General features: G+C 37.7%; 5 protein-coding genes and 1 non-coding gene across 6 annotated transcripts; 4 read left to right on the top strand and 2 right to left on the bottom strand.

Annotated features, from left to right (window-relative positions):
* Nucleotides 1-72,854: 72,854 nt before the first annotated feature.
* On the bottom strand, nt 72,855-164,714 carry LOC125343209 (zinc finger protein 501-like). The gene is made up of 5 exons (XM_048335474.1): nt 164,710-164,714; nt 157,783-157,868; nt 157,291-157,459; nt 73,655-74,218; nt 72,855-73,356 (listed from the first exon to the last, which is right to left on the bottom strand). Exons 1-5 carry the CDS (start codon nt 164,712-164,714, stop codon nt 72,855-72,857), a joined length of 1,326 nt encoding a protein of 441 aa, XP_048191431.1.
* On the bottom strand, nt 139,367-139,473 carry LOC125344465. Its single transcript, XR_007209562.1, has one exon. It is a non-coding gene; the product is annotated as a U6 spliceosomal RNA (small nuclear RNA).
* Mageb2 (MAGE family member B2) lies at nt 157,324-201,177 on the top strand. Its single transcript, XM_048336236.1, has 3 exons — nt 157,324-157,450; nt 195,017-195,052; nt 199,995-201,177. Exon 3 carries the CDS (start codon nt 200,000-200,002, stop codon nt 201,017-201,019), a length of 1,020 nt encoding a protein of 339 aa, XP_048192193.1. The 5' UTR covers nt 157,324-157,450; nt 195,017-195,052; nt 199,995-199,999; the 3' UTR covers nt 201,020-201,177.
* A 15,855-nt stretch (nt 201,178-217,032) lies between these two features.
* On the top strand, nt 217,033-217,995 carry Mageb3 (MAGE family member B3). Its single transcript, XM_048335473.1, has one exon. The coding sequence runs from the start codon at nt 217,033-217,035 to the stop codon at nt 217,993-217,995; it is 963 nt and encodes a 320-aa protein (XP_048191430.1).
* Nucleotides 217,996-230,974: 12,979 nt separating this feature from the next.
* LOC125343207 (melanoma-associated antigen B2-like) lies at nt 230,975-232,228 on the top strand. Its single transcript, XM_048335472.1, has one exon. It carries the CDS (start codon nt 230,975-230,977, stop codon nt 232,226-232,228), a length of 1,254 nt encoding a protein of 417 aa, XP_048191429.1.
* Nucleotides 232,229-236,801: 4,573 nt separating this feature from the next.
* Nucleotides 236,802-237,949, top strand: LOC125343206 (melanoma-associated antigen B18-like). The gene is made up of 2 exons (XM_048335471.1): nt 236,802-236,963; nt 237,194-237,949. Exons 1-2 carry the CDS (start codon nt 236,802-236,804, stop codon nt 237,947-237,949), a joined length of 918 nt encoding a protein of 305 aa, XP_048191428.1.
* Nucleotides 237,950-252,818: the final 14,869 nt, after the last annotated feature.

The raw sequence follows: 252,818 nt of genomic DNA, 5'->3' as shown, positions 1-252,818 counted from the left end.
TCTTCATAATCCAGATAATGTTAAGTTTCCAAGGGCATGCTATGTCATCACAAAAAGATTTCATGTGAAAAGACATTATTACATAGTGCATGAATATGTGGAAAATATGGATCTATCTTTACTAGTCAATGAGAGTTGAAATTTGGGGACATCAGATGTGTTTTAGGTTAATTCTCAACTGGGAGGCAAACATCTCAATGTTAGGATGCCTGGGTCGGTGTCCATATTCCTTGCAGTATACACTGCTGCTCACTAGAATCCATAATGTATTCTTTCCATCAAAGTAGTGAAGGTATGTTCATATTATCTGCTATTGAACTACAATAATTTTTACATTTTCAGACTTTGAGGGAACCCAAGTAGGAAAATGGATTTAGTAATTTTCCTCTGCTGGTGTTCAAGTCATATTTTAAACTTACAGTCAGATCTGTTCAAAAGTCAGTAAAAAAATAAGTGCATTTTACATACTATTTCCCTTTAGTTTGCTTACCTTCTTTTGGTGTTGTACAATCTAGAATGTATGTAACTCATGTGTAGATGATGGAGGCGCTCCTTTTTTTCTTAGAATACTTACAATTATATATTTGGTTTTGCTTTGACTAGCAATAGAAAAATAGACAAATACAAGTGTAAAGATGAGAAATTTTAAACTCAAATTATAATTTGTGTTTTATAGTCGTTTCATAAGTCTGTTGCTCTCTATGAGTATGCTCTCTATATATCCTGTAAAAATAAATTTATATGTTACATAGAAATTCAAGAGATTAAATTATTTATTAAGCTACAAATGTTTCTTCTGGTTTCTACCTGATCATAGATGAAAATAAATTAAACAATGTGTTGTTGGAACATATGTAAGTATGTTTTTAATTGGCTCACTCTTGTTATACTTTTCCTTCCCTCTCTAAGTCTGTATAAACTTATAACTCTTAGGTCTAATTCCTTATCATGGTTGTGAAGAGAGAGACTTAAAAATACCCAGCTGTTGGGAAAAGGAAAGAAAACCTTGTTAAAAACCCAAGTCCACTTATAATCCCCCTTTTTTCTTCACTACTGGACATGAAAAGGTTTGAATCCCTAATTCAATCATTTAAAGTTATTCTCACATGAATGGTCTTTTCAAGGTTAAATTCCACATTTTTCCTTCTTCCAATTCTTTGAGAAATAGAAATGAAAAGAATGATAACATGTGAGTCCTTTGCCATTTCCTGGTTTTACTTCTTACCCCCAAAGTAATTTATTCCTTTCTTTTTAAGGTACTAGTCACATAATGACCTGAAAATATAATCCCCTCAGGTAATATTCTGCAGTGACCAAGATCTTTAAGCATCTTTTTTTCTACTATGTTTGCATCTACCAGATGTGCATGGTCATTCATAAAAAGAAGTATCTTTGGCCTTACTTTCATTTTAAGATGAATGATCTTGTTATTTATTAACAGGGGAGTGTTGGTAAATCTTTTTATCACAAGCATAACAAGGGGGCAGCCAAAAGCCTTTTAGAATGAATTGTTGGTTTAAGTTGAATTTCCATCATAGAGAATTTGGCCTGTGAAGAAATATTGATCCAAGAAGATGAAACAGTAATAAATATTGAAAATGTAAAGTAATAATTTCAAAATATTCTGTAAGGTTATTTTAGGTTTGATTTCCAAGGAATTAACATAGCTAAAATTTCCTAAAATGATTTCAACCTTTGTAGGGTTTTTGGATGTGAGAAATTAACTTCTATAAGAGTAAAATATTATGAGGATTATAACTCAATGTACAATTTAAAGTATATTTTATATTGTGAATCACAGAATATGACACATTATTCAAAATATCAGAAGATAAGTCTGTAGTTAAAGAATATATTGGGATTTTTGCACTTCAGACACATACATTTTCAGGAACTTTCAATTATACTGATATTGAAAGACTGTTAAAAAGAGTCACATTAATGAGACTTATTTCTAGAAAATTCCTATTACTGGATATATATTACTGGCAATACAGAAATACACAATAAGACAAAAATTGAGAGAATTAAAATAATGGTGATCCAGTCACTTATTGTTATGGAATTGTTAGCATTTATATCAGACCTGTAACACGTATTAAGATTCCTTGATTAATCTTGCATTTTTCTATCATTATTTAATGTCCAGTGATACTGGTACAAGGCAATGTGGGTAGTAAAAAATCTTATTTTGAGTGCAGGAAGGCACAGTAAAATTCTAGAAAATAGCATACAAGTTTGGCAGGCTAGCCATTTTTTCCTCTATTAAAGTCTTTTACTAGCAATATTAATTGTAAAAAGAAGTTTCATTGTGATATTTCCATACACAAATAGAATATACTTAGTTCCCATTTACCTCTTCTATTACTCTTTCTTATGCTTCCTCATTGTTTCTTATTTAAACTCTTCATCCAAGTTAGAAATTTGTTCCTCAATTAAATGTTAATTAGTTTGTGATTATGCACAGAGGGGAACTTTTATTGGAATTGTTATACATTTGATTTTACGTTTGACAGGCATTAAAAATGTAAGTAGTTTAGCAAATGTAAGCCTTTATGATAATGTTTATAGTTTTGCATATTATATGGTAGAATGATGTATAATTACGTGACTGAAATTAAAATATAGGTTAAAAAGTACTCTAGGAAAAGTAACACATGGCAAAAGTCATAACAACTCTTTTTGAATGATAGACTTAAAGTATGACAGAAAATCTAGAAGGTAATAATAATAAGGTAATAATGTGCCCTCCACCAAAAAGAAACCAGAGAGCAGAATGTAGTAAAGGCAAGAAACAAGAAAAAGAACTTTATGATAAAGAAAATCAAACTAAATGAGGACATGTTGTAGTCCTCTACTTTTTCTTAACTATAAGGAACTATTGAGAACCATGAACTTGAACGAAAACCAGGGCTCTAAATTCAAATCATTTTTAGATGGTCTTAGGCTGGTCATTTACTCAGCATAATTTTCTTAAATAGAATATGAAGATGATCACTAAGTATTATAATGTGTGACAGGAAATAATGATTTTGTCATGCTTAATTAATATTGTGCAAAGTTTTGCTAAGGGGTGAAATGATTCTTTCAGAGCATCCTTCTAAAAGGCCTATTAGAAATAGCTCAGGAGCTGGGTGCCAGTTGCTCATGTGCTTAATCTTAGCTACTCAGGAGGCTGAGATTTGAGAATCACAGTTGGAAGCTAACCCTGACAGAAAGCTCCCTTTGAGACTCTTATCGCCAATTAACCACTCAAAAACCAAAAGGGGCTCTGCTGCTCTAAGTGGTAGTGTCTAGCCTTGAGCAAAATTGCTCAGGGACAGTGCCCATGCCCTGAACTCAAGAACTATGACTAACAAAAAGAAAGAAATTGTGCAAGGCCTTGTGTACACTTAGAATCAATGGAGAGGATTTTTTATAAGCCCTAAAGTTCCAGAGATTCAGATATAAATGACAGGTTTGGTTTCAAGTTTTTGGCATTTTCTTAGTAAATTTTCCAAGTGATTCTAGAAAACCAGAATTGAAAACGATAGAAAACAAATGGATCACTAAATTTGGCTTCAAAAGAATGGCCTAGAAATCTTGTTAAAGGTAAAAACTCAAGACTGGGAATATAGATTAGTGGGAGAGTGCATGATTAACATGCACAAGGTCCTGGCTTCAGGCTCCATCCCCCACATGCTCCAAATGGAGATTCAGCCCCAACTAACAGAACTGAGATAGTCTCCCACACTTATTTCTGTAACAAACTTTCAAGGTGATGCTAATGCAGAAGTGCATAAACCATTTCTTGAGAAACACAGGTGTAGAATGTGTCATTTCTGTGGTTATAACTGCTGTTGCTCTTTGGAATATAAAATTAAATGCCAGAGCAGATAAATGTCACCATGACTTGGATTTTATTTTTAAGTTGTTCATTTCAAATTATGAGATCAAAACTCACAATAAAAAGTTTCATTAAAAATTCTGAACTATAGAACAAAAAACTATAGAAAAAAAAAGGTGTTTCGTTTCCTGGTACTAATATCTCATACCTACAATTCTAACTACTTAGGTGGCTGAAATTTGAGGATCGAAGTTTCTAGCCAGTCAAAATCAGACAAGTGAGAGACTCTTATCTTCAATTAACAAAAAAAAAGCCAGAAGTAGAGGCATAGTTTAAGTGGCAGAGCGTCATTCATGAGGGAAAAAGAAAATTAGTCCAAGAAAGTAGAAGTCAGCATTTTCATAGAATATGTAGCTTCAATTAAAAAAAATAATTGTGCCATTTATTAGAAAAACTGAGAGAGTACAGGTATCATGTGGATTCTGTTTTCATTTGTAAAGGAAGAAAAACCAAATGAGACAGTGATACAAAATATATTGGTTGTCATAAATATATATGAATATCATCTTTAAATTAAATTAGTTATACTTTAAATTAGTTATACTTTATAACAATTATTTTTCCTCAAGTTAGCAATTTTATCTAAAAATTGAATCTATTAAAGAATTTTCTATATGTTCTTATGCATACCCAGGCACAATGCACCCTTGTTATATCAGTACTGTAGGTGACTTAGTAGGAGGATCCCAAGTTTGAAATGAGGCTCTTAAGAAGGGAAAAAGAGAAAGTGAAAGAAACAAAGAAAGAAAAAAGTGAAAGAAAGAAGATTGAAAAAGAAAGGAAGGAAGGAAGGTAGGAAGGAAGGAATAACTTCTTATAACTTCTTACATCGGTTAACACATTGATTACTAGCTCATTCTGTAAAACACCTGAGCCCTAAGAATTTGTGTGGATATGTTTCTTGATTTTGAGACTTGTTGGTGTGCCTGTTATTGTTATTTTGACATTTTAGCACTATGTAGCCCAGACTGGCCTCAAACTCTCGATCCTCCTGCCTCAATCTTCCAAGTGCTAGCTAGGCTTAGAGCTTTGCACTGTCTATCACATCTTGTATCCAGGAAATTTTTATCATCATGACATAAACTACAAAACTACATTCATCCAGTGCCAGTGAGTTGAATAACTCTATTTAAGACTGTCATAAAATGCATCATTTCCACAAGACAATAGCCTACACAACATTGTCAAACTAATTGCTTCCTCTGTTTCACCCCTTGGCCCCATATTCTAACAATATAGTTTCTGTCACACGTATTTATGTCACTGGGATAATTTTTATCTCTATGCCCCTTGTTTTACAGAAATGACTGCCAGCACTGAGACTGTTAACTTCTATTTCTTAAGAAGAATGTGTTGTCTGATGTAATACTCTAATAAAGCAATAATGCCACTGGTCCTAAGTGCATAGTTCAAGGGTATGGACATTCTTCATTAAAAAAAAACATTCTGTCCATTCTTTATGGAATAGCCACATCAAAGAATTTCTGAAGGAATGTTCTAAAGATGTCAGTTACATTTCTGACTTCCATAGTCAACTATGAACTTTTTACCAAAGTAATATGCAATAGTAAATTTGATTGGCTGGAATATGGACTTTGGCATTTCTACAGTAAACTGAAAAGAACAATATCCCCAATTTAGCTTCACTTTGAGTTCATAAGGAAATTATGGAGTGATCATTTTTTGTCCAGGCTAACCGTAAATACCTAGGATTCTGTTGACTAACTTTTCTTTGAGGATATATATTGTAATTTTAAGGAGACAATCAGCTGATTCTTCGTCTTTTTATAAAAATTCTGTGGTTGTCTCCATTTCTATTGCATGGTAATCCTGAATTACTTATTTATAAAGAATGAGGGAGGTTTTGCACTCAGCAACTATCACAACAAAAGCCTGCAAAAGCACCAAAGTTATTACCATCAATTTCCAATCTTTTGGTTGATTTTTCTTTTCTATTGCTGTGAAATAACTTACATTTCAAATTCCATTTATGTTCTTAGAAAATGACATGTTCTCAGCAAAAATCTACCTTTAGAAATACAGTTACTGATAAGCCTATTTTTTTAGTTTTCTCTTTACAGAGTTCGTGCCATCACTGACGTGAAATAGGAAACACAATAGAATTAAGTAAATTTACACCTGACGATCTTATGAGTACTGCTTCTTAAATATTCTGCACCAGGAGGTGACCTTATACTCATAGTCATCTTCAAAATGGAAATGGGCATCTGAATAACTTGCTGTGTATCTTCACAAGGATACTGGACATGGGGTGAGAAATCACAAGAGAGGGACAGCAGAGATTTCTGCTGGGATAGCATTGGAGAAGTATAGTTTTGTACTGATAAATATAAAGATAAGTATGATAAATATGACATAGACAAGAACTACTTAGCTGTGATTAGCAACTATAACTTAATGTTTGTACTTTTATTTTTACTAGGGAAGGAAATCAGTTATTAAATATGAATAATGTATATCTTAGCAATAGAGATAGTGATTTTGTAACTGATTGCACTTGCCTTAAATTTTTTTCCAAAAATAAATTATATATATATGTTAAACAAATATAGATACCGATGTTTCAAGAACATTGTTTAGAAATAGGCAAGCTCTGCACTGATTATACTTTTTTACATAATTTAATGGATAATGACAGAGTACACTTGCTAGATTTGTGTAAAGAGTATCTGAGCACATAACAGTAGTTTGTATAAGCACAAGGTGTTCTATGTTTAGATTAAAAATTAACATTGATAACTTTTTGGTGTGACTGCTTTAAATTTCAGAGTTGGATGTTTAAAGATACATTTATTACTTGCATAAGAATATTTTTGTATAATATTGAGAAAGGTTTAAAATGGACTTTCTTTATGGACTGCAACTTTCAGAGGAAATAAACAGGGTATATGTCCAGTTTGTAAAAGGTTTTCTTTCAACATTACTCTTTCACTGGTTAAATGCAAGGACATGATGACTTGAAAAACTTTTTTGTGAAATAAACCATAACATCAATAATAACAAAAAATAAAGCAATGTGAATAAGTTGAGTATGCAAATTTGTTTTACTCAATGTCAATATTGCCTGAAAACAAAAAAAGAAAATGCATTTTTGTGAGAATAATGTTAGAAGTAATTGTCCATGTGGTTTATGAGTCCATGCATGAACATATATACATATTCATTTCAAACAAGTATAAAAAGTGTTGTCTTTAGAGGAAATTTTATTCTTCATGCTTCATTCCAAAATTATATTAATGTTCAAATATAAAGAACAATAAGACAAGGCAATAATACTTCATCTATCATATTAAATATTTATGACATCAAAACTAATATGTGAAGATAGTTCTTGAGTTTAGAAGGCGTTCTAAGTGCACCTGACTTATAGTGACTATAAGTGTTGGGATCAAAATATTAGGAAATATATGTTAAAGAATAAGCTCATGGCCAGCCACTGGTGGCTCACACCTGTAATCCCAGCTACTCAGGAGGCCGAGACCTGAGGATCACCTTTCAAAGCCAGCCCAGGCAGGAAAGTCCATGAGACTCTTATCTCCAATTAACCACCAGAAAACCAGAAGTGGTGCTATGGCTCAACATGGTACAGTGCTAGCCTTGAGCTGAAGAGCTCAGGGAGAGCACCTAGGCTCAGAGTTCAAGCCCCATGACCAACAAAAAATAAGCTTATGAAAAATATGTGTTGATTAGTAGTTATAATGTATATATTTGACATACAAATATATATGCATATATTCTGTATATATATGCATATATATACAGATACATACCTTATGTATCAGTACTTAGTTTAGATACCAGTTTTGAAATATCTCTTGAAGATTAAAACAAGAGTCTGTTATTTAAAAAAATAATAGTCTCAAGGTGCAGTGATTATCATGTATAAGGAATGTAGGTGATTTTCAGTAGGTTCTATAAACTTCATTTAAATGAGAAAATGAAATAGCATTCATAACTGAGCATCATGCACAAAGAAAGCTAAAAACAAATCACCAGTTTTGGGGTTATGAGGTATTGTACTGAAGTATTATGAGGTATGAAAAACTAGCATCTAGTATGGATGCTAGCTTAAGTTTGTAAAATATTTCTTCTAAGCATCTGAGGGCATTAAAATGTAAACCTAACTTCAGGTATATCACAGATGTTTCTATACCCAAGATAAGTATTACTGCTTCTTAATGATGCACAGTTATTCTATATTTTGAACATCTGTGTAAAAGTTTGCCATTATTACTGTATTGGGTTGTACCCAAAGGAAATGCAAAACTCAAGAATGGGTGAATATGGTTGTTCAAAAAAAAAAAAACTACCACAGGAATTTATTTGAAAAATCTAAAGATCATCTAAATGAACAAAAATAACTGCTAATTAACCCATGTAAATCACCCCCTATGTACTGCTCTGCCACCCACCCCTAATTGTCTTACCTAGAGTCACAGAATCAAATATATTGTTGTGGTTGTTTTTCTTATACTTTTTCTAACACTTTGGCTAAACTAACACTGTATATACCTCCTCTTTGTTCTCTTTCATTTTTTGCTCATTCTGGTGCTTGAATTTAGAGCCTGGGCTCTGTCCTTGAGCTTCTCTGTGCCCAAGGCTAGTGCTCTACCACTTGAACCACACAGCTCCACTTCCAGCTTTTTCTGTTTATGTGGTACTGAGGAATCAAACCCAGGGCTTCATGCATGCAAGGCAAGCACTCTACCGCTAAGCCACATTCCCAGCCCATGTTTCATCTTTCTAATCTGTGTCTTTTAAAAATAAAAATAAAAATTCAGCTAACATACCTCCCCATACACAATATATTTTTCCCTTCTAATGCTCTGAGCTTTCCTGTGTCATTGTTTGTGGTTTATCTTATATAGTCCTGCATCTATAGTGTGGTTATATGACTTAATATTAAATTCAGTATTTCCAGGATGATGTTAGTAGATGTAGGTAGTCAACTCTGTGAAGAACCCCAAAGGCAGCACTTTTATGATTTTCCAAGATTAAGGGTCTGAAAGTTTGATCTTGAGTTTTCTGAGCCCAAATCTCTTAGTAGATCTAGTAAAGACTATTTTCTGTCACACACCATCATGCTGTTAAGACATTGAGGACCCTATCTTCAAAACAAATGGTGATTATGATAGTGAGAGTGATCAAGAAGAGAAGAGTGTTCCTACCTTGTAGGAAAGGGAAGTTATAACCAAAAGTATATTTGGGAAATATAGAATCATAGAAAGACAGTAGAGAGTATTTAGTGTTCACTGCCACACACCTGTCTCCATGACTGAGCAACAGCTGTCGTTCTGGGTCTCTGTTCTTGAAATTTTCTTCTTTTCACAGAACTAGAAAGAAAAAGTCTGACTGCTGATGTGTGTGTGTGTGTGAGTGTGTGTTTGTGTGTGTGTGCATGTGCATGCGCACGCATGAGCAGGCACAAGAGAACCAATCCTAGGGTTTGAAGTCAGGGTCTGGGCCTGGATTAAGTTTTTTTATTGCTCAAGGCTAGCACTCTACCACTTGAGCCACAACTATACTTCTGGCTTTGGGGTAGTTTATTGGAAACAAAAATCTCACAGCATTTGTGCTGGGACTGACTTTGAACCATTATTCTCAGATCTCAGCCTCCTGAGTAGCTAGGATTACAGGCATGAGCCACAGATGTACGTCTTGCTAGTATTTCCTTATTCTGGATGCAAATATATCTCTCCTTCTCCTAATTTAAACAGTATAGCTTTAGGTGTGATCATGTTGCCATGTCTGGTTTTTCCTGCCTGTAATATGAATAATAAAAGTAAAACCTTCTCTGCTATCCATTTGTAAATTTGTGTTTGCTGCAGGTCCTTTTCTTAAGTGCTTTATCTACTTGCCCTGGAACATAACCTTCCTCTTAAGCTTTGGAGTTACATATTATTTTAAGTTGAATAAACTGAGTGTACCTTCTTCCTCCTCCTCCTCTCCTCCCCCCCTCCTTCTCCTCTTTCTCTTCTTCCTCTCTTCTCTCTTTTCTTCTTGTGCCTGTTGTCTTGAGGCATGAACTCAGGTCCTGGGTACTTTCCTTGAGCATTTTTGCTCAAGGCTAAGCACTCTACCACATCTCCACTTCTGGCTTGTTGGTAGCCAATTGGAAATTAGTATCATGGATTCTCCTGGCCCAGCTGGCTTCAAACTGTAATCCTCAGATCTCATCTCCTTGAGTAGCAAGGATTCACAGAAACGAGCCCTTGGGACCAGACTTATGTAACTTCTTTTATCCTTGAATTTTACAACTGAAAGAAAAAGGTAAGCAGTACCTTTCAGAAAGGTAAGTTGTAAGATATTCTTCCTTGTTTTATTTATCCATTCATTAATGTCAGCCTTTATTCTAGATGCTGGGCACATACTAGAGAATTAAATAGACAATATTCCTTACCCATAGGTCTTACTATCTGGAAGAGGGTGACTCAAAAGAGAAGTTTTAGAAACAACTAGAACATTCAAAATACCAATACATACAATGACAACAATTAGAAATAATGACCTAGAGAGGTTCACTGACATAGAGCACATGGAACTGTGAATATCATTGCTGAACTTAAAAATAAAAAAAAAGAGGACAACCAGGAGAAGGGGCTGACAACCCCTATTTTATTATTGCACATGTGAGCTGACTGAGATTGTCAGCAGTCTGTTGGGCAGTTCTTTTGATGGTCTCTCCAGTATTTGTGATGTTGTATATGGGAACGGTGTCTTGTGCAGACTACAATTGGGTGCTATAAGGACTGCACTGTCTCCCTCTCTGTGTAGTTTGGAACCTCTGCACTCTACCCTGGGTAGTTTCTCTCCACACATTCCAACTTATTGCTAGACCTCTTAAGTAGTAGCTTGTTTCTGAATAGTGAAACAGTGCAGGCAGCCTTCTAAGGTTCAAATAACTCTCACTATATCTGAATGATTGAAGAAAATAATTGTGGAAGGGGGTTGCACAAGTACATGAATTCTACAACACATGATTCATGGTGGCCATCTCTCAAGACTGGCTGCCATGGAAGCAGTGAGAAAGAAGTGTGAGGCTGAATCTTCTATTTAGTAATTAGCTCGTAAACACACCTCATGAAACATTTCAGGGGCTATTCTTTCAGAGAAAAGAAGCCCACAGTGGCCTTCAGCACCTCAGTAAAAATTGTCTAATCTCAAATGCTCGTTATTAAACACACACACACACACTCAGAATCGTTAAATACACACACACAATCAGAAAATTCCTTCCTCCTTTTGCCCTCTTTTGGGCAATGATTCTTTATTATTTGAGTCAAAACGTGCTTGCTGCATTTATAGGAGAGCAAGGAGCCTGCTATTCAGGGGGCAACTCCACACTGAAGTTCTACCAGCAATGAGCTAGTGCTAAACATCCACCAGCAAGCACTCCAAGGATTACTTTCTAAAGACAGAGGCATATAGAGTTGCATTATTTCTTCAGTTTTCAGAACTGAATACAAACCATGGATACAATTCTCTAGACAAGAGGTCATCCTAACTCTTTGAACAAAATGGAAAACTTGAAGCAATGTTAAATTCTCATTAGCATTTCTTTGATCAAATGTATAGTTTCCCCCCTTTCACAACTTTTTTTTCAAATGCAAATATGTGCTTAACCATTAGCCACTGAGCTGCCACAGAGACAGCATCCACAGAGTGTTTAAAAATGCAAATCAGCACCTTAGAGAGGAAAAGATAAAACTACTCTACTTGGTTCTTTTGTACACAGCAGCAAGTAGAAGAAAGTACAATTAAGTACAGTCTCTCTGAACTCCCCCATCAAGAAGTATGCATTATCAACTGAACTATAAGTATCTGTTCTGGGAAGTCTTAGCAAAATGCCATGCGTGCCCCAGAGAGATTCCAAATGGAATACAATTGCAGTTAAATTGAGACACCATTAAGGAAAGTGGCTTAAATCTGTGTTCATACAGATCAAATACCAAGTTTCGTTTGCAATTCAGCTCAGACATTTCATTCTGTGGATGATTTTTAAAGTAAATATGGATTATGAATATAAATTATGAAAGTAGAAGTTTGTAGGTATGCCCCTTGTGTTGTTATATTCGGAAGACATTGCCCAATTCAAGAAAGAGTGATATAGAATTTTTTTAAATTGAATATAGCTTTTTTCAAAACTATTTGCAAATACAAATAAATCTGTACATACCAATTAAATGATACAATACACCAACGGTTAATGAGGTCATGAAGAGTTAAAAAGTAGATATGGACGAATGTATAAATTATTAGACAAAATTGAAAAGGTAAAATGGTACAATTGTTTCTTAAGCGTTGAAGCACAGTGTTGTCACTTTCCTGGAACTTTTCTTTCTCTTCCTTTTATTCTGTTTAATAAGCTGTATCTACTGAACATTTCACTGAGATTCTTACCAGGCTGTTCAGATCATCACATTACAAATGTAGGCACTTTTTTGCCAGTCATGGGGCTTAGACTCAGGGCCTGAGCACTGTCCCTGGCTTGTTTTTGCTCAAGGCTAGCACTCTGCCACTTGAGCCACAGTGCCACTTCTGGTTTTTTCTGTTTATGTGGTGCTGAGGCATCAAACCCAGGGCTTCATGTACTGCTAAGCCACATTCCCAGCCCCCAAACACAGGCACTTTAAGCTGCCATTGTTATACACAGAACAATGTTTCTTTTTTACTCTCTGCTGTTTGTTGAAATGGACATTAGGGGCCTAGGTGCTATCCTGTAGCTTTTTATTTCTCAAGGCTAACACTCCATCACCTTAGCCACAGTTCCATTTTTGGCTTTTTGGTCATTTTCTGGAGAGAAGAGTCTCCCAGACTTTTCTGTCTGGGCTGACTTCAAACTGCAATCTTCAGATCTCAGCCTTCTGAGTAGCTAGGATTACAGGCATGAGACACTGGCACCTGGATAATGCACATCTTTTAAGGTAATCAGAAACAGTGTGGAAGAACAGATCCTCTATACAGCAACCCATTTACGACAGAGTCCCCATTTATGACAGACAGCTATCCATCCAGCAAAATCATCCTCTATAATTACCACCTATCCCTGTACAGCCTTGCCTTCACATGTACAAGGCTCCACAGCCTTCAGATATATCAACCTAAATTCTCATCCAACATCTGTATTCAATTCAGTTGTAGATAGGAGGATAATTAATCATTCTCTTAACGTAGGGGTGGGTGCAGCATTATATGATTGAGATATGTATGACAGAAAATATGAATTGTATACCCAATTCTTGCCTTCAGGATACCATCAGTGATGTATCAAAGACAGGAAAAAATAACAATACGTAAAAAATTACATTTGAGTCAAGATGCCAGTAGTTTATACCTGTAATCCTAGCTACCCAGGAGACAGAGATTCTGGAAAACCATAATTCAGAACGAGCCAGGACAGAAAAGTCTGCAAGACTCCAAATAGTGAGCAAAAACCTAAGTTAGAGGTATGACTAAAGAGGTAGCACAATAGCCATGAAAGCAATCTAAGGAAACTGAAGGCCCAGAGTTCATATCTTAGGAAATAAATAAATAAATAATTTAGAAACCTGGACAAAATGGAGAGGAGATTGATTTATTTAAATTTTGAAATCATGACAGTCTAGTCTTATAGAGATTTTGCACTAGAACATCATGATATCCTTGACTCCACCCTCATTCTCTTTCTATGAAAAACTATTTTATACAAATTATTTTTTATGTCTAATGATTTCATTTTTTCTGAAGTATTGCATTTTAAACTTTGGTGCTTTTATAAAAATAATTTACTTTATTGTTATTATCAGGGTTATGTACAGAGGGATTACAATTACATGAGTCAGGTCATGAGTACATTTCCTTTCATACAGAGTCTTTTCTTCCTTCACTCTCTCCCAGTCCCTCCCTTCTGTCTCCACCCATGAGTTGTATAGTTCACTTTCATCAATGTCTAAACACAAAGGTACAATGCTTAATTACCTCTTCATCTTTTTATTGTTATTATAAAAATGATTTACAGAGGGGTTACAGTTACATAAGTCAGGTAATGTGTAGATTTCTTTTTGGACAATGTCATCCCTTTCCTTGCTTATTGTTTAAAAAGAAGGTTATTTATTAGCATTCATTAGTTGTACATTATGACATATCTATACTTGCATACAATGTACCCCATCAACCTCATCCCATCAATCAATTTCTCTATCCTTCCATCCCTTAAAACAATTTCAATTGGTTTAAGTCTTCTACTCTCATACATGCTTATACTGTAGCTTGTCTATATTCACCTTCATTTGCCCTGACTAGTCACCCTTCTCTTTTGCAGATGCCTCCTCCCCAACACAGCTTGTTTTACTTTCGTGCCATTCTTTAAGTATATATTAATTGTACAAAGGCGTTTCCGCATGGTATTGCACAGAGGCATATAGGTAGGTAGGTGGATAGATAGACAGAGATATATCAGATCAATTCCCTCTAATGCTGTCTTTTTCACAGGGAGAATCTTTCTTATTCATTTTCCCAAAGGGGCTCTGTAACATAAACAATTAATAGTGTTTTCCTTGGGCCCTAGCCATCCTACTACAATATAGCCCTCAGGCAGGAAATATATACATATATATATATATACATATATATTTATTTATTTAAATCCAGTACTCCCTTAGTTAAGTAATACCTTAAATTCCATCCTGCAGATTGAACTATTTAATCTAAAAGTCCATGTTTAACTGCAGTACAAATACTTGTATGAGGGATAAGTAAATTTTATCAGGTAATAACATTTTGATTGAAATAATCTACCAAATGCTTTATGCAATAGCTAACTATATGAAGGCTAACTACGTTGAGTAAAGGAACAGAAGTGTCCAAAAGTTTGTATATGAATATTGTTTCAGAACAAATTATTCCAAATTAAAGACCTAAAACACACTCATTTAACTATGGTATAAATTCTATTGAATCTGTGCACAGCTTGGTTGTTTCTGAGAATGAAACAACTGAGAGATATTGTGAAACATTTTTTCCAGAAGCCCTGAAATAAATACTTGAGATACAAATAAGTATGTTTCAAGTCTGTCAGACTTACATCAATGTATTGTCTGGGTTATAATCTCATCTGAAGAATCAAGTGGGAAAAGATCTCCTTCCAAACTCACATGATTGCTGACAGCTTCAGTTGTTTGGGGGATTCAAATGAACTGAATTTAACTGACTTACTGAACTGAATTCAGAGTGACTCACTTCCTATCCTTCAATATTTTGTCCCAGTCCTTGAGCTTGAACTCCAGACTTTGGCACTGTCTCGGAGCATGTTTATTCAAGGCTAGCACTCTGCCATTCTTGCCATTAATTAAATAGAGGTTTCCCTCAGTTTTCTGTCACATGGACAGCTTGCTTAATCACAGTGACGTAACTGTGATGACATGCGAGAAAGACAAAAATTGCTAGAAAGGAGGAAAATCATAGCCATTTGTAAACTAATCAAGAAAATTATATTCTGGTGATCCATTTTATTCATTACAAGCAGATAACTATGTCCAGCACCAATCCCAAGAGTTTATGTAAGAGTATAATACCACGAATTGGGAATCACTTGGGAATATGGTAGAAAGCTGCATACTACAAGGTGGCTGAATGCTCAGGTAGGTGAATGAAGTTTCTGATAGCAAGCTTTCATAAAATCTCAAAGCTCATCTTTAATGGAATTTGGCCTAAGGGATTGCTAAAAACATGATCATTGAAGAACCATACTCTTGAGTTTAAGAAAGCAAGTTGGATGAAATTTGAAGCTTTCTAGGAATCTCAGTTTCAGCACTGAAAATACAAATCTAGTAATGCCTACTTCAAAGGCCTGTTAAAGAAAATTAATTGAGAACAATTTTAGAGATCAGATTATGGATAATTTTGCTTCTCCTCATGTTTGCCAATGCATTCATATTTTTCTAAAATCATGTATAAGCAAAACACTGAGTATATAATTTAGAGTGCATTAGGTACTCAAGTAAATATTAGAATATCTTAGATCTAAATCTGGACTGTTAAGCAGAAAGTATGTTTAAGCCATGCATTTGATTGGGGTCTTAATGGTCCTTTATTTAGAGATTAATCACCGCAACATAATCATTTTACAGCAATTAACCTCTAAATAACAGAGAAATGAGGACAGGAAAAATTCACTCCTCGCTGCTTAATGCAGATGGGAATGTGCTCCATCACTGTTCAGTATACAAGAAGCTGGTAATTATATTTACATAGATGAGACATGCCTTGTCTTATACAAGATTCTTGCTAACATTTAAAAGGGAAAAATCCACATACTCTAAATATGGGCAATTTGTCATTGTCTTTATTCACCGCAACTAAGTGACACTTTAATCTCATTTCCTACTTAACACTATGCCAAACATACATTTTAAATGCAATATTGTTAGCCTGTGCTGTTTTCTGTTTTTTCCCCTCCTAAAGAGTGATGCTTCAGTGGTGGTGGTGCTGAGTGTGTTTGTGTGTGTGTGTGTGTGTGTGTGTGTGTGTGTGTGTGTTTTAATAATAGTTGGTTCCATGAATTTTTTTCTTTTAAATGCATTTTGAGCTCGTTTATCCAGCAAACATTGTAAAGTTCTTACAATAACTAAGACATTTACTGCTAGCTAGGCACTGGTGATTCACGACTGTAATCGTAGCTACTCAGGAGGCTGAAATCTGAGGATCAAGGTTCAAAGTTGGCTTGAGCAGAAAAGTCCCCATGAGACTCTTACCTCCAATTAACCACTCACACACTGGAAGTGGTGCTGTGGCTCAATTTGTAGAGCACTAGCCTTGAGCACAAAGAGGCTCGGGTACAGTGCCCAGGCCCTGAGTTCAACCCTATATCCACCACCACCACCCTATATATACATAGCATGCTATTAAATATCACATAATCTATGAGAGATATTATATGGCTACTATCAAGAAAGTTATCCATTTAAGCTAATCTAATCACCAAAAGCAATATTATATGCTATGTGATAAGATCCAGTTTTATACATACTCACATAGTGGGTCATAGTATAATTTTCAAAATGTTAAAAGCATGATGATATTAATACAAATATGGAATAAGCATATGCCTAAGATTAAACAATAATGAGACTACCAAGGGTGATAAATATGGTTTAAAGTAGACTTTTTAAAAATGGAGATTTAAATAATCAGTACGTTAAATCAAAATTGAAAAGAATTATTAATGGATGAAAAACTAATATCCTACAGGGCAATAAAACGGTGTACTTTATACTAAATAAAATGTCAGTTAATATACAATTTCAGATCACTATTTTGACCAATAAGTAGTAAATAATATATCAAGAAAAAGTAAAATCTTTTGGGGAATTAAATAATCCTTGAGTGGCCTGTTAGGTGATAGGTGTGATGTCAAACTAATATGTCATCATTCTCTTTCAAGTCATTCTATTGTTTGAGTTATGATTATCTTTTTTTAACAAAGATAATGGCATGACCATGGACAGAGATATATTTCCCTAAAATGGCACATAGACATGGAATTGGTAAAATTTTTTTCTGTGAAAGGCCAGATGGTAGGTACATTTTACTCTGGAAGTATTATGATTGCCGTTATAACTAATCATTTCTCCTATTGAAGTGCAAAGGTACTTTACAATTGGTAAGCAAATATATGATAAATATGACTATATTCTTATAAAACATTTATATGAATACTAAAATTTGAATTTTCCCTATTTCTTACATGTGCTATAGGTTTACAATATTATGGAACCACTGATATCATTTAGTAATGTAAAAATAACATCAACCTCCATACAAAAACTGTTGCCTTGAAAAGTTAAATTAGACCAGAGTCAGTTTGCCAAATCTAACATAAAATAACTGAAATAACAAGTTGCTGTTCACAATCACTAATAATAAGATGGTAACAATATTGTAGATAGGAAATGGGTGCCATTATTTTGCTCCTCTATTCATATAAGAAGAGTTTACAGGCATTCCAAATATAGGCTCTCAGCAGATTGTTGAGAATGCTTAACAGAACTTGAAAAGATTGCATTTACTCGGGGAAGAGGGGGATTGTGACAAATCTACGTAGGGAATAGCAGTGAGATGAGGAAGAAAATAGTACAACAAACACCCATAGTGTTCAGATGATCATTAAGAAATACATTGAAAACCTATATTCTTATGAATTTGAAATTCTAGAAGAAATAGATTCAGTTCCACATAAATAGAACCTAACCAAAATTGAACCAAGACGATATAAACCACTAAACAAAGAAAAGCCTCCAAACTAAGCAGATAGATTCACTTCTGAATTATGTCATACCTTTGAAGAAGAACTAACCTCACTATTTAAACTATTTAATCAAATAGTAAGGTAAGGAACACTATCAAACCCAATCTATGAATCCAGTAATATCTTGATACTAAAACTGGAAGAGGACACAGACACGAAAGAACATTACAAACCAATTTCCTTGATGTATTGAATTCAATAAAATATTCCTGTATACCAAATTCAACAACACATTAAAAATATCACACTCTTAGTGTGTCACTGGTAGTTCATGCTCATGCTTGTAAACCTAGCTAATCAGGAGACTGAGATCTGAAGACCATGGTTTGAAGCCAGCCTAGGCAGGAAAGCCTGTGAAACTCTCATCTCCAATTAACTAGCCCCCCTCCCCCAAAAGCCAGGAGTGGAGGTATGGCTGAACTGGTAGTGATCTAGCCTTGAGAAAAAGAAGCTTGGGGACCGAACCCAGGCCCTGGACAGTTTGAGGACAGGTACCAAAGAGAAAGAAAGAAAGAAAGAAAGAAAGAAAGAAAGAAAGAAAGAAAGAAAGAAAGAAAGAAAGAGAGAGAGAGAGAGAGAGAAAGGACGGAAGGAAGGAAGGAAGGAAGGAAGGAAGGAAGGAAGGAAGGAAGGAAGGAAGGAAAGAGAGAGAAAGAGAAAGAAAGAAGAAAGGAAGGAAGGAAATAAATAAATCACACACCATGATCGACTTGGTTTCACTTCAGAGACACAAGAATTGTTCAACATATGAAAATCTAGATGTAATTGAGTACATAAGCAGAATCAAGAACAAAAATAATTACATCATTTCAATAAGTGCAGAAAAAGCCTTTGACATAATTTGCCATCCCATAATGAAAAAATTCTTGAAAAAAAATCTAGAAAAAGAAGGAATATGATCTCAGAATGGTAGTGCTCTGTGCTAGTCCCAGATTAGTATATGGGCTAATGGGGGGGAGGGGCATTACATATTCAAACCATACGAGATCCCAATTCCAAATGCCCTAAGAGTTATTTCTGTGTAGTTATACAGGTTTTTAAGGGATTTAAAATGTTTTTATGTATTTATTCATCTTAAAATATAATTATAGCGGGAATACTATCTAAGAAAGTGCTTGGAAGACTGATGGAGACATCGTATTCTTTGCTTGGTCTTGAAATCTTATTAATTTCAGGGATGAATTATTCTCATGCAGACTACAAGTTCTGATTGGCATTGGTCACTCATTGGCATCCAAAAACAATAGAAGAGGACCTTAATATTATAAAGTATGTAAATTATTGGCCAAATTGGATCCAGATAGAATTGCTATAACAATACCTGTTGAAAAGATAATTATGCAAAGTCTGACTTTGGCAACAATTCCAACATATGGTAAAACATCGAGTCTCAGAAGATAGAAATAGTCCAAAGCTGTTGACTTGCTTCAGCTAAGAGTATACTTATGTACATAATTTGCCACCTCTCAGATTCTAGAGAAATATCTTGGATATGCACAGGTCTTAAGAGAAGCTTCTGATCATTGTTGCATAAATAAGGAGATAGGACTTCATGGTTACTAGTATATAACAAATGAAAAGCAAATTTAGAGCAAATTTGAAAAGAATACCCACATTTCTTATTATGTGATTTTATTAGATTTACCTAGTACAAAATTGATAAGATGAGATGAAATGGCATTATTATTTCTATTTAACACTGGATAAAATGAGGCTTTGAAAAGTGTAAAACTTACTTAGGGCACCACAAGTGGCGACCTCAAAACTGGATTATATTGACAATCTACTGCCAGTACAAGTAACAACCAATCATAGAACCTCATTAGCATACTGATACTAGCATCTTTTGGTCATATATCAGGAAACACATCTCAGTAGCATTATCATTCTCCTGTGGTCTCACTCACATGTCTAATGTTTAACTGGTAGCTCATTTAGGATTGTCTTGGCAAGAATGACTGAAGACATAACTTTGTACCAGTATCTTTTTATCTTCTAGCTCACAAGCAACAACTGAAGAACAAGAAAGACATAAGTGCTTTTCTAAGTCTCTGATAACCTCCTGTTTTCCAAGAATATCACATTTTTCAAAGTCAAACCTCAGAATCAAGAAGGTACAAAATAGAGTTTGTCCCAGTAAAATTTACCACTGGAACCCATAGTTGCATTTTCTGATTCTAATATACTCTGTTTTTATCTGTCTAATGTGTTTACAGTACAGTGCTCAACAGACCACAGTTCCATGGGAAATTGCTGGCCCTTGAATAAATATAATTTCCAGTAAGATGTGAGCGGTACTAAGTAACAATTAATGTGTTTATCCTTTCTTTTCTCATTCACTCAAAAAAATGTCACCTCTTGTAAGTCAGGTGCTGTGCTGCGGAGCTTAGTGTTTAAAAATGAGTAGTCACTTAAGCTTTTTAGAATTAATAATATATCAAACCTTTGTGTTAAATCTTGTTAGTATAAAAGTTCATCTACTTAGCAGCCCTGAACTCGACATTCTAATAGCAGCACCTGAGAACTAAAGGGGAAAAACAGGATGTAGTTCACATGAATGATGCTGCTCAATTATCCTACACAGCTCCTGCAGCTGCTGCTACATTCTTCAGCTGCTCACACCAAATACGCTTTCAATTCTTATCTCCTTCCTCTCAGACTTGACCTTACTTAAAGAAGAAACCCAATAGCTCTATACCTGCTGTAATATGCCTGCAACTGCCTCAAATTATAAAAATCGTTTCTCAAATTGAATGAGTCAGGTGAAGAAAAAAAAACAACAGCATTTCTCTCCAGGTTCACAGAATGTTATATATACTGGCATGCTAGAGGTGGAAGAGACACAGCACTTTCTAGTTCCGTCATTTTCATATATCTGATCATTATTTCCATTGTAAAGCAGTGAACTCCCTTTAAAATTGTCTGAATGAAATCTTTTTCAAGCCTCACGAATCAGAATGAAGGCAGGATTTTCTGTGTTAAATTGGAAGGACACTGACTAGATACCTGACCATTCAACTTAGACCAAGCTAAAACTAATGGAAGAACTGGGAAAGACTTTGAATTTTCTTTACATAATCCTTATCAGATTTCTCTCTTTCCTTCCTTCCTTTCTGTACTGAGTGTGAACCCAGGGCCTCAAGCTTGCTTAGCTAGGACCTTACTAACGGAACCATGCCTCCGGTCCTGCTTTTTACTGGTTAATTTGTACATGGAATCTAGCTAAGATTTTGTTTTGTTTTGTTTTGTTTTGTTTTGCCTGGGGTCCACTGGACCTCAGTTTCCTTAGTAGCTGGGATTATTGCATGAGCTACCAGTACTTGACTCTCATAAGCTTTGAAGTTCCCATTCTCCCAACCCCTGCACTGCTTTCTTTTTTCAAATTTTTACTATCAAACTGATGTACAGAGAGGTTACAGTTTCATACATTAGGCATTGGATACATTCCCTGCACTGCTTTAATACGCATGCTGATATGTATCACGTGTGCTGCTACCATATCTCTTGTCTCTGTGCAACATGATTAATCAAGTGCAGGTTTCCGGCGGAATCTGAATTTGGTGTCATAGTTCTTCTGAATGTATAAGCAGGAAATTCAATATTTATCAATATAAACTAGATGTTTTTCATTCAAGGTAGAGTATGCATATTAAAATCTTTATGAAAATATGTCTGCTCACAAACACACACACACACACACACACACACACACACACACACACACACACACACACACCATATTCCAGTAACACTTAAGAAATAAATTTTGGTGGATATCTGAGTGTTTGCAGAGGCACCAGAATCTAGATCTTACAGAGAGCTTCACTGCACTATAAAACTTTGAGGCTGACTGAGAGTCCCTGCCCCTGTGACTGCCCAGCACAGTCCTCTCTTAACGAGGAAACTGTGCTCCGGGCTCCCCATTACATTGTCTAGGATATTGTCAGAGCAGCATCATGGTCTCCTTTAGCTCAGTGCTGTTTCCTCTCCCTTCCTTTCATAGGTGTCAGATCTGAAATGTAGATTGAAAGCTCTGTCTGCCCATTTTCCTTTCTTCCTCCTATTCAGCTTCCTGGAAATGATGTCCTTTCTCTAACAAATGAAGTCTTCGGATTCCTGATTCTATTTTAAAGTCAGCTTCCTGGTATATGCATACTACACATCAACCCATGCTATAAAGTCTATTGCAGTTCAAGATTTTAATAAATGAGATCCTGTTACAAGTAACTTTGCTTTTCCTTACTTTAATGTTTGGTATTTCAGTAATAATTTGGAGAGAATGAATGGGGATGTTTGGGAAGACCATGCATTTTGGCTTACCTGTGCCAGTTGACATCTATTTTCCACACATCCCTTCTGATCTGTCATGGGGAACATTGTGAGGAAGACTCTATATTATATAATCTCCTGAGTGACACTGGACCATGTGTCCAATTCCTTAAATTGTTGTCTTTAAATACTCCTCTATGTTTCCAAACTAGCCGAAAATATTGTGTGTGATAACATTCTCATTTATTCATACAAATACTTACTGGGTTTAGATCAGTTTTATGATTGGGACTCCAATACCAAACAGTAAATACTTAAGTAACATTTTAGGTCAAATTGTATTTTAGTGGCAAAAGATGAATTTGAAAGATCAGTTTTTACTTGATTTTCTAGTTCACAAAGAACATTTATAATGGCTAGTCTACCATGACAGATATTTCCTCCAGTGGGGATGACACACTTCCCTTGGGAGAATCTCTCTGGACAGCTGCAGCCTCAGTACAGGTTGCTGACTTCAGCTAGATTATATTCAACAGATTGAAAGCTCACAGGTGCCTGGAGTGTACCAGAAAACATTTGTCTTTCTTAGCAGGAGAATTGGAAGGATTTCAGTTGACTGTGCCAGTTTTTTCACTTATAAATGTTTTAATGGAATGCTTCTGTACTACAGAGTTAATTTTCCATGATATTTTCTGCTATGCATTAAAGCACTACAAATTTACCACGTATTTCTTAATGTTTAATGTACATGCATTCAATAGAATTTTTACTTCTTTTACCAAGTTGAGCTGCTCTTGAGATTTTCCATATGTCTCATGGTTAAACAAAACCTGTTTGGGTCCACTTCTTCACACTTCACTATGAATCTTTGCCATGACACAATTTAATAAGCAAAGTTGAGATGGGTTATGACAGGAAATTCTCATTTGAAATGCAATGAACAATTGTTTCTAAAGTCAGTATCCACTTTGTGTTCCCAGGGTTAGGCTGAATTCTATTTCAGTCATAAAGGATGAAAAATATGATGTGTGTCAAAAGATGAACAATTCAAACTTTGGTCACTATAAAGACTACATTTCTTACTATTCCCTACCTTTAAATGCTCTCTTAAAATTGTGAGATAGTTGCAGCTGAGATGAGACAATTATTTCATTTTATTTTATTTTTTACTCTTACTGTTCATTTCCCTCAGACAACTCTGAATTTCTGCTTGTGGCACAAAATCCAAAGTTATTGGCATTTCTTTTGTAATGACATCTTAAAAGCTTTTTAATATTAGAAAATGCCATTGTTGGTTACCATATATCTTCCAAACAGTTGCCTTAATAAATTTCCCAGGAATACCATTTCTTATTATGCAATAAATGTGAATTACTCCACAGAATAAGAGATATGAATAATGTCACATTTAATTATTTTCCTCAAGTTGATTAAAATCAGCTTCAATCCACAAATTGTAAACCTAATATGACCGATTTGGGAGATATCTATCTACATGCTTTTTAAAGTCATGGTGCAATCAGGAAAATGGAAACCATTCTGGGTGTTTCTAGCTGAAAAAAATTTAATACAGTCAGACTTCCACAAACTTTGCAGGACTCATAGCATTAGGGAAGCAAAATATGCAGGAACGAGAGTGGATGCCACCAATGACCTCAACTCTCCATATGATCCTTGTGGGTGACTTAGGGAGGATGCTTAGAAGTTGTCAAAGCTGAGTGTACTTTTTCCCAACACTTGCCTACAGTTTCTGCTCACCATATTTTTGGGGTGTGTGTGTGTGTGTATGTGTGTGTGTGTGTGTGTGCGCGCGCGGGCGCACTGGAACTGGGCACTGAACTTGAGAATTTTTGCTCAAGGCTAGGATTCTACCAGTTGAACTACAGCTCCACTTCTGGCTTTTTATTCTGATAGTTAACTGGAGATAAGTGTCTCACTGGCTTTCCTGCCTTGTCTGGCTTTAAAGTGGAAATCCTCAGATCTCAGCCTCCTGAATAGCTAGGATTACAAGCAGGAGTCACCATTATCTGACTCATCACATTTTTGAATAACTGGCAAGGATCTTTTCTGTGATATCATTTAACCTGGAAACTGTCTGACAACTAGGTCCTAAAATATATTCCTAGTCATTCTGCTCCTGGGAATGCATGAAAAAGCAAAAATAGTACCAGAAACTGGGTGCCAGTGGCTTACACCTGTAATCCCAGCTACTCCATAGGCTGAGATCTGAGGATCAAGGTTCAAAGCCAGTCCAGGCAGGAAAGTCCATAAGGATTTTATATCCAATTAACCACCAGAAAACTCTAGGCCTGGGTGCTGTCCCTGAGCTCTTCAGCTCAAGGCTTGCCCTCTACCACTAGAGCTACAGTGCCACTCCCAGTTTTCTGGAAGCAGATTCCTTCATTTATACAGCAGTTTTTCTCTAGAGTTGGAAATGTTAACTCCGATGAAGAAGATCATTCCACTGAGGACACTCCTTTCTGAAATCATTCCTTTCTCAGCTTGGAAAGTTGGATCCTCGAGCTGTGGGATTAGGCACAATGCTGCACCAGAAGGCACCATGGGTCAAACTTAATTCTTACACTCCAGTACTGGAAACATGCCATTTTTTTCCTTATGTCATAAATCTAAAAAAGTTGACTTAAAAAATAATATCAAGGACCAAGATTATTTTCACTTCTTTATAAACAATAAAGCTAATTGCATCCATGGTGCTCTAGGTGTCTCAAAACAAAAAGCCATTTTAAGGTAAATACCCATATGAAAACATCTCCTTCATAGACTTGAAATTCCAAAGCTGATTAGTCTCCAGTAGGGGAAAGGAGACACCAGTTTATTTTTTTTCTTTTTAAAAAAATTGTATTAATTAAATTTTGTTGACAAAGTGTTGTACAAAAGGGGTACAGTTACATAATAAGGCAGTGAGTATATTTCTTGTGATATCTTACACCCTCGTTTTTCTTTCCCTTCCCTAGATCAGGTAGGCATATATACAATACCCAGTGTAACAAAATCATATACAGTAAACACGTAGGGTAAGCCAAAGGAAATTCACCTAGAACTTTAAATGTAATGTCAGCAATAGAATCCTCCTGTGTCCTTCTCTTGGAGTTGTTTTTGCTTATCCTCTTCTTATATGATCATGTGTACATAGCTGTTGAGCTATTGTGATCCACTGATAGGTCTATTCTAGACCTTTTTATATTTAGTTGTTTGGTTTTGGATACATAATCTAAGGCTGCTGATCCAAACCTGTGGAAATACCATTTGAAGAGAAGTTTGTTGTTTTGCACTACTGGTCTCTACTGTCCCCACACACCCTAACAGTCATATATCAAGGAGGTGATGCCCCTTTGTTCTCTGTGTTCTAGGCTTCTCTCGCTCAACATTATTTGCTCAAGTTCTGACCATTTCCCTGCGAATACCAGTATTTTATGATTTCTAATTGCTATGTAGTATTCCACTGTGTATAGGTACCACATTTTTTTTCAAATTTTTATTATCAAACTGATGTACAGAGAGGTTACAGTTTCATACGTTGGGCATTGGATACATTTCTTGTACTGTTTGTTACCTTGTCCCTCATGCCCCCCTCCCTCCCCCCCTTTCCCTCCCCCCCCAGGTGTTCAGTTCACTTACACCAAACAGTTTTGCAAGTATTGCTTTTGTAGTTATTTCTCTTTTTTTATCCTGTGTCTCTCAAATTTGGTATTCCCTTTGAATTTCCTACTTCCAATACCAGTAAACACGGTTTCCAATATACTCAGATAAGATTACAGAGATAGTGTAGGTACAACCATCGGAAGGTGATACAAGAACATCATCAATAATAGAAACTACACATACACATAGGACGTTGAAAGTAGTTACAACTGTGATATAACAATTGTTTCCATAACATGGAGTTCATTTCACTTAGCATCATCTTATGTGTTCATAAGGGTATAGCTATTGGGCCTTGTGATGCTCTGCTATGGCTTGCCTAAACCTGTTAGGTACCACATTTTTTAATCCATTCATCTGTAGTGGGGCATCTGATTTGTTTCCATATTTTGGCTATTGTGAATTGTGCAGCGATAAACATGGATGTGCAGATGTCTTTATCATATCTTGAGGCCTGTTGTTCAGGATAGGTGCCTAGGAGTGGTATGGCTGGGTCATAGGGTATGTCTATGCTGAGCTTTTTGAGGAACCGCCATACTCTACTCCAAAGTAGTTGTACTAATTTGCACTCCCACCAACAATGGAGGAGGGTTCCTCTATCCCCACACCCCCTCCAGCATTTGTTGTTGCCTGAGTTCAGAGCATAGGCCATTCTAACTGGAGTGAGGTGGTATCTCAGGGTTTTTATTTGCATTTCTTTTACTGCCAGGGATGTTGAACATTTCCTCATATGTTTGTTTCTTTGCCATTTTTATCTCTTCTGTGAAGTCTCTCTTTAGCTCCTTTGCCCATTTAATAATTGGTTTACTGAGTTTGGAGGGGGCTAGTTTTTTGAGTTCTCTATAGATGACGGATATTGGCCTTTGTCTGTTGCTGTAGACCCCAGACTTCTGAGAGATAAAAGCCTGGCTGCCTCCTGGTTGGGTAAAAAGCAGTTTTCTTTCCTTCACAATGAATCTCTAGAAGCAGGCACACAATGCTGTTTCTCTGTAGGTCACCTGTTCACATCAAATTTGCAATAAATCAACCTGCCACACTTGCTAAAGGATTGTCTTTTCCTGTACATGTGAAAGTGAAAAACATTCTACTATTTAAGTCATTGTGGATTCAGACCTGTGTCTATCCTCATGGAACTAAGATGTCATTACATAAGGATGGATTTTTGTTCTGTGCTCATCTCATCCAAATGGAATGGATTTCTTTTTCTCCACAACCTCACAACATTTTGGTTTTCATAATACCCATTCAAAGTAGGGTGAGATAGAATCTCAGTGTAGTTGTTTGTGATATTACAGGCATGAAAAACCATGGGGATTCCTTCTCCTCAAAGCTAAAGTTGGATCTACCTTATGATCCAGTTCTCCTATTGCTAAGTACACATCTGTAGGAAATGTAGTGTATGTACACAATGGAGCATTATTCAGTCATATAGAAAAATGGATTCTTGTCATTTATAGGAAAGTGTATGAAACTGGAGGACATAATATTAAGCAAAATAAATCAAATACAGAAAGACAACCATAGCATGTTTTTTGCATGTGGAAACATTGAAAATAAGGTGGAAGCTCACCTGAAAATAGAAAAGAGATGATTATAGGCTAAGAGGGAGGCCAGAGGGTAGGTGAAGCAAAAGTAGACATGATTGAATATAAGTATGCATGTATGGAATGCTAGTGTTAATTTGTATGATTGTTATATTTTTGGTTTGGTTTTTTTAACTCTATTTTTTTGTCTTTTCTTTTTTGGTACTGGGGATCAAGCCCAGGACATTGCACTTGATAGGCAAGAACTTTGCCACTGAGCTACATCCCAGACTTGATTGTTGTATTTTTATAATTATAATAATACAAAGATAGAAACCCAGTAATATCTATGTGTGAGTTATGAGAGGAGATATTGTAATGCTTTTGAATACATGTGAAGGCTGCATGTCATGATATACCTAACTGATGAGGCATTTTAAGTTTGGGGAAAGTGGACTCTGAGGACTGTGCAGAAGAAGTTTGTCTGGAACATTTTCTGTGCTGGACAGAAAGGAGGAAGTGGCCCAGTGAGGGAAGTGAAGCAAGCTAGCAGGAAGGAGATGATGGGTATGGAAAACAATACACTTAGGAGAGCTGAGAATAATACTGAAAAATGTCCATACGTGAAGAATAAGAATCTTCAACATCGCATATCACTTTAACCTGACCAAAACTGTCATAATATTTCCAGTAGGATGTGACAGGTGAAAAAACACTCTTAAAATCTAAAACTAGCTTAGTTTGTATGAACTAACCATTTGAAAAGTATAAAACCAAGCTCCAACTTGAAACTAAACCATGAGACTCAGATAATCTGTTTTAAACACGAATGATGGAGTACAAACTATAGTAGACAATCACAGGACAAGCCATGTGCAGAAATCTACGAAAGTTAGGTAGATTATTTCCATCCAGAAAATTAACTGAAAGAAAGAAAAACTCTACCCATGTGTGGTGACACATCTCTGCAATCCTAGCACCTGAAGGATTACAAATTTAAGGCTGGCATGGGTTAAACAATGGGAGCCTGTCTCAAAACAATAAAACCTCCAATCAACATGGCTTTAGTTTTCTCTGAGATTAAATCCTAAAATGATGATGTGGCTATAATAATCAAAGCAGAAGATATGCAAGAGAGTTGTAGTGTAGGGAAGGTTATTAGCTTAGAAATTCATAATATAATTTATTTACTTTAGAAAAGATGGAAAAGATCTTGACAATAAGAGTTCCAGCTATAAGAAGCAGTCATAACGGCAAGATTGAACTAACAAAATCAATATTAACTGTCAGTTGCAGGTGATTAAATTTTTTAATATACAGGTCTATTAATGAATATACGTACTAATGAGGTAAGTGTTACTGCCTAACAAATGAAAATTCCAATTCCCAAGGAATTACATCATCAAAATAACATAGCCAGTAATGGATAGATGAATGAATTGAACTCAAGAATCTTTGGTTCTGAAGATAATTCACAAAATGTACTCATTACCTTTCTTATATAATTGTAACCCATATGACTTTAACGTCAGAAAGAGGCTGTAAACATATGAGAAAACTACTTACCTGGGCCCAGAACCATAAAAAATGATATACAACTGACACTCTATATCTTTGAGTAAGATATTCAGATCCATTCTGCATTCAACCAACAACAAAGTGAAACTATATAGAAAGAAAATGCAAGTATATTGAACATATCCAATATTTTTCCTTGTCTATTTTCACAAATATATACATAAAATGTCTACTCTATTAAATGTTATCAGTAATACAGAGATGGCTTAAAGTATACTAGAGGTTGTATGTAGGTTATACACAAATAGAAAAACTAGTATCAATTGATTTTGGAATCTATGAGAGGTTGTTGAACCAATGATAACGGTATTATTCCTTCAGTCCAATAAATTTGGGATAGTTGTTGTACAATGAATGTTTTGCATAATACCATGGCAAGGGAAAAATGTATCCTTAACGATTGAGCTAAGGCTAAGCCTGGATATGAGGGTCAGATGCAAGGGGAGAGGAGACATAGTAAATGCTGCAGCACATTAGTTACTCATAGATTTTGGGTAAAGGAAGAGGTTTTCTACCTGCTAGTGTAGTTGTGTTAGTTTTTTTGTCAACTTCCTATAATACATAAAAAGGTTGCCATGAACCAAGTAGCACAAAATAATATACATTTATCACTTCATGGTAATGAACCCTGTGTAAAAAATAGCATGTGAAGTTGAAACTCGCAAGAAAAGTATAGGAGCCAAGCAATCCTAAGAGAAAGTATATTTCTGGGAAATATGAGACTATACTTTCACAGAAACAATTTAGTCCTGAAAGCAGGTCTTGGCAAGATAAAGTTGAGGATATAAGTACCAGCAGAATTCGATCACAAATAAAAGTGAAAAACAATCATAATATTAGAGAAAATGAGTTGATTCTTTGTTTACTTTTTTCCAGTCTTGTTTTGTGATGGCAGGTATCATGATAACTGTTGAGAGTACCCACGGATGAGACAGCCAGAGCAGTGCCAGTAGAAATAGAGACAGTACAGTGGTTCCCCAGTTATCAACAACAACAAAAAGCATCGTAAGACCAAACTCAAAGAAAGAAGTCAACCTGGAGTTAGATTTTCAGCTGTTTATCTTCTATCACTCCTTATTAGCCAGAAAGAGTTTGCGGCAGATTCAAAGGAAAGTAAAAGAATTCTGCATTGTGATCAAGAGAGAATGCTTTAATTTCACAGTGACACAATATATGTCACTAAATCATCAAGGGCACCGTGTATACAATAGCCTTTGTCTACTACATACAGCTCCTATCTGGCAGAGAAATGTAGTCCCTGAAAGGTTTTGAAGCCATGTGGGTTTGAAGCAAACCCAGCTGCGTGGCATCTGGATGCCAAAGTTGCAATGGACTATTACTTAACATAGGTTGAAAGTAATCATGACTTTTGCAAGTCTGTGATATGCTAGTGATTTTTAAATATCAATTATTAAAATAATGATGCCAATGAAAGTGATATTCAGTAACTTTGGAATCTCTGAAGAAAAAAATGAATCATTATAGGTTTTTTTGTCACATAGACATAAGGCCAGTCATTCTTTGAACTATTTGTATATCTAATTTGCCAAAACCCAAAATAGTTAAACTACTGACTCTTGGAAATTCTTGATTGAAAAGTCTATCATGCAGAATCTTTTCTTTCATACCAAGTTATTCATATAGTCCTTCAATTTTGAGAACCTTCAACATATATGACTTGAAGGAGGCTTACAGCTTACACAAATAAAAAAAAACTAGAAGGGATGTTTAAGGAACAAAACAAGTACTTTGGTACCATATAGCAAAATAATGAAGAAAGTGCCTTACTTCTAAGGAATAACTGGGATTATTGGCATTGAAAGGCCAAGTAAAAAACCAAGTGCAATGATCAATGGTGTGATAATTGTTAGGACCAGGTCTGAGAATGTGGCTTAGTGGTAGAGTGCTTGCCAACCATGCATGACGCCCAGGGGTGGATTCCTCATTACCACACAAACAGAAAAAGCCAGAAGTAGTGCTGTGGCTCAAGTGATCAAGTGCTAGCCTTGAGGAAAAGAAGGTCAAGAAAAGTGCACAAGTCCTGAGTTCAAGCCCCAGTACTGCCAAAAAAAAATGTGAGGACCAGATTGTCATTAGCTATTGAGTAGGCCCTTTCAAATTACCAGATTCTTTCATGGCCATACATATTTTGACAATTTTCCTACTACAAGTATTTAAGTCATGTCTATTTTTTTTTAAAAATTAACAAAAGTCCATCTTTAAAGAAATTTTAGGTTCACAGAAATAGAGCAAAATAACAGATAATATATATGCCTCTTGCTACCCCCACTGTCTCGCCTATTATAAATATCTTGAATTAATGTGGTATATGTGCTGCAATTGATAAAGCAATACTTATAAGTTATTGTTAACTTAGGTCTACATATTTCAATATACTAGACTATTATATAACTTTTAAAAATACATAAAGTTTCTAAATAGAAAAAAATTAATATGTAACCTAAAAATAAAGAAAAGTGAAGGAAGGGATAGAGTGAGAGTAGGTGGGTGACAATGTTGAAAGGAGTGACATTGACCAAGAGGCACTATATTCGTAAACTACTCTCATGAGTGGCATCTCTTTTGTACTACTACTTAAAGATAATAAAAGTATTCAAAAATAATATATATGAGTATTAATCAGTCATTATGATAACATCTGTGCCACACAAAATAATTTCACTATGTTAAATATCCCTAGTGTTCCATTCTCATAACCTCTCATTTCCCTTAAATTCTTGGCCACCACTGGTATTATATTTCCTATTTCCCTTCTCCATACCATGTCACCTCCACAAACACAATTCATCTCCAGGCACCATTGCAAGGACTAATATATCCAAAACAGTCTTTGGATAAAATTATGTCTGACTTTATATTTTCTTTCGCTCCTAAAGAATTTTAGAGCTTTGAGTAATCATAGATATTATCTAATTCAATGATTTTTGTCCTTCAATACTTTCACATGATTCATTATTCTATTTTTTTATTGCAAGTAGGAGGAAGTAGGAGTCTAAACCAACATGACATTTTATTCTGTAAGTAGAAGTAGGAAGAATTACAAATTACAGAGCTAGAGGCTAGTTTAACATAGTCCTACAAATCAGATATCTTCTGGGCATGGTTGGACCAGCTAAATGTCAGCCTGTAAATTCCCCATATTCAGGACCATTTATTTTTGCATTAGGGAAGAATGAAAGGGCAAAGACAGTATTATGTGGTGCTTTGGCTAATTTTATATGCCAACTTGACTGGTCCACAGTGCCCAGATATTTAGTCAAACATTATTCTGGACATTTCTGTGAAGTTGTTTTGGATGACAGTAACATTTAAATACCAATGGACTTTGAGTCCCTCTATGATGCCCTCTATAAAATACATGGACTTAATCCAACCAGTTGAAGGATAGAATAGAATAAAGGGGAGGGAACTTTGCTAGCAGACAGTCTTTAGATTTGAACTGCAATATCAGCATTTTCCGCAGGACTCTATATTGCTGGCTCACTATGCAGATTTTGGATTTGTCAGCCTCATAATTGTGTGAGCCAATTTCGTAAAATAAATCTTTCTCTCTAATATGCACATCCTATTGGTTCTATTTCTCTTGAGAACCTAAATATAGCTTCAGCTGGCAAGTTCATCAACAACTATAGAACACTGTTATTATCTTAGAAATCAAGGGACATGATGCCCAAGGGCACTGATTCTTCCTTGAAGCATGGTGGCTTGGGAAGCCTCTCTCTTACCCTACAGAGTTAAGCAACATCTTATTTACAACAAGCAATAATAGAGGGATGCTGCTGAATAAGAGACTGAGATTTCTTACCTATGAGAGATTGTGTCCCCAGTGATAAGCTTAAACCAGAGAAGAATTTATTTTTCCTCTTTTACACAGTGGGGAAGAACTCACGAAAGAGATCAGATCAGATTAAGAAAAAGTAAAGGAGCAATAGTTCTTCCGCCCTGATTATGTCACAGGAACCAGTTATCTGAACTATATACATAGACTTTATAATGGCCAATTGACTGTCTTACTGTCTCTAAATACAAGATTTTCATTAAAATTCTTTTCAAAATTAATTTCCAAGAAAATGTTCTTGAGGGATGGAGCACATAGCTTAGTTATAAGTACTTGTTTTAATCTTCATTAATACTTCAAAACAATTGGGAAATTAGTAATGATAATATTAATATTATGACATTTAGTATGCATGAGTTATTGGGATAAATCATGTACATATATAATTCTCTGCATAATCAAAACAACAGGTTCTGACAAAAAAGTTGAGTATCCTTTATCTGAAATCCTCAAGACCAGAATGATTTAGACATTAGTGTTTGGGGGATTTGGAAATATTTGTATATATTTAATGAACTACCTCAGAGATAAGACTCAAGTATAAACATGAAATTTAAATTTTTGTTTTATACATACCTATTCATATAGCCTGAGGTAATTTCACATAATATTTTTAGTATGCCTGCATTTTTACTTCAACCCATCATATGAGATGGAGTGTGAGGCTGAGACAAGTTCCAATTTTGAATCATTTCATAGTTTGAATTTTGGCATAAAGATGCTCACCCTGTATCTGTGACTAAAGGTCAGTGTGAAATAACAAGTCATATTTTCAGTAGACAGAATTGAGAGTATGTAAATTTGGGGTAGTTGTTTCTAAGACCTGACTTTCTATTTCAACTATTCCTGATTCCTCTTGCAGAGTCAAAGTGTAGAGAGTGAAGAGAGTAGGAAGGGGGAGTATGAGGGTAAGTGAATATTGTTCCTTAAAGCTTCAGAACGAATGAAACTCCTTTGAGTAGGTATTTCACTATAGCATGCAATGGCTTTCCAGATAATTACATAGACTTCATGGCTCCTCAGTGCAATGTGATTAATACTCCTCTGATGTGGGCAATGATCATGCTTCTTCTTCAGAAAAGGATTTTTCTTTAAAACGTCAATTCTGATATACAGTAGCTGTCTTGTAATTCTTCTTAAGCACTCAGATTACAGTAAGCACAGTATGGGACTCAAGGTGTAGGAACTTGTAGTTAATATCTTTCACTGATTTCAGTGCTTCAGGAAAGTGACTTCCCAGTGACTTCTCTATTTGTAGGAAAATATCAGCAAGAGCTGTTCAAAGGAAGCTTCAAAGGAATCTTGTATTGAATTTCTAAGACTAGAAGGGAGGAATGGGGCTGCTTTCATTTGTTAGACAGTGGGATGCATCGAAAAGTCAGCAAGAATTGTGTGGATTTTATTAAGCAATATTCATCCACTTAAATACTTGGGAATGCTTTCCTTTGTGAAAGGTACAGTCTGGAATGAGTATCAAGATATTATCCTTTACTGTGGGAATGTTATCATTTAGAAAAAAACCAATATTAACTTTTAATATAAATAAAAAGCAACTCATTATCTCAGGGACATAAGAAGAACTGTATAAAGAAGTAATTTTCAAAAGTTCTTTCAGGTTAAACAAAAAAGAAGTGAGACTAGCACAAGACAAAACCCTGCAGATAAATGTAGTTGTAAAAAAAAAAAACAAACACAGGTTGCTCTTACAATACATTCTCTGAGGTTTATATTTGCTCTTATTAAATTATACATAGGGGTTCCATCAGTACACTCCATACATTTATATAATACACTTGGACCATATTCACCTCCTCTATTATTCCTTCATATATTCCTCCCTTCAACTTTTCCCTTCCCCTCTATCTCCCTAGTAGTCCTTCTTTCACCTTCATGATCTAGTATAAACCTTAGCTTCCACAAATGAGAGAAAACATGTGATACTTTTGTTGTGACTTGTTTCACTTAACATTATGATCACCAGTTCCATCAATTTTTTAAAGAAATGGCATAACTTGATATAATATGTACATATTATATATAGCCAATCCTCAGCTAACTTTCTTGATATAATGTCTTTCTCAGCTTGTTATTTTCCAGAGATTCCAAAAAACAAACAGAACACAAAACAGCATACTTATATATAAATGAGAGGTCAAAAATGAGATAAATTATTTCCTTTTAAAAATGTTGAATTGTTAAGTTTTAAATGATGCTAAATAAAGTCATAAAAATAAAGCCTGGTTGTAGAAACTTTCACAAGAGAATTTCACATAGATCCACATTGTTCAATTTCTAGCAAAAAGGAAACAAATCATGCTTTTCTGGATGAACTATACTTTGGAGATAATTGACTGGAGTTTAGAACTAACTTTGTTTTTTGTTTTTCCAGTCCTGGGGCTTGAACTCAGGGCCTGAGCAATGTCCCTGGCTTCGTTTTGCTCAAGGCTAGCACTCCGCCAACTTGAGCCACAGCACCCACTTCTGGCTTTTTCTGTGTATGTGGTACTGAGGAATCGAACCTAGGGCTTCATGTATATGAGGCAAGCACTCTTGCCACTAGGCCATATTCCCAGCCCCTAGAGCTAACTTTAAACATAAGATATATGTTTTATTTAATCTAATGAAATATTACCTTTCAGAAGAAAACACAGTATGATAGAAGTCACTTTCTAAAACACTGCATAATTACTCAAGCAAATTGGAGATGGAATAATTTCCCTAGATAGAAGATATCCACAGATCGCAGAAAGAAAATTTTAATGAAAATATTAACGATATTTGGCTTTGAGTTTCTTTCTTCTCCCTTAATATCTGTAAGCTACAGACATACATTTGTGAGGATAAAAAGGGACAGGATTGCTCTCTGTTTTTGGTACTGCACTACAAAAAGCCAGTGTCTGTATTAATGGGACCACAATTAAAGTACAGGCATCCCTGTGAAATTAAAGTGATTGGACATTGTTCTTACAAGGATTAAAATTTTGCTTTTAAAAACAGTATGGGATGTGCTAGATATGTGCATACTTTATTTTATCTTAAAGTGTGATAAACTGCGTAAATTAACTTCATGCTGAGAAGTAGAGCTATTACTCAATTATATGAAACCTCATCCTGAGTGAGAATTATTGTACAATTTCCTCTGTGTTTTGAATGAGGCACTTCAGTGTGAATAAAAAGATACACATATTGCCTTCTAGAAAGGAAAATAACAACTTCACATAAGAAAAACGCATACTATCATTTCCCTGTTATTTTATGCAATTCAAAAGTGGCATGAGTGCAGATTGGAGAACTTTTTGCAAATCATAAATTTTCATTTTCAAAACAATACACTTAACAATTGCATTAGCAGTAAAGAGGCTTCTTCTGCGCTATTGTTCATGATGACTATATCTCATTCTGGATTTTGAGATGACTCTAATATCAGCAGTCTGTGAACAATCTGAAAATCACCACCAAAGCCTATTGCAGACACAGTTCTTTTCCTTTCTAGAAGACCTGTGATACTGATTTAAGATCTGAAAAATAATAAGAGCAATAAGATTTTGAAAACATATTTGTCAAGCACTGGACTATATGCAGCAATGAGAAAGGAATAAACAATTCTAAAATGCAGGCAAGTTGACATTGTAAATATAAAACATGGACTCCAACACCCGTGACTTTATATATACTGTAAAAATATCGCCTTACCCTGGGGTTGCATATTAGTCATATAGGCAAATAGAGTTCAATGCCTACAGTTGTATGGGATTAAGAAAGAAAACCTCAAAACATGAGGAAGGCTTCCACAAGCTTTATTCACCTTGCTATAAAATGATATCATTCTTTTAATAACTATATTATGCAATTATGTAAATATCAGGCAGAGAATTCAGAATGAGTGAGCTTGATACGTTATTGGATTTAACAACGAAGACAATTCAGGCCTTCAGACATTCAGTTTCCATATAGAGAAAGACAAATGTGGAAGGACAAGGCATTAGACAGAATGTAGATAGATGGCTAGTGAATAGAGTCAAGGTCAAGACAAATTTGTGCACCAGGGCAGAGTAGCTACACAGGCCTTCAAAGATAAATAAAGGTGATTTGATTTCTCCTGTATACAGAAGTTATTGGGGGAATAAAGTCTAAATCTCCATATTTCTTCATAACTGTCCTTACAATACAATGGAATGGACTTCATTCTAGAGTACCATCTCTGGAGAAACCACTTACTGTGGTTTTTATCAAATCTCTAATTTCTCTGTGACTGTATTACTTTATCCATATTGTAGAGCTAACAATAAGTCTGTTGTGATGAGCAAATAGGTGTTGAAGCTTAATATGGTATGTAAAATAAATATAGAATGTATCCAATACATTTTATCATTGGTTCCTGTCCTTATATCTGTTGTTCCTTATTTTCTCATCCCCCTTCCTTATTCTCTTTGCCTTCCCTTCTTCATTCCCCTTCCCCTCTCTCTTTCCCTTTCCCCTCTTCCTTCTGTTTCTCCTCCTTCTCTTCTTCTTCTTTTCCAATACCAGCATTTGAACCTAAGCAGAGCCTTGTGCATACTTTGCTTGCTTGATCAGCTGGCTCTCTGTCATTTGAGCCACACCCCCAGCTCCTTTTTAGGTCTGTTTGTTTATTTAGCCAGTAGTGGGACGTGATCTCTGGGCCTTACTTGCTTGCTTGAATTTTTTTCTCATGGCTCACATGCTATTAACTGAGCTATACCTCTCCTTCTGGCAATTAGGATGGTTAATTGAGGGTAAGAGTTTCTTGGGGGCTGGAAGTATGGCTGAAATGGTAGAAAACTCACCTAGAAAGTGCCAGGCCCTCAGTTCAAACCTCAGATTTGCCAAAGGAAAAAAAAGTCTCTTAGATTTGCCTACCTAAGTTGGCGTTGTGTCATGACTGTCATATCCCAGCCTCCCGAGTAGCTAGGATCATAGGCATGAACCACCAGTGCCCTGGAACTTTCTCTCTCTCTCTCCCTCTCTGTCTCTCTGTCTTTCTATCTCTCTTTCTGTCTCTAACTCTCTCTCTCTCTCTCTCTCTCTCTCTCTCTCTCTCTCTCTCTCTTTCTGTATTTACTGCTAGTACTAAGACTCTCACATTTACTTCATTTGCTTATTTGGCTGGTACTTTGTCACTTGAGCCACATTCCCAGCTTGACTTTTGCTGGTTATTTTGGAGTTGGAATTTCATAGACGTTTCTACCAAGGCTGATTTTGGTCCTCAATCTTCCAGATGTCAGCCTCATGAGTAGCTAGGATTAACTGTGTAATCTACTGGTGCCTAGATGTTTGACATGGTTTCTATCATGTATATTGCTTATATCATTATGTGAATATTTTGTGGTAAGTTTATACTTGCTAGGAAGTAGCATTAAATGGAAGTGGTAGCTATGATGATGATATAGTGAAATGAAGGTTTCTATCTTATAACAAGTCAATACAAATTTGTTCATTATTCTGTGGATTCACTGATAATCTGTAGATGGCTCAGGATCCATAGCCTTGTTTACATTTCTAATGGTTAGGCAAATAGGGTACAACACACAGTAATCTATCCTGAGCTTGTTTGCATGGTAGTGGTAAGAGTTCCCCCCAAGAACATCATAAGAAGGCAAAGATCAACATCAAAGTTCTTTACAAGTCCCTACCTTGGATTTGCTATGGTTTTGCTGACAAGAACAAGAACTATAGCCAGATCTAGAATCAGTGAATTTAAACTGTCAAAGGCCTAACTGGCAAGAATGATAATCATTATAGCCATAACAAATAGGTTAGAAACATGCATTGGCTAGAGCTTTTAATTGAGCTTATTTAATTCAGAGGGCAAGTTGCTAATGAAAGAGGTAAAATAGACTTCAGAAAGAAATAGGGCCAAGAATCCTTAAAAGCCAGAAAAGAACACATCTTCTTCTGAGACTGAAAGGAGAGATAAAACAATGAATATAAAGCAGAGGTGTTGCTATGTAAAGAAATAAGGCAGTTCACAGCAGACTTCTGAAAGACTGATGTCTTGATCATGTGGCGTTTCCCCCTTCAACTTCTCTTTATTCTTTTTGATGTTCCCTAAGACACCTATCCTAGGACTGTTTCCATCTGCAAACACTGCCTTCATGTTTGCATCATAGAATGAGACTCAAAAGCTTGGGAAGTACTTTAAAAATAGATGGACCATAGATGTAAGCATTTTCCTGGTACTCACGAAGGCTTTATTTTTAAAAGAACAGTTATGATAATAAGAGCTATATTTTAACATTATGCTTTAAATTTTGTGGAAATTTAAAGTTATCACTTTTACTTTAGGCTCAAAAATTTGTCAAAACATTTGCATGGTGTAAAAATTCCAATAGAAAACTATTTTTAAATAAAAAGAACGACCCTTTCCTCAAAGATAGATCCTGTTAAGAATGTCTGTATTTTATCTGAAATTTAATTTCTCTGGTCATTCCCAGATATGCACACATACACCTACCTTAGTGTATTTTCTCTTCTTTTTTTAGGTCCAAGACTAGGACTTGAACTCAGTACTTTCCACTTTTACTCACTGGCTAGCACTTTATCAACAGAGCCAAGCCTCCAACCCCTTAATGTATTTTGTATTGCTAAAAAAGGAATATCAAAGGAAGTTGCGCTGTGGCTGAAGAGCTCAGGGCCAGTGCCCAGGCTCATAGTTCAAGCCCCATGACTGACCAAAACAAAACAAAACAAAAGAATACCAAAAACTGTTTACTTTATAAGTAACTGAGATGTACTTATGTATGGAGGTTCAGCCATTCAAGATTGAGAGGCCATCTGCTGAGAGTATCCTTAATATATTATCCCAAGGTGACAAGTCAGAGAGGAAGAGAAAGAAGAAAGCTTTCTAAACTTGAACTTTGATAAGGAATTCCTTCCTGAAACAATGCATTAATTCATTTGTGAGACCAAATCCAATTTGGCCTAATTACCTCATTTTTTTTAGTACTGGGCATTGAACCCAGGACATGATAGGTAAGTACTCTACCATTGGCACCATGCTTTCACACAGTCCTAGTCACCTCTTAAGGATTCCATTTTTAAAAACCCCTTTTTATATTGGTCATTATGTTTCCAGCACATAAACTTAGGGGCACACACTCAAACTATAGGAACCTTAATATTCATTTTTAAACATTAGCAACTGCCATTCACCTTAGGTTACCATATATTCAGTGAATATTTTTGGTTGAAGCCACTTTACAGGACCAAATCATATTTACTGGAAATCAGTTTGCTTCATTTTCCTTCCTCCCATTACCAAGGACATTATCTGGGACTACATCCAAATAAGTCTTTGAGTAGACACTCAGCTTAATTGGTGTTTCTCAATAATTTTGTTCATTCAAAATAATTGCAAAGTTACCTGAAAATAGCTTAATATGTAAATATGGCAATTGAGTTGACATTATGAAGTCAGCCATCTTATCTTCAACCACAAAGCATTTATCTTGAGCTCAATAGATACTGCATTATGACCAAATATCTGGGAAAATGTGGTCTTCCACAGTAATCAGTTCATTGACTAGTTGCTCTGGTTGTTTCATGTAGCTACATTTGTGGAACACATTTAAAGTCAAAGGTATTGGAAAGGTAATTAGTGCATTGATTTCATGGTTGTCTGTAAGTAAAAAAAAAAGATATAGGAACTCACACTAAGGAAGAAATTTGGGAAATTGCTTTATTCATGAGGCAGGTTGAATTCTTTATACTACTTGTTTGGAGAGACACTAGTGCTCTTTTAAAAAGAATGGTTTAGCTGAGTGCTGATGGCTCACCTGTAATCCCAGCTACTCAGGAGCCTGAGATCTGAGGATCATGGTTCAAAACCAGCTGGAGCAGGAAAATGTCAAACTCTTATCTCCAATTAACTGGCAAAAGACTGGAAGTGGAGCTGTGGCTCAAGTGGTAGAGCACTAGTCTTTAGCAAAACAATTAAAGGATAGTGCCTAGGCTCTGTGTTCAAGCCCCAGGACCAGCACATGTGCATGCATACACACACACACACACACACACACACACACACACACACACACACACCATACATGTACAAATGAAAATGACAATAATAGAAATAAAGATTGATATTTTTATTGTTTGAAAGATGTCATATAATAACTGTCATCAAATCCTTCTACATAGCTATAAGGTAGTATTCTAATGCTTAATAGATATTGTTTTAATATTTCATATTAGCTCTATAATTTTGAATAAATTTTGTTTTCCTTCCCTAAGCTTAGTTTATATGATCCCATGGTTTTTAAATAATTTACTCCTATGGGAATATGTCAAGTAAGTATATTCTCCCCACCACTATAAGGAGTAGTAAAGTAATAAAGAAAGAAGTAATCTCTTGTTAGTGCATAGATGTAGATATGAAGATTATTCTGTATAATAATGAAAACATATAATTACACTTAAGAATAATTCATATGATCAGCTTTGAATCCACTAATTGTGTTGTATTTGAATTGTATGGTTTTTAAAGTCCCATATATTATCCAATACAGAAAAAAGCTTCAAATATTTCCTTTTCCATATTCTGCACTAAATATATAATTTCTTAAACAATGTTAACAATGACACTATTTGCATTTATTATTTAATATTTTCAATATATCAGACTGGGAATGTGGCTTAATGGTAGAGTGCTTGCATAGCATACATGAAGCCCTGGGTTCAAGTCCTTAGCACCACAAAAACAGAAAAAGCTGGAAGTGGGGCTGTGGCTCAAGTGGTAGAGTGCTAGCCTTGAGCAAAAAGTAGCAGGGACAGTCCTCAGACCCTGAGCTTAAGCCCCAGGATTAGTAAACAAAAACATTTTCAATCAATATATCTATTGTAAAATATTTTGGTTTTTTTCTCATCTACCATTTTGTGGTCTTATTTTTCAGAATTTAGAAAGAATGAAATAAGACAGGACAAGGAAATCAACTAAATTTCACAAAATCACATAAGTAGTTTCTTCCTACAGATGAATTCTCTACCATATTATGTCCCATGCTTTTTCATTACTCTAGTGGGATAGTATTTTTAAAAATTGTTATTATAAAGGTGATTTACAGAGCAGTCACAGTTACATAAGTTAGGTGAAGAGTACATTTCTTTTTTGACAATGTCACCCCTTCCCTCACTGTCCCCCAGGTTTTTCCCTCCCATCCTCACCCACAAGTTGCATGGTTTATTTTCAACATAGTATCATCTAGTGAGTACCATTGATGCATTTGTTCACACTTTGTCCCTCCATTTCTGTGCCGCCCCTTATCTTCCCAAAGACAGAGAAACAAGCAAGACAGAAAGAAAATAAAAGAAAAACAACAAAAAAGAAGAATAAAACCTCTTGTTTCCATTTCCTGGAATTCATTTTGCAAATATTATTTTATATGATCAGAGGCACAGAGGCATTCATTGTACCTATGTATTCCTCCTCACTGTGTGTGAATGCCTAAAGTCTTGTATCATTTATAATGTTCTGGTAGATTTTAGATCCAGCTTCTGCATATAAGAGAAAACGTGTGCTATTTGCCTGTCTGAGCTTGGCTTGCCTCACCTACCATAATTAGTTCTAGGCCCATCCATTTCCCTGCAAATAACTTACAATGGCTGTGTAAAATTCCATTATGTATAGGAACCACATTTTTATCTACTCATTTATTGTAGGACATCTGAGCTGTTTCGACAACTTGGTTATTGTGAACAGTGCAGCAATGAATGTGGATATGCGAGTGTCTATCCTGGCTTGTGATGTTCTGGGTAGATGCTCAGGAGTGGTACTGCTGGGTCACAGGGAAGACCTATCTATGTTCAGATTTTTGAATAACTTTCAGACTGCTATCCAGAGTGATTGTACTGACCAACAGTGCAATAGGGGTCTTTTTCCCCCCACTCATTTTCTCCATTAATCACCAATAATATTTGTTGTTTGAATTCATGATGTTGGCCAATCTAACTGGGGTGAGATGAAATCTCAGGTTTGTTTAGATATCTAGCAATATAATCTTAAAGATTAGCTAAGGCAAAGATGTTGGTGTGTATCCTCATGTGTTATCAGTATAATTCATCTGAAACATGCAAGATATTTGAATTAATTGCAATGAGACTAGTCCCAGATGCCTCTGGGATTAGTAAGATTAGTAAGAATTGCACATTGTGATTATATGGTAAATTCTTACGCTGTATTTAAGGTCATAGATTCCTTCTCGTTATTTCCACCCAGGTTTTTATTTTCTTACACTCTAGCAAATAAAATACTAAGAGAAAGAATAAGAAACAAAAGCAAAATGACAGACCATCTAGAGTTTGTCAATCACTTCTTATAATGTTTGTCAGTTCTCTTAAGTACACCTACATCTAGATAGACATTTCATATCACTGAGATTAGTGACATTGGGGACTGTTAACAGCTATGGATTATTTAATCAGAACTAATTGGGGAAACAATTTCTTAGTTCTATGATTTAGAAATAGCATAGCTGTAATATTTAGTTTTAATTTTGAGTGACCATTTAGATCAATTATTTGAATGCTCTTTTAGTTTCTCATCTGTAATGTAGAGCTCTGAGGTAAATACAAACATATTAAGTTTCTTAAAAATGTCAAGCCTACTAAAATCATTCTTTTCCACTTTTAGCTGTGAAATATGTATGAATTTACACATATATATATATCCATTTGTTCCAGCCATAGATTCCATGTAAAATGATATCTCCATAACTCAAGCTAAGTATGTTTGATTTTGATATAAAATGCTTTTCTTTTTCCTGTTTAACTTTCTTCCTTCTTCATTTACTTTCCTTAATATTTCATCAATCAAGAGCACCTTAAATCATAGCAAAAAGTATAACAAACATTCTTATACATAGTTATATATTTTTCTAGATAATCTAATTCATTTTCACATTAGTTTATTTCAATACATACAATGTAACAAGTACTAAATCAACTTGTGAGGATGGAATATTGAGATAATATTTATGCCTTCAAGAAGTCCAACATTCAGTGATAGTCAAGAAATCAGCTACTACACATTATATTATGTAATGAATACTAGGACTATGCACAGCATGTAAAGGAAGCAGGGTATGCAGAGAAATAAAGGATGATAATGGTTATCTAATGATAAAAAAAGTCTAATCATTAGAGGAGAAAACTGAGATAAGATCTACCAAAAATATTTAGCAAGTTAAATCAAGAAGTAGGAAAGACATAGGTGCCAGTGTCTCATGCCTATAATCCTAGCTCTACTGAGAGCTTAGATCTGAGAGTCCTGGTTTGAAGCCAGCCTGGACAGACCACAAAAATCTGGAAGTAAAGCTGTGTCTCAAGTGGTAATGTTAAGATTGAGCAACAAACAAACAAACAACAACAACAAAAAGCTCAGGGACAGCACCCAGGCCTGAAGTTCAAGCCCCAGTACAGGCGCATGCGCGAGCACATGCGCATACACAAGCACATGCGCATACACACACACACACACACACACACACACAGAGCAAACAAAAAGGAAGGAGAAATTTAAAGAAATGTGAGTAGTATCTGTAAAAATGACAGCACACAGCAAAAAGACTTTCATAGGAAAGATTTTCGTGCTTCACTGTATTTTTCAAATAGTCTGTGACAATGTTACTGGATCTATATGCCTTCCAAAAATATACCCGTCTCACACCAGGAGACACACTCTATGTTCCCTCATCTTGAACTTGACAGTATTTTTGAGGATTGCCTCACTAATAAAGTACGGTAGTGCAGATACTACTGTATTAGTCAGCTTCACCTTACTATAATGAAATGTTTGAGGCTATTAATTTACAAAGGGAAAAGATGTATTTTGCCCCACAATTCTGAAATGTTATGTTTTAAGTATCAAATGTCCCCTACAAGCTCATGTGTTGAATATTTGATCTCCAGGTGATGGCGCTATTTTTAGAAGTCATGAAAATTTTGAGGTGAGCCCTAGCTGGAAGAAAAAAGGTCACTAGGAAAATGATTTTGAAGGTTGTGCTTATTCCCCGATCCTTTCTAATCTTTCCGTTTCTTTTCCAATCACGAGGTACAGAGGCTCCTCTGCCACAGGCTCCTATCACCATGATATTCTACCTTATCCTAGGCCCCCCAAAACAAAGTCAAATGACCATGAACTGAATCCTCTGAAATCATGAGCTCAAATAAATCTTTCCTTCTTTAAGGATTAAGTAACAACAATGTGAAAATAGCTAACTTGCAGAGGTTCTGGTCAAATATTGGCTAGTCTCATTGCTCTGCACCTCTGGTATAGGCATCCAATCATGGTAGGGATGTGTATGAGACAAAAACAAAACAAAAACCATATACTTTGAACCAGGAAGCAAAGAGATAGGATAACCTGGAGCCCTGAAGTGCACTTTTGGGGGATGCCTCCTATATCTAAGACCTCTTTGGGCCCCACTTACTAAAGGTCTACAATATCTCCCAAAGTTTGAATACATGGAGCTAATACCGTTTCTACACCATAAGAGGCTAGGTCATAAATGGAGATGAAACTTACTTTATTTCTCCTTTGAAACATGAAAGACACAAGAAACCTTTCTCCCTCCTTGTTTCAGCCATACCTGTTCAAGACTTTCAAGCCCAAGCATGTAAGAAAGACATATAGCATCTAAATATAGCATCTAAACGTAGGCACTGAGATGGCTGAAATTTCATGAGAATGAATGCTTATATGTGTCAGTTTATACTTAGAGCTATGGGAGATAAAAGTATTTCATAATTCCTGCTATTTTAAACTATTCCTTAAGGATGATTTATTATACACCAAAGGGTTATTAATAGATACAAATATTCCTTGGCCAGCCTGCCTTCTTATTTCTGAATTAGGAAAGTTTACAGTCATCATTTACTTAATGGAATCTTTTATTTCTGTTATTTCCAACAGAGTCAGTCTGAGATCTATCACAACCACTGTGCCTGAAACAATAGCTGGCACACAGTCTGTAGTCAACATGTAGCTGTTGAGTCAATTCATATGTGAATGAAGTACTGCATGTTTGCAGAATTACAGAGTTGGGAGGAATGGAATACGAGCCTTACAGGTAGGTAGGTGGATCACAAACATTCTGTATATATTAAGTTGAAGCATTTTACTTCATTTTGAGAGAAATGTAAGCATTGCCTTATGTATGAAATTGTAGGAGGAGGGAAAGATGGCGCCGATAGAATAGGGAGGCAGCCCGACTCGCTCCAATGGCATAGTGAGCTGGGAACTCCAACACCCAACACCCCATCAAGAACCCAGCAAAACCAGCAGCCAGAAGCAGTGGAGAAACGCAGGAAAACAAAAAGGAGCAAAAAAGAAGAACCGAAAACCTACACGGAGCCGGAGATTCACCGGGGCACCCTCCCCCCACCAGCCGACCCTGGCCCAAACAGGGTCAGGCTGGGAAAGGGGAACCCGGCGATCGGCAGACAGGCTGCCAGGAGCGCAGAATTCATTTAGCGGGAGACCCCACGGACACAAGGCAGGGTGCGGACCAAGACACACACTGGCAGCGACGAGAAGTTCGGGTCCACACCGGGTCCGGACAAAGGAACCCAGCACGGCAGAAATCAGGAACCAGGGAAGCCACCACGACACTTAGCCAACCCCTGGAGGGCCAACGGCTGCGCGGGACACACACACAAAGCAGCAAAAGTGAGTGCCCTCCCTCCCCCTCCCCCACCCCTGAGGGAACAAAGAACCCCCAAATCAGGCGGGGAAGCTCCCATCAGGCGCTGGGAAGTCAGTTTAGCAGGGGAAGGGCGGAGCAGCCGCAAGGCCCCACAGGTTCCTGAACTGGCAGAACCGGCCCCACCCCCTTCCCAACAGGGGCCAGGAGACAGCCGGTTGTGCAAACCCCACCCGAGGCGCCTGGACCTCGCAGGCTCTTACAACTAAAACCACAGGCGTTGGTGGGCAATACCAGCCCAGCAGGGTCACCTGAGCCTGATCACGTCCCCCACTCACAGCAGAGGTGACGACTGAAGGTGGCAAGCCACACCCGGACAGTCGATCCCACTGGACCCCACACATACCGCCCCCCCCCAACGGACTCGTGGGAGGGCGCAAGCACAACCCAACAACCCAGGACTTGCTCTGGGAAGCATATCCCGCCGAAGTGCCTGTTGCAGTGGACGCACAGCGCACAGGAGGGCGGGGCCCCCAGTGACAGCGCCCGCTCTGGTAGGCGTACCCTGCACTGGTGGGCAGAGCCACAGCAGCAGCACCTGCTGCCATAGACACGCCTACACAGGAGAGAGGGAAGAACCAAACCTGAGAAGCCATCCAGATCTCCAGATGCGCAAATCACAAAGAAACATAACTCAGTTCATCAAAGGGCAAGCCAACTCGCCAGCTCCAAAAAGCAGCACGACTGAAGAGGAGATGGAGAATAAAAAAGCAAATGAGGCCATGTTAACAGGAATGATCGAAAGCGTCAGAAATGAAATCAGAAAACAATTCCAGGAATTTAGAGCGGAAATCTGGAAGGACACCCAGGAAGCCAAGAAAGAAATGGAAGCAAAACTGGATACAATGCAAACCTGCTTTAAAGAAATGGAAGCAAAAATGGATACAATGCAAGCTGCCTTTAAAGAAAATCTCCACATCCTAAGAATTGAAATGCATGAAAAAATAGATTTAAAATACAACTCTTTAAAGGAAGAAATCTCCACGATCAGAGCTGATATGACAACCATAAATAGCTCTCTGACATCCATAAACTCCGCAATTGAAACCATAACACAAAGAGTAGACTACATAGAATCCAGAATCTCTCGCCTGGACGATGAAGCAGCTGACAACAACCAGAAAATGACCACACTCCAAGAAAAGGTGAAGCTTCAGGGAAGACTAATCCAGGAACTAATGGACAAAGACAAGAGATATAATCTACGCATAATTGGAATAGAAGAAGGAGCCAAATATCAGAGCAGAGGGCTTAATCATGTTCTCAATAAAGTTATTGCAGAAAACTTCCCCAATCTCACAGGGGACCCCATCCAGGTAACCGAAGCCTATAGGACACCTGGCAGGCCAGACCCCAGGAAAGCCACCCCAAGGCACATAATATTCAAGACTACAGACCTCAAGATTAAAGAGCAAATTCTGAATTCAGCCAAAGCGAACAAGGAAACTTTTTTCAATGGGAAGAGGATTTGAATAACATCCGACTTATCCACACAAACTTACCAAGCTCGAAGTGAGTGGAAGAACACCATCCAAGTACTCCAGAATAACAATTTACAACCTCGGATCAAATATCCAGCGAAATTGGAGTTCACATTCGAAGGGAGAACCAGATCTTTCCACACCAAAGAGGAGCTAAAGGAGTATGTGAATAAAAAACCAGCCCTACAGCGAATACTAAGAGGGGAACCCCATCCAACAGAGATCGTAAAAGACACACAGACAGAATCAGAAAGAAACTACAATAGCCAAAATCCAACAGAAAAAGCAGCTCACTAAAGACAAGAAAAAAAAAAGAGGAGAAAACAGCTCAACAAGTAAATGGAAGGAGAAAAAACACCCTTATCCTTGATCTCTTTAAATATAAATGGTTTAAACTCTCCTATAAAGAGGAGCAGACTGGCAGAATGGATTCACAAACAAAAAGTTGACATCTGCTGTCTACAAGAGACCCACCTTACAGCAAGGGACAAAAACAGGCTTCGAGTGAAAGGATGGAGCAAGCAAACGCATCCACCAAAACGGCAGGTGTAGCCATTCTGATCTCAGACAAGCTGGACTTCTCTTTAAAGTCCACTCAAAAAGACAAAGAAGGACACTACATATTAGTACAAGGAAAAATCCAGAATCAAGAAATCACGGTGATAAATGTATACTCACCAAACAAAAGAGGCCCGACATATGTCAAGCAAATTCTCAAAGAATTACAGAGCAAGATAGACGCAAACACAATCATAGTGGGTGACTTTAATACTCCTCTCTCTCCAAGAGACAGATCCAACACCCAGAGGATTAGTAAGGGAGCTGAGGACCTAAATAACACCATTTCCCAAATGGATCTAACAGACCTATACAGAACCTTTCACCCTACAGAGACCCAATACACCTTCTTTTCAGCAGCCCATGGATCATATTCCAAAATAGACCACGTCATAGCCCACAGAAAGAACCTCAGCAAATACAAAAGTATTGACGTCATCCCATGTATTATATCTGATCACAGTGGATTAAAGGTAACCCTCAACAACAAAGGATACCACAGAGCCTATACACACTCTTGGAGGCTAAACCCCACGCTGCTATCCAACACTTGGGCCACAGATCAAATTAAAGATGAAATCAACGAATTCATAAGCCACAATGACAAAGAAAACACATCACAAAGAAACCTATGGGACACGGCTAAGGCAGTACTGAGGAGCAAGATCATTGCACTCAGCACCCACATTAAAAGAATGGAAGCAGAGCAGGTGAATACCCTCACGATGAAACTAAAACAACTGGAGAAACAAGAAATGACAGAATCTAAAACGACTAGGAGGGGAGAGATCACAAAGATTAAAGAAGAGATAAATCTGATTGAAAATAGAAAGACCATTCAACAAATAAATAAGACTAAAAGCTGGTTCTTTGAGAAAATAAACAAAATTGACAGACCCCTTGCAAGACTTACAAAAAAAAGAAGAGAAGAGATTCATATTCGTGAAATCAGGGACTCCACAGGAAAAATTATAACAAGTACACACGATATTCAAACAATCATAAGGAGCTATTTCCAAAACCTCTACTCAGCAAAAAACAATAATTTTACAGAAATGGATCAATTCTTAGAGAAGTACAAACTGCCCAAACTGAACCAAGAAGAAATAAATCAACTAAATAAACCAATAGCTTATGGTGAGATACAGGAGGTAATCAAGAACCTCCCTACTAAGAAAAGCCCAGGCCCAGATGGATTCACCAACGAATTCTACAAAACCTTTAGTGAGGAGCTAATTCCAATACTCCTCAAACTCTTCCGCGAAATAGAAACGGAGGGAGAAATCCCAAACTCATTCTACGAAGCTAATATCATACTCATTCCCAAACCAGGCAAAGATCCAACAAAAAAAGAGAACTACAGACCAATATCACTAATGAACACAGATGCAAAGCTCCTCAATAAAATATTAGCTAATAGGATCCAGAAACTGATTAAGAATATCATACATCATGACCAAGTAGGCTTCATCCCTCAGTCACAAGGATGGTTCAACATCCGTAAATCAATCAACGTAATTCACCACATAAACAGAACTAAAATCAAGAATCACATTGTTATCTCAGTCGATGCCCAAAAAGCCTTTGACAAAATACAACATCCATACCTATTAAAAGCTTTGGAGAGAACAGGAATAGATGGAACATTCCTCAAAACAATAAAAGCCATATACAACAGACCAACTGCTAATATCATATTAAATGGAGAGAAACTTAAATCATTCCCCCTAAACTCAGGAACAAGACAAGGATGCCCACTCTCCCCACTTCTTTTCAACATAGTGCTGGAATCCCTAGCCATAGCAATAAGGCAAGAGGAGGACATCAAAGGGATCCACATCGGCAAGGAAGAAATCAAGTTATCCCTATTCGCAGACGACATGATCTTATATCTGATGGACCCAAAAAACTCAGTACCCAAACTCCTACACCTAATAAACCAATTTGGCAAAGTAGCAGGATACAAAATCAACCCACAAAAGTCAGCAGCTTTTCTGTACACCAGCAATAGACAAACAGAAAAGGAAATTATGGAAACAATTCCATTTACAGTAGCCAAAAAAAGAATAAAGTACCTAGGGATCAACTTAACCAAGGACGTGAGGGACCTATTTAATGAAAACTACAAAAATCTAATAAGGGAAATCAAAGAAGACACAAGGAGATGGAAAGACCTCCCATGCTCATGGGTAGGCAGAATCAATATAGTGAAAATGGCCATATTGCCCAAATTGTTATACAAATTCAATGCAATACCTATCAAAATCCCAGCCACATTCTTCACTGAAATAGAGAAACCAATCCATAAATTCATATGGAACAGCAAAAAACCTAGAATAGCCAAAGCAATTCTAGGCAAAAAAAGCAGTGCAGGAGGTATCACAATACCTGACTTCAAGCTCTACTACAAGGCCATCATAACAAAAACAGCATGGTATTGGTATAAAAACAGATCGGAAGACCAATGGATTAGAACTGAAGACCCAGAAATAAAACCGCACTCTTACAGCCAACTGATATTCGACAAAGGAGCTAAAGACATACAATGGAATAAACATAGCCTCTTCAACTACTGGTGCTGGGAGAACTGGGCAGCCATATGCAGAAAACTCAAAGTAGACCCAAGCCTATCACCATGCACCAAGATCAACTCAAAATGGATCAAGGACCTCAACATCAGACCTGAATCCTTGAAACTACTGAAGGACAGAGTAGGAAAGACACTAGAACTTATAGGCACAGGAAGGAACTTCCTGAATAGAGTCCCAGGGGCACAACAAATAGGGGAAAGACTCGACAAATGGGACTACTACAAATTAAAAAGTTTCTGCACAGCTAAGGACATAGCCACCAAAATAGAAAGACAGCCAACGATATGGGAAAGGATATTTACCAGCACAGCAACAGACAAAGGCCTGATATCTGTCATCTACAGAGAACTCAAAAATCTAAGCCCCTCCAAGCCCAATAAACCTATTAGGAAATGGGCAAAAGAGCTAAAGAGAGACTTCACAAGAGAAGATATAAAAATGGCAAAGAAACATATGAGGAAATGCTCAACATCCCTGCTAGTAAAGGAAATGCAAATAAAAACAACCCTGAGATACCACCTCACCCCAGTTAGAATGGCCTATACTCTGAACTCAGGAAACAACAAATGCTGGAGGGGCTGTGGGGAAAGAGGAACCCTTCTCCATTGTTGGTGGGAGTGCAAATTAGTACAACCACTTTGGAGAACAGTATGGAGGTTTCTCAAAAAGCTCAATATAGACCTACCCTATGACCCAGCCATACCACTCCTAGGCATCTATCCTAAACAGCAAAATCCAAGATATCAAAAAGGCATTTGTCGGGCTGGGGATATAGCCTAGTGGCAAGAGTGCCTGCCTCGGATACACGAGGCCCTAGGTTCGATTCCCCAGCACCACATATACAGAAAACGGCCAGAAGCGGCGCTGTGGCTCAAGTGGCAGAGTGCTAGCCTTGAGCGGGAAGAAGCCAGGGACAGTGCTCAGGCCCTGAGTCCAAGGCCCAGGACTGGCCAAAAAAAAAAAGGCATTTGTACTTCCATGTTTATCGCGGCACAATTCACAATAGCTAAAATATGGAAACAACCCAGATGCCCCTCCACAGACGAATGGATCCAAAAAATATGGTACTTATACACAATGGAATACTACATAGCGATTAGGAATGGTGAAATACTGTTATTCGCAGGGAAATGGTCAGAACTCGAACAAATAATGTTGAGTGAGACAAGCCTAGAACACAGAAAACAAAGGGGCATGATCTCCCTGATATATGACTGTTAACAAAGGGAGACGGAGAGACAGTAGAGACCAAGTCTGTGAATACTGTATATGTTCTTGATACATTGTATATTGCATATATGTCAACCTGACCTAGACAAGGGATAGAAAAACAGGTCGTAAGATATCATAAGAAATGTACACACTACCCTACTATGTAACTGCACCCTCTTTGCACAACACCTTGTAAAAAAATTTATGTCCAATTAATAAAAAAAAAAGAAATTGTAACTTCTCTGTACATCACTTTGACAATAAAGAAATGAATACAAAAAATCAGTAAAAAAAAAAAAAAGAAAGTTACATAGATGTGTAAGTAGTAGAGTGACATAATTTCAAACCACAGTAGTAATGGAATTCCACAAAGAATAAGATAAAAAGAAACCATATAGATAAATAGCAGTAGAAAGGCATGATGTAAATAAGTGCCAATAAGATTGTTAAAAAGATATATACAACAATTATATACAAAAATATTGAACATAATTTACATGAAATGATGAATGGCAGTCTTCTACCAAAGGAGCTTTTATTTATAGTAAAAAAACACTTAATTACATATTTTACATATGCCCCTTTAGGGTAATTTTTTTAAGTTTCTTTGATTTTTGCATTGTCTTTACAACCACTATTTCTGTCAGGCAGAAATCAGTCCCAGTGGTACCATAACTCAGAGTGTAACGGTGCCTTATGTATTAATTTCTTGTCATCTCAAGAAGTTAATAGACTTGAACTTACACATAATGTTAATGTTTTGGGAAATGAATTTTGTAACTACTCATACATCCTCTAAACTTGAACATCCTCTTTGTTTAAAAATCTGTTGTTCCACAAAATTAATTATGATTATCTGCAACCCTGAATCTTCAATATTAGAAAAGTGTGTATTGTCTACTAGGCACATTAACCATGAAATACTAGTAATGGCACAGATTTCAAGATGCATTGTGTGGTTAATTCTATGGGATGAGCCTGTGTGTGGTAAATTGGCTGTAGGAAAGTGGAAAAGGAGATGAAATAGTGGTAATATTTAGAAAACAAGGATTCTTTTTGAACTGAAGATCCAAAAACATCGTTCTTTTCAGGGCTTAAGCTCGGGACTTCTTGTTCACTCAGCTTTCCCACTCACAGCTGGTACTCTACCACTTAAGTCAGTACCCTAGCCAAGCATTTTGCTAGCTAATTGGAATGGAGTCTCAGATTTTTCTGCTTGGGCTGGCTTTTAACCACAATTTAGGTTTCCGCCTCCTGAGTCGCTAGGATTACAGATATGAGCCACAGGCACAGGTTCACAGCAGGCTTAAGAACAAAAGAAGTACCATTCCAGTACTAAAAACATTTAAGATTATTGGACCTAAGAACTAGAGTAGATTCAAGGACGAATCCACTGAACTAGATGGATGTGACAAACACTGCTGGTAAATTAATGCCTTAATCTGTTTCTGGCACTGTATGGAAATACCATAACTAGGTAATTTGTAGGTGATATATTTTTTTCTTCACAGTTATGGAGTTTGGAAAGTGTAAGATTAGGGCACAAGGACATTCAATATCTGGTGAGGGCTCATTCCTCTTATATAGTGGCTACTCACTGCGTCCTCACATAGAGAATGGAACAAGGAATCCCTGCCTAACTATTTTCCTAAGCACAATAGCTATTTTTCTAATCTTATTCTTATCCTATTCCCAAGTTGTTTTTTATATTGCTCCCATCTCCCAATACCATCACTTTGGATATTTGTATTTCAACATCTGGTTTGAGGAGTATGTAAACATTCCACCAAAGCCCTTATCCAATGCATAATTCTTCTCTTTTCTATTAGATTAGATAAGAACCCCAGCTGTTTAGGCAATGTGCCCAGTTAAAGATAAATGCAGTTAACCACATTTCCAGCTGTCCTTTCAGCTAAGGACTGCCAGCCTTGTGGCACAGTTAAAGCTGTGAAGACAAAAGCAAAAGTTGATATTCGAGACTTTAAAAAATGTCTTAAGAAAGATAGACTAAACATCATTTGTAGAGAGAGAGGATCTGAGAGCAAGAGCTAGAAGAGAGACAGACTGATAGAGAAAGAGAGAGATTTTGAGGAAATGGCTATCACAACTGTGGACACTGGCAAATTAGAAATTTGCAGGGAAGAGCAGCAGGCTGAAAACTCTGGCAGGGTTTCTAAGTTGCAGTCTTGAAATGGAATTCTTCCTTCTTCTGAAAATGTGTCTTTGCTGTAGAAACAGTACAGACCTGCTACAACTGATGAATGTATCAGGAAAATGTGACATATACATGTAATAGAGTATTAGCCAGCCATAAGGAAGAATGAAATAATGCTACCTGCAGGGAAATGGATGGATCTATAGATCATCATATTAAATGAAGTTAAGTCAAATTCAGAAAGACAAAGGTTATATTTTCCCCCCTCACATTTAGAAACTAGACTGAAAATTCGCTTACTCACTCACACAAACACATAGCATGTTTGTAATTGTGGAAATACTTAAGGGAATTAGAAGGTGGGGAGTGAGGAAAAGAGAATGCTAGATGGTAAACCAATATGTGTTGCATCTGTGACTGGAGAGTATGAAACCGAACTCCCCGAAAGCTGTTGAAGGGTAGAAGGTTGGGAATACTGAGTGTAGCTAAAGAGGTCAAATCTGACTAAACTATGGTAAATGTATGTGTGAAAGACCATGGTGAGAATCCTTTTGAGCAATTAACAAAAACTGTACTAAAAACTTATATTAAGGTGGAATATATCCTATCTGTGGTGTAGGTACTAGTGAGAGAAGGATGAAGAGAGGAGAGTGAATATGGTCAAAGACTTTCTGTACACAAGTAAAAATGAACAATGGCCCTTGTTGAGAATGGTTTAGGAAGAGGAAAAGGGATGAGAAGAGGGATGAAGTAGATGAGTCTGATTAAGATACATTGGATTGGGGCATATGTGATAATGTCAAAATGAAACCTTGTACAACTATCTGATGCTAATCAAATAGGAAATTTTTTTAAATTGATTTTGTGAGTTATCTGATTTTTCCTAGTTGTTAGGATAGAGTCAATATCCTTTCATGGATTTCTACATCCTAAACTCTAGCAGAAATCTTAATGACCTTTTACTATCAAAAAACTAAAGTCAGGCACCAGTTGGCTCATACCTGCAATCCTAGCTATTCAGGAGGCTGAGATCTGGGGATCGTGGCTCCAAGCCAGCCCAGGAAGGAAAGTTGATGAGACTCTTTTCTCTAATAAACTACTTGTAAGAAGCCAGAAATGGAGCTGTGGCTCAAGAGGTAGAGCACTAGCCTTGAGCAAAATGGCCCAAGTCCAGAGTTCAAGCCCAAGGACCAAAAGAAAGAGGAAATAAAAAGAAGAAAGAAAGAAAGTGAACATATATCTCTTACCAAGAGCTGCAGATGGGGATTGAATTCTAAAAGAGTGATGAAAGTTGCTAAGTAGCTAACTAGATGTAAGAATGGCTCTGAATAGGTATATGACACCTTCAGCCAGAGAGAATTCTAAAAAGCAAATGGCTGCCCCAGGCAGTAATCAGGAATATATCTAGCCATCACAGGGCATCATCCACAGGGAGCCTGAGGAGTTTTAGATATTAATGCAATTGAAGTTGATGTGAGTGCTGTAATCTGTAGAAAAATTCTCAGAGATATCTTTATATACTCCTTTTTATAGAAAGAAAATCTTACTATTTGATTCTTACATTTAACAAACATGCATTGCACAAATGGGGCCTACCCTTTGCCACCAAACATCTCAGCTCTGAAGATTAGCAAATGAATAAAACATAGAATAAATTTCGTAAGCACATTTATAATAATACATAAAAACCAAAACTGTAGTTGGGCATGGTAATATACACAAAATTCTAGCACTTCAGAAACTGAGGCAGGAAAATGTAGAGTTCAAGGCCAGCCCAAACTACATAGCAAGACCTGAGAAACACAAAAAGGCTGTTATTGTTATGTTCGATGTACCATGTGAAATTATGCCATTTTCTTTTAGCTTTATTCCCTATAGTTTTACCCCTGATGTCACTGTAACTGATTATGGTACCCTGGGTATTGTATGTACCTTTATCGGAAGTAGGGATGGGAAGGGGAACATTAAAATGGAGGAGAAAGGGAAAAAGGCGAACCAATGCAACAGCTATACTTAGAAAACAATATGTTGTAAACCAACTGTACAACTGGGGGTGGGGATTGAGGAGGAGGGAAGGTGGGAGAAAATGAGGGAGGAGGTAAGAAGTTGACAATAAATAAGTCAATTTTAAAATAAATAAAAATAAAAGATATGCAGTTTTTGTTTGATTATTTTGTGATTCCAATCCTGGGGCTTGAACCCAGAGCCAGGGCACCATCCCTTAGCTTTTATGCTCCAGGCTAGTGCTCTACCATTAGGACCACAGCTCCACTTTTGGATTTATTTTTGGCAGTTAACTGGAGATAAGAGTCTCATGACTATCCTGCCTGGGCTGGTTTTGAACTGCAGTCCTCAGATCAAAGCCCACTGAGATGCTAGGGTTACAGGCATGAGCCACTAGCATCTGGCTTTGCAGTTGTTTTCTCCCAGTTTAACTAGTTTGAGTAATTATTTTTTATGTATACAGGCAAATCAATCGTGAGTTTTCCCAAGGCTCAAAGAATGTTTTGTCTTCTATATACTTATTGGGAAGACAATTTTCCTATGGAGAGCTCAGCAATTTCCTTTTTGTTAATGTGGATGCCAATTCAATATGCAGAAAATGTACTCTGAAATATGCTTAATTATACATAGTTGTGCAAATCCCAATAACACTAAAATGTTTCCTTTGGTATATAGCATTTGCGATTTTTTTTTCCAAATCCTACATCTTCTAAAAGCATGAGGCTAGAGGTAACTGCAAATATAAAAGAATAGTGTAGATTCAACATAGCGTTTTAGACAAGGTAACAAACAGTACAAGTAATGTATCCAATGCCTAACATATGAAACTGTAACCTCTCTGTACATCAGTTTGATAATAAAAATTTGAAAAAAGAAAACATAGCGTTTTAGAATACAAAGGGTACTTCAGGTATAGTTGCCTAAATATAAGTAAATTGTTTTGAGAAAAGTTCTTTTTATATAGAATCAAATGTCCGCAAGTTAAATATCACCAATACAGCCTAGTAAGAGGAAACATCAAAACTTGTGGCATACCATGTGTAAAGAAAGTACCACCTTGACAGAATGGTCTTATCTTAGGGAAAGATTGTTGCTGTTCTTCAGAAATTTAAGTTTAACATGGGTTTGTGATGTGGGAGTTTGATTAAGGATAAGAAAGGAACATTACATATTTTTTTCAAAATTCAGAAATTATCCAGGTTACTACTTAAACTGTTCATGTTTTCTTTTTTTCAAATATTTATTATCAAACTGATGTACAGAGAGGTTACAGTTTCATACTTTATGCATTGGATACATTTCTTGTACTGTTTGTTACCTTGTCCCTCATACCCCTCTCCCCCTTTCCTCCCATGAGGTGTTCAGTTCACTTACACCAAACAGTTTTGCAAGTATTGCTTTTGTAGTTGTTTGTCTTTTTTTACCCTGTGTCTCTCGATTTTGGTATCCCCTTTCAATTTCCTAGTACTAATACCAGTAAACACGGTTTCCAATATACTCAGATAAGATTACAGAGATAGTGTAGGTACAACCACAGGAAGGTGATACAAGGCTGTTCATGTTTTCTTTTAAAGAGCCGATGGGCTATAGAGAGTTCCTTTAAGGCAAAATATGGTTTGCCTGGGCAAGTACAGTCTAGAATGATAAATACTATGTAGACAACTAAATAGCAAAGTTCTCTCCATGTTTCTCAAAGCATTTAAGAAAAGTGAGTTGTCACAATTTGGAAAGTGGGATCCCACTGGCATCAAGCTGATAGAGGTCAGCCAGGGATAGAGCTAAACACCATTTAATGCAGAGAGCAAATCTTAATAACACAGAATTCTCTATCCCGATATAGCAACAGTGCCCTAGAAGAGAAATTGTGGTGTGGACAAGAAGTATGTAAATGGCAGAGAGAAAACAAAAAAAAATAGTCTTTAAGCATTCAAGCTATTAAGTCTCTCAACTATTTAATTTCTATTGTGGTACAAAAAATATAAATATAAACAACATGAAAACAACTGAACATACTGTGTTCCTTATTTCTTTTCAGAAAACAAAGGTGGTGAGCAAGATTTGGCCATGGGTTGTAGTTTGTCAACTTCTAGTGTAAACAGAAAAGAGTTTATGGTTTCAGTTTTCACTGTATAAGTATATAGGTAGATTGTCTAGTGTCTTTTAATCCTCAATAGAAACAAAAAGATTTCTTTTTTTCTTTTTTTTTTTTTTTGGCCAGTCCTGGGCCTTGGACTCAGGGCCTGAGCACTGTCCCTGGCTTCTTCCCGCTCAAGGCTAGCACTCTGCCACTTGAGCCACAGCACCGCTTCTGGCCATTTTCTGTATATGTGGTGCTGGGGAATCGAACCTAGGGCCTCATGTATCCGAGGCAGGCACTCTTGCCACTAGGCTATATCCCCAGCCCTCAAAAAGATTTCTTAAAAGAAGAGGATGTAGATGCCATATAAAAGTTCCAGTGGAATGTTGAAAATGAACTTTACAATCCCAGGTAGTCAGGGGGAGGGGAGAAGCAGGAGAAAATGAGGGTGGGGGTAACACTGTTAAAAAAGAAATCACCCGGGATGGGAATGTGGCTTAGTGGTAGAGTGCTTGCCTAGCATGCATGAAGCCCTGGGTTTGATTCCTCAGTACCACATAAATAGAAAAGGCCAGAAGTGGCACTGTGGCTCAAGTGGTAGAGTGCTAGCCTTCCAAAAGAAGCTCAAGGACAGTGCCCAGGTCCTGAGTTCAAGCCCCAGGATCAACCAAAAAAAAATCACCCTACCTATGTAATCGTAACCCCTCTGTACATCATTTCTACAATAAAAGAAACAGAAATAAAAGAAACTTCCAGTGGAGATGTGGTTCAAGTGGTAGAGAATATGCCTTCTGAGAAAAAGCTAAGGGAGAGCACCCAGGCCCTGAAATCAAGCCCCAGTACCAGCACAAAATAAAAGAAAATAATTTTTCTTAAAATAGAATAAATAATGGGGCTGGGGATATGGCCTAGTGGCTAGAGTGCTTGCCTCCTATACATGAGGCCCTAGGTTCGATTCCCCAGCAACACATATACAGAAAATGACCAGAAGTGGCGCTGTGGCTCAAGTGGCAGAGTGCTAGCCTTGAGCAAGAAGTAGCCAGGGACAGTGCTCAGGCCCTGAGTCCAAGCCCCAGGACTGGCCAAAAAAAAAAAAAAATAGAATAAATAATGCACTCATGAAATGATGTCAAAGTTCTTCTTTCCAGCCTTAGTGTTCTTTTATTCTTTCTTTTTCTTTTCTTTTTTTTATTTTTTGTTTCTCTACATTTACTACTGCCTAAAATTGCATGTATTTGTATTTATTATGGGCTTCCTCTGTGGTTATGGTCTCACTAGTTGTATCCCTACCACCTTGATGACCAGAAAGAATAATCGCAGCACTCAGAGAAAACCATTACTATCATCACAGCTAGCACTTGCATAGCACTTGCTGTGTGCCAGGTACTGTTCAAAACATTTTGCATGGATTCGTTTGTCTAATCACATTAAACCCCAGGAATTGGGTACTATTATTATTCACATTTTTTAAATGAGAATTATGAAGCATGCACAGGCTATTGACTGGCCCAGGCTCACAAACCTAGCAAGTGAAAGAGCTAGGATTTAATGCTTTGAACCAAAACACTATAGCTCTTTCTTCTTTCCCTGGTGATATATATCTCCACTGAAAGTTTCTTTTATTTCAGTTTTTTTTATTGTAGAAATGATGTACAGAGGGGCTACAATTACATAAGTCAGGTAATTTTTTAGTTGGTTCTGGTCCTTGGACTTAGTGCCTGAGCACTGTCCCTGGCTTCTTTTTCCTCAAGGCTAGCACTCTACCACTTGAGCTACAGCACTACTTCTAGCTTTTTCTGTTTATGTGGTACTGTGCTATTGTGTGTCCCCACACGTACCCGCGCACACACACACACACAAACACATACACACACAGAGAGCTTTTACATATTCCACAATTTCTCTAGTATACCTAGTATGTCTTCAACATAGCTCTCCTGGTTTACCATTCTGAATTTACATCTGGAATTTTCAAACAGTGTTCTTAGGAGCCCGTAGATGACTCATGGGATAAAATGTAGACATGGGGTTTCTCCATTATGGTTGTTTCTACTATTCCTTTTTCAGGAATCCTGAAAAAGAATATCTAAACCCTAGCAGAGAGAAGTCTCTAGTGATAAAACTTGGAAAGGAAATAGCCTCAGGGAACATCAAAACATCACAGAAAGTACTACTTGGTAATTAACTATAATAGAAAGGCAAAGGTTGAGAATGGATCCCTGCTATGCCAGCACTGCTTAGAGTCCACATACCAGTATTACTTCAGGGTAAGACAGGCATTGTCATATGTGGCAGCCAGACAATGAAGGGGAAAGGCGATCAAGCATGGCCAACTTGGCAGCAATAGGAAAGCAATGACAATAGTCACATTGTAGCAGCAGTTGAGGGAGGGAAGGGTATTCAGGGAGGTATCAGCAGTTGGCATCACTGCATGTAAGAGATATACCTATGTTTCCATATGGATGCGTACTCCTGAAACATTCCAAAAGAGGCCAAAATAATTAGGTCAGAAGGCCTTTATAGAGGGCTAAACTACAGTGATTTTGTTTAGTGGTAGGAGGTTATATTAACTGTCGATGAAAATATTGGCTTACAATAATTCCTGATGGTCAGTGTATGTGTGTGTCTGTGTGTTTGTGAGGGGGGGGGAGGCAGAGAGAGAGAGAAGAAAGGAAGAGAAACAAGTATGCAGAGGATTAGAGTTATATGTCAGAATATTTGGATCTAAATTATCTTTGGTTTACAAATTGGGTAAATTAATGTCAATACAATGGATCCTCAATGATAACAACAACAACAACAAAAAAAAAAACAGTGGCCTTGGTTGTACTCTGAATTACAAATACCCTGAAAGTGTGTGAAAGTCATTTGGATATGCTTGCTAATAATACTCTTGATGAGGAATAAAATGCATTTTTCCTTGAGATCTAATTAATGTAATCTTTAAAATATATAAATCCCAGGGTGAGCCCAAATAATTATAATTGAAACGTGTACCTTGCCAAAACTGAGAAAATTAAAATGCAAACAAAATCTGTGAATATATTTAAATTAAAAATAAAAACAAAAAGGGGAAAAAAACCCAATTAACTGCTGGAAACGAGGTTTGGTATTTAGAATGAGAAGATCAAATTATGCAGATATCACATTAACACTTGGAATGAAGATGGTGTTGCCCAGCTGCCTTTCAAAGCTTTTGTCTTACTCTGGCTAAAGCTGCTAGATAGCAGTGAAGCAGAATGTTTTAAAGGCCACATTTGTGTTCCCCAAATGCTTCACAGAGGGGGCATAATGATGGAAACTTTTGCAGCCTGAATGTAATTGAAAGGGAGACATGGGGATAACAATTAAATTGGAAATCTTTTTTGAGGGATGAGATTGTGTGTCAGTCTGTCCATCTATCTATCTGTCTAACTATATGTGTGCATACATATGTAGATGATAGAACTAGAGATTAATATAGGCATATATATATTTATGCAACAGTTATGCAAATTGGTCATTTCAGTGAGCCATCAAGTAACTTCATTACAAAAGAAAAAGAAAGCATAGAACTTGGAATACAATTTCAAACCTTTTAGGATGTACATTTTTAATGTCATTTCTTTTTTTTTTTTGTCTTTTTTTTTTTTTTGGTACTGGGGATCAGAACTCAGGACGTTGCACTTGCTAGGCAAGTGCTTTGCCACTGAGCTACATCCCAGCCCATTTTTAATGTCATGAAAACATCTTTTATATGTAGGCAATTTACTAGAAATTCAAAACCAGCCGAATTAGTTTTGTTTTCTTTCATTCTTAAAATGACCACCTAAGTAAGTCTAAGTGTTCATGTTGTTCCATGTTCTTATGAAATTATGGAAATGAGACAGTGTTTTTTTTTTCCTTTTAGGATATTGTTACGTGTATCTCACTTTTCAAATGCTGATTTAGCACTGTATGGGTGCTGTCATAACCTTTTCCAGTGTGTTAGTATAAGAAGTTCACTCTGGGAACAATTTCTGCAGACACATTACCATATGGGGTTAGATCTCAGTGGGGATTGGTGTGTTCTTACATTAGACAGAAAGAAAGAAGTAATTCTGAAGATCAGATCTGAATTCTGGGGGAACTCTTGTCTTTTTCTAAGACAAGCTCTAGAGTCTATTCTCTTGCTCAACTTTGGTGTCCATTAAAGTTTATCTTTATCTTGAGTGCCATCACTACATGACCATGTAGAGAGCAATCAGAGATGAGACTGTTTCCAGAGGCTTACAACTGGCACCTATAGGAACGTAAGACATTCATCATCTTCTAATTTCCCTAGCATTTTAACCTCGAGGAAAGAAAATGAGTCAAGAAAACCTAATGTTTGTGGAATTGATTTAGTATTGCTACAAGAATACCCCAAGAGAAAAGGACACAGAACTGAGCAAGATGTGGAGGTACTGGAGGATAATTTCTTGTCACATGCACACTGGAGAAAACACTGCTAAGATGAACAGTTCACAGGTACATTAATTCATCTAGCACATATTTACTATGCTAGGATTGGAATTACTATGGTGAACAAAAGTAGACAAGGCCCATCCTACGGTGAAAGTAATTTGGAATAAAGACCTTTCTAAATCAGTCTTTCAACTAATCATACCTACTAAATTTTTGGCAATAACTTCATTCACCATACAGCACCACTGTGGTGTGTACCTATAAAGCCCTTTGCACACTATTCCAAAAAGTTATCAGTCTTTGTGAAAATTTATCTATGATTGTGAGGTAAGGCATAATGCATTTCTTTGGGATATGTTATAAAATACTTTGGGAGATGGAAATGAATTATTTATGCATGCTTTGGCACTGTTAACATACAGAAATTACTTGAAAATACTTAACTTTGAAAATTATGGTTAAAGAGTTACTTTCAAAAACAGCTTCCCTAGTTTAATGCTAGTCTGCAGGCCCTGTTTTCTGGATTATTAATAAGGACATGGATTTATGCACAGCTGATGGTTATTATCAACTTTGAAGTCTGCAGGTACAAAACTAATTTGTTTTGCAATGGAATGAAAGCAGCGTGGGGAAAAAAATCAAACCCCATGTATTTATGTGTGCTAGATAGTAACAGAATCATATTTCTATTATATATATATATATATATATATATATACAGGTCAGTGAAGAACCTGTCTGATTCCATGCACTTTCTTCCTCATCCATGCTTTTCCATTAGGGTTCACGTTCAATTTCATTGCAGGCAAAGAAGACTTGCATCTGAGTGAACTGTGTTGCATCTTCCAAAATGTTCTTCCTCCTTTCTGCTCATTGATGTCCTCATGTTTCTCTGTTATTTTTGCTCTTTCTATGCTTCTTTTAGATGCAAAGCTCACCTTCTCATTCTTTTCCACCTTTTTGTGTAGAGTTACTCTGTGATTCTCTCTGAGTCCCAGTTGCCTAGATACCCAGCATAGCCATTTCTGAATTTCCGAAGCCTTCTGGGAAAGGAAGGCCAGGTTTCCTGTTCCCAACTTCCATGTGAGGCTTAGGTTCTTAGATGTACAAGGCTCAAATCTAACCTTCATTCACACTAATTACTCAGTCAAGATTTCGATCTATGTTTCCCAGATTCCCACTAAGTAGGGGATGATTTCATCTCAAGTTTTTTTTATTATTATTATTATCAAACTGAATTACAGAGAGGTTACAGTTTCATACATTAGGCATTGGATAAATTTCTTGTACTGTTTGTTACCTCTTCCCTCATTTCCCCCTCCCCCCTCCCCTCCCCCTTTCCTTCCGCCCCCCCACCATGAGTTGTTCAGTTGTTCAGTTCATATTCACCAAACAGTTTTACAAGTATTGCTTTTGTAGTTGTTTGTCTTTTTTTACCCCGTGTCTCTCGATTTTGGTATTCCCTTCCAACTATTTTGTAACTTTTCTGTCATGAGTCCATTTAATAAAAACCCTTTCCATCTCTAATTATTTTGAGACTTAGATTTCCACTCTTGTTTCCTGGTTTAGACAAAGATCACCAGATATCATAGAAAACTGGATATGCCATTAATAGTACAAATATTATGGCAATAAATTTTACTACTTTTAAAGATTATTAGTGAGTGCATTCAAAACCTCAAACTAGGGCTGGGGATATAGCCTAGTGGCAAGAGTGCCTGCCTCGGATACACGAGGCCCTAGGTTCGATTCCCCAGCACCACATATACAGAAAACGGCCAGAAGCGGCGCTGTGGCTCAAGTGGCAGAGTGCTAGCCTTGAGCGGGAAGAAGCCAGGGACAGTGCTCAGGCCCTGAGTCCAAGGCCCAGGACTGGCAAAAAAAAAAAAAAAAAAAAACCTCAAACTAAGTGAGAAAGTAGAGATTTATCAGGGTCCTTACAGAATCTCACTGTTGTGGGCTCCACTCAGATAACAAGTATTTTATGTCTTCATGGAGGGCTGGGAGTCTGTATGCTTACCAAAGAGTATCTGTTACCTGTGGGTCATTCTTCAGATGGAAGACGGCCACACTACAAATTTAAAAGATTTATTAAGTTTAGATTGTGGAGAGTGTTTTCAAACTGGGAAGGAGCCACTTTGCCTGGAATTTGATTTCATTATTAGCCTTTTATTCAAAATAAATTATTCAATGGCTGTTTCCTTTCACAGATAGAAAAAATATATACTTCTGAGAATAGAAAAATAATAGCAATTGGTGCTTGTGTAGGCCACTCATTTAATTAATTTTTTAAAACTCTAGATTTTTTTGCCTACTCATGACTTATTTTTATTGTTATTATAGAAGTGATATACAGTGAGTTTAGAGTTATATCAGTCAAGTAATGAGTAGATATCTTTTTGAACTAGGTCTCCCCTTCCATTACTATCTCCTAGTTTTTCCCTCCCATCCCCACCTACAATATAACCAGTTCATTTTCCACATAGTGTCTAGTGAATTTTCCACAGTGTCTAGTGAATACCACTGTTGTATTTGTTCACCCTTTGTTCCATCTTTTCTGTGCTCCCTTTATCCTCCCAAATACAAGCTAACATGACTTTTGTACCATGCCAGATTCTGAGAATTAAATTGACATAAACACAATGACATATGTCTCAACATAGGAAGGTGTATGATGATGTCTACTTTTATACATATGAAAGATATATTTTTCTTTGTTAATTTAGGGTGCTAAATGAATGCATTGCTAGGTTCTAGGATATGTATTTGTAAGGACACCACACTTTCCCATCCTCTTCCATTACTGTATGATATAGAGAAAATAACACTCCCCTAGTTGCTAGAATTTTGCTCCTAGTTCTGTCACATAATTACTACCTATATGATTGAATTGTGTTCTGCTCACAACATTCACAGCCTCAGTTTTCTGATACTTAAAATTTGAATGGTAGTATCTTTCATCTTATCTCACAAGGATTTTCAGAGATGTTGATAAAATTTTTACTTTAAATAGTTCCTTAATCTTTCCATTTGTAAACTAGAAATATTCCCCACATGTCCATTCAGAATTTTTTAGACTAGGATAGTACGTATAGAAATGACCAATTCAATATATAAGACAGCCTCATTTTATTACACTGCAATTTAGTGGCATCTTACAGCTACTGTAATTTTTACAGTTTCAAACCTGTGGCATTCCTTTATTGAGCAAGTACTTTCCTGCTTCTCTGATAGATGATGATTATTAGCATGTTTAGCAACACATACTGTTTAAATTAAGTTGTATGAACTGTTTTTTAGACATAATGCTATTATCTAAGTAATAGCCTACAGTACAGTATGAATGTAACTATTATATGCCCTGTTTGCTTTATTGTGGTGGTCTGGAACCAAATCCATATCTTAGAATGATGCTTGTAATCTTGCTCACTCTGTTGTTAATGCAGACACCCAGAAAAGAAAGGTTTTCTTTGGCTAATTTGGAAGTAAATAAGCATTATGTTACTGAGATTGGGATGAAGATCCAAGAAGTGCCTGTGGCTAAATTCCGGAGTGGGTAAAGTTGCCAAATCCATGAAGCCTTTCATACATATTCTTGAAGAAAATAGAACGATTATTTCTGACATAGTTCAGTAATATTCAACCTCATCAGCCAGTTCTCTGAGCCAAATTCATGATCATAATAGAATTGAATAATAGTGATCAGATCTCAGGGTAATTGGAGCACTGAAATTATGGGATAGATTACACCCTCTATACAAAGCAGTCTGAATGCTCAGATTTGCTTCATTTTGTGTCACTTCATATTTCCATCGTCTTTTAGGAAGATATGTATCCAAGTAGTAAGACATCAGAACATAGATTTTATAGATTTAAGGACAATATATGTGGTCCCCATGAAATTCAGAGAATAAAATACATTCCATCTGAATTTCTGACAACCAGTTCCACTGTAGAATTGGTATTGATTCCTGTCAAGACAGCTGAAATGCAAGCATCAGCTGGACTGTCATAAGTCTGCTTTCTTCAGATTGTGGGGACTGGCTATTTTATGTGAGAAGACCCATTTAGGAGTGTGTTGTTCTCCATTTGCTAGTTTGGTGGTTCCCTTTTCCTGTTAGTTTGTATTATATATATTGTGGGGTAACCCTGAAAAGCAACATAAAATAAGAACAATTTTATATTAAAAGTACTTAGAATAAAGAAAATTCAAATTTATGCTATGTTTGGGGAGCACAGTGATTCAATATTGGTCACTTTGTTGATTTGAATTCTTTTAAATTATGCTTCAATAAGTTAAGGTGAAAATAGCTTACATTTGATTTTGAAAATAAAGGGATGTTTTGTTGATTACTTTCCCATCCCATGTGTAGTCTATTTTATTGATACCCAATCTAATATCTCCTGGTGATGAAGGCAATATCTAATTTAAAAGAAAAATAAACATCAGCAGCAGCATATAGTGTGAATTCATTCTAAATTGCGATTCAGAAGCAATTAAACATGGCCTCCCCCTTGGATTCTTTACAGCCAATGCACTTAAAATAGTTTCTTTGGCATATCCTGCACAGTTTGATACCATTCAATCTCCTTCCTGAACTGTTGAGAGAATTTTACTTTATCCTGAAGGAAAAACTAAATGTACGGTAGAAGGTTGAAATACAAGCTAATATTATGAAGGCTTTAAGCTCTAGGCAATACATGGTTGTCTTTTGTCTAGAAGAGAAGGTCTCAACCATGGGGAAGTGAATTCCAGAGGAAACATTTGGTAGCATTGTCACACTGGTAAGAGTGAGTGCCATCTAGTAGGTAGAGGCCAGGGAAGCTGATAAACGTTCTACCATGCAAAAGACTGCACCCTTCACACCCTCTCTACCTCCCTTCTCTCTGCTTCTCCAACAATAAATTATGTGTACCAAAATGTCCATGCTGTTAAGGTAGAGAAATCCTGACATAGGACAAAAGAATTTGATTAGATTCCAAGATTTTTTATAAGTTTTTATTATAAAACTGATGTACAGATAGGTTACAGTTTCATACGTTGGCATTGGATACATTTCTTGTACTGTTTGTTACCTTGTCCCTCATACCCCCCTCCCTCCTCCCCCTTACCCTTTCCCCTCCTGAGAGATTCCAAGATTTTTGAGGCATACTTATCAATAGGATCATCAGTCCTTGAACATTCCTTTGTAAATGCAAAACATGAAATAAACTATTTTTGAAGGCATTTTGGTGCTTTAAGTTCAAATCCATAGACTTGTGTGGATATAGAGAGTCATCACCTTCATATGTTCTCTCTGAAAATACTCTCCCCTTACAGAATGTCAGTCCTTTGAAAAGAAGCCCCCATTTCCAAAAGGGAAAGAAAAACATATTTTCTGCAGTAAAATTCCATTAGAATAAAGATTATCACACCCTAGGTTAAACCACAAGACATTTGCTCTAAGTGCACTGTGTGCATTTATAGAACTATCATAATGAAGTGCCCTCATATTACAAATATATGCTAATTCAAAAATAAAATACATTATTGTTTCTGTAGGGCAAAATAGTCACGTCAGTGGAGTCATATGGTTAAACCTTATTCTTTTGTCAGATAGTAATGATCTGAAAGAAATTACCACTTGGGAACAGAGCTATCAGGATACCTCACTGGGCCTAATTTGTTCTTCTACTTATTGCAAGAATGATGGCCATAATCTGAATGCATTCATGATAAAGTAACAACTAGTGAAGTTCCATTCAAAATGCCTAACCTTTGCCCCAAATCCTTTAGGCTGAAATTCTAAAACACAATTTTTGAGAAGCTTAGAGATGACAAGAGTTGATATTTCTTGAAAAATTGGTGAATGTCTGTATCATTCTGGTTTGGCAATTAAAAACTGCCAATTTTGAGGAAATACAAGAATCCTGCTTACTATAGAGTGGGAGTATGTGGAGTGGTCTAGAATTAGATGCTTTTCCAAAGCAATTATGTAGTAGTAATGGCTTTTGTTTCATTTCTACATTTGAGTTTTCACAAGAGTTTTTCTCGTTGGTCAATTCTAATTTAGGATTGTATAGTGAATGTGTTCTGAGAAACATTTTCTACCCTTAGGTGGGTTCTGGAAATGGTGATAACCTAAATGATCACCAGGATTCCAGAACTATGTAAATCTCCTCTTCCATGGGTCTTGTTCTCATTGTATGAGGTATGTTTCACAAGAATACCCACTGTTGGCCAGAGATAGGGCTTAATATTAGAATTCCGGTTTAGCATGCACAGGCTCTGGGTTTCATCACCAAGACTGAAAGGCAGGAAACAGCTGAAAGATTTCACTGTTATCATTGTATTTTCCTAAGCATATTTGAGGATGACCTGGTAAAGCCTCAGTAGAATTCCATGATACAGTATATGACTACCTCATCATAAGGAATTAGTATTTTGAAAAAGCTCATGAGATTTCACAACATCATGATTGCCTTATCATGAGAAATCAAAAACAATGAAACTGAAAAGGGAAAAACTATCGTCACTGTTGTACTCAGTTAGAAATACCTTTGGTGAAATTAAAAAAAAGAGGGAAGTTTGAATAATTTATTAACCAAGCATTACTCCCTTGGGTTCCAGACTTAAAACCAAGTGGTGAGATGAAATGTCTACATGTCAAGATGATATACCTATACTAGGTAGAAGATGCCAAACTGTAAGCCTCATTTTGCATATATATATATATATATATGTAAAATTTTGTTTACTTTTGCAAAAACACATATAATTTCATTTACTTTCTCTATGATGTAAAGTTATTTCCTCTTTTCCCCATAATTTTATTTTAAGGTAGAGAATACTATCTTAGACAATTCTGCATGGATATTGATTTCAATTACTTATTTAAAACAGTTAATTCACAGTCTTTTGCCCTCTGTTTCAAAGGCTCTGAGGTATTGTTTCTTCAGAGAGAAGTATGTCATCTTTAGTGATTTCAATCTGTCTTGAAGATATTTCTGACTTTGCTTTGGTATATTAGTCAGGGTAGAATAGCCCATGTTTGTCAAACTCATAGTGGTAAACAAGGAAGATTTTTAAAAGTTATTTTCAATCTGCCACAAACCAATTCTTTTGCAAAATCCAAAAAGCATATATTAATAGAAAAATGATTTTAAGCCATTATAAACAAAATACAAACCTAATTTTAACTAAACTGTGCACACACAAAATTTGTGTTTTTAATTGCCATAAAAGTTTCTAAAATCTTCCTCCCAAATCCTTTTTTTATTATTTGTTATTGTTAAGGTGATATACAGAGGAGTTATAGTTACATAGGTAAGGTAGTTAGTATGTTTCTTGTCAAACTTGTTACATCCTCCCTCATTTTTCTCCCACCCTCCCTCCTATCCCACCCCCGTCTTCCTCTCAATTTCTTTGCTTAATCTCTTCATATATTGGTGTCCATTTGCAGATGAAAACTAATCGACAAACTACATTTTTATTAAAACTAGGCTAAGATAGGCTGAAATACCAAGGAAAATATGAAATCTCAGTGGCTTATAAGAATAAATGTTTAATTTTTGCTCAGGTAAAGTTTAATGTTATTACTCCTTGTCTAAACATGCCTGGGAAAACGATTTCCACATAACATTAAGATCCAGTTCTATTTCAGCTTGTGCTATTATCTTTAGAATATAGTCTTTAATGACACACCAGAAGAAAAAAATAGTACAGACACAGGGAATACTTTAGCCACAGGAACTATAACTGATTCACATCACTTCTGCTCATATCCTTTTGCAAAAACTAGTCATATGGCCAGAATGTGTGTGAAATGTAAAGCAGCACATGATTATTGATGCACTCTAGCAGTCACTTCCACACATGACTTCATCTACTTAGTCCCTTCTCCAATTTCCATACCTCTCTCTGGGTATTGACATTTTATAGTCTCTTGGATATTTAAAATCTAATCAGAGGGTATTTTAGAGATTCATATATTCCTTCTTAGGTTCAGATGACCTTCATTACCTCTTCATTTTTATTGATCCTGCACTGTTATGTTCTTGTTACATCTCTGAAGTTTCACACACATACATACACACAGACATACACACACGCACATAGGAACAATACCTTAGTATTTGGGTTCTGGTCAATTTTAAAGACTCTGTCATCCCTCTGGAAATCCATTAAGCCAGTTGTACTAGAGTTGAATTTGACCCTTTTTCAGTGATTCTTAGAATCTATTGTCTTTCTGATTTGATTCTTTTTTGGGAGGGGTTCACAATTCATTTATTCACATTCAGACCTTAAACTTTAAAAGCCAATCCCTAGTAATGGGAACTAAGAAATAAAATGAATTATAACAAATTAAGCATCTGTACACCTGGTGTATACTGATAAAAACACAGATTATACATTCACAAAAGTCCTATCAATTACATCTGATTAGGCTTATTAAATAAACCTTTTTACCACTTGATCTTAGAACTCAGTGCCCCCAGATTTACTTCAGGAACTGAAGGTTTGTAATATCCTTAAACTCTTTCAAAGAGAATTATTTCACTGTTTACTGATGACTAAAATTATTTATGTATTGCCCCATGACAAATATTATTGAATATTCTAACTATTCCTACTTGAAATATACACCCATTCTTTCATAGCCAGGCTAGTTTTTCTCCTTAAACATTGACCATTTCCTTCAGTTCTGTATCTTGGGTTCTGGGCACTATCCTTGAACTTCTTTTGCTCAAGGATGGAGTTCCACCACTTGAGCCATTGCTGTACTTCTGGTTTCTTTTATTCATGATTAATTGGAGATAAGAGTCTCATGGACCTTCCTGCCTACCTGTCTTCAAACCATGACCCTCAGATCTCAGCTTCCTGAAGAGCTGAGATTCCAAGTGTGAGCCACCAGGGCCTGGCCAAGTCCATTGTTTTCATAGGATTGCTTTTGAACTAAAGACTCAAACTTGCTAGGCAAACAGTCTACCATTGGATCCATGCCCCCCCCCCCCACAAATCTGAGGCTCCCCTTCTTCTTTTGCTTTCCTGGAGTTCAAACTCAGAATCCCACATGTCATCCATACTTGACCTGTGTGTACAGATTCTTGTGTTTCAGCCAACTGGAGCAGTGGTTTACTGATGTCATCCATCTCCTTCCTTTCTGTCTTCTCTCCTTCCTAGTTTCTGTGCATGGATTCTAAACCCCAGGCTGTTGTGGAGGATTTTCTGAATTCTCAGTGTTTGTAGGTTTTCTTCCAATGTGGCTCCTCTGTGTTTCTTCCGGCTTGAGTAGTATGGCAAGGCCATTCTCATTTTCTGAATTTGTAAGGTTCCTGTGGCATGTGGATTTTCTCGTGTCTCCTCGGGTGTGAGCTCTCTATAAATGATTTGCCACATGAATGTCATTTGTAGGGTCTGTCCCTAGTGTGGCTTCTCTGGTGAACTCTGAGTTTGGAGCTGGATTTGAAGGATTTGTGGTATTGCTCACATGTGTAGGGTTTCTCTTCTGGGTGTGTAGTCACATGTTTGAAGTTGGAGAGATTCTGGAAGGTCTTACCACAATGTTTGCACTCATGAGTTCTCCTTGGTGTGCACACTGTGGTGTCTTCTAAGGCCATAGCTGGATTTGAAGGATTTGTGGCACTGTTCACATGTGTAGGGTTTCTCTTCTGGGTGGGTATTCACATGTCGTTTGAGATCAGAGAAATCCTGGAAAGTCTCACCACAGGGTTTGCATGCATGAGGTTTGTCCTTATTGTGGGTTGTCTGGTGTTTTCTAAGGCTCGTACTGAATATGAAGGTTTTGTGGCACTGCTCACATTTGTAGCTTTTCTCTCCTGTGTGTGACCCCCTATGTTCTTTGAAGTTGTAGCTATTCATGAAAGTCTTGCCGCACTGTTCACACTCATAGGGTTTCTCCCTGGTGTGGGTTCTCTGGTGTCGCTTAGATGCTGAGCTTTGTTTAAAGGATTTGTCACAGTGGGGACACTGGTAAGGTCTCTCTCCAGTGTGGATGCGCTGGTGTTTTATCAGATCCCCACTCTGCCTGAAGGACTTATCACATGCATCACATCTGTGGGGTTTTTCTCCTGTGTGTCGTAGTTTGTGGGTTTTAAGAGTTGAATAACAATGAAAGGCTTTGTCACATACAGGACATGGGTAGGGCCTCTCCCCTGTGTGTATTCTCTCATGATTCTTCAGCAAACTGACATATCTAAATGATTTCTTACAATCTTTGCATTGGTAGGGTTTCTCTCCAACATGGATTATTCTCTTTTGTAACTGAAGATTTGAAACCTGATGAAAGGGTTTGTCACATATCTGGCACTGGTAGGGTCTCTCTCTCATGAATTTCGTTATGGCTTCTCAACCTGGACAGATGCTCAAAACACTGGTCACACTGCTGACACTTGAAAGGTTTCTTCCCTATGTGGATTTGCCGATGGCTGTAGAACTTAGAGTAGTAGGGAAAAGTTTTCCCACATTCATTACATTGATAGGGTTGCTTTTCGCAGTGGATTCCCTGGTGAAGAGCGAGGGCAGAGTATTTCCAGAAGGTTCTCCCACATTGCTTACATGGGTACTGTGGCTCTGTAGACTGCTCATCTCTAGTTCTTCTTGATGGTTCCTTTCTGCTCCCTTTCCAGGGCTCTTTTCCTTCCTCCAGACAGGTGATGAGGTCTGGATTAGAGACATTAAGACCCACGGACAGCAGATTCTCGTAGTTGTCCAGCATGACCTCCCTGTACAGAACTTGCGGAGCCCAGGACAGGTATCGCCACTCTCCCGTGAAGAACTCCACGGCCATGTCCTCAAATGTCAACTCGACCTGGGCTGGAGTTTCCTGGGAAGCAGCCATCACTTCTTCCTCTTCTTCCTCCCCCCTCACGTTTCTGCTCTGGTCAGAGATGAGCTCAGTAGCCCTTGATTTGATTCTTGAGAGTTTGGAAAACATAAAGAGTGAAAGTGATTCTATTATCAACATAAGATACTCTTCTTAAATTTACTATTTACAGGATACATTTTTGCTTGGTTACCTAAAGGCATGTTCCTTCTATATTTTGAGAGCCTGAATATTTTTACTCCATCTACAGTCTCTTTTCAAAAAATCAAATATGTATTTTGACATTCCATTCTATTCTAAACCAAGACATCAAATAATGTAAAAGACTCAGGGATAATAGCAATTACAAATTAGATACAAAATAACCATAAATCCATTCATAATATTATTGAACACCAGTAGATTCTGAGAAGTCTCACGGAACTAAATTCTATTGGTGAACAAGGACCTATAGACAATGCCATACTTAGGAGCAACTCTTCTAAAAGCTGAGTTGTCAAAGGAGCCAACATGACAGAGATGGAGAGATTTGCAGGACAAGGAAAATACATCTCAGTTTTTAATGACATGGTTCACTGACAGGATGGATTAGAATTTGGAAGAGCCCCAAATGCAAAAATAAATCACTTGGTTCCATCTAAGAATTGCCATTTCATGCCCTAAGCACTTTGCAGAGTCTGCAGCAGAGAAAGTTATAGGATTTTCAGAAGAGGTAAGGCTGGAAAGCAGAGTTTATATAGCTTCTGGTGCTTAAATATTAGTGTGTTAGTAGCACTGAATTCAAAGGGTAATAAAAGGAAAAACCCTAGTGTTACAAGGCAATACACTCTTAGCTTAAATCCTACTAACGTGAAAGAAGCTAATGCCTCAGCCTGAGGGTTGGACTAAAGAGCAAAATGAGATCTTATTTCCATTCAAAACTAAAGGTGAAAGCAATGTAATTAAAGGTACAAACTAGTCTTATCTGTATTACAAGTCCCTTGCCTTAACTGCCATTTAGAGAAAATATATTCTGCCTTCCAGGGGACAATTTAATTAAACAAAAACATTAAACTGAAGTCTTGATTTTCATATAAAAATTGGGCATATAAAATTAATAAGCAAAATGTAATAGCTAATCAGGAGATATGAAAACAACAGTCAGTGGATGTAGACACACATCTGTCATACAACTTAAAATTAACACATAAGCCCTTTAAAGGATAAATGATAAACAGTAAGTATGTTAAGTAATTTTTAAAATAAACAGAAATGATGAGGAAAGATGTGATTTATTAAATATAGTGAAACTCCAAAAAGTACAAATTGAAATATTATAACACGAGAAAATATATAAAGTGATATAATCTGTGAACACAATCAGTATTTCCATTGAGTATTTCTGAAAATATCAGTGAGTAGAAACAATATTCACTGTGCTCACATATAGGTAGTTGTCTTTTCAGAATGAAAGAATAAGAAAAATTGATCATAAAAATGTATTCGGTCTAAAATTTCCAAATTTGAAGAAAAATACTAACATACGAATTCATGAAGCCCAGTAAATCCCAAGCAAGATTTATTTAAATAGGACCAAAATTAGATATACCGTGGTCAAAGTGCTAGAAATAAAAGATAAGCAGAAAACTCTTAAAGAAGCAGAATAAAAGTCACAGTATGACTAGGGAAAAGATAATAAGAATGATTTCTTTTTATTTGGCAGTATTTGGGTTTGAACTCATAGTTTTGAACTTTCTAGCCAGAAGATCTTTGTGCCATGTCTCCAGCACTTTTTGCTCTGATTACTTTTTGTTCTATTGTGTTTATTTTTAAATTATCACTAATAACTTCACATGTTGAATTTAAATCCCTTTGTACAGCTACATAAAGATAATAAATAAATAAATGAATAAACAAATTAACCTCCAGTATCAGTATGGTGGGAGGGGGTGGAGGAGGAAGAGGAGGGAAAGGAGGAGGATCAGGAGGGAAAGGAGGAGGAGGAGGGGGGGGGAGGAGGAGGAGGAGGAGGAGGAACAGAACAAGATGAAGAGGAAGAGCAGGAGGAAGAAATAATAATAGTAGTAAGAATAATAATAATGGGGTTACATTTGAGATAGGATCTTGATTTTTGCCCAGGCCAGCTTGGAACAAAATTCCCTTATTCACATTTTCCGCCATAGCTGTGATGACAGGAACACATCACCATGCCCAACTTCCTTTCTATTGAGAGAGGTGTTTGTGAAAATTTTGATGGACTGGCCTTGAACTAGAATCCTTCTGATATCTACCTCTGGAGTAGCAAAGATTATAGGTATAATTCACCAGGGCCAAATTAGAATTCTATATGTAGTACAAATATTCATAAAATGAAAGTTTTTTAATACATAAAAGTTGAAATAATTTTTTTTCTCTGAAGATTTTCACTGTAAGAAATCTTAACGATTTTTTAAAAATTCTATTACAAAATTACACCCTATGGGAATTCATTTCAACTGGAGAAATGGAAGTGTTGGAGGTAATTTTATAAATCAAAACAAATAGATTTTATTTCTTCATTTTATAAATAAGTACTTATGGGTAAGGGAAAATAATAACATTTTATTGTTGAGTTTACAGTTGATGTAGAAGTAAAATACATGACAGTAAACAAAATAAATGTGAAAGTCAGTACAAAAAAGTAGCCATAATAAATAGTTGAAAGGTTCTTATGTTGTACCGGAAGTATTTTAACATTTACTTAAGATTGTATTTTGGGAAGTTATAATACGTACTATAATTTTTAAACAAGTTAACTAAAAATAAAACAAACAGTTTCAGCTAAAGTGTTAATAGGAAATTCTCAATTATTAAAAATAATGGAAGAACAAAAGTGAAGAACATAGTGATAAAAAGAAAATTGAAAAATGGTACCAATGGGGTTTCACAAGCCCAAACCATCATCCTATATTAAGATAATTTTGAATTAAACATGTTATACTCAACATTTCTATGGTCTCTAGAATTCTCCAATGCTTCATGGATGCTCATTCCAGTGATATCATATATGATATATTATTTTGGGGGTGCCATAGGAGGATTTGAACTCAGTGTCTTGCACTAGTTAGGCAAACACTCTGCTAAGTGATCCCTGCCTTTAGTCCTTTTGTATTTCATTGATTTCCAGATAAAGTCTTATTCCTTTTGCTAGGGTAGCTTTGGGCTTCAATAGTCCTATTTCCACCACATAGGCAGAATTTATTTAGAGCTTTATTAGTATGATATTAATGCTAGAACAACAGATTGGAAAAACTAGAAGCTCACTTATCTCAAGCAATTGAATTAATATGCATACTCAGTTTTTTTTTCTGTGAGACCAGCGTGATTGACACCAACCTTCTGAATTTTTCTCCTATTGGTTTGTGTCCAACTACGCTGATTTTCAACTCCTTCTTGAATATGTTAAACACATTTCTTCTCTAGGGATTTGCACACGTATTGTTTCTGACTGGAACAGTCTTTCTCAATATATGTAAAGGATTTCCTTCCTCATGCCCTTTAGGTTCCTCGGTGGGGGAAAATGTCCTTGATTACTGTATTATAAAGTATCACATACAGATGTAGTACTCTCCTTCTGATCATAGATAATCAGCACTATATACTTGTGTATAAGAATCTACTATATTATAACCATTAGTACATATATATATATATCATTTTACCACACAAATATCATTAGAAAATTAGGATATTTTTCCTCCTACAATTTAATTCTGTGTAAGATCTCTGTCTAAATCCTTAGTAAATCTGATGTGATCTAAACAATGCTGAATCAATGTAACAATAAATGTAGCTTATGTTAGGTACTAAACTGCTTTTGATTTGAGACAGTATAGATTTAAAAATGGGTTCTTCTGACTTGGAAAAAATCATACTAGGTGAAGTGAGCCAGACCCAAAGAAACATAGATTCTATCTTTTCCCTCATTAGTAATAATTAGTATATGTCTAGGATAGTCCTGGCAGAGGATCACAATAGCTTGTATATATGATCTTATAAGATGATACAAAGCGCAATGAACTAACTCCAAGATACGGAAACAACGTTTCTCGTTGTTGTTATCTTTAAGGTACCATGTAAAAATCATTCATTTTTTTCTTTTATTTTTGTCCCTATTGTTTAGCCCCTGTTGTCACCGTATCTGACTTTGTTATCCTGGGTATTGTATACACGGTTATCTGAATTGGGGAAGAGAAAGGGAACATCAAAATGGTGAGACAAAGGATAAAAGGTAAACCAATGCAACAACGATACTCACAAGACAATATGTTGGAAATTATCTGTACAGTAGGTGAGTCATTGAAAAGGAAGGAAGGTAGGAGAAAAATGGAGGAGTAGGTAACAAGTTTAACAAGAAATGTATGCACTGCTTTACATATGCAACTGTAACTCCTCTGTATATCACTTTGATCATAAAATTAAATTTAAAAAATAAAATAAAATTTGTTCTATAAGGACTCCTAACAATGATGAAAGAAAAGTTTTATGGCCAGGCTAAAATTCCCTAGGATTCCACATATGAGATCTGGCTATACCAGATAAAGAAATATGGTGAAGCTCAGATAAAGATTTGTTACATAGAACAGGCATGTCATGGAAAGGCAGGACTTCAGCCCATCTTTGAATCATCTTCAGGGAAACCGACATGAGCTTAAGATTTTATAGACAAAGAACTTGAGATTGGAGGAGAGGGATATGAATAAATATTAAATGGATTCATTGATCACTATTATAGTCTTTGTTTTAGGAAGGGTTCCAGGAAAGCTGTTATCAGTGTCATCACTTGTAGGGAGCAAACAACTCATTACTGCCTAGGAGGTGGTATGTCCTGGAAAGGCCCTATTGTTCCTAAGGTGTAGTTCTTGTCCCTTGTCATAAAGACACTATCAGTTCTGATATCTTTCCCTGATTCCAGAATGACTGCAGAAAGAATGGCTTAGATCAAAGACACAAAATGGAGGCAGAGATGCCAAATTTTTCTCTTGTTTTTAGTTATTGGATAAGTAAAAATCAGCTTTGGGGCATTTCTTACAATGACAAGTGGGATTTTTATATCAAAAATTGAATCTTGATTTCATGTGGAAGACTAATTTGAATACTTACCTCCCGACATGCTATAGATATCAATCTTCCCATTTCAGGCAAATATGTTTCACTGTAGGATAGGAATCCTTTTCCTTTAGTCTCAGAACCTAGATTTTTGTCTCAGGGAAAGCAAGGATCTGGGATGCTTTGTGTTAGAGTATGGTTTAAACCACTAGTGTGATTTTTTAAGCTGTACATTCTTCAAGAGGCGATTCTTTTTTCATCATCACAAGATATTTGAAGCAAAATGAAAGAACAAAGCAGTCATTATTAATAGTAGCATTAAAATTTTATCCGTAGCAGGTATCATGCTGTGGAAAATAGCTGAATGTTTTAAGGCAGAAATTTTTGAGGCCCATTTTGACTACAGTATTCCATTACAGGTATGATCTATTCATCTCCATGACAGCCCTATTGAAATCTCCCTTGTACTGATGCAAATGCAAGGGGAAGTAATAAATATTTCTGTAGAGGCTTTCACTAGTCCTTTTGAAGAAAAGTGTCTAAGGTCAGAGCCCTCAATCAAGGGGGGGTGGGATATCTAAAATCCTTAGTCCCAAATAATTATGACTTTAATATGGGTAAAGACATTTCTAGGATGTCATTTAATTCTTGCCCTCAAAGAATTTATAATTAATTACATGACAAATATGGAAAAATAAATTTAGAAAAGAAGCCAGACACTAGTGGCTCACATCTGTAACTCTTCAACTTAGGAAGATAAGATGTACAGAATCACATTCAAAGCCGGCCTAGGCAGAACAGTCTATGAGTGTCCAACTCCAAAATAACAAAAAGCCAGCCTGATATAGTACCAGCTAAGCAAGAAAGCTAAGCAAACACAAGGCCCTGAGTTCACACCCAGGTACTGGAAATAACAAGTGTAAAATCACCAAAGGTTTACAGTGCCAAGAAATGTTTACATTCCATTTTCCTTTCTTTAAACTTTTTTTGTTACTCTCATTAAATCATTTTTAAATTATCTTAAAAATAGTTATAGAGAGGTGTTTCTATTCAACATGCCAATTTATACGTACGGTGCATCTTGATCAGTGCCATCTTTTAAAATGAAGATTGCACATGGGTTGGAAGACCATTTCATGGTGTTTTCTTCTGTGTGATTGTCAGTTCTATGCCAAGCTGGAATTAAATAAGTATATGTGAATATTATAACAAAATAAATCCTGATATGAATTGATAATTATAGAAATAAACAGCCCAAGTAAGAAGAAAGTGCTTATGATTTCTCAGGAAGCATGATAGTACTTTCTTCCTGATCTCCCTTAATACTAAAGACAGCTGATATGATAAATATCATTATTTCTCTTTACAGATGATATAACTGATGAATATATAGGACAAGTACAAATAAAAATCTCTTTTTCAGCTTTTTTGAAGCATAATTAATAATTAAAATTATATATGTAAATATTAAAGGTATATAATATGTGTTGGCATACATATATGAAATGACTCCCTCAAGGAACTAAGTAACATAAGTATCTACTTAATATCTATTAGACATATTTCAATATAACATATTATTTCTGATTATACTTACCAGGCTGTATATTAGATCTCCAAATTTATTCACCTTGGAGCTTGTGCTATTTTTACCATTTGGCCAGCATCTTCACATTTCTTTGCCCCTCCAACTGCCAATGACAACCTTTTCCTCTCTACTTCATTGAAGTTGACTTATTTAAATTCCACATATAATTGTGATCATGTGCTACTTGTCTTTTGTACCTAGCTCATTTCACTTTGTATAATGTTCTTCAAATTCATCCATATTGTCTTAGATGGCAGACTTTTCTTTTTTTAATGACAATACATTTTCCTTATATTTATGTATAGTCACATAATACATATGCATATATGCGTAATTATACACACATCATAATTTCAATATTCATTTATCCAACAACAGACACTTAAGGAGTTTCTTTTCCTTGAGTGTGATAAACAATGTTGTAGAAAGCATGGAACCTGCATCGTTTACCATATCCATGAAATGGAATCAACCCAGATGCCCCTCCAGAGACAGATGGGTTAAGAAAATGTAGTATATATGCACAATGGAATTCTATGCTTCTATCAGAAAGAATAATATTGAACCACTCAGAAAGAAATGGAAAGGCTTGGACAAACGTACTTTAAGTGAAGTAAGCCAGACCCAATGAAACAAGTTGTATGGTTTCCCTCATTTGTGGTAAATAGAATATGCCCATAAATCTAAAAGTAAACACAGTGGATGGCAAAATACAAAAAAATTCACTTGGACATGTTAAATTATAACGACTCTAGACATTCACACAGTGAGACAAAAGGAGGATATTATGAGAGGATCACAAAGGCTCAATAGCTATGTGCATATGAGCATATAAAATGTTTATCAAAATGAACTCTAAGAAATGGAAACAACAGTTTTTTTTGTATTTTTGCTTTTTGGTTTTGTTTTATTTTTTATAAAGTGTAAACAAATGCAGCAGTGATACTCACTCGACACTATGTTGAAAATGAATCACATAACTTGTGGGGAGGGGGCTTAGGAGGGAAAAACTGGGAGAAAAGTAGCACTGTTTAAAAAATGTACTCAATACATCACTTGTGTAACTGTAAATCCTCTGTATATCACCTTTACAATAACTATATCTAAAATAAACACGGAAGCTACTAGGTTCTGATTCAGTTTCCTTTGGATATATACCCAGAGGCAGAATTGCGGGACTATTTGGAAACTATATTCATTTTAAGGAACTTTTATTACTGTTTTCCATAATGGTTTTACCAACTTACATTATCCCAAAAGCATACAATCATTCCATTTTCTCCATATACTCACCAAAATTACATTATGTTTGATACTAGTTATCCTAATGGCTCTGAGATGACATCTCATTGTAATTTCCATTTTACAGTTCTCTGATGATTAATGATATTGAATATCTTTTCAGGAACCTATTGGCCATTTGTATATTGTCCCTGGAAAAAAATTCATCAGTTCTGTCCTTAATTTTTAATTGGTTTTCTACTTATTTTCACCATTTCCTTATAGGATATCCTTGTATTTTTTCATTAACCTCATATAATTTGCAAATATTGTCTCCCATTACATGGGTTTCCTCTTCATTTTATTTACTGCTTCCATTACTATGCTTTCAGTTTTACGTAGTCTTTTTTAAAAAAAATTGCTGTCATTGCCTGTGCTTTTCATATCCAAACACCATCACTGACAAGAGTTATTTAAAAGAGCCTTATGCTTATACTTACTCCTGTGAGATTTTCTTATATTTTAATGTATTTAAGTTAATTCTGAAAATGTTGTAAGATTTGGATTTAATTTCCTTTTATACATGTGCACATCTACTTTTCCGAAATAGCATTTATTGAAGAGCCTATCGTATCTTCTTTCTCAAGTCATTATATGTCAGTTTTATCACTCAAATATTTCTTTTGCTTTAGGATTAATTGTAGTTTAAAATAGAGGGTCATTGGGGCAAGAAGAAAAGTTCTGTAAATAATAGAACCTTAGAATTTCACTGTTGGGACTGACAGACCTTAAAGATCATCTGGTGTAATCTATACATTATATACATGAAGAAATGTAGCCAGATATGGAGAGTGACCTAGACAATTGGTTATTGGCTTGTTATTGGCATAGGCTTGTCCCCATCTGGGATATTTCCCAGGGAATCATTATGAATCCATTGTCTGCAAAAGTATAATAAGAGATGCACCAATTATTTTTGCTTTGTTCTCTTCCTCTCATGAAAAATTTCCATTGTGTGAAAGAGACACTGGCAAAGCAAGCATATGAAAGTACATTTCTCAGCCATGTTCAGCCTTAGCACTTTTCTTTTTCCCACCTCCCATTTTTCCTTCTTCTTCCCTTCTTCCTTAACCACTCTACTCTTCATCCTCTTATCCATTTTCCTTTTCTTTTTACCTTGTCAAAAATTAGGCTAAATATGAAATAAAATGCTATCAGTAATTATCAAATTAATCTCTCATATGCCAAGAAACTGTTCAAGTGGGTATTTCTTAGTTAATGAGTGGAATTATATTTCTGATTAGTTTTAAATAATAGTAAATTAAATTTCATATATTCAACTACAGTCCCAAACTTTGATGCTTTATATGACAAAACCTAGCTCTGTCATCACTTAAATAAGGAAATTACTCCAATTGAGGTATAATCTATAACTTCTTTGAACAACTACTTAGGCTTCAGAAGAATAATGAGAACAATTTTACTATCAGTAACACTGGCCAATAAATATCCAGAATGGCCACAAAATTTGAGTGTTATTGGCTCCAACTGAGACCTTAAAATATTAGGTGAGGCAGAAATGAGAAAATGAGAAGAATGTTGGTCAAGTCAATTGGTTTGTTTAGTTTCAGATCTCATCAAATGCTGTAGAACCCACCACTTCACTTAATGGCATAGACCATGGCAATATTTATTTTTATTATGAGTTTTCTGTTTGGACATCAACTTGTAGGAAAAGCTTACCTCTGCTCCATTTGTTATTGCCAGAAAACTGGGGAATAGAATTATTTAAATACTCCTCACTTGGTAGATCATTGATGGCAGCTTTTAGCTGGAAGTTCAGTTGGCACTCATCAGATCACCTACATGGGCTTTCCTTATCTCTGTTTATGTCTGTTTAAGACTGTCTTAGTGCCCTCTATTCAAATTTTCAGGAAGTTTTACAACTCTCATTTGCAATTATTTCCCTGTACTATATTACTTCAGTTGGTACACACACCTCAAGAACTTGAATCACAAGGTGAGAGGGGAGGGAGGGAGGGAGGGAGGGAGGGAGGGAGGGAGGGATTGGAAAAATAATCTACTTATTTTCTTGATTGTTCACACCCAAGTTCTCATTTTACATCCACTTACCTCTATTTGAAGGCATTTACTTTGATACTTTTCTCAGGACTCCTGGTTTCTGCCTTAGAACATCTAGTGAGAGGCATTGACAGGAAATTGGAAAGCAAGAGGAAGGGGAATTCAGGATTGTTTGTTCCACCTATTTCTGCTTCAGGCAAACTCTTTGGCAGTGCATGGCTCTCATTTTTTGTTACAATTCTAACTTAGAATCACTAGTTCCTGTGTCTTGCCACTGCTATCTCTTTCTTCTCTATTGGCAGTGGTATCAACTGCTTTCCCTTACTACTCCATTAATTTCCTTTCCATCTTCTGTTTATATTTTTCTGGTCTTTTGGAAACCACATTTTTCTAATTATTTCTAAGTATACATGTTTCTCTATCTATCTATCTGGAAAAAAAAGTTTGCTTCTCTGACTGGCTGCCAATTGACATAGATGTGAAGACAAACTACATTTAAAACTGAGGAGGCCTCGAAATAACGACAAAAGCAATACTTGCAAAACTGTCTGGTGTAAATGAACTGAACACTGGGGGGGGGGGAGGGAAAGGGGGGAGGGAGGGGGGCATGAGGGACAAGGTAACAAACAGTACAAGAAATGTATCCAATGCCCAACGTATGATACTGTAACCTCTCTGTACATCAGTTTGACAATAAAAATTTGAGAAAAAATAAAAAATAAAAAAAATAAAAAAAATAAAAAACTGAGGAGGCCTATACTGAGAAGTTAAAACATGTTCATAAGCTCTTGTTTCATTTTACCATTTTGTAGAAATGTAGCAATTAGATGATACACTGTGTACTCCACAATGTACACATTTATGAAATTTTCATAGGTTATGAGAATAGATGTCATATGTGCATAGATTCAGGACAATGTTATATGTCAATCACATAGTGTAAAAGAGTGAATTGGTAGTGTTAAAAAATAAACCCAAATTATAGATTTTTGTAGTGAATTGGGTAGTTATGCACCTATTTTTTATGTTTGCTTATGAATTTATTTTTGTCAGTACTGTAGCTTGAACTCAGAGTCTTTGCAGTCACTCAGCTTGCTTGCTTCTACAGTTTGAGCCACACATCTAGCCTAGATTCTTGTTGGTTGCTTTGGAAAAGGAATTTATTTCACTTTTCTGCCCAGGCTGGCTTCAAACAATGATCCTTGAGATCGTAGCCTCTTGGGTTGCTTAGATTACAAGCATGAACCAGTGGCACCTAACTCTATTTTTGACACCTAGAAAATGTATGTATTTAAGGAATATTATGATATTTCATTATATGTATACAATGTGTATATGATACCAATAGTAATATTGAATAATGATCATATTCAAGTGATAATATTGATCAAGGCAAAAAGTATAGGGTGCTTTTTATGTGGCAATCAAATAAGTTTCACTGTCACTATCATATTGCCTAAAACACCTGTGCTCACTAGTTCCTCAAACTCTGCGTATCACATTGCTGACAGTTTTTATTAAAATGAAGTTTTATATATTCTTCTTATGTACTATCAGGTTTCAAAGGAATTTTATTATATATTGAAATGAAGAGATGGCCTTGAAGTTTCAAAATGGAAAATTGCTGTGAAAACCTATTTCAACAGCAACAACCACACATTAATTGTTTTTTGGAGTGAAAGTGGTAGGACAGTTTGGAGGAATTTTGGTGCTCAGTGGGGTGGCATCACAGGAAGTATAAAATTGAGCAATTGTTTTCACTCTTTACATAATGGATATAGTTTATTTATAATTTTTTACTTGAAAATTTAAGTCACTAATCTTACGATTCTCGTGCTGCCTTGGCTTTGTTAATAATTAAATCCTTTAGCTTGGCATATCTAATTCCAACTGTAGTGTTTGAGAGCTTCCAATGTGAGGATGTGGCTATGTAAAAATGCATTATTGAACATTCTTCCAACAGCTTTCTCTTCTCTTTTCATTTTGCTGCTCCAGCCTTCTCATTACTCAGTCTCAAAAACATTCCAAGCTTGTAGCTTTTCTTAGAAAGTGCATTGCTGATAGTGTATTCTTTTTGTATATGCCACTCCTCTTTCACTTTGTAAAGGAGTCTTAGAGTTTACTGAGCTCTCTGTCAGTGAGGATGGAGAGTTTCATGACAAGTGGAGAAGTATTAGCCACTTTTTCTATAGGTGCAGAAAAACAATGCCCCAAATGATACCTTTCTCAAGAAGAATCAGTTTTGCCTGCTATGACAGTATGTACACACACAAGCATTTCTTTGGAAGAAATTTGCGCATATCAAAAGATAACCAGGCTGGGCACTGATGGCTTATGCCTATAATTCTAGCTACTCAGGAGGCAGAGATAGGGAGCCACTTCAGGCAGGAAAACCTGTGGGATTCATCTCCAATTAACCACCAAAAATGCTGGAAGTAGACTGTGAATCAATGAGAGAGTGCTAGCCTTGAGCAAAAATGTTCAGAGATAGCACCAGACCCTGAGTTCAAGTCCTAGGATAGGTGTGTGTGCGCACACACACACACACACACACACACACACACACAAACACACACAATCTTGTGTATTCTACAAATATTTAGCAGACACTCCAACAAGGACAGTATAACCCAGATCAGGTACAGCACTAAGGGACTCTTGTAATCTGTCCCTTCGCTGGTTTCAGACAGTTGAAGAAAATGAGGTTATATTTCACCTAAGCTCTGGTTGGTCCCATAAAGACCTCACTGATTGATTTGAAAAAGATGGTTGAATATACAATGTGTTGAGAGTTAAAGACTAGTTGATGCTTCCTAACTCAAACTGATTAAAAGGCTTCACTTTCTTTAACTATTGCTGCTTAAAATGGCATATTTTCAATATCCTCTAACTATTGGGTAGGATATCACATGTCTAATCAAGTCTTACTCATTCTAAGTGGTTTGTAAGTTCTACAGGTCCCCTAAAGGATTACAACGTGCTTTCACCTAGAAAGAAAGAAAGAAGGAAAGAGAGAGAGAGAGACAGAGACAGAGACAGTGAGAAAAGAAGGAAGGAAGGAAGGAAGGAAGGAAGGAAGGAAGGAAGGAAGGAAGGAAGGAAAAAAAGATTTTTCCAGAGCACTTTATGGCCATTCATTCATTTCAATGTTTATTAAATTCCTATTTTTCCCATAAAGTATTCTAAAAACATAGAATTAGTAAAAAAATATAATATATTGTGAGGTGTTATCATTTTCTCCCAGATAGACATCAGAACTTAATGTTACTTTACTATTCAGTTTTATGTACATAAATTTACATAGAAGAAAGTGATGAACAAAGTTGAACTGATGGGTGATAAACATTTTAGTTCTTAGGCTCCATGTTATTGACATGTACTTGAATTTCAGTAGTTGGTCATAGCACACTTTTTAAAATATTACAGTCCAAAACTAATATAAAAAAGCAACAGTCTCCAAGCTGAGGAGACAAGAGAGCTGAACATCCTCAACAGAAACTTAAGTAGTAACAGGGAGAATTGTCAGACACTAATTATGCCAACCATTGGAACTAGGTTTTGATTAGGTACTGAGAAAGATGCCATTTCCTTACCTGTTATTGCATTCATTGCTACTGCATCTATCATGAAGATCAAAAGGTCAAAGGACATAGTGATCACTGTTCACCATATAGTACGGAAACTATATTGGACACTTGCCATATCTCTTTCTGGACCTACTCTCTTCTCTTTCCTGCTCTTTTCCATGTTATCTTATAGACAATATTAGTGTGTCTTTTATGTTCTCTGACCTCCACTTGGGTTTGGCTTATGTGGGGCCCTGGAAGAATGAAGGGAAAGAAGAGTGAGGATCGGATATTTCTTCTCTAGGAATCCTTCCTAGCAATGTTGCTTTGGGGTTATTCTGTCCCTTGGCTGTTCCACTTGTGATAGACTACTCTACACAATTTGTTCATGCTCTGGTTTCTGGTAACAACATCTCCCTTGTTTCTTACACCTAAGATTGGAAACATACCCATGGCTCCTACTTTTTCTTTTTTCTCTATCTCTTTTGGTTACCTTTACGCATAAACTAATCCTTTGCGCTTACTGACTCTGTTACCCTCCCAGGAATTATTTTAATTCCATTTGGCCACATATTTCCTGAAAGGCAAGGTACATTGGAGCAATAAAGTTTTACTTAATAAAGGCCCTCAAATAGCAAGATGGAGCATGGGCCTGTAAATGTCATTGTGTGTTATAGAATACCAACAATCTTTAATGAAGATCAAAAGATAAAGCATAAATGTGCCATCCTAAAAAGAAATTTGACCTCTATTTATAATTTTCAAAAGGTGAGCAAAAGAACGTGCAGGCAATTGTGATCAGTTACTTTAACAAATTGTAGAATATTGGTTCTCACAAAGAGCAAGTACAGATATTACATAGATCTTAAATGTTAACAAGGTTTTTATAATGTACCCTCTTAAATTCAACTGTCTGGATCATTGTTTCTGGATAAATAGTTTGCACTGGAAATAAATATACTCATATTTGAGGAGAAAAGCATAGGTACCAGTACTATTGTTTGGGGTATATTTAAATACTTTCATTTGAATTGGTGCAAACATTTTATGTATTTCTTTGCTTTTTTGAAGTACAAATATTATAGTTCAATACATGACCATAGTTTGTAATGATTTAGTCAAGGTAATAATCATTTTCTCAAACATTGGGAAACCTAGAACCTACAATCTTGTAGACCTAGATGAGAGGTACAATAAATTATTCTAAACAATAGTCCTCTATTATGCTATGGAACACTAATATTCTTCCTATTTAATTGTATTTCTACTTTTTATCCAACTTCTCTGTCTTTATTTCTCCTCCTCTTGCTAGTCTCTAGTGATTACCATTCTACTATTTCTATGAAAACAAAATGCTTACCTTCCCTATGTGTGCGAACATGTGGCATTGATCTTTCTCTTAATGTTCTTCACTTCCATCCATGTGGCTGCAAATAACAGATTTATTTTTCATGGACAAATAATATTATCTTGTGAATATTTGGAACATTTTCTTTATCCATTCACCTGTTTATAGATACTTGAGTTGATTCCATATCTTGACTATTGTGAATAGTGCTGAAATAAATATAGAAGTTCAGGCATCCCTTTGATACACTGATTTCATTTCTTTTGAAAATAGCACCAGTAGAGGGACAGCTGGTATGTTATACAAATTTCCACTATCATAAAATAATACTTGAGGGATTAAATTTAAAAAGAGGATAGGTATATTTTCGCCCAATTTTGGAGATTCACACCATAGTCATTTGGCTTCATTGGTGTTGAGCCTGTGTCCAGTTATACATCATAGTGGGAACATGCTTCAGAAGAAACTTGTTCACTTCATGGCCTGGAACAAAAGAAAGAGGAGATAAAAAGAGTGGGCCCACAATCTCCTTCCAGAGCCTGTTCCTAAAGACCTAAAATCTTTCTGTTAGCCTTGTTAGGGTCCAAGCCTTTAACATAAGCTTTGTGGAAACTAGATCTAAGTTCTTACAGCTAAATGTTATTGCAGTTTTAATTTTAGTGGGTTTTTATTTGAGGAGCCTCCATACTACTCTCCATGATAGCTAATCCAATTTACATTTCCACAAGCAATTCTTTGTTGGGACTTGTTATTGTTTTTAATTATAAAAATTTTGGAGGCTGTGAATGTGGCTTAGTAGTAGAGTGCTTGCCTAGCATGCATAAAACCCTGGGTTCAATTCCTTAGCACCACATAAACAGAAAAAGCCGGAAGTGGCGCTATTGCTCAAGTGGTAGAGTGCTAGCCCTGAGCAAAAAGAAGCCAGGGACAGTGCTCAGGCCCTGAGTTCAAGCTCCAGGACTGGCAAAACAAACAAACAAAAAACCCACAAAAATCAGATGGCTTCTAAATGTGAATACTATAGTTCTACAAGGTTCACAGCAAATGCTGGGACATCCTGTTTACCCTTCCTCAGGATTGATTCACTCCATTCTCTTGTCTTTTTTTACTTTTTATTTTTTTATTTTGTAAAAGTGACATACAGAAGGGTTACAGTTACATAAGTAAAGAAATGAGCATCATTCTTGTGGAACAAAACCATCCTGAATCTCTATTCTGGGAAGCAGCTCTACCATGACCTCACTGTACTCTGGAACTTACCTTCCATCATTCCAGTGGTGTAGCAGCTATTTTTTCTTGTTTTGGATTTTTTATTGTGGAGGGAAGCATGTCAGACACATCTACTTAGTCATCTTTCTGATGGCACACTAAATTTCATTTTTAATTACAAAATGAATATGTGACAACAGACTAAATGTAAAAATTGAAATCATAAGGAAACAAACATATAGACAATAAATGAGAGATCTTTTCTCTAACATTTCCCTGGCTCCTTAATATCTTGCCTTTAAAATTTTATTACCAAGGAGCAATGCATCCCTCCCCACTATGTCTTTGTATTTATTCAAAGAAATGGATTTTAACACAGAAACTGTTGCACCATACATATTCTTCTTCAACTTCTTTTCACCTAACTTTTCTTTGAATCCTTTCCATCTCTGTACCTAAAGATATTAATAACAGCTGACACATAACACCAACTATGTGCCAGGAAAATTTAAAGTGTTTTATGTAATCTAACTTATTTAATGCTCAAAATAACTCTATGAAGTAGGATAATAGGTGATAGAAACAGGCTCTGTGAAGTTTAGAAACTTGCTGAAGATCAAAATCTGTTAAGTGGCATCACCTGCAATTGAACCCACAAAGGAAACCTTCAGACCATCTACCATGGACTATGTCTCTAACCCTTTTTTTCTTTCAATTACTACATAATGTATGTTAAAATATTATAAACAATTTATAAAACATTCATAATAGCAAATTATATCATCTCTTCTTGTTTCTCTTAAACAGTTTTCTAGAGCTGAAAACGTGGCTTAGTGGTAGAGTACTTGCCTAACATGCATGAAGCCCTCGGTTCAATTCCTCAGTACCACTTAAACAGAAAAATCCAGAAGTGGCATTGTGACTCAAGTGGTACAGTGCTAGCTTTGAGCAAAAAGAAGCTCAGGGACAGTGTCCAGGCCCTGAGTTCAAGTCCCTGGTCTGGAAAAAAATCAACAGTTTTCTGGGCCTTCCTAATGTAGTTTCAAACATGAGTCTGAAGTGGGATCCAAGAATGTATAGTTTAAACAATGTTTGCCAAGATAATGATCATGTGAAAAAAAATATTATTATTGGGGAAATAATGAGAACAACCAAGATAAGAATTCTTTCTATAGATTCAAAGAACCAGAGAGTTAACCTGAGGTAAAGAGCTCTAGAATCCAGTGAGAAGTATGTTTATTCCCACATCCCTACCCATAGCATTGTACTCCATGGTTATACATCCATGGATGTCCTTGATAACGAGGAACTCCTGAAACAGTGATTTGGAGGTCTGGGGATAAGCTTTGAGCTAATCAAAGGAAATTTTTATAGGAAGGATAATTTTTTATTGTAGAAAAAGCTAGACAGTAAGTGTAGATAAAAAATGAAGAAGAAAATTAGAGAATAATGTAGGAATTTATATAAAGCAAAATATTTTGTGTTTTAAGAGTAATGATTGAGGGGGGGTAGGAGGGACAAGGTAACAAACAGTACAAGAAATGTATCCAATGCCTAACGTATGAAACTGTAACCTCTCTGTACATCAGTTTGATAATAAAAATTGGAAAAAAGAGTAATGATTATTTTTTAATATTTTATGAAATCATTTCTAGATTTGTTGTCATTGTTATTTTCTTCCTTATATTTCTAATGAGAAAAGACAATTTTAACTACTAAGACAGAAAAGGAGTCCAATTCTATTTCTTCACTAAAAATTGTGCCTAGTATATGATCATACAAAACACTATTGAAATGAACTCTAGGAAATGAAAACAAGAGGTTTTTTTCTCTTTTGCTATTTTTGTTTCTTTCCTTTTTGTTGTCTGCTTATTCATATGTCTTTGGAAGTGTAAGGGAAGACAAAGAAATCGATGGGTAAAAGGTGAGCAAGTGCAGCAATGGTATTCACTGGACACTATGTTGAAAATGAGCTATACAAATTGAGGGTGGTAATAGGAAGAGAAAACGGAGAGAGTGAATGAAGGGATTACACTGTCCAAAAATAAATGTACTCTTTACCCGACATATGTAACTGTAATCCCTCTGTATATCACCTTCATAATAATAATAAAAATTAAAAATTGCTCCTAGCCTGGAGGGTTTCATCATTATTTATTTTCTAATGGTGCAGTAGTTACCATTTGTATGAAAATTGAAAAAACTTTAAATTCCATGTCACACCTTGAGATATATTTAACTCCACTGAATAAATTTGATACTTGTTCCCCCTAATTTCCTCAGCAGCTAATGACCAAGAAAAAGAAGCTGCAATGTACATAACCATGCTAATTGCCTAGTAAAGGCATTGTATCAAAGTGATTACAATGTCTTACTTTATACTACATTTTATTGCTCACAGAAATCTGCATTAGAAAGTGATGTGAGAAAGCACCTCATAAGCTTTGAAACATGATATAACAGATGTTTCTGTGGCTTGCTTCACGGGAGAAATAGAGTGAATAAGGGTACATAGAACACATTGCTTCATTAAATCATTGATTTTTAAGGTCAAAAAACAGTACCTTGTTTCACAGAGGGAAGAAAAAAATCTATATTTGCTTACACCCATGAGTCATCCAACCACTCTCTGGAATCTATGCACTGCCAAGGAAATTTTTAATGAAGAAAACCAGTTTTGTCTCCTTCTTCCTCCTCTATATGCCTTCTTTCCTTTGGAGAGCTTATTCTCTCTCTCTCTCTCTCTCTCTCTCTCTCTCTCTCTCTCTCTCTCTCTCTCTCTCTCTCTCTCTCTCTCTCTCTTCCACAATTCTCTTTTACTGGAGACAATTAAAAACCTTGCTACCTGACAATCTTCTGTACAAAATGTAAAGAAAGAAAATACATTTAATACTGAAGAAGCATGAATCCAGATTACAATGTGTATCATAGGGAATCAGACAATAGAAAGATACAAAAAAAAAATCCTACCCACTTCATACTGCCTAGCATTTCCAATTCATTATACACACAGTCTCTAGAGTAATGGTAACTCCTGTCCTTGTAAGAGAACTTGACAGTACCCTTTGCTATATATTCTCTCATAGTTCATCCAAAGTTCATCTGGTAATTGGGGCAGCCATTTTTTTAGGAATGCTTTTATCCAAAGGAATAATGAAACTTGTATGAGAATAAAGAGGTTTATAGTGCACAGAAAGGTGCCTAGGTTATACTCTCAGTGTGACAGAAATTAAAGGGGACCTGTCTTCCTTGATGTTTACATTTCAAAGAGATAATTCTAGGACCCTTAAGAAAAATATTCCTGAGTTATAAAGGTAACAACCAGATTACCTAGCCTTTATGGAGATTTACATATGAATCAAAGGTTTATAGCAAGGCTTCACTAAGTATAAAGTTTCTCAGTGATATACGAAGGAGAATGAGAGATCTCTTTCCCTGACAGCAACAAGGATAATTTGCTATTTTATGTACCCTTTCATTTTCAGTGACCATTTACTTGCCTCTACTACTTCTTAGGTATGGATGATGATGGAGATGGGAGGGCAATCAATGGGCATTTTTGGTACTTTAGCACTGGATAGTCTGTTTTACTGTGTGACAGCAGTAGACCAAGGACCAAAGTGACTGGTTTTATCTTTAGATCTAACTTTGAGAAATGAAGTTAGAAATATTTCTAATTTACAGCCACGTATTTGGAAATATGTATGCATTGCAGAATGGATCCATTAATGTAGAAACACATGCATTATTTCACCTAACCTTTTCTGGTAAGAAGATTTAAAACCTATTTTCAGCATTTTTTTCTTTCTTGCTTTTTATAAAATTTTATGCAGGTACTAGAGCTTGAACTCAGGGTCTTGCACTCACATCTGTCTTTTTTTGATAAAGGCTGGTGCTCTACTTTTATTTTTGCTGTTTGGCTGTTTAATTAGCAGTAAGTGTCTGAAAGACTTTTCTGCATAGGCTGACTTTGAACTATGATCTTCAGATCTAAGCCTCCCGAGTAACTAAAATGACAGTTGTGAGTCACTGACATGCAGTCAATCTTTCTGTTGTTTTTTTGTTTGTTTGTTTTGTTTTTTGGAAATACTTGCTATTAAAAAAACAGCTTTTTAAACCTATATGTATGTAAGACTAACACACTAAAATCCCTTACATTTGAATGAGATACATTTTCATTTCACTAGTTTTATCTATAAGGAATTAAAATAAAGCCTCAGAAAAAACAACATGATATATTAAGACTTGGATTAACCACCGCAAAGAGACTTGGCTTTTATTTCTGATGAATCCGTTTGTTCAACTCTTAACAAAGACAATGACAGAAAAATTATTCCTAAAGCTCCTTTCAATTATTTGTCAAAATGATTTCTAGCCAGAGGGTGGTCCAAAGACCAATAGCAGCATCACAGTTATTAGAAATGCATGGTCTTGAGTGTACTCTACCCCCACTGAACCAAAATATGCCTTTTAATAAGATCTTCAGGATATCTTATTCACATTAAACTTTGAGAAGCACTGGTTTCCAGCACCACAAAGAAACAAGCAAATGCAAATAGTAAATTTGATCCATAAATTTGGCACAATTTGTCTCCATGTTTGGAAATGTGGAATGTATAGGTGGCAGTGACTGGTAGGAATAAGAAGAGTAAATTGCAATACCAATGAGTTGGAGAGAAGATGGCTGTATAGTGACTTATGGCTACAAAAAGCAGCAGAGTAGAAGGAAGCAACTTCTGGACCTCAAAAGCAGAGCAAGGGAAAATGTGAGAGAGAAGAAAAGGAAAAGTCGAATCTTTCAAGGAGGGAATTATTCAAGTATAACAGCCTATGGAAATTATTTCTTACATTGGAAATTATGAATCCCCCACCCCCGGTTATAATTCTGCTCCTTTCAGGTAAAGATTTTTTTCCTAGAAAATATGGATAGTACCAAATCGGACAGAAGACTGCAAAGATAGTCTGAATAGATAGATGGTGAAAAAATATTAAGAATATAATTAAAATGTCCACAGTTTTGAAAGCTACACGCCCAGTTAATTTCATAAGTTAGTTCTACAAATCTCATAAAAAACAAGTATGTTTTCTAATTAAACTCTAATTAAAACAAAAGAAAAATTTCAAATATCTCCTAGCAGGTTTGCAGAATCCTGATATTAAAGCTTATGTGAACTTGTAAGCCATTCTCACAAAAATAAATCTAGACATCCTAAATAAAATTTTAATCAAATTTTATAGAATAAAACTATTAGTTCTAGGGATTCATTCTAGGAATGCAAAAGTAATTCATATTGAGAACTAAATTAATATAGTTCATCACATTAAGAGAATAGTGAGAAAGTTGTATTGCTTCTTTTTTTTTTTTTTTTGGCTAGTCCTGGGCCTTGAACTCAGGGCCTGAGCACTGTCCCTGGCTTCTTCCCGCTCAAGACTAGCACTCTGCCACTTGAGCCACAGCGCCACTTCTGGCCGTTTTCTGTATATGTGGTGCTGGGGAATCGAACCTAGGGCCTCGTGTATCCGAGGCAGGCACTCCTGCCACTAGGCCATATCCCCAGCCGTATTGCTTCTTTTTAATGATAAACTATTTTAACAAAAAATTAAAACTTTTTGTTATAAAAACTTTTTTTTTTGCCAGTCCTGGGCCTTGGACTCAGGGCCTGAGCACTGTCCCTGGCTTCTCTTTGCTCAAGGCTAGCACTCTGCCACTTGAGCCATAGCACCACTTCTGGCCGTTTTCTATATATGTGGTGCTGGGGAATCGAACCCAGGGCTTGCCACTAGGCCATATTCCCAGCCCATATAAACTCTTAATAATTAAAAAATAAAACTTTCTTTATCCCACAAACTTGTAATAAATATCACAGTTATTATGAAAACCCGATCATATTCTGTTTTCTTTACATGTGTTGAAATCCTTTTTCATGACTTTTCCTAGAATTCACTCAGGTGCTTATTCGTCTTCTTTACTTTCACTGGCCATTCGTCAAACTGTTTATTTGGATTGTTTATCTGCAATTTCATCCACTTCACTCTTCCTATGTTTGTTACTGTTGTTTGAGTTTTAGAGGAGTCATGGTGCTTTGTTCTTTTTTATTTCTTGGGTTCCTGCATTAGAATTTGTGCTTCTGAGGCCTACCACATATCTTGGTTTGAACTTTTAACCACTTGTTGTCTTTAAGTTGAAATATTCTCAATGTTCAAATATGACAGTGCAATGGCCAAATCGAAATGTTATTTCTCAGTTGACAGCAATATGGCTCAACAGTGTAGAATTCATTGTCATGCTCTGGGCACAGATGCTGATCCCTAGCACTGTTCAGATCATTGTAAACCAGCAGCAGACCCCTATACAAGGGTCAGTTCACTATAGAAACTTTCCTCCATTATACACCAGTAGCTGAGTTATCTTCACGGTGCTCTATAGACTATGAGCCAAACAGTTTCCACTAGCTCCCAGTTTTTATCAATCAAAAAATCTTTTTTTAATTGAATACTGTTTGCAGTTCATTCCTTTTTTAAACTTTTTATTGTCAAGGTGATGCAGAGAGGGGTTACAGTTACATATGTAAGGTAGTGAGTACATTTCTTGTCAAACTTGTTACTACCTCTGCCCTCATTTTTCTCCTACCCACCCTCCTCCCCAATCCCCCTCCTCAAGGTTGTACAGTTGGTTTACAACATATTGTCTTGTAAGTGTTGCTGTTGCATTGGTTTGCCTTTTACCCTTTGTCTCTCCATTTTGATGTTAAGATATTTAATAGTGCATGACAATATAACATACCTTTTAATAGGTAAATGCATAAGAATAACCACAAGATACTTGGGAAGAAAAAAATGAAAGATTTGCCCTCCTAGACTGAAAATGATTTTTACAACTACAGTTATAAAAAACCATTGTGGGTTCTTGAAGCCCTCTGTTTTCATATTTGATATAAGCAAGTTTTTAATCAATGAGGATGGGTTAACCTATTAAATGTATTCTGACTGGTTACTCATTTGGAAAAAAATAGATACTTTCTGCCAGCTGAAAAGAAAATCCCAGGGAGATTAAGTTATAAACACAAGTTCACACACATATTCACATATGCTGTGAGTCTAGAAGAATTCATATCAGAAGCCAGGTGCCAGTGGCTCACACTGATAGTCTGACCTACTCAGGAGGCTCAGATCTGAGGATCATGGTTTGAAGCCTGGGCAGGAAAGTCTGTGTGACTCTCATCTCCAACTCATCACAAAAAAAGCCAGAAGTGGAGCTGTGGCTCACGGGGTAGAGTGCAAGCCTTGAGCAAAAGCTCGGGGACAGTGACCAGGCCCTGAGTTCAAGCCCTAGGACTGGCAAAAAAAAGTTAAAGGAAAGCTATGAAAGGGGAATAGTGAGACTCTCCTTTGGAGAGGGGCCTCAATGAAAAGTCCAGTGGTGTCCTCTTGCAGGGCATCAAAAGCATTTCTTTATTGGTGGTGGTAAAAGTAAGATCTCTTCATAGATAGTGAACATTAAGAGGAAAAAATACCCATGTCGTAATTGTTTAGGAAGTGGTAGCTCTCTAAACATGATTGGCTACTGTTATATCTTGCCTTTTATTATTCCCATTTATAGGTCTACAATGTTAGATTTACTTTAGTATGTCATGACCACTAACTGTAATCTCAAAATTCATAACAATAAATTATTTTAAATTCTTTTTATTTCATAACAACACGAGTTCAATTTTGAGCCTCCATATCAGGGTATAGAAAGCATCGTTGTAATATATGACTCCCATCCTACTACTTAATTTCCTGGCCCTATCTTTACATTCCAGATGACCTGTGTCTGCTGATCCTGCTTCCAGCCTGGTTATGAAACTTGTTTTTATCTTCTCTTTGTCTTGTCTGTCACTTTCATATACTTGAGGACTATTCTAAGGCACCATACCACTGTAGTGCAACCAGCTACTATATCTACTAACAAACATGAGCCTTGGATGGGTGAGAATGTTGAAAGGGGTGACATTGATCAAGATATATTGTATTCATAAACTGCTTTGTTAAAGATAAATTTTTATTTTTTTAATTTATTTATTAATTAAATTTTGTTGACAAGGTGTTGTGCAAAAGGGGTACAGTAAGTTACATAATAGGGCAGTGTGTACATTTCTTGTGATATCTTACACCCTCGTTTTTGTTAAAGATAATTTTTAAAAAGAACAGAATAATGGAACTCTACTTCCCTGTTGATGGGATTAAAAACTAGTACAGTCACTTTGAAAAGAAGTCTGGAGGTTCCTCAAAAAAACTAAACACAGACCTTCCCTACAACCCAGGCATACAACTCCTAGGCATCTACCCTGAACATCATGAGCCAGGATATGACACTCCATTCACAAAAACCAAGACATGAAAGCACCCCAAATACCCCACAGTAAATGAATGGACTCCCAAAATGTGTTACCTATATACAATGGAATTTTATACAGCCATTAGTAAGAATAAAACAATGTCATTTACAGGGAAATGTATGGAACTAGAATAAATCATGTCAAGTGAGATAAGCCAAGATCAGAGAGACAAAGGGCACATGTTCTCTCTGATATGAAGAAACTAGATCTAAAATGCACTGGGACATGACAAATTATACAGGATTCTAGACACTCACCATAAAACCTAAAGAGGATACTATTAGGAGAGAATCACAAAGGCTACTGCCTAAGTGTCCCTTCATATTTATATAAAATAATATACATAATGAAATGAATTCATGATATGGAAACAAAAGATTTTTTTGTTTGTACTTTTGATAATTCTTTTTTTTTTTAACGGTTGCTTGAACTCAGGGCCTGAGCACTGTCCCTGGCTTCTTTTTGCTTAAGCATAGCACTCTACCACTTAAGCCATAGTGCCACTTCGGGATTTTCTGACTCGAACCCAGGGCTTCATGTATATGAGGCAAGCACTCTACCACTAGGCCATATTTCCAGCCACAATTCTGTCTTCTTTACCATGTATGTGGTGGATTCACATGTAGGTCTTTGGGAGGACTGGAGGAAGGAACCGAACTTGATGAAAAAAGGGTGAAAAGTGTAGCAGTGGAGCTCAGTGGACATTGAGTAAAGTGAATCACACAGTTCCTAGGTGGAGATGGGAGGGAGGGACTGGGAGAGAATGAGGGAACAGAAGACATTGACCAAAAGGAAATGTACTCATTACCTGACGCATGTACATCATCTGTATAGTAACAATAAACAAATTTTTTTTAAAAAAGAACATGAGCTTTTCATTTTATGTCCCAGTAAATTGATGCAAATGGGGTTGAGCTTTCCTTTCTGTTCGTGAAGGTATTCCACGTCTTAAGTCTCCAAACCCCTTAGGGACTTCTACACTCAACAAATGCTTTAGTCAGTGGTTTGACTGAAGACAATGGCAAGACATTAGGGCTTAGGGCACATTCTTTTCCCTCAACCTAGAAAATCTTCTCTAGATTTAAGATAAAAAAGATTTTCTCTCAGTTATCATTTTTATTTTATGCTATAATTAGGATTCGGAAATTCAAAGGACAAAACTGACCCTTTTCTTGAGAATCATACTAATCTTACATAATAGAATTGCAATACAAGCCAACCAGAGGATAAAAAAATGATCTGCTGAGCTGGGTGATGGTGGCTCATGGCCATAATTCTAGCTACTGAGGAGGATGAGATCTGAGGGTTGCAGTTTGAAGCCAGCCTGGACAGAAAAGTCCCTGTGAGAATCATCTCCAATTAACCACTCAAAAACCAGAAGTGGAGCTGTGGCTCAAAGTGGTAGAGCACTAGACTTGAGCCTGAGCAAAAGAGCTCAGGGACAGGACCCAGACGCTGAGATCAAGCCCCAAGAGCAACGACGACAACAAAATTTATGTACTACTAGATGTACCTCTAATATACTCATAGCTAAACATGTTCTGAATACATTTATAAATCCTGAAAAGTTGTATTAGGTTGCATTCCAAATCATAGCACAAGGCTACCTATATAGAAAGAAGACTTTCAGGTTCACTCTCATTCTTCTGAGTTCTCTGAATGTTTTAAGGCAGTGATTCTTGTATGAATCATAATCACCTGGAGGTCTTAGTAAAACTCTGATTGCTAGGCCTTCACCAGTTATTTGTAGTTGTAACCAATCCCCAGGTGATGCTGATGTTACCCTATTAACAAAAGCCATAAAGAGCTACTCTAAAACAGTAGGAAATATTAATTACATAAAAATGTTAATATGTTAAAGTCGATGATTCTTTCAGTGTTTCTAACAAGTCTACACTTAAGGTTTCCCCACTGTGTTCAGACGATGTCAGACAAATAAAGGTGTACCTTACTTGTATCCTCTTCCACACGTACCCATGTGTAAACTGAAATGAACTTCTCCCATATAAGAAGGGCCTTCATCTAACAGACCAACGTGATTGAAAGTCGTTCTGCTGAAATAGATAAATTGATAGCTTCCTTAGATTCCACAGTCAGTTCCATCTATTCCATCCATTTATTCTGGATATGAAATATCACTTTATCTTATCTTTCATAGAGGAAAAGAGCCTGGATTGTCCCCATAACTGCTACAATTACAGAAGGTCTTCTTAGAAATTCTCAGCATATTTTGAAAGTGGTATTACTTTTCTGTCTCAGATTCTAGTTTCCTCAAGTTGTCCTGTAAAGTAATATGTATGTTTTGTGTGGTTTTTTAAAATTTTTTTGAAAAGTTCCCCTTAGAGACCTGGCCTGGTTTCTATCTCTTATGCTTTTCTCATTTGCTTTTCATGTTTCTGTGCTAGATTTAGCTGTAGCTCTTAAACTTCCTGGTCTTTCTGTATTCTTCCAGTTAAGACTGTAGATTTGGAGAATTGCTTTTATGGATTAATGCTTTTATTTGCTATAGTCTCTTGATTCAGTAAACCACAAATCTGTAAACACTCAACACCTTTTATTGGTTATGCTTACATAGCCAATTACAATATACGTGTGTGTGTGTGTGTGTGTGTGTGTGTGTGTGTGTGTTCATATCAATTTCTTTTTAAGCTTCTTTCATAGCATTGCTGGGACTTTCTGTCACAGATAATTTCTTTCCACATTACCTTCCATTGCTGCTTTTTCTGTTCTACTTTTAGATCTATCTTTGCCTCCTTGCTTATTTTGCAGTAAAAGTGAATAGCAACACTAAAGTGACAGAGCTTTAATGTGAATGTGTTTTAATTAAAACTTCATATGGAAGCTGATGAGAATGTCTAATTTAGCTGGCTCTAAAACCTCTGTTATTTTAATCATGACTATACAGCGGCATGTTGTTTAAGTATGCTGCAGATGTACTCTTCGGACGATAATAAGAATCTGAAGAGGTTATTTTTTTAATCAGGATGTGATATTAGCATATTTTAATCCTTTCACAAATATTTTTCAAGCCCAGCATTTTTCCTCTCCAATATATACTTGTTGCAGTCTGTTTGGACAGCAATAAAAATACTCTAAACTAAGTGACTTATACATTATAGAAATTTATTTCTCCCAGTTTTGGAGCTGAGAAGTCCAAGAACAAGGTACTTGCAAATTTGGTGTCTCAGAAGGACTTGCTTTTTGATTCAGAGAAGCAACTCCTTAATTTGTCCTAGTGTGGCAGGGAAGCAAGTGATCTTTGTCAGAGGGCATGAGTTATGCTTAAAAGAAGTAATGTCTCCAAGTATCATCGCAATGATGGAAAATTGTTCAACATATAAATTTTAAGAAAACAAATATTCAGACCACAACAATACTGAACAGAAAGGAATATATATATTCATCTACATACATCAAAATTAGTATACACTCAAGTGTGTATAAACAGCAGAGCAAACAAACTGTAATTGTGTTATGCAATGGAACATCACATAACTATTAGAATAAACAATTAAAATGTATATAAGCTGGAAACAGCAGCTCATATCTGTTTTCTCAGCTACTCAGAAGGTGTAGATCAGGAGCATCGCAGTTCAAAGATAGCCAGAGTGAAAAGTAAGCAAGAACCCATACCAGTCAATAAGTCTGGTATAGCGGTACACGCCTGTCATTCTACGTAGTCAGAGGGATATGAGTAAAAGTACTTCAGTCAGAGTACAGTTTCAGGTGAAAACATGAGATAAGTAGAAACATGGCTGTAGTGTCAGAGTATATCTACTTTCCAAACACAAGGCCATGATTGCAAACACCAGTACAAACAAAACAAAAGGATTAAAAAAAGAAGAAAAGATAATATATGCAAAGGCATAGATAAACACATAATATTGGATAGTCGCCAAAAGACAGTAACAAAAATATGCATGTTCCATCATTATGTTTAAACAAAAGTTCAAAGCAAGCAAAAACTAATATATAAGTAGTGGTGACCCTTTAATGGTGGATATTCTTGAAGGGTAGATAGTAGCTGGAAGAGAACACAAAAGTCTTACAAGCTGGAAACCATTTTAGTTGATAGGGCTCCATAATTACAATGTTTTCACTTTCTTGTATATTCACCATACATCAACAAAAAGTTACAAAGGCAAAAGAAAATGAAATATTTTGTACCATTCCCTTTATTCTCCTATCTTCAAACAATTTCTTCCCAAAACTATATTTCTCTTTATGCAAAGACAATTCTATTTTCTCTCAAAGTTCTGTAAACCTTTGGAGTGGACACACTGATATGTTTTTGTTCGTGATTCTCGGGGTATATTTGTAAAGCAAATAGCCTTGCATGGTAAAATGCCATGTCCCTCTGGGGCAGATGTGTTAATTCACTGGTAAGGGTAATGGCAATAGAACCTGATGCAGTACTGCCTACATGGGAGGCTGAGGCAGAAGGACCACTTGAGGCCAGAACATTGCCGCCAATTTGGGTAACAGTGCAAGATTCTGTCTCAAAAATAAAGATTAACAAAGATAATGTCCCTTCCAGGGCAGATGTTTGGCAGGCTTCATTTTGGTGGTTAATTGGAGATAAGACTTTCCCAGACTTTCCTACCCATACCGGCTTGGAACCACGATCCTTAGATGTCAGTCTTCTGAGTGTCTAGGGTTATGGGTATGAGCCTCCAGCACCTGGCAGCAATTCTCTTTAAAAATGAAGAATTTCCAAGCAAAACCTTCATTTTTTATATAAATTCATTACAAGCATAATATCCATCTGGAATGTTCCATTGCTGCCAGGATACTTAAGAAGGGGAAGGTGCAGCCACACAAACCTGCTGCTCATTCTGCCTTCTATTCTGTTAGAAATAGAGTCCTTGGACCCTGATTCAGGAAGCAAATGTCTTCTGTCAAAATACACAAAACTGTAGCAAACAACTGTGTTAGTAGGGTGAGACCTCAGAGCCATGATTGTGCTTCACCTTCTATCCTACAAATTCATGTTGCCTTAAGTTGCTAAACATTTTAACATCACTATGTTACTCAGGCTTGAATTGTTATAAGAAAGCAATTCTTTGCAATAATAAGAAACTAGGGTATCAGAATAAATAACAGCTAAGGTTAATTGAGCACATACTATGTAGGAGACACTGAGATAAAAGATAAGTATGCATGTATTATTACTTTAAAAACTAAAAACAGGGGCTGGGGATATAGCCTAGTGGCAAGAGTGCCTGCCTCGGATACACGAGGCCCTAGGTTCGATTCCCCAGCACCACATATGCAGAAAACGGCCAGAAGCAGCGCTGTGGCTCAAGTGGCAGAGTGCTAGCCTTGAGCGGGAAGAAGCCAGGGACAGTGCTCAGGCCCTGAGTCCAAGGCCCAGGACTGGCCAAAAAAAAAAAAAAAAAAAAAAAACTAAAAACAATTTGTAACATTGGTACTTCATTTCCTGGTACTAGGACTTAAAAACAGCGTCTTGCATTCACTCCATTTGCTTGCTAATGGTTGTACCACTAGTTCTCCATGTCTCCAACCTCACTTTATTTGATGGTTAGTTGGAGATGAAGTCTCATGGATTTTTCTGTCCTGGTTGGCTTTGAATCACAACCTTTTTTTTTTTTTTTTTGGCCAGTCCTGGGCCTTGGACTCAGGGCCTGAGCACCATCCCTGGCTTCTTCCAGCTCAAGGCTAGCACTCTGCCACCTGAGCCACAGCGCCCCTTCTGGCCGTTTTCCATATATGTGGTGCTGGGAGGCAAGCACTCTTGCCACTATGAATCACAATCTTACTGATCTCAACCTTCTGAATAGCTAGGATTACAGGCATAAGCCACCAGCACTCAGCCAAGTATTGTTTTTATTTCCAGGTCATAGATGAGAAAACTGAGGTACAGAGCTCAAGTAACTTACTAAGTAGCACACAGCTAGCAAATAAATGACTTGGAATTTGAAATCAGTTGCTCTAACTTCGTAATCTCCACTACTATATAGGCCAGGTTCATAGAACAGTAGGGGCAAGAACTATATCCAAACTATCTAGTATTCTAGAATTAGTTAAAAATCATTACAAACAACTTCAAAATGAAATTACTTAAAAGCATTTGAGTCAAGAGCACAGTACCATCTTTACGAAACTACTTTACAACCAGAATGTAGATGTTTGATCTTACACAAAACATGGATTCTGAAAAATATTATGATGTGGAAAAGTCATCTCTAGTAGCTTCTCATTACACCCTGGAGTGTCTTAATTGGTGGCCAATTAAACTTTTGCATTGACCACTCTGTCTATTTTAGGATATACCTAGAAACAAATTAGACTATATAATAGACCATACTGTGCACCCAAAGAAACTCCATATGTAGCAAGATTTAATATTGGATCTCTCTTCTTTTTTGTGTCTTTATTATATTATCATGAGAATTTAGAAAAACATTTTTCTTTGAACAGAAAAAAGTGAAATGTTCTAACTATAATCATTCCATTATGTTTCAATAGAAACTTGCAAGAAAACACAAAGTCAGAGATCGTGTGTTAATTTATTTTTATATGCCCATTCATAGTGGATGTAGATAGATCACAAAACTTCTTTAATATAATTTGTTAAATTTTTAAATAGAAATTATTAAATAAAATAAGCTAATAATATAATATAATAATATAAACTATCAGCACAACTTTTTCATGAGCTTTGGAAGGAGCTGTAAAAAGAAGTGTACACATCTCAGCTGAAACTAGCCAAGAAGCTAGCCAAGATCCACAAGTCTGGATCCCATATGTAAAATATAGGTTCTGGCATGTGTACATCTAAATATATTGCATGTCTCAGAAATCAAAGACAAAAATAAACAAATGGAGGTGAAAGCTACATGCTGAGGGAAAAGCTACTTTTCTGTATAAACTGGAATAGAAAATACAGGAAAAGCCAGGTGGTTGCAAAAGTCTTCTCCACACCTCCTCCCTAGGCCCTGCTGCTTACCAGATTTACTTCATTGAGAGAAGGAATCACGGTTAGGTGGAGAATCACAGAAATAAAATCAGATGCAGTCTGGCTTTATGGCAATGAAGAGGCCCAGCACAGTAAAAAAGAAAAAGTCAGCTAAACAACACTGTCCTTACCTAGAGGAAACACTTGCAATTAGCTTGCCAGAAAAAACGAACTCATAAAACAATATAAAATAACAAAACCAAATAGGAATTGTCACATCTAGACAAAGACAAAATTTGAAAAAAAAATAAGAGAAACATCCCTACAAATTCTATTTTCAACCTTTTTAGATACAAAATAGAATGTACATACTGAACAGTGCACAAAACTATGACTTACCATTCAATAATATATCAAAAAACAACTCCCCATATAACTACTACCCGGTCAAACAAATAGAATATTGTTGGGCTCCAGAAGTCATCCTCATCTTCCTTTTCTATAACTACCCTTCTATCTCCCAAAGATAACCATTATCATAACTTGCAAGGTAACTGCTGCTTTATATTTTATGATGGTGTCATCTAGTCATGAACTCCAGAGCATAGTTTTGGAGGCTGTTTTCAGCTTTATCAAAACAGATTTATACGTTATCATATGTTCTCATGTGTTTAGCATTATGTCTTTAACATTCATCTACTATGGGATGTGAACTTGTTTAATGACTTTATATAATGTTTCGGTCATACAGAGGAGGTACCTTTCATTTTAGTAAATAATGCTACAGCCTTTCCCACAGTGCTTGTAGTCAATTTATGCTCTGAAATTCTGAAAATTCCTGCCTCTGTACTTATTGATCTTTACTTAGTATAATCAGTCTTTTTCATTTTATCCACACTGGTAGGTGATTATTATTATAATATTTATGTTTCAATGCAGTCGCTGGATGAATAAACAGGCTATTTTATGTGTTTATGATTGTTTTTTTTCAGTCTTATGAACTACTCTTTCTTTTTTACTGATTCTTTACTGATTCTTTCTTTTTTACTGAAGTATCTTCCTTTATAATAATAATTTGTGTTTGACTTTAAGAAAATGCCCAGGATAAGATCCTTCATCAACTGTATATATTAGAAATATATCCTGTTCTAAGTGTATTTTCATACCCTTAATCATCTGAGGGAAGCTAGCCCACCATGATGGAAGTCTGAACATCCTGAGACTTCCATATTGTTAGGGTATACAAACTAGCAACATGCTGAAGTTAAAAAGATGTTTGGCTAACTTCAGTGTTTTAGCCATCCCCAATCACAGACACCAGACATACGATTCTCTTCCCACAGCTAAGATGTAGAGAATAGGAAAGATAGCCAGTAGAGGTAGATCAAAGTTCTAAGACTCAAAACTGAATTATCCCAAGCATCTTTAGGCATTCAAACCATCCAGCTGAGACTCCAGTCATGGAATGAAAATGTTTGGTGCTTTGTGTTTATCACCCAAATTCCTGACCCATGAAATTGTGACCAAAGTCAAGTGTTAGTTGTGTGATGTCAGTAGATTGTTGGTGGATTATTATGTGGTGATGGATAACTGGGACAGAAGATTCCATGCCAAATATGGAGTGATGTTCTAAGGGACTGAAGTAAGTGCAGCAGAACAGGGATTCTAGAAGAGAACACGTGGGCTAGGTGAGTAAATGCAAAATATGCCTAGTGTTTCTGAGTATCTGTGAAATGACCATACTAACAAGGTAGGAGATGTTGTTCCTACTTTCTTGGGAAGAGAAAGTGAAGAAAGAAATGAGACAATGATAACTGCTCATCATAACAACAACATTTTGGTTTGTGGTTGTCTCAGTCTGAAGAATCTAAAGGTGCAGTTCCTGTGATGGACCCCATAGCCTGACGGATACCACTTTTAGTAAGGAAAGTAGAGAGACAAAATAAAATCATCCAGTAGAACAATCTCCTGGCTGTTCAGCTAAGGTATGTGTCATATGTACTAAATGTGTGATTCTATGAGGGGGGATAAATTTTGTTTATTTGTTTTTATTTTTCTAGTAGACTCTGAACTCAGCATACCCATTATTAACAGATAATAGTGAAACTCCAGTTATTAATTTTATGCATAAGGTCTATATATCTTACCTCATTTATATATAAATATATATGAACTAGTAAGAAATATAAAATTATGGAAGACCTTGAAATCTTGGTGCAGGTGTTTATAAGTAATTTTTACAACTATTTCATATTACAAACATGGTATCTGTGTGCCTTTGGGAAGAGAAGAAAAAAAGGAACAGATGAACTTTCCAAGTAGAGAAACATGCACTGCTGAAATTGTCACCAAAACAAAGCCAGGAACTAACAATGGGAATGACAATGGGAAACAGGTGTCTTTTCAGTAACTCATTCCTTTCTTTTACCAACCTTGAAAATTGTCTTTGAAGCTATAAGCTGAGCAATGTGATGATTTGAAGGAAATGTGTGATATCTTTATGTCACAACTGAGTAACAAGACACAAATCATAGAGCACAAAGTAGATGGCTGCATATTGACTTTGTTGTCAATATCTTGTATGATAGCTTAGCTCATAATGCTGGCATCTTCAACTGTAATAAAGAAAATCTTTCAAAACCAGGAAGAAAATATTCTTACTCTTAGTGATGCATAACTTCAGGTATCTTTAGAGGAAAAAACAGACTAGTGTTCAATAATAAAATGTTTATTTTAGTGCTGAATGTGAAAATGCCTCTGCTATAGGTTTTAAAAATGCATGATGCGAATACATGGCCCTTCAATCCTAGGATGATAAATAAATAAATAAAGCCAAGAGGCTGAAAAGCCCAACCATATTATATAGTCATGATATGACCGAAAAAGTTTCATAAAATAGAAAGACAATAATGAAATTCCACTTCCTATATAGATTTTCCCTGCAGAAAGTTTCATCCTTCCTTTGCTCAAATTCAACACGTAAATATGTGGTGGAAAAATATATTTGCATTTTTAAAATTATGGATTGTGTAAAATGTAGATAGATTTTGTTCAGGGAAGTTTTGAGCTATTACATCAGTCTTTGGCACTGAGAAATCTGTTTGCTGTTTTTCACTTAATATTAAAATATTATGTGCAGAAACACAAAAATTCTGATCAATACCAATGTAGAATAACACACAGAAAACATCTTTGATAATCAAAAGTTGTGATATATTAAAAGCAATTTCAATGTTGATAATAACATTAACAGATACACATAGACTTGAACATTAAATAACATGTACTCCTAATTATAAGTAGGACATTTCTTTCCTATTGAAAAAGGAGAACTAAAATTTTCCTTGAGAGCTGGGGATATGGCCTAGTGGCAAGAGTGCTTGCCTCGTATACATGAAGCACTGGGTTCAATTCCCCAGCACCACATATACAGAAAATGGCCAGAAGTGGCGTTGTGGCTCAAGTGGCAGAGTGCTAGCCTTGAGCAAAAAAAAAGAAGCCAGGGACAGTGCTCAGGCCCTGAGTTCAAGCCCAGGACTGGCCAAAAAAAAAATGGAGAGATAAAATTTTCCTTGGCTATGGTCTCTATTTGGGTGCGGTGGGGAGGGGGGAGTGAGCTTGAACTCTTAGCCTGGGCAGTGTCCCTGATCACTTTAGCTCAAGGCTAGCACACAACCACTTTTAGCCACAGAGCCACTTCAGGTTTCCTGGTGGTTAATTAAAGATGAGTCTCCTGGACTTTCCTGCCCTGGCTGGCTTTAACTGTGAGCCTTAGATCTCAGACCCCTGATAGCTTGTATTACAGGCTTGATCCACCAAGGCCCAGCTTTGGGCTGTGGCCTTTTAGCATACGCTATTTTCTTTATAATAGTCTTCCAGTCTATATTTATTGAGATATACTATGTGCAGAAGCCATTTCTTGCTGTTTTGGAGAACTGTAAAAAGAATTAGAAAAGTCTCTACACAGAAAATTTATTTTCAAGTGGAAAAAAATTAAACCACTGCATGTCTAAAACGTGTTTGGAAGAATGTGTGTGTTAAATTATACACACACTTCCCGCTGTACTTCTTATCCACATCTCTACTCTTTCAATGATTTAGTAGAAGAGGTGGCAAAGTACCACCTGAGGGCCAAATCCAGCTGGCAGTCTGTTTTTGTATAGCCCTTGAGCTAAGTTTTTTTTTTAACATTTTTCAAAGGACTTTAAAAATAATGTCAAAGAAGAATATGCAACAGAGATGGTATGTAGCCTACAAATTCTAAAATATTTCTTATTTAGCTCTTTATAGGGAAAAAGTTTGTTGACCCTTGATTTAGAGTAATCCATAAAACTATGAAGTTTGGCAACATTAGAGAGATGGTGAATGAGGTCAGTAGGAAATTTAGTGCAGAATGATCTCCAACTACATTGGGCAAAGCTTGAATAAAGATATCTCACATTTGTACTGAACTGATCTTCAAAGGTCTTCCTCTATAAAGAGAAAAAAAAGATTTTCTGAAGTCATAATTATTACTTCAGGAGGTTTTACTTGTTGATTTCTTCTGCAGGTGCATAAATCCATCACATTTGATGGCATAGAGTATTCAAGTGAAATCAATAAATCTAGGTCTCCACTCTTTCTGCTGCCAAGATTGTTTTGCAATATTTTAGCATTCTGTGTATAAGATGTGCCTGAAAAAATCTTGGTGTGCTTACTCAGTGATATTTAACTATTCCTACTTAAGTCTGAAGGTAACTGCAACATTACTGATGATTGAGATTGTCACTGGATGTAACAGAAAAGAAACACATTTTCCCATGAATTCCTTGCTTTGGATTCAGCACTGCAGCTAGAATCCGCAATGTTTGACTCAGCCGTTTGGTTCGTGTTCATTGCCTTTGCTGAGAAGTGACACTTCATTTCTCCTTCAGAGCATTCTTTGTGAGTGCTTGTGTGTGTGTTTGCACTCATTAGTTCATGCGTGTGCGTGCACGTGTGTGTGTGTGTGTGTGTGTGTGTGTGTGTTCGTGAGTTGAATTTTCTATACCTCACTAGCAGGACAATCTCTGGTCTGTGTATTCTGTAATTTGTGGTAGACTGATGTGGCACTTCTAAAGCCTTGGACAGAAGATGGAACATATAAAGATGGCAAAGTAAAATGAATGTGATACCATATTAAGCAGTGACATAGCAGCTGAATAGGGTGGAGATACTAAAACACCAAAGTGAGCAACTGTAGCCATGCCATGGATTTGTTATTAGAGATAAGATCAACCACTTAGACTTCATCAGCTTTCTGACTAAGATGTGTCCTCTAATCCAGGAATTCAAGGATCTACCAGGTATTTGATCAGACCTGTGATCAATACAGACCTGTTATGCTTTCAGTATAGAAGCAAGGATTGCCTTTGATGATTCAATGCTTAAGATAGAGCCTGGAATATGGCAGGTAACAAAAACAGTGGTACCAAATATGACTAAATGAATACTGTAGAGAATGCTCTGTCAAAGTAAAAAATAATCTTAATGACAACAATGGTACTACCATCTATCAAATGCTCATTGTGGGCCAAACACTGAGCTGAAAGATTATTTTATGAATTTCATCATTTATCCCAATTAGCCTATAATCTAAGTAGTAGAGTTGTCTCCATTTACCAGATATGGAAATTAAGACACCGAGAGTATAAAGAAATATGTATGCAGGGCTGGGGATATGGCCTAGTGGCAAGAGTGCTTGCCTCGTATACATGAGGCCCTGGGTTCAATTCCCCAGCACCACATATACAGAAAACGGCCAGAAGTGGCGCTGTTGGCTCAAGTGGCAGAGTGCTAGCCTTGAGCAAAAAGAAGCCAGGGACAGTGCTCAGGCCCTGAGTCCAAGCCCCAGGACTGGCCAAAAAAAAAAAAAAAGAATAAATATGTATGCAGTTTCTGAATACTTTAGCTACTTGTGAATATAGTTGAACAAAAATCAAAAGAGCTTCATAAATTCTAATCAGCATCCCATGAATCATATGCATAAATACAATTCCAATAGCTAAGATTGACATTTCCTTGAATTGTGTGCTGTGATTAGGAATGGAACACATATGAAGAAACTACATGAAAACACTTGTTTTCCTGCATGCACATTCAAATGCTAAAACAAAAGATTGTATTATATAACAGAGTTCGGGGCTGTCAGATAACGTGCAGATTCTAGATTCTGAATTTCTTCAGAGGGGTGTGTGTGTGTGTGTGTGTGTGTGTGTGTGTGTGTGTGTGTGTGCATGAACTTGGATGGACTTTAAACTTTAAACTCTATCACTCATGCATTGAAAAGCAGCTGAAATATTTGTGCATGCATTTTTATCCACCTTAGCTAGGTTGCCTGAAATTTTTCTTATACATGTATAGTTCAAAGGTCAGCTAAAGATTTAGGCAGAGTTTTTATGTAGGGTTTTCTACTAAAGAGTAAAAATATATTTCTTGTGAATTAAATTTCCTCCATCACATCAATAAGAAATGAGAATTAGTTCCAAATGTACAAGAAAAACATTAGTGCATTCTTACAACTCCCAACTCTACCTATGTAAAGAGTAAAGGCCAGGCAAGACATAACATACATATTTTTAGAACACAATTTTGAGCTAATTCACATGATTTGCCCATTTAAAGTATAGAATCCAACATATCTTAATGTGTATACTGAGTTGTAAAACCATTACCACAGTCAACTTTAGAACGTTGTCACCACCCATAAAATAAATTCCATGACCATTAGTAGTTATTCTTTATTTATTCCTCCCACTCTCCACCATTCTATTAGTTCTTAGTACATAATTGCTTTAAATGAACAATGTTTTACCTGAGACACTTGTTGTCTAGAGTGAATGAGATATGTCAATAGACAGGAATGGAAAACATAGCATAGTGTTCCAAAGGAGTGCTTTTAAAATTCAAAGCTTAATCCTCCCCCCAATTAGTGCATAAACCTACCATCATCCATGTAAACTTATGCAATATTTTTTCCTGTTCTCACTTATAATTTTTCACATTGTAATATTTTTTCTCTCAGGTCTTTTCTTGTGAACTATTAAGCTTTGCAAATAGATGTAGAAAAAAATAAGAGAGGTGGCAAATGAAAAAGAGAGAGAGACAGACAGACACACACAGTGGGGGGGGAGAAAGAAAGAGAGAGAGAGAAAGAAAGAGAGGGAGAGAAAGGCAGGCACATACCCTATGGCTAGGGTAAATTAGTATTTAGTGTTGGATAAGTTATTAGAGGACTGAAAAGAATTTGTTGAGTAAGTTAACAGTGGAAAATGCACAGAATCTGTGCATGTCTTATTTGATGCTTAATAATGGGAAGTGAACACATTTTGTCTCCAAATTACAAATTTAATTACATTAATGAAATAAAAATTAGCAATCTTTTCTTCACATATACTACAGTAGAACACATATTTTCCTCTGTTTTCTGTAACTTTGGCTACAATCTTTTCTTCAATGTGATGATTTTCTATCTAATGATTTTCTGCTTTTATAGGAGTAGTTAATTACTGGTAACAACTGATTAAATTCCAACCTTCTCTCCATCTGAGCGATACTGAGAAAAACAGAACAAACAGCATTGTAATCTATTTGGAAGGGCAAGGGATTATTCAATGGAAATATCCTATCAAGGCCAGACAGGATTGTACTTTTGTATAAGTCTAAGAAGATTCTGAAAGGATTGACCTTTCCTATTTAAAACAAATCTTTTTTGTTTTTGGTTTTTTGGGGGCACAGAGAACTCTTTGCTCATCCTATTAATAAAGCAAATTCTGTTTTTATATAAAGTATTCAATGATGCTTATTTTTCTGTTTCATCCTTTGACTAATAGCTATTTTATTTCAGAATAATACATAATTTCTCAATGTTAATCTAAGACAGTTTAACTTTCTGAAGTCTTTATATAATATTTGTCAACATACGGTAGTAATAATGGTAATATAGACTTCTTACTTTTCAATAAAGATGTAGGAACTAAGTTACCAACACAGTAATGCATGAGTGGTCCAATGGAGACCACTAGATGTAATTTAAAAATGTAGGTAGGGTTAGGAGGGAAAAACCAGGAGAGAGCGATAGAAGGGGAGACATAGTTCAAAAAGACATGTATTCATCACTCATTACCCGATTCATGTAACTGTAACCCCTCTGTATATCAACACTACAATCACAATTAAAAAGTCATGAAAAAATATTTTCACAAAAGATAGTTTCCCCGGCTACTATCAAGTCAGTAATTTAAAACTCTTCCTATTTGAATTTTTCCATTTGTATGAGAAGTGACTATATTCTCAGTATATTTAGGTATGAAAATAACAACCTTAAGATATTAGCTTAACTAAACAAACTATACTATGATTCTTATAATTCTATGGAATTATGATATAGAATGAGCTTTTCCTTATGAGAAGTTTTATATCTTAGGAAATCACAAAAACAACGTAGGCATAAAATTCTTCTATAGAAAATTAGGTCAATAAGGATAATACACAATAAAAACAATTGATGTTTTGCAAATTCTGCTTGTAGAGACACCTAAAAGAAACTGAGAACTCAAAGTCACTTGACTTTCTCTGCTTAATTTAAACGATAAAGTCACATTTTGTCTTGACAAAAGATTTAAAATTATGAAATGATGTATATATCTAAAATAATAGCAATAGAGAAAGAAGTAACTTTTCCTCTATCATATTTTAAAATCACATTAAGGATATTAAATTACTGATAAGGATATCAAATTACTTCTTGCTATGGGAAGTTGACTCTTTATAAACCATAACTAAGAGGTATCCTCTCTGTATAGAATGTTTTAAACAGGTATGTCTAGATAAAAAAGATCTAAAAGCAGAAATAAAAACAAAAATAGAATGATTTAAAAATTTTGCATCATTGTTGTAATTTTTTAACATGCCATGTAAAACTGTACCCTTTTTTTTCCTCTCATATTCACTTCCTGTGGTTTTACCCCCACTATCACTGTATCTCATCTTAGTACCCTGGATACTCAATATATGTGTATTAGAATTAGAGAAGGGAAAGGGAATACCAAAATCGAGAGACAAAGGATAAAAAGACAAATCATCCCAAAAGCAATATACAAAGACATTTGATGTAAACCAACTGAACAACTCGTGGGGGGAGAGGGAGAGGGGAAGGGGAGAGGGGGGAAAATGAGGGAGGAGGTAACAAGTTGAACAAGAAATGTACTCAATGCCTTACATATTAAACTGTAACCCCTCTGTACTTCACTTTGACAATAAAGGAAAAAAATAAAAATAAAATAAACAAATAAATAAATAGAAATTTGCATTTTAAAATTTACATTTGGTTTAAAATTTAACCATGTGATTTTTCAGAATTGTTTTCCTGTGCAATGAAAGAATATATGTGTGTGTGTGTGTGTGTGTATATATATACTTCCAAATTAAAAACCAGGACATTGGATACATTAAGGAAGATAAAGGAAGTTAAAACACACAAGAAATAGGAAGTTAAAACTCATTTTATGACCCAAATTCCAATATTCTTGTATAAAAATATTTAACCCATTAAAAAATTAGGGCCAGGGTTGTAGCTCAATAACAGGGCATTTACCTAGCATGCGTAAGACCCTGGGTTCTATCCACAGCACAACAAATCTTTTTTAAAGTATATATGTTTTGCATGAGCTGGAGAACACCTTGAACCCAGGGATTCTCATATGTATAGTGCCTAGCCATGGAAGGCATAGATAGAATAGAATGGATTAAATTAGTATGCTGAGGCTCATAAGATAATTGTATGCCCATCATAATACTTATTAGCTGAGATTTATGTTAGTTGGGGAAATGTTCATTATGAATATTCACATGGCCCTCAGTAGTACCAATACACTCTGGTAAATAGAAAATAAGCAGACTCAAGTCTCCATGGAGTCATAATAGTCTTATTTTGCACATATTGGCAATGGCTATTTTGTTATTTTCTTTTCTCCATCCTCCATGGTTTGCACATTCTGTAACCCTATCAGAAACTCTTTTGTCTGCTTGCATACTATAGCTCAGTTGATTTTTAGTGAGAAATTCAATCTATTACTGTTAAAGTTCATGGGATAACTTATTACGTCTAAGAGTCATTACCCTTTCTTGTAAAATAGCCCCCAAAAGCCATTTTAACTTCAATCACTAACTACAACATAGTCTTAGGATGGTTGAGATTAAAACCTTTTATGTGTACCCACATTTACATTCCAGCTTCTTTAATGTGATGGCCTCCAGAGATGGAAACATGAGCAAATCCATTTCCAAGGGAAAGAAGCTGTATCTTAAAGATCAAGTCACAGCTCTGGCTACTCACATAGCTAAGTCACAGCACAGTGTGAGATATTGAAAAAATCCCCCCAAAAATGCTGTGAAAAGTTTTCTACCCTCAAGGAGATAATGATCTATTTAAGTAATCAAGATTCTCAACATAATTAGCAAGCAGTGCAAAACTGCACTAAATTATGTGGCACAGAATTCAAGTGCTACAGGAAATAAGAGCATAGAAAATTGCTGCAGACTAGGGAAATCATGGAAGGCAACAATTTTGCAGGACACCAGTACTTTCCCATTATCCTATTTGCAATTGAAAAGTGAGCATATGGTGGGCTATTCAGAAATCTTCCTGTAATAATTCATTAAGAAATGCCTCTTTCTTCTTCCCTTCCTTTTGATTAAGCCAATCATGTTTGAGCCTATTTCTCTCTCTCTCTCTCTCTCTCTCTCTCTCTCTCTCTCTCTCTCTCTCTCTCTCTCTCTCCAGTTCATAACATTGCTTTTTCTTACTCCAAATTTCTACTACTCATGTCCATTTTCAACTTGTTTAGGATATGAAACTACATCTTTCGTTGCTTTAGAGTAGTATTCTCTACAAAATGCCCACTGCATTGAAGTGCTTGACTGATGGGATAAAATTTTTGAGCTGTGACATATTTGCATTTAGTATGAAACCTGGAACATTGTGGGTATACAATAAATATTTGAAAATCCATCCAACTATTAAAAGAGTTGGATAATCAGTCATTGTTTTATTTTCAATATAATAATAAGTCAGGCACTACAATAGGTTTACATGTACAGATGATAAGGAAACTGTTAATTTGCTACTATGACTAGATATGTTATAGGTTGACTGAGGTAATTAGGGTAATATATTTAATATATGTGAGTAAACAAATTGTCATAGGCACAGAGTTTAAGATATCTTACAAGACCTATTTCTCTGTACAACAATTCCTCATTCTTAGTGTAAATGGAGCTATATAAAGTATTTGTCCTAGAATTAAACACTACCCAGCCATTTTTCTGTGTCTCTTTTATTGATTAATTGTCATATTGATTCATTACTTGCTGCATTTAAAAACAAAAGGCAAAACCTGGCCTAGGTATAGAAAATGCCATGTAGAAAGCAATCTACTACAACTGAAAAATGCTTAATATCTGCTATATTTTGTCTATTGTTAGGGCCTAAATTAGGTTGAATAGTGGATTTCGTAATTATAATTACATTGGAACCACGTTTCTATCATTTCCTAGTTGTTTGATTTTGAGTTCCTGGACTAATTTCCTTAAGACTTAGCCTCCTGCCAGATTCTAGTGTCTCATGCCTATAATCTTAGCTACTTGGAATGCTGAGATTGTGAGGATCTCCGTTCTAGGCCAGCCTAGGCATAAAAGTTTATGAGACTCCTCAATTTATATCTGTGCATAATGGCATGCAAATGTCATCCCAAGCTACATAGGGAGGCTGAGATTGGGAGGACTTCAGTTCTAGGATAGCATTGGCAGACACATCCATAAGACTCATTGCACAGAGAGAAGCTGGACACATTAGTATCAGTCTGAGGTCGCAGGAAAAAAAAAAACAGAAGCCTAAAATAGGTAGATTACCAGAGGAAAAGGGGAAGTGTGACCTAATCTCAAAAATAAACAGCAAAAAAGTCTGAGAGGTGTGACTTGAATGTCAGAGAACCAGACTAGTAAGTGGAAACCTTAGTACCTCAAACAAAAGACAAATATAAATAAGTAAATAAATAAATAAATAAATACACAGGGGGTGGTATTCAAGCAGTTATAAATGCATTGACTGGAGTATAATTGACTGTATGGATAATGCAAACCAAAAGACAAAGCCCCAACAAAATAAATACCAAGGAATGGGTATTTGCAAGGGGAGGTGGGCAAAGGTAGCAGGGCAGAAGAATGAAGCAGGAATGGAGGGAAGGATGATTCAGTCAAGAATTCAAGGTGTATACTATAAAATTAAGAAATGTAAGGAGTAGGTCAGAAAGGTATGAAGATGTTAAAGGGAAGACACAGATCAAGATTCATGTACACATATACGTTTTGTTCAATGACAAAACAATTTCTACATAACCCCTAAAAATTATGAAAAGTGAGGGAAGGTTTAGGTGAGAATATGAAAAGGGATGACATTGATCGAGAGGTACTGTATTCATAAACTGCTTTGTTGAATGGCAACTCCTTTGCAAAACTACTCACAGATAATAAAAGTATTCAGAACATAAACACTAAAAAAATACTCAGTTTTCTCAAGTAATTATTCTGTTCATAATGCATATAGTTCACAGACCAGAATTTTGACTTCTGTAAGTATATTCCACAGAAATGTGTATATATGTATATTTTCATCAAAATAACAATACTACAAACTTCATAGCTCTATTACTGATTGTAGTCCCAACCTGCAAACTACCTAAATGCCTTTTGACAATAGAATGGATAAGTATATCATGACAACAATAAAAATGAATTAACTACAGTTACATTCAGTGCTATGAATGGATCTCATATCCCTGATGTTGAGTGAAAGATGACTATTAAGATTCCAAAATGTATTACTGTACTCTCAAAATGCTAAATTGTCCAAACTAATGCTGTTAATCATAATGATATTTATTTTCTAGATGGGAGGAGGGTCTGCAATAGAAAGGGAGCAGAAGGGTAGCTTATTCTGTAACAGACCATATGCTTTTTCATCATCTAGAGACTAGCTTCACAGTTGTGCTCCATTTGTAAAATTTTGTAGAGATATAGCATTATTAAATACTAATTTAACTCTATCTTTTTGAACACATTGAAAATAGATTGTATTTACCTACCATGATTAATATGAAAACTGAGACAAATGGCACTTACAAAAGTAATCATCAGACACTACACTAAATAATATCCCTTCCTGGATTATAACTATACCTGAAATCTATTATAATCGTTGTGCAACTTGTAACATATCTATTGTGATATAATGTGACATAATTAAGTTGTGTACTAATGCCTTTCAGAATGTAATCACTACTTTTCCTTCTTTCATTCCATAGATATTTATAAAATTTAAAAAGGATGGCCTAATTGACCCTCATTGGGTCATGCTCTCTATGAGTGGTCCTGGCTGAACAGTCATGTGTGTATACATTGCAACTGTATAATAGTACCCGTCACACACTAATAATGAGCAGACAACAGTAGAATGGAGCCCATAATAGAACAAAAGCAAACTATAGTCAGAGTCAAAAGGGCTTTTTGTTTCAACTGGCAAAATATTGCTTGAAATTGTGCATTGGCAGTCCATCTCAAAGAAAATATGATGAAATGACTTCCTGCATAATCAACTTACTGATCAGGGTCCAACACATATAAACAATGTACTGTTCTGTCTCAGACCAAAAACAGTATGCTGAGAACTGATATGATCCCTAAATTTTCTAACCGAGCGTTTACTACAAATTGCCTTAAATTAAACTGAGTAATTTTTTAAAGAAAGCAATCAAACAGGACTATGTTTATTTGCTAGGATTTTATCAAAATATGGTCAGTAGGTTTACTACATTCGGTCACTAATGGCAGCCAATATCTTATTACATATTATATAATGTCTAACCTAATTAGGACTATTGAGGTTAAAGGAGACTACTGAGTGGTTAGGTCTTACAATAAAAGCATTATACACTAAAGTCAAGCATCCTTAGTATTATTATGCATATACAATATATATGCTTGGGTTTCCATGTCTTTATTAAAAATTCTTGTGGCAAAAGTATTTTATGGTTCCTGGAATTGGTTTGCATTTTCTTTTTTATCAATACAAATAACTATATTAAGGTTTGAAGATCAATGTTGAACCTGCTTTCTGAAATCTTAAATAATCAGCTTTTCCCTAGCAAAAGCAAAAACAGAAAACATTAGAGGCCTATTATAATCGATTTTCCTTAGAACTGCAAAAATGTTTGCAAAGCAGCAACAGAAACAAAGGCAAAAAACTAAAGCAATTAGATATGACATTTTAGACGATGGACTTGTTTATCTAGAGACAAAACAACTGCAAAATCTTTTTTAACTAACTTTACGGCAGCACTCCCCAAGCCAATAATTTCCCCCCACCAATTTATAAACCAAAAGAAAATCTTACTGAGTTTAGCTTAGCAATGAGAAATAAATGCTGATTTGAGTGAAGTAAATGAGAATATTGCACTGGTACTGGTTCATCCTGATCTTCACAGACCAGCCTTCCTAGTCTGCACTTCTATGATCTATCCATAAAACAAGGTGGTCATATGATGTAAAGAATGTAAGTAGCCAAAGAAGGAATCCAAGAGCAGGTGAAGATTTTTTACATATCAATGATAATGTGTTTTTTCTCTTTATTCTAGGTTGTTTTGATGAATTTTAAGCATATATAACTTAGACTATAAGCATGTATAATTTCATTTTCTCTAAGTAGGTATATTACAAGTAATACAAGTGAAGTCACATCGTTTTAAGAGATTTGGGACCTCAGAAATACCCATCTGTCTACATAAAGGCAGAAAATATGGCTTCAGAGTTTATAGACATTATTTACACTTCCATATCCATTTTCACCACTCAAGAGGGACTGGAACAGTCCAATAGGTACAATTTGACATCCAGTTTCCTTAACCTTGTGAATAAGACAGATATGTCGAAGAAGTATTTCTATAGCTGTATAAGTAGATTCCAATCCGATTATATGGGAGTAGAGTGGGGAGATGTGAACATACAACTTTACCCAACTTTCTATCAAGTGTTTCTTGCATTTTATCATATTCTCCAAAGCATACATGAACCCTAGAAGTTTCAAAGGCATTGGCTTGTGGATTTGAAAACATCTAATTCATACTTCTCAGATTCAAATCTATTGCATTCTTTCTATCTTTTTGAAGTCAAGCAGTACTGGAGTTTGAAACATTCTCTCTAATCATGATTTCTTCTTTTCTCCCTCTGTAAGCTACATTGTCTATTTATTTATAGCATTCATTTCTATGTCCTCTTTCTGAATGTCTTTTTCCTCTAGGTATTGTGAATTCATCATTTGATTTCCTAGCAAAATGTTCTATTGCTTTGTGAATTCAAACACAAATTTCCAATTAAAACAACAATGCAAAATGGGTGAGAAGGTCTTTATAAAACATCTAACATTACTCACGTATTTGGGTGCAAAAAAACAAAGAACTAAAGTGACTAACACTGAACTACAGAATCAAATGGAAAATATATTACCATGTTTATCTTAAAATAATTTTTAATCAATAAAGTTAGGCTTCAAAACATTGTGTGATGCCATGGCAATAGATATGGAAAATGAGTTGGCTTACAAAAAAGGTTTACATTTGTTATTTAAAGGAAAATGTGGAAAATATTTACTTTTGATTTTATCCTTTTATTGGTATATATTACTGGCACAAAATATCACAATTGTGGTATTTCCATACATGCATATAATATAGTTTGATCAAATTTACTCCCTCTGTTAATTCTTTTGTTTTCCCTTTCCCCCTTTTAAATAATTTTAACAGATTTCATTATTCTATGTTCACATATCCATATAAAATATTTTTTATTATATTCACCCCATCACTCTCTCAATTTCTTTCCTCATCCATTTGTCTTTCTCCTCCTAAAGATTCCCCATTTTATACTTATTCATTTCATAAGGCCTAGATTCTGCATATGAGTGGGACTATGCAATAATTTTCTTTTTGTTTTAGTCTGGCTTATTTCACTTAACATGATGGTTTCCATTTCTAGTCATTTTCCTGTCAATGACACAAATTTCATTATTTGAAATAGCAAAACAATACTGAATTGTATATAGAGACATTTTCTGTATGTACTCATCAGTTGATGGTCACTTAGGCTGATTCCACAGCTAGGCTACTGTAAACAGTGATGCAACACACATGGTATATAGATGTGTCTAATGTGCATTGGCTTACATTCCTCCAGGTATGTACTTAGAAGTGATATAGTAGAATCATATGGTAGTTCTACTTTTTAGTTTTAAAGGAACCTATATACTGACTCCATGATTCATAGTTGGTGAATCAATTTACCAACAACGATATAGAATAGTTTATGTTTCCATGTCATCGCCATCATTTGTTCTTTGCTTTCTTGATGGTTGCCATTATGACTGGAGTATAAAGGAATCTCAGTGTCATTTTGATTTACATTTCCTTTATAATGAAGGGTGATGAACAACTCTATGTATTTGTTGGCCATTTGTATTTCTTTTTAAAAGGTTTAGTTTTTCAGGACTTTTCTAAAATATATTTGCAATTGAGCATTGTTTTTTTAGTTTCTAAGAAACTGCTTAACAGAGCTTAAAGTTTCAAGTCCAATTCCACCAGTGGTCAATTCTTGGCAAGACAAGGTGAAATGGAGAAAATGAGAGATCAAAGGACTAAATAATACCTGATTTCTGTTCTTGTTTCTTATCAGAATGCCACTATGGTAAAATGATATACCATTTACAAATGGGCAGTATACACTCAAATGTTTCATATGGGACAATCTCCTAAAAATCTCTTAGTTATTTTGATTATCTGTACCTATAATCCAGAGAAATATTTCAGGTAATTTTCTGAACTATTTCATAAGGCCTTCTACTTACACAAGATAAATCAGGAGACTTTTCAGTAAGTAATACAGGAAACTCATATATCCATTTACCACCTTAAACAGCAACATGCTAATATTTGTCTGGTATAACGTAAGTTTCAAAGCAACTTTTGCCTGTATTTACCCAGTCTAGTGAAATGGACGATAAACTATTTCGTTACACAGATATGTAAACAAATAAGACAGACATATGACCAAAGCATAGACAGGGCAAAAGAAAGAAGTCATCACAATGACATTTAAACAATGTAGTCCCTGGGATTCTCTGACAAAATCTCTACCATCAGTAGAGTTAATCATCCCCTTCTGAGCTCTCTTTTGAAATGCTGTGCTTACTTCAATTATAAATTTCAACTCCAAACATAACTCTTTTATACTTCTGCTTTTGACATTTAATGGTAGGCTGTTTGTGTATAATTAATTTTAATTGGAAACTGGCACAGAAAACCCTGAAAATTAGAGGATAAGTATCCAATTTATATAATAATAAAGTCTGCTTGTTCTTACTCATTTTGTGGCAGGTATCTATCATCCTAAATTTTTGCCTATCATGTGCCTAACAACTTTCACAATAACCCTGTGAGTTGGCATTATTTTGTAGATAGTTTACGGATGAAAAACAAAACTCTAAGAAATTTGCCCCAAATTAAACATGTGATTGCAGGCAATTCAATTGCAGATCAATTACACACATATACCCCACTACATGATACTGTTCTATTTAAAACTAAGGTCAATATAGAATTGTTAACACTTCTATTATTCTTTCTAATCTCCCTTTATCCAAACTCCCTTTTCCTAAACTACTCATAAAAATCCAAATAGGTTTCACTTTTACCTTTTGATATATATGCACAATCTATTCATAATCTCCCCCCCACTCTCTTTTTCATCCTCCCAATTTCCTCTGCTTCCCCCCACCAAAAATCCTGCATTACAACATGTCCTTCTATTCTTAGGTCTGGAATCCACATATGAGACAAAACCCATGATAAATATTTGCCTTTTAGGGTCTGGCTTATTTTATTTAATATAATGAGCTCCTGTTCCAGCCATTTTTCTGTAAATGACTCATTTTCATTCTTCTTTATAGCTAAACAATATGGCATCATATATATGTCATATTTCCCTTATCCACTCATCAGTTGATGGGCCTTTAGGCTTATTCTACAGCATGGCTAATATATACAGTGCAGCAATAAACATGAACATGCAAGTATCTCTATTGTGTGCTGACTTACACCCCTTAACACATATATCCAGGAATGATATAACACAATCATATGGTAGTTCTATTTTTAGTATTTTAAGTAACCTCCATAATAAATTCCATAATAGTTTTACTAACTTCCATTCCCACCAACAGTGTATATGATTTCCTTTATCCCTGTCCCTCATTCTCAGCCACTGCTGGAGGCCTAGAGCCTGTAGCAGCATTCTCAGTCAGGGTAGAGTGACCTAAACACACTGCTAGCATTCTCCACTCAAGTCCCTGGGGAACAGGGCAGATCAGGATGAGACTTGCAAAGTTTTCATAGTCCACTGCATTCTAATGGGTAAGGAGCTCAGGGCCCAAAGAAGCTCCAGCTCTTTGGAAATAAGGTTTACTGGTGCCACTCTAGTCATACTGGCTGGTACTCCAGTTGCAAAATGGTACCTAGCATACCCCCAGCTCTCTCCACTCAAGTGCATGAGACACTAGGCACATAATGAGTCTCAGCATGCCCCGTGAAGTTTGAATTCTCCCTGGAAGTATGTATAGTGGCATCTCCAGGCTCATTCCACATGAAGTTTTCCCTTTTGTTTTCTTTTACAGATATAAAAATTGGTATTTTGATGTTTCTCTTGTCTCTTCTCTTTGCCAGTGCCCTCCCTTGACTTTCCAAGCCACCGATCTCTTGATCTCTCCTTAGAGTGGCTATATTTCAGATTTGTGGAAACAGAAATAAAGCAAGTGCTTGTAATCTGACACCTTGCTCCTCCCATTAGGCCACTTTTGAAAAGTTGTGTTTTAGAGAGGACAAATGTGATAAAAGTTGAGACATTTCAAATACTTCAAAGGTTTGAAAACATGAAGAGCTTACTTTATCAAAGTGTCTTTAACCAACTTGCCCATGCATTGCTGACAAGGTATAATATAAATTATATTATATATATTGACTTATTTTTGGAAAGATCACCAATGGTATTAGTAGGTTCATTTTTTAAAGGTAGCATGGGAATTTTTCATTTTATATTCCTCTTTGAAGGCTTAACATATGTTAAATACTTAAAGGAGAAAATGTGTTACTTGCTGTGTTCTGTAAGATTCTTCACTCTGTTGATCACATGAGAAGCAGGAATTTGAAGTATGATAGCATGCCTAGGATGTGAGTATGCAAGTTCTCTTTGAACCACTGACTATTATGGGAGCAACAGAAAATATTTACTGAGAAACAGCACCAAAGGAATGACCATTTGGGAGTCTGTTCGAGTAGCATCAACAATAGGCTAGGATAAGCTTGAGCAATATCAGATATTACATGACTTTTCCTGCATCAGGAAGAATGTTTGTATAATTTGTACTATATAATTCACTTTCAAGTGAACTCTATTTTTAGCTTTTTAAGGAACCAACCTTCATAATGACTTTAATAGTGATAGTACTCATTTATATTCCCACCAACTGTGTTAAGAGTTCCTTTAATCCTGTCCCTTGTTCTCTTTCAAGTTGTATACTTAACTTTCAAGTGAAGTATGCAATATAAATTCAGTTGTAAAAGCAAGAGGCAATAATTAAGTTGTTTTGTTTTAAAATCCATACAGAAAAACCTGTATAGTTGTCTAAGGGCTAGTTGTTATTATAATTTGGAAAGCAAACCTTATCTGTCTCCTTGCTGAGTATATCACATCCAAGACCTATTTTCATCAGATCTTTTTTCTGATGGTCTAAGGAAAGGTAATGTGTGAAATTACAAGAGAGTTGCAAACTCCAGCTAGGTAAGTATAGAATGTTCATATTTGTTCTTCTTCATGTTCTTATGTCCTTTCAATAGATATTCACATAGCACTGAGGCTATAAACCTCCTATCCAGATGGCTGCCCAGTTTTTGAAGAAATATTTTCAAATGTTTCTACCCAACTGACAACAGTTTACTCCTTCCTAACGTGTTTATCTGTGCCATTGAGCAACAGGAGGTACCTACTTTGAGCAATATAAACTTGGTAATTTGTGCATAATTGTTGGCTTATTGAGCCAGTGGCATTTCCACTTTTATGACTAAATTCACTTTTATACTCTTGTTGATGAGTTTTCTGGTACCTAAATTTAAGCCAAAATCATTTCTATACCCATCAGTCATTATTCCCAGCCAGAAAATCCTTATGTTTTCTCATATGCAACATGACCAACAGGCAATTGAACCAATGAATAAACAAATCATGCACTGCCAATTTTAGTCTTATTGAAATACATATGCATTCAGTGAAACACACAGATCATAAATGTTTATTTCAGGGAATTTCCATAAAGCAAACATATCTACATAACAAATATTCATATAAAGAGTTAGGCTATTTTTAAGAACCTCATCTTTACTCCTCATAGTCAAAATCTTCCCAAATTGTCTAAGCACTATTTTGACTTCTGTTACTGTGTTTCCCTGAATTTGAACTTTGCGGAAATAAAAATCAATCTGTGCTCTTCTGTGTCAAGTTTTGTACACTGATTGATTTGCTTGTGATATTTACCCTATCACTTATGAATGGTTACATTGGTTTTCAATGCTCTATAGCGTCCCACTGCATATACCTACCATGATATATGTATCTATTCTACTCTTGATGGAAACTTGGGTATTTTTCCATTTGGATCTATTAGAAATAAGGTTCTATGAGTGTTTTTATCCAGGTCTTTTGTCATACATGTTGTTTGCCCTGTCTCCTTCCTATTATAAAGAGGAGAAAAATTATGAAGTGGAAATACCAATCTAAAGAAGTAAGGCCCAGGATGCTACTGTTAGTTGGGACTTGCTATGTGACTAATTATATTTTGAACATAAACAACTCCCTCTGCCATACTGCTTTCCCACAGCAACCCGAATTCATTGAGTAACTTAGCAAAATGGCCCCAAGGTACTGCTGTTCTCATTTGAAAATCAACCAAACTGCAGTAAGTGATGAAAGCAAAACTCGGGATAAATATATGCAAGTTTAAAGCCATATAGAACAACACAGCCAAAACTACTCATTAAAATTACTCATGGACAAAAAAGATACACATTAATTAAAATGCCTAGTCACTCTAAACTAGGATAAGAGGGAGGATTGACTTCATAGAAGATGACTTTATTTTATGGTTTTACATCAAACTTTTGAAATATTTTCAGTAAAAGAAATGAACGATGCAAAAAACTCAGAGGGAAATGAATAAGATACTGCAGACCTAAGGAGATCCATTATCATCATTATGGCAGCATTTTCTATCACATTTATGAAATTAAGCAATTTTTATCACACTTGTGAAGGGACAATTGAGCAGGTGCCATTTTATGAGGTACTAATTCTGTAGTGATTCCCAAGTGGAGGATCCACACACAAGGGTCAATTATAATGACTCTAATAGAAATGCTGTGAATGGGAAAAATGCAAAGTAGCATTAATCTCTCTATTGCTCCCTTGAGCAGCGTTCAACTGTCAATTTTAGTCCTGAGGAGCTTGGAGACCACCAGCATGGCCAGAAGCATTTCAGAGTTGTTACATCAAGGGCAAAGTGAACTGAATATTTTTAATATAACTTTGAAAAGCAGTTCCCGATTTTAAAATTATACAAATGTATAGAGGAAAAAAGGTTTAACTATAACTTGTATAATTAAAATTAGATTATATGATTTGGGGTACCATGAGATGTTTAACCCTTACATTAGAAAAAATACCTTTTCTAGGGTAGTCCCAATACTCTGATCCTCTGGCTTCTATATAAGCAATTGTATAAATCATCATGGGAGATTTTACATTAAATGGTATGGGATTTGTATACTTATTTTTCACAAAAAAGAACAATCAGAAATCCTTCTCAAATTGAAACAAAAAAGTGAAATACTTAGCAATGTTATTATGCAGTTGATACTCATTTAGGTTATGGTATTCCCATATAGTACCTATTATGGTTTGGATTTTAAATGATCTCCCAGAAGCTTATCTATTGAAAGTTTGGATCTTAGTTAACAGTGTTCAGAAGTAGGGCCTACACAGGTTATTAGATCATGAGAGTTATAAATTTATCATCGAATTACCCATTTATGGAGTTATATCTTAGTCAGTTAAGAGTAGTGGAAGCATTAGGTGCTCGGGTCTACATGGAAGAAGTCATTTAAAACCTGTCTTTGAAGGTTAATCTAGTCCTCAACCCCTTACTTTCACTCTGTTTCTCTGTTTGTCTTTGTGAGTTTTTCTCTACAAGTCTCTCTGTCCCCCCCCGTCTACCACTCTCTCTCCATCCCCTGGAGATAAAAATCCAGTAACACCTGTATAAAATCTCCCACAAGCTGAGCAGCTCTGCCCCCATCATCTCCATCATATTCTTCCTAACATGAAATTCTGGCCCATCACAGGCCCAAAGAAATAGTGCTAAGCAATCATAATTGGAAACTTCTGGAATCATTCGCCAGAATAAATCTTCCCTCCAAAGAAATGGATTCCTCTATAGAGAGTAAGCACAGTTCTTGCCTATACTTTGATCTTGAGATCTGTGTTGAATTCTCACTCCATAAACTTGAAAAAGAAAAGTTTTAATTTTATTTATATAGTAAGGAGAGCTTTATCTCATATAATAAGACACAGGGTGGGCTTCATCAAAGTTTTTCAGATCTCTGGCTGCTCTTTGCTCTGGACCTCCACTACATGTAGTCAAGATGACTTCTTCAGCATCAGAACCCTTCAGCATCTTCCACTCTGATTGTGTCCAGGGGAGGAGCAGGGCTGTCCTTTGCTGTTTCTCTTTCACAAAAGTTAGGAACAGTTTCCTTAAAGGCCTTCAGCTATATATTTTGTGATTCTAACTATGAAATCTCAGTACCAGGTTGAGGGGTTGAAGCAGCAACAATGTAATTTAGTGTCTGGGTTACCTTCCTTAGACAAGTTACTTGACAGTTTTGTGCTTCTAGAACTATATATTTTCTAGAACAATTAAAAAAAGAATAACTATACTTTTCCTACTTCATTCAGTTTTTATAGGGATTAAATGAATTGTTGTTCATAAAGTGTTTAGGAGATTTTCTGGCAAATAGCAGATTATTACAATAGTTATTCAAGCCTTCTTGGTTCTACTTCTTTGGCTCTGCTATGTGACTTTCTTTGGCTAATACTGGATATGACACAATCCAAGACTTGAAAAACACATGTTTCTTGAATACTGATGTCATATGATGTAGCCCCAGGGTAGCCTGCTGTAGAGGAAAGATACACTGCTTATGTTCCCCTAGAAACCACCAAACATATAAATGAGGTTATCTTCTTATGTATTTATCTATTGTAAAAGTGATGTACAGAGGGGTTACAGTTACATAAGCAAGGTAGATTATCCAAAACTTACTCACTCTTCAGCCAGTCATCGATACCTGAAGGCCACTCTAGAAGAACCTCATATACGATCCATAGAATTGTGAGATCAATAAGTGAATTTAGTTTAAAAGCACTCCGTCTGGGGATTGCTTATTATGTACTAAGTATCAGATAAGGCTGTTATTACCCAATGCAGGCCAGGCACAGTGACTCATGAGTGCTATCCCAACTACTCACGAGGATCAGAGTTATGTCTGGGCAAAAAATTAGTGAGACCACATTCTCGACCATCAAGTTGAAGACGGTGGGGGACTATACTGCCAAACCACAAAGCTCTATCCAAAATGTAAATAACTAAGGGGAAAAATGATGTACAGGGAAAATGATGTGACTCAATTGATAGAATGCCTGTCTGCCTAGCAAGTGTAAGCCCCTTAGTTTATTTTTTTTGTTTTGCTTTTTGTTTTGTTTTTTTTCAAATTTTTATTATCAAACTGATGTACAGAGAGGTTACAGTTTCATACGTTAGGCATTGGATACATTTCTTGTACTGTTTGTTACCTTGTCCCTCATACCCCCTCCCTCCTTCCCCCTTTCCCTTCCACCCCCTGAGGTGTTCAGTTCACTTACACCAAACAGTTTTGCAAGTATTGCTTTTGTAGTTGTTTGTCTTTTTTTACCCCGTGTCTCTCAATTTTGGTATTCCCTTTCAATTTCCTAGTTGTAATACCAGTATACACGGTTTCCAATATACTCAGATAAGATTACAGAGATAGTGTAGGTACAACCACAGGAAGGTGATACAAGAACATCATCAATAATAGAAGCTACATATACACATGGGACATTGAAAGTAGTTACAACTGTGATATAACAATCGTTTCCATAACATGGAGTTCATTTCACTTAGCATTATAATAAAAGTATGAATATGGGGCTGGGGATTTGGCTCAGCGGAAGAGCGCCTGCCTGGTGCAAGGCCCCGAGTTCGGTCCTCAGATCTGGGGGAAAAAAAAACCTAAATGTATGAATATATGAAACTAAAATCTATATATGAATATGAATATATGAAAATAAAAATCATTATTTCATACACTTAATATAGGCTAATTAAAAGAACTGAAAAACAATTACCATCATTTGTGTTATTAAACCTCATTGACAACTCACCACCCATGGTACAATTAACTCAATACTCATTAACAGTGATTGGCTTAGACCAGATATTCTCTGTCCTGCTTAAGCATAATTAAATGTTATATGAAATGTTATCAAGTGACAGTGATGATTCTAGTGCACAGTCAAAGTTGATTTGGAGTAAATATTAGTAAATATTGGGAAGAAATACATATTGGATGTCAATTATCATGATCCTTACACCCATGATCACACAGGTGGTCAATGGCAGAACAGAGACATAGCTAGTTCCTCTGAGATCCTGCCTGGAATTTTTTTCTCTTATGCCATGCTGGGAGAGGCTGTGATACCCTCAAGCACTCACAACAAGTTAATTATTGGGCATATTGTCCAACAGCAGAGAGAAACTTGTTCATACTGTTTTTCTTTGAGCTGGATATATTCTGAGGCAAAATAGAAAACTTCAGATACAATTACTGAGATTTTTCTTTCTTTTTTTTCCTGCATGCCCAGCAGCTGGTGAGTGTTCAGAATCAGATATGAGAACTTAGGCTGAATAAACCGGAGAAAAACCTTCTGGAGAAAGCAAGCTCAGCTTTAAAAAAAAATGCTAAGTTGGCCGACTCAAGAGCTCAGGACAGCTTAATAAAATTGAGTAGAGGAAAACCAATTAAACATTCTAAACTGCTATTCTGGGGCACACCAAAACAACACAAATCAAAAGAGGAAATTTTCAATTATTAGTAGTGGTTGGACCTCTGTGTTGTTTTTTTTTTTTTAGTTATGCCAAGTTGCTGCTGTTGCTGGTGCTTTGCAGAGTTCCAAATGCAGTTTTTTTTCAGTGTTCAGAATGTACTTCTCTGTGGATTTGCCTTCAGGAATATTCAAAGAAATTCCAGTGGCTTAATGTATAACATCCCCTTCTCTTTTCAAAAACTTTCGGGACAAACCTATGGCTTATTGGCTTCACTAGGCAGACAAATCTGCCCCCTATCTTTCTGCTTTTCTGTATTATCCTATGTATTATCCTCTGCTTATCTTAAGTTATTGGCAAACCATGGAGCTCATTGTCCTGTAACTAATCCTATGCTCTTTTCACTTTGTGCTTAAGCCTTATGATATATCTGTTTTCCCATACATTTTCGCTAGTTACACAATTTCTCAAAGCCAATCTCAAATAACAACCATTTGAAGACATTATGTTTCATCCCAACTCACAGCCACAGATCCAAGTGTAGCCAAGGTTAATGAACTTACTGTAGCTTGCAAGAATGCGTGTCAGAGGATCATGAAGATTAGAGCTCCTGCTAGATGAGTCTAAGGAGTTTAAGGAAGTAGAGACTGGGTTATAGGCTTCCAAAAGCAGGAAACACTCAGTAATTAGGTATTTTAATATCATATACCTAAGAAGGAGAATTAGAACAGAGAACTGTCATCATGGAAGAAGCACATTTTAGCCAGTAGAGGGAGGAGTTGCGTGTAGTCTCTTTCTTGTTGCACAGTGTCTTTGCCTCTCTGGCCCTGTCTGGCCATTGTTTATATACTCTCTGTACATATCTTGTTCATATGCTCTATATGCTATTTATTTCATTTGCGAACATCTCAACTTTCAGGGATGATTTTCATTTTTTTGTTGAACAACGAATTGTGTGTACTTCTCAGAAGCTCCATATAATGAGGTAATGAAAATAGCCTACAGATATACTACCATGAACCCTCATAGTTAGTTGGTTTTTTATTTCCACTTGACTCATACATGCCTTACATTTCACATTCAAACACATACCTTATTTTTTTAAATGATGTGTGTCTTGCTGAAGAGAAAACCCCAGTTATTACCTAACCTGGAGATCTACATGGAAGTATTCCATTTGGACAGACATGTCCCCTTCAGTTGATGACTATCCGAGCCTTGACACAATGTAGATTTGTCCAACTATATCATCTTTGGTGTCACTTCTGTTCTTTACTTCTGGTTCCTGCTGACATGTGAGTCTGAGATCTCTTCTTACTCATATTTTACAGTTAAAGGGCTGTGTGGAATAGTAGAAAAGTTGGGACAGGGGCCAAGTATTAAACACTTTAGCATTATAGATCAGTCTTCTTCAGAACTACTCAACCCCACAGAGTCACCACATAAATCAATAAAGTGAGTCCCAATATGCCTTAGTTAATCTCAGTTGACAACTCAATTGGATTGAGCCATGTCTGAAAAAAATGGCAAAGCACATTCCTGGGTGTGCCCAAGTTTCCAGAGGTCAATGGTATGGAAGTCAGAGAACTGAGTGGGTAAGACACACTCTGAATGACTAGTGGCCCCGAGGGAATAAAACACACAGGAACAAGGAAACTCGTACATGTGGGCTACACTCTTCATGAATGGGTACTTTTTTTCCCACTGCTCCCATTGGACAACACATTCTTAGCCATTGAATGCATGCTTGTAAGTGACTCTCCAGGGAGCTCTCAGGCCATTAGCCTCTGCTCAAGACTACATCATTGGTTCTTCTTGTTCTGAGACGCCCAGCTTCTTGGACTACTTAGTTACTAATGTTCTTGCCAGCTCAGACTGAAGACAGCCATTGTGGAACTAGCTATCCTCTGATCATGTGGTCCAATATATTAAATCTCCTCTTACAGTTATATATCTTCTATTGGTTCTATTCCCCTGGAGAACTCTGACACAATAAAACTTTATTTAGTTAAAAAAAAAGATATTGAGCAAGATTTAGCCCACAATGCTCATACTAACTGAAGCCTATTCTTGCCATTTAACTCCAAGTCAATGGTCATTTATAAGTCTTGTATTCTCATCTGGGAAATGGTGGTAAGGATACTTGTTTTACATGTAAGGATTAAAATGGAATACTATATGAAAAATCTTTTAAAATATAGAAATTACTGCGAATTTATAAACTATGACTAGCTGATGGAGCAGAACTATTCATCTTTCTGCAGCAGAGTTTGGGTTGCTATAGAAATGTACCTCCTCAGGTTGCCCACTAGGCTTGCTACCCAGCTGTAGGGAGTATGCTTAGCAAGTAGCCTCTAAATGGCAGCACTTTCAGGGTCCTCCTCAGCTGACAGGACCTGCCTCACTGAAGGTCACACATTTTCCAGAGCAGACTTCATGGTGACAGAGCAAGACAGTGCTATAAGAATCTCAGTCATCTCTCATTCAGTTCCAATAAACAATACTCAGTAAAGAGCTCCTTACTAGACTGATGTACATAGGTCACCTTCCTCTCCACTCAGGCTTTGTCCCCTGCCCTTCAAAAGTTGATCCTTTCATAGGGCTGGGGATATAGCCTAGTGGCAAGAGTGCCTGCCTCGGATACACGAGGCCCTAGGTTCGATTCCCCAGCACCACATATACAGAAAACGGCCAGAAGCGGCGCTGTGGCTCAAGGGGCAGAGTGCTAGCCTTGAGCGGGAAGAAGCCAGGGACAGTGCTCAGGCCCTGAGTCCAAGGCCCAGGACTGGCCAAAAAAAAAAAAAAAAAAAAAAAAGTTGATCCTTTCATAAATATCTGCGATCCTCATCTCCATCCTAAACTATGCCACTGGAAAGCATAATCCCCCAAAAGGATAATTCACTGAGCAATGACTGTATGTTGCTTTTTTCTTTATAAATAAATTTTAAAATGTACACTTTCATGTTTCCTTTCTCCATTCAAAAAATATAGTCAGGCTTTGCCCAGGGACATTTGTATTCTTTGAGGAAAATGCCCTTGCTGGTCAGAATCCCTAATGGAAATATGCTTGGGTTTTCTTTGGCTAGAGAAGGAAAGAAGGGCTATAGAGGACATGGCTGAGCTCTGGGTTAGGAATGGATTGGTGGTTTCAGGCTCCTTGTTCTGTAAGTTATGTAAGACCTCTCTACCACATAGACACAATATGCAAGCATATCCTCCAAGGAAAAATCCATATAAGTATGCAACTGACTAAAATTATGGGACCAGCAGGACTTCTTCAAGGACGTAGGTAGACTTGGATCATGAATAGGTTGGCAACCTGATGAAGTTGAGAATGAAAGTAAATTTAAACTTTGAAAAGGACAAAGAACTAACTCCCAGAGTGGTGCAGAGCATCACATAGAAAAATCAGGGATGGCAAGTGTTTATCTATTGTCTTATGTCTACCTCTCTTTTCCTATAAAGCTACCAGGAGTATGTGAGCAAAAATACTTGTCACCACATTCAGACTCTTCATCTACTTCCCAAGGATACTAAACTAGGACTCATAATACCTTTGGCTTCAATGCCTTGGTTAGAAGAGACATTCCAGCATTATGCTTACAGAAAGGTCTCATCTCCACAAATTTCATGGAGAAATGTATGTGCTTTGAAAGGAACAAGCCTTTAAGCACTCAAATTAGCATATAGCTGAAGTCAATAGGCAAATGATTTGCTTTGTCTTCTTCTTTCTCAAGCCCAATCAGGCCAGGTTAGTATTATTCCTTCTTTTTTTTTTTTTTTTTTTTTTTTTTTGGCCAGTCCTGGGGCTTGGACTCAGGGCCTGAGCACTGTCCCTGGCTTCCTTTTGCTCAAGGCTAGCACTCTGCCACTTGAGCCACAGCGCCACTTCTGGCCGTTTTCTGTATATGTGGTGCTGGGGAATCGAACCCAGGCCCTCATGTATACGAGGCAGGCACTCTTGCCATTAGGCCATATCCCCAGCCCCAGTATTATCCCTTCTTCCTTCAGCAACAAGAACAATCTTAGATACTAGATAGGTGCACGATGGACCTGAATTTCTTCCCCCCTATTGTCAATTCCTGTTTGTAACCAAACAGGTCTTTTAGGGTCCTAGAAGTTCTTTAACTCACATTTCTTGTGATTATGTAGAGACTAAAGGAGTAGTCTGTGTGGTTGTCGGAGGAAATTGAATGTGTCTATTTTCACGAAGTCCTTGGAAATTTCAATTTCCAAATTGACATGATCAAAAAATTCCCCAAGCATACTTTTCCCCAAGAGGCCAGAAACTAAATATACTAGATTTTGTGGCCAGACAGCCTCCATTGCTAATACACAATAGACATTTTACTGTAAATGCAGCCAGAGGCAACATATAAACAGATAATCTGAGTTGTGAAAATATATAGTATTATGAGCTTTGTTTTTGCCCATACTGGGGTTTGAACTCAGAGCTTCCGCTTTGCTTGGCTTGCTCACTAACCACTACTAACACTTTACCACTTGAGCCATGCCTACAGCCCAACCTTTCATTAGAATTGAATGGACATTTTTGCCTGGACTGACTTCAAATTTAGATCTTTCAGATCTCAGCCTCCTGAGTAGCTAAGATTACAGGTATGGATTGGATTCTAGCTTCATAAAACTTTATTTATGAAAGCAAGCTGGGTTACACCTAAAAGATTTTGATTCTTGACTCCTAGTCTAAAGCAATGTTATCCACTGCAACTTTTTGCAGGAGGAAGTCTGAACTATCCAATATGGTAACCAACACATGGCTAATGCTAGTGAAAAATATGAATTTTCAAATTTAATTTGCATTTAAATAGGCACATGTGGTTAGTGATGACCAAATTTTGGACACATTGTGGTATTGTATTGCCAATCCTGGCAAACCTCTGACCACTTAATCATGTTTCTGTCAACATTTCTGCCCCAACTGCTTATTCATTGGGAAACACAATGTTGGAAACAATGAAAATGAGAACAACATATGCTCTGTGTTTCCACTGAACCTGACAGCTTCCCTTTTGCTTTCGGTGTGGTTGGCTGAGCATAATACATATGGAGCATTCAAGCCATTATTTCTCCCTGGGCATGTTAAAGTGTAAGAAAATCTCTTCGGGATCTAAGTTCTGAGTTTCAATGTCCCTGCCAATAATTCAGGAGTCTTTAGGTAGTCTTGGGTACTAATGAAAATCCCATGAAGTTGAGGACTTAAATTTTCTGTTTCAATGGGAACTTCCACTTTACAAGTATTGTCTGTTCCAAAATGTTGACCTTTTAATAGCTGCTATCTCAATTTTGGCAAGCTGAGTTTCAAACCCCTCCTTCTCTTTTTTAAAGTTTGCTTTTCAAAACCAGCCTAACGGGGATCATTTCACTGGATGATGAAGTAGGCACTTATTGAGCAATAAACCTGTGGATTTATGCTTATGGGCTTCTACAAGCAACTTTGCCACAATCCTGTGAAATCGTATTCACAGTTCATTGAGCTCTGACTGGATCTTGAGTTATAGTTGATGCTCCAAACAGAAAGTGATATTTGTCATACTCTATAACTGTATGTTCTTTGGCTTTGGAAAACTGTGGGTTGCTTTGAAAAATTCACTTTGCTACAGTTAAAGTAACCCCTCAGTTCCTGGATCACAAAATTCTAAGATGCTGTTGAGTTAGAAGAATAATTTATACCTAGAAAAGTATACAATACCAAAACTTAGTGCATCTTTATAAGATGAACAGAATCATGGAAACAGAACCTGGATTACTACCAAAAAGGTGGAAAGCAAGATTCTTACAGAACTATGAGTCTGTTGGTTGGGTTTTTTTCTGTCTTTTGACTTAATATTAACTGAGTTAAAGTATGTTTATCCTATATCTAGATTGCTCTGTGAGATTCAGCCAATCCTTTTCTTCTCACATACAGTAAAGATTGTTCTTTCTCATTAATGTAAGGTGTTCAATTATATGACTGCTCCACAATGTATATATCCATTTAATGCTAGTGGCATGCTCTTGCATACTTTCTACTTTGGAGGAATTATAAACAAAGCTTCTGTGAACATTCTAGAACATGTCTCTGCTGCAGATAGATATCATTTATCTTTAATATTTGCCTAGACGTGAAATTGCTGGCTCACTGGAGATATGTGTACTCATGTTAGGAGACCCTGTCCATTTTCTAAAATGGTGGAAACATTCCATACTCTCACCTAGAATGTTTGAGAATCCCAGTTATTTCTCATCCTCACCAGCACATATTGTTTCCTTTACTCAGTTTAACCAGTATAGTTTAGAGGTGGCACCATACTATGGCGTTAAGTTGCATTTTCTAGTGACGTGATGTTACGCATGTTTTCGTATCTCTATCACTCAGTTGGTAATCTTTTCTAATCAAGCACCTGTTCCAGATTTTTTTTTGGCCAGTCCTGGGCCTTGAACTCAGGGCCTGAGCACTGTCCCTGGCTTCCTTTTGCTAAAGGCTTGCACTCTGCCACTTGCGCCACAGCGCCACTTCTGGCCGTTTTTTTTTTTTTCTGTATATGTGGTGCTGGGGAATTGAACCCAGGGCCTCATGTATACCAGGCAAGCTCTCTTGCCACTAGGCCATATCCCCAGCCCATGTTCCAGATTTTTGCCCAATTTTCTTTAAGAAAGATCAATTGCTCTTCCTTATTTTCTTTTGTAAATTAATCTTTGACTATGTAATTTAGTTATAAGTTCAATATTAAGTATATTTTCATACGGTGTTTTGTAGCAAATTTTCCCCATCTTCATTCCAGGTTTACTCAAGTCCCTGCCCTCTTTTCTTTATAGGGACTGCTAACCGGTATTGTATTAGCTCATCAGTTTTGATATTTGCTTCCTATAATCTCAAGGATCCTTTATTGGGTGGGGTACTATAATTTAAATAATTAACAATTTTTTCAGGGAAATTAGCAGAAAGTCAGGACAAGAGTCCCAATTTGAACAACTCAGGAGGCAGGTTCTTTATTCTTTTCCCTGCTAATACTAAGAAATAGCCATTAAGGTAATGATATGATCACAACACAAGAGTCATTACTGACAAATGACTAGATCTGAAAGGTAGGATATGCACATGCTATCCAATGAAGGTATTTTGTGAGGACTAAACACAGAGCTCAAAAAATAAATATCCAACTTCTAACTCAGTCTGTTCATCTTCTAAGCTATAATTCTTCTGAAGAGAAAGATTCATTGGTATTACAGGACTTGCATAAGCAAGAAATATAATTTGCTGCCGAAATACTGACAACTGATACTGGGCTCTGGGCTCTTCACTCTCCAGTTTCTCAGTTACTCACTCGTAGTAAGTTGGACACTTCAGGAGGTACATTAACTTACTTGAGTCAGCTGGGTAACATTATCACACAAAAAATACCACAAAAGAAGATTGCTTTCTCTATAAATGTTCCTTTTTGCCAGTTTGCTGAAGTGCCCAAGTCCCACTTTGAAGCAGAATCCATATAACCTATACTGTTATGTGCACAATGTTTCAATAATCATATGTTAAACCTCAGGAGAAAATCCCCATGTACTCTAGAAAATTTAAATTAGCCAAAGGAGAAAGTGAATGTCCCACCTATACTAGATACATAAAATAGTCACATTCATAGAGACTGAAAGTATGAGGACACTTCCAAGGGCTGGGGGAAGAAGAGATTGGGAGCGTTTTTTAACCTATAGAGTTTTACTAGTGTGAAATGGAAAATTTTGGAAATGAAAGTAGTGATGGTTGTACAACAATGCAAGTGTAATGACGCCATATAATTGCCACATCAAAGTTGACAAATGTTGCCATGCGCTGGTGGCTCATGCCTGTAATCTCAGCTATTCTGGAAGCTGAGATTTGAGAATTGAGCTTCAAAGCCAAACCAGGAAGACAAATCTTCTAGTTACTTGCATCTGTAACCATAAAGTTTTCTTTCCTGTGAATTGTTCTTCACCTAATGCCACTATGAACCTTAACTCTGATAGGAGTCATTCTGATTAAAGGCTTGTAATTGTTTCGGTGTTTTAGGAATGATTTTGATATAATGGTCTTTAACTGCCAAAATAATATCATTATATTCCTATCTCCATCATGATTACATTTCTTTTTTTTTTCAAATTTTTATTATCAAACTGATGTACAGAGAGGTTACAGTTTCATACGTTAGGCATTGGATACATTTCTTGTACTGTTTGTTACCTTGTCCCTCATACCCCCCTCCCTCCTGCCCCTTTCCCTCCCCCCCCCCCGGAGGTGTTCAGTTCACTTACACCAAACAGTTTTGCAAGTATTGCTTTTGTAGTTGTTTGTCTTTTTTTACCCTATGTCCGTCAAATTTGGTATTCCCTTTCAATTTCCTAGTTCCAATACCAGTATACACGATTTCCAATATACTCAGATAAGATTACAGAGATAGTGTAGGTACAACCGCAGGAAGGTGATACAAGAACATCATCAATAATAGAAGCTACAGATACACATGGGACGTTGAAAGTAGGAAAATATGGAACACTTCACGAATTTGCGTGTCATCCTTGCGCAGGGGCCATGCTAATCTTCTCTGTATCGTTCCAATTTTAGTATATGTGCTGCCAAAGCGAGCACATGATTACATTTCATCTGTTACAGATTTGACTGAAATAAAATATTTTTAAAATAGTAATAAGCTGGTCTTGGGCAGCTCATGCCTGGAATACTACCTACTTGAGAGACTGAGATCCGAGGATCATGTTTTTTTTTGTTTTTTGTTTTTTTGGTTTTTTTTTTGCCAGTCCTGGGCCTTGGACTCAGGGCCTGAGCACTGTCCCTGGCTTCTTCCCGCTCAAGGCTAGCACTCTGCCACTTGAGCCACAGCGCCGCTTCTGGCCGTTTTCTGTATATGTGGTGCTGGGAAATCCAACCTAGGGCCTCGTGTATCCGAGGCAGGCACTCTTGCCACTAGGCTATATCCCCAGCCCCGAGGATCATGTTTTGAAGCCAGTCCTGGCAGAAAAGTCTGTGAGACTCTTATCTCCAATTAACCACCAAAAAGCTGAAAGTAGAACTGTGGCTCAAGTGGTAGAATGCTAATCTGGAGCACAAAAGCTTAGGAACGGTGCCCAGACCAAGAGTTCAAGCCCTAGAACTGGAACAAAAAGAAATATGTTTAGTTGCTGTCTAATAAATGTAGCTTATAGACAAACCATTTGTAGTCACAAGTGATCAGAGGCATAGGCCTCTGAGCAATTTTTAAAAAGCTTACAGCAAAAAATGATCTCAATGCCCCTCAGCCATGTGAGATATGCCTAATGGGGAAAATCTTAGGTTTGGATTTACTTTCTTGGCTTTTGGGGATGAGTTCTATGCTAGAGTATGTTCCACTTCTTATTTTCCCAGGAAGAGCATCCAAGAGCTTTTTATTTCCCTCCAAGAGAAGGAAAAAACACTAGAATTACTAGTGAGTCAGAGAAGCAAGTGCATATATGTAATTTTGTGGACCCAATGCCAATAGACTCATTACACAAACTAAAGATTATTTCAATTGATGCCAGGTAGAATACAACCAAAGAAATGAGTTCTTGGTAGTTATTTAGAAATCTAAGCTAGATGCCAAGATTCTTGATGTATTTCTATTTTTCTTATTAGTGCTGGGGATTGAACACAGGTCCCTGTGCATGCTAAGCACATACTCTACTACTGTGCTCTCCACTCCAAGCATCCTTCTTGAGATATCTGTGACAGTATTTTAAAAGAGCCTCATTGATTTTCATGAAACCTGAAGAATTATAATCTCTGTACTCTTTGCACACAGTTATTTAGATTTATATGATGTACTTGTTATATATTCAGATATTTATATAGTAAATGAATTGTGCAATAAATTCATTAAAATACTATTTGCAGCTCCTAAGTACTCTTTATATATACAGATATTCCTGAATATTTAATAATTACAAAAAATTCTAACACTTTCATAGTTTACAGACTGTAAACCAATTCACATTTAACTGCCTATATTGAAATAAGGCACTCTGGTAGGCCAAGCAACACTAAAAATTGTAAGTTATAAATTAAGCTAGAAAGAAATAATAGATTTGTCCTCCTACCCCAAATGGAGATATATATTCTCTGGATTGGGTCTGGACCCCTTCTTTTCTCCTTGCCTTGTTTTTATTCCACAAGGAACAGAAATAGCCCCCGACACCCACACACATTCGGCATGTAGAAACTCATGCCATAAGGCTAAACTCCACCTACACCCACCTACTCACTCTGCAGACAGCCACTCCTCAGCCAATCCTTAGGCTTATGAGTGCATAACCTCTAGGGGTTCAGTCTCAAACTAAGATGCTCATGCATGTCTTAGAAGCTCAAAAGTGATTTCAACTAAGTTCGGATGAGCCTTAGATCCAAGTGGATATCACATCCAAGTTGGTAGAGGACAAAAGCAGCCCTCAAAAACAGGAACCAAAGGACACTCTCTTCTCAGCTTATTCTAATGAAAGTACTATAGATAAGCTGTTAGGTATAATGAAGAACGTAAGAGAAGCAGCTACAGACTGCAATGAAATTGTCGGAATATATTTCGTATAATAATGAACAAGGTGCATGCCCTTAACCCCAGCACTCAGGAGACTGAGGCAGGAGGATCTCAAGTTCTATGCCAATCTGGGCTACATAGAATGATCTTGTTTTGAAACCAAAAATATGAGCTATAGCAAGATACAGGAGCGCGCGCGCGCGCGCGCGCGTGTGTGTGTGTGTGTGTGTGTTGGTACTGAGGCTTGAACTTAAGGGCCCTCACAGTTCCTCAGTTTTCTTGCTCAGAGCTAGCATTTGAGCCATGCCTCTGACCTGGCTTTGTGCTGATTATTTCAGAAATAGAATCTTTGGGGATTTTGAGGGGTGGGGAAGCTGAGTTAGCTTCAAACTCTGATCCTCCTCCTCTAAGTCTCAGTCTCTTGAATAACTAAGATTACAGGTATAAGCCACCAATACCTGGCTTGAAATCTCAGATATATCTTACAAGGAATTTAACAAAGAAGACCTTAAAGCAACCTGATTCAGTGTAGGGAAGCAGGTATTCCTTTTAGAAAGTATGGGCAGACAGCTTCTTAAGAAACTCTTCTGTTGCCTACACTTCTTCCTAACATTTCCAGCCATACAGAAGAGCTTCCTCAGCACTCTACATACCTCCACCCCTGGGCATCATTTCATGTCAATGCCATGGGTTTCTCTCTGTTATCTAGATCAAAAGAATGAGGGGGAGAGTGAGGCTCTCTTTATTATCAGTATATAACAAAGAATAAGTGAGCACAATTTATTTTTTATTAGCCTCAGGAAGGATCAATCAATTGCCTGTTCTAAAGGTCTCCCAATAAATCACTGTCTTGGCCTCATCTTTGCAAAAGTGAAACCAAGTTAAAGGATTTTTTTTCCTTATACAGTTTATTTTTTAGTTTACCTATCACTTTTGAAAGCATAGAACATTTTGCTTCCTTACCACAAACCCTACTGCCAGAGAATATATTTAATCTTAGCATTACATGAGCATATTTACATGCACCTAAAGGAAGTGTCTGATATTGTCTTTCTAATTTAACTAATAGTGTCTCTTCTCTCATGAATCTAGGTCACGCCCACTGATAAATTGAATTCATATATGCTCTTTTGACATTGTGGAAGACATTTAGTATACTCTCTATTGCTCCTTAACTTCTTTAGTCATTTCTAATTAATGCATGTGAAAGGACAGAAAAATCTTTTAGCTTAGAACACCAAATAAGAATCTAAGCCGAGTAAGGAATAAATCTTAGTTCTAAAATTTTGTAAAAAAAATTTAAACACTACTTCCAAGGGATATTGTTTAGTGTATAAAAGGAAAATCATGGGAAGGAAAATCTATGAGATTCGTATCTCCAATTAACCACAGAATTAGAGCGATAGTTCAAGTGGTAGAGTGGTAGCCTTGAGCAAAAATCTCAGAGACAGCACCCAGGCCCTGAATTCAAGCCACAGGACTAGAACAAAAATAACTGATTTCTTATCATGAAAACTAGAGGTTGTTACATTTTATTTTGCAGAAAAAATAGGTCTGTTGTCAAATAGTACTCTTTGTCATCACTTATAAGACTTTGTTATCAAAAAACTTTCTATACTGTTTTCAAAGTTCAAAATGTGGTTCTAACACAGATTATTTTAGCAACTTGGTCCATTCAACAGAGAATGAGATTGAGCCTGAGGACGAAAACATCATCACCTATGACCTAAACATCTTACAGGATCCCATTTCCTGCCTTAAATCAGGAAAGGAGTGTTGAGGATAGATGGATAAATAGATGATAGAAAAAAAAGACGTATTGAAACCAGAATGCTTTCAATAATGTTGTCAACTTCAGTCATTGTTTCACATTGGTTGGTCTTGTGCTACCAGTGACAAAGTTGTCAAATACATCTGAATTGTGAAAAATATCCCCAAATTTATCCTTGACATCTCATTGGGTAGGAAGGAAGAGAAAGATACTAATACAAGAGCTTCCTGCACATTTCCTTTCATCTTGAGAATGTGCTAGTTCTTTTGGATATGTCCAGAAAGTTACATTTGATGATTAAAAATTATATTTTAAGTCATCCTATCATTGAAGAAAGTGCTATTCTGTAATTGTAGATGCACTGAGCTCTCTTGTATCATCCTTTACTGAAGACCATCACCATGGAGTATGTGTTTATCTTGGATTTCTCATCAGACTCACTCATGCCAGATTATTTTGATATTATAAGTCATCAATTTTGTTTGCTGTTGGGTAGTTTTATTATATGCTAGGGTTCCAACAGTAAGGGGAAAGTCTCACTTCTATGGTCCTATTCTAGTAGTCAGTGATACTAAATCCTGATTCTATGTTGTCAAAGTTGAATGAAACTTTTACAATCATCTAAACCAAATGCTTCCTCTTACATAAAAGTGTCTTGGTCATCATTCAATGAATAATATGTAAAAGAGGACAAACTCAAATTCTACCACTCCAAGATCTTTTACACTCTGTTTCACACTGCTTTAGTGTTTTTATATTCTTTCTTGCAAGTTAAATCCATGCTTTCATTTCAAAAGTACTGGGATGGGAGAGGGTGTAACTCAATGGTAGGATGTTTCCATAATACTGGAGATGTACTGGATTTGATCCTTGGCAGAACACGTGCATGTACACACACACACAACCAGCAGCAGCAGCAGCAGCAGCAGCAGCAGCAGCAGCAGCAGGAATTAAGTTATTCATTACCACCATGCTAGTAGCTCAAGCCTGTAATCCCTGTTACTCAGGAGGCTAAGAGCTGGAGGATGGTGGTTTTAAGGTAGACCATATGGAAAAGTCTGGTAGCCTCCATCAATAACTAGCAAAACTCAGGGATGGAGTGGTGGCTCAAGTGCTAGAATATCAGCCTACCAAGTGCAAAGCCCTGAGTTCAAACTCTGATATTGACAAAAACAAACAAAAATGTCCCGCATTCAATGAGAAAATATTCTTCAGTACGATGGCTATGAAAATGTATATAATATAAAAGAACTACAGTCTTGACAACAGTAACTAAATTGAAGGAATAAAATGGGAAATAAATTTTCCTAGGATAGCAGTTAGTAGTGACTGAAGTAGATGAAATATGGGAGATTTTTTTTTCAGATGTAGGTCTTGCACTCAGGGCCTGGGCACTGTCCCTGAGCTCTTTTTGCTTAAGGCTAGTGCTCTACCACTTTGAGTTACTACTCCACTTCCAGTTTGCTGTGGTTAATTGGAGCTAAGATTCTCACAGTCTTTCCTGTTCTTGCTGGCTTAGAACTACAATCCTCAGATCTCAGCCTCCTAAGTACCTAGGATTACAGGCAATAGCCACCAGTGCCCAGCTCTATGGTTGAAATTTCTTAACTCCTTAACAATGAAGGGTATAATTTAGAGAGGAGGGCAAGTTCTGGGAATTACTTTTTGTAATTAAGTTACTTTGAATTATTTTAAGTTTAATATCAATCAAAATGTTTAGAGCCAAGTCCTGTAAAGCACTTACTGAAAGTAACATCAATATTGAGGTTGACACTGTAGATTTTGGACGCTAAACTTATCATCTTATTGTGATATTTTTCAATTTAAGGAGTCAAATTTACTTCTTTCTTTCGGGGTACATGGCACATTACCAGTTGGGAATCCATTTATCTTCCTTACTCCAAACTACAAGCATGAGGTTATAGGAAGTAGTGTCCATTTTCCTATACTAATACTAATCTTGTAGCCTGTCTAGATCTCTCATTCATTGATATGCAGATTACTAAGGATGAACCTTTAAATTCATTTGAAATTTTCCTTTTCCTTTTTCCTCATATCTAGTACAAAACTTTGCACTCGCAGTTTCTACTATGAGACTACAAACAAACAATATCCATCTATGGGCTAGACTACTATAATCACCTTTGTCATATGACTTCATCTTATATCTTCCACTTGCTCTCTAGACTGTAGCCAGAAATGCATATCTGATCACATCCCTCTCTCAACCACTTAAAACAAAAAGTCACACTGAGTGAAGTGAATCTTAGACCCAAAATACAACCTCCCATATAATCACAGGCAGAGGCATATTCTTATATATACAACTTAGTTGACTAAAATATGGTGTGTACAAGAGTGAATCTCAGTGGAGTAAACCTGTTGAACAGTCTGACAAATGTGTATAAGGAGTTGAGAGTGGGCTGGGAATGTAGCCTAGTGGCAGAGTGCTTGTCTAGCATGCATGAAGCTCTGGGTTCAATTTCTCAGCACCAAATATAGAGAAAAAGTGGGAAGTGACGCTGTGGCTCAAGTGGTAGAGTGCTAGCCTTGAGCAAAAAGAAGCCAGGGACAGTGCTCAGACCCAGAGATTAGGCCCCAGGATTGGCAAATAAATAAACAAACAAACAAACAAATAAATAAATAAAAGGAAGAAGATGAGAGAAGAATGTAAGAGGATAGTAGGTGGGGGAGCAGGGAACAAATACAGCAAAAATACTCAATGTACATATATGATAAAGGAAATGGGAAATGAGTCTGGGAAGAAGAAGCAGATGGGATGGAGAATGATGGAATAGGTGACTCTGAACAGAAAACACTGGATGGTCACATTTAATAGTAACCCCTCTGCACAAGTTTTGAAGTTCAGAAAAATAAATAAAGTGGAATTTTAAAAAAAAAAAACATTTCAATGGTCTCTGTGGGAGAATCTCTAGCAATGTCTGCATCTTAATCCTGCACCTTACTTTCCTTCTCATGATGCAAAGCTTTTATTGATTCATTCCTTCTGCACAAATTATTCTTTCATTCTCTTCTCACTTCATCACATCCTACTCAGCACTCTGACTTCACTTGTATCATCTTCTCTTGGGAAAGTCTTCCTAGATCACCTGACGCATATGGCCAACTCTTAGTTAAAATGAAAGTTTCAAGAAAGTGGAAACAATTTGTTTTTAGTCATAGTGTGTCCCCAGTATCTAATAATACAAAGAACAAGGAATGTCTCTATAAATATCTAGAATAAATGAGGATTAAATATAGTAAGAGAAATCTATAATGAAAACTGATGAAAGACAAACATAAACATTGGGAGAAACTCAGTAGAGATTGTAACTTAAGAAGCAAGGGAAAGAAGGGAACTTCACAGAGGTAGTGTGGAAATAAAAATACCAAATGCTATTGAGAAGACAAGTGGGTGCAAAGAATTATCAATATAGACATAACTGATGAGTTTAGGGAGTATATTTTTCAATGGCATTATAAGGGAAACATCTGAACTGGAGTGGGGTAAAAAGTAAAATACACACAGGCACTGGTGACTCTCTCCTCAAATCCTAGCTACTTAGGAGGCTGAGATCTGAGGATCACAGTTCGAAGCCAGTCTGGACTAGAAAGTCACTGAGACTGTTATCTCCAACTGACCACTAGAAAAATGGAAGTGGAGCTGTGGCTCAAGTGGTAAGGTGCTAGACTTCAGCTCAAAAGCACAGAGACAGTGCCTAGGCCCTGAGTTCAAACCCCACAACCAACTAAAAAAAGAGAGTAAAATGGAGAAGAGGAAATAATGAAGTTAAACAGCTCTTCATGTATATTTGTCCTTAGAGAAAAGAAAATAAATAAGGTAGTATAAGTAACAACATGTGGACTAAAAGGATCATCTTTTATTTTACTATGGAAGAATGATACCTAGAGTTAAATACTGGTTCTTCTGGTTTAATAGAAAAGAATCAGTAAAGGAGAAAGTTTGAGGATATAGAAATTAAAGTAATCCATAAGGTGATTTTTTTTTTCGCTAAGAAAAATAAAACAGTGTTGTCTTGTTTGGAAAAAACAAAGCAGATTTACCTAAGTGGGTTTTTCTTTAAGTTGCCCTTTAAATCAAGACAAAAACAAGTCAAAATTTAAAGTATGAGATGAAACTAAGGTAATTACAAAAGCTGTTAGCATTAACAGTATTCTGTAACCCTGGTGGCCCCTCCAACCTGGGATCTCTCTGTAGACTTAGGAATCATGAAAATTAATGTTCTGAGATCTTTGAAATTGAAATGAAAGCTGAACATTTGTGTTTGCTATTTAAAAGTTATTTTCATATGTTTAGTTTGTAAATATGGCTATTTTTCCATGTTGGAAATTTCTGAAGTATAATGCTGGTTGATGTTGTTTTTATTCTAGTTTACCACTTGATTACTGTGAGTAGCATGATAATGATAAAAGAGAGAAGAGGACTGGGGTCAGAAGGGTTCAGTGACAGCTCGGGCTCTCGTGCTAATTAACTGTAGGAGCTTGCCCGTGCTGTTTCATCTTTCCTGCCTTCTTTGCTTCCTCTACAAAATAAGGATAATAAGTTCTATCGTACTTTTCTCACAGGGCATATAGTGTGAGGATCAAACATGTTCGTGTGTGAGAGCACTTTACTCATAGAAATTAACTAGATGAGAAAACATGAACCCACTGTGGAAAATGCTGTTCCATATCTTTCCAGGCATGACTTTGGGCAGGCCCTTTCACAGGCTCCTTCCTATTCTACAGTCCTCTTACCTACACAATGAGAACATTGTTCCGTAGCGGCTAGAATGTCTATAAAGATTAAATGGAATGGGAATAGAAGGAGAGAACATACCTGCTAAATGTGCTTTGGTTTGACATTTATTCTGCCTATGGATTTTGTTCTTTTATTTTCAATCTAGAGGAAGATGACTCTGATTGAGTGATTTATTAGTTTCAAATGCATCACAGTCTTTTATAGTTTTGCTATTTGATGGGTGATGCCCGGAACATAAGCAGCATCATTGTTTGGGAGTGTGTAATGAATGCAGAATCTCAGGCTCTACTCCAGACTTATGGAAACAGAATGTGCATTTTAACAAGATCCTCAGATGGCAGTACAGAATTAAGTTTGGAAGTCACAGTTTAACAAGATATCCATTTGTTAGAAGACTTTGAAAGAGAGTAACACATATTCTGTAACCTCTGGTGTCATTTCTTCCTGCTCATTTTCCTTTGTTTCAATCCCTCAATTCTGTTTTACTATGAAAATAATTGAACCAGAGAAGAAAATAATAGAATGACTAGGTGAGATAGCTTCAACTGTGATTGTGAAGCAGTTTTATACTAGGGCAAGGATTTGTCTATGAACTGCCATGTGCCTTTGTGTTGTCACTCATTAGTTGTCTCTCCCATGAATAACACCTTCAAAGTAGAGGCCTTCTTATCCACCCTACCCATCTGTTCTTTTACTGGCTGCTACTGTCACAGGTATTTAAAAAAGGCACTGTGCTAAGAACAGTGTCTAGATCTCTGCTCATTAATATCCAGGGAAGCCTTAGCTCTGCAGATTCTTTTAGTGATTTCTCAGAGGTAAAAGTGAAATGTGGAAAAATATTTAAGCAATGCAGTTATAACTTTTAATAAGTATTGAGAGCTACACCATTTTTAAGTAGACAGAATAAAGTTGAGTCTGTTTTAACAAATGTCAATTTAATAATCAAACAATAAAACTTGAATCTCTCATGGGCAAAAGTTTGGGATTTTAATTTTGTATTTTAAAAATTTTTTGTTTAGCGATCTATTCGGAACAAAGGGAGCTTGCCACCATAAACACTAGTGAAGTTTTGGCAATAAGGTTAAGTTTACTTATTGCTAATGAAAGGAAGATAAATCTACCTTATTTCCTCCCAAGATATATAGCCTTTGCTAAATATCAAGAGAATTATCTTGTCAATGCTCAGAAAGAGATTTACAAGTTATCCCAAATAGATTAGCCTCTCCTGAGCATCAAGATATGTACTGAGGCATGAATGTATGGGGTACCTATCAGGGAAGTGTTTCCTGACAAAGCCCGCAGCTTCTTAAAAATTACTCTATTTGCTTCATTAAAATTCTCTTTTAAATGGCAAATGGCCCTTTAAACTCAACATCTAAGCTTTTTGATTTATGAAAAGCCAGATGTTAGTGGAGTTTGATTTAAATGTCTTTGGAGGTATCTGGTTTTGTTTTTTGTTGTCATAGTATATAGTATGCTTATGTTGAGGCCTCTCACACATTTGAATATTTGTGTGTCCCATGGAGATAAAGTTGAGGGAATTGCTGCTCTTTACTGCATGCTAACAGGCTCAATTTTTCAATTTGTAATTAAATAGCCCACAGTCATCTTAACAGGCTGCTGGAACTGGTGCTATTCAAGCAAACCTTGAGGAAGTTATGGCAAATAAAGGCTAAGAAGACGGTCACCTGAGAAATTAAGATGATTAAATAGTCATACCCACCAGGGCTCTTAGAATGCAGTTAGTAGTGATTGTGAGCATTGAAAGAAACACAGATCCGGTCATTGTTAAATAATATCAAGGTTGAATAATCAATTCTGCTCTTATGATCTGGGTACAACATTCAGAAAAGGAGATTAATGAATATTTTCAAAATGGCCAAAGGCAGAAGAAAATATAATTTCTTTTCTTTTTCCTTCCTTCTCTCTCCTTTCCTCCCTCCCTCTCCCTTGTTGCATTTTTCTTTCCTTCCTCTCAATCCCTTCCTCCTCTCCCTTCCTTTTTTTTCTTTCTTTCCTTCATCCCTCTCCCTTTCTCCTCTCCTTTTCTTTTTCCTTATGTTCTTCTTTCTTTTTTACTTTCTTCCTTTTGATTTGAGTAGCAGAGCTTGAACTTAGGGCCTTTGAGTATGCTTTCCTTCTGATGTGTCTAATGCTAAACATCTACATTTTAGTATTTATTTTGCGAGGAGTTCATCAGCCTTCCTAAGTTTATAGACTGATGTTGTCTCTCTGTTCTGAAAGATGTTCAATATTTATGTTTTCAAGTACTGGCCCACCACATTATCTTCTTTCTTTCATATGTAGTGATTAAAGTATGTTAAGCCTTCACAGACAACTTTGCATATCTCTTAAACTCCCTTTCATATCATACGTTTAATTAAAATTCTATTCGTTAAAGCATGATGAATCTACATAATTTATTCTGAATGAACTATAACTGACTGATTTTTCTTTAGTGATATCTGCTGGTAAACATTCATGTTATTCTTAAACTTCTTTTATTTTTATACCTAAAATGTTGTATTTGATTGTTTTTATTCATTGTTAAAATATCTGTACATTTTTATATTTTCCAAACTATGTTTTTGTAAAAATCTAATGAGCATAATAAACATTCTGTTTATCTCTAAGACACAAGCATCAAGCCAATTTACAATTGTAACATTAAACAACTAAATTACTGAAAAAATATGTGAGACATAACCTTTTGAGTACTAGAAAGCAGGCAGCACAAAAATGTGATTTCTGGGGCTGGGGATATGGCCTAGTGGCAAGAGAGCTTGCCTCGTATACATGAGGCCCTGGGTTCGATTCCCCAGCACCACATATACAGAAAACGGCCAGAAGTGGCACTGTAGCTCAAGTGGCAGAGTGCTAGCCTTGAGCAAAAAGAAGCCAGGGACAGTGCTCAAGCCCTGAGTCCAAGGCCCAGGACTGGCCGCTAAAAAAAAAAAAAAAAAAAAAAAAATGCGATTTTTAAGAAAAGGGAAATAAATAAGGTGGTCCAAACTTACTGGTTGAAAAGAATTTCAAGGCTGCAATTGAAGGGGGAAGAAAAGAAGCCAAACACGGCCTCTGCTCTAGCTCAGCAGCAGAGACAGATGTAGAAATCCAGAGAGGTCAAAGTAGCTGGAATTTATAGGACATGATAACAGAAAGTACTACAACGATTACAATTCCAGTAAATCTAAGGAGTGCTCCCTGCCAGTTTTCATCTGAATACCAATGAGCCCATATGTAAGAGAATCTACCTAAGACCAGGGGAAGAATCATTAGAAAGGACATGTGGATCAATGCTCAAAGCTCAAACAGGTCCTAAAACTTATGTGCCCATGAGCTCAATGAAAATAAAGGTCACCATTCCCAGGATATCAGGGGATGTACTTGTGATACTTTAGAAACTAAGTATTGGAGAAAAAAAAAAGTTCTATGTATTAAGCAATTGGGTTGTTAAGATCCCATGTTAAGGGCTGGGGATATAGCCTAGTGGCAAGAGTGCCTGCCTCGGATACACGAGGCCCTAGGTTCGATTCCCCAGCACCACATATACAGAAAACGGCCAGAAGCGGCGCTGTGGCTCAAGTGGCAGAGTGCTAGCCTTGAGCGGGAAGAAGCCAGGGACAGTGCTCAGGCCCTGAGTCCAAGGCCCAGGACTGGCCAAAAAAAAAAAAAAAAAAAAGATCCCATGTTAAGAATATCATAGACATATTCTAGTTCTTACATATGAGGGAAACCATACAATCTTCGACCAGGGGAAGGGAAAGGGAATCACAGAAACAGCAGGTCAAAGGACAAACTAATACAACAATGATGCTCACTTAACAATAGGTTGGATATCAACCTTATAACTTGACGGGGAAGGGAAGTAGGGAGGGGTAAGCAGGAGAAAATGAAGGATGGGGTAACATTGTCTAAAAACAAATGTAATTATTACTTTACTTATGTAACTGTAATCCCCCTGCTCATCACCTTTTCAATAAAAGATAAAAAAAAAGTCCTAAACCAAACATCAACCTACTTCTACCTAACAACATTTAAAAACAAGCCTTTAAAAAATGAATGCTTTTAAAATAATTTAACTGTACTCCAAAAAGAAAGAAATCTCAAGAATATCTGTAGGAATGCTAAAAATAGCCATTTCTTAAGAAGGTAAGATCATAATAACTTTAATCCAATAAAAATACGAGGCATGAAAAGATTAAAAAATATGGCTTATAATAAGGAGAACAGTTTTCAATATAATCACAAGCAGAAATGACACAGACTCAAAGATAGAAGCAGGAGGAGCTCCAGTTTGGGGTCAGCCTGGAATATATTACATATACCAGTGAGATACATACATACATACATACATACATACATACATACATACATACATACATACATAGGTAGTTAGAAAAATACATGATAAAATTGGCAGATGAGAACAAAAGTAATTATAACTATATCTCATATAAGGTAAAAGATTTCAGAAGGTAAAAAAGACATTACCATATTAAAGAGAGACAGAATATAGAATTGTTAAGACTAAATTGAACAAATAGAGATGGGAACTTCTGATATGAACTTGGTGAAATTAGGAGATTTTGTAGTCACTCTTTTTTTGCCAGTCCTGTGGCTTGACCTCAGGGTCTGAGCATTGTTCCTGGCTTCATTTTGCTCAAGGCTAGCACTTTACCACTTGAGCCACAGCACCACTTCCAGCTTTTTTTATATATGGGGTGCTGAGGAATTGAACCCAGGGCTTCATGTATGTGAGACAAGCACTCAACCACTAGGCCATATTCCTAACCCCTGTAGTCACTCCTTTTAGAATAAAAAAATTAGTGATCCTGAAGACACAGCAAAAAAAAAGTAAATACTGTCTGATCATAAGGAAAAAAAATAAAAACTTTCTTAAAGGCGTTACAATGGCAAATCGCAAGTATATGTGTCATTGAAGTCCCAGATGACAAGAAAAAGGGTGGGGAGAACATTTTACTAAGTAATGGCAAGTTATTTTCTAAATTTTATATAGGATCCAAATTCACAATGAGTCTCAGGGATACTAATTATAAATAACAGTAAGAAACATCACAAATAAAATTGTTTGAAATAATTCATGATCTCAAAATATTGATAGCATTCAGAGAAAAAAAAGACACATAGGTACACATGAACCAGGAATAGTGGTACAGTTTTCATCGAACAGTGTAAGCCACAAAATATTGGAGCCATGTCCTTAAAAATATGAATGAAAAAAATTAAATCAACTATTGCACTGGGATGACACGCTACCTTACAACCTACCCTGAGGGTCCCTGTTTAATACAGAAAGAATATGTACTATATTTCCTAAGATGAGCATCACATTTTATGAGAGTATTTTTGTTCCCTTTTTCATACTGATTCATTAATAGTTCAAGTTAGCCTATATCAATAGTGCCTAGAACAAAAGGATATTCAGTGCTTTGCTTACCTCTGGATTCCCACAGATTTTAGATGTATGTCTGGTTATTTTGTATTTCTGGATAGCACTTGATGCATTCAGTGTGTCTACAGTGAGAGATGATGTGAACAACCATTCCATGATGCTGATATCATTCTGATAAAGGAGTTAGGGATTTTCTTGGTTATTTTCTATTTGGTTACAAAATGTTACCAATGTATCATTATTTAAAGCCCACAGTTTATCTGCTTACTCATATTTAGAATATACACAGAAAGTAGGCTATACTGTATAGAAGGCACAATATATGGAAAGCAAGAGCTAACATAGGTGCTACTCTCCATACCTCTGTAATGTATAAATAAACTCTACATTGTTCATGTTGTCAATTAGTAATCTCACCAACTATGTAGTGGAAATAACAATCTGACATGGAGGGAGGGCATATTATCAATAATAAAACTAAAACATCACCAGACTTAATTTAGTCCTCCTTTTAAAATTTAACTAGAATTTCCAATGTTTTCTATTAACCTTAGTTGATCTTATTGTTTAAAACTGCACAATATTCAATTGTTTTTGAAGTAAAAATATTGGAATTTTTATATGAATGAATTGACATAATTCATTCCATTTCAAAGGCCACTGAGTAAATCAAAGGAGCAGAAAATTGAGAGGCAAAACTTTGAGCCCATTAGCTACCCTTGTAGCTTTGAAGCTAATTTTTTTTCATATCTGCAACTCTGGACTGTTGACAGATTCAAAAAACATGTCTTTCCTAAAATGCTAATTAAATTGTGGCAAATCAATATTACTCAATGGATAAGATGGTAGTCTTAGGAATCAATCAACTGTGGGGTCAAATTTATCTATTAGATGAATCAACTTAGTGAAATTCCAAAAACATTATGGGCCCCAATTCATGAAGCAGGGACAATAATAATATTTAGGGGCTGGGGATATGGCCTAGTGGCAAGAGTGCTTGCCTTGTATACATGAGGCCCTGGGTTCGATTCCCCAGAACCACATATACAGAAAAAAAATGGCCAGAAGTGGCGCTGTGGCTCAAGTGGCAGAGTGCTAGCCTTGAGCAAAAAGAAGCCAGGGACAGTGCTCAGGCCCTGAGTTCAAGGCCCAGGACTGGCCAAAAATAATAATAATAATAATATTTATACCTTTGTGTTGCAATAAAATTAAAGGCCACAGGGCACCAGTGGCTCGTGCCTGTAAGCCTAGCTATTTAGGATACTGAGCTTTAAGGATCAAGGTTAGAAGTCAGCCTGAGCAGGCAAGTACATGAGATTCTTAGCTCCAGTTAACCACCAAAAAGCCAGAAGTGAGGCTGGGAATATGGCCTAGTGGCAAGAGTGCTTGCCTCCTACACATGAAGCTCTGGGTTCGATTCCCCAGCACCACATATATGGAAAATGGCCAGAAGGGGCGCTGTGGCTCAGGTGGCAGAGTGCTAGCCTTGAGCGGGAAGAAGCCAGGGAAGGTGCTCAAGCCCTGATTCCAAGGCCCAGGACTGGCCAAAAAAAAAAAAAGCCAGAAGTGGAGCTGTGGCGCAAGGGGTACAGTGCTAGCTTTAAGCAAAAACAACAATAACAACAACAAAAAAACAGGGCCTTGAGTTCAACTAAATACTACCTCAGTTTATAAAACTGTTACAAAAATGCCTGGCACCTTGTAAGAAAATACATATTCACTTTTTTATTATACCAGGACTTCATTAACAATCAACAAGTTTCCTCCACTCATTATCTCCACGTAGACAGAATAAAGCAAATGCAAGTAAATGAACTAATAAACTAGAAGCCAAACATTACTGAAAAGAATAAACATCTGTAACCCTAGTCATAATGGGCAAAACGTTCAGACTTAAAAGCAAACAGAAGATTCTAGCTGATCATTAATTGTTATGGTAGAAAATGGCCATGCAGAAGAATTCATTTGTGTCATGCATTTTGTTGTTTGGAGAAAGCAGTCCTGCCATGAAATCCAAGCTGGTCTTGAATTAATAATCTTGTCTCAGTCTCCAGAATAATTAGGATTGTAAGTACGTAGCACTGCTTCCTGGTTCATACAGGAAAGAAGAATCTACCTGAAACATCTCTACTTGTTCCAGCTGGAAAATCAAGCAGCTATTTTAGTTACTTGGAGTTTTTTTTTTCAGTAACGCACTTCATTTCACCAATGTAGTAGAAATGTGGTGCACTGAATTGTTCAAATCCTCTATGCTCTTTCTCCACATGGCTTCTGCTCCAAGGAAAATGTGGCATAAGGGGCTCACAGCCAGAGTTACTATCAAAAGCTAGGCAAGCAGAGAAATATTTATGCTGCTATAGCATTTTGCAATTATAGAATACAATTGCACCTTTAGGCCAAATGTTAAATCCTATGATTTGAAACGTGCACCCCAATTATGCATTCCACTATGCATATCTTTGTAGGGTTCTGTGCTGTCTTAGAGGTTCCTATATTGTCTTGGTTTGTGGTTCTCTTAAATTTTTCATAATAGTTTAGCCATTTGACCAAAAGAAATACCTAATAGTTCTGTTCATTAAATCTAAACAAATGAATCAGTACTTATATCCTAATAACTGGCTTTATGGGAAAATATTACTCCAACAAAAACATCATTTAATTCAGTTTGTGGATCCTGGGAATCTGCTTAACAGTTTATATGAGGAGGTTATTTCTGTGCTTGGTACTAAAGCTATAAGTCTTCAGAAAATCAATCAAAAAGGAAAATATTGACAGAAGCAAGGACAACAATGAAATCTGCAAAGCTGACCTAGAACTAATTGGAACATACTAGATTATACTTGGATCGCTCACCATCTCGTTTCTCCCTTCTATAATGACTGGACACGCGGATATGGATTATCATAATGATAAACACTCATGTGGACTGAGAAAAGTTGAAGGACTAGCTGAAAGGACTCTAGGCCCATACCAACCCATACCAAATACTACCAACCCCATAAATGCCAACCCATACCAACCCCACACACTCACAGAGCAGCTTAATTGAATATAACAGAGCTTCACGTTATATATCAACCTTAAAGCATAAAATGAACATGGTAGCTGCTTACGTTCTATTTTCCTAATCCTGTTTGGGGAGTAAAAGCTTATAGGTTTTGTGTTTACAAATCATAGCTGGCTATTTGTTAGTATCTCTAAATCAGGCTCCAACTTAGGCTTGGGGTACTATTCTGGCAAGGAGTTGTACAACCAGTAGGCACCTGCAAGAGCCAAAGTCCAACATGGAGAAAGAGGGTCTGGGCCAAGAGCCTCCTCCAGAGTATCCTCAGCAGCCACAGTATGTATACTGGATGATGTAGCCAGAGCTGAGGTGGGCGTGCTACAGCGCAGGGGGACTCTGTGCCAGAGGCCTGGAGCTACTTGAGGTCACTAGGCAACAACAAATGCACTTGGGTTCATATGGCCTGCAGAACAGTCTTTGCTTATAGGCCCAACACACTGAAGGCCCACCTCCAGTTTACTTTTGAGTACTTGGCACATGCAGTCCCTTCCAAAATTGGTGTCCTGGGTCTGAATGCAGTGTAGGCAGCACAAATTCTCATACCTCAGCTTTTTCTACTATGTGATAGCCTTTAATGCAATATTTATAGAGTTGTCTACTTAGGATTTTCCACTTGAAAAAAATAGTCAAAGATATGGCAGGCTATCTGTCAGTGGGCCCTGAAGATGGGACCCACAAATTCCACTCCTGCCCTTCCTGAAGCCATGTGTCAGCTTTTCACACCTTCATAATTTATCCAGTGTTTGGCTTATTCAACTCCCTGCCACTTGGGGGAGCTTTCTAGCTTCTTTTGACTTCAAGCATTTCCCCTCAACAAGAATCTGTTCTCTAAGAGTATAATAGAAAGATCTGTGGTCCCTGCAGTAATTGGATTTTGGCCCAGCTTTACCGATTACTCTGTGACTTTGGAGAAGTCACTTTCCCTCTTTGATCCTCACTCTCATCATTCTTTAGCAGAACCAAAAAGGTGCCAGAAGATCCGGCCTCTAGTTGCTCAAATTGCCCTCTCCGGCAGTGCAGATCTGTGATCCTGACTCCAGCCAATTCAGGTAAGGCCACTGGAGAACAGAGGAAAAAACGCCATAAGCCCAGGTAACAAGGGCAAGGGCGCTCTCTCTCTTTCTCTCTCTCTCTCTCTCTCTCTCTCTCTCTCTCTCTCTCTCTCTCTCTCTCTCTCTCTCTCTCTCTCTCTCTCTCTCTCTCTGTGTTCTTTTGTCAATTTCTTTTGAGTGTATGTAGTTGTTGCTGTTTTCCGTTTGTTTTGTTTTTCGAGACAGTGTCACTAGATAAGCTGGTTGGCCTCCAACTCGGATCCTCCTGCTTTAGCCCTACAACTGCTAGGATTATAGGTGTGTACTACACAACCATAGTGGACTTTTACTTCTACATTCTTGGAATATTCCTGTTGTGGCCCACACTAAACTAGACCGATGCAGAGAAGGAAATTCCGGGAAGCCTAGTTCCAACCTGGTGAAGGTTACAAAACACACATCTACCAGAGCCTTTATAAGTACTTGTCCCACTGTCAGTTGTTTAGGTGCCAACCACTGCCCTTAGACAATATGTGCTTCTAGAAGGCAGGCACCAAATTGTATATATTCCTAATGCTTCATACAAGACCCAACACATAACCGGGACTTAGAGATGTTTGTCAAATGAGTAATGAATTGAAGAATGAATAGGAATGTTTGACAAGAAATGTACTCACAGCCTATGCATATAACTGTAACTCCTCTGTACATCACCTTGACAATTAAATTAAACTGAAAAAAGAATGAGTAGGACAATATGATTAATATCTCTAGTACACTGTAAATACTAAATATTTGTTGATGTAATAAGGTAATCAGCAAGAAGAATCTCCTGTTTTTTCCGAAGGCACATACGTAATCTATCCTCTTTAGAATGAGGTAAAACAATTTAAACTTACCAAATTTATCATTTACATACTGATACAATTTTTTCAAATTTAAAAATGGAGTCTTTATAGAGGTTATCTAATTTTATGATTTATCATTAATATTAAGGATTAGAAATATTAAATATCTCCTTAAGACGGAACTTCTAAAAAAATTACAAATCCAAGATTTAACTCAGAGTTTTAACCAGTTAAAAATGCCAAAGCTTTTACTGCCTTCATTATGTTGTAATGCTTCTCAATCTATAATTACTATACAAGAGTTTAAATATTTAGAATGAATTTTAGAGAAGCATATCAATTCCTTTCCAGGTGTTTCGAATTAACCTTATTCACAGTCATCTTTTATTCATTATTTGATTCAACAAATATTTATCAAGTGCATAATATATAACAGTCACTTCTCAAGAAGTCAGAGACACAGTAACAAACCAGACAAAGTCTCTAATTCTTATTGAGCTTCCATCCAATGGAGAAGACAAATATATAAAAAGAAATTTTAAAATAGAAAATGGTACAAGGTATCTCAAAAAAATCACAACTGAGGGATGAAAGGTGGTAGAGGGGATGGTCAAATTTGGGTCTGCAAATACGGAATAGCAATATAGTTCCAATAATTAGCCCTCTCCATTATAAAGAACAAAAATAAAGGCCATTCTAAATAATACTCTCATCTGTGCTCAGATCTTTTAAATCCGATATTATTTGATGTTGCTAAAACAACTAGCCACTCAAAATTTTAAGCTAGAAAAAAGCCAAGCTTTTTAATAACAATAATCATAATCATAATTCCCTTCGATCATATTAAAGTCTTGAAACTCACTCTGGTCTTCCAAGTCAGGAGATTTTTTTTACGCTTGAAATTCGAACTTTCCCATTGATCGTACCCCAAAATATGATATATTCTCTCTCTTTCTCTCTCTCTCGAAATTAGACTTTCTACTTCTGTTCCAAAAAGCAGACCCCTAAAAGGTTAGACATATTTTATTTTCCTTTCTTCTTAATGTTCCTAATATTAGTTAAAAAATATATGAATTAAACACTATTTTCATCATCAGTGGTTTTAAAAAGAGATCAGCAAGAAAAAATTTAAAACACAGCCCTGACACTATAGAAGAAATGAGTTTGAAGACAAGTTATATTAGTGTTGTTTACCAAAAAGGCAATAGAGAAGAGTGATCAAAACTCAAGGTGAGTTTTAAAGTCAAATTACCTCCACTCAAATCTCAGATCTTTTGGTGACTTGCTGTATGACTCAAGTTAATTACTAGTACTTTTGTGTTCCTCATATGTGAAGGGGCATCATGATTGTACATAACTCATGTTCATTCTAAAGACTAAATAAGATTGCTCTTGAGAAAATCTAAAAAAGAGCTAGAGAGAGCAGGATAAACAATGCCAAAGAAAGGTATGATTTTCAGGTGCAGTCCTGTTCTCAGTCTGATCTCAGAGATAGCTCAAGAGCATTAATTATACCTTAGCTTCTGTAAAACGAGGAAGTTGAGCTTTCACATCGATCTCATCAGTCAGTCATTGGAGATCACATGGACTGGGACATAAACTCTCAGGCATTCCACCTTTCTTCAGGCAATGCTTTGGAAAAGGTCATAGGTGAGAGCCATTAAAAACAAAACAGACAGAAGAGATACCATGAGGGAAAACAGTAGGCAAAAGAGGGGATCTCACTTAGCCCATTGTTAAAGAACTCTCCCTATTTTAATGATTTTATTCCAACCTCCCCTACACAACCCTAGCACTTCTTGTTTCTGGCTCAGTGTCAAGAAGGATAGTCCTTAGAAGTCCCTTGCTACAGTAAACAGCTTTCTAACTTAGTAGAAACCAGGGTTACCAGAAGGGGTTGGGGACAGGATAGACAAGGCCAAAGAAAGATTTTAAGGTGAAATCTCCCTCGCAGTCTGATTCCATGGGCAGTTTGGGAGCATTAATTATACCACAGAGTTCTAGCCTCCGCCTAAAACAATGTTGACATGCCTTGCAGATGCCTCCAAAGGCTAATTTCTGCTGCTGTGTTCACACAGAGCATGGAGTAGAATCATTGCTGGAATGTCATAAGCCTTGAAAAGACACTTTGCCACCATTCCTGAGAGATTCCAGCATCTTCCAGCAACTATGGCTGATTTTGTGGTGACCACATGGTCATTAGTCTGGCTTCCTTCTGATCCTGCTAACCTCAAACACAGAAATGGCCACTTGTCTGGATTCTTGTTTAAGTCGCTTCCCAATACTTCTGTCTAAATAATAATCTCATTCCACTCTACTAGTTTTACTAAAGAAGAAATTGCCTTTGTCCTTTCTAATTAAAAATTTAAAAGCTCTGTCTCTTTCTCTAATGTTCCTGCCATTCCACATGGAATGGCATCATCAATTCCTCAGGATACCAAAATCTGTCACCCATGCCTTCTGTTTCACAGTTGGAATCTGTCTTATAAGTTGACTATGCTTCTTGTTTAGAAAATATTCCAGAACTGACAAACTTGTGCCGAAAATGTATCATTATTTTTGTGTATATTGTATCTATGGTTTTTAATTGCATATATTATGCAAGATTCAGTGAGGTTTTCCCACCGTATCATCTTTCTCAAGCATAAAATCAGAGATTTTTTTTCTTCTGACAGTATATAAGAAGGAAAGAAGCTGTTCTGCAATGGAAATTCATTGTGTAATTAAAAATAACTGATGTGCTATTGCATATGAAACTTTGTTTGAATCTAGACTCCGGTCAGAAATGGGTATCGATGGGTAAATTCATGAACTTAGATATAGTAGATCATAATAATTTTCCCTTTCTACTTTGTTGGTCATTTACATTTAGTGAAAATGCTATTTTATTTTAAACTAATACATAAAACATAATCATTATACATATTATTAGAGGAATAAGAGCCATGTTGTGTTGTGGGGGGTGGGTGAACTGAAAGGACAAAAGAAGGTAAATATGGTCCACGCATTTTATACGTGTGTATGAGAACAGAACAATAAAATATATTAAAATTATAATAATTGTGAGGGGGATTATAGAGAATGATAGAGTGGGTGAATTTGACTATTGTACATTGTATGCATTCATGGAAATGTCACAGTAAAGCCCCTATGCTAATAAAATGTTTTTAAAATTGTATATTAGGTACCATGTAATGTTTCAATACATGTATATATTGTATAAGGTTAAATCAGTTCAATAATATTTATCTTCTCATATATTAATCATTTTTATGATGATGTTGATGATTTATTGTAATATTTATTGCATTCCTACTAAAATGTGATAAGTAACTAGAACTGCCATTAGATATTAAAATGTAATAGGAAAGACAGACACGTAAAGAAATAATTATAGGGGCTGGGGATATAGCCTAGTGGCAAGAGTGCCTGCCTCGGTATACCCGAGGCCCTAGGTTCGATTCCCCAGCACCACATATACAGAAAACGGCCAGAAGCGGCGCTGTGGCTCAAGTGGCAGAGTGCTAGCCTTGAGCAAAAAGAAGCCAGGGACAGGCTCAGGCCCCGAGTCCAAGGCCCCAGGACTGGCCAAAAAAAAAAAAAAAAAAGAAAGAAATAATTATAATACAATGATAAAAGTACTACATGAAAATAATGTACAAAGAAAAGAAGTAAAGCACTGAATACTAACAACTACCTTTTTCTTGGATTTAACATGCTCTGTTCACTTAGTAAACTAATCCTTGATCCTGGTTCAGTTCAGCTCAACTAGATTCTTCATCTTTGTGACTATTGCACAATCCTGGATTTTCTTTTTTTTTTAATTTTTTTTTTTTTTTGCCAGTCCTGGGCCTTGGACTCAGGGCCTGAGCACTGTCCCTGGCTTCCTTTTGCTCAAGGCTAGCACTCTGCCACTTGAGCCACAGCACCACTTCTGGCCGTTTTCTGTATATGTGGTGCTGGGGAATCGAACCCAGGGCCTCATGTATACAAGGCAAGCACTCTTGCCACTAGGCCATATCCCCAGCCCCCCTGGATTTTCTTATCTCTCTATATTTCTGACTAAACAATAAACTCTTAGAATATAAATTTTTTTGATTGGCTTTGTAGCCAAAGCATCTATTTTAATGTTGGTATAAATTGGTCTTTAATAAGTATTTGTTAATTGAATAGGTAAATCAATAAATGAACTAAGTCAAAGACACTGTGGGAAGAATTTTTGTGAAGTCTTTATATAGAAATTTATCTTGAGGCTGCTATGGATTTCATATTGTCCACTTAAAATTCTGAAATTCCAAGTGCTGTTTTGTCCTGAACTCCAACCATTGAAGATTTGACAAACATGTCTCAGTTTGTCCACGATGCTAAGGCTCTTTAGGGACAGAGAACCTTTCATAACAACTTAAAGATGTACTGAAAGAATAGAATATTTTCTATACCAAGAAATGTGCCTTTAAGCACTTGTTGGATCCAATTCTGGCAATGTTTGGCACTAAAAAGTCATTATTTGCTGTCCCTGCAGTGTCATTAGATAACTGCTGCCTCAGCCTTTTACAAGCAATTACAGTGAGTTTTAAAAATCAAATAGCAATGCAAGGCAAGGGTGTGCTTCTCCTGCTTCCTTAATGCAACTTGACTTCTGGCTTTAGAACTTTTGAATCCTTTTTATGTGACACTGATGAATGCTCTAAAGATTATTTGGAAATAATGGTGCTCTATTGTTGATTTTCAAGTATTCAAATATTTTACCTCTTTGAAATATAGTCTACATTTTCAGCCTCGTGTTAGAAATTAGCTCTAGTAACTTAAGTATTCCCAACATAGGGGTTAACTCTACAGATAATCATCCTATCCCACTAACTTCAATAAAGTATATTTGCCCCAAATGCCTCTTTTACATGGATCTAGAAAAGCGTTAATTTGGAAGACAGATGCTTTCCTGAAATTTTTACTTAATGACTCTAAAGGGAAAACTTAGGCTGAAAAAATCAGATGTCTTTTTTTTTCCTTTTTCCTCAAAAGTAATCAGGATGTGAGTTCTAAAAGTTTGGGGGCTCAATACTCTCAACTAAAAAAAAATGGCCTATCTTGTGTTCATTTGTAAGAAATAACTATGACATGGTGTTTTGTCCCAGGATGCTGCTCCTGCTTAGTACAAAATCAAAGGAAGAAGAAAATCAGCTAGTTTAGTCTCCCTTCATTCTCCTTTCTCAATTCAGTCATTTCTCCTCTTCTCTTTCTCTCTTATCTTAAGCACCATCATTTGACCCTACTGCCCTTTCCTGCTACTAAGCTTGCTATTTGTGAAGAAGCCTCTTTGACTTCTTTCAATTCTTGTTTTTTCAGAAGAACATCAAAATGTTCCAAACAAATAGTGGTGGAACTTTCCTAAGAAGTTAAATTTGATCATTCCCTTGGTGAAAGTGACCTGCTGCGAGTGTGTAACAAGCTTCTAGGGCATCCCCTACATAATAGAGTTCAAAGCTATTGGAAAAATAAGGAAAGATCCAAAACTTGTGCTGAGAGACTTAAGAGTTATTTAGGAACAGCTAGTGGAGTCACATGGGATTTAAAAATATAATTAGAACTTTTCTTCTAAATATCTAAGAAGCATAGATTGAAATGTATACCTCAGGATCTGTAAAATGGTCTGGTGTTTTTTGTGAAGGGAAACTTAATCACACAAATAGAGAAGAATAAATTCAGTGCAAATAGTCCTCATTTTTAAGTAGACACATAGACTGTAGCATATTTGACTGAAAGAAACAAAATACATTGTTTACATTTGTGGCTTGGCTCTAAAAAGAAAGAAACTAGTCTAAGAAGTTTTTGTATGCTTAGACATCAGTGGCTGACACCTATAATATTAGCTCCTCAGCAGGCTAAGATCTGAGGATCTCTTTTCAGAACAAGCCTGGGCAAAAAAGTGTGTGAGACTCTTATCTCCAATGAACTACCTAAAAAAAAGGCAGAATGGAGCTGTGACTCAAGTTGCAGAGCACTAGCCTTGAGCAAAAGTATCTCAAGGACAGTGCCCAGGCCCTAAATTCAAGCCCCAGGACCAGCAAACACACCCAAAAAGACATTTTCATATAAATTTTCTTCTGAGAGAAGGAGAGCTTTTATAGTCCAAAATAATCTACCCATACCCCCCTCCCCCAATAATCAGGTATAAGGGCTTTCTAGCTGAAGAAGTGTAATATAAAAGCTATGGACAGTTGTTTTGAGCACTGTATCTTTCTATTTGCCTCAACTACTCAGTTCTTCTTATTAAACATCTCTCTAAATACCGGGCAGTAGTCATCTGTGAAGAAGGCAGGGAACTTGAAGTAAAAATAAACAAATTATTTCATAATCAGCCTGTTAAGAAATCATCTTTCCTTTACGTAGTCTCCCTATGCATGTGACTTCTATTTCTTCACCTCTTACGCCATCCACCCCTACCAAGTCCTTATACAACTGACAAAATCTAACTTACCAGTGTACTGTATCATTATAGCAAGGCAGACCCCTTAACGACCTCTTGGAAAAAAGTTCGTAAAGGTTATTATTGTGTGTTTTTTTATTTATTTATCTAAGTTCCTTAAATGGCTATTATTCATTCTTGAAACATCATCTTTTTGTGATAACTTTCCTTTCTTGGCCAACAAAAACATATTCTCTCTTCTATTTATTCAAGTGTCTCTCTTTTCTTCTACCTTTTAACTCCAGATATTCCAAAATAATTCTTGAACTTCCTCATACACATCATCCATTATACACAATTCCTCAAAGATTCAATCATTCTGAAGAGATGTGCTCTTCTTGTTGAGGATTGCCAAAGTGCCTAAGTCACTTTCCTTACATCTTGTATTTTCAACCAGTCAGATTGATGCCTAGTTTATTAAACAACTCTACATCAAAAAATCCTAAAAAGAAATGGCCTTTTTGCTTACAACCTGAATCCCCATTCCTAAACCTTGAGCATCTAAAAATAGCACCACCTTTTCCATAATCTCCAAATCAAGCCACCAAAACTACTCCACACACACTATTTTTTTCATTGATAGTTTTCAAGCACTATTCAAACCTTACTTGCTTCTTCCGTGATATATCTTCTGTTTCATTATGATTCAACTAAGACTTTATCTTGTTGTTTGAGAATCCACTAGGTACCAGATGATTTTCTAGGTGCTATGGGAGATGAAAACTCAAGGATGACTTTCTAGAGCTTGTAAGACACCTTAAGTCACTTCTGAGTAATCTACTCTTCCTTCCTAAAACACTTCAGCATGCTGAAAACTATGAAAAACTGATACCAGAACGAAATTAATGAAAAGAGCATGACTATTCTATATACAAATTATATACACAGTTTTGCAGCCCACTGTAAGGAAAGCATTGAGAATCTTAGCATTCATGCCCGCTAAGGTCTTGTTCTTTCAACATCCATATACTACTTCAGGTATTTTAACTGACCTATTGGATAGCCTGCTGTTTGTATATTGTTACCATAAATTTTTAAAATGTAATATCCCGTCCTGTGTGTAAACTATGTCACATAGTTGAGTGGAAAAGAAGACAACAAATCACTCACGCCTAGTTTTCGAGGTTTAGGCAGTTACAGTTCTCAGGCAAAACTGCTGCCAAAGCAAAACCCTAGTCTTAAAATCCAATGGATTTGTTTGCATTTCTTCTGCCATTAATTAATTCCTGAAATTATCAATTTTATGTTCTCTGTCTTTTTTTGTATCAGTCCTGGGGCTTGAACTGGGGGTCAGGGAACTCTCCCTGAGATATTTTACTCAAAGCTAGCACTCTACCACTTGCACCACAGCTCCACTTCCAGTTATTTTGTGGTTAATTGGGGAGAAAGAGTCTCACAGACTTTCCTGCCCAGGCTGGCTTCGAACTAAGTAGCTAGAATCACAGGTTTAAGCCACTGGTTCCTGGCTTATATTCTCTTTCTAAAAACAAGAAATCTAATTATTTTAAGTCTACAAATGTCTAATGCAAAAAAAAAGAGTTTTTGAAATATAATTGTGGCTGTCTGCATCCTAAGTGCTAAAAAATAATTGTAAATAAAGTACACAAGAGAGACAATAGAACCACATTCTTGGTTAGATATTCTGTTTAACCTAAAAGGTTAACCAATTGACTAATAAAATGAAGTAAGTACAGTTAACTATCTTTAAAATACTTCCCTTTCTCTCACATATTACTGCCTGGTTTGCAATTTTATATAATAAATATTGTTTTCCAACTCTGTTGAGAAAATAGAAATTCAGCCTTCTTTCTTGTATTCGTCCCTGTAACTCTTAGGGTAGTGTTGGGAGGGGTGGTGGCTGAGTTACTGAGGAGAATTATAAGGGTATGGTGACATCTACAGGCAGCACGTATATTATTAATAGAATATGGTTACCATCTGCTGAGGAACCACCAAGTCTCTTTGCCTTATACTCAAACGTGACTTGTTTTGGGTAACAACAGGAAAGGTTGGATCAATTAAGCTAGAAAAGCTGACCTAAGAGATATTGCTAAAATTGAAATCCATGTAATAAATAGGCCTTTGCTTCATCTAGTTTGTTATATTTCACTTATCTTCATTTTAGAAATTGGAATCACAATTAGATTGGCAGTTTATTTTAAAAAACTATAAAAGGAATTCATACACACTTGATGAAAGAAATTTATAAAAATTACAGAGACTGGATATGTGAATTAGAAATGCAAAGTGTTTCTTTTTATTTTTGAAGGCACTAGAGAGAACCCAGGGAGTCTTGCAAACTATATGCATATTTTTAACACTAAGCTCCCCAGAAAGCCTTTTTTTTGCTGAAATAAAGCCTTGCTGGAAGTTGTCTCCAACATTTACAACTCATATCACTTTGCCAGAAGTTATATCTTCACTTTCTTCATAGCAAGAATGGGTAGAGTACTAACACCAAGGGCTAGACAATAAAATCTACTAGAATTGTGCTCTCCTTGATGTCAGTGATGGTCAAGTGTATGTAATACCCACCAAATTGGATTAATAAATACTCAACAAAGAGGTGAGGTGGATTTCTAGAGAAATCCATGAGAGTGTCTCTGGAAGACATAACCACTGAATTAGTAATTAAGTAAAGAAGGTCCACCATAATCTTTGTGGGCAGTCACCATACAACCCATTCAGGGCTCCCATGGAATAAAAAGAAAGCGAAATTGTAAATTATCACCCTTTTCCAGAGTTAAGATATCCAAATTCTACAGCCATATATAAAAATATCAGGTTCTGGGGTTCTTAGAATCAGGGACTTATACTACTGAGTTCCATCCTACACTGTGCTAAGGGCTTAATTACTCCATCAGCTTTTCTAGTACTGTAGTTAGCAGAGGACTTCTTGGCCTCTGTAAATTTGTAATCAAATTCAAGCCAGACCCAAAGAAACACAGACCCTATGGTTTCCCTCATTGTTAATAATTAGTACATGTCTAGGATAGTCTTAGCAGAAGATCACAATAGCTCAAGAGCTATGTACATATTAACATATAAGATGATGCTAAGCAAAATGAACTCCAGGTTATGGAAATAAGTATTTTATTGTTGTTATTTTCAACATACCATGCGAAATTATGCCATTTTCTTTTCTCTTTCTTCCTTGTCTTTCTTTCCTAATGTTACTGCAACTCATTTTGGTACCCTGGATATTGTATATACATGTATTGGAACTAGAGAATGGAAGGGGTACATCAAAATGGAGAGACAAAGGGTAAAAGGAGAACCAACGCACCAGCAATACTTACAGAACTATATGCTGTAAACCAACTGTACAACTCGGGGGAGGAAATTGGGGAGGAGGGAAGATGGGAGAAAAATGAGGGAGGAGGTAAGAAGTTTGATAAGAAATGCATCCACTGCCTTATATATGAAACTGCAACCCCTCTGTACATCACTTTGACAATAAATTAATTAATTAATAAAAAAGTTCATATGTCTATATATCCTGAGAGTTCTGGTTCTCTGAAGAACCCTGACTAGTAGACCATCATTCATTTTGCTGTCTTGGCAAAAAGAAAGTAAATCAAAAGAAAGAATTTAACTCCTTGTAGGGTAAAATTATGTTATAAACCTTTGTATTTTTCACAGTGACTAGAGATTCTTAGTGAATGGCTGATTAAGAAAAACAAACTGTAAAAGTTACTTTACAGAACTCTTTATTCTAATGTCTATTCATTCAACAGAAGAGAATAACAATATATAGTCACATTAGGGATGTAGCAGTCAAGCTGTTCCTAGTATTTTTTTAATTTAATTTTATTGTCAAGGTGATGTACAGAGGGGTTACAGTTATATACGTAAATTAGTGAGTACATTTCTTGTCATATTTATTACCCTTTCCCTCATTTTTCATCCTCTTTTTCTCCTCTGCAACCACCCCAAGTTGTACAGTTAAATTCCACCATATTGTCTTGTAAGTATCACTGTTGCGTTGGTTCGCCTTTTATCATTTTTCTCACCATTTTGATGTTCCCCTTCACTTCCCTAATTCAGATAAATGTATATACAATACCCAGGGTACCAAAATCAAATACAGTGACAACAGGGGATTAAAACATAGGAAATGAAAAATTTTTAAATGAAAGAAAAATTTCACATAGTACCTTAAAAATAACAACACCACAGTTATTGAGCTATTGTGATTCTCTGTAAGGACTATCCTAGACATATACTAATTATTACCAATGAGCAAAATCATGGAATCTATGTTATTTTGGGTCCGGTTCACGTCACTTAATAGGATTTTTTCCCAAGTCTTTCCATTTCCTTACAAATGGAGCAATGTCACTCTTTCTGATGGAAGCATAGTATTCCATTGTGTATATATACCACATTTTCTCAATCCATTCATCTACTAAGGGGCATTTGGGTTGATTCCATATTTTGGCTATGGTAAATAATGCTGCAATGAACCTAGTTGTGCTAATAGGTATAGTACTCTTCGTATTTTTATTAGTATTCATGTTGTGCAGAGTGCTATCTAGACATACTATAAGGGGGAAAATTCAACTACTTAATTTATACGATTCCTTCAAGTCTTCTTTTTCATCCTTTACTCAAGAGTTATTTCATTTGAGCAAAATGAGTAAGCTTGCAGTAGTCACTGACAAGATTACATGGTTAGAGCAGTCTTGCCAATAGCCCTCTAAAGAATGGATGTTGATGAGGGTACCTCAATAGCAAGAGAATAAAGGGTGTTTTGCTAATTTGAAGCCTGTTCCCTGTTAGGGAACAGCACAGTTTAGAGGCTTCTATGGAGCAGATCACTGTTTGGGTGCTGCTACACCCAGAAAATCTTCAGCCTGTCAGCATTAGTCACAGAAGCAAAACCAACAACATAAAGGGGAAAGCTTTTAAGAGAGGAAAAAGGTCAGAGTCAGATCTACTCCACACTTTCCAGATCCAACCCAAATGTCAGGATTGTTACTAAAGCCTGACATGAAATTTTTTAAAAAGAGATGTGAACTAGACATGATAACACAGGCATTACACACCAGCTGAGGGTATAGTTAGAGAAGGAATCCAATGTGTAACTCCTCTGAACAAAAGTACTGTATATCAACACAAATACCAAGAAATGAAAATGTAATTTTTTCCTTTTGGGGGGGAAGTTGCCTAATGGGAGGAACACAGAAATGGAGGGAGAAAGAGTGAGCAAATGTAGTCATGATATTCATTGTATACTATGTAAAAATGAATTATGTAACCTGTTAGTATAGATGGGAGGTAGAAAATTGGGGAGAATAAAGGAAAGGGTGGCATTGTCAAGAAATGATGTACTCATAACCTGACTTATGGAATTACCCTCTTTATACAGCTAGTTAATGATAACAACAAAAAGGAAAAAGAGGGACTGGGAATATGGCTTAGTGGCAAGAGTGCTTGCTTCGTATACATGAAGCCCTGGGTTCGATTCCCCAGCACCACATATATAGAAAATGGCCAGAAGTGGCGCTGTGGCTCAAGTGGTAGAGTGCTAGCCTTGAGCAAAAAGAAGCCAGGGACAGTGCTCAGGCCCTGAGTCCAAGCCCCAGGACTGGCAAAAAAATAAAAAGAAAAAGGAAAAAGAAAAAGAAATAAAAAGATATGTGATTCAAACAACTCTAAATTAAACTTTAAACTACATTTTAATGAACAACTTTGGCTATAAATCTATGGAATTAATGCTAAATAATATTACTAGACTGTAAAGGGAGATCCAACGGAGTATGAAAGTAAATAATTACTAGACTAACTGCAGACATTTTGTCTTCAGATTCCATCAAACAGAAACATACAGATTTTGGTGGATATTATTCAATTCACAGACATAGTAGAAATTGACTTTTAACATACACTATACATAGTAAAATTGATGTACACATTGAGGTAGAGAAGACTAAACCTGGAAGTGAGTTTCCACATCATGCCATTGTCAGACCGTTGTAGTTTAAAATGGAAACAATAACTTTTACACTTCCATTAAAACTTGATTATTTGATCATGATTAATTCAAAGGGAATAAAAAACCTGAAATTTAGAGGTTTCTCCCTTTCTCTCCATTGCCAGAGGAAAATGATGGTGTCAATTTCTAGTGGGGTGTAGAAGATTTTCTAAGTCATTCAACATGACCAGAAAGTAAAAGTATAGTCTTCCAAAAGAGATGTATTGAGCTTCTTACTCCTACCTTGAATGTGTGAGGGATTGGGGATGGTGGTCCTTATCTCTATTTCTCCTTGCTTTGCTCTTTCCCAAATAAATCTTTGTTAAAATTAAAAATAAAACAGATGGCTGGCAGCCTAAATCTCAACAGTAGTAAGCTTGTAAGCTTGAAGTTAAATCAATGGTGTGCTGAGTAGTATCCTAAACATTGAGTTCCCCACAATCCCTTGATTTTAACTTCAGGAGCACCACCAGGTTCACAATGGAAAAACACTAAAAAATCTTATTAAACGTGGACTTGGCTATGAAGCTGTAACTCCTCTGTACATCACTTTGACAATAAATAAGTTATTATTCAAAAAACACAAAAAGTGGAGTTGGATTAGTTATGAACATATATTGTATACACTAGAGCTACCACTAAAAATTTAAGGTAAAACTGACATGATAATATAGGAAAGAATATGATTTACATAAAATGAAAACCCATGAAATAAAAAATATAATGTAAGACAAAAAGTGAACAAAGAAAAGGGCAAAAAATAGAAAAGTTCTAGATACTGTAAATATTATAATTATAAATTATAAATATTATAGTTATAGATACTGTAAATTTCAAATGGAAACAGAAAATATAGACTATAAAAGTAGATGGCAATATAAAACCCAACTAGTCATTTTCTATAAGAAACTCATTTTAAATACAAAAGTACAGATTTAAGGTAAAAGGATAGAGAAAGATGCAGCATGGAAACACTCATCAAAAGAAATCTGGAGTTGCTTTATTAAGTCTAGATTAAAACAGCCTTTACAAGAAATAATTTTATCAAATGAATATATTATATAATAATAAAAGTGTCAATTTTCATATATATATTAAACACACAGGGCAAAAATTGACAGAATGAAAAAATATAAATCCACTATTCTAATTGGAAACCTCAACACCCCACTGTCAGTAGTTAAGAGCTCCCATGGGCAAAAATGAACAAGAATATAGTTGAATTCAATCACTCAATAGTATCTAATTGGCAGTTATATAATAATCAAACCAACAAGAGCAGAATACACATTAATTTCAAACTCATACTCACAAGGACAGGACACATGCTACTCCACAAAACAAATCATAACAAATTAAAAGAATATACATCAAAAGAATTATGAAGTATTTTAATTAAATAAAAATAATAGCTACAAGACTAGTGAGATGCAGGAGAAAAAAGTGCTTAGATTGTAATTTATAGCATTGAATGCATCTGATAGAAAAGAATGATCTGGAATCAATAACATAAGCTTTCACTTTAGGAAACTAGATAAAAGATGAGCAAATGAAATCCAAAATAAGCAGTAGCAAAGAAATAATAAAAATCAACACAGAAGTCATTGAAATTAGTACAAGAAAAATAAAGAAGAAAATCAGTGAAATCAGAAGTTACTACTTTGAAAAGAGCAATGAGAAAAGAACAGGTGTAAGTTAATAATACCAGAAATGAAAGAGAGCCCACTATTACTGATCCCATTAAAAGTATAAGAGAATATTTTTAATGACTATATACCCACAAATTTGATAACTTAGATGAAATAAACCAACTCATTAAATGACAATATGCCAAAACCCACAAAGGGAGAAATAGATCATCGAAAGAGGCCTGTATCTATAGAGAGTGAATCAATAGTTAATCATCTTCCACATACAATGTAGAAATTCACACTTGTATGCATTAGTAAAGTTTACAAAACATCAAAGGAACAATTATTCCATTCCTCTACATCTGTTCCTAAAACTTCCAGAGTAAATCTCAACCAGTCTATAAGGCTGTATTTCCCTAAAACAAAATCATATAGGTCATAATGGAAAATGAATATCTCTCATGAACATAGAAGCAAAATTCCTCAAGGAATTGTTAGCAACCTGAATTAACAATATAATAAAAGTTTCATAGAATTACCAAGTGGAATTTATTTCAAATATATGAGGCCAGTTCAACCTTTGATAATCAATTAATATAACCCATTAAATCAGCAGGCAAAATACAAAAATCTTACGTGAACATACCAACAGATGCAGGAAAACCATTTGACAAAATCCAATATGTGTTTATGGGGGAAAATAACTCAGTAAACTAAAAATGGAGAATGAGGGATTAATTAGTATAGAAAATTTTAGAACATTGAAATCATATGATATTATTCTATAATCATGGACACATTATTATTCATTTGAAAAATCCCATACAGCTATGCAACCCAAAAATATTTCCTATTAAGACACCTGAACATGCATGTTCATTGCCTCACTATTCACAATAACCAAGATATGGAAACAGCCCAGTTGCCCCACAATAGATGAGATCCTAAAAATGTGGTAATTTTACACAGCCATTAGAAAGAATAAATATCATTTACTGGGAAATGGACGGAACTAGGACAAATAATGGTGAGTAAGGTAAGCCAAGCTCTGAGAGACAAATGGTGTATATTTTCTCTGCAATGTGGAAATTAGATCTAAAATACACTGGAATATGATAAATTATACAAGATTCTAGATACACACAGTGAGACAAAAAGAGGATACTCTGAGGAGAGAAACACAGAAGTGCAATGCCTAAGGGCTTCTTCAAATTTATATAAAATTATATCATATAGTGAAATGAACTCCAAGATATGGAAGCAAGAGACCTTTTCTAAATTTTTTCTTCCTTTTTTTTAGTTTTTATTTTGATGATTGTGTTGTCTTTACCTTATGTATAATATATATATACATATATATATTCAAGTGTACATCGTCAGAAGTTGGGGAAGGGTACAGAACTCAAGGGAAAAAGGGTGAAAAGTGCAGCAGTGGAACTCACTAGACACTGATGAAAATGAACTATACAACAGGTGGGTAAAGATGGGTTGGGGAGATGAACTGGGAGAGAGTGATGGAACAGAAGACACTGTATGAAAGGAAATGTACTCATTACCTGACTCATGTAATTGTATTCCCTTGGTATATTACTACTATAATAACAATAAAGTAAATTAATACAAAGTATTTCCTTAAGTGAACTGTGAATTCTGCTTAATAATAATATGCCAATATTAATTTGTTTATTGCAATATCAATGCCAGAAGTTATGGAGGAACTTGGGGGGGGGGGGAGGATGCATGGGAACTGTTCGTACTTTCTGTCCAATTTATTGTAAACAGAATGTGCCAGTAAAAATAGCCTATTAATTACAAATACATTAGTTGAAAGACAAGTTCCCATACTAGCATAAAGGCACATGTACATGAGATGTAAAGCAGAACAAGAGTAGATATGGAGGCAGACTCCTATCCATCATTATAACCAGTAAACTGCATTAACCTCTTACTTGTAGCATTTTCCAAAATATGCAGAGTTGTCTCTTTGCCTTTGCTATCTTCTCCCCCAGGAAAGGCCTTTGTGTATTGTTTTCAGAGGTTTTGAATATCAAGGAAGTAAATTTTTATATTCCTACTTAGAGGAATTAATTTGAGAGAGAATAAAAAGGTCCATTATGCAATTAAATAACACTCTACATGTAATCAATATTTAGAACCTACAGACAATACTTTTCAGCTGTAGTTAAGGCTATAAGGAAACTTAGTTGAAAGTGTTGAAGTGGAAAGAAGGGAATAAATAATACAGGAAAATCTTCAAAATGAATGGAAAAAGAATATCATATGTGACCCAAAATCTGCCTTTACCCTTACCTACTAAAAATTTTAAGAATTTATAGTGCCTTAGAAAAGTTTCAACTAACATTTTGAGCCAATCTTATTTCATGCATTCTGACATCATTTGGACAATGTGAGGCCTATATTTTAATAAATGTCCACCATTAGCTTAAAAATATTCGTTACTGAAGGAAAGTTTGGCAGCTGAAAGTGATCACTAAAACATTTAATGTAAGTCCCAAGATAACTATGGCCTTCTGATGAGTACATTTGTATTTAAGTGGAAAATGCATTTCATCTCCTGGAAAACCTTAGTTTTCAAGAATTTAACCCTTCTTAATGAAATGTTAACAAGCTATCGTTGTGCATGACGGTGTGGCTCCAAATTTAGATTCTAACCACAATCACTTGAGATTTCTTTGTAAAAATCTAGATTACAAAGCTCCTTTTGAACCAGGGGTTGGAATGGGCCAGGAAATACGCATTATTATTAAACACCAATATGAAACCTGGCTTTTTGTTGGGTATAGACAAACAGCTGTTTTTCTCATTTTGAAGATAGATAAACTGAGCTAAACACAAAGGTTAAACAACTGTTCAAATTAGGAACACAGCTGAAAATAAAACCCAGTTTTAAATAAAGAAAACTCCCCAAGTGATTGTTTTATTACCAAAGAAGAGTTAACATTACTGTAGTTTTTAAAGAAAAGCCCAAGTCCTGTAATCTGATACTTCCCTATAATTTACACTCAGGGACTGGAAATAACCCATTACTTTCCATTTCTCTACTGGTTGGCCTATTTCCAGTGCTCTCATTTCTCATCCCACACCCTCCAAAACACCCAAAGACAGATGTTTTCCCTACCATAACTGGATGACTCTTCCTGAAAAATGATTCTACAAAACTAAACTCTTTAATGTCAGCAACATTTATTCATTTGCATTTTAATATTTCTTGTATCTTTTGTCCATAGTTTGATAATATTCTGTATTTCACATACTCAGTGGGATTTTTCATTAAAGAAAGATTGTTTTGGTTAACTCCTACTATTATTTCCATGTTTCTTTCCATATAACTGACTTATGGTGTCATCAATCAGAAACCTGAAGCTAGGGAACCCTTAGTTCTGCCAATTTTGCCTTAAATAAATATTTGATATAACTCATATCTTAAGGCCTCATCTCTCTAGGTCACCAACACTTTATCTAGACCTGTAACTTTCAGTCAGAAATGTCTCATAGACAGCAGCTCATTAAATAAATATGAAATGTATGTAGGCCACTTGGCCATTCTATGTTTAATAGATTTGGAAAGAAATTGCATTGTACACTAGATGTTTGCTGTCAATCACTGACAAAACAGAAGTTCACATTCTGATGGTGGATTTTTGTTTCCTTAATTTTTACTCTTTGAATATCCTATGTAATTTTTATGCTATTTTCTCCCTGTGGGGTCTTTCTTAACAGAAGAATTATTGTCAACAGCTTAAGTAAAGCCTTGTAGTAGTCAAAGCAATAGATGAAGTAAAGTAGGGAGGAATAATTTCAAGAGCAGCATTCTTTTCTTGGGGCTGAGTTTCTTTACCCATCTGCAAACTGAAAAGAACTAACTAGGTGGTATGCTTTTGTCATTATTCACAAGGTAGTTTGTGCATGCCAAACTGAGTTTGTTTGTGATGCCTTCCAAATTGCCTAAAAACAAGCTGAAAAACATAGTTTGAGAACAGCAAATATCTTAGAGTAGTGGAGCCATATTGTTGACGGGAGGTTGTTTTCCTTTATGCTTTCCTTATTTTCCTATTTCTATTCAATGATTATTTTAAGAAATAAATATTAATATTTTAAAAGAACTTTTACTATAAAATAGAAAATCCTGTTAGAAGAAATATAAAATGTATTTTGTAAAAGGAAACTGGTGCTTTCAAAGATGGAAATCCAATTGAACATTGATTGAGATGTTTTAATTTTGTGGTTTCTTGTTCTATAATGAGTGAATAGTATGTGGCTTATATACTTATAAAATTTGAAGTAGTTTCCTAATAATAGTGGTAACTCTATAGATATGTTTCAACTGCAAAGACTTCTAGCAAAATCTTAAAGTCCCACCTCAATTCCCTGATAAATACTGTTATAACATTCTAAAACTATACACCTATCTAAATATTATAGAAGGAAATAGTAATATACTGAAAGACAATTGAAGAGACATTACTAAAAGATATTCAAGAATAACAGATTTCAAAAATGGTTACATCTAATATCTTTATTAATTAGCTAGAACATTACTGAAGCAATATTGTATATTAATGAAATGCATACATTTTATTCCACTGGGCACCAATGAGCATTAAAATTATCAAGGAGATGCAATAAATATAGCTTAAATATGTTACTCACATACGTTTTTTTAAAAAGTGTAAGTTACCTTTAGAAATCATCCAATTTCCCTTGTATTTAATAATTCTTGGGAATATGGTATTTAGGAAAGTAACTTGACCAGATCAACATACTTTCAATTGCCTGGTTCAAACTATAAGATGAAGGCTTTAGATCACATTGCTTTAATTTGTAAAATTATTTGAACTCTAAAGGGAAAAAAAGGAATGCTTTTTTCCCGTATCCCTCTAGACTTCCACAGGCTTCTCTGAACCATTGTTCTAAGTTTCAATTTCCATTCTCTGCTGTTGTTTTCTCCAGAACACTTTCCTATGTGTGAAGCTTCTGCAGGAACATATATATTCCACATTCAAAACTAGTCATTATTAAAATAAAAGAAAGAAAATCAATCACCTCAGTCTCAACATTCACAAAGGCCCATATAGGAGCAGTCTTCCAGTCCTAATATTCAGTGTATAGCCTATGAAATTAAGAAAATTGAGGGGAAGGGTTGGGTTGGGAGGGATGAGGAAGAATGATAAAAGGGGTGGCAGAGATCAAGATACATTGTACTAATAAGCTGATTTGTTGAAGAGTAACTCCCTTTGTACCAATACTAAAAGAAAAGGAAATATAATTATAAGATATTTGAAAAAAAAGGAGCAGTATTCTTCATCACTTAGAAAAACCGCAGGCACATGTGTGCAAGTGCTACATTATCACATTCTCATACAACTCTGTAGGTAAAAAATTGTTCATAAAATATAATTTCCTCCCTGTGGTTTCCAAGTATTCTCCTTCTCTACTGAGGCTAAACAATTATTCTGAATGTATACTTTTTTGTTAGGTTGCCCACATTGACTGGCCATTGCTAATCTTCTCTGTGGATGCTTGGGAACTGAGAAAACATGCATCTACTTTCCTTTCAATAGCACTAATATAGCGTCTCTCTTCGAAAAAACTAGGGTGATATATATTTAATGTGACCTTTTGATGGTGTGTCTCAATGATCAGGCATCTCAAATGAGTTTTGAATCTGGTTAAGCCCTGTTGGCATTCTAAGTTGAAGTTTTACAAAACTACCTGAAGAGCTGATATGTCATGTTGCTCATTAAAATGTCTTTCTTAGCATTTTACATATTATCGTTAAAGGCACTAAATAGACATTTTGTTTTGAAAGTGTCCTTGACCTATGTTCTTCTTTCCTCCAGGATCATTGTATTTCCACTGAAAAAGTATTCAGAAAAACAGAAACTGAGAATCTGTCAGACATCCACAAACTAATTTGTGATGAAGTCTTGAGATTCAATGTGAGAAAAAAAAGATGCAGTGTGCAATGAGGGTTCTACAAGGTTCTGAACCAGAAATTCAAATGTATTCAACTTTGTTTAAGTTACTTTACTCTAAAATGATTTGAGTTTGTGTGTGTGCACACATGCGTTTGCACATGTATAGAGGCAAATATTATTCCACAGGCCTTATTTTATGCAATGTTGATATAAACACCATCCTAACACTGATTGGGAAATATATTTTATTTTCTGTAACATCATCCCAGGAAGATATTCAACTGTCATCCCCCCACCCATTCTGCTTTAAGTCTTCAAACTTGCTTGTCTCTACGTATTATGGTTTCTTGATGAAATTTTCCCCATGAATTCAAGATCATGCAATTCACTGTCCTTCTCTGCCTTGCTGTAAGACTTTGCGGTTTCAAACTGAGGACTAGGGCTTTCTTCTCAAATAGCCAGTTATCTTATATATGGAAAATAGCTCCTGCATTTCTTTGTCCTATGCTATCTTCTCAGGGAGATTCAATGAAGTAAGGTCCTTCATCTGAAACATCTCAGTTTAGCAGAGAAAGAAACTCCAACTTCTTCCACTGATCAAGATAAGGACCCAGAATTACAAGGAAGGGACCACACATTCAAGTGCAAATGATGCCCCAAAGAGTCATACCTTAGTGGTCAAGCCAAGTGGACTTTGACAGTAGTAGCCATATAAGATGACCGTTTACTTCATCCTATGAGTCTCAGAGAGATGATGGCCTTGGCCTAGGAGAGGGTGTTAATTACAAAAGACCAATAGAGAGAGTTATCCAAAGAATTGTCTGTTATCTCAGTAAGGACCGTAAATAGGACTGAACAGATCATCCAATCCCATAATGAGAAAATGCCATAGAATCCACATCCACTTGCCCTACTGTGAAACCTAAAAGTCTCCATCTGAGTAGGAGCATCATAATGCATCCATTTTCTCACTTCCTCCCTCAAGCATTTATGGAACAAAGCAATGAGATGTGTGAGGTTCTTAGGGAAAGTATGGTGGAGGTAGCCTTTGGTAGTCAGTAACTAAGTTGAGTGTACCAGCTAAAGCAAAACACATATCCCTTCTTTTCCTAAGGTGTGGTTTTCCATTTACATGTCTCCTACAACTACTTTTGTCCACAATACCCCCAATGCTATACCATTCTCCTACATCAGAAACATCATCCCTATTCATACTTTAATGTTCACGGGCAGATTCTATGAGAAACATCTGCAGGTACCTCACAGAGCTTTAAAGATGAAAGACACACAGCTCAAGAAAAGATGTCAAAAAACCTTGCAGTCTTTGTCAAACACAGAATTTTTCTGGATACTTTCTGGACAAGAAAATGACTTTGTCAGTGAATTTCTTTGTTTTCAGTTATCAAATGAAAGAGACCAAAAATGCACACATGCTCAACAATGTTTTTTGAGTACAAGGAACACTTTCTAGGTTCCTCAGGAGAGCCTCTGAGCATATGAAGGTTGTCTTTGAAGTTAAGTTAAACCAGTAGTTCGCCCCATTGCCCATGTTAGAAAACTGGGCCTCTCCCATGAAAACAGAATGACTTATTTTTTATTTTTTTGGCCAGTCCTGCAACTTGGACTCGGCCTGAGCACTTTCCCTGGCTTCTTTTTTGCTCAAAGCTAGCACTCTGCCACTTGAGCCACAGCACCACTTCTAGCCGTTTTCTATATATGTGGTGCTGGGGAATTGAACCTAGGGCTTCATGTATATGAGGCAAACACTCTTGCCACTAGGCCATTTCCCAGCCCCCAGAATGACTTATTAAAAAGCCATTCCTGACTAAAGGCATATCTCAGTAGTAGACCTCTTGCCTGCTATGTATAAAGGCACAGGTTCATTCTCTAGCACTGAAAGCATAGTGTATTATCAAGTAGGAGAACATACACACACACACAAAGGAAGCTAAGGCAGAAATATGTCAAGTTCAATGACAGCCTGGGATACACAGCAAGATTCTGCCTCAAAAAAAGGTGGAGTACATGGCCAAAACTAGCCTCCTATTGACTTTCTTAAGTATGATATTTGTAAAGAGCAATTGGACAACTAAGAAGATAATCTCTGAAGAGCTTAATATAATGGATATGAGTTCTGAAGAGAGAATCCCAGGAAGTTCACCACCAAAGATTAAATCCAGAAAAGGTACTTGTATAAACAGCAAATTCCTAATAGTAATCCTCCATGTTGCCAATTCCTGTATAGTCCAAAAGTCTATGCTGAAAATAGTCAGAAGGAAGACTTGGAAATTATTTGCAAGGTTATTGATATCACCACTGGGTTTTGCCATCCCTGGTATACAAAGGCTTTGAGAGATGAGGAAGGAAGAGTCTGAGCCAAATTTACAGACATCCTTGGCACTACTGTCCAAGACAAGGTATGTTCCAGAGCCACAACCAGCAGCTACTCCACGAAGGTTCTTCACTATGTATTTGAAGTGTGGATTAGTGTTCTAGGTAATAAATGATCAAGGTTAGGATAGAGGCTACAAAATGTGTATCTTCTTTTTGCTCCTGCTATGTTTGGGTATCTTGTAGATGGAGGGATTTTTAAAATCTATTTTTATTTTTCAAAGTTTTTCCTTTCAGTGGAAGACTTATTTGTTTGACCTCATAATCTAAGTTTAGGGAATAACATGCTTAACAGGTCTTTAATAAATACAAATGGAAAATCTTTTGTTCATTCCTCTGTGATCCCCCAAATGTATAACATCAAGATAAATATTGTCTTGGAAGGGTGAAAGAATGGCACATTCATATGGTTGTGGTTGTAATTATGAAGTAGAGCACAAAAATTAAACTATATAGCGGTTAATTCCTGTTTTTTGGGTTGTTGGGAATTTTTTTTTTTTATGCTAGTCGTGGACACTGAACTCAGAGTCTTGGGCACTTAGCTTTTCTGCTCAAGGCTACTGCTTTATTGTTGATAGTTCTAGCTTTTTTGGATAGTTAGAGATAATAGTCTCATGAACTTTTCTGACTGGGCAGGTTTTGGACAATGATCCTCAGATCTCAGACTCCTGAATAGCCAAGATTACATGTGGGTGCCACTGGTGTCTGCCTAGAAGTCAATTCTTGAGTTATGTCCATTCCTTTAACTGTTTGTTTGTGTAAAATTAAAATATATACCTACATTTATTTGGATTATTTAAGAATTTAGGATTAACTAAATTGTAATAACTTAGATTGCCTGTTCACTGGTTCTTGTGTTTCCTAAATATTAGTCAATCATCTGTTTTTTTCTTGAAATGATTTCACTATCTGCTATTTTTGTTGCCTGTATTTTTACTATACACCTTGATGTAGGAATAAACACATGGCCACTACATACAATTTTAGTGTTAATAACTGGTTAAAATTAATGCTGCTATTAAATCAAGAAAGGGATAAAATATGTTTGTCAAATACAAAACTAGTCAAGCAACTGCTCTTTAGCATCTAGTATTGGGGATGGAGGCCAAATACTAATCTATGAATAGGATTTAGTGGTAAAGAACAGCAATTATATTAGATAATTAAATTATCTCTCATATATAAAGGCCAAGGTAGAACAGGAGAGGGTAAAAAAGGTAGAAGTTCTGCATGACAGTGTTCAATATAAATGTTATAAGACAGGGGAAGATGGTGCTTTGGAAACCTTACATTGCTCCGTATGTATGTGTATGGGGGCAGGTAATTTAAGTGAGTTTGCATGTTGGTCAAGCTAGGAATGTAACACTAAGATGGTGTGTTTTACCTGAAATACTATGCCTGAAGTGAATTGTATTCATAGCTTTTGGATTATGGGGGTAAAACAGAAAATCTCCATCTGAAACAACAACAAAATGAGTTCTATGTTCCTATCCTAGCATCCTATGCTAGAACAGTCAAAGCCATTGCAAATTAGGAATGGTGATTCATTCCGGTAATGCTAGCAGTTAGGTTCAGGGAGAAGGATTCTAAATTTGAATTCTGCTATGGAATACATACTGAGTCCCTGCACCAAAAAAAAATTCTAATAGTTTTAGGAGGGCATGGTGGCTCAAACATGCAATTTCATGTCCTCCAGAAGCAGATATCTAGAGACATGTAGTTCAAAGCCAGTTAAGAAAAAAAGTTAGCAAAATCCCATCTAAACAAATAAAGCTAGATGTGGTGGTTTGCTCATCAAACTATGTTAATGAGACGACTAATAAAGTAGCTAATGAAAAAGGGATTAGGTATAAGACAAGTGGTAGGGCACTCATTAAGCAAGCATGAGACACCAAGTACAAACTCAAGTACTAAAAAAAGAACCTTTAAGAGTTAGACTGCTATTCAACTCAAGAACAATAAACAAACGCACTATAACTTACATCTTAGAGACAGAGCGCACATTTTTTCTTGCTTAATAAAAGTTTTGGCTCGTGCCAGTGACTTACGCCTGTAATCCTAGCTACTCTGGAGGCTGAGATCTGAGGGTTGTAGTTCAAAGCTAGCCTGGGCAGGAAAGTCTGTGAGATTCTTATCTCCAATACACTACTCAGAAATGGCTGGAATTAGCTCTGTGGCTCAAATGGCCGAGCAATATCTTTGAGCACAAAGAGGCTCAGGGACAGTGCCCAGGCCCAAAAATCAAGCCCTAGGACCAGCAATAAAAATGAAAGAGCGGGGGTGGGGGGGAGGGGAAGGGAAGGAAGAAAAGAGAGTAAGAAAAAAGAAAAAGAACGAAAAGAAGAAAGAACAAAAAAGGAAGGAAGAAGAAAGAAAGAAAGGTTTCATTTAATTGCATTTTCTTTGTCTTCAAGTTTGATAATATGTTCAGGTTCAAAGAGTAGTTCTTAACAGAGAGTAGGAGTAGGTTCTCAGTCTGAATTGTTCTACAGTTCACACTGTCCTCTGCCTGAGGCAGTCTTTTTGTCTCTTAACTCCCTTTTCATCTAATCTTAGTGTACAACATGATATCATTAACAATATTAATAAAAAGCCAGCATCACCTCACTCTTAGAGCAATCTAAAGTACTAAAAGGATTCTCTATCCAAAGATTAGGCTTCTTAACCAAAACAATGAAAAATGCTACAATAAATGTTACAAATAAATGAGCAAACAAATAAATACACATAGATAATATAACCAACCCAGTGTACAGTGAAAAAGAATCCACATTTAAAGGTCACACAACCACCTCAGACAGCTCATTCCCACAAAGGAGGTAAACCTATTAAAAGAGAAGTAATAGAAGATAGTCACACCTGATAGAGTAACAATATTCGATAAGAAATGTATTCATTACCGTACTTATGTAACTGTAAAACAACCCTCTGTACAACACCTTTATAATAAATTTAGATTTAAAAAATAATAAAATAAAATAAATTAGGAATAAAAGACTAGAAAAGATAGTCACACCCAACACTGGATATTAGGAGGAATATATAATCACCAATATTCTCTGACAACTCCACACCACCTGTTCTGGGCTTCCTGCCTTGCATGGCAGCAGTCTCATCTCACATCAAGCCTGGGACAGGGGCCTGCAAGTTTGAGGAAGAGATAACTTTTCAAGAGCTTTCAGTGATGTGACCTTTTCCAAGAAGCCTTTAATCTAAGACACGAGAAAAACTGAAGCTGGGTGCTAACAGCTCACACCTGTAATCCTAGCTATTCAAGAGGCTGAGATTTGAGGATCCTGGTTCCCTGTCACCCAGGCAGAAACATCCCTGAGACTCTCATCTCCAATAAACCAACAAAAAACTGGAAGTTGAGTTGTGACTCAAATGGTATAGTACCAGTATTGAGAAAAAATCCAAGTGAGAATGTGAGCCTGAGTTCTTTCTTCAGTACCAACACACAAAAGAAGAAAAAAAATGGAAAAACTCCGAATAGTGATAAGACTCCATTCTATAACAAACAGCCAGCTCTTAACCCTAGAACGTTCCAGGCAGTGGAAGTCACATAAGGCGTCCTTCCCTTGTACCCAGTGAGAGCACTTAAGGCTTAAGAGAGATAACCTAGGCAAAAAAAAAAAAGTTCATGGAACTCCTTCTTGAAAATAAGCAGCAAAAAGACCTACTGGAAGTGATCCCCTGCCAAGCAATCACGCTGAACAAGCCAGAGGTCCTCAATTCAAATTTCAGTGTTTCGGGGGCGGTGGGGGAGGGGGAGGAACAGTGTGTTGCATATAATTGTGCCTCTGTTGAACCCAGACAGCCCTAGCCTAATGTGACTCACCCTCACATTCCCCTGGGAGATCTCAGGAAGGGAAGAGTTTTGCATGAACAAAACTTTTGTCAGGAAAGATAGAATCCTAGGTCCACTCTGGAGCAAGGAGTGGATCTTGTCAGAAATAAGGGATAGGGAAACCCATAAAAAGACGATTTCACATGGCTATAGATTCTGTTCTTAACTCTGGGGCACCCTAAGCAGAGCTATTAGGCTGAACAGCTCATTTCCTCCTGGAGAGTCTCTGGGAAGGGAGGGCCTTATCTAACAGTGTCCTTGGTTCTTCAGCATGTGGAGTCTTGGCCCTAACTGGAGTCAAGGTGAAAAAGAGCAGTGGTAATCAAATGACTACTTTTCAAAAGAGGGAGGCACTAAAAGCCCGAACACTGTTGCCAAAGCCTGCGATTACTTTGTAGCATATGTAGACTTCGAGTTTAGGGACTGACGAAAGTGTGGGCAATGCATGTTAGAGTCAGGATAGCTGAGGTTCGTAAAGGGTGGAATTGCAACCCACAGGACCTCTCTCCTCACTTTGAAGGAGCAGGATCTGTTCCTAGATCACAGAGTTCTGCTCTGTCATCAGGCCTGAGAAGTTAAGCCTAGGAGTGCTACTGGCCGAAAGTCTGAATGTCTTCTGAAAGGCCTGGGCCAGGTGCAGGCTTGGGTTGGATACTATGTAACTCCTATTGGAACGGGGAGAAATCCCAGGCTCTGCTAGCTAACACCAAAACGGTAGGGGCCTTTAAGACGTCGCCCCTGCTGCCAGCCTTGGAGACCCCACCAGACAGCCTTTGGCCGGATATGGCTCATATTCACTTCCTGTGAGGAGGCCGAGCCTTCGCTTGGAGGGGAAAGGAGCGGGCACCGCAAGGTCTGTCCAAGAAAACAATTGTGATTCGAAGTTCGCCGGAGTTAAGGTAGGCCCCTTAATGTGTATTATGAAGATAGTCCCCCATTACTCCTGATAAGCTAAAGAGTCCCCCCTCGGTTCCATCTCCCGGGAGAAATTCTTCGAGGGGTGTGTGCGGTGCGGGGGGGGGGGGGGGGGGGGGGGGGAGTTGCCGCGTTCATTTTTAAAATGGCGGAGGCCATGCTTTCGGAGCTGGGCGCGGTGGCGCCGCAGGTTTTAAAACCGAGTTACTGGAGTGGGGAAGATAGGATAATCAGAATTACTAGTTTGCCGAGCTGCATAGTAAGAACTGATCTACAAAAACAAAGTCCATGGACAAAAAGAAACACATGGGTGGGGATATTTCTTCCTGGTATACTAGTTGCTAATGTACTCGAGGAACCACGTTCAATTCTTTGTACTGCTAAATAAACAACACAACAAAAAATATGGATGTATTTCAGTAGTGAATTTTTTTCTAGAATATGCTGGGTCTTAGGAATTTCTTTTTGTGTTCCATCCAAACCTGGGGTGGCGGGGGGGGGGGGGGGGGGGGGGAGGGGAGGGGAAAGGGAGGAGTAGGGGGAGGAGCTGGGGTGGGGGATGGGAGGGGAGGGGGAGGGGGAGGAGCTGGGGCGGGGGATGGGCGGGGCGGGGCAGGGGAAGGGTGGGGGGAGGGGCTGGGGCGGGGGATAGGCGGGGTGGGGGGGGAGGGGAAAGGGGAGTGGTAGGGGGAGGAGCTGGGGTGGGGGGAGGGCGGGGGAAGGGGAGGGGGAGGAGTTGGGGCGGGGGGCGGGCGGGGGTGCGGGGCGGGGGGCGAGAGTGCAAGCCGAGTTGGAGCAAGAAGCGCCATCATTGTCTAGCAAGTGTTAGGATCTAAGTTCAGTGCCAACCACTACAAAAAATAGGTGGCTGAGAATGCTATTGCATCGTGGTGGCCTGACATGTGCCTGGCCCTGGGTTCAATCCCTTCAGAAAGAAAGAAAAGAACGAATGAAAAGAAAAGGCGAGGCATACATGGCCTGCGCATTAGGTAACGCATTAGCCGAGAATAAATCAGGTTTAGATTTGATTGCAAATAGCCACAAAAAAAAACCAGGGGGCTAGTAGGCTGGGACTATGGCCTAGTAATAAGTGCTTCCCTCCCATACATGAAGCCCTGGATTCAATGCCTCAGCACCACATATATAGAAAAAGCCAGAAGTGGCGCTGTGGCTCAAGTGGTAGAGTGGTAGCCTTTAGCAAAAAGAAGCCAGGGACACTGTTCAGGCCCTGAGTTCAAGCCCCAGGACTGGCAAAATCAAACAACAACAAAAAAAAAAACACACACACAAGGCTACAGATGTAGATTGGTGCTGGATTCTTTTCTCACATACAAAACAAGCTGGGTCTAATTCTAACGACAGAAAAAAAAATCCCAAAAGCCAGGAGATAGAGTTCAGTTATAATATCATATGCCTAGCTTGTTTAATGCCGTACATTGACTCTCTAGCACAATTTTTGTTTGTGTTTTAAAATTGTTATTATGAAGGTGTTTATAGAGTCTTACAGATTTTCCTGGCCCATCTTGCTATTTTTAAAAATTACTATTACAAAGGTATTTACACAGAGAGGTTACAGTTACGTAAGTGAGGTAATGCATATATTTCTTTTTGGACAACATTGTTACCCCTTCCCTCTTTCACAGTTTTACCCTCCCCTAGTATAAATAAACCTTGGAAATATGCTTGAGCGATGGAATATTTTCCTATTATACACTAGACCCTGGACTCAATCCCCAGTACCTCAAAATGTCTCTTGGAGGAGGAGGCATGCTCTTGCATAGCAGTGTGCAAAGTACTGGGTTAAAAACCCACCAGCACTGTCAGATGCCAGTGACTCACAACTATAATCCTAGCTACTCAGGAGGTTGGGCTCTGAGGGTAAAGGTTCAAAAGCAGACCAGGCAGGGAAATCTGTGAGACTCCTATCTTCAATTAACCAACCATCTGTAAGTGGAGTTCTAGATCAAGTGGTAGAGCCACTAGCCTTGAGCAAAAAAGCTCAGGGACAGTGTCCAAGCCCTGAGTTAAAGTCCTAGGCCTGGTATCCCCCCAAAAGAGAAACCACAGCACTAAAAAACAGGGAACTGAGGAGGTAGCTGAGTAATCTGGTATGTTACAGGCCCTGGGTTAAATCCCCCCACCCCCACACACACCTAGAAATATTAAACAGAGTGGTTCCAGTGGTAGAACTTCCATACCATGATCCAGGATTGAGTTTGACTGCCAAGACCAGTAAAAACACAAAACTAGGCATATGGCTCAGTGGTACAAATGCTTTTCTAAAATTCAAATTTCTCTGAGTCTAATTCTTAACAGAGCAAAAAATGGGGCAGGGGACATGGCTGAGTGACAAGAGGATATACCTTAGCATGTTTCTAGTTCTAGATTCCATACATAGCACTACAAAAATAAAAAAGGAAAAACATAAAACAGAAACAAAGAGCGAGCTTAGGGGACTGGAGCAGTTGCTTAGCTTGAGCCAGGCCAGTACTGCTCTAATCCCCAGCATCCCCTGAAAAGAAAAAAAAATGTCAAGGGAGGAAACTCAGCGGTAAACTGTTTGCTTAGAAAATTAAAGAAAAGTTTCTTTGTAAGTCTTTAGCCCATTTGATGAGGGGGCTATTGGTTCTTTGCAGTTTTGTTTTGGAAGAAGGTAATTTTTTTAGTTCTGCATATATTTTAGAGATGAGGCCTTTGTCTGTTGAATGTCCGGTAAAGATCTTCTCCCAGTCTGTGGGCTTTCTGTTTATCTTGCGAGCTATGTCCTTTGCCCTGCAGAAGCTCTGCAGTTTGATGCAGTCCCATTTGTCCAACCTTTCTTTGATTTGTAGCCTTTCTGGGTCTTTGTTAAGGAAGTTCCGTCCTGCGCCAAGGAGCCCAAGTGTTTCTCCTACTCCTTCCTTTAGTGTTTTCAGGGTGCCTGTTTTGATTTCAAGGTCTTTAATCCATTTGGAATTGATTTTGGTGCAGGGTGATATATAAGGATCTAGTTTTTGTTTGTTGCATGTGTTGAGCCAGTTTTGCCAGCACCACTTGTTAAAGAGGCTATCTTTCTTCCATACTATTGTTTTAGCTCCTTTATCAAAGATTAAGTAGGCGTAGTTCTGTGGGTTCATTTCTGAGTCTTCAATTCTGTTCCATTGGTCTTCAGGCCTGTTCCGGTGCCAATACCAAGCTGTTTTTATTACTATAGCTTTATAATACAGCTTGAAGTTGGGTATTGTAATTCCTCCAGCACTGTTCTTTCTGCTTAGGAGTGTTTTTGCTATTCTAGGTCTTTTATTGTTCCATATGAATTTCTGGATTGCTTGTGTATCTGTAGCTTCTATTATTGATGATGTTCTTGTATCACCTTCCTGTGGTTGTACCTACACTATCTCTGTAATCTTATCTGAGTATATTGGAAACCGTGTTTACTGGTATTGGAAGTAGGAAATTCAAAGGGAATACCAAATTTGAGAGACACATGGTAAAAAAAGAGAAACAACTACAAAAGCAATACTTGCAAAACTGTTTGGTGTAAGTGAACTGAACACCTCCGGTGGGGGGAAAGGGGGGGAGGGAGGGGGGTATGAGGGACAAGGTAACAAACAGTACAAGAAATGTATCCAATGCCTAACGTATGAAACTGTAACCTCTCTGTACATCAGTTTGATAATAAAAATTTGAATAAAAAAAAGAAAAAAAAAAGAACATACACAGTAGCCACGTGGCCTACGCCAAAGAAAATTCACCTAGGACTTTAAATGTAATGTCAACATTAGACAATATGTCGACAGTTGACTTTTATTTTTCAAAACATACGTGTGGGCTACCATTTTAAGTTGAAACTCCTGGAATAAAAGAATCCTGGAATCCAGCCCGTAAAAAAAAAAAAAAAAAAGAAAATTAAAAAAGACCAGAGGTATGGCTAAGTGGTAAAGCATTGCAAAGAATACACCAGCCTTTAGCTTCAATTCCTACCACTGAAAAACAAAGAGAGGGAATCTAGAGATGAATCTAGGTGGTAGGTATAATATAAACTAGGCCCCTGGTTTGACCCTATCATCATAGAAAAAGGGATCTGTGGAAAGGCCTGCCATGTGCCAAGTCTAGGGTAAAAAATAAAGGTCAATAAAAAGGTGGGAGTTTTGGTACCCTTACCTACCATGGTCTAGGCCATGGGTCTAATCTCCAGCACTTAGACACCCAATAAACCAGGGTTGGTGATGTGGCACATTGAGTACTTCATCAATAATATGTTGTGGGTTCAATCATTAGCACATAAAAAATGAGAAAGGATACCCTCATGTTTGAGCTTAATTTCTAACATCACAACCAAAATTTAAATTAAAAGAAAAACAAACAGGATACATAGTTAGCTTGTTTTAGGCCCTGGGTTCAATCCCAAATATCTAAGATAAAGGACAAAAACTTTTTAGTCCAGGAAGGGCTCATTGAAAGAGTACTTACCTATCAGGTGTCCAAGCTCTATTTAAAACCCAGCACAAGAGGGGGTAAAGGGCTTAGGTATTGGTGCTAAATAAGAGCCAGGGATATATCACACTGATAGAACAGTAGTCAGAATACAAACCATTTTTGGAGTTGAAAGCCACATTCCTTTGTTGGAATTGAATAAAAGGCCTGAAAAATGCTAGGCAAGCAAGCATTTTTAACATTGAACCACACATCCAACCCTTTAATATTTTTTAATTTAACTTTTTTTTTCTTTTCTTTTCTTTTATTTATTTTTTTATTTTTTGGACAGTCCTGGGCCTTGGACTCAGGGCCTGAGCACTGTCCCTGGCTTCTTCCCGCTCAAGGCTAGCACTCTGCCACTTGAGCCACAGCGCCGCTTCTGGCCGTTTTCTGTATATGTGGTGCTGGGGAATCGAACCTAGGGCCTCGTGTATCCGAGGCAGGCACTCTTGCCACTAGGCTATATCCCCAGCCCCTTAATTTAACTTTTTACACTGGTAGGTATTGAACCCAAGGGATAGAGCATACTAGGAAAAGGATCCCCAACTGACCCACATCCTTCCCCCTCCCTTTGGCAGGGGCGATGCAAGAAATTAGAATAAGAGCCAGGTGCCTTCTAGACAAGTTCCTTACCCCTGGGCTACACTTCCCAAAACTACTTTTGCAGATGTGGGGTTTGAACTTAAAACGTGGCATAGGCCAGGCAACAACTCTAAAACTTAAACCAGGCCACTTTGTAGTTAGAGGATTATCCTAGGCAGGAGCTTCACCATTGAGCATCATTCCCAGCTCTTGTTTTCCGGGTAGGGAGGTACGAGAGATTAGGAAGTAACTCAAGAAATGTTAGGATAGGGCTCCATGCTCTGCACAAATTTTTTTGTTGGCCTGAAAAATGGCCATTTGTAAATGCTACGCTGTCTATTACAAACTCTAAAACTAGACCACGCACGGTTCTTTTGTTTAATCGAAGCAGGACTAGCAGTTGAAAACGGAGCCTTGTCACATGCTAGGTAAACCCTACAGCAATGAATGCCTGAGTGAATTTATTTTCTTTTTTTTATTTTCCTTTTTTGTGGTGTTGAAGATTGCACCCAGTCACAGAGGCATGACGGCAAGTACTCTTAACTCTGCCATAGACCCATTACCTTTTCAGAGGGGAGTGCTAGAGATTAGCCAAATTCCTGACAATGCTACATAAGAACCTACCAAGGAACTTTTTTGGAGTGGTAGGGATTAAATTGAGGAAGTGGCACATGCTAAGCAGGATATTTGTCACTGAATATGTATAATTATATTACAAAATTTGTTTCAGTGGTGGGAATTGAACGAGGGACTCGTACCGGGTAAAGAATGGCTCTATCTCTGAGTCACATCTGAGCCTTTTTATGTAGAGGGAAAGATCTGGGGATAGAAACCTGGATACGGTGCTTGCTAGATAAGCAATCTAGTCAGTCTGATCCCCAGACCCCCTGCCCCTATTTTCCTGAGAATGCTTCCCACAGGCCCTGAGGTATGTATGCTAGGTAATTGTCCTAATATTGATCAATATGCACAGCTTACTCTTTTTGGTGTGGTGCTAGGGATTAAACCCAAACCTCATACATGTTAGGCAAGTGCTCTGCCATATACCAAGTATCCATAGACCATTTAAAAAATTTTCAGTGGTGGGTGTCATCTCTGAGGCATGGTGCCGTTGAATCCAGAGTTTTGTGAGCACTATGCAAGGTTAATACAATGGAGACCACCACATAAATGTTTAGATATTGTAAGGAGAAATTTGCTAGGCAAGTACTTTGTCGCTGAACCAACCTTACTTAACCTTATTTTTTTCTCTAGTGGTGGTTTGAACTCAGGGGCTAGCACAAGCTAGAAAGCAGCTCCACCACTGAGCTACATTCCTAGCTCTTGTTTTTTGGGTGGAGATTCTAGAGAATAGACCATGTACGCTAAAACATCTAAGGCAGGGTTGACATGGCTTCACAACCCACCTTTATTCATTTTTACTATTTTTCTGCTCTGATAAGATTGCAAGTAGCCTGATACATTCTAGGCACATGAGTCGTATGCACAGCTGTCTGTTTTGTGTGTATTTGTCTGTGGAAATGAGACTTGAACTGAAATTTGTCACAGGCTAGACAAAGGATCCACTACTGAAACCAGATACCATGTCTTTTTTACAGATTTGAAGATTTAACCCAGAGCCTGACAAATGTAGGCAGGAGCTCTACCACTGAGTAGCATTCCTAGTACTAGTTTCTTGTGGGGGGAAGAGATTAAAACATAAGGTTCCATGTTCTCCACGTTTGGTCTCTTTTTTTCCCTGATAATATGAAGAAATTAAATTGACCTGTCATACTAGACTAACCTCCCCCAGCCCCCATGCCCACCCCCTCATCGCAGTGCTAGGGATCAAAATCAAGACTTGCTAGCAGTGAATTCCTGGACTCTTTTTTTTTCCATGACAGGGAAGATGAAACCAGGCACTGGATAATGACAGGAAAATGCTCTGTCACTGCTCCACATATTTCCACATATTTCTTCCTTTGTGGGAGATGAGTGCTAGAGATTCATCCAGGGTCTAGAAATGCTAAATAAGTATCATACCAGTGCACCAAACCCTAACTCAGTTTTCCTTTTTTTGAGTAGTGGGTATAGAACCTAAGACCTGGCACATGCTAAGCACAAAGTCTACCACTAAACATTTTACTATTATTATACATAAATATCACCTCCTTTTCTTTGAGTAATAGGAATTGAACCTAGTACATGGTGCATCCCAGGAAATTGTGCTACCTCTGAGTAACATGACCTTTCCTTTTATGTTGTGGGAAAGAAGTTAGGGACAGAAACCTGGCTCTGGTTCTTGCTAGGTTAGTATTTTGCTGAATCTCACTAGAACTCTCCTCCTTTCCTCCTAAGGATGCTAGATGGGACCAGGGTCTGATGTATGCTACAACCCATTGATTTTCTTTAGGCCTTTGACCTGGCACATATGTCAGGCAATTGTTTTTATGATGATTCAAGTTCTCAGCCCTTGATTATGGGCAGAGGAGTTGGTGTGAGTTCATTCTAATAAAAGTTACCAAACTGTGAGGCCTTTTTCCCCTTGTACTGGGGACTGAAACTCAGAGATTGGCAAGGGATAAGTAAGCAAGCCACATACACAGGCTCTCTTTTTGTAGTGCTTGGAATTAAACTAAGGGCCTGATAAATGGAGGGCAAACTTCTTACCACTAAGCCCTATTCTCAAAACCTTTTGGGTTTTGTAAAGTTGGGGATTGATCTCAAAACCAACATAAGATAGTCCAGGACTCTAAAATTTAAGCCAGGAATTAGAGTAATATTTTGCAGTCTTGGATATTAAACTCAGAACCTACCACATGTAGGAAGGAACTCGACCACTGGTTCTTATTCCTTGTATTTTGTGTGGGAAGCTGCTAGAGATGCGCCATGGAAAAAGAATGCTAGGAGAGGGCTCTATGCCATATAAAACTTTTCTCTTTGTCTTTTTTTATTTTATATGGACTAAAAGTGGTGTGCACATGCTAAACTAATACTTTATCACTCAGCCGAGTTCTAAGTCTTTCCCATTATTTCACCCCAACAGTACCAGCATGTGATAAAGATTAAAACTGGTGTCTTCATCTTTGAATTCAGGGCTTGCTGAATGCTAGACAAGGACTTTACAGCGCATAATGTACCCCCAAACTCTTTTGCTAAGATATACTCAATATTTCTTTTTTTTTTTTTTTTTTTTTTTTTTTTTTTTTTTTTTTTTTTTTGCCAGTCCTGGGCCTTGGACTCAGGGCCTGAGCACTGTCCCTGGCTTCTTCCCGCTCAAGGCTAGCACTCTGCCACTTGAGCCACAGCGCCACTTCTGGCCGTTTTCTGTATATGTGGTGCTGGGGAATCGAACCTAGGGCCTTGTGTATCCGAGGCAGGCACTCTTGCCGCTAGGCTATATCCCCAGCCCCTCAATATTTCTTTAGTTGATCAAGGGTGAACCCATAACCCACCTAAGTAATGGTATAGCATTGAATCAAATCCTCACACTTTATTGGTAGTGAGGAGCTAGAGAATGTTCTCTTGAGTACATGGTCACAAAAGGTGCCAAACCTCCAGGTTTTTAATTCTGTAATTGGGATTTTAAAATAGCATTGGAATAGGATATGCAAGTACTTTCCCAATAAGCCAACTGTTCAACCCTTTCTTCCCCGTTTTTGTAGTGGTGGGATCTATCTCAGAGTGGAACATGATAGGAAAGAGTTCACTGACTGAGTCATGTTACTCAGCACCTCTTTTTCTGTTGCTAGGAAGTGGAACAAGTGCCTGCTACATGCCAGCCAGGCTCCTTGACATGGAGCAGCATTTTAAAAACTTTATTTATTTATTTATTTGGTGGGAGCTGTGATTGGCACAGGCTAGGCAAGGGCTGTACAACTTCAGCCAGGCCTCAGATTTTTTTTTCTTGTTTCATAATGTTGGAGATGGAATCCAGAGCCTGGTACATGTACACAGGAGGTCTACCACTGGGCAACCTTAGTAGTCCTTGTTTTTCAGGTTGGGCTCTGCTAGAGATTTGCTTATGGCATAATGAATGATAAGAAAGGAGTCCATGCATAACATAATTGCTATTATGAGAAATGAAAATGGCCTGGTAAATGATAGATTAATGCTCTATCACTTAGCAGCTTCTACAGTTTTCCTTTTTTTCTTCCACAGTTTCCCTTTCTAGGTAATTAGAGATAGCATTATTTGAATTTTTCTGTCCTGGGCATGAGTAACAACACCTGGCATAAGCTAATCAAATATTCTTAGCACTGAGTCAGATCTAGGAACTAAATTAGGGTTTGTCACATGCTACTCAAGCATTGTACCAATGAGCTCTTAGGCTCTTTTTTTGTAGGAATAGGATTGAACACAGGAATTAGAGCATGACAGGCAAGTGTTCTATTACCGTGCCATAAGCCAGCTCATTTGTGGGGCTGAGTGCTAGAGATTATCCAAAGGCCTGGTAATATTAGAGATCCCTGATACTGAAACATATATTGCTGACTTTATTATGTATGTATGTATATATTATTTATTTGTTTGTTTATTTTTGTTTTGTAGTGGTGGAGATTGAACCCAGGAGCTGCCACGTGTGAGGTAGGAGCTTTACTCTTAATTATGTGGTATTTTGTTATAAATAAAAGCCACCACCTCCCATTGTTTCAATGGTATGGATAGAAAGTAGGGACTCTAGCCCAGAGCTGGTGGCTGACACTTGTAATCCTAGCTACTCAGGAGGCTGGGACCTGAGGATTCCAATTCGAAGCCAGCCTGGGCAGGAAAGTCCTGGAGACTCTAATCTCCAATTAATCACTAAAAAGCTGGAAATGGAGGTGTGGCTCCCTGAAGTAGTAGAGTACTTCAGCCATAAAGCTCAGAGATGGTGCTCAGGCTCTGAGTTAAAATCCCAAGACACATACCACCACACCACACACACGCACACACACACACACACACACGAGAAAATGTCCACATCTATAACCCTTTTATGCTTTTATGTGATGGAAGGATGGTGGGATGGAAATATGTTTCTTCCTAGGCAAGCTCTCTGTTGAGTCTAATCCCCAGAAACCTTCTTGTTTCCCCTGAAGGTGCTTTGTATTTGATCCAGAGCCTTGTTACGCTGTGCAAGTATCTTACCATTAGGTAACATTCATAGCATCGTTTTTGTGTTTGCAGTGTGTGTGTGGTGGGGGGGGTTGCTATGGATTAAACTCAAACCTGGCACATACTAGACCAGGGCTCTACCACTTAACTAATGACTTTTGTAGTGCTTAGTATATACCACTGAGCAGTACTCTAGTTTATTTTGTTGAGGAGGGAAATGCTTTGAATAAGTCTCGGTGGTTGGGTACATGTCAATATCTATAAGGCCCCGTTTCAATATTAAGCACCGGAAAAAGGAAAACAACCTGTGAGTATGTTGCCCTTGCCTACCAAGCCCTAGGGCCTAGATCTAGTTTCAAGCACAACACAGCCCAGTAGACACGACATGAACATAAATTGTTAGTATGCTTGCTAGGTTGTTGGTTCAGTCTGTATCACCTAAAAGAAAAATGTGGACTGTGGGTTTAACTCAGGGTTAGAGTGCTGGTCTAGCATGCACTGGACCCACGGTTCAATCCTAACCACCATAAAAAGGCCGGGAAAGTGGTTAGGTTGCAAAGGTTTTCCTAACAACTGCCAGGACTTGTTTTATTTCATTAACACCTAAGGAAATGGAGTTTGGAATTTAACTCAGTGTTTGCTTTACATGTGCCAGGTATGTGTGTTCACAGTCCCCTATCACAGCAATAGAGCAACAGTACTACACTAATAATAATAATAATGATAATAAGTAGGGAAAGGGAGTTCTTGTCTGCCATGCTTTTGGCCATGGTCAAAACTCTAGTGCCTTCCTACCCAATAAACAAAGTTTAGGAGTATTGCCCAGTGGTAGAGCTTCTGCTTAGCATGTTACATGCCCTGGGTTCAATCCCCACCACTGCAAAATAAAAAATATACTGGGAATATGGCTCAATTGTAGTATACTTATCTAGTATTGCTAGCCTTGGATCCAATCTCTAGCACCCATCCCACACACAAAGGGCTATGTATGCTGTTCAATGGTAGAACACTTGCCTAGCATATACTATGATTGTTTTTATTTTCTTTTGGTCTGTCACAGGACTTGAACTCAGAGCTTGAGCACTGTTCCTAAACTCTCATTGCTCAAGGCTAGTGCTCTGCCACTTTGAGCCATGGCTTCACTTCTGGTTTTCTGGTGGTTAACTGAAGATAAAGGTCTCACAGACTTCCCTGCCTGGGCTGGCTCTGAACTGTTATTCTTAGCCTCCAGAGTAGCTAGGGTTACAGGTGTGAGCCACCAGCATCCAACTTTAATTCTTGAGTACATTCTTCAGTATACTCACCACCAAAAATGCTTGGGGAGCAGCCCAGTAATAGAGTTCTTGCTTAGCTTGAACCAGGCCCTGGATTTATACTCCAGCATCTCTACTCCCATCCCCCCCCCCCCGGGAAAGAAACAGGGATGCAGCTCCATTGTAGTGCATTTCCCAGTATGCTCCAAGCCTGAGGTTTAATCCTCACCACTACATAAAAGGGTCTGGGGCATGACTAAACCAGCAAAGCCCTGTCCACTATGTGCCATGTTTGAGTTTAATCTCTATCTCCACAAATAAAGGATTCTGGGGATGTGCCTCATTGGTAGGGTGCTTACAAGTATGTACCAGGACCTAGGTCCAATCCCCAGTACCACAAACAAGAAGAGGCCAAAGATATGGCTCAATGATAAAACACTTGCCTGTCATGCACCAGGTCTCAGGCTCTACTCACAGGTAAAACAAACATAAATTGGAGGTGCTAGAGATGTGGCTCCATGTTTGAACTTTGCCTAGCCTATACCAGGTCCTGTTTTCAATACTCAGTACAGCAAAACTAACGAATCAAGAGCCTTGGGATCTGGAGCCCATGCCTACCATGCCCTATGCCCTGGTGCAAACTATAGCACCTCCCCCTACCTAAAAAAGAAAAATAAGGCCTGTGGTTCAGACTTAGAGCATTTTTCTAGCATATGAACCATCCTCACACAGTAAATTAGATAGATAAATAGGTCGATAGATAGACAGACAGACAGGTAAGGCTAAGTATGCATCTTAGTGGTGAGAGTAGAGGTCTTGTCTAGCATGAATGAGGCCTTATGTTATTTTCTAAAGAACTGGAAAAAAATGTATTGTGGATATGGATTAGTGTTAGAGATCTTGCCTAGCAAACCCTCACAAAAAGGAGTCTAGATATGTGTGGTGGAATGCCAGCCAACGTGGAGGAAGCCCTGGTTCAATCACCATACACTACACTATACACACACATACACACCAAAGAAGGCTGGGCATGTGGCTCAGTGGCAGGCCCTGGGTTAGATCTTCAGTACTGAAAGAAGAAGAGTGTGTTAAAGATGTGGCTTAGTGATATATAGGTTTGCCTAGAAAGCACAGTTCTGGCATTCATTCATTCCCAGTACTATGAGGATGGGAGGAGAGAGGAGGGGACAGGACTTGACTTCACCTCCAGGGTCTAAAGCAATTAAACCTTGCTTGTATCTGAGATCCAAATCTTCTGTTAGCAATAGGAAACTTGTGGCAGAGCTGACAACCTCAAATGGACTCTCATTTCCTTAGTAGATTGTCTCAGAAGGGAAAGGCTTAGTAGAATATGCCCATTTAAACATAGGGACCCAGTTCTTAAGATATGTCAAATATGTGACACTGAGCAACGATGAGGGGACCCTTTCCACAATAAAGAAACTACTTAGCCCCCTATTCCCACTGTGATACTTGTACATGATTGATTACCAGTCACTGTTTCCAGGTACTTTGATCCCCAAAAAGCTTAGGAAAGGACCATCACTTTGAATATCTCCCTTACCTCTTTTTTTATTTAAATATTATTGTAAGGGTGATTTACAGAGGCGTTAACAGTTACATAAGTCAGGTAATGAGTACATTTCTTTTGAACAGTGTTACTCCCTCCCTCATTTTCTTCCAGTTGTTTTTCCCCTCTCCCCCACACCCACCCTTCTTTGTAAAGTTCATTTCTAACATAGTGTCTAGTGAGTATCACTGTTGAATTAGTTCACCGTGTGTCCCACTGTTTCTGTGATTCCCCTTCCCTTCCCCAAATCAGATAAACTTAAATACAAGACAAAGGGCAAAGAAATAAAAAACAGGGCTGGGGATATAGCCTAGTGGCAAGAGTGCCTGCCTCGGATACACGAGGCCCTAGGTTCGATTCCCCAGCACCACATATACAGAAAACGGCCAGAAGCGGCGCTGTGGCTCAAGTGGCGGAGTGCTAGCCTTGAGTGGGAAGAAGCCAGGGACAGTGCTCAGGCCCTGAGTCCAAGGCCCAGGACTGGCCAAAAAAAAAAAAGAAATAAAAAACAGTGATAGAATTTAGTACCTTGGATATTGTATATATGTGTATGGGAACTAGGGAAATAAAAGGTAATACCAAAATGGAGAGACAAAGGATAAAAAGAAAAAACAATGCAACAGCAATACTTACAAAACTATATGGTGTAAACCAACTGTGCAACTCATGGTGGGAGAGGGAAATGGGTATGAGGGAGGGGGGAAATGGAGGAGGAGGAAACAAGTTGGATAAGAAGTGGCACTGTTGCTCAAGTGGTAGAGTGGTAGAGCACTAGCCTTGAGCTGAAGAGCTCAGGGACAGCGCCCAGGCCCAGAGTTCAAAACCCATGACCAATCAAAAAACAAAAAAAAAAACAAAATGTACTCACTGCCTTATGTATGAAACTGTAACTCCTCTGTATATCATGCTGACAATAAATAAATGAAAAAAAATAAAAATTTAAAAAACAGTGACAACAGGGAATAAACCAAAGGAAAAAAAGAAAGAAAAAAGATCCCTTACAACTCTTTATTTTAGCCCTAAAGGAAAGCCTTATTTGAAAATATAACAACAGTTGAGACAAAGGGGTGGTGCTAAACCTGATATAGAGCCAATATAAAGGAGCTGAAGAAGGGCTGTAGACCCCAAGTAAGTACAAGGCAGAAAGGACTTAATGTCCACTGAATTCCAAGCAGTATTGGGTGGTAGACTGAAGCTCCCAGAAATTTTCCTTCTCAGGAGTCTCAGAAAGCCTTAAACACAATTCAGAATAATGGGAGTGTAGCCCGTGTGAAGTTTCGAGTTGAAATGGTAATCTAGATAACTTGCAAGGTCTCAAACAGCATGACAAGGGGCCTCAGTGTCTGCTGTCAATGCTGTCAAGACAAGGCCAAACGGGCTTCATGGTTTCTCTATGGGGTCTTAGGAGACAGGCTGACGAGGAGGATAGAAGCCCAATGGATTCCAGAGCATTGCTTTCATGCAGACCTGCCTGGGGGACTGGCAGAGAGTTGGTTAAGGCTGAGAGCTCTCTCCTTAATGGAGGTCCTCATAATATCTCAGTTTGCCTTTCCGGCTGTCTCAGGCAACTTCCCTGCTACTCACGCTTCTTTTCTGCCCCTGACCACAGCTATCATGCCCCGGGGACAAAAGAGTAAACTCCGTTCTCGTGAGAAACGGCGCCAAACCCGAGATGGGCCTCCTCGGAATCTTGAAGATGCTGAGGCCACTACAGCAAAGGAAGAAGAGGCCACCTCTTACTTTTCTGGTGCCGCTGCTCCAAGCACCTCAGCCACTGGTTTTCCCCAAAAATCTCAGGAAGCGCCAACCACTACCATGGCTGCTGTAGGCATTTCACTCAAAAAGTCTGGTAAAGGTAGCAAGGGCCGAGAGTCAGAAGGTGGGCATTCCTCTAAGTCTGCGGTAGCCAGTGATAGAGGATGGAAAGACTTGCTAATGAGGAAGTCAGGGATGGTGATGCAATACTTGCTGCTCAAGTATAAGATGAAAGAGCCCATTCTGAAAGGAGAGATGATAAAAATAGTCAATAAAAGGTTCAAGGAGCACTTCCCTGAAATCCTCAAGAGAGCGTCTGATCGCATAGATCTGGTCTTTGGTCTTGAGTTAAAGGAGGTCAAGCCTAAGGGTAACTCCTATACCCTAGAAAGCAAGCTCGACCTCAGCACCAATGAGAATCTCATCAGTAACCTGGGTTTTCCCAGAACCGGGCTTCTTACACCTCTCCTGGGTGTGATCTTCTTAAATGACAACTGCACCACAGAGGAGGAGATCTGGGAATTCCTGAATACCTTAGGAGTCTATGATGGTTGTGATCACTTCATCTTTGGAGATACAAGGAAGCTCATCACTCATGATCTGGTGCAAGAGCAATATCTGGAGTACCGGCAGGTGCCCAACAGTGATCCTCCTCGCTATGAGTTCCTGTGGGGTCCCCGAGCCCATGTTGAAGCCAACAAGATGAAAATCATGGAGTTTTTAGCCAAAGTTAATGAGGCTGATCCCACTATCTTTCCATCCCATTATGAAGAGGCATTGAGAGAAGAGGAAGAGAGAGTTCAAAGTGAAGCAACAGCCTGCCGTAGCACTACTAAAGCCAAACCACGTCGTAAGGTCAAGTCCAAGAACTCTTCTTAGTGAGACCTGAGATAGAGTCTCCACCTTTTCTTAATGAAAAGGCCTACTAATTTTTGTTCTTGTTTTAAATTAGCAAGCCATTGATAAATATTTTTGTTTTGTAGTTTTCAACTGGTGTTCAATGCTTATTGAGAGTCAGAATATAAATGTTTGGCAAGTTTAGTGGTAGGTGTTTTTTTGTGTGTATGTTTGGAAATAAAGATGAAAATTCATTAACAAGCTTTGGTAATATAAAGAAAGCTAACATCACTGTAATTTGTAGATTCTTGGAAATGTGAAATGGCCACAATAAGTAGAAGATAAAGAAAAATAAACATTTAGCTCTTGTTTTGCCATATTCCACTTTGTCTTTCTTGTCAAACATTAATAATAGACATATACATAGATATGCTGATATTATTCAGGAATGTATGAGAAAATAAACCATAGAAATTAGGTTTTTTACTCTTAGCTTATATTTTAGCCAAATATCTCCTCCTTGGGAAGTGTTCAAACGTTGTACTGGGGATACTTAGTCAAAAGAGACTTAGCACCTGCTCTTATCATGATTGATTATAGAAAAACTGTCATTATGAAAAAGAGTGACATACTCTACTTCATAAAGAAGTAAGAAACTGGGATAAGTGGGGACAAAGGGAAAAGATTACTTAGTTTTCATTGTTAAACAGAATTTGGGAAGAATGTTTTCTGGTTTTGTTTGTATATTTTTGTCTTAGGATTCTGCATATTCTGTGACATCTCCTGGATGATAAAGTTTTTCAATCCACAGACATGGATGACAAAGTCTCAGGTAAAGATAATTATAGTAGCAAGTGCCAGGTTGTAGTATCTCTACAGAAGACAGATACAGCCACACATGCTTTGTGTACATTACATATCTTCCTAATCCTACAGGTTAATTCTGTCACACTTCTCAATAGAGAGCTTGAGGCTTATAGAGTTTGCTAATGTGCCTAAGTTTACAAGGCTAGCAATGTGAAAGGGCTGAGACTAGACTCTTTATCAAGAGGCCACATTAATCCTATATTGAAGATACACTCTTGTCTTTTAGGGTTTTTCCCCCATCAGTACTACAAAATCTATCTTAATTGATAAAAGAATGCCTTGTGTCTCAAAATATTTTAGTGGAATACATAAACAGGAGCACTAAGAATATAAAAAATAATTGAAAAGTATAAGTAATGAAAGGGAATTCAGTGAAAGTATGATTATTTACATTTACAGTACTATGTAACCCCAGTTTATGTTGTGTCCCTTCCCCATGTTACAGCATACTCTCATTATCACTTCTAGGACAGAGACCCATTCTCTATGAGGTTTGAAGAGGAGAAATTGCTGTCAAATGTGCAGGAATATGTTTCCCTGAAAGTATTTAATGCCAGAGATAGAACCAAGATAAATCCTTGAGATAATCAACATTACACATTGATGTATTTGGTCTAGGAAGATTAATACCCCAGAATCTGGAGAATGACACAGAGAGACCAGTCCCACATAGTCTGAGAACCAGAAGGTTTGAGACAACAGTCAATCTGCATTTCCTCAAATATTTTTCAGGCTTATGAGGGTTATAAGAGCTCAAGAGGCCAAGCACTAGTGGTTCATGCCTAAAATCCTAGGTATTCAGAATACTGAGACACGAAGGATATTGGATCAGTCGTATGAGGCAGCAAAGTCTTCAAGACTCCATAGCTCCAATACCAAGAATAAGCCAGATGAAGTGTGGCTTAAGTTGTAGAGTGCAGCCATGAGTGAATAAGCCAGATGAAGTGTGGCTCAAGTTGTAGAGTGCAGCCATGAGTGAATAAGCCAATCAAGTGCACAAAGCCATGGCCAGGTACTGATGACTCAAGCCTGTAATCTTAGCTACTCAAGAGGCTGAGATCTGAGGATCACAGTTTGAAGCCAACCCAGACAGGAAAATCTGTGAGACTTATCTCTAACTACCAAACAGCCAGAAGTAGAGCTGTAGTTAAAGTCATCGCTGTCCTTGAACAAAAAATTCTCATGGCCAGTGAGTGCCAAAGCCCAGGATTCAAGTCCCAGTACCCGCAAAAAATAAATACAGTGCAAGGCCCTAAGTTCAAGCCCAAATGCTGGAAAGGGGGGCGGGGGGCGCTTAGGGCAAAATCATCCTGTCCAAAGAGAAAAGAGTCCTAAAATTTCTTAGGAATAAAAGCAATAAGACTGAAATAATGATGTCAGACATAGAACATAGATGTACAAAATCCAATAGCATCTACCAAAAAGTGAATATTGAACAGAGAAGAAATTCCCAATTGACACAGGCAAATATTTCAGGCTGTTGCCTCTTAGTTGCTGAAAGATATGAAACTCCTAGGACACTGAGAGACCTAAGTAAGGTGACATGATGACTCAGAGTAACTTCCTTCCAAGCCAACCTTGACAAAGTGGGCAACACCAGATCAGCAGAGCAAATACTTCTGGGTTGTATTGGGATCAATGTAATACTCCGGGAAGTTAAAGGGGAACATTTATCCCACAATGGTGGGAGCAACAAGGATTCCTTCTACCACTATGCCCCAAGGGAGAACTTTAATAGTTGTGAACACAGTATTACTTCCTACGGGGTGTCAGGGATTTGGGGAACTGAGAATGAGGACATAGGCTTCAAGTCAAGTCAGAGAGGATTTTAAGTTTTTTCCAGGACTCAGATGGAGGACCCTGAAGAGTGTAAAGTATTTCAATATATCAGTGAGAGGCACACAAAATCCTCCTCATTGCCATTGTTTAGAGACCCCAGACAAAAATGTTAGGCAAAGATACCTATTAGTTCTCACTCAGGGATAACAAGGAAGTAGGGGTCTTGCTTTAGCATGGGTCCCCCAAGACTGCCTGGGAGTTCGATTTTTGGACACTGAACTGATACCCTGTATGGACTCACTCATCATAAGTTCCCAGGCTGTATGTCACAGCCTTCATTCTTGTAAGACCACTGACAAGTGTATAGCTCAAAAAGGCCATCCTTACTTCTTCCTCTTGGTTATCAGGAAGGCAGAGGACTCACTATGAAGAGATACCACAAGTTATAAAGGAAGGGAGCCACGGGTTCTGACCAAGAGTCCAATCAGAGAACCTGGAGAGAATTAATGTGACTAGGTACCTTTGAATAGGAAGAACAAAAAATGTCATGCTTTGCCTTTTGGTATCAGTCCTGGAAGGGGCTATCAAGTGAGCCTTCTGGTATCTTCTTCATAGGAAGATGTCTTCTCAGGGAAGTAAAATCATTGGCTATAAAGAATAGCTTCCATACAGCAGATGGAAGTGTTCCAATATGTTAGTACACCAAAGTGCATTCCATCATTATACTCCCTCTACCAGTCTAGCAAGTTGGGGCTTATCAGAACATAACTGCAGAGCCTGGGGTTCAAAGAGGTTGATAACTTACACAGTTCACACAGCTGGTAAATAACAGAGCTGAGACTGCACTCCCAGTCTGAGTAAGTCAAAATCTACAGTTTCACTCCTCGTAGCCTGAGGCCTTCCTTAGATCACCTCATTATTGAAAATGTATTATAAACATTTTCTTTAAAACTCTGTGGTCAAATACTGGGTTTTAATACATAGCTGTAACAATATTACCAAAATGAAGTGTGAAAAAAGATTAAAAAGATATGTATCAGTGGCAATCACTGTCTTAGACCCACTTTCCAAGCATAATAGCAGAGCTTCACTCTGTTCATAGGTTCATTCTGTCCAACAGAAACACAGTGTCTATATTCTGATCACCAGAAGCCTCCCCTGCCCAATGTCCATCAGTGGTGGCTATTTATATCCCATCACACAAGAATGTCTGGACAATTATGATTATATAAGACTGCATACAATGCATGTATGCATACAATGAATACATTATTTGTAACAATGAAATTAGATTCATAGCTAGGATACCTTTTCATAGTCAGATGTAGCCTGACTTTGAAGTGAGGACCCTGTGTAGGTACAGTTCCTTGCCAGGCAACCATGTTCAGGTTACCAATAAAGGGCAAATTTTTCTTCCCTATGTGTCAGAGATAGGGATCCCTTCCCTTCCTTTCAAAACCCCTATCCCTCCATTTCTATCTTGACATCTGGTACTTGGAGGAAATGGGTAGTGTATGCTTAAAAATTTTAAGAAGGGATTTAATGAAAACTATGGACTCCAGTTAACTCCTAGTGAGCTTAGGAACCTTTGTAAATTAGACTGGCCTGCCTTTGGTGTAGGGTGGCTCATGGAAGGGTCACTAGACAAGACTGTATAATCAATGAAATTTATAGGGGAGTTTCCAACATTAATTGTTGGTAGGATGGGGTTCTCAGCCAACCTGCAAGAATGCAACCCTGTCTGAAAAGGCCTGTAGGATTCTGGTGGCTAAAGTGGTTGCATGGTCCAAGTATAGGGAGAAATTAAAAGAGCCTATATTGGCCAAGGAGCCTGAGGAAACACCACTACCCTATGTGCCACCAGCTCCCAGTTCTACACACCAACCTTCAACATCAGATAAAGAAGCCCAAGGGACACTCGCAAAAGCTCACCTTAAAGTCTCTGGAGCTTCAACTCTTGATTCCCCTAAATTCTGTGTATCTGATGTCCACTCCAAGTCCACCAGTCCTCATTTCATACCCTCCATTAAATCAAGGTTATCCAACCAGTCCCATGAGGATCACTCCTCTCCTCAACCTCCCACCACCCTACAGAGGACCCTGAGAGCAGTACAAGGCCTACTTATAACCAGCAGGGTCAAATACCAAGGGGCAGGGAAAACATTCATATACTAGCCTTTCACCATCACAGACCTCCTAAACTGATTACAGAAAAACCTCAGTTTCTGATTAATTTAACAGAGTCCATCATCCACTCAAAGCCATTTGGAAAAACTGCCAGCAATTTCTCCTGATACTATTTAATACTAAAGAGTGACACTGTATTACACTCAAGGCTTTAGAATTGTTGGAAGACCATGCCCTCTTGGTACTTTAAATTTCCAAGCAAATGTTCATGATCAGTTCTCCAAGGAGAACCCCCATTAGCACCTAATGGTTACTGAGACTATCAGAGGATTGAGCAATACCAAAAAGCACTATTAGGGTACAAGAAAAAAAGGAAGAAAGAAGGCCATGAACATAAGCAAAACATCAGCAGTCCTCTAAGAACCAGACAAGAGACCCAGTTTTATGAGTAGCTATGTGAGGTCTTTCACCTACCTGTCTTTCGTAACCCATAAGCCACCGAAAACCAGCAGAAAATTAATGCTTTTGTTGGCCAGACCCAAGGGGACAAAATTACACAAACTAGAAAGATTCACTGGAATGAATACCAGCCAGCTCTTGAAGATAGCCACAAAGATTTCTGTCAATCAAGATCAGGAAGCAAAACAGGAGGACTATAGGAAGATGAAAAGGAAAGTAGACCACCTGGATGCAGCCCTTGTTGAGTAGTTAGGTTGCCCTAGGGGGCTTATCTGAACAGAGGCAGGGGCAATCACCATGAGTGACGAATTTCCCCAGGAAGCCCCTGCCCTAGGGAGGAACTAGGGTGAAATTAATGTGCCTACTGTTGCTAGGATAGGAACTGGAAGAATGAATGTCCCCAATGAGCCAGGGAATCCCAGAAACCCTCCTCTCCCCTAGACTAGAGGAAGAGGCAGATTTGCCCAGGCAAAGTATCAGCCCACCTGCAGGGAGGCTGATGCCTGGGAGGAAAACATTGTTAGCCTGGCAGCCCTAGAAGACTATGAGGAGCAATAGAACAGATCAGGTTCCATTCTACTGGGCCCCCAGGAGCCTGTGGTCCAAATGACAGTAGGAGGCTGTCCCACTGACTTTATGGTTGACATGATCAGCACACTCTATTGTGATCCAATCAGTAGGCCCCCTTTCACAAAAGCATGCAACAATTATTGGGGCTACGGGGAACTGGGCCTGCTGCCCCTTCTTAGAAGCTAAACAATGCAATCTTGGGAGCCATGAAGTGAGACATGAATTCTTTTATCTCCCAAGACCTTGTGGCCTTGATTGGCAGAGACTTATTACGTAAACCAAAAGCACAGATTACCTTTGATTCTGAGGGCATGTCAACCTTAAAAATGAGAGGACCTGAGGCAAAATTTCTAACTGATGGTTAGTCATGCAAGATGAATGGAAGCTCTATGTCCCTGGTAGAAGGTCTCCTGAGATATCTGAGTTTCCCTTCAAGATCCCACATTTGTGGGCTGAAGATAATCCACAAGACTGGCCCAAGACATGCCACCAATAGTGGTGGAACTGAGTGGGAGGCCACCCCTATCACCCAAAAACAGTATTTCATTTCCTGCAAGGCCCAGGTGAGAATTCAAAAACAGCTCTACAGAATCATAAATTATAGGATCTCCAACGTTGCCAGTCATCCTAGAATGCCTGTCTCCCCCCTCACCCCTGCCATGGTGTTCTGGGCCTGGAAATCTGATCCAAAAGTCAGAAACCAGAGGATTTCAGGCCAGTTCAGGGACCCTGGGCAGTAAACTCAGCAGCTGTTACCCTGTACCCCATTGTCCCAAACCCCTACATGCTTTTAGGCTTCATTTCAGATGAGGCAAGGATTTCTTTTAACCTGCCTAGATCTTAAGGATCCATTTTTCTACATCTGCCTGACCCCACAGAGCCAGCCTATTTTTGCCTTCCAGTGGGAAAATTCCAATACTGCAGAAAAGCGACAGCTAACTTGGACTCAGTTGCCACAAGGTTTCAAAAACTCCCCCACTGTCTTTGGAACTGCTTTAGCATCCAACCCCAAAGCATTCCCAGCTGATATGCATGGCTGCACAGTCCTTCTGTATGTAGATGACCTCCTGCTGGCTGGACCAACTCAGAAGGACTATATGGAAGAGATTTTCCTCCTTCTCTTTTACAGGAGGCAAGGTTCAAGGTTTCTCAGGGAATAAAAAGGGCCCAGATCTGCCAAAACATTAAATACCTTGGCTTTCACTTGTCATAGGGCGACACAGCCTTGGCCTCAGGAGGAAACAGGCTGTATGTTCCATTCTGGCACCCAAGACATGCCAGCAAACCAGAAAGTTTTGGGGAGCCATTGGTTCCTGCTGCATTTGGTTCCCTAACTACTCCCTCTTGGCCAAACACCTCTATGAAGCCACAAAGGGGATAGCATGAAAACTCTTAGTGTGTAAAGAGCAATAAGAGAAAGCCTATACAGAAATCAGGAGGACACTCACAAATGTCCCTGGCTCTAGACCTGCCAGATCTGATGAAGCCTATTTTCTTGTATGTCCATGAATGAAAAGGAATAGTTGTCCACATTCTAATCCAGATACTAAGCTTCTGTCACCATCCAGTGGCTTATTTGTCAAAACAATTCAGTGTAGTTTCCCAAGACTAGCTGCCTTGCCTGTGTGCCTTAGCAGCCACCATTATCCTGATGGCAGGATCGGAGATAAGCTTACTCTATGGCAAGAACTCACTGTCCAGATTTCCCATTCCATGCAGACTCTCATGGAGTATATGGGGAATTACTGACAGCAAAACTCCAAGCCAGTATACTGGAATATGCTATGTGAAAACCTGTACATCTGGCTGGGAGTTGTTAAAACTTTAAATCAAGTTACCCTATTGCCAGTTGATCCAGGCCCCCTGGAGCATGACTGCCTAGAGGCCATGGATGAGGTTTACTCGAACCAATCATCCTATTGGCCATCTGGATATTGAATACTTTACAGATGGCAGCAGCTTTGTCCAGGACAACATGTACTTTGCCAGGTATGTGGTGCTAACTCTGAACTCAGTCATTCAAGCTCTCCCACTGCAGGTTAGAATTTCTGCACAAAAGTCTGGACAAATTGTCCCTATACAGGCAGTGCAGCTTGCTGCAATACAGGTAAACATCTATATAGACTCAAAATATGCCTTCACAACCATTCATGCCCATGGGGCCCTACATAAAGAGAAGGGCTCATTAACTCAGGAGAAAAAAGTATCAAGTATGGACAATAAATCCTTGAACTGCTAGATACTGTATGAACCCCTAAGTAGATGGCAATTACACACTGTTGAAGGCACCAAAATGGAGATGGAATAATTGCTTGGGTAAACTGGAGAGTTAAGAGCCCAAACAAGTAGCCCCCATAAAGCCCCAATTTTCCTGACAGCTGCCTTGTTCTAGTGGCCCTTAGCTGAATAGGGCCCACAGTACACACCACAGGAATAGGCTTCGTTCAAGATTAAGAAGAGACGTTTTCTATGAGAGGTATGGTGGAAGTTTGCTGATGATCCCATCATCAACCCTAAGTTTCTGGCTCCCACATTTGTCAAGCAGTTCCATGAAGGAACCTACTCAGGAAAATGACCCTGAAGACTACTCTGACCAAGAATTTGTATGCCCCCAAGCTCTCCAGCATAAGTAAGTCAGTATGTGAAAAATGTAGCCTGTGTGCCAAAAACAATACCTGACATGGGCCAAGAGCCTTGGCAGAGCATTTGCAGGACTCCTCTTGAAAATTTGATCATGAATTTCATTGAAATGCCACAAGTCTGAGGATGTGTCTATTCGTGATTGTCTATACCTTCTTAGGATGAGTGGAAAACTTCCCCACATGGCCCAAGAGGTGTACAGGTGTCTGTTAAAGGAAACCATCCCTTGGTTTGGGATATCACTGTCTAGTGGGCCTGATAATGGAGTAGCCTATATGACTAAAGTGATACAAGTGGTAGGAATCTAAGGGCTTAGGAATCATCTAAAAGTTGCATGTGACCTACCACTCCCAATGTTTGGGAATAGTGGCACATATGAATAGGATCCTAAAATTGCAGCTAGTAAGAATGTGTCAGGAATTCCATCTATATTGGGATGAGTTACTATCCATCCATAGCATTACTAAGGATTAAGTCTAATCCATGAAGCAGCTTTCACCCTTTGAAGATCTCTACGGATCTCCTATTCAATCAAGGGTATACAAGGAGACCACGAAGAGATGGATGACTTCACCTTGAGACAGCAAATGCAGGTCCTTGGGTGGACTCTCTCAAAAACCATTGACTGTGTCTGGAAGAGTCTGCACATTAGCCTGACAACTCTCATGCACCCTTAAAAATCAGGGGATGCTGCATGGGTGAATGGAATTATCCAGCCATTAAAACCCATTGGAAGGGCCTTTTCATTTGTCTATAGCTACTATAGTTAAGGTAGCTGAGATTGCTCCCTGGTTCCACTACGGCCAAGAAAAGCCAGATTATCTTGAATCAGGAGTGTATCCCTGACCCAATGTCACTATGCAAGGTCACCCTCTGACACATACAAGCCCTTCCACAGCAGGACCCTCCAAGATCCAGCCACTTTGGAGCAGCAAGACAACAGCCTTGCTTTAGTCATTCCGAAGCCGATTAATCTACACACAAAGGAAGCCTGAGGAACTGCTTTCTTCTCCCCAAGGATGAGTCCTTTCCTTGTTTTCCTTGTGGCAAAACTAATTTGATTCTCTCCTAGGGAATCCTCAAACCTCAAACTGTGACTTGTATCTATGCACTACCCTGGCACAGAATGTTGTCACCAAGACCGCTTTTCCCCCCACACTACTCCTGTGTAGGCACTGTCACTAGGTCATGCACCCATATACCCATAACCTTACCACCTACTGAGTGTTTTCCCATGGTAATCACCCTATCTGATTCAACCCCGCCTACTGCCCTCAGTAACAATGGTTAGAGGCCCAGAACTTCCTCAGCACTGGAAAAATCTTTAACTGTACCAAGTTAGGGTTTGAGACTCTATCAAGCCTGTATCCACATACTTTGATATGTGTGCCCTAATAGCGAAAAAGACCACTATTTGGAGCTACTGTGAGGAGCTAGCCTGGAAAAGGATCTATAGGCTAAATGACAAGTATATGTGTCTAGAGGACACTAATCCCTGGACTGGTTAGACATCTTATGAAGAAGTCTACTGCTTATAGTGGGGTTGTATGAAATGGGCAACTTGGCAACAAGGGGCTACCACCTTTTTCCAGTAAGGGGGCAGCAACCCCTGACTGTACTCTTGCACTCTGCACTCTGTAACCCTGTAAATTTTACCATTTTAAATCTCATTGAACCCCATTAGGGGGGCAGACACCCAACTGGCATTCAAATTGGTAGAAAGGATACAGATCCAATGACCGTGCTACACTTCAAACTCTTCACAGTTACCCATGAGTTTTCCTCATAGCAAGTCTTTCACTCCTCTTATTAGGAAATGCAGGTGGGCTTTCTATCTCTATCAAGGGTGAAAACCTGTTCCTCTTGCTGGCCAGGCCCATAGCCCAGACATTTTAGGTCACTTATGTTTGTGGAGTAACTAACCTAGGAGACCACTGGCCATGAGAAGCTAAGGAGCTGGACCCATGGGGAACCTTTAGTGAGACCACCTTCCCCAATCATTGGGAAAATGTCTGGCTCCTACAAAACTTTATTATCTGAACTACTTTAAATCTTGCTCAAAAGGCCAGTTCACTACTCCAATAGAGGATTTAATTTGCTAAGGTTAAAAATTTCACAATGACATCACCTAGAATAACCAATAGTGGAAATCTCCAAATCACACAGGACCTCAGCCTTACCCCCAAGCTGACTCCCCCAACCTCCATGCGGCCTGAAATAATTTAACTACAGACATAGAGTAGCAGGATTGTTACCCAGCAGCTGGTTATGGTCTTGGGTATACTTGGCACAATCAAGTCATCCTTCTTGCTCCCTCTCAGACAATGTAAAAAGTTAGAAGTTCTCATATATGAAGAAAAATTGAGTAGACAAAAATGGAGTGTCTTACAAATAGGAAAGATAGTAAGTGTCCTCCTATGTGAATTATTCCATATTATTGTTCTACAGCTAATGTAGAAGATGGGTCCTGAGGCTATCACACCACAATTTATGTCTTCAACTGCTTTATTCACCTCTAGGGAGCAGTTGAAATTATAATTTATGAAACTGCAAGTGCCCTTAGTACACTGGCCAAACAACATACCAATGCAAATATACCAAAACTTCCTAGTCTCCAATTGCCTCCAATGAAGGTGTATAGGAAAATTAAATCTGATAACTGTCGTTTGCAAATTGATGATGAAGGAAAGGTTATAGAAGTAATCACAGACAGGACGAGAAAGATTGTCCATATCCCCATCCAAACTTGGAAAGGATGGAATCCAAAATCCAAATGACTTGTTTAGAGGCTGGTTCTCTGCTGTGGGCAGATTCAAGACTCTAATAGGAGCAATGGTCCTTGTTTTGTGAGCATGCTTAATATTATCCTGCTTAGTTTCCTTGGTATTGCAGTCTATCAGAGCCATTATGGGGGCCACTGTAGAAAGAGCATCCCATGTAATGATGCTGTGGAAATACAAACTGCTCAAGCAGGATGCTGCTCATTGACCCTTGGTGGGTCTAAGCATCAAAGGGGAGAATAATGTAGTAATGAGTGAGGGGGCAGGGGTGACATGAGGGCGTGATATGGGAAGAAACTGAAACTTAAGGAAACCAAACCTGGGAATTGTCATGCAGAACTTAGTGCCTGGAAAGGGACATATAGCACTGAGAAAGAACTAGCCAATAAAATAGTATGTAACAATATATAGGACAGAATTTGCTTTTTGCTTATATAATCTGCTCATAAGAGTATATAAGACAAGTCTCCTTTGTTGTCAGAGCTCAGATCTTTGGACACAAGTCCACTGAGTCTGTGCTGACACAAATAAACATTGCTTCTTGGAAAGCCTTGATATCCACGTTCTCTGTCCAAGTATCCGGCAACAGTACTGCCAAACAAAACCACTACACTGAAATTCTATCTCAATCAAGTCAGAATGGATCTCATAACCGACACCATATATACCTGAAAGTATGGCTCAGTGATAGAGTACCAACTGAGTTTAAACTCCAGTGACTCCAAAACAAAAAAAGAACACAGAAAATAATAAATGCTGGAGAAGATGCAAGAGGAGAGGAATACATATACACTGTTGGTGGAAATGTAAATTAGTCTATCCACTATGAAAATAAGTATGATGCTTCCTCAGAGAGTTAAAAATAAAATTACCACATGATCCTGCTATACCACTCTTGGATATCAAAAGAAACCTTAATATCTAAAGGAATCACAGTCGGCATACCAATAGAGATACTTATACATCCATGTTTATTGTAGAATTATTCACAATGGACTAGTTACAGAATCAGCCAGGGAGCCAATCACGGTATGAGATAAAGAAAACATCATTAGGCCTGTTATTTTATACAGTTACTACACACTAATAAAATAACTGAAACTAGACTCACAGTCTGAATTACACTGTGCTTTCCAGTCCTCACTGCCTTGAGCAGATCTTGTGTCCCTTAATTCACTTTTTTTCCTCAGTACTCTTCAAAGAATCCAGACTCCTAGGGAATTTTCAGTGCACAATACAATATCATTAACAATATTAATAAAAAGCCAGCCTGCATTCACTTACTCTTAGGGCCACCCAAAGAATGAAAATGTATTCTGTACCCAAATATTGGATTATTAGCTAAAACTATTTGAAATGGTACACTAAGTGAGTGTTATAAGTAAATAAGCAAAAAAAACTAACAAACATTGACTGTATGACTGAACAGGTATGCAATGATAAATAATCCAAATTTAGAGATCACTATGGTGGACAGCATCTTCTAATGTAGATATATTGCATATATTTTTTCTTGCTTTAGAAGAATTTTGTTTAGTTGTATTTTTTTTTCAAATGGATAATATGCTCAGGTTCATAGAAATAATTATCAGCAGACAGCTAGGACTAGGCTCCAGGTCTGAATTGTTACACGGCTCACATTGTGACTTCCAGTCCTCTTTGCCTTTGCTCTTGTGTCCCTTAATTCCCTTCGCTTTGCAATACTACCCAAAGCATTTAGTCTCTTAGGGAATTCTTGGCGTATATTACAATATCACTAACAATATTTTTTAAAGCTATCATCTCATCACTTACTCTTAGGATGACCTAAAGAAGTGAAAAGGATTCTGTAAGTTTGGATTAGGTTTCTTACCCACAGCAATGAAAAAATGCTACAATTAGTGAATATTACCAATACATGAGCAAACAAATATACATAGGTAATATGACCAAGCAAGCGTGCAATGAAAAATAATCCAAATTTGGAGATCACACAATCATCTTGAACAACAACTTTCCATAAAGGAAGTGAACCAATTAATAGAGAAGAATTGTAAGATACTCACACTCATTACTGGTTATTGCAGTAAAGAATAAATACATCAGCGTCATTTTTCTCTGACAGCTCAGCATGTCTTGCATGGCAGCAGCCCCAACTCACATCTGGCCTGGGACAAGTATCTGCGAGGTTGAGAAGGGACAGTTTTTGTCAAGATATGACATTCTCCACTGGAGCCAGGTTCCAGTGGCTCATGATCTGAGGATCATGGTTCAAAGCTAGCCTAGGCAGGAAAGTCCATGAGACTCTTAACTCCAATTAACCACCAGAAAGCCAGAAGTGGAACTGTGGCTCAAGGTGGTAGAGTACTAGTCTTGAGCTGAAGAACTCAGGGACAGTGTCCAGGCCCAGAGATCAAGCTCCACGACAGACAAAAAGAAAGAAAGAAATTAAAATATTTAATGTAAGAAAAGTGAGTATTCTCCTAACAAATTATTTAGAGATCTCCATCCCATAACAAATGACCATATCTCAGTCCTAGAATGCTCTAAGAAGTAGACACACTAGGTATCCTTCCTTAGTACCAAGTAAGAGCACTGGCCTAAGGGAGGTAATCTTAGGAGAGGATAAAAGAGGATTCCAAATGAGGACTATTTGAACCGAATAGTGCAAGGCAGGCACCAGTAGCTCATGCCCATAATCTAGCTATTAAGGAAGCTGAGATCTGAGGATCATGGTCTGAAGCCAACCTAAACAGGGAATTCTTATCTTTAATTTCCCACCAAAACGCTGGAAGAAGAGTTGTGGCTCAGGTGGTAGAACACTTAACATGGATCACAAAAGCTCAGGGACAGCAGCCAGACCCTGAGTTCAAGCCCCAAGACTGACACACACTGACTGACACTCTCTCTCACTCTCTCTCTCTCTCTCTCTCTCTCTCTCTCTCTCTCTCTCTCTCTCTCTCTCTCTCTCTCTCTCTCTCTCTCTCTCTCTCTCTCTGAACAGCTCCTCCTTTCTTCCAAAAGAGTCTCTGGGAGGGGAAGGCCTTATCTAATAGTGACCTTGGTTCTTCAGTATGAGGATTCTTGGCTCTAACTGGAGTTAAGGTGAAGAAAAGCAATGCCAATCAGATAACCACTTCCCAAAAAAGAGAAGAACAAAAGCCTGGCCAGTTAGGCCCCAGAAAATGATGATTTGTAGCATGTGTACCCTTTTGCTTTAGGGACTAAAGAAGGTGTGGACTTTGTGTGAGTGTGGATGACTTGGGTAAGAAGAGGGAGTACTACCAGGATCTTCAGTACCCCATTTCTGGTTCTGAGGCATCAGATAGAGCCATTAGACTGAGGTGTACTTCATTTCTCTCTGAAAGATCCCAGAAAGCAGAGTCCTAAGATATAATAAAGAGATATCTTGGAAAAAATTTAGACAAGTTGAAGATAGATTCCATAAGTAGATCTGAGGACTTGTCCTCAATAAGAATAGAGCTCAGAGTCATGCTGTCAGGCCTCATAATTTGCTGCTTGTGGAACTTCTAGATCTCTTCTGATGAAATTGGCCTAGGTTAGGCATAGCGTTGGTTTGGATACTACAAAACTTTTCAGTACAAGGAGAAATCCTATGCTCAGAGCTCTGCTAGGTATCAAAGTTTGCCCATGGCAGTTGACTCAAGAACAGGAGGGGGGGGGGTTCCTTTAAGATGTTGCCCCTGATGTCAGCCTGAGAGATACCAGATAGCCTATATCAGGATGTGCTTCATCTTCACTTCCTCTGTGACCAAGGCCGAGATTTATGTCCTAGCAGTACAGTGTGGCCTGGCATGACACAACACAGCATCTGACAGACTGATCATAACTTCTTGCTACGTGGCATATCATCTGATAAATCACGAATCCCTGCACTGTGGCGTGACGCATCATCTGACCGATTGATCGTGAATTCCTGTGACATATGTGGTGTGGCGTGGCGTGGTTTGGCACAACGTGACGCAGCATCTTACAGATTGATCGTGTATACTCAAGACTGTTCTGGATTCTAGGTGAGGGCCTGGAATTTGAAGTAAGTTAACCAAAACTTCCCAGTAAGCCCTGCCCCTATGTGATGTCCCCTAGTAATCTCAGTAAAACTCTCATGAGGAATTCCCAGGAGACTCAGAGCAACAGTGAGGACCCTGAAGGAGAACTGAAGACCTTAACCTACCTATTTCAGAGTAGATCTTCACAAAACTCTTAGAACTGAATGCTTCCTGACACGGACAATGTGTTTAGCTGCCCTTTCATTTTAACTGGCTCCAGGGAAATGGGGATTTTTTTTTTTGAGGCATCAGAATTCATGCATCGTGGACTGGGAATATGTCCTAGTGGTAAAGTGCTCACCTTGCATACATGAAGCCCTGGGTTCGATTCCTCAGCACCACATATATAGGGGAAAAAAAGAATTCATGCATCGTAGCGGTTAGTAGTGTCTGGGTCATACACTATTGGAAGGGGCCCAGTTACTACTAAAAGTTAATATTATGGTCCTGATTGTGAACTAGGAGGTGATTCTAACCAGGAACAAAGGAATTAGATCTGCCATCATCATGCTCATTCCTAGTGCACACCACAATGGGATGGTAGACTGCAGCCTCTAATGTACATTTTAACTATTTCCAAAGGGTTCTGGTTCTCAGGGGACAGGCTGAGCCTAGCAGGTTCTCAGAGCAGAGATCTTAGAGTAGCCTCCTTAGGCAGATTCCTTAAAACCAGTAGGTGTCTACCTGCTAGAAGTGCTTATGCTCTCTCATTCTCTCCTCTCCAGTTTTGTGCCTTGTCAACTCTCCAGCTGACACTTTCTTGCTGTCCCTGACTGCAGCCATCATGCCTAGGGCTCAGAAAAGTAGTCGCAGAAGTCCTGAGAAATCCTGCGAGGTCTCAGGTAAGACCCAGGAACTCGAGAGTCCTGAGCCAAGTACAAGCAAAGCACAAACATCCCCCCTTCCGAAATGCAGGATGACTACTCGCTCAAGGTCTGCCTGTACAGCACAAACTGTTCCTGAACCACTTGAGAAAGCCTTTTCCTCCATTGTGCCTGAAGATGATTCTCCCACAAGATCAAAGAAAAAAACCAGAGGCAAAACTAAGGAAAAGCCATCTCCTCCTCAGAATCTACTCACCAAGAAGTCTCCTAGAGATGATCTAACTAACATAGCTCAGATGTTGGTGGAGTTTATGATGGATAAGTTTCTAATGAAAAAGCCCATTATAAAAGAAGAGGTGCTAAAGATTATTGACAAAAAGTATCAGAAATGCTTTCAGGAAATCCTGAGAAGAGCTGCTTTCAACATGGAGGTGGTATTTGGTATTGATTTACAGGAAATTACTACCCCCAACCCTTCCTATGTCATTGTCAACAAAATGAATCTCCCTAATGATGGCAAAGTCCATGCTGGCAAGGGTTATCCCAAAACAGGCCTCCTGATGAATATCCTGGGTGTGATATTCATAAAAGGCAACTGTGTCAGTGAGGAGAAGATCTGGGAATTCCTGAATAAGATGAAAATATATGATGGGAAGAAACACTTTCTTTTTGGGGAGCCTAGGAAGCTGATCACCAAAGATTTTGTGAAGCTTAAATACCTAGAGTACCGTAAGGTGCCAAACAGTGATCCTCCTCACTATGAGTTCCTGTGGGGCCCAAGAGCCCACACTGAAACCACCAAAATGAAAATACTAGAGTTTTGGGCCAGGATCAATCGTACAGTCCCCAGTACCTTCAAGTCCTGCTATGATGAGGCTTTGAGAGAGGAACAAAAGAGAGTTCGAGGCACCTGTAAAAAATGAGCAATACACTCATGTCACATCCTCAGTTATTCATCAAAGGGGGAAAGTGTTTCAAGTACTAGAGGACTGGGTGTGACTGAAAACACAGAGTTTATAACACAGAGTTTGTTTATGTTCTATAAGGGTAATTTGGATATTTACACAGATTTTTAATATTTTTCAAATGTTTCTTGTATTTTCCAGTATGGGAATTATATTGCACTTATCGCTTAAGGGTAAGAGTTTTATTGTTCTATTAATTAAATTGCGGAAACTCCCATCATATTTTAAGATGTGATTCATTATAACATAGAATTGAAATAAGTATTTCTTTTAAATATAAGGAAATGTGCAGTAAAATATACAGACCAATTGACCAAGAGAAAGAAGATCTAGCAACTGATCGTGCAATAACAAAAGACCAGAAGCAGATGTCATAAAAGGAAAACAGTAGTACACCACTCTTAAGGCAGAAAGAACAAATGAAAAGGATTAAGAATGGAAGGACACAATTTTAAGATGGTTTTGTGTAACTTACCTGATTGAGGAAGTGCTTGGCATTAGGAAACTGTGAGAGGCCTTGTAGTTTAAAAAGAGGCATGTGGAATGTGGAAGCTCACAAGTTACATCTGAGTTGAAATAGTAAAGCTCGAATGGGAAAATGTCCTTAACACTTACATGAGACATTGTGAGAAAACCAGAGAGGATCTCCACCTGGTGGAAGGATGGAATGTGTGTCCTAGCACAGCCCAAAATCTGTACATATGAAATACTCAGTACACATTGTGGCCAGAGAGAATCTGGGAAATAAGGGTGATAATCTGAAAGGAGGTGGGATGCTTACCAGACAGTTTGATAGCACTCTTTGACCTGGATGGGGAGACATAGAGCTTGCTTTAGAAAATTGACATTCAATTAGGCTGTGTGCTAATGTTCCAGATCTGTAATGTTAGCTACTCAGGACGATGACACCTGGAGATTCTCAGTTCAAAGCCAGCTGGGGCAGATGAGACTCCATTTCTAGTTAATCAGCAAAAGGCAAGGGTGGAGGCGTGGCACAACTGGTACGTACAGCCATGAGCGAAAAAAGCTGAGGGAGAGCATGAGGCCTGGAGTTCAAGCTGCAATACTGGCACACAAAAATGAAGGTATTCAATATTTCACCCCATGTGGAATCTGGCAAACTCTAGGTATAGCCTACAATCTAAGTGGTGGTTAAATGGACGAAAATAGAATTAGTATGGATAGAACAGACAGCTGAGGAAGAGCGTTTATGGTCCTGGAAATACATGTTAGAAGCTTTGTATTACATCAACTGAGGTTATCTACCTTACAACTGATTTTGACTGATTTATCATATAAGAGGGAAGGATAAAGTGCTAAATAGCATTTTATCTCATAAGTTTTCTTTGCTCTTAAATATAGCAAAATATCTACATTTTTTAAATTAAACACATTGCCAGTGAGGTGGACTTTTAACATCAAGAGACAAATTAACCCTAACAAGCATACAAGGGCTAGTGTGTGTATCAACATACACACACATAGATATGATATATATGTATATATATATATATATATATCACTGAGGATTGAACTCAGGGCTTTGTGTGTGCTATGCTAACACTTTATCATGAGAGCCACACCCTTAGGCCTACTTGTTCCTGGTTATTTTGGAGATGGACATTTGTGAACTTTCCTGTACAGACTGCCTTTGAAATGCAGTCCTGCAGATTTCTGAGCACCTATGATTACAGTTGCGAGCCACTGGAGTTGGGCTTAAGAGATGGTACTTTTGTAAATATTCCAGGCATTTAATACATAATACACATTTAGTTGGTCTTATGAGACAAGGCTTATCCTATCCACTTCACAGAAGAAAAGCCTAAAGTTCATAATTGGGTAATAGGAACAATTTCACATAGCTTACAAGTGACAGGTCTGGGACAATACTATAGCCTCAATGTAAAGGCCATGTTAATCTACTTCTCCCAACCCGAAGCTGGATTTGTGTCCCTTTATATGTGTTTGCATGCATGTATGTATGTGTCTATGTGTTGCTGGCACCAGTGTGTGAACTCAGAATCTTGTGCTTGCTCAGATTCCTTTGCGTATGCTGGTCCTCTACCACTTGAGTCACACCTCCAATCTGACTTTTTGCTGAATATTTTGGAGATGTAGTCTTGCAGAATTTTCTGTCTGGACTAGCTTTGAACCTTGATCCTCTAGATCACAGCCTCTGGAATAGCTAGAACTATAGGCACAAACCACCAGCACCTAGCTCCTTAATACATTCTTATTCTCACTAGTCCCAAATGCATCTCAAGTGATTAAAATGAGGGATCCTCTGCCCAATCCCCTAGATCAGAATTCATATGTAAACAATAATAATACCAAAGAGATGGAGAAGAAAGAAGAAAATATTGTGACAACATGATTATCTACAAATGCAGATAACCTCAAATGAAACCGCAAATGACTATGTGTTCATATCTACATATTTAGGACAGCTTTTTCCCTTTAAAAAGTTAATGTTTTTCCAGTACCATTGTTTGAATGCAGGACCTTGAACTTTCTGGGTTTGCTTCTTTATGGCTGGTGCTGCCACTTAATCCATGCACCCAGCCTATTTATTATTATTATTATTATCATCATCATCATCATCACCAAGTAGTTGTACAAAAAGGTTGCAATTTCATAATTCAGATTTTGAGTACAATGCTTCTTGATCAATGTCCTCTCTTCTGTTGTTCTCCATTTTTGCCTCCCATCCCTACTTTCAAATTATATAGTTCCCATCTTGACTTTTGCTAAGAAATTGGAGATGAAGTCTAGTGGACTTCTCTTTCCTGGGATAGCTTTGACGTGAGATCCTATGGATCTCAGCCTTCTGAGTAGCTAGCATTACAGGTATGAGTCATCAGCACCCAGCAGAAAAGTATGTTTTTAACTTTTAAGAATAGATCAGTGTGCTTTGTTTTTCCTTTTTCATCTGTCCTGAGGAGGTTTTTTTGTTTACTAATCCTCCATCTTATGTCAGGCTGCAGTTGCTCACACCTCTAATTTGACCTATTCAGGAAAATCTGGAGGATCACATTTCAAAGCCATACTGAGCAGAAAAATACACAAGACTCCATCTCCAAAATATTCAGTAAAAAGCCAGGCTGGAGGTATGGCTCAAGTGGCAGAGCACCAGAGGAGGAAGCAAGATGAGCAAGTCTGAGACTGTGATATTTTTGTAGGCCAAGTACTGGAAAAATAAAATAAAAAACACAAAATTACAAAGTCCCCACCGTTGGTAACTCCTGGGAGATAGGGACTCCATTCTCTGTAAAGTTTATCACAGAGAAAGTGATGAAGAGATTTTTTAGGAATGAGGCATTTCCACATTAAGAAATAAGAGTCAACACGCATATGCTTATATAGGAAAAATAAGGAGACAATACACAAGGCAGAATTATCAACCTGGGCATCTACTCTGTTATTTGCCAAGGTTCTCAGAGACTTCTGCATCTTAGTCAGTAGAGGAACATCTCAGTCTCTGGCATATCAAATGAAGGACCCTGAATGAGGGAGGGAAACAGCTGGAGCAATGGGGCCTTAACATCCCTGACCTGCTGTCAGTCCGCAGGGTTCCCAAACTTTAACAGATGGGACTGAACCATATTTCCACCTTGGAGGTCTCAAGATGGTAAAGACCTTGATCTCAGGCTGACTGACCCAGCTCCATAGAGAGAAGATTACCCAAGTTATGGGTACTTTGGAGCCATGGAGCCCACAAACCTCTCTCAGGGAGGACACCGTAGAATCCTTTGCCAGATATGAGAGTCACACATAAGTATCAGAAAGCAGCCCTCATAGCTTTCTCAGGAGTATCAGTGAAATGAGTGGAGTTAGGATGCTCAGTAGTACAGACCATGATAGGACATTAATCTGCCTGTCCTAAATGCCACTTCTGCAGACCATGCCACTTGTTGCTTGGTAAAGTCAACCTTCTTCCCTCCTGTCCTGCGGAGTTGCAGTCCTTTTATGAAGGAAAATCCTTAAGTCAAGACAGATTCTCATCTCAGACACTGCTATGAGTCAAATCAAGAAAACCAAGTGAGATGTGTGGGGGACCATCTACCCTGAAATACATATAGGAACCAATTAGTTTGAGTATGCTCAATATTGATTGTACTCAAGCCTACAAATCCGAAGGCAAATTATGAAGCTTAAAGTTTATCATCACTTAAAAAATAAGATTATTGGGGCTGGAAATATGGCCTAGTGGCAAGAGTGCTTGCCTCGTATACATGAAGCCCTAGGTTCGATTCCCCAGCACCACATATACAGAAAATGGCCGGAAGTGGCGCTGTGGCTCAAGTGCAGAGTGCTAGCCTTGAGCAAAAAGAAGCCAGGGACAGTGCTCAGGCCCTGAGTCCAAGGCCCAGGACTGGCAAAAAATAAATAAGTAAATAAATAAAAATAAGGTTATTCATTTGGAAAAATTTTAAGTTCACAGCAAAACTAAGCAGAAATTATAGTGTTCCTGTACACATTCTGTGTCCCCACCCCCCCGCCCCGCTTTCCTTAGATCAACATACTACGCCAGAGTGGCACACTGGCTCCAATTAATGAAGCCACACTACATATTACTATAGCATAAAGTCCATAGTTCTCTGTTCTGGTAGTTTTTTCAACAAATATATACTTATCAACCACTGCCCTAAAACTCCTATCTCACTTATTCATCTGTCACTTCCTCTATATTCAGTCTGTAGCCTTCTCGCACTTAACTGTAGCCAAGAGGCAACAAAGCAACAATATGTATCCTTTTCTAATTGGCTTCTTTCACTTAGTGACATTCATCTAAATTTCTTCCATGTCTTTTCATGATTTGGTAGCTCTTTTCTTTCAGTGGTGAATAACATTGTTCTCTGGATTTACTATTATATATATATATGGATAGATAGATAGATATCTCCCATCACATACTGAAGGACATCTTGATTCTGTCCCAGTTTGGATAATTATGAATAGCGCTCATATCGATGCTGATATGCAGGTTTGGAATCTTTATTTTGTTTTGTCAGTTGTGGGCTTGAACTCAGCGCCTTGGTACTGTCCCTGAGCTTTTTCACTCAAGATTAGTGCTCGACCACTTTGAGCCACAGAGACACTTCTGGTTTCTGAGTGCTTCATTGTAGATAAGAGTAGCAGTGGAACTTTTCTGCCCAGGCTGGCTTCAAACCACGTTCCTCAGAGCTCAGCCTCCTGAGTAGCTAAGATTACAGACATGAACCACTGGTGTCTGGCTACTGTGCAGGTTTTTCGTGTAGATGTGATTTTTCAACTGGTTTGGGTAAATATCACAAAGTACAATTCTTGAATAAATATCAAGAAGTACAAATCTTATGGTGAAAGTATGAAATAAGTATCAAGCTTCAAAACTACTGTCCAAAGGGGCTTTAACCTTTTACATCCTCACCGGCAATGAATCAGAGTTCACGTTACACAATATTCAGGATCTTCCATCTCTTGCCCTCTGATCCACATTCCTGCCGGTTATCCCTGACCACAGTCACCATGTCTCAGGGTGAGATGTAAGATACATACTTTGAGCAACACTGCCAGGCCCAAAGTGAAACCCTGTGTTTCAAAGGTGCTCAGTATTTTCCCTCCTACCTCCTACTTTCCTGTTTGAGGGGAGGATCCCAAAGCACAACTATGCTAGCATTTTCCAGAAGCCTCAGAAAGCCTATCTTTCGGGCAGCCTTAGTTGTCATTGTTTTAGATTTTGACCATCTAATAGGTATGCGGTAGTGTTATATTTTAATGTCACCAAATCTATTGATTGATATCAAGTTTCAAATGAGATGTCTGTTCAGATCTTTTGTCCATAAGGAGGTGCTGACTGGGGTTTGAACTTAAGGCTTCACATTTGCTAGGTAGGAGGCTCTACAGTTGGCTAAGTCATACGTCTGGCCCCTTTCCACACTAATTTTTTTTCTTTTCATGAGAAATGATTTTGTTTTATTTGTGCAAGTCTTAGGATGTGAACTCAGGGCCTGCGTGCTTTCTTTGGGCTTTTATGCTCAAGGGCAGCACTCTATCACTTGAGCCACAACTCCACTTCTGGCATTTTGGTGATTAATTAGAGATTAAAGAGTTTGATGAACTTACTTGACCAGGCTTGATTTAAATTGACATCCTCAGGGGCTGGGAATATGGCCTAGTGGCAAGAGTGCTTGTCTCATATACATGAAGCTCTGGGTTTGATTCCTCAGCACCACATATATAGAAAACGGCCAGAAGTGGCGCTGTGGCTCAAGTGGCAGAGTGCTAGCCTTGAACAAAAAGAAGCCAGGGACAGTGCTCAGGCCCTGAGCTCATGCCCCAGGACTGGTAAAAAATAAAAAAATTAAAAATAAATTGACATCCTCAGATCTCAGCCACCTGAGTAGCTAGGATTAAAGGCATGAGCCACTAGCGCCCAGCTTTATTTTACTTTTCCATATTTTATTAATATTTGCTCATTGTACAAGAAGAGTTCATTTTACCTACCTATATATCCATACATTGTACAATGATCAGACTTAGTCACTCCATCACTCTTCCTCATCCTCCTTCCCCCTTCTCAAACCAATCTCAATGAGATTCATCATTCCCTTTTTACACATTGTCAAAGTACCACAACTATTCATTCACCTTCCTTCATCCTTCCTACTCTCCTTACCCCTTCCTGCTAATATCTTCTCTAGCCTCCTGAACAAGATCTGTTTTGTATTCCAGTCACTTATTTTGTTTTTAAAGATCTAGTTAGTTTGAGAAATCATTTCACTTTTGTCTAGCTCACTTCTAGATTGTAATTCTCCTATTTACCTTCCCAGCAAAGCAGTGATGAGAGGTACACCCCACTAGATCTGGTCTTGAGCCATAATTCTCTCAATCTCAGCCTCTCACGTAGCTAAAATGACAGATAACATGCCGCCATACCCAGCTACGGATTGAGAAGGGGCCTCGAAAACATTTGCTGATGCTGACGTTGAGCTTTGCTCTTCCATTCTCAGCTTCCCAAGTAGCTACGATCATAGAATGATTCAACATACTTGGGTCTATTGTCTATTTTTGAAAATAGAATTGTTAATTTCATACTATTTCTTAGTGTTAATTGTTAATTTCTTACTAATTGTTATTATTATTATTTTTTTTGGCCAGTCCTGGGCCTTGGACTCAGGGCCTGAGCACTGTCCCTGGCTTCTTTTTGCTCAAGGCTAGCACTCTGCCACTTGAGCCACAGCGCCGCTTCTGGCCGTTTTCTGTGTATGTGGTGCTGGGGAATCGAACCTAGGGCCTCGTGTATCCGAGGCAGGCACTCTTGCCACTAGGCTATATCCCCAGCCCCTTACTAATTGTTATTTCTTCTTCAAGTTAAGACTTTTTTGTATACTTTGAATCACAGCCCCTTTTCACATGTGTTTTTTGAAAACAATCTCCCAATCTGTGGATTCTCTTTTCATTGACTTGATAACGTCTTTATCAAAGCAAAATTTTAAAGTCAAGTCCAACTTATCAATTATTTCTTTCATGAATACTAATCACATCTGTCATCAGGTCTAGAGAAGGTAAGATCCCTAGCCTGAAAGTCCTGTCATCACTTTACAGAAGGAAGAGACCATGACTCTGCATAGTGTCCACATGAAGACCAATGACCTGAGGATCCCAGGTCAGACAGGACTCTGCTGAACTATTAGCACTACATGTTCCTAGGCAGGGTTGGTTAGGTGAATCACTTCTAAATTTTCCACCTCTTGGGTCCCAAGGAGCTTTAAAGTTTCAACTTCAGAATAGCAATGGGAGGAAATGTTAATGACAATTCTGAAGGTAATAAAAAAAATTCCTCCACTGCATACCCCCCAACACACTAATAATCCTTTTGGCAACTCAGTCAGCAATAAATAGAGATGGCAGGTCACAGGCTAAGACATAGTACAACTTTCTTCCACCGGATTCCCAGGAGATAAGTTGAATAAGAAAAAGATCCTAGCCAGGTGCTGGAGGTTCACACCTATAATCCTAGCTACTCACTCAGAAGGCTAAGATCTAATGGTCATAGTTTAAAGCCTGCCTGGGCAAGAAAGTCCCTAGGATTCTTTTGTGTGTGGGAGGGGGGAACCGGGCCCTAGGGCTTGAACTCAGGACCCAGGCTCTGTCCCTTAGCTTTCTTTGCTCAAGGCTAGCACTGTACCACTTGAGCCACAGCTTCACTTCCAAGTTTTTTTTGTTGTTTTGATAGTTTTAGTGGAGCTCAAAGTCTTGTGGACTTTCCTGCCTGGGCTGGCTTTGAACCGTGACTCTCAGATCTCAGCCTCCTTGAGTAGCTAGGATTGCAGGCTTGAGCCACCAGTCTCCAGTCACAGGATTCTTAATTTCAATTAGCCACCAAATAAAGCCAAAAGTGGAGCTGTGGCACAAGTAATAGAGCACTAACCTTGAGTGAGTAAGCTAAAAGACAGCTCAAGGCCCTGAGTTTAAGCCTTAATAAACACATACACACACCCCCAGTAGGTTCATAGATCAATGCTCTCATGGCTTAGGTGCAGAGGTGACTTCTTAAAAGCTAAACTGAGGAAGTAGAGCTGTGGCTCAGTGGTAGAGGGCTATCCTTAAGTAAAAAAGTTCAGAGATAGTGTTGTCCAGGCCCTGAGTTCAAGCCCCATAACTAAATGAATAAATAAATGCTAAACTGATATCTTCTTGCTACCGATGCTCACCTGGACTTATCCTTAAACCAGATACCTGTACCAATCTGCTCTCCAGACCACACTTCCTCCTACAGATCTAGGAAGGAGCTGGGAATGTGCCTTAACAGTAGAGTGCTTGCCTAGCATGCATGAAGCCCTGAGTTTGATTCCTCAGCATCACATAAAGAGAAAAGGCCAGAAGTGGCGCTGTGGCTCAAGTGGTAGAGTGCTAGCTTTGAGCAAAAGAAGCTCAGGGACAGTGCTCAGGCCCAGAGTCCCAAGTCCCAGGACTGGCTAAAAGAAAAAAAAGATCAGGAAGGAGGATGATAACCTCTCAGTTGTAATAATGGTAATAATAATAGGTATTACTTAAAGTCTCAATTCCCCTCCAGGAAATGAGCTAGATGTTTTGCACACAACAAGCACATTCTACCAATCCATATAACAGATCTTATGAATTGATTTTGTAGAGATAGTCTGAGATTCATATGATTTGGTAGTGCGCCCCAACAACACAGCTAGCAAGTGACAGGGCTAGGATTAGACTCTTGCTCCAAATTCCTCTACAACACACACTTTCCATTGATCCCCGAATGTGGCTAGCCATGCACACCCAGTTTGTTTTTGCTTCTTCTACGATTCAAAATGTATTCACAATGATAAAATGACAAACACTGTGCCCAAAGTGTTGTATTGCAAGGCACAACCTAAGTAACAGGAATATCAAAACACTTTACATATGTGAATAAAGAATACAAAGAGCTAATGATACTCAAAGCCCTGTGCTGGAGGATCTTTCATCCTATATACTCAGAAGGCAAAGAGCAAAGGGCTCACAGTTCAATGTCACACCAAGAAGAAAAGTTCAGGAGGCCCTATCTCAAAAAAAAACTAGCTAGGGGCTGGGGATATGGCCTAGTGGCAAGAGTGCCTGCCTCATATACATGAGGCCCTGGGTTTGATTCCCCAGCACCACATATACAGAAAATGGCCAGAAGTGGCGCTGTGGCTCAAGTGGCAGAGTGCTAGCCTTGAGCAAAAAGAAACCAGGGACAGTGCTCAGGCCCTGAGTCCAAGCCCCAGGACTGGCCAAAACAAAAACAAAAAAAAAAAAAAAACAAAAAACTAGCTAAAGCACAGGGCTGGAGGCATGGCTCAAGGAGTAGAATGCCAGCTTAGCAAGCAAGTTCTGAGTTCAAAGCCCTGTACTGAAAAAAGAAAAATCAGAGATAGTGCTAATGTGGTCGGGTATATATGCAAAATCAAACAGATTCATGCTATATTTTTCTGTAGAAAGTAAATCTTTTACTATTTCATTGGCAAAAAAGAAATAGTTTGGGGGTGGGGGCTTGCACTCACAAAGCAAAGCAACATCTACCCTGAAATCCCTGCTTGTTTTTCAAGCTGGGACACAAAACGTGAATTTTATTTAAGTCACAAGTACATAGAAAAATATGAAGTAAAATCTGGGCTGATAAAACGAAAATATCTTAATGCTGAATATCAGCAAGCAGCAAAATTAAAATGAAACCAATATGCTACTGGTTATTGCCTATAATTCTAGCTACTAAGGAAGTCGAGATCTGAGGTCATGGTTTGAAGCCAGAATGGGAAAGGAAGTCCATGAGACTCTTATCTCCACTTAACCACCAAAAAGCCAGAAGTAGAGCTATGGCTCAAGTGGTAGAGTGCTAGCCTTGAGCATAAAAGCTCACAGACAGAGACCAGGCGCTGATCTCAAGCCCCTTCACATTCTCTCTCTCTCTCTCTCTCTCTCTCTCTCACACACACACACACACACACACACACACACACACACAACTGGCAGAGGATTGAACAAGAACAATAAAGACATTCAAATATTTTAACATGCTAACATAAACTTCTCTCTATTGCAATTACACTTTCTTGTCTCTCACAAATTATTATTATAGTACCTTTATAAAGTACCTTCAAATACAATTTTGGTAAAAGAGACACAGAAAAACCACGTGGCTAGAAAATGTATATAAGTTAAAATGAAATAGAAAGCAAATAAAGCTTCTACAACAGAAATCTTCAATTTTCATTAGCTTTCCTAAGCATTAACTAAGGCTATTATATTTCTAAACAGTTGCTTGCTCTTAAATCCATCTTATAAATTATAAGATTATAAAGTTTTACTTTACTCTATAACTTATAAATTAACTGGGAACAAATATAAATTTATCAATATAGTCATTGAATTACTTGTCTGCTGTTGTAGTTTCTGTCACATCACTCCTAGGACAAAGAGACCTCTTCTCTGCTGGGTTTGTAGGCAGGAAAGTCACCAGATTTTTGCACAGACATGGAATTTACCCTGAGGACTGATCAAAAGACAAGCGTCAAGATGAGGACTCTCATGAAAATGGACTAAGGAAACCACTTCTGTAAAACTTTAGTGGTTATCCAGGGCCTTAGTGAGGTCCATTACAATTATTCAGTGAGAAGGGAGAAGTACCATGTAATATTAAGACCACCACTGGGGACTGGGCCAGAACTGTGGGATCCTAAGGTGCCATTTCCTTGCTAACTATATTTGTAGATCTCAAAAGGACTGTGGTCATGTGACAATCCCTCTGACAATTCAAAATTTTTATAGAGGCAGGACTTTCAAAGTGAGAGAGAAGCAGGTCCAAATAAATAAGGAAAAGACTTCTGAGACTTCTGAGGCATACAGATGTGAATTAACAGTAACACTCTTTCTAGAGAGGCCCCACAAAGGAGATCTGCTATCTGTCATCCATGTCAGACTGATTTCGGCCTGGAAAATCTCAGGGAAGTCAGGGCTGAGTGGAGACAGCCTCAGATTTTGCTGAGGGAGAAGACCTAGAATCTAACAAGAATCACTATGAAAACTGTCCCGAGGAGACCTTCCCTATCAGAGCGCCTCACAGAAACCACACCTGACTGCAAGGCACCAGAGTGTCTATTTTTAACCAGAAGATCTCATAAAACAGTTATGACATTGAACGGTCAGGGAACTAGTTCTGTAAAAAAAAGAGAGAGAGAGAATCTTAGAAAAACCAAAGTCAAGGGGAAGACCCTACTTTCTACTAAGATGATACATTCCAAAATAGGGAGACAAGCCCAGCCACTTGTGGGCTGCAGAGGCTCGGTGGGGAAGGCCGCTCTTGGGGGTTAGAGCCCGATGGTTCCCCTAAGGAGACTGAGGAAAGTGTGTTGTTGTTGCGGGGCTAAATGACTTAGGCCATTCGCGTGAGGAATCGGAGCTGCTGCTAAATATTGAGGTGAAGACCTAGAGCCTATGGATGTTGAAGCAGTGGGCTCCTTTCAGAACGTCCCCTGGGGGCTGAGTGCCCTCCCTCCCCCTCCCGGATACGGTTCTCGCGGGCTTCCACTGCCGTGCCAGGGAAGACATTGGGCGCCTGGGCCTGTGCATATTCGATCTTAGAAGCAAGGCATCAGGCGCGGCCTTGTCACACATTTCATGCTTCATCCAGGTGGAGGCGAGGTAAAGGTCCCTGACTGTGAACTCAAAGTTCCCTCTGTGCTGCTGCGTAATAATGCCCTGTACCTCATAAAAACCCTCCCCCAGGGCCTGCCCCGGGCACTGGCCGGCCGAGTTGTGACCGGCTGAACCTCCATTTTATCTGCCAGCCCAGGGCTTCTGCCTGATGAGGAAAGGTGCCCCCGTTGGAACCCCACTGCGGGAGAGGTTGTAGCCATTTAAAAAAAAAAGTTAAGTATTAAGGAACTTGGAATTGTCCGCTTGAGCTCAGGAAAGGAGCAATGGCGGGGGGGGGGGGGGGGGGGGGCGGGAGGAGGAGCTGGGGGCGGGGGGGGGGGGGCTGTTGCTTGAACTCGGGGACTAGGTGCTGTCCCAGAGCCTTTTTGCTCCAGGCTAGCGCTTTTCCACCCGAGCCACAGCGCCACTCCCTGCTTCCCCTCCCCCCCCCCTTTTTTTTTCAGTTAATTGTTGGCCAGAGTCTTTCCTATCTGGGCTAGCTTCAAACCACGATCCTCAGATCTCAACTTTAGATTAGAGGCTTGAGCCACCAGACCCAAGCCTCTACTGGTTTGTTGTTTTTTTTAAGGGATAGGCTGGCCCAAAACAAGAGCACAGTGAATTCCTAGAGTAGTCCTCACCCAGAAACCCACATAGGCGGCTCCCTAAAAGCCAAAGTGGTGTCTCCCTTGTGAAAGTACTGACAGGATCTCATTTTCACTCCCCCAGGCCCCAATACTTGCTCCCTGGCCGACATTCCTGCCTGCGGTTTACTACAGTCATCATGCCTCGAGGCCTAGGTAGCAAGCTGCGGGCTCGAGAGAAACGCCACCGCGAGACCCAAGGCAGTCACCCAACTCCCAACCATCCTCAAGCCCCCAGAGCCGACAAAAAAGAGTCCAAGTCGTGCTCTAGAGGTGCTTCTACAGATGCCATTCCTCCGAGCACCTCGGCTGAAGATTCTCCTAAGAAGAAAGGTGGAGCTCTCCCTACCACCTCCAAGGCTCCACGTACCACCACTTCCAAGGCACCAGTAGCCTCCACCACCAAGGTGCCAGCCAACTCCACCTCCAAGGCGCCACCCGTGTCCACCTCCCGGATGCCAGTCGCCGCCACTTCCAAGATGCCACTTGCTTCCACCTCCCAGATGCCGCTCGCTAAGACCTCCAAGATACCACCTGTCATCACTAGCAAGGCTCCACCTGCCACCACCTCAAAAGCTGCAGCTGGTGATTCTCTAAAGAAGTCTTGCAAAAGTGCCAATCCCCGAAGGGCGGAAGCCGCTGGTCCAGCTAAGGCCTCACCATCTAATGAGCGCCCCTGGAAAGACTTCATTCTGAGAAAGGCCGGGATGCTGATGCAGTACCTGCTGTACAAGTACAAAACTCAACAGCCCATTGTGAGAGGAGAAATGGTGAAAATTATCAACAGAAAATTCAAAGACTATTTTCCTGAAATACTGCAGAAAGCATCAGAGCGGATAGATCTGGTATTCGGACTTGAGTTAAAGGAAATCAAACCTAATAGTCCTTGCTATACTTTAGTGAACAAGGCTGAGCTTAGCAGTAGTGAGATGCCCAGTGGCTTAGACTTCCCCAAGAACGGGCTTCTCATGCCTCTGCTAGGTGTTATCTTCTTGCATGGCAACTGTGCTAAGGAGGAGGAGGTGTGGGACTTTTTGAGTATTTTGGGGGTTTATGATGGGAGGAAGCACATTATCTTTGGGGAGCCCAGAAAACTTATAACTCAGGATATGGTAAAGGAAAAATATCTAGAATACCAACTGATACCAGGGAGTGACCCTCCAAGTTACCAGTTTCTGTGGGGACCTCGAGCTCATGCTGAAACCACCAAAATGCAAGTCCTCGAATTTTTAGCTAAGGTCAATGATACGGTCCCTAGCGATTTCCCTGGACACTATGAGGAGGCCCTTAGAGATGAGGAGGAGCGAGCCCGAGCCAAAGTGTCAGTGAAGCATGGCAATCCTGCCAAAGCCAAGGCTCCAGCAGGACCTAGCACTTCCTCCTACCAGCAGTAAGATTGGAGGCAGATTCATCACTTTGTTGTAAGGGAGTCTTTTCCACCATAGAAGTAGAGGCTGATGGCAATAGTATGTTAACATATTGTGTTCCTGTTACACATATTATCATTCAAACATCCTTCTGTTGGTTAAAAATCTTAAATTTGAAATCCATGGTCATTTACAGCAAAGATCACATGTTCAGACTTCAATATAAGAACTTTGTTAATCTGTAATACATCATAACAAATTCTACAAAAATATCTTTGTGCTCAAAGAGCCAGGAAACATAGTTTGAGCATGGATAGTTACTTCAAAATGTGTAACAGAACCCCCTGCATGTAATTGGGGTATTAAAAATAAAGCGAAACATCTAAACATAGTTATTTGTTGGGTTGCCTATATTCGCGTTGGCGTTTCTTTTGTGAAATTCAAAGGTATATACTTGGTTTTCTAAATGATTTGAAAATGAAAATAAAATATTGAGTATATTACTTGCCCACGGTTGCATTTATTCTCATTATTTGAGCCTCTGCTCTTTGGAAGCTTCTGTGTTAGCAATGAAGATGCTGCTAAGAGAATGGAGACCTATCTTCTGCCTGTAGAGTTTGAGAAAGTAAAAGAAGATGTTCCACAAGGAAGATGGTGTGATAGACAGCAACTGACTAACTGAAAAGGGACTCCGGATGGTATAAGGGGGGACTGTAGATGGGAGCAGGTCAAGTGGAAATTCTCTGAGTCAAAATACTTTGTGGTTTGAGAACATTGCAAGTCACCTGTTGGGAGATCATTTTAAGCTAGTCCCATTTTAGGTGAGACTAATAATCATGAGCAGATACCAAACTCTCAGCTGGTGAGCCCTGCAGTTTCAAGATTAACCCTAGAATGAGAAATTCTCAGAGCAGAGAGAATCTCTGCCTAGGGTAAGAATGATAGAAGCCCTGCTCTTCTTTCCTAGTGCAATTGAACACAGTGCAGAAACTGGTGTTTTGTGCACATTCTCCGCAGAGTTCGAAAATAAAAGTAATTCTTGAGAAATGCCAAGAAACCACTGGGAAAGTATTCTTTGCTTTAAGCTTGGGAAGCCAGAGCCTCTTCCATTAATTAGGCAAAAATTCCATAGTGGGCCTAGAATTTGTGGTAGTGAAATGAAAATCGAAGTGTTTTGTTGAGTGAAACATCGGGGAAGGAAATTGCTGGCCCCTAAGGTAAAGCTTACAAGCAGTGAGCTGAACCCCAGTGAGGTCTCTGCATGTATATTAAATAATATAATCTTTACTTAGGAAATTTTAATGTTATTTGCTTATCAGCATTTTAGCTGACTTATTTTCTTTGTCCTAGAGAAATGTATATTTTCTGACCAGAATAAAACCAAGAGAAGTTCCCAGAGATAAAAGTAGTTCTCTTCTAGCAGGAATATAATCATACTAACAGCTTCCATTCATTAAAAACCCAATATTGGCAAGTCACGTTGGCAGGTACTTTACATCTATTATATATGTTCCCACAATCCTACAAGATGGTACTAATGAGATTCACTTGGCAGATAAAGAACTAAAACATTTTCAAGTGCACACAGCTGGTAAGAGTAAGGCCTAGACTCTACTATTTTACTCCTCCCAAGTTGAGGCCCTCCTGCTGTCTCTTATTCTCACAACTCCAGGGTGATCTTCAGATGATGAGAAGTACCCTGTAGCCAAAGTAGTTTAGTCAGGCCTAAAGTTGGAAAAGTCAGTTGAGTCTTAAGCTGTCCGTGGGGCTCATTTGCCTGGGGCCCCCTGTCCCAGCCATGAGGCCCTTTGAGAGGAGACTCTGCCTAGTGCCAGCACCTGTGTCCAGTCCCTCCCTGTCCTTTGCCGAAGTGCAGAGCCCTTCCTCTAGGTCCAGTTTAGGCCTAGCTGCTTTTTTTTGGTCATGGGGCTTGAACTCTCCATCTGGGCATTGTCTCTGAGCGCTCAGGGCTAGGGCTCTACCACTGTCTCTGAGTGCTCAGGGCTAGCGCTCTACCATTTGAGCCACAGAGCCTCTTCTGGTTTTCTGGTGGTTAACTGGAGACAAGAGTCTCATGGACTTTCCTGTCCAGGCTGACTTTGAACTGTGATCCCTAGATCTCAGACTCCTGAGTAGCTAGGATTACAGGGGTGAGCTACCAGCGCCAGGCTTTTTTGCTTTTTTTCTAGTTTGCTTTCAGACAATGAATTTCTACTGCTTTACTAGAGAATCTGAGATGAAACCTCAGACTCCATTTCCCAATACCATAGGAGAAATATTAGGACAGCACAAAATTTGTAATTGAGCAGAGATGATATGTCTAGAAAGTGTGCTAGTGACCATCAGAACCCTCTAATCAAATATATGAGCTATAATGAGGGAATCACATATAAAGGTTGTGTTTCAAGAAAAATATACAAGCACACATACTCATTAGGGATGCAGATGATAAAGTAACAGCATGGACTAGACTAATGTGGGTAACCTCAAAAGATATGTCCCATAAAATTCTTTACCCAAGGTTTTAGAAAGTAGTTGTCAAATAGAAGGTTCCCCAAATCTAAGTTTGGCTGGTGAGCAGACCCTAATTTCCAGTGTGCTTTGTCTTTTTTTTTTGCCAGGTCTGGGGACTTGGACTAAGGGCCTGAGCACTGTTCCTGGCTTCTTTTCTTCAAGTTTAGCATTCTGCCACTTGAGCCACAGCGTCACTTCGGGCTTTTTCTATATATGTGGTACTGAGGAATCGAACCCAGGCCTTCATGTATACGAGGCGAGCACTTTTACCACTAGGCTACATTCCCAGCCCTTTTATCTTCTTAGAACCAACCACCAAATCTAGGAGGCTGCTTAGTGCTGCAGTTTTCAGGTCTACATCTAGACTGTGAAGCCATTCTCTACAAGGTTTGCAGTAGGGGAAACTGAGAGCTTTCACGGAATTTTAGTGGCCAAGATGAGAACATTCTATTCTGCCCTCAAACCTAGCCTTGAAAACTGCTGGGAACATCACCCCCACCTTCACCCTTGCCTCCAATCATAGGGTAGAACACAGAGCCCCGCCCCTGGGAGGTCCTAGATAGAGGACCTAGGAGATTAGAGCCTGGGTCTAGGGAAAGAAGGCTCAGGTCTTCAGAGAAGAGAAGTGACGCAGAGTGCCAGGCTGATGACTCAGAAGGGTAGGGCTGGGCTTGCCTCTACCTCACGGGAACAGAGCCCCACGTGAATAGAACCCCACGTAAACAGTGCCTCTCGTGAAAAGAACTCTGCTCATTCAAACAGCCCCTGGCTCGAGCGTCAAGAGGTTCGCGAAATGGCCGTTTGGCCGAACATCCTCTCAGTTCTGCGGCGGACTGCCAAGGACTGAAAGCAGATCTGGCTGAGGCGTGTGGAGTCAGATCGGCAGAGGAAAAAGTCTCAGGACGTAGACAAAATAAAAGAGGATTCTGAGTGAGGAAGGTGGGGACTCGCTACACTAGAACGGAAGGTGGACACAGACCACTGCCTCCGTGGTCCCCCTGGGAGGGCCTCCGGGCAGAGCTGTCAGGGAGAAGGGTTTCAGGAAGGGGAGGCCTTGGTCAAATGAACACATCGGGGAACAAAAACTGAAAACTAATCATTTAGTTTCTGTTATCAGGTTTAGGAAAGCTCTGGTAGGGCGGCTGGGGAGGGGAGACCTCAATCATATGGATACATTTGGGAGTGAGTACTGAAAATCGTGTAACTTCTGTTGTCCTATCTGGGAAAGGGGTGCCTGGTTGGGGCCCTCCCTCATTTCCTTCTCAGCGGTCATCCATATAACTTCAGATACAGAGGGTAGGGGCCAATGGACATGTTGATTGTGTATGTGAACTCAGAGGACCTCCTCCTACCTCCCAGAGCCCAACCCTTGCTTTTAGTCCTACACAGAGCTGTCGGGCTGCAGCCTAAGATACACTCATTCTCACTCTTTCTCCAGTGATTCCAACAGGAACTCCGTCAGAGCAGTGATCTGGGAGAAACCTGAGGAGGCAGCCTCAGTTAAAGATCAAGGTGGGTTGAAAATGAACTAGACAACTTGAAGGTAAGGATGGGAGGGTAAAACTTGGGAGAGTGTAAGGAAAGGTGCGAGGAAAGGGGTGACATTGTCCAAAAAGAAATGTACTCATTACCTGACTTATATAACCGTAACCCCTCTGTACATCACCTTTATAATAACGATTTTTTTAAAGCAAGATTGGCCGAGTACAGCTGTACTCCTAGCTACCCAGAAGGCTGGGATCTGAGGATCATGGTTTGAAGCCAGCTGGGCAGGGAAAGTCTGTGAGACTCTTCCATTAACCACACACACACACACAACAACAACAACAACAACAACAACAACAACAACAACAACATCATCACACATACACACCAACTAGAAGTGGAGCTGTGGTTCAAGTTGTAGAGTGCTAGCCTTGAGTACCAAAGCTCAAGGACAGTGTCCAGGCCCTGAGTTCAATACCCAGGAATGGCACACAAACAAAACAAAATAACAACAAAACAAGGTGGTCTCTCTTAGGTGAAGATACAAACACCATATCATTCTCCCTCCTCTAGGTGTGCACCATTACATACCAGAATTATCATGCCTCGTGGTCAAAAAAGTAAGCTGCGTGCTCGTGAGAAACGCAACAAGGCTAGAAGTGAGTCTCGAGGTCCACAGACCACTACTGCAGCTGAAGAGGAAGAGATCCCTTCTTCTTCCTCTCTTACTGGAGCTGAAGCTGCTGCTGCTGCTGCTGCTGCTGCTGCTGCTGCTGCTGCTGCTGCTGTCCTCTTCCTCCTGATACTCCTCCTCCTCCTCCTCCTTCTCCTCTTCCTCCTCCTCTACCTCCTCCTCCTCCTCCTGCTCCTGCACCTGCTGCTGCTGAGGCATCTAACAAATCCCAGCAGCCCGAGAAGGCCAATTCTACCACCAATACTCCTGCATGTATTTTATGCCATAAGTTTGATGAAAGTGTCATTAGCCTAGCTGAGGAAATGCCAAGCACTTCCCAGGCACTTCCCAACACTGTGAGTCCAAGTGTATCCATTATAGATCAGAAAGCTATCTTGCTGGTGCAGTTCATCATACGCAAATATAACATGGGAGAGCTTATAACAAAGTTAGATATGATCAGGTTTGTCATCAAAAAGGATAAGGCACATTTCAATGAGATTCTCAAGAAAGCCTCAGAACTGATGGTGCTGGCTTTTGGGATTGATGTGAAGGAAACTGACCCAATCAGGCACTACTATATTCTTGTCAGCAAATTACATCCTATCTGTGATGCGAGGCTGAGTGGTGAGATTATGCCGAGAAATGGCCTCTTGATGACCATCCTATGTGTCATATTCATGAAAGGAAATTGTGCCCAAGAAGAGGATGTCTGGAAAGTGCTTAATGCGATGGGGATTCATGATGAAGCAAATCACTTTGCCTATGGAAATGTCAAGAAGGTCATCACCGAAGATCTGGTGCAAGAAAGATATTTAGAATACCAGCAAGTACCTGACAGTGATCCCCCACGCTATCAATTCCTCTGGGGTCCTCGAGCTCATATTGAAACAAGCAAGATGAGAGTGCTTGAATTTCTGGCTATGACACACAATACCACTCCTAGTGCCTTTTCATCCTGGTATGAAGATGCTTTGAAAGATGAAGAAGAACGATCCCAAACAAGATTGGCAGTTATACTTCTTACTAGTTTCTTAGCCCTTGCACGCTCCAACAACTTCGCCCAACAACAATAAAGTCAGAGACACGTCCCCTGTGTTTGAAGAGGTGGTGCATTAAGGAAACACAAGACATATTCAATCTTTACTCCTGTTCTACTTGAATAACTTGTAGATTTTTCTTTTGTGGAACGTTTTTTAACATCAAAAACTTCCAATTAGCTTTGGTATCTAAGTGCATTAATAATATTGGCTACGTACTTGATACTCAGGATTAACATGTTTTACTATCAAAAACAACAATTGAAAGAGCTATATCACATTTAGTGATCTGTAACAAGGAAACATGGGATTGGAGTAGATATTTCCTCAGAAATGTGAAAAATATGCAGTTAAGTAAACTGGGAAATAGAGAAAAAGTAGCCAAATATGATAAATTCTTACCAGGCTAATTCATTCTGTTGTTCACCATACAAAGTACATGCAACAATGTGTTTCCACTATTTCAAAGCATCAAAATAAATTGTAATAAATTGAACTTCTTGTTAACTGTCTTTTTTTCTCTAACTCTACATCTTCTCATTGGAAAGCTACATAGTAGAAATGGGCATGAGAAGAAAACTGAGGATTGAAACACTCTCCATAGAATTTATAAGTCCGGTACAACTTTTATATAAAATGGCAAAATATCTCCTAGGACATAAGACATGTGAAAAGGAATATTAGGATGGGAGTGAGAGAGGGTCAAGATGAACGAAGAAAACAGTCAACTATAAGTGGGTTCTAACAAGGTAGTTTGGGCCCTCAGAAAACTTCAGACCTCTCAGTGAGGTGGTTTTTAAGTTAAATTGGGTGGTAGGTCAGAGGAGGGTGTGGGAGTGGAAAGCAGAGCCTGGCCCCTGGAATGTTGTGTTTTAGAGGCAAGACTACGCCTCAAATGGAAAACTGCTCTTCACAATTAACCTCAGGATGATGGGTGAACCATAAAGAATCGCTGTCGGTGCTGGGGAGAAAAGTAGTATGCACTTTTGGCTTAGTACAGGTGAACACAATGAAGAGACTGGGTATGTTTGGGTTTTTTTTTTTACCTTTATTTAAAGGTGATGTACAGAGGGGTTACAATTACATATGTAAGGTAGTGAGTACATTTCTTGTCAATCTTGTTACCCCTCATCAGGGTATGTATTACACACACAATCTCTAGAGAGTTTTTGAGAAATAAGGGTGATATCCTATTATGGTGGGACACTCTCAAATCACTATGCTAATACTCTTTGCTTTACTCTCAGCGGATCTAACACCCCTCCTTTTTTTCCTGGTCCTGGGGCTTGAACTCCAGGCCTGGGTGATGATGTCCCTGAGCTCCTTTTGCTCAAGGCTAGCACTCTACCACTTGAGCCACAGTGTCACTTCCAGCCTTGTCTGTGATTAATTAAAAAGAGTCTCACAGGGGTTTTCCTACCTGAGCTGGCCTTGAACCACAATCCTCAGATCTCAGCCTCCTGAGTACCTAGGATTACAGGTAGGATCCACTAGCACTTGACTCGTGACTCCATTCCTTTACCTTTTAACTAGATTATCTGCAGTATAATTCTTCAGTCTGAGGGAGGACATGTTTTTGCATGATTTCAACAAGTTGGAATAGGTTGTACTTGGATAAAATACTTTATACTCATAGGTGTATAATCTTAAATTTTGTTTCAGTTGTGGGGTTAAAATATCTCACAATTATCTTAATATTTCCTTGGTTTCTTTGTTTGCCAGTCCTAGGGCTTGAGTTCTAGGCCTGGGCACAGTCTCTGAGTTCCTTTTACTCAAGGCTGGCACTCTACCACTTGAGCCACAATGCCACTTCTGCCTTCTCTTTGATAAATTGGAAGTAAGAGTTTCACAGATTTTCCTGCCTGAGCTGGCTTATAACTGCCATCCTCAGATCTCAGCCTCATGAGTAGCTAGCTAGGAATACAAGCATGAGTCACTGATGCCTGGCTATTTCCTTGTTTCATGAAAACTGAAGAGAAACTTAAACAAGTCTATAGTGATGTCTTGAGTACCAGAGTTCTGTTGGATATGTCTTGATATTACAAGATATAAATAAAATGTGTCCCTTTACTTAAGCAAAGATTTTGTGAGAATTATCAGGTATCAAGAAATAGTTCTAGAGAACTTCATTTAGTAAGGAAAATCTGGAGGATTTATACGAAGAGCAATTTCCAGAATCTATGAAAAGGATACTATGTGCTATACCAATACACAGTGGCTAAGGCAGTCAGGGTTGTCTATGTAGAGGTCCACATAAGACAAAGAAGGAACAAGGAGAAGACAGGATTGAGAATCTAGTGAGGGGCCTGTACAACTTACATGAACAGGTTTGGGAAATCTATGAATAATCAGTCTAAAGTGTCAGAGTGATCTGAGCGGGAAGATTATTGGATGAAAGGACAAAAAGGCATAGCAGATACACAGTCTCTGTTAGAAATTTCTGTACCTACTGTCACATAGTCTCTGTCAGGACACTGGACAAAGTAAAATGAAGCATTGTGTTGCTTACATTCTGTAGGATAGGATCTCCTATAAACTCACAATGATCCTACAAAGGCACCTATCTGTATAAACAAGACTTGTATTCCCGTTTTGCTGCTTGGTTTTCCAGCATTGTGAAAAGGTTCTTCCTCCACTTCAGCCTATATCTTGTTTCATAATCCTTCATTGCTCACATACTCCTTCCTGGACATGTGCAGGCCCACACTGTCCTCCTAAAATTAGATAAAAATAATGAGAAAAACCCATAAAACAATGAAATGAAATAACATCAAGACTAATACTGAAGTGATATAAATAATATACTAACTTTATACAACAAGTACTGCTAATGTTTGGTATTAATGTCATTGTTCAATGTGAAACTTTCCTGAAACTGGCCCTTTGCTGTGTATTGTGTAGTTGCAATTGCCCACACCTGTTTCCCTCTGTATTGCCCATACCAGACCCCCCCCCTCCCAAGAGCTACATCCTGTTTTGTTGCTAGATGGTTTCCATTATGGTGAAGATGTCCTGACCTGTTTGAAACCAGTTTCTGGACATTCCTGAAAAGTAATGAAACCAGTTTCTAGATATTTCTCGAAAGTAATGAACTGGTTCTTGGATACTTCTCAAAATTAACGAACCCTACAATTAGGCAAAAGGGAACATTCCTGTGGTTTTGGGGTTTAAAAGCAGCCTTCTGAGATGGCTGGGGACTGCTCTTGAGATCCTGACTTCAAGTGCAGTCCTGGAATGCCAGTACTTTATGGCTCAATAAAATTCTTTCCATCCCTGAAAAAGAAAAAGGAAAAAAGAAACCTGTTTTTAAGAAAAAATACTGGAGAAATTCTTTCAAGGTTCTCTAACATCAAAATCAACCTTATCTGTGGAGGGTAGTATGTTGCAACATACATTTTTCTTTCTCTCTGTGTCTCTCTGTCTCTGTCTCTGTCTGTCTGTCTATCTTTCTCTCTTTCTTTGTGCCTGTACTAGAGATTTAAGTCAGGGCTTCAAGCACTTTCACTTGGCTTTTTCACTCAAGTTGATACTCTACTACTTGAGCCACATCTCCAATTCCAGCTTTTTGCTGGTTAATTGGAGATAAGAGTTTCACAGATGTTCTTCCTGGGCTGGCTTTGAACCACCACCTTCTTAATAGCTAGGATTACAAGTTTGAGCCACCAGTGCCCAGCTGTTATATATTACTGTTAAATATATTTTCAAGATTATTAAAAATAAATGTTAGAAAGAACAGAACATTCCAAATATAGATGCTAGAGAAATCATTACAATAGGAAAATTAAGCAATTTACAGGAATAGTGAAATGATATGTGATTATATCACCAGTAAAATACAGAAAAATTAAATACAAGTAATAGCATCTCTCTCAAAAGAGCATAAGCTACCCCTCTGTACATCACTTTGACAATAAATAAGTAATTATTTTAGAAAAGAGCATAAGCTATGATTTGAAAGTCATTTGTCACTGTGGAAACTCCTGAAGTTTAATCCCCACTATAAGGAATTAAGAGGGTGAAAATATGGTCCAACTATAGTATATAAAGTTGAGGCATTTGGGAGGTGAGTATAATTACATAAGGTCCTCAAGGTGGAGCCTCCACAATTATCTGGTTACTTTGTGAGAAAAGAGGAAGATGAGAACACTAATACACACACACACACACACACACACACACACACACACACACACAATCCATGTGATGTCCTGAAAGCAAGAATGCCTTTGTCAGATGTAGTCCCTAGACTTTCAACCTGAACCATAAGCCAAGATGAAACTTTTTGTGGCTAAGTTACTGAGTCTGTATTATTAAGATTTAGTAACAGAAAACAGACTAAGATACATATTAATAAGAATAAGCGTGTAACAGAATTAACCCTAAATCTTTTATGTAATTTTATATACCTTATAGAAAATATTTTATCTCACATTATCTAGAAAGACACAGGATTATAGAAAAGAAAACCCAGTGCTTGAATCTAGGCTCACAATTTACTTGCCATGTGATTTGGGGAAATTATTTAACTTCTTGGTGACTTTTTTCTCATTTTCAATATTGAAATAACAGCACCCACTATGTGGAGAAATAAAGGTAAGTCATTTGAAACTGTTCTCATAAATTCATGTCCGTTGCTTACACATCAATGCCTAACATATGAAACTGTAACCTCTCTCTACATCACTTTGACAATAAATAAGAAAAAAATTTCACTGTTTTCATTTTGTATGTTGAGGAAGTGTTGATCTTATTTTCCAAAAGACCATAGATCATATCTAGAGTATTAACACTTATGAAACTAAATTGTAGAAATAGTAACCTCTTAACAAAGCATAGTTCCTTAAAAACTACAGGAAGAATTTCATTAATTTTAATTAAGTTAATAGAAAGCATTAATATTTTAAAAGTTCAGGGCTTGTGCAATGCCCAAGGCATACAGCATCTGCTTGGCAAGCATGAGACCCTGAGTTCAAACTACAGCACTGCCAAACAATAAAATCAAATCAAAAGCTCAGCACTAGCTATCAAGAAATATTGGTCTTGATTTTTCATTCCTCATTTGTATAGGATAAATGAAGTGCTTCAGTGGAGAGATATTTTATTTTTTGTTGATAATAGTTAATGAAGAACAGAAAAACTCACTTTGGATACTGTATGATTAAGGATAGTTTGGTATCCAAGGATAGCACTTAATGTGTTTTTCTGAAAAGATTCTTAGGATTTGTTTTGAAAATAATATGGAAAAAACTTTGAAGATATTGAAAATATTGCATAAGAAAAGAACTTTTATGTATATTTTATAGTGTTTAAGTGATTTTCAATTTTTCAATGCTGAAACATTTTATATCATAATTACAAGCTTCATAAGATACTTCGCTTTTATTTACATAAATATTTGCAATTTGTGATTAGGCATGAGCATTTGGGGCCAGTCAGATTTCCTTCATTTTGTATCTATGTAGCTTTGGGGATTTAGTTTGTTTTTCCAAATATACAATCTATATATCGGGCACATGTTTCTTCTTACTCTGTCATTGTTCTCTATGTAAAATGACATTTCGTTTGATTCTTATTGGTTAGAATCAAGAACAGTAAGACTAAACTATGGGGAAAAATTATTTTCTAGTTCAATCACATTGCAGATTAAATAGGCTGTGATGACTGACCTAGGAAAGTAAACTTCTTTATCAATTCTTTCTAACAGTAAGTGGTACCCAGAATTCTCAACAATCAACTCTATGACTAAATACAGAGAATAAAAGTTGCTTATAAATTTGGATCTGCTTGGACTAAGGAGAAAATAATAAAGCTGTTCTTCTCTTACAAAACACAAATTTTAAGCTAGCAATGAGGAAAATATATTGTAATATGCATATATGTTGCAATGTTCATTTTGTGTTCAAGTCAATTATTTTATTGATCTGATGATCACATTTGCCAGTTAAAGACAAAGGAAAATATGGATTCGCCATCCGATTGTGATAATTGAGAGCCCCTAAAATCTTTTCACCATAGAAGTGGCGCTGTGGCCCAAAGTGTTAGAGCACTAGTCTTGAGCAAAAAGAGCTCAGAGACAGTGCACAGGCCCTGAGTTCAAGCCTCATGACTGGCAAAAACAAAAAAAAATCTTTTCACCTGTTGATGGAAAAAAAAAGTCATATATCTGAGAATGTAGAGAGTAGTATCTCTTTTGCGAAATATGTTACTGCCTCAGTTTGCATATCAGCCAAAGATAGAATGAGTCGTGTTAGAGTGATAAATTACTTCTAAAATTTTGGCATCTCTCCGCAAAAGATTTCTCAATGACATTGTGGATATTGGGAATGAGAAGGCATTAAGAATTTCTTTCACGCTGGGGATATAGCCTAGTGGCAAGAGTGCCTGCCTTGGATACACGAGGCCCTAGGTTCGATTCCCCAGCACCACATATACAGAAAACGGCCAGAAGCGGCGCTGTGGCTCAAGTGGCAGAGTGCTAGCCTTGAGCGGGAAGAAGCCAGGGACAGTGCTCAGGCCCTGAGTCCAAGGCCCAGGACTGGCCAAAAAAAAAAAAAGAAAAAAGAATTTCTTTCACATTGTCACTCTGGCATTCAGGCTGACAGATGCTCCCCCATCTGGGGCATCCCTCCTCACTTAGGCCGAAAAGAGAGACTAGAAGTCTTTAAGAAGAAACTTAAAACAGACCAATCACTTCCTTTACCATTACATTGACAAGAACTAATCCTATTCAGCTGCAAGTTATCTGAGAAATGGAGATTTCCTCAGGCCTAGAAAAGGTATAGTATGAAGTGACATTTGAGTAACATAGTGCTGTCTGTTACTTTTCAAAACATTACTCTGTCCTGATTCTTCTTCTATTTATCTGACCATGTTTTCCTTAATTTCCTCAGTAGCTGTCTCCTCATTTTGCCATATCCAATCCATTAATCTTTTTAGACCACAACTATTCCATCTACTCTTCCAGTTGCCACTACTATGTCATGCTAAGTTCCAGATCAGTTATCTCAAACTCCAATACACTCACAAAAAAATTTAAAAACAACAAAGTATTATTGGTTCATGGATATTTCAATATCGGTATGAAAAAGCAAACTCATCCATTTCCACTCAAACTTCTATTTCTTCTCTCATTTAGTGGCAACGTCGGATTTCTGAGTCTAGATTTTTCCTTTCCCATTTCCAACTGCAAATTTTGTGTGGCAACATAAGACTATGATGCTGAATCTTTTAATCAAACATCTGTCAAGGTGCTGAGAATGTGGCTTAGTGGTAGAGTGCTTGTCTGGCATGCATGAAGCCCTGGATTCAATTCCTCAGTACCACATACACAGAAAAAGCCAGAAGTGGCACTGTGGCTCAAGTGGTAGAGTGCTAGCCTTGAGCAAAAAGAAGCCAGAGACAGTGCTCAGGCCTTGGGTTCAAGCCCCAGGACAGGCAAAAAAAATCAGTCAGGGTGGTTGGATTTTTTTCTTTTCTTTTTGCTGGTATAGGGGCTTGAACTCAGGGTGTTGTATTTGCTTGATTTTGGCTGCTCTACCACTTGAGCCACAACCTCAGTCTAAATGAAGTGGGTCCTTTCGTGGGGAGGGGGTGCACATTTTGGTGTTACTAGGAGTTTAAACTCAAGCCCTCTTGCTTGCTGGACTTGCTTGCTTTACTGGCACACTGCCACTTGAGTCAGACCTCCAGCCTTAAAAAGTCTCTTAGTTATTTCTTTTCACTCTTCTCCCACCTCTTTCTCTCTCTGGAAGTACATGTGAACTCGGTGCCTCATAGTTGCTAGACAAACATTCTACCACTTAGGCCACATCTCCAGTCAAATAAATGGATCTTAATATATGTGATTAACATTTAAACCACTAGATTTTAAGTAAAGCAGATTACTCTCTGTAGGGTGGTTGATCTCATGTAATCAGAAAACAAAACAAATACTAAGATTTCTGGAAGAGAGAATTCAACCTCAAGACTGTAACCTGGAAACACTGCCTGAGTTTCCGGTCTGTCTGTGCGGCTTTGCAGATTGCAGACTGGAATAGCAACACTGATCTAAGTTTCCAGACTAGTGGTTTGTCTGACATTTTCTTCCGGGTTAAGTGAACTTTCATCTCTGATAATGACTAGCAGCAGCATCTTGAAGTTAATATTTTCCTACTATTTGTATTTTCTTGTCTCCCCACTTTCTTTTAAAGTATCTTTATACTTCTCACTGTTCTAGTAATTCTTAACTGTTTGCTTGCTATTGAATAGTTAGGAGCTTAATCAGGAAAAAAAAAATCAGTATTTTTAGAAGTGTAGCAATTGAACTTAAGAGTTACTTATGGATGACCTGAATGATTTTCCTGCAAGTAGAGTACATTTGTTATGATACAGTGATACTGGCTGCTCAAAAGGCCTTGCCTAATTACCCCTTCTGTGAGGTCTGGCTAGACTCTTGAGATAAATAGTATATTGCTCCATTTACTCTTGATGACAAACACCACCAAATTTTTAAAGTTTATTTTTAACTAGGTAGCCAAGGTACATTAAATAAGTGTCTAGCACTCATCTATAAACTCCCATTTTTACTACTCAACACATTTCAATCTGTGCATCTCTTTTAATTTTCCACTCAAACTTCATTTACCACCATCACCTAGGATTTTATGGGTGATGAATCTAATGGATATTTGTTTCAACTACAATGTTTACTCTTACCAAATGTGATATATGTCCATTACAGTACCTTTAGAATTTCTTTTACCACTTACAGATAAGTTAAACATTATAAGCACATAAATTGAACCATATGATTGATATATTCTCGTTCAGAAATAAATGCATTTCTGACAATATGTGTTATAGAATTACAAATCATGCCACGAAACAGATTTGACTTTTTTCAAAAAATGAGACTTTGTAAACTTAGTTTCATGTGTTAAATATTTTGCTAATATCAATGATTGATTTGTACCTTGAATTACGAATTTTATATTTAACTTTATGTTAGTTTTTCTTACTCTATTTTAGTCAAAATCTTTATACAAATGAGTGCCTGTTTCATTGACATGTCTATGTGGCACTAATATATTTTTTGTTTTTGTTTGGTCTTTGAAGGTACTAGGTTTTGAACTCTTCCTCACATTGAAGCTCTATTACTTAAGCCATGCCTCCAGCTTGTCTTTTTGCTGGTTATTTTGGATATGGAATCTTCTACCTCAGCTGGCTTTGAACCACAATCCTCCAGATCTCATTCTTCTAAGTAGTTAATATTACAGACATGAGCCATAGGTAACTTGTAGTAATATGTTTTCATGATTATATATTTTAAAATCTGGTAGAAATGTCCCTTCTCAGTATTATTTTTTAATACTTTCCAGATATTTGCTATGATTTTCTTTTAGATGGCTTTTAAGATTACTTTGTAAAATTTTACATGAAAATTCTATGATTCTGAGTCAGGTTAAGTGACTTGTTCATGTTTTCAAAGTAACAGCTATTTGCAAGTTAGTCATTTTGAATCAAAATAGTTTTGATCCTTATCCTACTTTAGAACATTTGAAGAGGTAAACTAAACTTTTGTGTCTGAAATTTTCTCTCAAGATGCTTCTGAAAAATTACTCACCATCAGTTTCCCTTCCATTTTCTCTTCTTTTCCACATCAACATCCTGTAGTCTCCCATTTTGGGGTCTAATACTTAATTACTGATGTCCTCTAACATTTTGTATTTGATTCTTTTCATCTGCAAAACCTCATTCTTAGCAAGAGGTGTGTGTCAGTAATAGACCTACTGCCTAGACAACACAAGGCTCTGAGTTCAAACCCTAGTATCTCCAAAACAATCTCTTATCCTCTTTCATAATTTCAACATTTACCTAGATGCAAATAGCTCTCAACTGTATGTATTTCTATTTCAATTCAACAGTATGAATATCAATTTCTGTGTGTCCTATAAGAAACAGCCTATAAACAAACTTCATTTGATACAGCGACCTTGGCTGCTTAAACACCTTACTTAATTATCATTTATAGGAAGGCAGGGCTCCAGACAGTCCATATAAGATATAATCACTTAGCTGTCAGATATTTCACATGAAATCTTCCCAAAATCTAAAATCACAATTTCCTTCTCACTATCCTGATCTTCATCTTTTCTATTCTCATAGGAGAATAATACTACCATACTCAGTTACGCATTTCATCTATCAGTATTAATCCCTGAATCTTCCTAAATATTCATATCCCACTGAGCTCTATATCTAAGTATTGATCACCACAATAATGAAACATAATAAACTACTCCTAAACTCAGTGGTGTCCAATAATAAAATTTATTCTTATAGACGCTGGTATATGGAGTTTTTAGACAACTCTGTTTCAGACTGCAGGTCTGAATACTTAACTAGATTTATTGCACAGTTGTTCAAAGGGAGAGCCACTGCCTGAAAAGCAGTTCTTCAATGCAGATTACAGTCACCCAAGAAGGCCAAGCCCAATAGTAAAAGTGCATACTAAAGTTCACTCACATCACATACATTAATATATCATTGACCCCACAAGCTACATGACCATGCCTAACTTTAAAGTCCCTGAGAAGCAAATCAATATCTCTATATCTATATAATATGTCAGGGAACTGAAAAATTGAAATGAATTATTCAATTAGCCATAACATGATATTATCACTCAAATTCATCCCACTTTCCTCATCCCACTACCATTGCCTTAGTTTAGTCCTCTGCATTTCTCCTCATATCAGAGAATAATGCCACATATTCTCTGTGATTCTCTCTTCTTGCCCGCATCTCATAATGCCTTCTCTGCATGCACATTTGGGTCATCTTTATACACATAAATTGTATTTTTGAAGTCTTTTAGCTTCAATTTAATTGCCATGGCCTGAGGGAACCTTTCTTACATTCCCTTTTCCTCTTGACTAGTTTTGTCCCCTTTCTATATGCTCTTAAAATGTCCTATCCTTTTCCACTATAGCACTTTTTCCAATTATATTTTTTGCCTATATGTTAATCACCTGTATAATAATGCGTTGTAAACCTGTGTGGTCAAAGGCTTTTTGCCATATTCACTGCTGAATACAATAGCATCAAACATAGTTTGGTACCTAATGCAGAGTAGGTGGGTGACATGTTTATTTAAAGAATCAATGATCCAATCTAAAATTTGAATTTTGGACCAACAAGGCATGTTAGTACTTCAGTGTGGTTTCTCTGGCCACAGCTCCACTGAAAAAGTAGTCAGAGTAACATCTTTGTTCTTCCATGAATATGAGGAAGTGATGCAAAGTACACTAATTTTATTGCCAACCTAACAAACTTAGTCAAGAGATTATAAGAAACAGTAGATCACTATAATGAAGTGGTGAATAAAACCCAAGGGACCAATCAAGAATAAGAAATTTTCCATTAAAATGAAAACTTTAAGCCAATTCCCTATTATTTCCAAAACAAAGGTTTAATCAGAAGGCCATACATCCCATTTAGTCTCATTTCATCCCAATCCCAAACTCAGGTTCCCCATATCTCAGTGCCTCAGTAGGTACCTTAGCTGCTCCAGTTGCAGGTTTTTAGATTGTAACACAAGCTGTACTTTTCCTCAGGTCTGTTAAAAATATAAACATGACAAGTGGATCAGTCAGGGTTCAAATGAAGAAACAGAAATATTGACAATGAAATCAAGGCCTTATTATAGGAATCTGACCTTATCTAATTGTGATGTTTTGTTCATTTGTTTCTTCTGTTTCTTGCTGAGCCTGGGGTCTGTGACTCCAGGTATGGTGTATGGGATCAGAAGCAAAGATGGCTGTCAAGAGAGGGCAAACTGAACATAGGAATCTATAAGCCAGATCCTTCATTTGTATCACATGAACCAACACTAGCTTCTCTCTGTCTCCACGTGTCTAACTTCACCTCAAGAAACTGGTACAACGGCCATAATTCCTCACTTGCTTCTAACTGAGTCTTAAGAGTTGAAGCAAAAGCTCCAATGAACTCTGGCGTGGCTATGGGCCCATCTCTTGTTCATATTAACAAATGAACCAGCACAGACATGTTTGATCCAGGACAGCTTTCAACATACATAAAGCATACAAAGTAAGTCTAGGTAGTTTTACTTTAGCCTTCTGCATCTCACACGGGTCATTCTATGGCCAATGCTCACTAACTAAAATCATACAAGGAAAGGACTTTCTCACAAAAAGTAATTCAGCTTGTCCAAGTCAACCATACATTACAAAGCCACTACAGTAGGTTTGGGCAATTTTGATACGAGATTATAGTCTTTAAATCTACCTCCACTGTAGGATTTTGTGGAAACGATTACAGATCACAGAGAAAAAGATTTTCACAGTTCTAGAATAAAATCACAGCATTAAAGACATGGATGGGAAAATTCTCAACGGGCTAATGGCAGAAGGTATGTTTTATGACAAATAGCATTTTTAAGGTTTAGACATTTCAAGGCAGTAAAAACTAACAATGATTCTTCTGAGCAAATTTGATAGCTAAAAATTACCAATACATTCATATCCCCTTAGTTTCTTTTCCGTGAAGTTTATACACTATTTGAATAGTAATTGCAGCTGTGAATTCAGATTCAGATAATGTTTCAGAGATTACTGAAAATATAACAGATCAAAGTATAGAAGACTCATACTGTAACATTACCTTGTGATTTTAGAACCAGGATTTTAGACTCTAGGCCCAAATTCCAGTAGTTCTGCAGGTCGTGTCTAGCTACTCGCCACTATATGCCAAATAAATGGACATACTGTAGGGCAGAAAAAAAGAGACTTATTACATGTCATCCATGGGAAGACAGCACTTCAGCACATCTTCAGCCATTTCCAGCTGTCTTCAAGGTACGCTATTTGCCTTAGCTTTAAATAGACAGGGACCAAAGGAAAGAGATGAGAAAGGTATCCACAGTTAAAATAGTCCCAAGGCATGGACATAGAGTGGTTGTGTTTGGCTGTTATTCCAGTCTGTCTGGGGGAGGAGGGATCCAAGATCCAAAGAAGTTGCTATGTCTTAAGCCCTTCAGGGGTGCAAGAAGCCAGTCTCTGGCTGCACAGGTTGTCTGTCCAGAACTTTTGGCTGTTCTCTTGGGGATACTTTAACTTTTTACCACCAAATGATAAGAAAATGGCTTTAAAAAAAAGCATTGCCTGTTTCAAGGCAATGATGCTTATCAGTAAATACTGTCCTCCATAAAGCCTAAGGTAATTACAAAGTGAGTGCTGGACAGAAAGGGTCAGATCAAAAGACACAGATGCAAACAAGGGTGCAGCATCCATCTTTTATCTGGCTTTTAATTTTAGCTTTTATCTAACTATTAAGTTGCCTCTCAAGAATTCAAGTTTTGGGCTGGGAATGTGGTAGAGTGCTTGCCTAGCATCCATGAAGCCCTGGGTTCAATTCCTCAGTACCACATAAACAGAAAATGCCAGAAGTGGCCCTGTGGCTCAAGTGGTAGAGTGCTAGCCTTGAGCAAAAGAAGCTCAGGAACAGTGCCCAGGCCCTGAGTTCAAGCGCCAGGACTGGCAAAAAAAATTTCAATTTTCTCTTTAATCGTCATGAACTCTAAATGATGACTTGAGATTTTTTCCAAGTACCTCATTGTGTTCTCCCTCTGGTTGTGTGTGTGTGTGTGTGTGTGTGTGTGTGTGTGTGTGTGTGTGTGTGTGTTGGTCCTAGGGCTTGAACTCAGGGCCTGGGTAATTTCCATGAGCTTTTTTGCTCAAGGCTAACATTCTACCATTTGAGCCACAGCCCCACTTCTAGCTTCTTGCTAGTTAATAGGAGATAATAATCTCATGGATATTTTTCCTGCCTGAGCCAATTTTGAATCATGATCTTCAGATTTCAGCCCTCTCCCCCCACCCCCAGTAGAAAGGATTACAGGGGTAAGCTACTAGCACCAGGCTGCTCACTGTGTTTTTATGCTTTAGAAATCGTCCAGAATTCCAGGATTCTACTTACCGAATGTGCAAATGAAGGAGGGGGTTGATTTATCAAAAGGATTTAGTTAGAAAAGGAAAGCATTGATTATTCCTTTATATTACACAGCCAGATGGCAGTATTGCTTCTTAGAAGATAATCATCAGAACTTTTGAGGCTTGGAACTGAAGTTAGAGCTCGACCCTTAATATTTATTTTATTATTCTATCGGATACAACTTCCTTGAATCTGTTTCTCCTGAGTAGTGTCACCGCAGCAGCAGTGTAGTCTCATTTGATTTTCATAAATACTTCTCTGATTCTGTAAAGGAAAGATAGATGCCCGAAAGAAGGTATGAGGAAGAGTTAAAACACAGTTCTGCAACTTCTTTCTGTGGAAAAGCTCATCATCAGGGAAGCAATGGCAATGCCTTTGCAATAGATTCCATGGAAACTGATTTGAAACTCACAGTAAAAGAATACAAAAAGCAGTTCAGTTCAATCCATTGTGACTGGAGGGTAATTAGAAAACTCCAGATTAATCAGAAACTTGCTAGGCAGCAGGGTGATTTGACTAACAGCCTGGGAAGATACAAAATAACTGGGTAATGAAGTGGAACTGACTATAATGTGCAAGGTTGCTTCTGGGATTGTACAGAAATCCATTATTTAGACAGATGCTATATCTTGTGGACAAAAGATCTTTAAATCCATAAATATTGTATCTATCTCATTTATTTCTGTTTCCTGTCCCAATGGACCCAGAATTGAAAGGCAACATTAGAGAAAAGTCTCTTTAATGAGACTCTTCTCCAGGTCTCGTCTGATAACTGTCATCAAAGGTAGAGGATGGATTGTGTGCTACTCTAGGGCTTTGTCACACAGGATCATATCTGATCCTCATGAAAGAAAACCCTATCTTAAGTAAGAAGTCATATATTTTCATAAGTATGAACTTAAAGCTTCAAGATGTG

Source organism: Perognathus longimembris, chromosome 28 (genome assembly GCF_023159225.1).
Source record: "Perognathus longimembris pacificus isolate PPM17 chromosome 28, ASM2315922v1, whole genome shotgun sequence".
NCBI classification, from domain to species: Eukaryota; Metazoa; Chordata; class Mammalia; order Rodentia; family Heteromyidae; genus Perognathus; species Perognathus longimembris.
This window is presented reverse-complemented; position numbering and strand designations above follow the sequence as displayed.

Excerpts from the sequence above, each read along its gene's own strand:
- LOC125343206 (XM_048335471.1), top strand. The coding sequence starts at position 236,802 with ATGCCTCGTGGTCAAAAAAGTAAGCTGCGTGCTCGTGAGAAACGCAAC. Across the intron at positions 236,964-237,193 it reads CTGCTGCTGCTGCTGCTGCT|GAAATGCCAAGCACTTCCCA; the intron begins GCTGCTGCTGCT and ends AGCCTAGCTGAG.
- Mageb2 (XM_048336236.1), top strand. The coding sequence starts at position 200,000 with ATGCCCCGGGGACAAAAGAGTAAACTCCGTTCTCGTGAGAAACGGCGC.
- Mageb3 (XM_048335473.1), top strand. The coding sequence starts at position 217,033 with ATGCCTAGGGCTCAGAAAAGTAGTCGCAGAAGTCCTGAGAAATCCTGC.
- LOC125343207 (XM_048335472.1), top strand. The coding sequence starts at position 230,975 with ATGCCTCGAGGCCTAGGTAGCAAGCTGCGGGCTCGAGAGAAACGCCAC.
- LOC125343209 (XM_048335474.1), bottom strand. Across the intron at positions 157,460-157,782 it reads AATATTCCAAGAATGTAGAA|TGGCCTTACCTGAATTGGCT; the intron begins GTAAAAGTCCAC and ends TCTGTTCTCCAG. Across the intron at positions 74,219-157,290 it reads CCAAAGTCACAGAGTAATCG|AATCAAATCAAGGGCTACTG; the intron begins GTAAAGCTGGGC and ends CAAACTCTCAAG.